Source organism: Crinia signifera, chromosome 2 (assembly GCF_055691185.1).
Source record: "Crinia signifera chromosome 2, ASM5569118v1, whole genome shotgun sequence".
Classification (NCBI taxonomy): Eukaryota; Metazoa; Chordata; class Amphibia; order Anura; family Myobatrachidae; genus Crinia; species Crinia signifera.
This window is the reverse complement of record NC_139218.1, coordinates 190666364-190881678: the sequence shown is the minus strand read 5'-3', so window position 1 is coordinate 190881678 and position 215315 is coordinate 190666364. Positions and strand designations below refer to the sequence as shown.

Sequence of the window (215315 nt, the reverse complement as noted above, 5' to 3'; positions counted from 1 at the left end):
GCTTTCATCAAAACTGCATCTTATTCCATGTAACCCCCTGGCAAAGTGCATTGCATCGTAAAGAGCATTGCACCCCTGCAATGAGCAGGTCATTTAAAATTATTCACAAGCCTTAATGTGGGGCATAATGTGTCTGGGGCATTACAATGTGGGGCATAATGTGTAAGTGGTCTGTTTTTCGGTTATTAGCCAGATTTTATATTATTTTTCATAACATTTTTAGTAGCTCTTCAGGAGGTTTAACTTGTGTTGAGTAGCTCACAACTGATTAAGGTTGAAGACCACTGTTTGAGAGTGTTCCTACAATGTTTATAGTAAGATAATAGAAGCTTATGCTGCTTTCCCACTGCAGACCAGCTTAAAGTACTGGTAATCTTAAATGGTATTTAAAACGGTATTAGCATTCCCACTGCAGCAGATTACCGTTTTAAATACCATTTAAGTACCATTCCCATTGCAGTGAACCGTGTAAAATGTAGAGTGCCTAACCCCCCCCCCCCCCAGTGTAAAGAGTGCCTAATCCTCCCCCCCCCCAGTGTAAAGAGTGCCTAACCCCCCCGTACCTGCCCTGTGCCCCCTCCACTTGTACTTACCTGCACGGGGATCCAGGCGGGGATGCAGGGCAGTGGGGAGGCAGCGGGGGTCCATGCAGGGTCCAGGCAGTCCCAGTGCCTGATGAGAACTAGTAGTTCTCACTTTGCGCATATGTAATGAGTGCACGTGCATAATAATGAGCCGCTCATTACATATGCGCATATGTAATGAGTGGCTCTTTATTATGCACGTGCACTCATTAGACATGCACAAAGTGAGAACTACTAGGTCTCATCAGGCACAGGGACTGCCTGGAGGCTAAATAACGTTTAAGAGGCATTCCCACTGCCTCTTAAACGTTATTTTAACGTGTAGGACTCTGCTTTAAAAACTGGTTGAAATACCATTTAACTTTAAACGGTATTTCAACTCTGTCACTTTCCCACTGCAGCCTTAAACGGTAAATTGCACTGAAAAATCGTCAATTTACCGTTTTTGAGCTGCAGTGGGAAAGGGGCATAAGTCACTGAATTGTTTATTTGGAAGAAATAACCCTAATGCTTCCCATTGCTCTAGAACCATGTTTATGGTGACGCATTCTCGTCAGTCCCGTTATTCCTCCATTCCTCCCTCTCTCATCTTCTTTTCACTCTCCTTCTGAAACACAATAAAATAACTGTATTCATAAGTTTGCAGAGTTGTTGTTCTGATATGTGTATTTAAAAAATGGCCACTGATGGTGTTAATATTTATGTTGGCCATGTGTATTAACTTTATTGTTTGACAAATTAACTTTAAAATTATTTAGAATTTTTTTCATAAAATAAAAAAGTAGCCCTGAATGTTAATACATGTCTCTGCATTAGTTTCTCCATTTGTAACTGTAACTTTATTTAGACAAGAATAAGTGCCATGTTATATTCCAGATAACATCTGTGTCTCCTTATTGTTTAATACTCATGTTCTTTGTATAGGGGAACAGAAGTGCTTTTCTAAAGTTTGTTGGAATTATATCATTACACTGGAGAATTCTAAAGTTCCTCATCAATGACTTGCAGGGGATTCTGCAATATATGCTGTGACAAAAAGGACTTTAAATAGTGTGATCACTCATGCAATAGGCCCAATGTAGCCAGGCTGCAAAATTATTTTATGTGGTAATAATAATAATACAATTAAAGTTATTAGTATCAGGGGCGTAAGTTCATACTATGCACCCGGAGGCTGTATTAAAAGTGGTGTTTTACCAGGATTGAAGCCTCCAATCCCAAAATTTGCTGGGATGTTCGAGGTCATGCTGCCAGGGGCGTAACTTCCAGAGGCAGTGGAGATTCCTTCCTCCAGGCTCCAAGCCCTAAAGGGACAACTGCTGATTCAGTGAGATCCAACTAGTGTGACCCTTCCAATGGAGCTTTGCAGGACACCCTCTGCTTCTGCATAGTTAATAAGATCTGTCCCAGGACCCTGCTAATACCTTTAATAGGGGAAAGAAAGGCTCCTGCAGCGCTGCAGCAAGCAACAGTGCACCCACTGCTGCTGCTGGATTGTGCAATGGGACCCACAAATGAACGCCAGTTTATGCTGCAGATGGATGAATCTTGTCAGTTGGACTGTGACCTACCGCCCATTGTCACACATTTTTTTTTAAGGGGAGGGGGAGCACCACATTTCAACTTGCCACCAGGCGACTGGGGTGAACTTACGCCTCTGCATGCTGCACAGCCACACCCTGACCCACCCTCTCTGGTATGTCCCCTGGTCCACACCCTCCCTCTCCACTGCATTCACCCAACCTGTCCTCTGCATCGCATCCCCCTGCCTGCTCTTCCATAACCACGTGCCCTCTATGCCTGTCACCGCCCGGCCGCTGAAGGACTGCTTCTAAGCAGTTCCCAGTGCAGTGTTGCATCACTAGGACAATACTGGGAATCCAGTATCTACAGTTTTTCAATCCTGGGATACAAAATATAACCCATGATTGCCCTCACTATCTGTACTCCTGTAACCACCCAGAACATATGAAAATCACATTTTCTGAGATTTGTCTCTAATTATGATCATTCAAAGCACGTCAAAATTGATGGCTTCCGCAATGTACTTTCACTTTAAAAACTCTCCATGCCACCCCCAGTCCCTATTTGCTCATACCTCCAATCTCTGTCTTCACAACTTACTCTCTCCATATCCAGCAAGTTTGAAACAGATTAGTGTCCCTGCAAAAATTGCATTCACTTTCTGTTATGACATCTTTTACCACACAAAGGAGTCATTTGGTCCATTGAGTGGCCTTTAGTGGTCACTGGTGGTACTTTACCTCATAGAGGTGAGGAGTAATTAGCCTTTTATATATATAAAGATCATTTTCAAATCAACTGAGCAAATGGTTGTTATTATTTTTATTTACAACTCTGTATTTCCTGAATGAACGTGTAATGAACATATTGTTATTGTGTGCTTATCTACACAGATCTCTCCTTTGTCATGAAGCGCTTAACTGCTAATCGACTGGATGTTAGCCTCTTTCCCCGATTTTTGGGTCTGTTCCGGAGAAGCCGCTCTTCCCCTCCACCCACTGATACAACCCCTAAGGGGCAACTTCGTCTTCGATCACTGCCTGGAGCATTTGTATTTGTAGGGGTCTTTATTGTCCTAATAGGTCTAACAATAGCTGTGATTGGCTACTGGCCTTACAGGTCTAACAACCATTTACCATCAATAGCTCCTCCTCAGCCCAGACTTTCTGTAGAGAGACTGAAACTTATTGGTCCAGTCATAATGGGTTTCGGTCTATTTGTATTTATATGTGCTAACACGTTGCTATATGAAAACAGGGACATGGAGACCAGGAGGCTTCTCCAAACTAGCGTTGTCACACAGACACATGCTGATGTGGCTTTATCTGCTAACAATGGTGTAAAAGTGCAAGCCCAGAATTCATGGAGTGACAGTTCCGGGGAGCTGGATAACAGGAGAAATATATTAATTAGGGCACAGCTGTTGTGTCCCCCCATTAACGACCTGTCTGTGTCCCTTATGAGCATTCACTCAGACCCGTGTATTTCATCCTTACCACAACTGGGTGACCGGCTCTTGCACAGGGAGCAAAGCGAGAGATGCTACAGCTCAGATGTGAAGCTGAACATGGGAGAGAGAGCAGTAAAGGAAGGGGTTATGGAGGGTCCTAATAAAGAGCATAAGTGCTGCAGTTGGCCAAGGTTGGACAGTGGAGATGACAGCGATCTAAATCTCTATGAGGCTACAGTGCTGGAGATGGAGGGGACCCGGGAAAGCAGCCAAGAGACTGTACCTGAAGTTGCTTGAACCACAATAATGCATACTAGAAATGTAAACATATATTTCCGGAAGAGCAAGATGGAAAAACAACCATGTGACAGATGGAAACAGTCTTTGTGTGACACAATGGTTGGTTACATTTTGGTTCCTCCTGCATAGTTTGAAGTGTCTGTAATAGTCCGAACTGCTCCATACATGCGGACTGAATGCAATTATCAAGTTCTTTTTTACTTTGCCTTTTAAATAATGTTCTTCAAACAATATAATGTATAACATAAAAAAAACATTGCATTTTGCTGATGATCTGTAAACATAATATGATGGAATTTGTACTGTACAAAGGTCTGAGCCATGAGTGATGTGCTTCATGCACCTCATCCCTGCAAATATTACAGTAATAAAACATTTACCTAAACTGAGTGATACCACCAGGAGGGAGGAATGTCTGTTCTTTACATCTGTTTGGACACTTTCAATGACTTAGCTGCTATGAATTTAATGTAAAAGACGTAAATAGTTTGTAAAAGGTGTGCCTTGTACATCTGTCTACTTGGGTTTACTGAAGTATGAATGCTATCTACTTTGGCACCCACAGCACAAATTAAGGGGGATATTCAATCTCCGTCGAGCATCTCCCGTGGGGGAGATGCTCGACGGGCCCTATTCAATGCTGTCTTCCCCGACAGCATTGAACAGGGTTTTCTTCCAGAACGAGCCCGACATCTCTAGCTGTCGGGCTCGTTCTGCCGAGAACAGCCGTGAAGTGACGAGCTGCCGGCTGCAGCTCGTCACTTCCCGGCCGCAACTCGCGGCCACGCCCCCTTCTCGCCCCGCTGCAGGCGGGACATTGAATCCCGCCTGCGTGTTCTCGGTCGAGCTGACCGAGAACGGGACTGGGTCACGGCAGGCGAGCAAGCTCGCCTGCCGTGACCTGCAGATTGAATATCCCCCTTAGCCTGGATGAATGTGCTACTCTTTGTTCACATAATTACCATAATTAAATAGTTACAGAAAATGTGTACAAAAATGTGAAAAGGTCAATTTTAGGGTCACAAGATTTTAGAGGTTAGAAAGCTGTGCTCATCTAATCAAACTCTACATATTCACACTGCAGCTCGGACCTGGGTAATTGCCGGGTGCGTGACGTGTATACCCATGTTGAGGTGCGGTGTGAAATCACCAAAGCTTACATCTCTGGTCGACTATCTCTGCAATTCTGCGGGGGGGGTTTATAAGAAGGGATAAACCCTTGTGGTCATCTGTTTAATGTGATAGCGCCAGACACGGGTCAGTGCCAAGTTGGACCGGGGATCAAGATCCTAGGTCCAACCGTCATAATTTGTTTGATGTTGATAATTTACCAGTTACCATAATTTACCAGTGTAGGTAAGTAGACAGATCCACTGATCAATCAATCAAAACCTTTCAGTCCCATTTGCTCATATATCCTTGCTAAAAGCTACAAATGAATTATTATTTGTATTATTCTTATCATCAGACATAGAAAGCTATGAAAGAATAAAAGTGAACAGCAAATCTAAGATAAAAATTGCAAATTGAACTATGTCTGCATCATATTGATTTGACCTCAAACAGATAGTTCTAAGCCAGTTCTCAATATAGAAACATAGAAACATTCAATATGATGGCAGATAAGAACCACTTGGCCCATCTAGTCTGCCCCTTTTTTAAACATGTTACCTCAAACCATATTTGATCCTTATTTTTTTGTAAGGATATCAATATGCCTATCCCAAGCATGTTTAAATTGTACTACTGTATTTGCCTCTACCCCCTCTAATGGGAGGCTATTCCACTTATCTACTACTCTTTCTGTGAATCTTCCTCCCTCTAGTTTCCGTGCATGTCCTCTTGTTCTGCTGCTCCTCTTCCTGTGAAGAATGTCTCCCACCTGTACCTGGTTAAAGCCCTTGATATATTTGAAAGTTTCTATCATGTCCCCCCTTTCCCTTTCTCTGCTCCAAAGTATACATATTAAGATCTTTTAGTCTTTCCTGGTACGTTTTGTGATGTAGACCATGCACCATTTTAGTTGCCCTTCTTTGTACAGTCTCTAATGTATTTATATTCACTTTTTTTGTGGCCAATTGTGTACATTTTAATTGAATACTTGTTTAAAGTAAATTACAATTGCAAACATACTGAGTCTATTACCAATTTCTACTGTATACAGCCATATGCACCCATATATCTGTATATTCACTGCATATTGATTTATAATTATTCAGAGCGCAACACTAACCCACAAAAATGATATACGTTCAAAAAGATTGGATCCCAGTCAGATCCATGTGTTCGCAGCTAGTCATAACATCAATCACAGTGCGCAGATACAACAAAGAAATTCTCTACTACATTCCTCTAATCTACCTAGATCATCAATCATTTGTTTTACCCCTCCTGGTGTGTCTACCCTATTGCATACCTTTGTGTCATCTGCAAAAAGGCACATTTTACCCTCAATTCCATTTGCAATATCACCAATAAAGATATTAAAAAGCACTGGTCCAAGTACAGATCATCATCAGACATATGACCTTCCTAAAAACATTATGCATTTGCATAAACTTCCCAAGTTTTCTTTTAAAATGTTATGTACAAAGCAAGAACGTATTTTAACAATGGCCAACATTTACATGTTGGCCATTGGCCTGAGATTCAGACTTACCGCTGTCTGCAAACATTGCAAATTGCGACTGATGGTTGAGAGGATGATCCAAGACTGCATTCTCAAGGTGGCCAGTGGCGGGATGGGCAGAGTGCCATCTGCCTCCCAGGCCAATACATTGCAGCTGTTTGGGGCCGCAGATATGCCGCACTTAAGGTGTCCATACACTGAGCCGATTAGGGGCCGATTACGACTAATAGGACCTTGAAATCAGCCCAAATCGGCTCATTTTGATGTCACATGCACATTGGACCTGAGCAGGTGGTTGGACCTGCTGGTCGTCTGAGCACCTGACCTGGGACCTCCTTCCATGTGCAGCGGGGGGGCAGGCAGCGGGGTCTGGCCAGCTGGTGGTGGTTGCAGGAGGTGGACATCTCATAGTAGTGGCGGGCAGCGGGGTCCATCCGAGCAGCAGCTGGGAGACTGGAGCCTGTAGCGGCATTTTGCCGGGCGACGGGATGCGGCTGCTGAATATTTAGAAATTACTGGCCTGGACCTTGCTGCCCGCCCCCTGCCACCCCAGCAGCTCCCTGGGAGTATAACATGCATTAAATCGCACATGAAATGCCAGATTGCATGTGAGCCTCCCGAGAAGCTGCCGGTGTTTCGGAGACTCACAGACACTAAACATATATATATATATATATATATATATATATAGACAAGGGATGGATCCGGCTCAACAGGACTTAGGTGCAGCCAAAATATGATGATGTGCCCCGGTGCCAGCAATAGGGACCTTTCAGCCCCTTGTAGATACTTGTAGAAAGAAAGGGCACTCAGGGTCTCTTAGAAGGTGAAACAAGGACTGTTTATTCAGTCATAAAAACATCCGTCTACGTTTCGGGGTCTCCCCCTTCGTCAGGACAGGTTTCACCACTAACCTGTCCTGACGAAGGGGGAGACCCCGAAACGTAGACGGACGTTTTTATGACTGAATAAACAGTCCTTGTTTCACCTTCTAAGAGACCCTGAGTGCCCTTTCTTTCTACAAGTATATATATATATATGTCTAGTGGCCGTGAGTCTCCGAAACACTGCCACCTGCCGGCACAGAGTGAAACTACATCTGTTTCTCACCCATGCACAAACACAGGAGGTAGCAGACTAGGGGGTTATACTAGTTCCCTCTTTCTAGGTCCCTGATAAGCTTCTGGATTTTGATGGAGGTTTCCCTATTTTATAGAGTAATTGACAACGAATGAACGTATGAAACAGTAATCTCTGACGAAAGGGAGCTGCACAGTGAAGATTTTAGTAAGAGTGACAATTTCAGTAAAAGAAAGGTAGTGATCAACACTGCACATAATGGCCGAGAGTGGTACTGCGGTACCTGTGCTCTCACAGAAGGTTTCAGACTTCAGGAAATCAACACAGATATTCCTTCACATATTTCCCTGCTCCCATATCTCATTAATGCTCCTCCTTCACCTGCTTTAATGAGTCATCTGTAATATAGAAAAACCTTTCCCATGAGTGCTTCTGACCCTCGCTCCCCATAAGTTTATGTTCAGCTTTCATCTTCCCTCATATGTACCTCTGCCCCTTTCCTCACCAAGCATACCTCTGACCCAACACCACTAGAGTGCCTCTGATTCCATTACAAAAAAAATGGTCATCCATGCTCAGGGATGATCGAAGTCACATGCCTGGCTGGCTAGTGTGAGAGGGGCTTGCCCATAGTCATTGTGTTAGTTGTGGTGTCAATGCCTCACATTGTTGAGGAGCTGTTCAAATTAAAATGTAAATATTGGTGTGTTGATTCCGCCTGCTGCTCGCTGAGGATCCCCAGGCCTGAGCCTCATCCCTGCTGCTAATAAGATCAGCCGCCATGTCCATGTCGCACAGTTCCAGACTCAACAAGGGGGTGAGGGAGCAGTATATGAACCTGCCTCAGGGGGGGAAAGTCCAAGTCACTTATGTCTGGATTGATGGGACAGGGGAAGGGGTCCGCTGCAAAACAAAGACCCTGGACTTTGAACCGAAAACTATTGAAGAGGTCCCAGAATGGAACTTTGATGGGTCCAGCACCTATCAGGCGGAAGGCTCAAACAGCAATATGTACCTGATCCCAGTCAGCATGTTCAGAGGTGGACATGGTGGCAGACCAGCGCCCTTGGTTCGACATGGAGCAAGAATACACGCTACTTGGTATCAATGAGCACCCATATGGCTTCCCAGGGCCACAAGGTCCCTATTATTGTGGCGTTGGTGCAGACAAGGTGTATGGTCGGGACATTGTGGAGAGTCACTACAAGGCCTGTCTATATGCTGGGATCAACATCTGTGGCACAAACGCAGAAGTTATGCCATCACAGTGGGAGTTCCAGGTTGGTCCATCTGAAGGAATCGATATGGGTGATCATCTCTGGATGGCACACTTCATCCTCCATAGGGTGTGCGAAGACTTTGGCGTTGTGGCAACTCTTGACCCTAAACCCATGACCGGGAACTAGAACGGTGCTGGCTGTCACACTAACTACAGCACTACAGACATGCGGCAGGAAGGCGGCTTGAAACACATCGAGGAGGCCATAGAGAAATTGGGCAAACGTCAAGATTATCACATCTGCGTCTACGACCCTGTAAAGACAACTCTCGCCGCCTGACCGGCCAGCACGAAACCTCCAGCATCCATGAGTTCTCAGCCGGAGTTGCCAACCGAGGTGCCAGCATCCGCATTCCGCACCAGGTTGGACAGGAAGGCTTTGGATATTTTAAAGATCACCGTCCGGCAGCCAACTGCGACCCTTACACCGTTACAGAAGCCCTTGTCAGGACGACTCTGCTGAATGAGACCGACGGTGACACTAAAGACTACTGGAAAAATTAAACTGGGGGCAGGATCCACCAAGCTATTTCCATTTACTATAATCTAGTCTGTGGCCACGACCTTGTTCTGTTATGTCTCTAACAATCTCCCATTTTATCTGGACTGCCTTCTGGTTTGGAAGGTCAATGGGCATTATGTCTGCTGCCAGCTTAGGAACTGTTAACATATCAGCAGTAAAGCCGTAAGAAGCTGGAGACTTCATTGTTTTTTTAACTTCATTGAGTGTTTAACTGCAGGGCAGTGTGGGTTGGATAAAGGGGGTTAGGGGTATGATGTGCCAACTCGGCTGGAGTTGGGGGGGGGGGGTTATTTTGTAACTGTGCCCCAATGGGGTTTAACCGGGAATCCTCTGAGGGTTTTGTAGTAAAACATGCAAACTAAAACAATGTACCTGATTTTTATTGAAATAAAGAACTTTTATACTTAAAAAATAAAATGTAAATATTGTATTGTACAAATATGCCTAGACAGAAATCAAATATGTATCCTGACGATAGTGCCATAATAAAAGAGCACTGAAACGTTGACACGAAAATCCACACAGTTCCTGTCGTCTATTTCTTTATTATAGCTGAGTGCCGCACCAAATCTCCTTCTACGTTCTGCTTTACAGCTGTGAAGGCACCAGCGACTGTTATTTCATTATACAGTATCATATATATTTCTATGACTTTCTACTACAGCTAAAAGAAAACAAAACAAATTCTATTTTTAAAGTGATATGTACAATTGGTAGCAACTGTGTTTTTCACCAAATAGATACAGTGTACACTTTGTATTTTTATGTTGTATTTTAATGTTATACAAGAAAAGTTAAATAGCTTTTTGTGCAAACTTGCATTGCTAACATGCATTGTAGCTCAGCATACATATTAGATAGCAGTGGATAAATGACAAAGCCATTGTAAGTGCATTTCATGGGCGCCCCATCTGGAGAGGGAGTGATTGGATCCAGATGTGGAAAGCATGCTTTCCGCACACACAGGCCCACCCCTGGAGATCATAATTCTACACATGTATATTGGTTAACTATATCAGTTCTGGATCATCATATAAGGTTTTGGATACTGGTATGCTGGGGGTGTCCTCCTTCGATTAACCCTGCCAAACTTACACCTTAACATCATATGGCATTCAGAGGTGGGCACAAGTGATGTTGGTGCTGCACTTTCAGCCCTAGTGGTGCAGCGAATTCATGTATTCAGGGCCATCTTGTGTAATGAAACTCTTAACTTTGTGTTCTCTGCTCTGTTGCCTGTTCGCCAGATGTAGTAAGCTTGAAAAGTGATAAAATTGAGAGTGATCAGCCACCAGCCAATCACCTCCTAACTGCCATAACACAGGCTATGTTTGAAAAATGACAGGTAAGAGCTGATTGGTTGATGGTTTATCACTCTCCATTTTATCACTTTTCATGGCTTAGTACATCTCGCCCTGAGTCTGAATACACAGCATTCTATAACCATTGGCAATATCTCCGCAAGTACTGAGCAACCAATAGGTGCCAAAAATGTCCACAAGAAAGCTGCCAAAGCCAGTTAATTTGTATAGGAAAATGCAGCCACTGGCTTCAGCATACCCCTAAAATGTTAGCGATGCCTGTTTTAGATGCTCCAGTGGTTGCTGCTTGTCAATCAGACTGTGTAGAGCCCTGATCCCAGGATTGGAGGCTAAAAACATCAGGATGTGGATCCTGGGATTTGTGCCTCCAAACTCAGAATTTCCAGGATAAAGGTGCTGTGGCTTCTGGACTGAGAAATCAGGGTGTGGTCGCAGCCTGTGCCATCCTGCATTCTGCCTGGTGGCGCCCATTGTACCTGTCTGATGTGGGAAGGTGCACTGCTAATGTGGATGCTATTTGTCTGTATCCTGCCTCCAACTGTTTCCTGGCAAGTTCATAGTCTCAGCCTATCATACAGTATGTACTGTTTGGAGGTCCTGCAGCCACCAGAATGCACTATTAAAGCTGTGTCTGCTACAAGTGAAATTTGAATACCCTGCTTCATGCCTCCAGGTTCTTTGGTAGGTGTTTACGGTTTGCTGTCCCCTCTTATCCAGCACTGGTCTCCTCTCACCTCCTATGCTGTATGGCTGCATTCTGAGTGGCTGGACTGAGCAGTGCAAACTGGCTTTCTCTCCACAATAAACTATCTGCTACAAACACCTCTCACAGAATATTCTACCCCATTTTGCAGACTTGCCCTACATAGAAGTCGAGTAAAATATTATATCTCATTAACCTCTTATCTTCTCACCTTATTTACTCATGGGTTCACTTCGTGTTCTACCACTATTGCTAGCTTTAAGCCCCATACACAACACATGATGTTTTTAAAGATATCGCTCAGAAGAGCCCTTCTGAGCAATATTGTTTAAAAAATTGTATAGTGTGTGCGCTTAGTATTGTTATTGCCACCCCACCACCACCCTCAATCTGACTATCGTCGGCGACTGCATGCACAGCCATGGACCCGGTAATGTCACTGAATGATATCGGAAACCGATTTTGTTCAGTGTGTAGCGTCACCATTGATTGATCAGGGGTCCTCATACTATTTTGCTCTGGGACCCCATTAGACAATAAAAATAATTACCCCAGCAAGTGATTTCAGAAGGCCATCACATCATAGACCAGGGTTGGGCAACACCGGCCCTCCAGATGTTAATGAACTACACATCCCAGGATGCTTTGCATTAGTTTTGCTATGTGGCCATGCTGAAACTGATGCAAGGCATGCTGGGATGTGTAGTTCATCAACATCTGGAGGGCCGGTAGTGCCCAGCCCTGTCATAGACAGTCAGCAGACATCACATACATGGCAGCATTGTAGAGACACACAATTATGTGAGGAGTCTAAAATAACAGACAATTCAACAGATTGTTCAGACTCCTTCCCTCCCTGTGAGCTAGGCCCGGCTCCCGGACATCTCACTCACCGCCTCCGGCCGGCCTGGTCCTCATCTGCTCCCTGGAGCCATGTCACATGAAGGGAACACCTCCTCACCACTCCCAGGGCTGCTGCCAGCCCTTCCATCCCCCGCTGTCAATCACTGCCTGGGAGAGTTCCTGCATAGCGCTGCAGGGGATTTCTGATCAGCGCCACCGCTCACCCGCTCTACGGTGGGGTAGGGGTGCGGTTGCTGCTGCAGCTCACCTCACCTGGCTCCAGGGTGGGGTACACCTGCTCCGTCCCAAGTGCCGCCCTCCAGTGGCAGGCACCCTAGGCAAATGGCTAGAGCTGCCTAGTGGTGGCCAGGGCTTGAATATTTCACATCCTCATTTAATTAAGTGGAGTCCCTGATCAAATTTCTATTCCACATATGTCGTTTTCCCTACATTTCAGGTTAAAATACCTTCTACTTGAAGACCTTTCTTGAGTCTTCGGCAGGGCAGGCAACAGGGGGGGGTCAAGGGGGACACCTGTACCGGGCCCCAAGCTTGTGAGGTGCCCCAAAGTTCTGATGGGCTGTAAGCATAGCTGCGACAGTGCAGTGCCTAGAAATGGTTTATAAAGGCACCCACCTGCAGTAGCGCATGCAGGGGGGGTTTCTGAGTACCCAGAAACTCTTCCATGAATCTAAGGGCACTAGTCTGAAAGCTGAGGGTCCCCTCTTTCTATGGGTACAAGAATTTTAAAAATCGTCCCTGGGGAACCAGAGATATCTGACTTCAAAAGAGTGGTCCCCATCCAAGCCTGTTAATTGCTCTTCCCAGTCAGATATTTCAGGTTCTGTCTGTTTTAGAGTTTTTCTGAGGGTATATTCCAAAAGCTGGAATTCTCCCACTTTGATGGACACTAGTGACTTGTCTCTACGGTTCCCAAAAACCGGAGATATCAGCCTTCCAGCAGCTGGTTACTGCTCCAGCTCCACACACCTGGTATAAAGTTTTATATTCTCGTTGGCGGATTGCTCTGCCTCCTGAACTCTGATCCCCTAGTCTTTCAGTACCATTTGGTAGGTGGGATTCTCTAGTTTTTATTTCCATTATTCTATTTCTGGGAACTGGAGATATCTGCAGTCAAGCAAGCTGTCCTCCCACCAGAAAATTCTGAATAATAAGCTCACTCCACTATACACCCCTCCTCTGCGTATTAAACATCCTCTACCACCCGAAGTTATGCATCAGGACCCCTTCATTCAGCCCAATGCCCCCTTCTCCCACCCCATCTCCCACCATCTGTGCAGTAAAGGGGTAATTAGTGGAAATTACTGATCCAGGCCCTACATGCTGAGCGGTTGATATAATACCCCCTACCACCCGCGGGACATCAAAGCTTACGCTCATAGCACCCCCTACCGCTGGAGGATCGGTAGGGGCCCCAATACAGTGCTATGCCCAGGGGTCTACACTGTTATATATATATATATATATTATTATTTCTATACATTTGGTCGATCTATAATACTTTAACTGACTCTGCATATACTGGGTCACCTAAGTGTCCATCTCCGTGCTTTGCTCCGCCCCTCTGGAAACCCCCTTCTGAAAATTCAGCGTTTGCCCCTGACCTGGATTCCTGTAAGGGTACTTACCCAGACACCCCTCCAGTATTAGTGAATATTAATTGTGTCTTTTGTAATAATAAAAAAACACATTCAATAAGCGGTATACTAAAATTGTTCTGCTCAAGGGGGGCATTGTTAGGGGGCCCCAAGATTTCTGTTGCCGACCCTGGTCTTCGGTAGGTGTTTATGGTTTGCTGTCCCCTCTTATCCAGCACTGGTTTCCTCTCACCTCCTATGCTGTATGGCTGCATTCTGAGTGGCTGGACTGAGCAGTGCAAACTGGCTTTCTCTCCACAATAAACTATCTGCTACAAAAACCTCTCACAGAATATTCTATTAAGCAGCCTTGCCCTACAAACTGATTTTGTTCAGTGTGTAGTGTCACCATTGATCTAGTTCAGGGGTCCTCAAACTATTTTGCTCTGGGAGCCCATTAGACAATAAAAATAATTACCCCAGAAAGTGATTTCAGAAGGCCCCTGGAGCCATGTAACATGAAGGGAACACGTCATCACCACTCCCGGGGCTGCTGCCAGCCCTTCCATTCCCCGCTGTCAATCACTACCCGGGAGAGTTCCTGCTATGGTCATATTTGTTTACCTTAGTATATCGTACCCTTGTTATTTAAAAACTTGGGTACTTGTGTATTATCACGGCGCCCACATTTTCCATCGTAGGGCATTGTACAACCAAAAAATCGCGTCGCATCACATGCGATGCGACGCAATGCGATTGGACCCGATTTTTAATTGTATAGGCACCCAGATGCCTGATTCCTATGTTAAATGCCCCCCCAGACCCTATTTTTGATTGTACACCCACCCTGATGGGTAATGACTATGTTAAATCAACGCCAACCTGAAGTGTGGCGAGTGCAGAGAGCCCGCGAGGGGTGGCGGTACGCATCCTCCGACCTTTTCATACCCCCACTATCCACGTCGGCGTGGAGTTGATTTTATATAGTGTGGCGAGCGCAGCGAGCCACCGAGCCCGAAGCGTGCGAGGGGACGCGGATGACTTCACATATATTCCGCGTCTGCTCGCCACGCTTCGGGCTCAGAGGCTCGCTGCGCTCGCCACACTATATACAATCAACTCCACGCCGACGTGGATAGTGGGGGTATGATAAGGTTGGAGGACGCGTACCGCCGCCCCTCGCGGGGTCGCTGCGCTCGCCACGCTTCGGGTTGGCGTTGATAGTGGGGTGGCGTTAACAATGGGGGGGGGGGGGGGGGGGGGGCATTTAACATAGTCATTACCCATCAGGGTGGGTATACAATAAAAAATCGGGTCTGGGGGGGCATTAAGCATGGGAATAAGCCCAAATCACACTGTTTTTTTTGTCTGTATGTTTTCTGCAGTGTGTATAGTTCATAATAATGTTTTGCTTTTTCTTACCCATTTTCCCTTTTTTTTTTTTTTTTACTTGTTCTGTAAATCCACTAACGTTCTTTTATTATTGTACTAGCAGTGGTTGTGCAATTAGCATTAGTTGAATGTTATCCTTCTCTTGTTTTAAGCTTGGCAGCTCTTCCAATAGACCCAATTCCCCCCTATTTAATGCAACTTTGCAATATCTTGCTTCTCTGACCCACTTTGTGTAGCGGAGGTATCCCCACGGAGTTGGGATTTGGGGTATTAGTTGCCATGAATCTAATCTGGGTCCAGTTAAGCCACCTCGCATCCAAATCGATCCAACAGTGCCAGAGTGCATACCGAACCCATGCCCATGGTGTGCCCCGCTTACACTGCTCTGTGGTCAGCTCCAAAATCCGAGAACATTTTATTTCTTAAACCTCATTCCCTCTACCCCTTCTATGTTATGCAACTTTGCCATATCTTGCTTCCCTGACCCACTTTGTGTAGTGGCCAGACTCCTTATTGGGCCTCATGGACTCCCATGGGGTTGGGATTGCGGGTGTTAGTGGCCGTGAACCTAATCTGGACCCAATCTAGCCAACTCGCAATCATTTTGTCCAAATTAGTCCAACAGTGTCCGAATGGATACCGGACATACAGACAAATAACAGTCAACAAATATGTAAGAGATAACCTATCGTGGATTGTATACTATGTTTTTAGTTATTGTCATACATGTTCTGGGATGTACTATTTATGTTTTTAAAAATTCGTCAATAAAGTGAGCATCACAGCGGTGATGCACATCTGCCAACTCACCCACATTACACTGTGACCCACGGTGGTATAGCAGGACAGTGTCCAATTACCTGGACTGTCCCACTGTAATCTGGACAGTTAGGAGTTATTACTGTGTATGTAACTATAGCAGCCTACTCATCCTAACATTAACCCTAATAGCCTATCCCACACCCAAATACCCTAAACACTAACCTAACCTCAAACCATACTTGCCTACCTGACCCTCTACATGTGGGAGAAAATGCTCTGTTCCTGGAACATTCCTGGTAATGTATGATTGCCAGCACCTGTGGTGAAACACCTTTACCTAGCTCCCCACAGGTGATGGCAATCATACATTACCAGGGAAGTCCAGAAACAGAGCATTTTCTCCTGCATGGAGAAGGTCAGGTAGGCAAGCATGCCTCAAATCAAACTGATAAACCAGCCCTAATATAATATCTCTAATACCCTAATCCCACCCCCCAAAATATTTTTGTCAGTCTCTATTAAATGGCAGCTTTTGTCCTATGCAAAGGGATATAACAACTTCAGGTATCTCCTTACGTTACCCATTTTGCAAAGGTAACAGTATGAACAGAAAGCTGAACTTATACTGAAAAAAAGAAAATACGGTTTATAGAGTATTCATATTTATAGTGTTAGAAAAAAACCCAGGGATAAACTAAATCCAATTTATAACAACACTGAAGATGAATGGGCCACCATCCTGAGGTAACACGTTTGTATCTAATGACCAGAATGGGTAAGCAGCACCTTGTTCAAATGATGCGTAGTAACATTCCTGTGTTGCTTCCCCTCCCATTCCTCCTTCACAAGAATTTTCTGGAAGCAAACTAAAATAGAGCAATTGGAAGCAGATGACACAATCCCATGAACTAACAAAGCCACGTTTACCCTGTGTGTGCCAGATTTAGTCAAAGGAAGAGTGGAATTTATTGGACTTCCAGTCTTCATTTATTTCTATGTTTTATTATGAAATCCGAGAAGGCTGCTTTATATGAAATAGAGTTTCTCTGACCCGTTTACCCTGATGTCTACAGCTGGCATTAACCCTTTGAATGCCAAGAGCATTTGTCTAAATAGGTGTGAAAATTGGCAATTGGTCCCGTACACAAGGAACCCTGGATCCAGGGGCAAACGCAGGATTTTCAGAAGGGGGTTTCCGGAGATGGACACTTAGGTGACCCAGTATATGCCGGATCAGTTAAAGTATTATAGATAGACCAAATGTATATAAATAATAATAATATATATATTTATACACATACAGGGGCAGCAACAGCAGTGTAGACCCCTGGGCATAGCAATGTATTGGGGCCCCTACCGATCCTCCAGCGGTAGGGGTGGGGGAAGCTTTGATGTCCCACGGGTGGTAGGGGGTATTATTTAAATCGCTCAGCATGTAGGGCCTGGATCAGTAATTTCCACTAATTACCCCTTTACTGCAGAGATGGTGGGAGAAGGGGGCATTGGACTGAATGAAGGGGCCCTGCTACATAACTTCCAGGGTGGTAGAGGATGTTTAATATGCAGAGTGGTGTATAGTGGAGTGGGCTTATTATTCATAATTTACTGGTGGGAGGACAGCTTGCTTGGCTGCAGATATCTCCAGTTCCCGGAAAAAGATTTCTTAGATTTGAATTGGAATTAACAACTAGTTAATCCCACCTACTAAACGGTATTATGGACTAGGGGATTAGAGTTCAGGAGGCAGAGCAATCCGCCAATGAGAATATAAAACTACATACCAGGTGTGTGGAGCTGGAGCAGTAGCCAGCTGCTGGAAGGCTTTTGGAATATACCCCCAGAAAAACTCTAAATCAGAAAGAACTTGAAATATCTGACTGGGAAGAGCAATTAACAGGCTTGGATGGGGACCACTGCTTTGAAGTCAGATATCTCCGGTTCCCAAGGGCCGATTTTTAAAATTCTTTAACACATGGAAAGAGGGGACCCTCTGCTTTCTGGCTAGGGTCCTTATACTCCTGGGGGGGGGGGGGGGGTCTGGGTACTCAGAAACCCCCCCTGCATGCGCAACTGGGATCGCCGCCACAGATGGGGTCACACAGGATGGGGTCCTGCAACCAGGGGATTCCAGACCACTGCAGCCGCTCTCCTCCACCCCAGCGAGTGTATTGCCGGAGTGGTCGGCCTATCGGCCGATTCCTATCATACACCTTCAAGACTAATCCCCACTAGTCACTTCACTTCACACAATCCGGATTCTTTCGCCATAGCTTTGCAATACACATCTCACAAATGCGCAGTGGAGATTTTAAAAAGTGACATCTGGTGGATGATTGCTGGTATTGCACTAATACGGTAACGCCATTCGTCAAACTGTGACACTTATTGCGCTGCCTTGCAACTAGGCGCACAATGGTGGGTTGGTGGGACAAACACCATATGCAGGCTAGACGAGAGCAGCTTCATCTGTATATCAGATTTTCAAACTTTATTTTAAAATATGATTTAGCGATCCCAATCAATTTTTAATCAGGATTGCCACTAGAGACAGCTGCATAAGTGTAATGGTTGGTTGTCCACACCTGCTTGGATCTGGATCCTCAGCTAGGAGTGTTGCCTCCATACTATCACTGTCCCTATCTTCAGTCTCAAGCAACTTTTATTCAATTCAATTGTTTTTATTTGTTTTATGATTTTATTTTATACATGTTACTTATATTGAATAAAAGGATTGAAGATTAGAAAGAAACCTTGATATATGTTGTATAGCACACTATATCGTTAGTACGGTATGCCACCCATCTTAAAGATACCTTGATATATGTTGTACAGCACACCATATCGTTAGTACGGTATGCCACCCATCTTAAAGACACCTTGATACACCTGTATTAACATCCTTTTGAGTGAGTGGGGTACGCCATTTGTCGACCCACTTTGAAGTGATTTCCTGTTGTTGAAAATCTGTACCACACATTGGGCCTGGTTGGTGTGGTCCGTTCCGAATTCTTTCGGAGCTGACCGAACGTCACGCTGTGCGGACATTGTAAGAACAAACGCCCACAGGTCGTCCGCATTCGGTCGGACTGACTCTCTACGAAGAGGGTGTGTTTTCGGACTACATCCAAACCGTGCGTGTGCGGTGGAAACACAAAGATTCTGCATGGTCTTACAGTGTCCGAACGGACGGGAAGCTGCCCGTACGGACGGGAAGCTGCCCGTACGCACCGATGCGGTGTATTTACGCAAACCTCACTTATCTAATCGGAACTCATACATCTGCCACATGACACACTTGCAATTAGGCAACCTCATAAAAAATGGATTGTTTTTAATTGTAATCAATTATTTCCTAATTGATACTTAAACACATTACTACCACTTTAGATTAACCCTTACATCATGTGAAGTGGTATTACTTCATTGTTGCCCCATTACCTATGTTTTATGTATGCATATTATATAATACTTGCACGTCAAATGCAATATTCTACAATGTGCTAATTATTAGTAACACATACTAAAGCTCACTTACCTACAGTTATAATCACAGTGTGTGTGTATTATGCCTAATGTTATTTGAACTACAATTATATTACATTTGTGTCTTGCAAGGATGTGCACACTACAATAACACACATCTATATACAGTATCTACCTTTTGCAAGTGATAAATATATTACACTATTTACACATATACTGTACAATTACACAAAAACCCACAGACAACATCTAACTGGTATGAACAATTTATTTGTAAACAAAAATTAAAAAAATGAAAGGAGAAGGTCGGTCAGGTCCTGGAGATCAGCAGCCACAAGTAGCAGGTGCTCCCTCATCTGGCGGAGGGCCCCGCGGACGCCCTCGTTCACTTCCCTCTGGTCATCTGTGGGCATGTTAAAGGGGGGTAAACATTAATAATAATCAGGTTGACATTTTACATTGTGATACATAAATTCAATCCAAAGTACCTACAGCATGATAAATCATACATACACAAAATTACATATGCTTCAGTTTCCCAAATGAAAATAAATACTATGATGGTGACATACATACAGTGGTTTACACTATACAATATGTTTCTTATAACATTGTCAATGTATGTTTCAAAAGCACACCAACACTTGAGCCTCACTCAGACTTGTCATGGCTTTCCACTCACCAATGTACTAGAAAGCTACATCCACTATAACTTTTCAAATTTTTGGATACATATAATCCATCATGTCGCTGCTCAATGGTTAACTGCCGGTTATATATATATATATATATATATATAGATATATCTCTCTATATATATATATATATATATATATATATATATATATATATATATATATATATCACACACACACACACACACATACATACCACATGAAAAGCCTGGGTTTGTCCCTCTACCCCTTACTCTGTAGGAGACCTCACGGTACTCTTTACCTAGAACGGCGCCCATCGCGGTGATCGCGACATCGCGGGCAGTACATAAACGGCCGCGACGCGATGCCCGCGATCACCGCGATTTTCCCATAGGGAACAATGTTAAAAAGCTTGATTGACCGCGATTTTGCATTCAATGCCTCAATGCCCGCGATTTTCACATAGGAATCAATGTTAAATGGGCTACAGAGCCCAAATAGGCAGAATTAACCCTTAAATGTCCCCCCAATTTTTGTACGCCACCCCACGATCCACGCCAACCCGAAGCGTGGCGAGCGCAGCGAGCCCGCGAGGGGCGGCGGTACGCGTCCTCCGACCTTTTCATGCCCTACTATCCACGTCGGCGTGGAGTTGAGAATAGAATAGTGTGGCGAGCGTAGCGAGCCACCGAGCCCGAAGCGTGGCGAGCGCAGCGAGCCCCGCGAGGGGACGCGGATACCTTCACAGGTAAACGCGTCCCCTCGCGGGCTTCACAGGTGTCCGCTTTTCGCCACGGATACCTGTGAAGCCCGCGAGGGGACGCGTATAACTGTGAAGGTATCCGCTGCGCTCGCCACGCTTCGGGCTCGGTGGCTCGCTACGCTCGCCACACTATTCTATTCTCAACTCCACGCCGACGTGGATAGTAGGGCATGAAAAGGTCGGAGGACGCGTACCGCCGCCCCTCGCGGGCTCGCCACGCTTCGGGTTGGCGTGGATCGTGGGGTGGCGTACAAAAATTGGGGTGACATTTAAGGGTTAATTGTGACTATTTGGGCTCTGTAGCCCATTTAACATTGATTCCTATGTGAAAATCGCGGGCATTGAGGCATTTTAAAGTAAAATCGCGGTCAATCAGGCTTTTTAACATTGTTCCCTATGGGAAAATCGCGGTGATCGCGGGTACACGATTTTTATGTACCCGCGATTTACCCGCGATGCCCGCGATTTTTTACCCCCGACGCCCGCGATTCTAATCGCGGGCGCCGTTCTAGGTAAAGAGTACCGACCTCACATTCATAGTGCTCCCTCTGAATCCAAACCCACCCATGACTAAGCTGCTGCTGCTGTTGTCCATTGAGCTGAGAAGCATGTAATGATCTCCACCAATCACAGCTCAGCAAAAACCTCTCAGTCTCTGTCCTCTGCTGCAACGTGTCATGGGACTTAGTAAATTCCAAGTAATGCACAGTACACTTGTGCAATCACGGTGGCTTGGCCGGCGATGTTATGCTCCATTAATCATTGTCACATTGCCAGATAGGTGAAGCTGCAGCACTAACCCACTCCCATGCACAAAACCATTATCAATTAAAAAACAACCAACATTTTTTAGGTCAATAAAAATACATGCCAACCACAGGGGGCCCCTAGCTAGAGGGGGGCCCAGGGGCACTGACCACTTGTGACTCCATTATAATCCAGCCCTGTCCATACTCCATTTATGCCATAGTTATTCTTGTTTAGAAATAAAAATCAACAATAAACTCTAATCACCTACATGAGGCTACAGATTGTACGCTTGCAGCAGGGCCCTGTAACCCTAGGGTGACCAAGTCATCCCTTTAATCCGGAAAACAGATTAATTACACAGGTTCTGTGGCAGTTTAAAACCAGGTGAAAGCCAGCCACAGAACCTGTGTAATTAATATGTGTCCCGGATTAAAGGGATGAGTTGGTCACCCTATCTAACCCCCAAGTCTGTCTGTTGTTACCCACTTTGTTTTCTTACTGTTTACTATTGTAAACCACAATTGAATCAGCTACATAACAAACTGTACCTAATTAAGTAAATAATGATGCATTATGTATACGTACCACTTTCAGCCACCTCGACTCCCATTTCTCCCTCCAGGTTGGTTGGTGGTGTATGGTCAGGTGAGGGTACGTTGTCCTCATTGGACCCAGTGTAGCTGGGTGGAGAAGGGAGGGAGAATGAGGAGGTTGGGGAGTGGTTAGGGGGAGGGGAGTGGTTTGGGGTAGGGTCATGGGTAGGGGGAGCGGAGTGGCTTGGGGTAGGGGAGTGGGCCGCCTCCTCACGGGCCTCTCTTGCTCGTTCCCGTGCTGTGGAAAAAAAGAACAAAATGGATGAGTGTCAATTAAGGGTCATTATTGTATGAATCACAATCAAGAATCATATACAATAACATATTATATCCACATGACTGCATGTCAAAGAGGAAGTATCACACATATAGTGCATTCCATTTGAAACTAATTAACACCCATTTAACCTCATTTACTTAAATAACTTAATTAAATCATTCACTGGTAAATATGTTTTTTTGCATAAAAACTCACATCTTGCAATCTGGCGCCTTAGACGCTGGAGAAGGTCGGGCTGGTGCCTACACAGGTCCGACCATCGCCTTTCCAGCTGGAAGACGGTCCTCCGCACCTGGGTGCGGGTGAATATACTGCGCCGGGCAGTAACATACGCCCGACGCTTATCCCTGATGGAGATAAATGGCCCCGCACGGCCCAGCCTGCTCTCCATGACGGAGACCAGGGCCATCAGCTCCGCAGTGGAGAATGGTTGTGCTCTCTAATAGGCAGCCATCTTAGCTATGGCGCATTAAAACCAATCATGTCCTGTGATTGGTTGTTAAGAGTGGTATTTGGTATTAACTTTATTGATCATATTGAAATGAACAGTGTGTATGCGCCACAACAATGGGCAAAAACATTGCACCGCCAAGCAACGCTTGCTATAGCTTGGCATCGCTGAGCTGCCCTTCGCATTACTTACTGTATGCAACTAATATTTGCAAAAATAACAACATCACCAACACATACAAAACAGAAATGGTGAAAGAAGTTTGAAAATCAATGTACTCACCAAACAGGGCTGAAAACATCAGCTGAAATAGTGTCCAAAAATATACAGTTTAACATATCTCTACAAGGTATACATTTACACAACCATATTGGTGTAAAATCAAAACCCTTCAAACATAAAAAATAGTGGTATAGCATTTTCCTTTAATAGCCCATGGTGGCATGTTAAACCTTACCTTATACCGGGCCACACTAGAGATCTGTATGAAAATGTTCCTAGCATCAAGCCAGTATTTATAAGCCTAGCACATGTGATTTGAATGCAATCAGTGATTACTATTGAATGTGTTGTGCACTGGATTTAAATCTGGAATGGGTTAGTTACATTTGTTGTACCTACAATACAAGTGCACAGTACAAATCCCCATTCACATATTGCAGTGGTTCCCAACCTTTTTTCTCTCCCGTACCCCTTGATTGGGCTTTTCATTGATGAGTACCCCCTCCTCTCAATTTAAAATATAGACAGTACTTAGTAGTGGAGTGGAAGTGAGCGGTACGCGTATCCTTATGCATGTACTTATATTAAGGAGTAGCAGACAGTTACATTTGAGTCTATCAATACCACTAATGTGTTTATAAGAAGGTAGATGCAATTGATAAATGGCAGGTCACGTTGCTGGGAGCAACAGACATGATTGCCATGTCACTTATTCAATATATTTTAGACAGTGAATGTGAACGTATGTTCAAGCTGAATATTTTAAACTTTGACCTAATGTAAGTTCTGAAGAATGAAGCAGGCTTAAAAATCTGTAGCATATAACAATGCATGCTAATTCAAGGGTCAGGTGTGAGATTTAATAAGATTTAAACTTTGGTTGCAGGTGGCATGACTTCAAATGCAACCTCAAGAAGAAAATGACCGCACGTTGGGAACACAGCCACACCACTGGGGCTGGCCCCATGCCAGGCCGACTGAAGCTCACCCCCCTGGAGGAGTTGGCAACAGATTGTATTGCAATTGAGGAGGTCCGGGGGGTGAGCAACATGGACAGTGAGGCCCCAGTGGAAGAATTTGCGGCTGAACTTGCAGGTAATTTGTTAGCATGACATAACTACTTTGTAATAAGTTTCAAGGAATGTGTTTTAATTGTACGTTTCTCTTTAAGCACCATCTCCAACGTGCGGGAGTGATCTTCTTGAGGAGAAGGCGGAGGAGACAGTGCCACCTGCCACCAGTGGCAGTTTAATTAGAGATTAGGAGGGTATTCAGTCCCAGGTCAGGACTATCTGTCTGTCCCGACTAGGGTGACCAATCCCAGGAGTGGACTATCCAATCCCGGGATTGCGCAGTCTATTGCCGGGCAGAGTCTGAGCACCCACTTTTGTATGGATTGGAATCCCTAGTCCCAACAGCTGTGACCCTGGCCTGGTTTCATTTTGCTCAACCACATATCGTCAGGTGGGATTCAGTGTCCCGCTTACTAATTGGCAAAAAGTGGGTGTGGCTGCATAAACGGCTGTGGATTGTTGAGATCTGCCTGTGACCGCGACAATCCACGGCCGTTCTGTCGGGCAAGACAGCATTGAATAGGCGCCCACCGCTATTTCCCCCCATCGGAAATAGCAACGGGGATTGAATATCCCCCTAAGCCTAGTACCCACCATCTAGTAACAAATACAATTTTGATAGTGGCCCGGTCTGGCAGTCCCAGAGGGCGGAAAACCTCCCAATGGGACTGCCTACAAATATATATATTTGCCCATTCGGTGGAACAGGTTATGTATCTATGAGTTTATACCCAGCTTTAGACCATGCTCTTCAAGAAAAGTGACGTCTTCTGTTCCTGATGCATTAATGATACCATATAGCTATTCTAACACTGCTCTGTTTAAGGTGAATATTCAATTACCGGCGAAAAATCATTGGGTGTATTTTATAAATGCACACCAAAAAAGGATAGAGAGAGAATATGAGTTCGGTGCGCTCAGGCAGCCTATGATGGGTACACCCACAGGGGTGGCCCTAAACCCCCAGTAACAGTAGAAGAAACAAAGAATGGGGTGTTCCCTCCACCGGCACCCTGAAAGGATCAGAGTACGTCCCTAGATAGACAGGAACGATCCTCTTCTCAGAGTTTTTAATGGATATATACAGGTAAGCATAACCATATGTTCCTCCTGTCCATGCAGCGTTTCCTCTTCTCCAAAAAAATTACTGTCTATTGAATAGTGAAACGATGAATCCTATGATCTCCCCACTGTCCAAACTTACTCCCGATCAGACTCTCAGGCAGGTAATTAAATGGAAGAAGAAAGGGGCATATGGTGCAATACCACATTTATTCACATAAAATACACATCAAATAAATCCCAAATCCCATGTACACAGAAATGGCTAATTAACGATAAGGATGGAGAACCTGAACCAAATCAGTTCTCATAAGCGCATGGAAAACAGAGGATGATGGTCCGGAATCCATCATCCAATGTCAGCTAAACTGGTAAGAAGGCCAGATCCACGTCAGGGTTGAAAGTTAGCACCAAGTCCTCCCGGGGACAGTCGTTTTTTTGGAGAAGAGGAAACGCTGTATGGACAGGAGGAACGTATGGTTATACTTACCTGTATATATATATTCATTAGAAACTCGGAGAAGAGGATCGTTCCTGTCTATCTAGGGACGTACTCTGATCCTTTCAGGGCGCCGATGGAGGAACACCCCATTCTTTGTTTGTTTCTTGTATTTTATAGATGTTTCACCTATATTTTTTTTTTTATGGCTAACCAATGTGGACTGCTGGAAAAAAAAATTCTCCGGAAAAACACGGTTTTAGTGAAACCTGTGTGTTTACACAGGAAAGAGAGTTTTTCCCCCTGTTTTTAGGGATTTTGGTTCACCTGCCAATGGCAGGTGAACCAAAATCCCTTATAGTGGCTCCAAGGTTCAGAGTTCTTCTAGATCACTGATGGAATATGAGAGGTGTTATTCTTCAAATTGGTTCATGTTAGCAGTATTGGGAAAATATCAGTAAAAATCTTTTTTTCCTGGATAAACTGTTGTATGTAAAAATGCCAGCAGCAGGGGATCACAATGAGGCCCATTGTGGGCTTACTACATTCGCCACACTGGGCACGGTGGCTCGCTTCGCTCCCCCTATGGGGGTAGTGGACCCAGGCGAGGGAAAATAGACCATGTGCACTGGGATTTTGGCTGGTGGTAATGTCGGCAGTCGAGATCTTGCCATTGGCATACTGACCGCTATACAGATAGAAAGAAGAACCCCTAGAGCAGCAACTCTGAGGGATCCCCTGTTAGACAGGATCCAAGGATTTTTAGAAATGAAAGAAAAGGATTTCAGAGTGCGCTAACAATTGCAGTAACACAATAATGATAAAAAATAATGGAATTTTTAATAAAAGCATTCAATATAAGGTACTTATTTCCTAGCACGGCGCCCATCGCATAAGATTGTATGCCTTAATTAAGGCATACAATCTATACAATTGAAAATAATTTTAATTGTATGTACAATATTGCATGTTATGGATCTTATGCATCCATAAGATGCATAAGATCCATGAGATCTATAAGAAGCCATAAGATAAAAGATCCATCAACACCAACCCGAAGCATGGCGAGCGGCGGCGGCACGCATCCTCCGACCTTTTCATACCCCCCTATCCATGTCGGCGTGGAGTTGATTTTATATAGTGTGGTGAGCGCAGCGAGCTACCGAGCCTGAATCGCGGAGAGCGCAGCGAGCCCCGCAAGGGGACGCGTAATACCTGTGAAGTAATGTACGTCCCCTCAAGTGGCTCGCTACGCTTCGGGCTCGCCACACTATATAAAATCAACTCCACGCCGACGTGGATAGTGGGGGTATGAAAAGGTCAGAGGACACGTACCACCACCCCTCGCCACGCTTCGGGTTGGCATCAATAGTGGGGTGGCGTTAATAATGGGGGGGGGGGTGTCTGGGCATTTCACCCATGAGGGGGGTATCAATTAAAATTGGGGTTTGGGGGGCTTTTTACATTGGAATCCATGTAAAATTGGGTCTCAGGGACCATTTCACATTGATTCCAATGTAAAAATCTCGTCGATCGCATCGCATGCATCTTATGCCGCACAAACACATAAGATGCATGCAATGCTTGCGATATCGGCCCGACACATACAATCTAGATCGTGGGCGCCGTGCTAGGAAACAAGTACCCAATATAATATCAAATATTTCATAGTCTGTGATTAGACTTCCATATGATGTTGTTGGCCAACATATCTGATATTATATTGAATGCTTTTATTAAAAATTCCATTATTTTTTATCATTATTGTGTTGCTGCAAATGTTGTTAGTGCACTCTGAAATCCTTTTCTTCATATATATATATATATATATATATATATATATATATATATATATATATATAAATAAAAAAATGGTACTTGTTTCCTATCTGGGCGCCCACGATTTTAATCGCGGGCATCGGGGATAAAATCGGGGCCATCGCGGGCATCGCGGCCGATAAAAAATCGGGTGCGATGGGCCAGACGCGATGCCCGCGATTTTCCCATAGAGAACAATGTTAAATGCCTCAATTTACCAGCGATGACCGCGATTTACCATAGGAAACAATGTTAAATGGATCAATTTCCCCAAATTATCATAGGGAACAATGGGAAATGTGGCAAAAACACCCCTGAACATAAAAATGTCCCCCCAAAAGTAGTTGACGCCACCCCGCCATCAACGTGAACCCGAAGCGTGGCGAGCGCAGCGAGCCCGCGAGGCGCGGCGGTACGCGTCCTCCGACCTTTTCATGCCCTACTATCCACTAGGGCGTGGAGTGAGAATAGAATAGTGTGGCGAGCGCAGCGAGCCACCGAGCCCGAAGCGTGGCGAGCGCAGCGAGCCCCGCGAGGGGACGCGGATACCTTCACAGGTAAACGCGTCCCTTCGCGGGCTTCCCAGGTGTCCGCGACGCCATGGACACCTGGGAAGCCCGCGAGGGGACGCGTATAACTGTGAAGGTATCCGGGTCCGCTCGCCACGCTTCGGGCTCGGTGGCTCGCTGCGCTCGCCACACTATTCTATTCTCACTCCACGCCCTAGTGGATAGTAGGGCATGAAAAGGTCGGAGGACGCGTACCGCCGCCCCTCGCGGGCTCGCTGCGCTCGCCACACTTCGGGTTCACGTTGATGGCGGGGTGGCGTCAACTACTTTTGGGGGGACATTTTTATGTTCAGGGGTGTTTTTGCCACATTTCCCATTGTTCCCTATGATAATTTGGGGAAATTGATCCATTTAACATTGTTTCCTATGGTAAATCGCGGTCATCGCAGGTAAATTGAGGCATTTAACATTGTTCCCTATGGGAAAATCGCGGGCATCGCGTCTGGCCCATCGCATGTCATTTTAATGACATGCGATGTACCCGCGATGGGCGCCCAGATAGGAAACAAGTATCAAAAAAATTATATATATATATACACACACACACACACACAAAAGAGATAATCCAGCAAGAAAATGTGCTACTCACAGAGAGACAAGAGGGCAAGAGGGGAAAAGAAACAAAACTGGACCATGGGCCTGAGGGTGTGGTATATGGTCCCGACAGTAGGGATCCCGACAGTCATCCGACTGGCCGGACTCAGACAGCATGGCGAGCGCAACAAAGCCCCTTGCGGGCTCGCTGTGTTTGCCATGCTGCGGGCACGGTGGCTCGCTACGCTCGCCACCTATTCTGTTCCCCCTCTATGGTTCTATGGTAAAATATGTGTAAAGGTTATTATTTTTTTTTTAAATGGGGTGGGGTTCCCCCTTCTGAGCATAACCAGCCCCGGGCTCATTGAGCCAGACCTGGTTCCAAAAATACAGGGTCCCCCCGTGGGGCAGGGGGATAAAGGGAGAGAGAGGGCTGTTTCAATTTAAATAAATATGGTAAACTCTCTGAAAACGGCTATTTTGAACTGTTTAACTGCAATGCATACGTGACCGGATGGCAGTGCCAGTGCAGATGGTACGTATTAATGCATACTGGTGCATTAAACACCATCATGAATGCTTTGAGGGGGGTGATGTATTGCAATATATTTTGAGGGTTTGAGTTGAGAACCACAGAGATAGATCATTTCACCTGCACAGTTCATATAACTTTAAAACATACCAGTAAGTGCTATGCTTAAAACTGCAGGTGTACGCACATTCCCTCTATCCGGCTACTCACTGCCGCTGTTAGCAACAACAGAGTACATCATCCTCTAAAACAAGAGAATTCCCTTAACAATTCACAGCTAAAACTATTCATACAGCCCAGATGCCACTGGCTACGCCTATCTTGTGCTTTGTAGGAAAATGCAGGTCGGTCATCTTAAAGCATTTTTGTGTCCGGCTCCTTTTGACTTCCAAAAAGATGCAATCCAGAGTCTTCAAATGTCAGCTTCATACATAGGAGTGGAATACATTACGTGCAGACAAATACACATGCAATATAATGTATAGAATATACAGCAGAATGGAGCAATAAGAGACAACACAATGAGATTTTCCCCAAAAGTTGTATTTAAAAAGAGAAGAGACAACACATTTCCAAAGCTACAAATATTTACTTCAATGTGTAATCCTGCAACAACATGATGAGAAATTACTCTTCACCTCATAAGCCAGTAAAATGTGCTAAAATACGACCCTATTACAACTCATTTATATATATATAAAAATTGAAGTAAACCACATTTACAAATATCCTTCATTATTTAAAAGTAGAAAATAATACATCATGAGGTTTTTTGTTTTCATTTTGTGAATGAGATTCAATAATTGCAAATATACTAAAAAGGTTCAGAAAAAAAAGCTGTTTTTACACACATTTGTTTCATTTTAATGACCCTTGGCCCTGTATCTTCCTTGCTATGCAGATGACAAACATGTTACGTTAGAGAACGTATACACACATTGCTAAATACAAAAAACTGAAGGTGTGGGATAATTGGTTCGTGTGGCATGTTGGAGAGCTTGTATGTAGTAGTCTATTCCTCTAACGCATGGGTCGTAAGTGACATAGACATTCCTCGCTACCACTACAATGTGACAGGCAGAGGTGACAGATAGGTGTGGATAAATCAGAAATTCACAGTAAAAAAACTATGGTACAGGACATGGATTGAACCCTACATAGAGTGTTAACTCAACGGTATAACACTTCCAAATAGAACAAAGATGATAAATACGATACCTTTCTATACCAGTTTTTGATATCTATGTAAGCATTTTTGAAACCCAACAAACTATAGCACCACATAGTAGTCATCTTCCTCCCTGTTCTGCAGAGAAGTCATCACTGACAGCGTAACTTAATGGGCAGTGTCTACACCTACATTTCAGATGTAATAGTCACATTCATTGTTCACATTATACAAACACCATGCAAAAGTGATTGTGTTTAAAACTTACAAAATATTTAAAAATCTCCAAATGTGGATAGGAGAGACCACTCCAATAAAGAGACAATCTAGATTTTGTGAAAAGAACGCAAGTGTAAAACATAAGCAGAGCATTGCTATAGAAGGGAATTGTTCCAGTAACACCATGGTCATAATTATTATTCTTGCCGGCTCTCTGAGGCGCTTTGTCCAGGGGTCGGGGGCATCTTTTGGAAACTTGCTGGTATATGTTTATGGTCCCAATAAAGGTATGCAATAAAAGATCTGAAAATAAAAACAATGATTTATTGCAAAGTAACAAAGTGGCAGATGTATGAACAGGCGTTACAAGTATATTCAGTAACTGTGCAGGTCATGTGGTGCATGTAATAATGCAGGAAGTGATTGGAATGGTAGGGGCGCTGTGCACCCGTCATTATCAGCACGGGTATACCGAGAGAGGGTGGCAACCTGGTGTTGTAAATTGCGATGGTCAACGGTACTACTGTTCTGAATGCTGCATATACAGCGGGTAAAACAAATATTGAACCCATCCATATTTTTCTCAGTAAATATATTTGTAATTTATTTTATTTATTTATTAACAGTTTCTTATATGGCGCAGCTTATTCCGTTGCGCTTTTGGGCTATTGTAATGAACTTTTCCCCAAATATCAGAAATAAACCTTGCAATCCACACATGCAAAGAAATCAAGCCATAGATGTCCATAAATTAGGTTGTGGAAGAATGTGAAATGACACAGGGAAAAAGTATTTAACACAGGTGAGGTGCAATAAGGCAATGAAAGCGAAGACACCATCTGAAATCTCTCAGTAATGAGAGTGCAAATGAATGTAAGCTGGTTCAGTCTAAACTGATGGCCTACAGCAGGACAGGCCAACTTGTGGCTCTCCAGATGTGGTGAAACTACAAATCCCAGCATGCCTTGCCCCAGTTTTAACACTCCCTTATAGCAAAACTGTGGCAAGGCATGATGGGGTTTTTAGTTTCACAACATCTGGAGAGCCACAGGTTGGCCAGGCCTGGCCTACAGAAAGGTGTCACACAAGAAACATCTCATGATGGGCAAAAGCAAAGAACCCTCTCAAGACCTCTCATTGTTGCAGTACACATAGATCTCACTGCTTACAGAAGCACTGTTTGGGCTATAATTTGGAAGTGGAAAGAACATAATTTCACCCTAAACCGGCCATGCCCAGGTGATGCTTGCAAAATTGTACAATTTGCTGCGCTATATAAGAAATGGTTAATAAATAAATATATAAAATAAAATTTCCGACAGAGGAGTTCATTTATCAGAGGAGTTGTCCAGGAGATAAGGACCACTTGTGGAGAGCTTCAGAAAGACTTGGAATTAGCCGGTACTGTACATTGGATTGCATGGTTTGTTGCTGACATTTGGTGAAAATGTTGATGTGATCAATACTTATTTTACCCGCTGTATATATGGGCATGGGTCGCAAGCTGACCCTAGGCATAGGCAACCTAGCGGTTCTCAAACTGTGGTCCTCACCCCAAAGTGGGCCCTGACCTTCTCAGCATGGGGTCGCGACTCCATGTTGCTGACCATCAGGCTGATGACTTTTCTAATCTTAGTCAGTGATTCAATCTGTAGAATTGTCTGTTATTTTAGACCCCTCCCATCACTTTGTGCCTCCACAATGCTGCCATGTGATGTGATCACCTTCTGCAGTAACTTTCTGGGGTCCTGTCATTATTTTTACTATCTGATGGGGTCCCAGAGCAAATTAGTTTGAAGACCCCTGAACTAGGGCACTTGAAATGCCTAAGGGCACTCCACACCTAGCCTAAGGGCCGGCCGCCAGCAGAGGTTTGGGGCACTTGCTGGCTACAACGATCGGAGCTCAGTTCTGATTGGGCAGAACTTTATTAAACAGTCGGCAGCAGGGAACAGCACAAGGGGGCAGAGGCGGGCTTAGATGGTAGTCTTTCCCCTGTGTAGATGCAGATTACGGAGGTGGCAGCAGCACAGGAGTCGATTTATCAGAGCAGCATACTGAGACGGAGTAGCTCAGGCTGCTGCAGACTGTATATGACGCGGTTAGAGGGAGGTATAGCAGGCAGTACTTAAAAAGTACTGCCCGGCAAATGGGCTCCTCTCCTCCTCACCTCACACCATGCTGTATCTGCAATCTGGTGTCTTCTCACTGTCTATCCTCTTGACAACCCTCCCACCGCCACTCATGGGCTGCATGATGTGAGAGCCCCTGCAAGACAGAGCTGCTGCCTGGCTGGAGAGATGACCTGCCTCCTCTCAATACCTCCAGGTAACTGCTCTTTGACCTGGGCACCTCACATTCAGATGCTAATGGTATATTCTGTCTCCATGTCTCTCCTCTTTCTGTACCTCTCTCTATATATATTTCTGTATCTCTCTCTCTCTTTCTTTATCTATCTCTCCCTTTCTATCTTTCAATGTTTCTCTGTCCAGATCTTACCCTATCTCTCTCTTCATGTGCCTTTCTCATCCATACATATTATAAAAATATTTTCCTCTGACCACTAGTCCCTCATTCACCAGCCTGTTTTTTTTTTAGCTGGGGTGCACATTCAGATAGGTATGTTTGGGGGGCTAATCTGTGCTTGCTGGGAGATGGGTGCTGAGCTGAGGGAGGGGTACTGGTCTAGAGGCACAACTAGTGCTGGTGCAGTCAGTGCATTGCATCAGGGCATGCCCCAATAACATGGTGGGATTATCTGCTAGGGGGCACCAACAAAAAATCTTGCCTAGGGCATTCAAGTAGTTAGGGCTGGCTCTGTATGGGTCATAGGGTCGACAGTCATTAGGTCAACCATTGAAGATCTACATGCATCAAGGTCGACATGACTGAAGGTCGACAGGGACATTAGGTCGACACAAGCATTATGTCAACATGCACAAGGTCAACAAAGGGTTTTTGACTTTTTTGGGCCAAATTGTCAACACAGATACTAAAAAAGTGCACCACTGTGCTCGCCATGCTTCGGGCACACTTTTTTTATTTTCCCACCACATCCTAGTGGATGGTAGGGCATGAAATACCGCCTGTCCGCACAAAAAGAAAAAAAAGTGAAAAACCCCATGTTGACCTTTTGAATGTTGAGCTTGTGCATGCTTATGTTGAACTAATGACCAGGGCCGGTGCCACCACTAGGTAGCCTTAGGCATTTGTTTAGGACACCGGCCACTAGAGGACGGCACTGGGCAGCAGAAGCATAAAGCTCCCACCAGAGGAGAGGAGAGCAGAGCAGGAAGAAGAAAGTACCTGCAAGCTCAAGTACTATTCATCCTCCCAGCAGGTGAGTCGTACCCCTCCCCCCCCCCCCCCGATCCCATCCGTGGATTAGCGCTAATCTGCCCACAAACCAAAACCCCCCCCCCCCATGATCATCGTGGGCAATCCCTCTGGAGCCCCCTGTGCTGTTCAGCGAGTGGTAATCTGCGGCTGGCTCCCGCTGCGCCCCTCCCCCCTCCTGTGCTGGTCAGTGGTAATCCGCCCCAGCAACCACAGCGTCACCCAGCATCAACACCCCCCCCCCCCCCCCCCAAGGCCGCATCACACACCCCCCTCCCACCTGGGGCGCTCCGGTGCATTGAACCGGCCCTGCTAATGACCCTGTCGACCTAATGCTGCTTATGTTGCCCTAATCCCATTTCGACCTTCTGTGGTTGACTCTTCTCGACCTAGTGACCATATATATTTCAGCAGCTCAGCTATAGACATGTGAGCCCTGTCCCTGGCAGTCAGAATAGACAGCAGGGGATTGTGCTTTCAAAATAATAATAATTTTTTTCAACCAGCCACAGTGCTGCTAGAGAGTTTTGACCAGCGCACTCAAAGACTTACTGCAAGCACTGGTCAGATGCCCGTTAAGGGAGAGAGAGCGATTCACCAGGTGAGTTAACAATAACTCTTCAGCAAATGCTTTGTTCATACATTGCATCAGAGGTGGAGCTACTGGTGGCGCAGCTGGTGAGGTGCACAGGGGACTGCCGTTATTAAAGCTGGCCATACAGTTATATGATTTGGGCCCTTTTTTCCATGATTCTGACGGATTAGGCCGAGAAAGAGGGTGAAAAGTGCCCAAATCGTAGGTGCCTAACCTCCGATTCCAATCTGCTGCGCTATCCCGTGTGCATCAGATCTGGATATCACAAGTGCTGCACATAAGATTTGTTGGATCCGGCAGCACTTGCTGGGGGTCACATATGACACAGCCGGACCACATCCGATATATTGTATGTGGTCTGGCCTCCAGCTCTCTGGCAGGCATTTGCAGAGATATTTCATGCGATACATCAGATTAGTATATGGGGGCCTTAAGGGCCCCGCGGCTGGCAGGATTACCAGCATTACTAATAATGAGTCACACTGATTTGGGGTTATAAAGGAGGAGGAAGCAATCTGGCGGAAGGAAAGGAGAAGAGCTCCACCATCTCCATCCTTAGTCCCTCCCCTTCTCTCAGGGCCATAGGGAAAGCAAGTGGTGCCGCCCCAGCAAATGATCCTCTGCTGCTCCAGAACTTTCTGTGTGTCCTAGCCCCCCTGATTTCCCTCCTTTCTTTCCTGTCTCTGGCTCCCCATATTCTCCACCACTTTGAAAAAGTCCTTTCCTGCCGCTGTCTATTGTCGCCTTGTCAGACTCTCATGAAGAGTGTACAAGAGACACTGCAGAGTGTGAAGTAGTTTAGATGCCAGCAGCTGACAAAGTGTGGAACTTGAGAAGGTAAGTTGATGCAGGAAAAATGCAGCAGATGCAGCACTGCCTTCTTCCTATTGTTCTCAATGCCGACTCTGACAGTTTTCCCTTTCAAATCCCAGCATCCTGAATACAGATGAGGTGGACAACAGGGCAGATGAAAGGGCTGGTGGCTGTTACTGTCCTCCAAACTTACTCTCAGTATATTGCTGGTCTCAGTACCCTGCCCGATAGCCTGTGTAGAACACCGATGCAGAGGATGAGGTGAGGGCGGGACCCTGGAAAGCACGCTTTTGTTGGTCTCATCCCCTTTCCTTGGCAGTAAAGCATGATTGATAGGACCGCGCTTCTGATTGGGGACCCAGACTTTTATTTTTTTTAAACTCCCACATCCAAGTGGTATTATGGCATACCACCCCACTTTGACTATTGTTGTGGGCCAAAATCATATTTCTGCACCTGGGCCCACCATTCACTAGTTCCGCCACTGCACTGCATCAATGCTTTGACTCGCTTACCTGATTTCATTATTCCTCCGCTATTTCAGTCTCTTGATGGACCACCACCTTGGTTACTGACATGTCAGGGTGTTGCTCCTTTGCCTCTTTGATAGCTTGTACCAAAACCTGATGAAATGCAACACACTTACAATTATGCAAAATCAAGGATATAAATAAATAAGAAACTAATAGATGGATTGAATCCACATAACAAAATATAAAAAAATAAAAATGCACCAATATACAGCCATGTGTTACCTGGTCATGATCTAAGTCTCCATCGCCTGTAATGACTATTCTCTTCTCTATTCGAGTTTCGGAGATGCCACCTTTCACAGTCTGAAAGAATCAAGTGAAACAGATTTTGACAATAAATACAGCTAGACATAGAATATTACATGATTTGTATATGTAGGTAACATATTTAAAAGTGCTGTAAATGTAGTACATTATTCTGTTATCATATTAGCTTGTACAGTAATCTGTTAATTCAAGTATGCTTGGCATTTACACACAGGAGTGGGCAATAAATGGCCCTCCTGCTGTTGTAGAACTACAAATTCCATCATGCCCTGTCATAGTTATGCTATTTATCTATACTAAAACTGTTGCAGGGCATGATGGGATGCGTAGTTATACAACATCTGGGAGGGCTGCTTATTGGCCACCTCTGGATTACAGAAAAGCTGCTCAAGACAATTCTGCAGCTCGTTACCTTGGTAATCTGGGTGGTGGTGGTACTGCTGGTGGTTTCAGAGGTAATGGTGTGTGCAGTAAGCAAAATGCCAGGTTCTTGGTCATTGTTAACATCATCATTCTAGGGAAATAAAAAGGTTTAATGTATAGATTGTTTACAAAAGAGAAGAGGTGCTGGTTCACAACCAAAAAAATCTTCCTGAATTTGCTCATCCCACTCTGAAACTATAGTGTAGGTTACCGCTGTCTTTGCCCATTTACTAGTGATGCTAAATTGCAAAAAAAAAAAAAAAAGTATAGAGGTTGCAGCATACCAGGGGCGCATTAAGAAGGGGGGCAGAAACGCAGTCTCTGCCTGGGCCCCCTCCTCTCTAGCTGGCTGCTCAATTGACTTCCAGTACTAGGGTCATTATAGGACCCTAGTACTGTACAAGCCGCATCAACCAGCATGCTCAGAAAGACCATATACTGTGATGGTAACATCCAGAACTTTTTAAAATGGAAGATCCAGCAGTACTCCTCCAAGATTTCCACCATAACCAGTAGATGAAGACTGAGCCGTGAACAGCTTTGCAGCTGAACTAATAAAAGTTATCCAGGTAAGAAGGTACAGCCTCAATAGATTTAACTATTTTATTGCACACTCCTCAACCTAAACCATTGAAATTGAATTTATAGTCATTAAGATCAGTAAAAATCATCTAGCTCATCAAATGCAACCCCCCCAATTAAAAAAAAAAACGAATTGCTTAAGCATTTTTTATGTCATTTTAAAACCATTGGTCAAACTGCTGCTGACCTGGTCTTTGAAAATTTACCTCAAGTAAAAACTACACCAGATCAATACTTACCCTTGCTGCCTCATATGTGATCGTTTTAGTCTCTGTGTGCACCAAAGGGACTTCTTTGGTAGGGATTTGTCCTTTCTCACCAGTTGAGGAATTGGAGATGGTTACGGTCTGTGTTTTCACCAATGGAGGCTGTATAGAAAGTGGGAGAGGATAGACAATATGATTTAGTTAATTCCAGTTGAACCATATGACGACTGTTAAAGGAACCGATCTCTCGTGACCAAAGTGTGAGTGAATAAAATACATTAAATGTGCGTCATAATGCTGCAACCAGTTATAGGACAGTTGTCAATAGTACACATTAGCTTTATTGTCTTAGCCGTGCCCTAGTGAACAAACGTGTTACAGGACATGATCATTAGGTTAGCCAATTCAGACTGCCCACCCATTTTGTAGAGAATTTTTTTATTATACTCAGCATGCATGTCAACTCCTTAGCCTTAATCTTTGCTCCTTTTTAATTAACTCACCTGTATTTAAGAATGGCTGAAGTTCAGCGTTGGTCAAGTCCATTAGATATATGTATTTTTATAAACTTGTCCACCATTACAGCTCTTAACAAATCTCGACCATTCATTTTCTTTCAAAATGACACCGCAACCACCATACACTAGCTGCAAGATTTGCCTACTGCTCCTCACAAAGCCACGTTTACACAGAAAACCACAGAACAGTATGATAAATAAGGGAAGATTCAAATTAGTCGTGAGATATGCGCTATGATCTCACATGTTAATACTTCATGCTCAATGCATGACATTCTAGCAGAAATAAATAAATAAATCAAACCAGCACGAACAATTCAATCAAAAGCATCACATTGTGGCAATCCCACAGCTATCACACATTAAATTTGCATACTGTAAATCGCAGTCTGCAAAGTGCAAGAAAGACTGGGAAACATCCCAAACACAAAAACAGTGGGAAATGGGATAGTAAATGGCCATAATGAGAGGCTAGTAACACAAAAGGATTTGAGGCTGTTATAAGGTCGCATGGTCAAATTTTAACAACTTTTATTAATGAATGAAAAATTATAAATAGCATATGGATTTCAGGAAGTGTTGGAGTATACTGGGGTACATTTAATCCTCTCTATTCTCTTTTGGAAGTATGTATATAGCAAAATATTAGAAAACATACTTACAACTACCATCTGCAAGTTAAGAAAAACACTTTTCCATTAAATCAACACATCAACATACAAGTCCTTATTAAATACATCTCTGCTTTTCAGAGAAAATGTACATGAAATATGAAGAGTGGCCATATTTTACAGTGTGTACACTATAAAAACCATTATTAATCACAAGGACGGCAGTACTGCACTTTAGCCTGGATTTTATTTATTTATATAATTTTTACAAATGAAAAGTAATTATTTTTGTAGCTATAATTTCTTCCTTTTAAAATTGCATCATCATAACGTGATTTTCTAATTGAATAGCAAATGTTGCAGGTGCTGGTCTTGCTGTGGCTAATTGAATTGGCTCCATAAGATGATAACCCATGGTCTAGGAGAAAAAGTAAGTACATGTAGATAAATGTAACAGTCTGGTCTAAAGTATGGAGTGGTGTATAACAGATCAGCATTTTTTCCGGTGCTTTTTAATCTTTGTATTAAAATCCTTGGAAAGCTATCAGACTTACTGCAGACCTGTCTCACATAACGCTCCCACAAACAGCTACAAGTCCTCCTCACTAATAGCAATCCCTGCTACGCCTGATCAGACTTCAACACTTTATTTCTCTCATATTAGAGCTTGCTGTACTCCCACACTGCTGCGCACTGGCTTCTCTTGTCAATTCTTCACTACGCTGCTCTCTCTGAGCAGGTTTTATCCACCTTGAATGTTCAAGACCTAAGTGCAGTGTCTTACACATCCTCAACAATAATGATAATTAAATTGCCTAGCAAGAGGACTATTTTTGCTGGTGACCTTAAGCGATTTTAAGGATTATTAACTCAGAGGAAGAAAATATCTTTCCAGAGAAAGATTTATAGACAAAATTGGCTACAACATGGCTGATAGCATTTAATGTACAAAGCGATAGCATTTAATGTACAAAGCAGGGTTATGTACTGTGTTATTTAGAATAAAGAAAAATGATAGGCTCTGGTCTTTTTTAACTTAATAGTTACCACAAAAAGTAACTCAAACCAGCTACCGGTCCCTTAAGTCTTCTAAAAACAACAGAATATGAAAAAGCATTTAATTATAAATACAATGACTTATTCCAGTTGATGTTATTGTTGAAACATCAAAATACGTCTCCAAAAATCCTCATGATGGGAAATAAAAAAGTTCAGAAAACTAGCAGCAGTAATTTCACAAAACATAACAAAACCTCAAACCAAAAAAAAGAAAAAAATATTTAGTGCAAATTAAATTATCCAAAGTGATGTAAGGGAGAACATTCACGTAAAAAAAACAAAAACAGTGATCCTTAGTACCGGGCCTACGTATAATACATCCAGTTAAGAAATGACCATTAAAAAAAGGAATGGGGTGTGGAGGTTTAATTGTCAGCCCAGTATTAGACAAATCATATATCCTGCACACTCTCGGTTACTAAACATAAACTACTGCCTGTACCAGTAAAAAATGATTTGTCGCTTGGCCAGTAGAGGGCACCACTCCACTTAAGTCTTAAGGACATATCTGACCTTCAAGAAATTCCCTTTAGTTTGTAACAAAGAAAAAATGCTCCCACCTTGCCATTTTATTTGTCATATAAGATTTGCACCGAGCTCAATGAGCAATAGAAAACTAAGGAAAATTTAGGAATGTGTGCAATTATTTTGCATTGAACTGTCAGTTTTACAGTATAACCTTGTTCTGTTTGTACTGTGTGAATATGCACTGTGTGAGACATGAGGCATGCTATGAATAAATAATAACATAAATAATAATTTATGGCATATTATGAATGTGCAATATATGGTTCTTCAGATTTAAATCAGAGCCACATTTTAAGCTTTACTTTTTAAAACAGATATAGATATATATATATATATATATATATATATATATATACACACAGAAACTTAATTCAGTTAATGCATCATAGCAAATCCACAGAACATAATAACAAAATCCAAATCCAACATTATATAGTTGGAAGAATGGTGTATTTGCTAAAGATCACAGAAAAAGCATTCCAAACTTATAGACTTCTAGATTTGTTCAGCTTTAAAAAACTAAACCACTTTAATCAGATGTTTGGTGCTCATTCTGAGGATTTACGAGGCACCGTCTGTGTGTATGATCCCTACATGCCTCAAACTGGTACAATCAGACAGTGGCACTTAGAGGTCAAACACTGATAAAACGATCATGCCAGTTCCGCATAAGCACAGGGGGTATGGATCATTGGGTTGACCCTAAATGGGTTGACCCAACAGACCACAGGATAACCCCATATGGTCAAAATAGAATAGGTTGACTGGGTCAAAGGTTGACATGGTCTAAAAGCTGACATGGAAAAGGTAGAAAGGTCACAATGTCTACACATATAAAAGGTTGACAAATGCACAATGGAAATAAATGACAATTGTTTTTGTGGTGCCATTTACCATTTTAAGCCACAATTAGTGTACCAGTTTGCTCGCCAAGATTTTCGCAGGTTACCAATTCCAATCATAACTTAAATCACGGTTGACCTTCTACACTTTGACCAATTAACCAGATTGACCATATAAGGTTGACCTATTGCAGGAATGAGGAACCTTTGACTTTTCAGCTGTTGTTGAACTACCCCATCCCATGCAGCCCTGCAACTGTTTTACATGGCCAAATAGCAAAACTGTAGCAGGGCATGCTGGGATGTGTAGTTCAACAACAGCTGAAAAGTCAAAGGTTCCCCATCCCTGATATAATGACTGTCAACCTAATTAAGATACCCAAGCAAAGCACAAGTGTGTTTTCTATGCAAATCTGTAAAAGGCACAACTATACATTAGGTGACCCTCAAAGAGCTGCATGTGTTTCCTGGTGCTATGCTACAGTGTGCAGTACAGCTGGAGTAAAGAAAAGCTTCCATTACCAGCGCGCTTCCCTCTAACCTGTACTGACATGGCACACTACGTTATGACACATACACGGCATACATTTTTTAAAACACTATTTATTCTAATAAAGTTCTGTTTAATGACTGTTAGCATTTTCATTTATGTCACTTGTCATAAGTTTAGAAAATGTAAGTGATCAATTCCATACAGATCATGTACAAATAGCACTGCACATAACTAGCCATATTCTATATTCATAGTGGGCATAGGAAAGATGTGGATGGCAGATGAGAAAACAAAACAGGCTGCTACTAGCCTAATGGTGTGTACACACCCTGCGATTTGGTCAGTCGCATCGTATCGCACGCAGATCGCATGCAGATCGCAGGGTTTTAACCGTATCGCGCGGCAGAAAGTCTTGGCTGCCTTGACTATATAGTGCAGATCTGCACTATATAGTCAAAATTGTATGCCATCGCATGCATGCCGTGCGATCTGATCGCATCGGGGATCGCATCGCACGGCACATCTCAGGTGTGTATACACCATTAGTCTGATCACATTTGGGAGACATAAGAATCAACTAGAATACATGTTTTAATGTTAACTAACAGGAACAAATGGTGAACAAGAAATGATGGATACAAACCATGCCTTATATTTTAGCCCTGCATTGGTATAGGAAAACAGAATTATAGCAACAACCTATTTCAGCAAATATCAGAATGCATTGCAAAAGGGCTAAATTACATGTATGTAGAGATTGCTATTCAAGCGTCCATGTCCCAAAGGAAAATCCTATGTTCAATGTAACAAAATTGGGGACAGAGACCAGTATGAATGAGACAAAGCGGAGAGTTCAGGAGGTGAATGATGACATTTAGAGAGTGCAGAGTCCATCGTGGATGCCAGACACTCTAAGTCCAGTATTTTCAGTCCACAGCACACAGATGGAAGAAGTTGGAAGGCAGTGTAATGCAGAGGTACAGTATTATTTAGATATATACAAACACACCTACATAGGAAAATAAATCATGATTTAACATCTAAAGAACACGTGTGCAATAAAACCAGACCGTTAGGACATATAGTAATTCAAAACCACAAGGGAGACACAATGAGCTGAACATAAAAATCCATACAAGAGAAAGAAATGGAAATATGTTCAGGTGTGTTTCTATACAGCTAAAAATATATGGTCTACTAACACCAAAATGGAGACTACTCAACAGCAGTGCTCCAACTGAATGAGAGTGGACTCCTTAGATGAGTGCTCATAAGAACACCAGCCACCATAGTGTCACCGCCAAGAAAATGACAAATGACATAAGGAAAGGGAGTTGGGGATTTGGGAGTAAATGCGGGTGCAGACGGCATTTTTCCACAGACTTCTCCTCTGGCATTGGGATGGAGACTTTCGGGAGGTTTCCCCGATGGTCTGTCCCAGATGATTTTACAAAGTCTTCTCCCTGCGCTGGAGGCTCACCCGGAGTCTGCCCGCAGAGGGACGGCAGAAGAGAAAAAGACAAGTGAAACCGAAAAAAAAGGAAGAAAAAAAAAAGGAAACAAAATACAGATGGCAAATGGAACAGGAAAATGGAATTGACTTCTTTAGGTATGTGCAAAGTATTGGCAGGCGGTGTGGTGTGAAAGCTTCCACAGGTATCCATAAATGCCACAACTAAAAAATATACAAAGGCCATAGACCAAAGTGCACAATGCTTCTATTTTTTTACATTTTAGATATAATGGCAGTGATAGGTTCACGCAATGTAGACACATCTCATCCTACATTACTAACAATGGCAGTGACAAGTTTAAGGACACCATCCATCCTGCAGCCAATATATACTAAATGGCAGTGGTACATTAACAGTGAGATGTTCTTACAACATAACTGTAGTGGGTTAAGTCACTTACGATTAAGGACACTGAAGAAATTCTAAGCGCAACTGATGAATACATTTAAATGTTGCAGAACATTTATTAAAGAGAAAAATTTTAGAATTCTTTTCTCCAGAATATCTTAGATGGTTTAATATTCTTCTCTGATCTAAGACAGAAAGAACTGGGCTCTCAATTGTCTCAAGGGGACAGCTGTACACAAATTGGCTTTGGGGTTTTGGGGGGATTCTTTGCACATCCCTGAACAACATTTGGCTGCAACATCACTGCAAGATGGCTAATCAGCATCAACACATGATTGTGAAAGATTAAAATTGAACAGGGGAAAAAAAAAGCAAAATAAAACATTTTCAAAAAATGTTAAAATGAAAAACAAAAACAAAGATGGCAAGGAAATAAAGTGAAAAAGAAAAAAGAAAAGAGAATAGGGTATAGTTAACTCCGCTTTGCAAGCTGTGAGAACATAGGAGATCCCTTAAGAGCTGCAGAAGATGGTTTACCACCAAAGCAAATAGAAGACTTGGACTGGGTGATAATCCACCTCCTGGAAACCTTAACGTGGAAGGGATTGTATAGCAGATTCAATTAGAGGCAAGATGTGTAGAATTTCAGAAATGTTGCTGGAGCCCAAAAGTTCATTTTTAAATGGCTGACGGAGATTCTGTGCCCTTATCAAAAAGTTATTTCTTTAGTGTAGGAGCCTTGTTACAAGACATAGTCATGCATATACCATAAGAAGTACAAAAGAACAACCTCTACAGTATATATATCACATCACAAGGTAGCAGACTAGCTTTTGAAGCTTTTGCTTTGAGCAGGCTTAGCGAAAATATATATTTTATACACACACACACACATATATATATACATACCTATACACACACACACACAAATACTGTACATATACACACTCATAAATACATGCGCACACACACACACATATATATATATATATATATATATACATACCTACACACACACACACAAATACTGTACATATACACACACTCATAAATACATGCGCGCGCGCACACACACACACACATACATACCTACACACACACACACACACACAAATACTGTACATATACACACACACACACACTCATAAATACATGCACACACATACCTACACACACACACACACACACACACACAAATACTGTACATATACACACACTCATAAATACATGCACACACACACAAATACTGTACATATACACACTCATAAATACTGTACATGCGCGCGCACACACATATACATACCTACACACACAAATACTGTACATATACACACTCATAAATACTGTACATGCGCGCGCGCACGCACACACACACACACACACACTGAATGGATGTACATCAGGGAAGAACAATAACATAAAGTAGATGTTTGCATCCGAATAAGATTCAGGACCTATGGGGATATTTAATTGTCCTTGCTAAATTTTCACACCAAACAAACAACAAACACAGGTATATAGCTGCCCTATTTTTTGCATTGGGCTATTCAATTATAACTCAATTAGAACAATTTGTTTTACAAAAACCCATTGAATCCAGGTTTGTAAGTTTGTTTTTGCAGGAAATGAGGGCTGATATGGCTGGTTATTGGGGATTTTTTCCAGATGACTGCTGGTATCGGAGTCAATCGAATGGTCACTGAGGGGTGGTCAGTTAGCCACAGTAATTTACTGTGGCTAACTGTCCTCCTAAGTGTCATTTGTATTGCAGGTATACATATAGATAGGACTTCTTGTGCAGCACGTAGCTTATTGCACCCCACCGAACATGTGTTGAATACATAATACTGAAACTTTGGCACCTGGTATTTATTTTATGAAGGGAGTGCCGCACAAATATCTCCTGCATTTATGTTATTTACCTTGTGTGGGTCTACTGCTGGGAGGGCACCTGATTTATTGGTGATATCATTTATGATTGAGGAATGCTGCTCACATCGTGGAATATACACACATATATACACATATGCTGTATGCATTCTTTGCATTAATATGTTATGCTGCTGATCTTCACCATGGTCTGCTATTCACTATGTATGTGAGCAGTAACTGTTGAGGTGAGTACCCCATTTTTCTTTCTTTGTAGTAAAGTGTCTTGACCACTGTAATTGCAGACGAAATACTCTGGACAATTGTGGAAACCGTAGCTGGAACACACTGACTGGCGACATTCCCGGAGAGAAAAGCTAAATTTTATGCTGTGACTACAAGTAAATTCATCAATTGAACACTGCAATATTTCCTTTCTTCTATGATGCCAGCAGCAGATAGCCTACTTGGTTCTCTGTGCCACACAGCACAAGGATCTGGGCATCACCTGGGCTTGTGAACACAGCGACTAGAAGCAAAATTACCAAAACATGTAGTCTGGTCGGATATGTTGAGGTTTCAAATTAACAATACAGATTAAATGAAAACCCCACAAGGCAATAGACCCAGTTTGCCAACAAGGCACAGTCCAAGTTGCCAGGGACTTTGTTATAGTGTTGGGTGTTTTCAGCTGGTACGCTTGATATATTAGTGAACATCACTGACCAGCAGACATTACATATACAACCGTGCTGATCATTTGCACCAAAACAGGTCATCCATTCATTTATGCTATTTACATGCTGGGCGACACATTGGAAGCAGGTCAGTGTGTGTGCATGTTTCTACACACAATATATCTGTGCGTCACTGTTCATGCGTATATGATTACAGTGAAAACGCTGCTCTAACAGTATGATGACAAGTCAGTCTAGTGTGTTGCCAGCTCTAGATGTAAGACTGCTCAATTTGCATAACAAAGTGTCAGATTCTGGCTGTATGGCCTACACATCACTAGACATATGCCTCAGTTGTGCCAGTTCATCAATACGTGCAACAGGACACGCTTTGGGGAGAAGGACCCCCTGCCATGGTTAAGTATAAGTGTTGGGCATGGGGAGATGAAAAGGCAATTGGCAGGGGGTGTAATGGCGGAATCAGGAGAGAGTTGTTATGGACGAGATGGTGACGGACAGAGGAATATAAAAGAAATGGGGGTCTGACACATAGACTTGTCAAGGATATTTTGCAGCAGGATCTGTTGGTTTCAGTGGAGCCTTGTTAATAAAGTATAGCCTAATGGGTGTATGGTTATACTAATTTGGCAAACATTTAGCATTACTTGGGTAACAAACCATATCTATACAATAAAGGTGGGGGCAGCAATTTTCTTTACATTTTTCAGATACTATCGGTGAACACATTGCTAATAGTAAACTGTAAATAAATGAACAAAAACAAAAAAATTATTTAATACAGCATACAGATGTAGGCTGAAAGAAGGCCAATTCTGTGTCACTCTATATGAAAGCAACACTAAAGGTGCCCATACACATTACAATTATTGTATCCAATATTGGATACAATATCGCATCTCATCGCATCTCGGTTTTGCGATAAGATGAGATGAGATCTAGTACATGTGCAGCACATACTTTTTGTACTAGATCTTATCTTATCGCAAAACCGAGATGCGATGAGATGCGATATTGTATCCAATATTGGATACAATAATTGTAACGTGTATGGGCACCTTAAGACCAACAGCACACAAATCTAATTGTTCCTACATACTACTACTGGTAGTAATATTTATTTTCCTGCCCCAGTGACTCCTTTCCAAGCGGTCATACAGGCATTCACACTGCAGTACATTCCTTATAGTTACCAAACATATATTAACTGAGGAAAAAATGTTGTGGTCACCATATGTTTAAAAACAAACAAAAAAATCCATCATAAAATTAAGCCTCCTGCTCCAAAGGAATAACTTTGTCTACTGCCTGAAAGCATTAGTATTAACATCTGTAAATATTACAGGGCTCATTATCCTGACAGCGTCAAGGACTATTTATATGCGTTATAATAAGGATAAATTTTGGGTCCCTTCAGCATTTTGCAAGTGCTCAAACATGCAAGTTTATCTGTTAGCAGGAAGAATAACCTTGCAGCCCCAAAAAGCAAACCTTCCCTTAGTGCTTTTGGGTTTGTATTCGCCATGCATAGTTTTCAGTTAAACCTATAAACAAGAAAAGAGTGCCAGCAGTCGACAAAGCACCAACACAGCCATTGTAACCTCTGCAGCTGGTTGTGGCATATGACTAGAAAAAAAAAAAGAAGCTAGGAATGGATGGCACAATGCAAGGTTGTATAAATGGCCGGCCACAGCATGATCTTAGCGTGGGCTTTACCTCTGACCCGCATACTTTCCGCTCAGTGGGTAGGACAAGAGCACGTTTAACCTGGATCCAGGTAAGAACAATAAAAGCAATCACAAATTCATACAACTTTAGCATGGGTCACATTATCCATAATGCATCTGGAGTTTACTCATGTACAGCTCAAAGGCAGATAGGCTGCTGTTTTATACATAGAAATATAACCAATATGGCTAAACTGCATTTGGATTTCAAAAACACAATTGAAATGACTTTGAAATTAAAAAAGAAGGCTGCATTAAAATGAGAGAAAAGGGAGAAGAATACAAACAGATACACAGATGTGGAACGGACTTAGGATCTGCAGTCATCAGTAAGGTACAAAATAGTGAAATGGTAGCTGGAAATATACATATAAGTTTTTTTCTAAAGGCTTAGAGGGAAACCATACAATCCGTGATCACAACGACTATAACCAAATATCTACCATATCACTATACTACAGTATATCCAGTTTTGGACTTTCACATATCCCCAAGTGAAACGATTTATATTTATAAACTACTAATGTCATGCTTCACTAAAGAATAAATCCCATAGGGTAAACTTACTAAAATGGGAGTTCTATTGTAGATTAGATGTTGCTATGGGAAACCAATCAGATTCCATCTATTCTAGAAGGTGCTAAATAAATAAGAAGTAGAATCTGTTGGTTGCTATGGGCAATATTCTATCTTCAATAGAACTCCCATATTTATATATACTTTACACTTACTGTCTAATTTTTGATATACATAATATGTAAACAGGTGTTAAAAATATTAATAATATAAAAACACTCTTCCCGGAGCAGTTTATGCAATGATCTGAGTCAGTGACACTGAATTTCCCACTGTAATGTCAAATCAACAAAAAGCATTATAAAATATAGAACTTGAAATTTAATTTTTTCGACAGCTCTTTCTATATAGAGCATTATTCAGAACATAGTTGCATACACCTCTTAAATGTGGGATACATTTTAGAAGGTGTATGCAACTATGTTCTGAATAATGATCTATATAGAAAGAGCTTTCAAAAAAATAAAATTTCAAGTTCTATATTTTATACTGCTTTTTGTTGATTTGACATTACAGTGGGAAATTCAGTTGTTCTATGGAGGTGCGATCATTATTTGACAAGTCATTTAATTTGTCTGTGGGCCCCATTAATTAACAACCAAAAGACCCAACCATATATATCAGCTATGCCTGCCTAAAGTCCTGGTTAGGGCACCCAAAGTACCAAGCGCTGATACCCCAGGATTCCCTCTATCTGCCAGAAGGGGGGCGTGTGTTCCGACAGAGCTCTCCACCGTGCCCCCCCCAACCCATCTCCCTGAAGCGGAGATGGGCAGGGATTCCGCTCCCCGCCGCCGAGGGATGGGGAGGCACGTGCGTGTGAGATGCTCGCGCATCCCTGTCAGATGGAGCGCCTCTCTGCCAGTGGAGGGGATCTGGCGAGGGCTGGAGCTGTATGAGAAGCACTCCATCTGTATGTGTTTATGCTCTTAAGAGTAGGTAGGTCTCCATTTCTATTACATGCTCTGTTGCAGGGCAATACGGAAGGTGTAATGGTTAGCATTACTGCCTCACAGCACTGAGGTCATAGGTTTGATTCCCACCATGGCCCTAACTGTGCAGAGTTTGTATATCTCCCCGTACTTGCGTGGGTTTACTTTGGGTTCTCTGGTTTCCTCCCACAATCCAAAAACATACTGTAATTGGCTCTCAACAAAAAATTAGCCAGAGTAAATGTGTGTGCGTGTACATATGGTAGGGAATATAGATTGTAAGCTCCACTGGGGCAGGGACTGATGTGAATGTTAAAATATTCTCTGTAAAGCTTTGCAGAATATTAGTGCGCTATATAAGAAACCGTTAATAAATAATGATAATTAATAAATAAATAATGCTCATTTTACTCCTGCTGTTAGGCTTATGGTGGCCATGCACTACTGCAATGTATATTAGCAGTGAATGGCCACTTGACCCCCTTGAGGCGTCCGGGACCTTCCCGTATGGCAGGATTGCATGTGATACATTGCATGTGGTCCTTTCACATGCAATGTATCGCATGCGACTCCGTCCGCCGCTGCCGGTAGGGGGTCAGAGTATGAGGTCAAACTGGCAGCAGGTCCAACCTCCGTCTCAGGTCAGATACACATGGGACATGCTAGGGATGTCAAACACCACTGATTCTGCCGTTTTCTTTCCCGATATATTGGAATCGGGTGATATCGGACAAAATTGGACTAGTGTATAGGGACCTTTAGCCTACCTGCACTAGAGAACACTTTTATAACAATAGGTACCTAAAGTTTGCAACAACAGCTTATTTAAACATGTGCAAAACCCACACAGATTTATAATTTTTTTTGCTAAATTCGAAAAACATTAAATAACTGTTACCTAGTGCTTAAACTTCTCCTTAAAAATTACTTCCAAAATTGTAATGTCTCTTACAGGTTTCAAACATTGATTTGTTTTGTACACAATAAAACTTACCCCATCAGTGCCAGTTTGGACCTGTCCATTGAAACTGAGGGTACGGAAAGGAGAGTGGGTGGAAAGGCGTTTATCCCACTCACTGGGACGTGGTGCAGGAACAGACTCCATGAAACTTTTCTTCAGCTCACGGATACTGGCATGGTGACGAATTATTTCATCTTGAGTCTTCTCTAAATCCTGAGAAAAATTGTTGGGATAGTGGATAGTAATAGTTGCGGAGTGAGAAAATGGGAGGATTTGAAAATATATAGCAGACATAAAAAGGAAAGGAGGATGAGGTAAAGAAAAGAGAACCAAAGGAGCAAAGGGGGAGAAAAGAAAGAGCAGTAAGTAGGCAGAAACGTAAACCAACGAAAAATCTCATGAAAACATCACACAAGATGGAACACTGCAGTGAAAGAGTTAAAGCACCTGGCCAGCTGCGATCATTGGGCAGTAGACCACAATTGAGGTAAGCAAAACCTGCTGCGTAATTCAGATGGATAGCACAGCCATTTTAGAATGTCTTGTTAGTTATATTAAGAAACAAAATGTGCCACTGTAGAATGTTTGACAATTTTCTGTTTGCAACAAATATACATTTATATGTGGTAAAAGTCATACCTCTATAGATGCCAGGGCTGGACTTTATTTTACATATATTTTATTAAAATAAATAAAGAGCTGTGCTACCTGCAAGAATATAAAGTGAGTTTTTCCATTTTCCCTGTGTATTTTCCATTTACGCTACTTTTTAGGATTTAAAGCTTGCTACATTTTCTGTGTTTACATGATACGATGATGTAGCATTGGAGAACTGTGTGCTATTATATATCGCTGTCCAGTTCAATCTTTAGCCATCATTTGGCCACTGATTAACTATGATTAAAACCTGGTTCTTTTTTCCTCATAATAGGCTTCAGCACTGACAATTTTTTTATTATCCTACACCTGGTAGCAGCAGCCATAAAGACAGATTTGTCAAAGAGAAGAATAGTCCTATGGGATTACATCTTGGAAAAAAGAATACTGAAACCAAGTTTACAAAAAAAAAAAAATTAGATGGTCAAATAAGTCAAACAAACTTTTGACTCATGTAACAAACTTTTTTTTTTAACAGTGAACACATTTCCCACAGGAACCAATTTCTAGCTAGCATTTTGTAAGCATGTGCTACAAAACAATAGGTAAAAGCCGATTGGTTACTAAGGGCAACTTCTATAGTTTCACATTCTTTAGAAGGTTTGATAAAGATCTGCCTCTTTGGAATATATAAATGTGATATAATACCTTATTGACAAGTCAATTTGTAAAAAATGTGCCCTGCTAGAGCTGCGCTGGTCAACTAGAAGTGCTGTTATTGTGAAGGGAAAACTACCCTAGGTGAAGCCACACAGTAGGCTACACAACTCACAGAGGGGCAGATGTATTAAGCCTGGAGAAGAGATAATGAACTGTGTTTGAAAATGACAGTTGGGAGTTGATTGGCTGGTGCTTTATTTCCACCATATCTCTTCTCCAGGCTTAATACATCCGCCCCAGAGTGAGAAAAGTGCAAAAACCATCTGTTCTCAGCTGTTGCCCTTTCTCCAGAGATCCAAAGTGTTTCTGAAAGCAACACCTGCAGGAACACTATTTGTTGGGAACACCCTGGATTTGGTTACTGTGGGCAGTATTCAATGTGAAATTTTCTCCGTGCATGGCGAGAGATTTTTTCTCTCGCCATGCACTCTCCGTGTTCCGGAGCCTCCTGCTCCCCCTATTCAACGTGTTAAAGACTCGCCGCCACTCGCGGCGAGTCTTAACCCCTGCAGCGGACGAGCGTCCGCGGCAGGGAGCTGTCAGGGAGCCGGGGGACGTAGCAGCCAAGAGAGATTAAAGTCTCTCTTGGCTGCTGCAGGGGATATGGGGAGGGGAGCAGGGCTCCCCTGGACCCAGGCAGCACAGGCTGCCCCCCCTATAGCCAGCGGGGGACCCAGTATTCACTGTACCCGAACGTGCATTGGGTGCAGTGAATATATGAATATCTAATGAGCGGCTCGAGCGCTCCGGCCCCCTGCTGGCTGCACTGTGTAAAAAAAAAAAAAAAAAAAAAATATTTTTTTTAAAATTAAATATATATTCATGTGCTATAGGCACATGAATAAAAATAACATGGCCCTTCACAGAAAAAAAAACCTGATTTTTTTGACACCAAAATTAAAAAAAACACCCTTTTAGTTTAAAAGTTCACATTCCTGCTCTCCATCAAAAGATGGAGAATTTCTACACGGAGAGAGACGGCGAGAATCACTTAGAAAGACGGAGAATATTTCACATTGAATAGGGTGGCTCGCCTTTGGAGAAAAAAAACCTCTCTCCACCGCGTGAAAAGCACAAACTCTCCAGAAATCACAGCGAATTTTTCTCATTGAATACTGCCCTGTGGCTGAGTAACTGCTCACAAGCTGCAGATCACCATGCGCAACGCTGTTTGCTGGAGAGGTGTGATGCACACCAGCATTGGACTATAATACGTTATGTGGAGTGACTAATACGGTTTCACAGATGGGTTTAATAGATGCCAGGAAAAGGCTTAATACAAAACTATAAAGATTGGGGGAAGCTGTTCTCATGGTGTAAAATAGGCCCTTTTTAAAAAAAAAAGGGAACCGTAAATGCTACATTGACATCCTAGGGAGTTGTGTGATTCCAACACTGTGTAAACGGTTTAAGGGAAGGGCCTTTCCTGTTTATGATAGACAATGGCCCCATGTACAGAGCGAAGACAATCAAAAATCATTTTGGGCAGCAAAACTTGACTGGCCTGCCCAGAGTAGGAATTACAGTTACGGGCCATCGCCCAAGATCAGTGCCCAGAGATCAGTGCCCAGCCTCTAATACTGCTAAGGTTGAAAAAAGATGTATCCCCCAAAAGCCCTGTTTAAACTGTGGTGGGAAACCATAACAGAAAAGCAGAAAAACGGAAGAACATTTCTATATTATTTCCCATGGTTTTGGATTGAGCAGAGAAGATGCAGCTATGGCTGTTCACACACACAATGCAATTCTTGACTTTAAATGTTTGCGAAGGTTTTTATTACACATATGTTCTGTGCAACTTTGACATGTTACTATCCTGTATGGTTTATATAACTTGAGCAACTGCTTCTTTGCTAGCCTATCCTACCCTTATTATATGTTACAAAACCAAATGGCTTACAGTATTTCACATGCTTTGGTTCTGACAATAGTTACCACTAATCAATTTATAGCTTTGTCAAAGAGGGGTTTAAACTGTGATGCAATGCAAGCAAGTAAGGGCCTAACTCAGACTTGATATCTGCTGTGCGAATTTGCAATGGTCTCCGATCAGATAGCTACCACCCAGGCAGTGAGAAATCCTGCCCTGTGCAAGCCGGCGAATGACCGCTGATCGTAAGCCACCTGCAATTCACTCACCATCAAATGATTTCCCCAGTGTGTGCAAGTGTGCGTACCTCTGACCCTTCCACTTTGAGGCCGGAGCTGACCTCACAAAACCTCCATGAAAACATCTGTGCTTTTTCTGACACTCCCAGAAAATGGCAGGTGTCCACCCCAAATGCCGGCTTCCCATCAGAGGATGGCGGTTAGATTCATCGCTGTTTTGCCTTGAACATGTGCACTACCATCCGTACACATGCACAGTCGTTTAATAATCAATAGGATTGTGAATTCGCACAACAGCTGTCAACTCTGAATACCCCCCCTTAGTTACATATGTGTCTATGTGAACTTGCTGACTATTGGGAGGGTCACTGTCTCATTAATACTCACTATATGCCCAGCAGTGGCTCCTGTCTCTGCAACTCTATGCTGTCATGTAAGAAGCCAAATATGAAAAATGATACAGGTGTGTCACATAATTGCCATGAGACTTGACAGGACACAGAATGATCACAATTAATACAGAGATTGTTACAACAGGTTATAGAAAAAAGAGCAATTTCAAATGATTGCAGCACTATTACAATGGCATCCATCACACTCATTTATAAGTTATGTTAGCATGCTGCTGATCCTTAAAATGGATTTTCCAAGTCCAAACGATGGAAGCTACATATAGAAGCACACAAATGTTTGGACCATTTGTATGCAGATAGAAAGTATTAGTAAACCCCCCTATTCCCTTACAAAAAACATACGTGTATTTTATGTATGCCATTGAAAATTAAGCAGCAAGAACTTTAGGCATGAACATGTGGCGAATTACATCCTTTGCAGAGATATCAACCAGACCCACTGCATCTGGGAAATACTTTTCTGTCCCTGAACTTAGCACTAACATTTTGAGCTAGTCCGGCTTCAATTAACTGATATAAAAATATTTTTGCGATTAATTAAGTGAGCCCAGGGTAATCCTCTCAGAAAGTCAGAGTTAAGTTCAAGACAAGCATTGATCTCCCTGATGAAATAAGTCAGCTTGACGTGTCTTCGGAGAACATGCAACAGCACAGATGAAAACAAATGTGCATGCAAAAAATAGACATGCAGACAGAGCCTACTGGTACTTTGGCTGGTAAATATACACAACACAAGAAAAAAAATTATAGAAAGTCCACACGAAAAGGGGGTGTGAAGCGCGTGATTTTATACCAACCTCCAACATTAAATTGCTATGTCTGATATATATGTTTTCACCCTCTAGTTTCTTTGCTCTTTTCTGTTGAAAGTGAACAAAAATAAACAGAAATACCATATAATGCTGAAAATAGATACTCCTGCTGTGAGGCCAGAGGTAGAAATGAGAGCCATGCCCTGCCTCGTGTCCAGGAACAACTTTGTTCTTAAAGTTTTTCTATTTTATCTTTAAAATTATTTTAATAATATTACAGACACGTGCAACTAGTCAAACACAAGACTGTAAATAAAAAAGAAAATAAGAGTCTGAAATTAACTCGTCCCTGAAAAGCAAAGTAAATGAATGCAGGAAACTGCTTAAAAATTAAGAAAGCGGACCCAGCCCACAAAACTCGTTTGGACCCTTTCACACAATCCTGGTATACCCGGAAATTTCCCCGGTGAACGCTCAGTATGGAAGGGGTATTAGTTATTTAAGGTGTTCAAGTAAAGCAGTGAAGTTCCCCTCTGAGCATTGGTTCTCTGGTCCCAATCTGTTGAGCTCTGCAATCAGAGGGTATTTATGTGTGAACATTGGTCCCACACCACTGCAGAGCTTAGCAACCCTCAAGCAGTAACTGTGATCTGCTCAGGGGTGGCTGATTGGGGCCCTTAACAATGTGTCACTACAGCATGTCGCTTTGCTGTTCCCTGAATATATGGGGTAAGTGGTAAGGATGAAGGTGTGAAATAGAAGGCACAATAAAGTCAATAATAGTTAAAAGTCAGAAGGTGGATGGTGTTCAGAGATTTATAAAAATGAGAGTAGGGAAAGAGCTAGAAAAGAGGAGAGGAATGGCTGATATGCAAAATGGACCTGATTTCTGTATTCAATTCCATTATATCAATACATAAAGTATAACAGCAATATATATCTCACACATGCAAACTATAGAAGAAATTCCATGTTTCAGTATATTTGCTTTCACCTGGCCTCAGGTACAGTTCAAACTCAAGTTCAAACAATAAAACTTTGGATTTTTGTATGTGAGAGGGAATTCTAGATATTAAATCTAATCTATCTATCCATCTATCTATGTATATATATATATATACACACAGCTTTATTTTTTTTAAAGTACACTCACAAGACTTTCGTTTCTAAGCCTGTAGATTAATATTCATCTACATGCCATGAAATGTAAATCTGGCGAGTGCTCTTTTTGAAAATAAACGCTGTATATTATGTCCCTGGACCTGTTACTGCTTAAGACTAGGAGCCTGGGATTCGCACCCCAGCGTTTGACTATAAGGAAGATTGTGAGTGCTATTTGCACCCGGGGCAATTGGAAATATTTGCCGATTCGCCTATACTACTACTTCTAGACACACACACACACACACATATACATACTACATATGTGAAAGTGTAATTTGGGAGAGGATAAGCTAAGGACACAAATAGATGATGTTACCCCAAATAAGCTTCCAATGACAATTGGTTTAGGTTTTAGTTACAAGTTTTTACCGGTTAAAGACTCTTTAAATACAATAACAAGGTTTAGCACATTGTCTTCTGTAATTAGTAAATTCTTATCTTTATGAGTAAATTATGTGTCCCTCCTAAACGTCATAACCTGCCAAATGTTGAAAAAATTTAAAGAATGTGGAAACATTTCAAAGGTTTTAGTTACTTTTATAAAAAAAAAAAAAAAACCTACATTTCTATGTTTGATGGATGATAGATGTGAAAAAGACACACAAACAAGTTAATTGGAATTATAGTTGTGAATTCTAATTACTTGCTTTTAGGGAGACAGTAGATGATATTTGCTACCAATGTCATCCATTATTTAGCAATCCACTCAGAAGGAACAAGTTGCCCTGTGTGTACTATTAATATTCCTAAACCAGTTGTTTAAGTTACAGATTACTGTGTTGCGGATAATCAGCAAAGTTTTTAAGACATCTAATAGCACAACTGACATTATAGCTTCTGTCTCTCTGGCAAATGAAAAGAAGATCTAATAGTGATGATGGTGTATATCAAGAACAAACATCAGCAGGTATGAAATGAGTGTTCCAGTCAGAGCACTACACTTCTTACTCATTAACATTAGCCAGGGTTGTTGTGCAAAACTGGGAACTGATTTGGTCTATTCAGCATGCTCACCAGGTGTTACAATGGGTTTACTTAAGATCCTGAGAAATGGGCTTGCATTGAAAAACTGTATACGAATCATAAAAGCAGGGGTAAAGCTATTTAACGTATTTTACAAGAATTTAGATCAACGTAATTTCATAATATTTTGGACAATCAAGCTTGCAATGTATAAAACTATTAAAAATAAATTCAATGTTAACAGACTGTTTAGGAATTCAATTACAACAGATACTTTTTTGGATGGTATAAAAGAACTTTACTGCATTTTTTCTCCGGGGGGTGTGGGGATAGAACGGACACATATCCATCATTAGTTTGTGGACATATTGGGGACCACAACCCATTGTCTTTCATGGGTGTTCCCATGAAAGTGCTGGGTGTTCCTGTGGTAATGGCCGGGTGAGGCATGTGCGGGCAGCTGCTCACCTGCTTACCGCACAGGGCTTTCAGAGATCAGAGACACCACAGAGGTGTCTCAGATCTGCGAGCCCTGGAAAAATCATCAGATGGTCGCAAACCATCAAATGATTTCTCCCCCACACCCAAGGCTGCGAATGGATGATTATGTAAACATCTATTTGCAGATGTGCGGAGGATCGCGGAGTGCAAAAGGGGGGGGGGGGGGGGGGAGAAGCGGTGCGGGCAGTGTCTGGGGGAACTAATAAGGATGCAAAATTTGCAGCCTTACAAGTCAACCAGAATAAGGGCCTATGTGTTTTTGCTAGCGCAATCACGAAAATAGCACCAATGAAAGGGATTTTTGTGTGTGTGTGTGTGTGTGTGTGTGGGGGGGTTCCTCAGCAGTTTCCGCAAAAAAAATCCACAATAAGTGCCAGCGTTGGGTTGCCTTCGGTATCGATGATTGGATAGCCCTGGGGTATCATTTAGCTGCAATTGAAATCCCTCTTGTATCTGAATAATGTTGTAGTCCTTATTGTCAATTATCCAGTTAGTGTGGCACAAATCTTCTTGCAACATACAAAATAAATTGAAGTGGTTAGTATGTCAACCATGTTTGATAATTTTCTATTTATCATATGGAATAAGAAATTAGCAAGCAGAAAGTTGTGATCATCATACAGATAATCTTAAAGGAGTATTACAAATTAATTCTGATTTGCCATCTAAATTTACTTAAGCCGGTGACAAAAGTGTTTATGATTTGGGCCATATGCTCACTGGCATCAATTTTGTGCACTGCACTAGTATCTCAAAACGGAAATCAGTTTGGCATTTTTGAGCCTTGCTCTGTTCAGTGGTTTAACACAAGTTAGATACATTGAGGTCGATGAAGTAAAGGCCCATACACACTAGTAGACTTTCATTTCAAAAGACTTTGCCAAAATCTTTGATAGATATATCGGTACTTGTTTCCTAGCATGGCCACAAATCTTGGCCATCGGGGGGTAATTTTAGTGGCCTGCAACGCGACCGACGCGATTCCCCTGATTTTTCCATTGAAATGCATTGAAAACAGTGAAAAATCGGGTCGGTCGCGTCGTGTGCGCCTAAAAATGCTTAAATGGTCCACCCGCGATTTCCCCATAGGGAACAATGTAAAATGCCTCAATTTACCCGCGATGACCCCGATTTCCCATAGGAAACAATGTTAAATGGGTCAATTTACCCAAATCATCATAGGGAAGAATGGTAAATGGGCCAGAAAGCCCCCAAAACCCCCCTGACCAGTGAAATGTCCCCCCAAAAGTAGTTCACGCCACCCCGCGATGAACGTGAACCCGAAGCGTGGCGAGCGCAGCGAGTCCGCGAGGGGCGGCGGTACGCGTCCTCCGACCTTTTCATACCCCCACTATCCACTAGGGCGTGGAGTGAGAATAGAATAGTGTGGCGAGCGCAGCGAGCCACCGAGCCCGTAGCGTGGCGAGCGCAGCGAGCCCCGCGAGGGGGCGCGGATACCTTCACAGGTAAACGCGTCCCTTCGCGGGCTTCACAGGTATCCGCGTCCCCTCGCCACGCTTCGGGCTCGGTGGCTCGCCACACTATTCTATTCTCAACTCCACGCCCTAGTGGATAGTAGGGGTATGAAAAGGTCGGAGGACGCGTACCGCTGATGACCGCGATTATGATCGTTGTGGCCGTGCTAGGAAACAAGTACCGATATATCTTTCGTCAAAGTAGTGCGTACACACTAGACTATTTTCCTCAAAGAGAGAGAGATTTTCAGGAGGCAAAAGACTTTGCTGAAAATCTTTCATATACAAGGCTATTTACATAATGGGCTGGGTTTGAATTCCAAGGGTGGGAGCAGGGTCCATTTTAATCAGTGCATTCCTGTTCTTGGTGCCTGATTCAGAACTGATTGCTGGCAAAATCCCGCCCGTGTGCACGGCAAACATTTTATTTGTAGCCGTGCATGTACCGAGAAATTCATTCACACCATCATGTCCATTACACATTATACCACATACTAGAAGCCCATTACACAATATGCCACACACCATTGGGTGATGGGCAGTGGGTGATAGTGATGGATAGCGGGTGACAGCAGTGTAAGGGTGGTGGATGAGGGTGACGGGCAGTGGGTGATAGTGACAGATAGTGGGTGACAGCAGCATGAGGGTGATGGGCAGTGGGCGATAGCGATGGATAGTGGGTGACAGCAGCATAAGGGTGACATCGGTGTGAGGGTGACGAGCAGTGAGTGATAGTAATGGATAGTGGGTGACAGCAGCATAAGGGTGGTGGATGAGGGTGACGGGCAGTTGGTGACAGCAGTATGAGGGTGATGGTGACGGATTGTGGGTGACAGCAGCGTAAGGTTGGCCGGTGATGGTGACGGATAGTGTACTGGCTGGGGGGGGGGGGCACATGCCATCCTGCAACCCGACATACAGATAGGGCAGGTCCCATCCTTGCCGCCAGGCCGCCATGGCGGAGGTTCTGGCGCTCCGAAATTCTTCTTGCGCCGGCGTCCGCCAAGGGGCGTGGGTTCACGCCATGCAATACAATCCGCCACCACTGGGTGGCTAATGCTCCATCAAGCTAGAGTCGGAGTGCTATACTGCAATGTGCCAATGGAAACCCGCCATTCGCCGTACGGAGCGCGCTTGCAGTATGAGACGCTCGTGCGTGATGAGCTGCTCATAGGAAATGAGACGCTCGTGCAAATGAGTCGCTCGTGAACATCGAAGCGCGCAAAAGGGCCGTGTACTGTAGTGTCATGATCCTACAGTATACAAGCATTTACCTTCACGTTCACGTAGCCGATGCTGAATATTTTGAACTGTTGGTACTGTGCATAATGTGTATGTCAATCGCCTCCTCCCTTTCCAGGGGAGGAGGGGGTTGACTTGACCTTAAATACAGTACAGCACATTACAGCGCTAATTCTTCAGTAATCAGTAACTTACTGTGAATGTCATAACACCAAAATGTGGCCACCGTTAGAACATACTGTATACTGAGACGCATTAGCGTCCGTGCTGCTCCAGTATAGTACCAGTATAGTACCCGTACAGACGCTCAAGCGCCCATGCAAATTTAGACGCCAAGAAAGCCTTATTGGTAACCGGAATTTTTTATGTGTGTTAAAACTACAATACTGTACTAACCAAAGGCCAGCACCTGTCAAAAAAAACCAATGAGACGTACAATACAGTACAGTATAATTTAATGTAATGATTGTGTACGCAATGCAATGTAATTTTATTTATTAGTGTGTACACTATCTATAGAACAGTACAGCTTGCTGGACACAGCACAATAGTAGTAAAGTACTTTACTGTAGTACCCTGCCATAATAACAACTCAGACGCAAAAGCATCTCATTACTGGAACGTCTGTGCAACTGGGTCGCAAGAGCGTCCGTCAGAGACGCTCCTTCGTGTTAAACAAATGCAGCGCCTCTCCGCCCGCATCAGCATGATCCTCTCCTTCAAAGAGATGGGATCATGCTCGTGCCGGTGGTGTGAGAGAGGCGCTGACTAGGCTTGCCAGGGACAATAAATTATTTAATGTAGTTCCTGCGCTTCATGCACGTGCTGCAGCATAAATTTTACGCATGCGCAAAGAGGTTTTCAAAAGTGACATCTGGTGGATGATCACTGGTATTGCACTCATCCGGAGACACCACGGCGAATCGCCAAGCATTTAAAATGTATTGCGATGGCGGGCGCCATGGCGAGCTGGCGAAACTCTCGCCATAGGTAGCCAAGATGGGACCTGCCCCATCTGTAGTCCGCTACTGGAATTTGGGCTCCTAGGATTATGGGGCCCTAGGGCAACTGCCCATCAAGCCCTTGCATTAAGATGTCCCTGAATATATACATTGCTGGCCTGTGCCAGCAATGTATATATTACTTGCTAATACGTAATCATTGGTGCCCTGTGGCACCAATAATATATACATTGCTGGTCTGTGCCAGCAATGTATATATTACTGGCTTATTAATAACATTGGTGCCCAGTGGTGCCAGTAATATATACATTGCTGGCATGTGCCATCAATGTATATATTACTGCATTATAAACATTATTGGTGGCCAGTGGTGCCATCAATATACACATTGCTGGCATGTGCCAGCAATGTATATATTAATGGATTATTAATATCATTGGTGCCAGTAATATATACATTGCTGACCTGTGCCAGCAATGTATATATTACTGCATTATAAATATCATTGGTGGCCAGTGGTGGCAGAAATATATACATTGCTGGCATGTGCCAGCAATGTATATATTACTGCCTTTAACATTGGTGGTCAGCGGCTGCGTGTGTAAACTATACACACTCTCTGGAGCAGGGAGGATGCGGCCAGTGGGCTGGGGGTGGGGCGTTCGGCTGGGGGGGCGGGGTGCTCCGACGTGCTGCTGTGTAGCCGGGAGGAGGGGGAGAGGAGGCTGCGCTGCGTGCATATCTGCAGCCTGTGACCGGACAGCGTGGGAGCGAGGAGGGGTGAGTATAAGCAAGGGGAGGGAGCAGGCGGTCAGCTGGGCTGAAAGTCTGTGATCTTTCAGCCCGGCTGCCGTACACATTTAGAGATGATGGCTAAAAAACCAGCCATCATCGCTAGATGTGCTGGTAAAACCAGCAGACTTCCCACCTCGCTAGCGATGATGCGGGAGCGCGCATCATCGCTAGTCGGGGAACTCTGGCCCATACACACTAGGCGATTTTCAGCTGAAAATCGTCAAGTGTGTATGGGCCTTTACTTTCAACGACCCCCTGAATGCAAGTAAAACATAAAGTCAGATGCATGTATGCTTGACATGTGGTACCACTGATGCCTGGATGTCCCTCCCTAAAAAGGGCTCTGTAGGAGATGGAAGCATATCATTGTGCACCATTACATATTGTATCATCAATGGTGTTATGAAAACCTCAAACATTTATGTGATTCTTTCATCCTTCTGGTCACTGCATTCGTTATCTGTATAATAAAATCTACTAAGGATAATAATGTCACCACTTTGGAATGTAATGAAAGTTGCAGTTCAGCTAAAATGAGTAACCATAACATAACAATACATGTTCCTGTGAATGGATTGCAAACAAGATGTTGATACCATCTCCCTAATTTGTGACTTAATGACAAATATAATGTGATTTTCACAGACACAATTCTAACCTTCCTCATGCGAATTATCTCTTCCTCTTTTTCAACTGGTTGCTGTAAAGGTCATGGGAGGAAAAAACAAACAAAAAAACAACAACCATATTTAACATTTATAAGTATCAAATACACAAGTTCTATACAAATAAATATATATATATATATATATATATATATATATATATATCGTGGGGGGGGGGGGGCATTGCGGGTTAGAGAATCTGAAATCGTGTACAATAGTCACAATGTTTGGTGCGAATCCACATTTGTGTGTCTGCTTCGCTAGTTTTGCCTGAACACTAGCTGCAATTATTGTAAAAAGTAGATGTATAGTATTTTATTGAATGCCTTTTAGCTATAAAATACAACGCAGAACCGTAAGTCAGGGACCAGATATATAAGCAGTGCTATTTATTCAGCACAGAACAGTATTTAAAAAAGGCAAGCGACCTACAAGTCTTGTGTTAGCGTTTTCTGAACTCAGTGACATTGTATACAGTTTAGTTTATGGACTGAAGCACAACTCTATATACAGAGAACTGTGGAAAATGTGAGTGGACACCGCAAACATCACTTTTTAAAACTGTTACAAAATAGAGTTAAGGAGTGTTCATACGGTGCGATTTTGATTGTGATTCGACTGGGACACACATCAGGATTGATTCTGCATCAAAATCACCTGAAAACCGTTCGATGTTCATTCAATTTTGATTTGATTTTGCTTACCGGTATATAAGCAAAATAGAATAGAAAATTAGACCAAATCAAACCATGTGTACAGGGCATAAGTCCAGTTGTCACTGTGATCTTATTTTTACAAATGTAACTAAATAAGACTATTATTACTCAGGCATATTCCTGTATTCTTGGTTTTACTCATTCCTAAATAGAGCAAGATACACCTCTTTAATTGGTTAAGCAGCACTCCAAATGAATGAATGAAAGATCTGAGTTAGCGGAATACAATCTGCATGAAAGTGTGAAGGTATGATACAAAATCTCCAGTGTCACTTTATTTTTGTCCAAACTACATGAAAACTGTATGACGTGATGTATGAATGCTTAAATAGGACCAATTTGAAGTACTCTTGTACCACTAAACCAAGTCACCCCTGCAAGTCTCTAATCAGTTATTACCAAGTACCCAATCTGTGCTGCAGGATACACTGCTGGATACACTAGTGGGAGGCTAATCCCCATTACATCTAAATCATATGCAGATCATTGCAAGGTCTATAGTATTGCTTACATAAACTAACCTGTACTTGATCTCCATTGACAGTGGGTGATGAATCCTGCGGTGGAGATTTTGCCTCCTAAACGAAAGATTTTTTTGTCATTTTTATTACTAAACAGAAAGATAGATTATATACAGTATATATATATATATATATATATATATATATATATATATATATATATATATATATATACACAAAGAAATAATGAGGCTTGGACTTTATAGACAGTACTTGGCTCCGTATTATATAACATGCCACAATTTACATAGTGTGGCACAGGGGTTCTCAACTCCAGTCCTCAAGTACCACTAACAGGTCATGTGTTGTGGATATCTTTAGCCAGGCAAGGTGGCAATCTATTTTGCTTGGTAATTAATTAATCCCCTGCTTAAACAGGTAATAATCCACAAAACATGACCTCTCATGACTTACATATAGTTACATAGAAAGTAAGGCTGAATAAAGACTTGCATCCATCTACTTCAACCTAGGTTTCTAATAGCTAATCCATTGTTGTATAGTATGTTCTGATAATTTACAGATAGATTATGTTACTCATTGGTACCCACTAATGTTTTTAACCAATAAATGTTTATCCAACCTTATTTTAAACGTATTTATAGTGTCTGCCAACACCACTTCTCCAGGAAGAGAGTTCCAAAGTCTGACTGCTCTAACCGTAAAAAAAATGTTTCTACTAGATGAATAAAATCTTTTTTATTCTAATCTAAACTCGCCTCGCGTCCTAGATTCCTTTCTAGCAGAGAAAAGGGTGTTTGACAGTTCCTTATATTGGCCCCTGATCTATTTGTACATGTTGAGCATGTCGCCCCTTAAGCGTCTCTTCTCTAGTGTAAATAGTCCCAAATTGCTTAATCTCTCCTCGTAGGTTAAATTTTCCATTTTCCTAACGATGTCTTTGGATTTTTTCTAATTCTATGATGTCCTTTTTATAGTGTGGGGCCCAGAATTGAACTTGAGGGTGGAGGATGAGAACCACTGGTTTGGCACATACAATTATTCTATTAGCCCAAATAGATATACTCAACACACCCTCTACATGAGACCATTGTGTTACAGTCTTAAGTCTACACACAATTGAAAACACATAAATGCACAGAACTTGTATTGTATGTACTCCCATGTGCCTGCTTATGGAGCATGCACAGTGTGGAAACACGCAAGATAAACATACTTATGTGAGAGGAGTGTAACTCTATATTGTCTAATTTGATATTAGTTCTTATCACAACTTTGGTTTAATTGGCATGTGTCTTATGTGGTTTTTGTGAGGGTAAAAACATGCAATAAATATAATATTAAATTTTTATTAAATTCCTTTTATATGCTTTGGCACCATAGGTGCACTAAGGTTTATTGGATGCTTCTTCTACCATGTCAGTATGTTAAAAGTAGACTATCCTACCTAAAAACTAATTTATGATGACACTTTTTATATATACCAGATAGGGGTCAACATGAGCATTTTTAATTTTTGTCGAGGATGGCTTGTTTTCGGCAAGGATTACCAAAAACAAGCCATCTTCGGCAGCCGCTCATCCTATTGTACGTTCCGGGGGAATCCTTGCCGTCCTGAACGGTGAGGTTCGTGGATAATGCAGAGAGTCCACTGCATATAGCCGTAGGCCTCGCCGCTTCGGCAGCCGCAAACACTGTTTTCATATCGCTTTTTAGAAATTGCAAAGTGTAAACGACGACTGCAGGGGGGTCAGCTGAATACTGACCCGCGAGCTATGATGGCGACCAATAGGCACTGCCGTCACAGCTCGCCCTTTAGCATTGTATATACCCCCTGCTTCACCTCTGGCGTTTGTACACCAGAGCTTCCCTGCACCTGCCCCAGCCGCCAGTTGCAGTCAGTAGTGACCACAGGCGGCAGGCTTGGTGATGTTCACAGCGGCTCTGGAGGACTCGGGTTCCAGAGCGCTCCCGATTCCCCCCGAGCCGCCCCAATCATCACAGAGGTTTCCGCCTGCTCCCTGCAACTAATAGCGGCGGGGGCCAGCGGCAGGGGAGCAGCGTATGATCGCCAGAGCAGAGAAGTGAGGGGGAGCGACGGGAGGGGACAGGAAGTGCCCGGACAGGTGATGCTCCAGTAGTGCACAGCTGCAGGCACCACTGGCACACACCTTGATTTTAGTGGCATGCCCGGTAATTTTCGGGGACAGCCCACTGCGGCAGCGCAGCTGAACTCGGAACATAGTGGGTAATCTATGGTACTTGGTAACAATCAATCATTGTTACTTTGTTTTATTCATTTTTATAATACTATATTTGCATAATTGGCAAAAGTCTTTGGTACCCTTTCAAAATAAAATGACACCACTCAGGTTGCCAAGGCTTCCCAGTGTTCCTCATTACCCCAGTACCCACAGGTCAGAGGTGACCCCCAGCACATTTAAGTTCAGAGTGGTTGTGTGTGTGTGTGTGTGTGTGTGCAGAGAGTTTCCAAATAATAGTGGGAACCAACACCAGTTCTACAGTATGCTGGTTCAACTCAAAACAGATAAATTATTTACAGTAAGATGCCTTCATAGCACGAAAACTTTCTTCGAAATGTTTCTAAGATGTGCCCTTTATGCAGGTAACAGCACTAGTATTATTTGGCACAAGATTACAGTATTTACAAATGAGACAAACAGAGTTTGACCGTTCAAAAAATTAGATTGCAGTCTTGTGCTGGAAGCACAATCACTAAAAACATTTAGTTTTTAGTGCACAAAATAAAATATTTTCGGTGACAGCCACAACTGCAAGAAGAGTGGGAGAAATACAGGCTTTATAGTAGAAGGAACAACTTCCCTAAACGCCTAGTGGTGTGGCAAAGAAACACAGTGGTCTCCAACGTCCATGTAAAGCTAGAAATTGTACTTCTGTTATTATGTCCAGAACCAATAAAAAAATATTTTTGCATACATTGTATCTGGCTAGACTAGAGCAGTTACACAAATGATGTCAGAAAGACAGGAGAATTCTTTGTAGTTCCTGAAAGTCCATGTCAGGGTCCAGTGCATTCCAAAAACATGCTTGTACGATGGATTAGAGAAGTCGTCTATCAGACTAACAAAATAAAGGTTGTGAGGTACCAGAGATACTGGGGTAATACTCTTCAAAAAGTCGAAGGCTCGGGAGTTCGTCCAAGAAAGTCAGAAATTTTTAAGCAGCAATCAATTACATGGCGAAACTAACCTGTACAACCTTTTCAGGAGGAACTTGCGCACCTCCGAGTCTCGTACTCTATGATGTTTAGCCCACTGAGTGTACACTCGATAGTGTAAATTTCCTCTCAGGTCATAGGCGTCAACAGTTCATCTTTGCAAAGCAGATAATGATCTTTGCTTCGTACATAATCAAAATATTAGCTTCTAGATTTTAGAGTACATTCATTTGGGAAAATACCCTTTTCATGCTATTCAGCATTAAAACCATTTTGTTGTGCATGATTTGAGCTGCACTTATTTATTTACAGTTTATTATGTAGCGCAGTATTTTTATGTTGAGCTTTACCATTGGAAATTTGATTTGTTTTTTTTTTTATCACCATACCCTTATATTTAATTACTTGATTATATTCCATACATGATGGCTGCTATGAAGTGTGAAGATGAATAAGGCAAATTATGTTTTCCTAATATATTAATTTGGACTTCAGGCAGCCTCCCATGCTTCTGTTAGTATAGGGGCTGCTTCAGAAATTACTTGAAGACAAGGAGTGGAAGGGGGAGTCGTAATGAATTCCTCAAGGGGATGTCAAATAGAATAGATTTACCATCAGTTTCTCCCTTTTATTTCAATAGCCCATTTGATTCAAAGAGAACCTTACACAATGGTACCCTCAGTGAAATCAATGGTATACAGAAATGAATAGGAATATTTCTGTGCCACATACAAATGTGTCCAGTCACATGTTATACCATATGGACTGCATATGAAACAAATAACATTTACAGTAGTGTCATGTGGTTTACGCTTGCATTTACTTCATTTGTTTACACAGTGAGTAACTGAGTCAGATGGTTGAGAAACCCCCAACAAATACATAACCAATTTATATCAATGTAAAATTAAAAAATACATTAAAACAGTGATTTGTGTCATACGCTAGCCAATATAACTACTTAATTCTCAAACACCTTTATAGCAGGTGTAGTGGCTTAAAACTGTATCGGATACACTGCCTTCATACTTTATAGGGAAATATTTTTTCCTCATGGCTGCAGTACTCCACTATCACCACCAGATAAATGGTCGCTCTGATGTTGCCAAATGGCTGCAAAGTCTGAATTTTGACAGAATTGCAGCAAGAGGAAATAAATTTCTGACGGAATTGTAGCCATTTGGCAACAATATCGGTAAAGGGTTGCGATGGTTACCTTAGGGGAGCTCCTTGCTTCCTGAATCTGGTCCTGCAATTTCTTTTCCTCATTCTTATTTGAGGCCTCGTCTACCCGATGTGCAGCAGACTCTCTGGAATGTGTAGGCTGTACAATCACTTGGCTCTGAGTAATAACAGGAGCAGACACAGGACGGGTATTGCGTTCAGGAGTGGCCACCGCAGCTGGCAAAGGAAAAAAAGCACTTAAGGTGTTAGCAACAGTCTCAGCTAACTATGCACACTGCGAGAACAACCCTACAGATCTACCATATTGACTGCTGTTTATTTCCTCGTAAGAAGTATTGTGACCAAAAGTATAAAAGGTTAAAGAGCATTTTTAATCATAACTTCATGTACATGTTGACCCTAAATAACCCGATGAAGTATACATTTTGGGCGTTTAACAACATAGTGTAAACACACTTAATGGCCATAGGCCAGCAAGATATCAAAGATCAACCAAAAATTCTGGATTTTGCTTTTGGTAATAGGAACATTAACCACATGATATAAGTGTCCTAATCTGTGAACAAAAATACATATAATGGTCACACAAGCATCCCAAAAGCACATGCCTGTAAGCATTGTTACATGAATAGCAAGGCAGCAGAGCATTACGTATACATGCAAAAGGATTCACAGCACACCTGCACTGGACATGATGTGCTCAGCTTGGCTCAAGCACGCAATACTGACCCTCACCCACAAGGAAATCTGCATTAGCAGTGGAAAACGTACGGACACATTTTAGGATACATCCTTCTACAATGGGGAGGACCATTTATCTGCATTCTATTTTTATAAAATAACAAATTATAGATGTGTGCTGTTTATTCCCACCAGGTGCATATAATATTTTAAAAAGACAACAGCCACTTTTATTATCAGCCACAGAGAATGGCTAGTAAAAGCTGTAGTAATAGTTTGTATCGGATGACTGCTCCTTTTTTTGTGCACTGGTGGTAAATGGCATCTATAAGTGACTGCTTCCTATTATCCTGAGTTCAGGAGCTCACTATTGGTACCAGATTTATTAACAAAGCTCAAGGGCAGACCCAAGAATATGAGGGCAGTATCTCTTTTTCAGTACTGCCTGGATTTAAATGTTTATTGTTGGGAACAGATTTTCCTCACAAAGGGCCTTATTCTAGTTCACTCTTTCTGACAAAATCCTTCTTAGATGGATAAAACCATGTGCACTGCAGGTGGGGCAGATGTAACTTGTGCAGAGAGAATTAGATTTGGGTGGGTTTTTACTTAAAAGTAAAGCAGCCAGTATTTACCCTGCACAGAAAAAAAGTAACTCACCCAAATCTAATTCTCTCTGCACATTTTACATCTGCCCATCTGCAGTGCACATGATTTTGTCCACCTAAGAAGGATTTTGTCAGAAAGAGTGAACTAGAATAAGGCCCAAAGTCACCACAAGCCAATATTTTCATACATGAACTCTGAGTTCAGTTAACAGTCACACAATGTAGTATTCTATTAATAGAACCCCACATACAAAATAAATACATTTAAAATTATCAAAAGCATATACCAATGTAAGCCTGTTATGCTGTGTTGTTACCTGAAGGCCCATGCTGTGAAGCCACACACTAAATAAGAGGTGTTTTGAAATGAAATCATTTTTTTTTTAATAAGAGATTAATAAAGTTTGTAAAAATAACTTATTCCCACCTCTCAGAAGTACAAAAAAAAAAAAAAGAATTGCAAGTATAACACATGACTGTAGAACAGCGGTGTTAAAGTTAGTTAGGCAGAAAAATCAGCCTTCACACATTGGTACCTTGCTGCTCAGTCTCCACATATGCTGTGTGGATATGCTCATTTATCTCCTCTGGCATCTTGAGAACTGCCTTGTCATTGTTTTTCAACGCGATCTCCTCTAAAAACAAGGTTACGATATAACTAGTGTGACAATAGTACTGTTATGTCACACAATCCTAACTACAAGGGTGGCTCGATAAATTGGGTAACAAGACCTCTCATGTTTCTGTTCTCTATTGCCACCCGTCTCAAGGCTGTGAGAGAAGCAGAGGTCTGTCTGCTCTGGCTTGGCAGGGAATAAGAATGAAATGGAGAATGTAACACATGTGAGAGTTCTTGTTATTGTGGTTACTGAACCACCCTTGTACACAAGCTAAAGAAATAGATCCAGTATGCAACAGATACCAAAGCTGCTGAAATGGCAAAACTATACAGTTCCAATTACTCAAGCAAGTTTCTTCATTGTGGCTTATGCAGGGAAAGAAAAAATGAGTGTTGTGTATCACCTATTGCTCATTTTTGTGTGCTTGGTATACAGTGGGACATACCATAGAGCACTAATAGGAGTTCAGCACCAGCCCTTCATTTTATAGATTTCTACAATCCTTAATGAATGAAAAAACCAACAGCAATGGTAACCTCACAGGAACAGCAAAATGATCATGCAGAGAAAAAAGTAGTAACATGTTAGATAGTACATGTTAATGGTCTGCAATGAGTGAACCTAAACAAGATAAGTCTGGTACTAACCAATAGGAGGGAGTGCAGGAAAGGAGTCTTCCCTGGTTCTGGAAGTAGCAGCAACTCATGAAATATGAGAGTATGTATGTATAAAAAGTAAAAGTGATTGATAAACTTTTTTTTAATTCACTAAATCAGCGGTTCTCAAACTGTGGGTCCTGACCCCAAAGTGGGTACCGACCTTCTCAGCATGGGGTCGCGACTCCATGTTGCTGACCATCAGGCTGATGACTTTTCTAATCTCAGTCAGGGATTCAAGGAGTCTAAAAATCTGTTAACTTGTTATTGTAGGCTCCTCATGTCACTTTGTGCCTCCACAATGCTGCCATGTATGTGCTGTCTGCTGACCACACATGTGATGTAATGACCTTCTGCAGTAATTTGCTGGGGTCCCGTAATTATTTTTATTGTCTGATGGGGTCTCAGAGCAAAATATTTTGAGGACCCCTGTACTAAATAAATAGTGTTGTTGCAGTTTTCTTATTCAGAAATTTTTTAAATGTAATATATTTTATTATATTCTAAATAGCCCTATGTTTTATGCAGTGGTGACAAATACTAAAGGTGTTATGCTATCATTTTACTATCATAGATTTGGTACCCACAGTGCTAACCAAACTGCACAATATTTTTGGAATCTGACAGCCAGATATTAGGTGAGGTCAGAATGGTATTGGGATGCCGGTGCTCAGAAGACAGACAATGCCATCCCAATGTGCAGAATCCCAACACTCGGGTGGTACGTATTCTAACCCTTCCCCCCGCCTAACCCTCCTTCCCTGCAGTCTAACCCTAATCCCATGTTAGTGCCCTGTATTTTTGAACTAGCACCGGGCTCAAACAACTAGTGGTGACATGCCACAGCCAGGGGACACTTTTTATGCAGTCCCCCCACCATACCATGACCACCATGGCTGGTCAGCCCTGGATGGGGTATCTGGGGGAGTGGGTTTTCCTAGTTAACATTACTTTGGCTCACAAGCATTTTCTGTATATTTCTTGTAATAATGAAAGTAAATCAATGGTAGTGTGCTTGGGGAAAACCTCACAGCTTTCTACAAGGGCACACACTTAATAAACCTCAAATAGGAATACCCCTCTTAATATAAATAGCTCTAACCACCAGTTTAAAAAAAAAGGGCGTGAGGGACATGGGCATTTAGATTATCACCACTGATCCCTAATTATGGCTACCAAACACAGGCACAGATTTAGTGGTTTAAAAAATTACTGTGAGTTTCTCATGGGATATCTGTGATTAAAGCCAAGCCCTTAATCACATACAAAGCACGTCTGTATTCTGTTTAAGCACATTTTTATTACTATTGTTATCCTTTTACAATGTAATTATACTTGATAATAAAACTCCGGATGCCTGAAATAAGGTGTTACAATCTCACAGTCACACTTGCTGCCATTTGACATGGTAGTATCATGGAACATAACAGTTCAGTGTAAAGTTCCTGAATGGGAAATACACGGATGCTGGAATTTCATGCTAGAACTTTGAGGGAACAAAAAAAGAAGCTATAATAACCTTAGCAGGAGGGAGGATCTCCTACTCCAGACCGTTAAGATCCATACACATGGAGCAATTTGGTCACTGAGTGCTTTTGACTTCATATCACTCAGCGACCAAATTGCTGATTGTCCCATTTTCATCAGCGACCAGCGATGGATGGTGATTAAAATGGAGTAATTGAGCTGCTGGTCGCAGGAGCATGCACTGGGCTGGTCATGGGAGCATGCTCCTAGCGATCGTCACCCTGTAAACACAGACATATGGTCGCTGAGCGACCATATCCCATGCGATATTGGCTGTGTATGGGGCTTTAGATGGACTACAGTAACCGGTTGATTTCCTTGTTTAATCAATATCTCCTATTTCCACAAAAATGTTTTGTTTTCAAAGGGAGAACTCCATTAAAAATGTCTCCACCTAGCATGGGCATTATGTTTGGAGACCTGATGAATATGTAGCCTGTAGTCTCTGTAAGGATAGCTGTACAAAACAAGATAACTTTTTACATTTGCATTTTTTGCTATTAGTTTAGCAGCATGTTGGGAGTATATATGAATATGCAGTTACTTGAATACAGAATTGGCAGAAAGCTGTAGAGGGCAGAATAAAAGCAGCAGCATGTGCAGGCAGCAGACACCACAGAGACTGCTGGCGATACCTTTCTGAGGTACAGTTGCTGGTACAGTACGAATTGGCTCCTCTAACTCAATCACTTCAACGTCATTATCCTCTTCAAGAGCACTGAACTCATATGAGGCATGGCCTTTTTTCACTAAGGTAAAGATTAGCAATGTCAATTTCAAAAAGTATCTGCCTTTTGAACAACACAGAATACATTGTGCATACTTGGATGCAGAGAAAGAAGCGGGATCTGGAAAGAATTCATCCAGAATGCAAATGGAGAACTTGAAGGAAGACTGATCAACAATCAACCTTTACAAATGATAAACAGCGTTCCAGCTAAACAGCTCCTGTAATTTTTCAAACACATTACAGTAAGGAGCTGATTGGCGGGATAACTATCATATCTAACAACTGCTAACAAAAATGTCACCAGTTGATAAATTTGCTTCTTGGTGCGTTATATTCTAGACACGTCAGACCTGATTTAAGAAGTTTCTTTTAACCAATGTAAATGTAGAACCCTGTATATACTCTAAATCCACATTTGCGTAAAAAAAAAAAAAAAAAAAACCCTTTCAAATACACTTTGGGCTATTACAGTAAAGATGTGGCCTTAACATATAGCTAATTTCTTGCTCGTATGTGCAAAGCATTTGTTGAAGGATTTCTAAAAATAAATAAATATTGAAATGCAGCCGTAGGTGGTAATAGTTAATTTAATATGTGGTATTGATTGATTTTTTTAAGTAAATACATTTTGCCCAGTTCTCACACACAATCTTTGTTGTCTGTTTTGGTCACAAGCACATTGGTGTCAGCAGTACAGTTTTAACCAAGCTGTATGCTCAAGTATGTATACAGAAGTGTGCTTGCTTGTATACAGATCTCTTGGGACTGAAAAATAAAATTACTGACTGAATGATAACATTCTAAAACAGGCCTGGGCAACCTATGGCTGTCCAGCTGTTGGGAAAGTCCCAGCATGCCTTGCCACAGTTTTGCTATTAGAGAATGCTAAAACTGTGGCTGGGATATGTAGTTTTACAACAGTTGGAGAACCAGAGACAGAGATTAGTGGCCCTAGTGTCACTTAGAAGCGCTAGTCGTGCTAGAGCCTATTCACACATATACAAAAAGATTGTTGACTGTGCAGGATTCGCTGCTTCTTAAATACGGTGTGTACCCTTAGATTACAGAAATGGAGATTGTGACAGCAACAACATATGCAGCTGTCACTTTAAGATGCGCAGTCTTGCTCAGTAAATTATTCTCACTTTATCCACAATAGTAAATATCAATATTTATATTTATTAAAAAAACAATTCATATAAAGTATCAATTTGTTCAAAGTGCACAATGAATGGACAGACAAGTCACACAACACAAAACATTTAAATTATTTAAAAAATATATGGAATTGGGAGATGATTTGTTCACTAACACGCAGGCATGTACTGAGGCTTGAGGAAAACAAATTCCGTACTGAATTAAGAAGAGAATTATTCACCATTAGAGCAGTAAAGTTCTGGAACTCATTACCGGTGGGGACAGTTACAGCAACTACTGGATGCATTTTTGGCCACTAAGGGAATGCTATAGATATGACTTACTCAAGTCAATAGTTCCAAGTCAAATAGGTTGAACTCGATGGACTAACGTCTTTTCTCAACCTTAATTACTATGTTACTATGTCAAAATAGGTGTGAAAATAGGCAGGCAAACATTTTAATTCATCATAATGACCTTTAGAGTTTGCCTTATATAAAAAATATTATATAGTATATCTTTTTATTTTTTTTACACAAAATGTTTTATTTTAATTTTTAGAACAGATGTGAGTGATGCTGCCAATTTTTGTGTATACTTTGCGCATCTTTCACAGAGATGTTGGCACTCAAGGGTTAAGAAACACACTAGACTTTATATTAGTGTTTTTAAAGGAATTCACATAAAAGTTTTGGTTATAACAAAAGCTAAGTCTGAATAAGACTGCTATGTTGCATTAAAATAATATACAGGTGGAGTATCCCCTATCCGAATAGCTCGGGACCACGAGCATTCCGGATAGGGGAATTTTTCGGTTTTTGGAATAATTTTTTTTAGGTATACTTACCTGTCCCCTGATGGTGTCTGGTGGTCCCTCGGCGTCCACGCAGTCCCTGGGCGTCCACAGCAGGCCTCCGGCATCTTTTCTGGGTCTCCAGCGGTCCCAGGAATGCATTGCGCGAGTGTGCGCGCGCGCCCCGGTGACGTCACCGGGGCACGCGCACACTCGCGCAATGCATTCCTGGGACCGCTGGAGACCCTGGAGAAGATGCCGGAGGCCTGCTGTGGACGCCCGGGGACTTGGTAAGTATGAAAAGAGGGTTAGGGGGGTTAAAAAAAAATAATAATATATGAGTGATTCCAAAAACCACGGTTTTTGGAATAATTCGGATAAGGGATGCACGGATACAGGATACTCAACCTGTACTGTACTAAGATCTGCAAGAAAGAGACTCTAATTTGGAAGTAGTTCTTGCAGTGGAAACTGCTTAAAAAAAAGCTGTTTGTTTTACAGATGAAATGTAATCTACAAAGACTGAGGTCCAAAAATGTGAATGCTGTAATACACAAAAATCTAGAATAGGATGTCTCAAAGACACTGGAGGAATATATGAAGGCTCAACACACAATACTCCCTGTAACTAAATCTGTATTTTGTTAAAGCCAATATTCTCTGTAAGAATACAGACAGATCAGAAACCTTAAACTTTGAAAAGCCAAGAAAATCCAGCATATAATATATAATAATATATAAATATTAAAAGAGGTGGGCATAACATTAATTTTCACAATATTGCTATCTAATGACTGCTTTCTAGCCTGTATTATTATTATCTAAATAATATCAACAACAAGATTTTACAGGCAACTCTTTTGAAAGCAAAGCAGGGGTGGGGAACTTTCGGCCCGCCAACCGTGGTTGAACTGCACATCCCAGCATGCCCTGCTACAGTTTTACTATTTGGCCATACTAAAACTGTTGCAGGGCATGCTGGGATGTGTAGTTCAACAACAGCTGGAGGGCCGGTAGTTCCCCATCCCTGATATAAAGTGTCACTAACATATAAATATATCTAGTTTTGCATTTAATATTATTACCTCTTTAAATAAATCACTTTAAACTGATAAAGATGAGAAGGAAATTAAAAACTATGCACTGTACATTACATTTACCCCTTAGAATTTATGTGCATAAAGTCAAATAAGGTGCATTTTAATACATCATGAAGAATTCGCCATGGGTAGAATTTCAAGGTATGAAGAGCTTTTCATCCAATTTTGGGTCAGAAGAGTCAGCCATACACCTTCTTGCTATCTATTGTGTAGCACCATTGATATAATAAGTACCAAATGAAACAAATTATGGAAAAATTGCACAGATTGATATTGTGTCCATCAGAAATTATTTGGGTTTCCTACTCTTTCCCACTATGGATTTACCTTGTAACTCAACAATATACCGTCATCATCTAACAGACCCTGCTTTTTGACAATGGATAGAACAAGTCCATTCCTTTGGATGAGAAAGTCCTCTTCCCAGTTTTACACACCTAGAATAAACCCCACTGAAATCATTGGTACATTGACTTTAGCCCAGCATATGGTTTCTTCCCTTTTCTCTTTAGTTGCCTGAAGACTCTTGGTACCTCCGAATATGAATGTATGCCACCACTGTATCACTGTCAAACTGTGGGGGAAATTTACTAAGATGTGAATTATACTTCAGATGAGAAGTTGCTATGGGCAACCAATCAGAATCTACTTCTTAGTTATTTAGCACCCTCTAGACGATAACAGACAGGACCTGATTGGTTGCCCATAGCAACATCACATGTGAAGTAGAATACACATCTTAGTAAATTTCCCCCAGTAGAATACGCATGTCAGTAAATTCCCCCCAGTATGTTTTCTTGGTTTGCCCTTTAGAATATATTAAGTTATCTGGAAAGCATTTAAAAATCATTCTTTTCTCCCAGGACCAAAGTTTCTGAAGGTGGTGCCTAGCCAAGCAGACGGACATCTGCTATAATTGTGCCATTCCATATTAAAAATGAATGAGGTCTGAGAGGCAACATCGAGGAGGCAATCTGGTCGCAGGTAAAAACATGAAGGTGGCTCATTTCACAGTTCCCTCTAAAAGTGTTTTGAGTGTGAATAAGAAAACAGAACTGGTTCAAACATAGATACCATAATCCCTAGGACTCTAATGGTTAAACAAGTCTATAGACCATAAGAGACCAGACAAGATGTAAGTACTTACATTGTATTTGGTGGAAACTACCTAATTTAGTGTTGGGTTGTATCAGGAAAAGTATCTGGAGGGCAGGTTTTGGTTCAACATGGAGTATCAGGAAAAGTATCTGGAGAGCAGGTGTTGGGTCAACAAGGAGTATTAGGAAAAGTATCTGGGGAGCAGGTGTTAGGTCAACATGGAGTATCAGGAAAAAAATCTGGAGAGCAGGTGTTGGGTCAACAAGGAGTATCGGGAAAATAATCTGGAGAGCAGGTGTTGGGTCAACAAGGAGTATTGGGAAAATAATCTGGAGAGCAGGTGTTGGGTCAACAAGGAGTGTAGGGTGTTGGGTCAACAAGGAGTATCGGGAAAATAATCTGGAGAGCAGGTGTTGGGTCAACAAGGAGTATCGGGAAAATAATCTGGAGAGCAGGTGTTGGGTCAACAAGGAGTGTTAGGAAAAGTATCTGGAGAGCAGGTGTTGGGTCAACAAGGAGTATTAGGAAAAGTATCTGGGGAGCAGGTGTTGGGTCAACATGGAGTATCAGGAAAAGAATCTGGAGAGCAGGTGTTGGGTCAACAAGGAGCATTCGGAAAAGTATCTGGAGAGGTGTGTGGTCAACAAGGAGTGTTAGGAAAAGTATCTGGGGAGCAGGTGTTGGGTCAACATGGAGTATCAGGAAAAGAATCTGGAGAGCAGCTGTTGGGTCAACAAGGAGAATTCGGAAAAAGTATCTGGAGAGCAGGTGTTGGGTCAACAAGGAGTGTTATGAAAAGTATCTGGGGAGCAGGTGTTGGGTTAACATGGAGTATCAGGAAAATAATCTGGAGAGCAGGTGTTGTGTCAACAAGGAGCATTCGGAAAAGTATCTGGAGAGCAGGTGTTGGGTCAACACTATGGGCGGTATTCAATGTGAATACCAGCGAGGTGCCACATTCCGGAGCCTCGCCGGCTCCGGTATTCAACGTGTCAGAAGTCTCTCTGCCTGCCCCAGAACGTTTGTGGGGGGGAGGTGGGCTCCCCGGGTGCCAGGCAGCACAGGCTGCCCCCCGGGGGTGCCAGCAGGGGACCGCGTATATTCACTACACCCGATCGTAACGATCGGGTGCAGTGAATATATGAATATCTAATGAGCGGCTCAGCTCCGGTGCCCCCTGCTGGCTGCTGTGTAAAAAAAAAAAAAAAATTTAAATTAAACATATATTCATGTGCTTACAGCACATGAATAAAAATAGCATGCCCCTCCTCAGAATAAAATTCCTGATTTTTTTACACCAATTGTAAAAAACAAAACACTTTATTTTAAAAGTTCACATTCCACTTCTCCATAAAAAGATAGCGATTGCTACTCGGTGAATCATGGCGAAAAAAACCTTCAAATGTATTCGCCATGTGGTCATTGAATAGGGTGACTCACCGTTTTAGTCAAAAATTCGCCAAACAGCACAAATTCACCATAAAAACATGGCGAATCAGGCTCATTGAATACCGCCCAGAGTGTTAGGAAAAGTATCTGGAATAGCAATAATTGCTTTGAAAAAGGGTCATCATTGCAGCTACGATTTTGTGGAAACTCCTGGTGCTGTTGCTAGTATAAACAGGTAAGCACAAATGTTCACTTTTGACAGCAAATCTGTGAAGGCTCTGGTGCCCGTTTTCAAACTGGAACACATGGGTATATCACCATTAATCTTAAATATATGAATATAAACATGTGCAGGAGCTGGTGGAAGTAATATCCAAGAGCAAAGAGCAAGGAGCACTCACCAGCAAATTAGTAGTTCCCAAACAGGCATATATATATATATATATATATATATATATATATATATATATATATATAGCAGGGTGATCCGGTAAACGGAGGAGATGGAGCGGCACTCAAGTGGACTCAAATATCACAGAATACAGCAACAACGTGCGATCAACGTTTCGGTTTATTTAACCTTTGTCAAGATCGTTCAAATGATGAAAAAACATACCTTTTATACCAGACACCGTGTGTTACCCTGCGTCTCCTTCTTCCGGGTCCATCGACGTCACCAGCCGGCGACGCACGCTGCGGGGTGCACGTGATGACACTCACCGCTGTGCTGATGCACAGACCGGGACTTCCGGAGTCAGGGGACAGGTTGCGTAGCAACCACACTACAACAAACGAAACAAGCAAATATGTGAATACATACACTTAAAATACATGTAAAAATCCAATCACCAGAGCATGGAACCTGCGCTGCAGGACAGAACTTAAATAGTATGCGCGGCCAAACTCAAAACAGTAGTAATATGGCCAATAAACGTGGGGAGCGCAACGGAGCACCACTAGTACAGAATATAACAGTGTGCTTTAATGCAGCAACATGCGACTATACGTGATATCCAGTGTCTCAGTACTATACACTGGGGCTGTCCATTAAAGCAAAAAAATGCAGGCAAAAAAATAAAGCAAAACTGGATATCACGTATAGTCGCATGTTGCTGCATTAAAGCACACTGTTATATTCTGTACTAGTGGTGCTCCGTTGCGCTCCCCACGTTTATTGGCCATATTACTACTGTTTTGAGTTTGGCCGCGCATACTATTTAAGTTCTGTCCTGCAGCGCAGGTTCCATGCTCTGGTGATTGGATTTTTACATGTATTTTAAGTGTATGTATTCACATATTTGCTTGTTTCGTTTGTTGTAGTGTGGTTGCTACGCAACCTGTCCCCTGACTCCGGAAGTCCCGGTCTGTGCATCAGCACAGCGGTGAGTGTCATCACGTGCACCCCGCAGCGTGCGTCGCCGGCTGGTGACGTCGATGGACCCGGAAGAAGGAGACGCAGGGTAACACACGGTGTCTGGTATAAAAGGTATGTTTTTTCATCATTTGAACGATCTTGACAAAGGTTAAATAAACCGAAACGTTGATCGCACGTTGTTGCTGTATTCTGTGATATTTGAGTCCACTTGAGTGCCGCTCCATCTCCTCCGTTTACCGGATCACCCTGCTATCCAGTAGCCGACCGTGCTACAGAGAAGGCACCAGGGCCATTACTGCCTCATTGCTGGAGTGCCGGGTCATCGCCCCATATATAAGAGGATTTTGGTACTTACCGGTAAATCCATTTCTCTGAGATCAGCAGGGACCACTGGAATCACATCGGGGGTATTAGAGCTGGGAATGCTGGGAGCTAGGCACTTCTTAATAATAATTAGGGGATACTGGCTCCTCCCCTCTAAGACCCACAATCCCCCAGTGAGGAAATTGGCCCACCAGAGGAAAGGGTTACAGAACAAAACCATAACACAACCATACATACAACACGCAGATATCGGACCGGGCTGCAACAGCAACCACAACAGGCAGAATCCAACAGCCGGGCGGGTGTCCAGTGGTCCCTGCTGATCTCAGAGAAATGGATTTACCGGTAAGTACCAAAATCCTCTTTTCTCTGACATGCAGCAGGGACCACTGGAATCACATCGGGGAGGTTCCAAAGACCAAGCCCCGGGAGGGAGAGAGCTGGGGATTCTGTAAGACCAGACGACCAAAAGCTGAAGCTGAAGTTGCAAAAGTATCGAACTGGTAAAACTTAACAAACGTGTTCTGAGACGACCAAGTGGCCGCTCTGCACAACTGAGAGATGGTAGCCCCTCTCTCAGCAGCCCACGACGTACTCACCGATCTGGTAGAGTGAGCTGTTACGGAGACAGGAGGCACCTGTCCCGCATGAAGATAAGCACTACGGATCGTCCACTTGATCCATCGTGCAATTGTCTGTTTTGACGCAGGCCACCCCCTGCGTAATGCGTCATAGAGAACAAATAAAGAATCCGATTTGCGTATAGACCTGGTTCTCTTGACGTAAATCCGAAGGGCCCTGACCACGTCCAAGGAGGACTGCTCCGGTGATTCTCCTTGAAAAGCTGGAACCACGATAGGCTGGTTTATGTGGTATGAGGATACCACCTTCGGAAGGAACCCTGCCTGGGTACGCAGCTCTGCTCTGTCCTCGTGGAAAATTAGATAAGGGGGCTTGCATGACAGAGCACCCAACTCTGAAACTCTGCGAGCTGAGGCCAGGGCCAGTAAAAGAACTGTTTTCCAGCACAAGAACTTCAGTTCCACCCTGTTCAGTGGCTCAAATGTCTCAGACCTCAAGAAGGCTAGTACCAAGTCCAGATCCCAAGGAGCTGTGGGAGGCACGAAGGGAGGCTGAACTCGGAGAACCCCTTGAAAAAATGTTTGTACCTCAGGAATGAGGGCCAATCTCCTCTGAAAGAGAATAGACAAGGCCGAGACCTGGACCTTGAGAGAACCCAGTCTCAGACCCCCATCCAACCCCTTCTGTAAGAACAACAGAAGGCGGGACAATTTGAATATCCGGAATGGCCAGCCCTTACCCTCGCACCAACCCGCATATGAGCGCCATATTCTGTGATAATGCGCTGCTGAGGCGGGCTTCCGGGCCCTCAACATCGTAGGGATTACAGCTCTTGGAATTCCCTTCTCCCGCAAGACCTCGGTCTCAACAGCCACGCCGTCAAATGTAGCTGTGGCAGATTCTGATGAAAGAAGGGTCCTTGAAGGAGCAGGTCCGGTCTGAGGGGCAACCGAACTGGCTCGTCTGCCAGTAACATCTGGATGTCTGAGAACCATGTCCTGCGAGGCCACCAGGGTGCTATGAGAATAGCCTGCACTGGCTCCCTCTTGAGTCTCTTCAGCACTTGGCCCAGAAGTGGAAGCGGCGGGAACAGGTAGACAAAGCTGAACTCCCACGGGGTCGACAGAGCGTCCGCCGCTATGGCCTGAGGGTCTCTTGTACGAGCCACGTACGTTGGTAGCTGGTGGTTCTTTCGAGACGCCATCAGGTCCACCTCGGGAACTCCCCACCTGTCGGTGAGTTCCCGAAACACCTCGGGGTTGAGAGACCACTCGCCTGGGTGAAGGTCCTCCCTGCTGAGGAAGTCGGCCTCTAGATTTTCCCGACCTGGAAGGAACACTGCTAGCAGAACTACTCCTGATCGTTCTGCCCACTGAAGAACCTTCTTTACCTCCTTCATGGCCATGCTGCTCCTCGTGCCGCCCTGCCTGTTCACATAGGCGACTGCCGTGGCATTGTCCGACCTTATCTTTATGTGTTGACCCTGAAGGAACTCCTGAGCCTCCAACAGAGCATTGTAGATGGCTCTGATCTCCAACACATTGATGGACAAGCGCCTCTCCTGCAGGTCCCACCTGCCCTGGAGGCAGAGATGAAGTACCACGGCACCCCAGCCGCGTAGACTTGCGTCCGTTGTCAATACAATCCAGTCCTGGACTGCAAACCGACGACCCTCTATTAGATTCCTTCTGTGTCTCCACCACAGTAGTGAATGTCTTGCCTCGGCCGACAAGAGGATTCTTTTGTGCAGATTCAGGTGCGAGCCCGCACCCTTTCTGAGAATATCCAACTGAAACGGTCTTGAGTGGAAACGTCCCCACGTCAGAGCTGGGAAGGCTGACACCATCTTTCCTAGCAGCTGAGTGCACAGATGGAGGCTGATCCTCTGTGGAAGTAGGATCCTCTGCACTAGGTGCAAGATAGCCTGGATCTTGTCTTCCGGCAGGAAGATTCTCAGAGACTCCGTGTCTAGCCAAAGGCCTAGGAACAAGATCCTCCTGGATGGAACTAAAGAGGATTTCTTGAAATTCATTATCCACCCCAGGCTGGTGAGCGTCTGAGTGGTTAACCTCGCATGACTCTCCAGTAACTCCCTCGATGGGGCCTTGATTAGGAGATCGTCGAGATAGGGAATTATTGTCACCCCTTGACATCTGAGGTATGCGACTGCTACTGATAGAGTCTTGGTGAATACTCTGGGCGCTGAAGATAATCCGAAGGGCAGAGCCCTGAACTGAAAATGATCCCGACCGATGGCAAAACGAAGAAAGGCCTGGTGAGGGATGCAAATCGGGATGTGTAGGTAAGCATCCTTGATATCCAGTGATATCATGTACTCTCCTGGCTCCAAAGAAGCAATCACTGAGTGGATTGATTCCATCTTGAATGGTTGATACGAGACTAACAGATTCAAAGGCTTCAGGTTGAGAATGGGCCTGACTGACCCATCCGGCTTGGGGACTACAAAGAGGGTTGAGTAGAACCCTGTGTTCCTTTGAGATGCTGGGACCGGCATGATGACCTGAGCCTCCAGCAAGATCCGAATGGCTTCTAGCAGGCTCGTTCTCTTTTCCTGAGATGTTGGCAGAGCCGTTGTGAAGAATCGAACCGGAGGAGTGGAGTCGAACTGAATCCGGTACCCTTCTGATACCACTCTGCGAACCCAAGGATCCTCCGAAAGGGAGAACCATTGGGTTCCGAAGGCCAACAGACGGGCACCTACTGGTAAACTGTTGACTGAAGCTGGTAAACCGTCATGCCACCGGCTTCTGCTGGGGCTTAGGTTCCTGGGCTCTTGGAGCAGCCTGAGGGCGGGCTCTGGCTCTGGACCCTCTAGAGGACTGGAAACCTCTTCCTCTACCCCGAAAGGTGCGCTGAGTCCGAAAGGACTGAAAAGACGGACCTGCGAACTGTCTTCTGGGAGGAGGAGGAGCAGCCGACGGTAAAAATGCCGACTTCCCTCCCGTCGCCTGTGAGATCCATTTGTCTAATTCAGGCCCGAAAAGGATGTCCCCGGAAAAGGGAAGACCCTCCACAGCCCTTTTAGACTCCGCGTCCGCCTGCCAAGAGCGAAGCCAGAGGGCCCGCCGTGCAGAAATGGCGCTAGCGGATATTCTGGAAGAGATTAAGGATACATCCTTAGCCGCCTCTCCTAAGAACATAGCAGACTCCTTGACATGTTCAGCCAAGCAACGAATCTCATCTATAGGCATACCTGATTCCAATCCTTCAATGATTAGCTCTGCCCATTTAACATTTGCCCTATTTACCCAGGCCGAGACTATTGCCGGTCTGAGTTGAGTCCCTGCCGCTACATAAATGGCCTTGAGAGTAGCCTCCAATTTTCTATCTGAGGGATCTTTCAAGGCTGAAGCCCCTGGGACTGGCAGAGTTGTTTTCTTGGATAGACGGGAAACTGAGGTGTCCACCGGAGGTGGCGTCTCCCACTTGCTTAGGGCCGCAGGCTCAAAAGGATACAGAGAAGGGAAGCGTCTGGGAATCTGAAAACGTTTGTCCGGATTCTTCCATGCAGCCAGAAGCTGATCCTGATTTGTACAAGGAAAGACCACTGATGTCTTCTGAACCCCTCCAAACAGATCAAACTCCTGTGGCTCTGGTCTGGGATCCTCCGGTAAACGAAGAACCTCCTTTACCGCCATAATGAGAGCCTCTATCCCTAAAGGAGTCGGCTCTCCCTCAGGAATGACATCCTGAACCTCTTCCCATTCACCATCCTCCATTTCGTGAAATGGATCTTGTTCCTCCTCCAAATCATCTTCCACAATAATAGCCTGATAAGGTCGCTTATTGCTAGATGTAGAAGGCCTCTCTGGTCTGGACATGGAGTTAGCTAACCCCTCCACCGACCTTGCTAGGGCTGTAGCCCAAGATGGCTCCGCTCTGCGAGCCAGCGCCAATTCAGAAGTGAGCTTTGACATAGTACCCACTAAGGTAGAGGCCCACTGGGGCGCCTGAGACCCCGCCAGTAATGCAGATTCAGCACCTGAACATGACTGACAAACAGTGGCATTACCCTCAGCTGTGTATTGAGAAAACTTAGCTGAACAGACAGTACAAGCAAAAACCTTCTGAGAGGCTTTGGATTTGCCCGTCATGATCCCCGCTCGCCCGGTCCAACACCAGCGCGCGATACCGGTGCAAACACACACACACACTGAGTACAGATACACCTCTCACAAGCCAAAAACCTCAGGGTTCTGTGAGACCTGGAGGAGAATGAGCCCTATTAGTGACAATACAGCGCAAAACACTGTGTCAGCAATAAAACTTTTAGAGCCTTCCAAGCTGCAGTAACCTGTGAACAGGAAAGAGTCAGCTTACTGTGTATCTGTGTAATGGCCGCGCCATGCCGGCCTCCGTTTTACAGCGTGTCCCCTCTCCCTCTGCTTAGCCAACCTGTGGCGTCTGACAACGTCCAGAGACACCCGCTTGCTAGCGCTCACCCCTGCAATACCTCCGGCACTTATTACAGCCGCGTGGTATAGTACAGCGATACGCGCCTTGCAAGATGGCGGCGCCTCACTCGCTGCAGAGACCCGCGCACAGCGCGGCTGACGGGGAAGCGGGGGACGGCGTGTGGCAAGTGCGCTCAGCGCTCTACTCACCACCGGAGGCTTCCTTCGTGACTGGCGTCCCCTTTGCTGGAGGGGCGGCAGGAGCACGGAACCCGTGCAGGCAGGCACCTTTAGTGAGGTCCTGACTGACGACCTGGAACTCCAGGGGCGCTGAATGCCCGGACCCACACCTTTCAGTAGGTGGGGAAGGGATTCTATCAAGTAAAGATGAAAAAATTCTATTGAAAAGCCAAAGCTAGAAAAATGTGCAGGAGCAGAAAAAACTGTGACCTAACTCCCTGGCACAATTTTCTCACTGGGGGATTGTGGGTCTTAGAGGGGAGGAGCCAGTATCCCCTAATTATTATTAAGAAGTGCCTAGCTCCCAGCATTCCCAGCTCTAATACCCCCGATGTGATTCCAGTGGTCCCTGCTGCATGTCAGAGAAATATATATATATATATATACATATGACTAGATAATGGCTAGATAATGCGTCGCAGATGCGCTCCAACCTCTGGAAGGAGGTATGTTTTCAGCACAGTTGTTGGTCCACCATGTGGTCAGTATGCCTATATTCTGTCTTTATTAAATGTAGCTGGTGGGAATTAGCAAGGAGGAATAGGAAGTAAAATGTGTGGGATATCTTAGCAGAGAAAAATCGCAGCCAATGAAAGCAATAGCTGCCCCATATGTGTATCACTATCAGCAGTACTAGTGAATGGGATCCCCCTGTCTCCGGTTTTTGCATACAGAATAAGGAATTACCAGGGAATAAAGTTCCTGGCAACCACTCGGCTGAAATCAACATTGTGAGGTTGCTGGAAAGAAAAGGATTACAGAATACAGGGGTAGATTTATTATCTGGCGTTGTGGGGCATCTGCGCTATCAGCCTGCGCTAAAGCAGGGGATAGCGCTTCCCTGCATCTATCAACCCCGCTGTGCAGGTACATTAATGGCGGCGATGTGTGGGCGGCGATGTAGCGCATGTACTATCTGAACTACAGCGCTTAACTGTCATACCTAATTTATGAACGGTCAGCATCGCTGACCGTTCTGCCGCCTGCAGCTATCGACTTCGACAGCTGCAGGCGGCGATGCCCTATGCCCACAGCAGGGACAGCGGTGCTGCTGGCTCTGAGCTGCGCTGGGAGGGACAGCGGTGCTGCTGGCTCTGAGCTGCGCTGGGATCTCGTGTGAGTAGCGAGATCCCGCGCATGCGCAGTCCAGCCGGCCGGGGAAAAGCAGACAGCACGTCAGTGTTAACTGATGCGCTGTCAGCTGGAGGAAGAATCGCCGGAGGGGGAAGTTAGCGCTCCCCCGCTTCGGAGGGCAAGATCTTAGTAGATCTTGTCGCTTTCCCCTCCTGCTTCACCTCGCTACTGAGGCGAAGCAGGAAGTGTTATAGCAGTGCTAAAAGCCGCAGTTTTTAAAGTAAATTAAGCTATTAAAAGATATACAAAGCTGCACTAGCTCCTAGGGCACTTAGAAACTGCATGGTCATCAGACTGGGTATATAGAGGGGAAGAGTTTCCATTTCATCTTTTTTTTCTCTTTAAGTGCTTGAATTCCTATTTGCACCACTATATGCCATTGTTCCACTGTTAATAGGAATTAAAGAAAAAAAAAAGTATTGGTTGATAGAAATGCCACTTTAAATGAATTGCTACCCCCAATATTTTTCTTCTAAAGCAATATCAACATACTATCAAAACCACTGTACTGCAACCCTACCCTAGAACTAGCTGCATTGTGCTTAGAAATATGACAGGGGAGTTCTCAGATGTAATTATGTTCAGGGCACTAAATCAGAACTTTTATCACTTTCCCAGGACTCCATAAAACACCATGAAAAGCTAAAATGTTTTTGTATACAGATGCCAGCTTTTCTGCTGCTTCTGCATTCCATATTCCTAAAATTTCAATTAATCATTGGTTATTGGATATGTTCAGATTTCTTTTAAAGTGTTGTATTTTTAATCTATCTATCTATCTATCTATCTATCTATCTATCTATGATATATATAGTAATCAACAGCAATACAGGCAGGGGCACTCCAAGGATTTGTTTAAAGTGCTTTAATTGTGCACCATTAAAGCACTTTAAACAAATCCTTGGAGTGCCCCTGCCTGTATTGCTGTTGATTACTACAAATCTCCCCAGAAGGCACCCAGGGTGGCTGTCGACATTAGCGAGTGCCGGGCTGAACCAAAAAAGTATATTATAATATATATATATATATATATATATATAGATAGATAGATAGATAGAGAGATAGATAGAGAGAGAGAGAGAGAGAGAGAGAGAGAGAGAGAGAGCTAAGGTGCGGCACTCAGGCAAATAAAACTCTCAGACACAAAGAATTGTCATCAATTGACAATTCTTTGTGTCTGAGAGTTTTATTTGCCTGAGTGCTGCACCTTAGCTCTCTATCTACAAATCCCCAGTGAAGGCACCGGCTCAAGCTGTTGCACGTTGCTTAGAGTGCAGGACCCCAGCACACTATATATATATATATATATTATATATTATATAAAGGCTAACTACTCCTCACCTCTATGAGAAGTGCTGCCACTGACCACATGAGGCCACTTGACGGATCAAATTACTCCTTTGTGTGCTAAAAGATATCATAACCGAAAGTAAAAGCAAGTTTTGCAGGGACACTGCTTGGTTTCAAACTTACTGGATATGGCGAGAAGGAGCTGTGAAGAGAAGAGTTTTGAGGTAGGAGCAGATAGGGACCGGGGGTGGGGTGGAAAGTTTTTGGGCTAAAAATGATCACAGCTTTAAGTAAAAGTACTCTACAGCAGCCGTCATTTTGACAGGCTTTTAACGAGTATTATATTTCAATCCCGATAGCTTACACTCACCTCCATCCAGGCTGCGAGTGGCACGCTTGCTGGCAGTTCGCTCAAATTGGGGGGCAGGCCTATCGATGAGAGCACTGGCATGCCTCGTCTGGGCCTGTGTGCGCCCGCTGTAACGGAATTTGGATCCCAGTGAGAGGAACCGGTGTTTGGGGATGGACTCTGTAGATGTCAACCTAAAAATGGTAATAAATAAAATGATTTAATAGGCATTTAGGTGTTTGTTATGGGAAAACAAATGCATAGACTTGTTTTCTAGGTTTCAAAACATAGTATATTTCATTGGTTTTCAAACTCTATCCTTGGGACCCAAACAGTTCATGTTTTCAAAGTCTCCTTACAAAATCACATGTATAATAATTAGTTCTATCTGTTGAATTTTAAAATGTGTCAGTAAAGTAATGAACACACGTAGGCACCTGCTGGGTGACCTGGAAAATGTAAGCTGTTTGGGATTCTGAGGACAGAGTTTGAGAATCTCTTATATATACATATATGGATATAATACTCTGACTTATACCCGTTCTCATTGCCTAAAAAAACAGGTATTTGGCAGGGCGAGCAGTAATTTCCTGTGTCGCGTCTCAGTGTGAACGCATCTTTGTGAAATTTCTGGGTATTATGCCCCGGAAATTACACACAGGTTTTTTGCAGGGTTTTTCCTGGGTAATACAGGGGTGTATGTCAGTCTGAACAGCACAGACACAGGTTTTTCACTCAAGATGCGAAATAGCAAGCTGATTGGGGAATATAATCAGGTGACATGTGACGTCCATTTAATGCTGCGTCGAGGAAGCAGAAATGGCGCACTGGAGGGATGAGGAAGTGTTGGAGCAGTTTGCTGTGAGAGGAGAGGAGGAAATTAATAAGCAAGTGACCGGCACAGTGAAGGACTCCACAGTTTACTACAACATTGCCAAAATCCTGTGTGCCCGTGGCATCATCAAAATGCAATGTGCTTGGGAAAAAAGGCCTCTTTTAATGAAATCATCTTCAGCCAGCCAATAAAAGCTGCTTTCTAATACAGTCAATCACAGCTACTTTTTCAACAGCCAATCAAAGCTGCTATTATATTCACACACTTGTTGGCAGGGCAGACCAGGGGAAGCAGTGTGAACGGGTCAGACACGGGAATTTCCCGGGTCTAAGGTGCAGTGAGAACGGGGTCTAAAAGTTGCGATGCTCTGTGCCCCGCCAAAAACTCGGCAAGAAAAACCCGGGTTTTTGCAGGGGCGGCAATGAGAACATGGTAACTCTTGTTACGTGTTGTATAACTTCTCCAATTAAGTACACAAAGGTTACAGTGTTGAATGTCTTGTATACCGTTAATAGAAACAGATTGCATTAATAAATCTAGGTGAAAAAAAAAAAAATTACCTGAAAAATGTGTGATGCTCAACACAGACCTTCCAAAGTTTCTTGGCAGCGCGGTAACTTGGCAATTTAAATCCTATTGTACTTTCATACTGTTCCTGCTACCACAAAAGGAAAATTATTTAGTGAATACTTGGCAAATGATTATATATATGTATAATCTCACATTAACATGAAGATGTATCATCATTACGTTGTGTGTGCACGATTTAGACTTTTCTTATAGTTCCTTCATTCTAGTCTTTTTAAAAAGGAGAAAGGAGGAAAAGTGGAAGCTCTAAAGTTGAGTTGAGTTTTATTTGTTCTATATAATTACTTTTTTTAAAATATATATATATTTTTTTCTTTAACAAAATGAGTGCATTTAGTTTAGACAATAGAATCTAAGGTACTTGTTTCCTAGCACGGCACCCACGAATTTTCATCTTATGCCATCGTTTCGATCGCATTGCATGCAACCCGATCGCATGCAATGCGATCAGACCTGATTTTTTAATTGTACAGGCACCCTGATGGGTGATTACTATGTTAAATGCACCCCCATTGTTAACGCCACCCCCACTATGAACGCCAACCCGAAGCGTGGTGAGCGCAGCGAGCCCGCAAGGGGCGGCGGTACGCGTCCTCCAAACCTTTTCATACCCCCCCACTATCCACGTCGGTGTGGAGTTGATCTTATATAGTGTGGCGAGCACAGGGAGCCACCGAGCCCGAAGTGTGGCGAGCGCAGCGAGCACCACGAGGGGCCGCAGATTACTTCACATGTATTCCGCGTCTCCTCGCCATGATTCCGGCTCGGTGGCTCGCTGCGCTGGCTACATTATATAAAATCAACTCCATGCCGACGTGGATAGTGGGGGTATGAAAAGGTCGGAGGACGCGTACCGCTGCGCTCGCCACGCTTTGGGTTGGCGTTGATAGTGGGGGTGGCATTAACAATGGGGGTGCAATTAACATATTAATCACCCATCAGTGTAATGGCATGCGATGCGACGCAATATTAAAATTGTACAGTGCGATGGCATACGATGGGCGCCGTGCTAGGAAACAAGTACTGAATCTAAAATACAGAAAAATGCTTAAGAGGTTTTGGGTTTGTTCCTTTAGTAGTTTTGGGTCACCTTCTAGGTATCCCATAAGTATCCTCCAATTTTAAGTACGGAAACAGAATAAATATGTGTAAGATCTGGGTATTCATCTTTTGTGTATTATAATGTCACCAAATGTTTCTTTCCTACCTCTCCCGGGCGAATCTTGATAAAAAAGCTACTTCTTTTATATGAGATTTTCAAGACTTTGGGCCATGGAAAACGGTTGATTCTCAGATTGTCTTTGAAAACCATGAGACCCCCTGAGCAGACGCCAAGTTTAATGTCCACTCCCTCCAAGTCCTGAAATGCACAGTAGAATAAGCCATTCAATTATAAAAGTATTGTAAATATTTTGTGGTATATAAAACACAACAAATATAGCTGAAAAGCATTTCATACTAGCAGCTGTAAAATACCACCTCTGGAAAACCTTCAAAAAGTTTGAAAAGTGCAATGACTGTTTTCATTTGTGTATTAATTGACTTTGCCTGGATATATCTATGGCACCCATACACAGGAATTCTGATCATTATTAGATTCAACTGCCCAGGAATCACATGGTTTCATAGATGTAAATAAGCTCTTACAGCATTTAATTGGGACTGGTCATTAATGAATGCAAGGAGAATATACTGCAATCTATTATCAATCAACTTTGCCCCAAAGCATTTAAGGTATACAGTAAGTCCAATTAGGTCACATAGGTGGACCTATGCTACAGGTCAAAGGCTTTAGAAAATCTCACTTTTCCAGTTTAATATTTCATTCCATTTTGAAATTAAAACAAACAAAATAAATAGATCTAAAATGTAATCATAGAATCAGTTTAACAAAATGTAATTAAAAAAAATTACACCTTTTGCATACATATTTTACATTTTTCTGCAATGGATATCCAATATATGGCCTTATTTAGTATGGTGTTGTATGGGCGCTCAGCACAGGGCAAGGCCACTCTGCATGTCGGGTCCTACCAGTCTGCTAAAATTCAAGCTGAACTATCTGCGAAGGCAGCGCTGGGCCGCCATGTTTAGGGTCACAGTGGCTGCATGTGACATCAGTAGCCCCCACATTCCCTGCAAATGGTCCGGACAAACTTACATCATCTGGACCACGCAGAGCCGGCCTTAGGCATAGGCAAACTAGGCAATTGCCTAGGGCATTTGGAATGCCTAGGGGCATCAGCAGCTTCTGCTGATTAAAATGATATGCAGCATGCCTATATTCTGTGTGTGAGTGAGGCTGTATCTGCATATGAAATAGTGTATTCATGGAAATCACTGTAACATAGCATTCCGTATTCAGGTACAGCCACAGTCGCACACAGAATATAGGCATGCCACATATAATTTTAATCATCGGAAGCTCCTTGTGTGTGCTGGTCATAACAATGCCAATAAGAAGAATTTTCAGCAAAAAAGGCACCCAACGTTAGCAGAACTGGCCAGGAGCTGCATGGCTTATTGAGACAAGATGTATGAGGAAACATCTGTATCCAAGCCGGGACAGAGGTCACAGTGTTAGCGGCTGTGCGAGTGCTGTCTGCGGGTGGGTTGGTTGTGCAATAGTGTTCGGCATATGTGTAAGGGGCATTATGTGTGTCATGTGTATAAGGGCATTAATAATGTGCAACATATGTGTGATGGGCATTATGTGTGTCATGTGTATAAGGGCATTAATAATGTGCAACATATGTGTAAGTGGCATTATGTGTATGAAGGGCATTAATAAAGGTTGGCATAATGTGTAAGGGGCATTATGGTTATAAGGACATTAATAATGTGTCATGTGTAAGGGGAATTACTGTGTATTATCAGGGGTGCCGAGAGAAAGGGGTAGGGGGTACAAATTACCCAGGCCAAAGTCCCCCTCCCTGGGCCCCCTCCCCTTAATTGACAGCAGCAGCTGCAGCTCTTCTCCTCTGCCCAGCATACACTGCTTTGTGCTGGGTTGCAGTGTGGCCATGGAGGTGCTTAAAATACAATATTTTGTCAGGATTTTTTTCTAAGGGTATAATGTGAATAATGTGAGGAGTAATGTACATAAGGTAAAGTGGTACTACTGTGTGATGTAACGTGAATAAGGGACACCATCGCATGATATAATGTGAATAAAGTTGCACTACTGTGTGGCATAATTTGATTTGGGGGTAGTATTGTGTGGCCATGCCCCTTCCCAGCAAGAACACACCTCTGTTTGGGCCGAGGACCGAATGTGTGCACTGTTTCTATTTAAAATATTGCGGGTAGGAGCACTAAAATGATGACTGCTATGATGAGGGTTGATGGTGCTGGGAAAGGGGAGCAGGGTCAGAGGCGGAACTAGTGGCGGTGCTAGGGGGCACCAGCCAAAATCTTGCCTAGGGCGTCATTTAGGCTAGGGCCGGCTCTGGGACCATGCCCCAGTAAAGCTGTGCAATTGTCCCCTGGTCTGTTGCTACTTTAGACTGCAGTCACAATTTGACCACAGTTTAAGTGTTTGTGTGCACATATGCAGATTGCAATTTTTGCCAATCTGCGGACCAAGATGAATTGGGCACATTGCTTAGAAATTCTTCAGAATAATGATACACTTGTAGGTTTCTATGCTTTCACACTTCTACTCAGTTGACTCCAAACCAAGTTGATGGGTTTGAAGCAGGGATGGGGAACCTTTGGCCCTCCAGCTGTTGTTGGACTACGCATTCTAGCATGCCTTGCAACAGTTTTAGCATGGCCAAATAGCAAAACGGTAGCAGTGCATGCTGGGATGTGCAGTTCAACAACAGCTGAAGGATATACCAGCCATTCCATGATTTGAAGCTTTCAATCTTGTTCTTTTACTCAAAGGCAGTTCTGACTTAGCTAGAGGTATGTTAGGGTACATTAGTAAAAACTACAACTAGATCAGAGGATATTACATGGTGATGCAAAATAATGTGGTAGCTCTTTTAATTTATGGATACAGCAAAGGAGCTCCAGAACATCAGAAGATCCCATCCATGTGTGGCAGTTGGTGTCACAAACTGAGGAACCACCCTTTGACCTTCTCGAACTTGTACAAAAATACAGGGTGATGAGGAGATTTACAATTTTCAATTGTGGGTCCATAAAACCTTCTATTCTTCAGTAGTCCATTGGTGGCACTCCATCACTCCATGGCCTAGTATTTTCTTCATAGTTTCAGAACAGCTGTAATATCTTAACCCACAGGTTCTCAAACAAGTGCAATAATTAGCTCCACTTGTGGATCTTTTAATATGTGTCATGAGTAATAAGTAATGAATGCACCTGTGCACCTGCCGGGTGACCTGGAAAACGGGAACTGTGTGCCGAGTTTGAGAACCCTTGTCTTAACCCAAATGTATTTTTTTAGAACTCTGAAATGTACATTTTTTTGTGGGGCAATTAAATTTTGGATAGTCCCCATTCTGCCGAATGTGCACCCAGCACTGCTTGAAAGCTTAGATACCAGGGGCTGTGCTAAGAAGTAGATTGGGAAGTGGTGAAAGAGAGGCAGTGGGCAGCCAAGGTTGCAGTACACATTCCAGGCATATTCACTTCTGGGCTTCAGTGATGGATAGGAAAATCTTTTAAAGATAAATGGATGATAATAGAAACAAATCCTGTCATGGCAGCGATAAGTCATTTATATTCTAACATTAGTATACTATTTTGCATATCTTAAAAAATAAGTTATAAATTATATATTTATAAATGGACTGCCTGATATTACGTCCCGCACCAAATTTACATTCCCGAATACAATGACATAATGATATATAATCCATTGGGTAATTGCGTAAACTTTAATAAATGGTCTGCAGCGAGTCACAGCAGGCTGTAGTCTGGTTAATCCTGTTATTTCAAGTCTTTATTTAGCTTATGTAACAGCTAATACAATTGTGAAATAAATAATTAAGACAAATGTGTAGCAAAATTGTGTGCTACAATGTTGAAGGATTCTTTTTGCTGATTAAAGTGTTTAGATTTTAATTTCCTAAAGGCCTATTCAATTGTTACAGTCATTATATAAATGCATAGAAATGTACAAAAAAAATCTGAGTTTAGTTAAAGCTAATACCTTGGCCTGGTGAATATCCACCCCATACATAGTCAGCTTTTTGGCATTTTCTAAGAACTCCAAGTCCGCCTGGGCTGGGGTCATTGATCTGTAGAGATACAAATTTGAGAAGAGTAATAAAAACTAAACTGGCCACATCCACAGTTCCTTAGCTATAAGCAACTTGCTATAAATTACTAGACTCTGTGTATAACTAATTAAACACATATAGGGGGAAATTCAATGGTCCATGGTGGGCTAATTGATCCTACAGGGCTATCCAATGAGCCCCAATGTCAGCCCGACACTGGGGCTGATGTATTATAGCGGCGCAACAAGGTGAAGCTGGAGCGGAGAACGACAAGATGTGTTAACATCTTGCCTGCCGAAGCGGGGGAGCATAAACTCCCCCCCCTCCAGTGATTTCCCCCTCTGCCTGCACAGCGTCTCACTGCGCATGCGTGAAATCTTGCTATTACTGCAAGATCTCAGGTGCAGCCCGGAGCCAGCAGCAGGGCTAGCACTGTCCCTGTAGTGGGGATAGGACAATGCTAGCCCTGAGCTGGAAAAGGGGCCGGGGCGATTAAACGCCTTGAAGGCTGTTAATATATCGCCCCAGCTGCTAATTGCTGGGGGGATTACAGGGGACAGCCTGCCGAGCATTACTCGGTGGCTGTCCCTAGCGCACGTTAAGTGCGCTAGTAATACTTTTTAAAAGACGTAATCCCCCACTTAACTAGAGTTAAGTGCGCATATGCACCTAAGGCTAGTTGATACATCTACCCCACTGTCACTTATCACGTAGTTGTTTTTCTGTGTTTTCTCCCAAAAATCTGTAATTTTTAGGCAGCAAAAATGGACTCTAATTGAACTGCTTAGGGGAAAAAATAGCGCTAAGGTCACCTTTTTATTGCCTGAAAAATTATCAGGACTATATGTTCCTTACACACACACACACACACACACACACACACACAAACACACACACACACACACACACACACACACACACACATATATGTCTGTATATGGAGCAAAAAATAACTGCTGTTATATTGTAGCATTTCCTATATAGTCAGATATTTGGTCACAGACAGATCTACAAGTGTCAAAGTAATCAGCAGAGTGTACTATTCTTCCATGCACTGTGATCCCTATATATTGTACTGTTAAATGATATTGTAATGCAAAAGGCATAGGACTATAAAAGCTTTATAAAGTTATAAACTAGGTAAAGCAGGAACTGTCTTGAACAGTGTAGAAGCAGAATGTTATTTGGATTCTAAGTAAAACCAATCAGATTCGGTCTATCATTTTGTAGAATGCAACAGAGAAATGATAGACAGAATCGGATTGCTACGGGCATTATCACCTGTTTTCATTTTAGAAGCTTTAGTAAATATACCCCTAGTTCTCTGAAATGTCTTCACTTTTACCTGTAAGACTTGTGCAGTTCTGCCACCTTTGCCTCCAGGTCCTTGGTTTGATTTGGACTCAGTTTAAACTCACTAACATAGTCTGTTCCATGGAGATCTTCATCATAATCGCCCACCTCTGACTGGACCGTGTAAGAGCCCAAAAGAGCAAGGGTAGCAAATGAGCATGGCAGTCTCCCACTTAGGATATCCTGGCGCAGCTGCAGGCATAGGTTATATCTAAAAGAAAAGGAATATGGAAAAGGGAAAATAGTTATCTCTAGTAGTACTCTGGTGGGAGTATGAAGGACATGTAAACATTATCTTAGAACTTTGAAAAATAGCCGTTTTCAGAATGATCTCTTTATGAAACCGTGGTCAGTTGACCATAGTCACACAGATAAATATGTAGGTATGACTTCAAATGTAAAATTTACCTCAGCCGTTCTAGACACAGTAAAGTAACATATCTTAAAAAATTAAGCCAGACTTAAAAACAAACCCAAATCACTTTTTCTCATAAAGCACCACAGGCAAAAGTTTCCCTTTGTGTGAAGGTCAGTCCATAGAAAATAATGGTTCATTGCAAGTACAGACACCTTTCGTACTGTAGATGAGCAGATCCTCCTATGTAGGCCCAGAACACAACATACCACTGTGAAAATAGGACATATGAGGAAGAAAGGAGAATAGACCACAGGTTCTCCAACTAGGTCCCCAGGACCCCACACAGTGCATGTTTTGTAGGTCTCCTCACAGAATCACAAATGAAAATCCCCCTGTGGATTTAAAATATGTCAATGAGTAATGAATGCACCTGTGCACCTGCTGGGTGACCTGCAAACCGTGACATGTGTGGGGTCCTGAGGATCGAGTTTGAGAACCCCTGGAATAGAGGAATAGAAATCAAGAAGGACAATATGATAGTTTAAAAAAAAGTCATGAAAGAGTGAAAATGTGGAAAATAATAGAATATAGTAGGAGTAGAATATAGGATGGAGGATCAAAAAAGAGAAGGAGGGTAACAACAAAATAGATTTTGGTAACTATTATATTACAGTACCTCAATGAGTGCCATCCATGGTATGAATGAAGGAGACTGGTTAGGGAAGAAGAACTAGGTGTGGTTGCAGCAGAGCGGGAACTGGCAAATAGGTAGCTTTGTGCACATGTAACAAGTATGCTCTCTGTACTCTATAGCGGCCTCTATGATGCCTTCTGTAGTGTACTGCAATCACCAGAATGATCACTGTATTGTGCAGTGGTTACTAGTATTATCTTGATCATTCATTTGCAGTCACAAGCATTTTCTCGGTGTGGCCTCATAAACTTTTCAGTACTTCTCACTAACAATATGGGTCTCACGGCTACCATGCATATATCAATCAATCAATCAATCAATCAATCAACTTTATTGGCCATGTATGCTTGTGCACACTAGGATTTTTTTGTGGACTTACAGTGCAGCATGAAGCAGGGATGAAGGGGGGGGGGGGGGGTGAAGGCATTACATACATTACATTAAGACATGACATGTGGGGAACACATGCCCGCCGAGCTGCACAGCGCCTAGGCAGCCATCAGCAGCGCCACTGGTCTCTGCAACAGCCAGGTAGGTAACATTAAGCAGAGACAGTACAGTTATCATATAGGGAGCACATACCCGCCAAGCTGAACAGCGCCTAGGCAGCCATCAGCGGCGCCACTGGTCGCCGAAACAGCCAGGTAGGTTACAATACAAGCAGAGACAGTACAGTTATCACACAGGGAACATAATTGGCTGAGCTGCACAGCTCCTAGGCAGCCATCTATATATACAGGATTAGTGAAAATTAGTTACCCACTTCAGAGTGCTCTGGAGTGTGTTCTACTGCTCCTAATGATCCAAAATATAAACTACAGATAATTCAAATGATGTGCGAGTCATTTATTAACTAAAATGTTCATTTTAGAGATTTGCAGAAAGGTGGCGCTACAAATGTTCAATACAAAGTCATACATTGTAATGTCCTATAACCTGCACATAAATGGTTAATATGCTTGCTAAATACTTTTATTTAACAAATTATTAGCGCATTAATTTGAACTATCTGTAGTTTACATTTTGGCTTATTCAGAGCAGAAGAAAGCACATCAGAGCCCTCTGAGGTGAAGTGGGTAACTTATTTTTCACTAACCTTGTATTTAAATACTGTATGGTCCATATATATATATATTTGTAAACTACATTGTTGCGGTTTACCATAACATAATCAAGTTAGTTATATAATGAATACGATGTGCTCTCAAAAAAGGAATGGAGGAGCTTTTAAGTATAAAAACATGTTTATTACATATTCTTTATTCCATATTGCTGGAAGATGGCACATTGATATTGATTATTGATATTGAGAGAGGTAGGGTGAGCATCTACACCATATGCCTGATTCCTATATTAATTAATATTAAACAATGGCCTTTACCACAATGCTTTCCAGAATTAACAAATTGATACTAAAATGCAACATAAAACACGTGTGCCCTTACCTGGTTATATCTTCTGTGAGTTGAGCAGGGTCAGGTGGATAAAACTTTACATTGAAGGTGAAGTCCCAACGAGCTCCTGTGCAGAATAATCAACCACACACATTAGTATTAACATAAAAAAAAAAAAAGAGACTGAACCAACTAATGTCAGGCTACAGACGGGCATGGATCTTTGGATAGACACCAACTTAGTCGACAAGCATTAGGTCAACACCGCTAGGTCGACAAGCATTAGGTCAACACCACTAGGTCGACATGCATGAAGGTCAACAGAGGTTAGGCAGACAGGGTCATTAGATCGACACAATCATTAGGTCGACATGGGGAAGATCGACATGGGATTTTTTGCCCGAATGTCGGCATAATCAACATGGACACTGAAACGTTGCACAGCATCCACCCACATGGCTCGCTATGCTACGGCCACGGTGCCTCGCTACGCTCGCCACTCTATTTTTTTTACCCACCACGCCCTAGTGGATGGTAGGGCCTGAAATACCGCCTGTCAAAAAATTAAAAACCCCTGGTCGATGTTTGACTGCCGACCTTCCCTATGTTGACCTAAGGTTTGTGCCGACCTAATGCTTGTAGACCCAGTGACCATATCCGGTACTGACAACTGCAGGGAACAAATATAGGTCCAACTGGGTTTTGCAGCACTACATGCTATACATAGCCTAATGCAATACTTATGAGAGTAACAAATGACCCACACTATCAGGGTTGTTAATTGTAAAAACTGAAAATACCATTGAAAAATGCCCAATTATTGAATGAGGAAAAAAAATCATGTAACAAACAAACCTTATGTAACATTTAGTTTTAGTGGGGTTACAGCTCCAATAACACAAGCATGCAAAAAAGCAAAGCTTGCACTAGACAATGACTACATGACTGCCTAACAAAATTAAGGATGTCCATGAGGAAGATATCCTTGATGTACTAAATGCATATGGCGGCTGTGGAAGGTCAAGAAACCACCTTCACACTTTCAACTGAGGGGTAAAGGTGCCCACACACTAGAAAGATCTGCGATCGTAAGATGTGCGCATAAATTAGCCTTGAAATCTTTTTTCCGCCCTGGACAAAAGATTTCAGGCAAGCGCACATCTTTACCAAAGATTTTTCTTAAGACCCCGTGTGGGTTCTTTGGATCTTTTGTTAAATCTTCTGATCTTTTGTGCAGCACGTAAGATCAGAAGATTTATCGGAAATCGGCCAATCGGCCCAAAAATCGTTCTAGTGTGTGGGCACCTTAAGAGGATGGATATTGTGGCAAAACTTCAACTAACTCGAAGAGAAAACCAAAGGTGCCAAGAGGTCTTACACCAGCCCTGCTTGACAAAGAACTCATTTTTAAGGAGTGCCCTTATGGCCGTGCGCATGACTGCTGGAAGAAACTGAAGCCAACTCTACTGCATAAGGGATGGCAATTGTATGCAGTAACATGCTCCCAAACAGTCCAGCTACACCTGCGTCATTGCTCCTGTTACCTAACCCAAATTGCAAGTAAATACTCCCCCCTACCAATGTCCCCCCTACCAATGTCACAAGACTATCATAGCACATGCAGTATCATGCACGGTGTGGCTAACATGTGTGCAGCAGCAAAACCATTTGCTCCACTGTAGACAAAATCCATCTCTGAGTGAGGCCCATTGTCTATTGCCATCATAGATACATTATTTTCAAAGTTTTGTTCTTTCTCACATATCTTTTGTTGGGGTTGTTTCCACGGGTAATGAATAATCTGCCTTTGAAGGTGTTAGATTTTACAAATTAAAAATACAGTGTAAATTAGTTAATAGAGGATATATCTCAACAAGTAGACTTGCTAAAAACAAGCCAGATACATGATATAAATATGGTATGATGCTATCAAATATATAGAATATGTTCTATGCCTTTATCAAAGTAAATAGTTACATAGAACAATATGATGGGGGTTGTCTTTTAATTACTTTACATGTCTGTGATGTTTTTAACATCTGTTTGGATATTTCAGCGTTTATGGACCCATGAAATTGTGCTTTATCACTCTTGATACAATAGATGTAAGGGAGTAGAAACTGCTTATTAACCCTGTACATGGCAGTACATTCAATAGTTTTTTTAGACCAACTCTTCATAGTGGGGAAGATGTATCAAAACTTGGAGAGAGATAAAAGTGGAGAAGTTACTCAAAGCAACCAATCAGCTTCTGTCATTCCACCATCTGTGCTAGATAAAGTATAGTTAGCCACTGGTTAAAGGATTGATACAGGATTCCCAGTTGAGATCCCAAACCCGGGGCATTTTTTTCAATCCCTGGAATTGGGATTGAAAAATGCTCAATCCCGGGACTCCCAGGATTGGCATACCTAATTAAACACCCCCACCCCCCCCCATTTCCCCCAAAGCGGGCGCGCTGCACGTTCACTTACCAGTGCGGCGGCCCGGAGTGGAGAGAGAGGCAGGGGTGTGTGGCTTAGCTGGTATGCCTTTGAAAGCGGACGGCCTGGTGCATGAAGCTTGAGGGGACAGCAGAAGTGGGCAGACGGCAGTGACGTGGCCTGCACAGTGTGACCTCTGACCGCCACACTGCGTAGAGCCGCAGGCCGGGCATCGGGAACAGCCAGTCAGAGTTTGAGCAGGTGCTCAGACTCTGCCCAGCGTTAAACTGTGCATGTGCAGTCTAATAACAAAATCCCATACTCCAATTGAAACACAGATAGTTTTGGGGCCAAATCCCGGGATCCCGCCAATCCGATCCTTGGATTGGTCACTATTTCCCAGGGAGATAGAACCACAAGTTTTAAACTGTGCAAATTACTTAAAAACAAGTTGTACATTACAACAAAACTACCCTGTGCAGGTGGCAATGGCAGTAGTAGTAAACGATTTTCATACTAACAATTTTTAGCCAGAACCAGCTTTCTAGTCTTAAGCATGGTCTCATTAATACCAAAAGTGAAGCACTTTTGCCTTAAGAATCACAATCTCAAGAGCTGCACCATTAAAGCCAAACACACTATCTTTTGATGATGAAATAGTCCATGACTTAAGTTTATCTTAAATGATGCCACAATGGAAGTGCTGCCATTCTGATAATATCCAAATACCAAAATATTGCCAGAAGAATTATATAATCACCTTCTCGCTTTAACAGGTAAAACGAAAGACATTTAAACATGGCTTCTTCTGAAAAGTCCATCACATTTCTTGTGGCGTAACCAAGCTGACATTGGTCAGTATGTGGCTACCCAACATATTTCCATGATCTGTTTCAACACTTTCTGATGAACAGACCATTCTCTCTATGGTGTTAGGCAAGCCCACTAGGTAAAATTTTAATTAACACCACTTGTCCCAGGAAATGAAAATCACGGAAACGGTTAGAAACTTTTGTACCACATTACTATCCCCTGGATGATGAAGGAGTCCAGGCTAAAAACGGTAATTGAGTGTTCCTTTGCAGAATGCGTTGTGCTCACCCTACACTTCAACTGCATAATTTCAGGTCTCTACAACTTACAAGGAGTGTGGTTCCAAAGCAAAAAAACAAAAACATGCTGGTAATTAAAGCAGTGTGGTGTGAAATTCAGCACTTTCAGTCAGCCTCTTTAAAAGTAAATATCTCATGAACTTTACCAACAACTGGAGAGCAGCTGCTTTAATAAACTGCCAAATTGACAAAAGCAGCGTCATACTCTCTTCACTGTGTAATTATATATATATATATATATATATATATATATATATATATATATATTCGTGTACAGCACCCCGGTCAGTTATTTCCATCATACACACACACAAATATGTTGCGCCAGCATATGCCATTGCACTTTCCAATTTGGAACACAATCAAAAAACAAGACTGGGAATTACAAAGAAGGGAGCCCTTTTTCCAACCTTAAATTCTACATATAGCAGGCAAAGTAAGTATAGCAGATTTTCTCAGTTGATATCAAGTCCATTAAGGAGCTGGGGATTTACCCAAAGATTAAAATGAAACCATTACCTATCTGTGACAGTAAGTTGAAGCTTTAAAGCAGGTTTGAACCACACAATAATTTTGGACCATCAACTGAAAATACCTTCTTCTGGCCTTCTGCTGTTAACCTGTGCCTGACCAGGCACTGACTATACTATATTACCTATAAAACACTGGCCTCATTATTAATTTAAGTAATTTGGCTTCCCCAAGGGTGGATTTACCAGGCATTACAAAAGAATAAACTTGGACCTTTGAATCCACCATATGTATAGCACTACTCTACCTTAAATAACTGCCCACATAAAGTTTAGGATACAGAAGATCATTTTAAAGTACAGTATTCAATTACTAATAAACAAAAGTGTAAATCTTGAGGTACAAGGAGAACTGTAGCTTTAAAACACAAAGGGGGATATGAACTTAGCATACATTTTTAGGCGGTTTTGCATTTTGCTGATTTACTAAACTGAATCCTGCCACAAAAAGAAATCCTGCTTATTCACCATTGCAAGTTTACAAAACACCAGATTTATACCCATTCGCATGCGGGTGAAAAAACGTTCAATGGTTGCCGACCAGTCTAGGATGACTTTTTTTTACAAACGACCGAGCACCGAGCAGGCTTCAACACGCCTTTGTTCGCATGGGGACATCCAGCGGTTTTCTGGGAGCATGCACAGTTTTCATGGACATGCCCAGGAAACACTGTGTATTCCCTGCCAGCCCACTACCTGCCCATCTCTGTGCGAATGCCATACTCGCCAAAGGCATTCACAAAGCAGGTCTCCACCAGAACAAATTTGCTATTTAGCAAATCAACATGAATCAGACCCAAAATCGCAATTCCCTGTGCTGTCAGTTAATAGTAATAGCTTAATAATAGATTGTTGTAATTACCTAGCACACTAAAAAGGTCCCAGTTGGCCCTGCCATATCCAATTTTAATTGTTAGAACATGCTGAAATTACCATCATACTCCAATGTCTTTCATGTCAGTTACTCCAAAAACTACTTACAGTATAAACAGTGGTGACCTGAACCTTTTTCAGTCTGGGGTGCTACAGCTCAGTCGGCACCTCTGGAGGACAGAACAGAGTTGAACTCCATATGTATCGCACGGTCAGTCCCCATGGGAAGGACAGTCTGGCTTGTGATTAGCAGAAGGGCTTCCAATGTGAAGCAACTGCCAGTGAACAGACAGGAAAATTTACTGGAGGTGGTGTATCTTACCGAAAGTATCGCAGCCCTCACTGACTTTGGTAAGTTTGGGTAACTCTGTTGGTGCTGCGGGGGCATTTTGTGGGCCAGTGGGCAGTGCAATGGTGTGACAATGAATCATTGTGGCCCTTCTCCCACTCAATAATGTTGCAATTGTGAGGTCGAGAGCAGGGCAACAATGATGTAGATAGGGTGTTCTCTATAATGATCTGATGTTCATGATACAGATCACCGGTATGTTTTCATCATAAAAGGGTCCAGCCCTGCATGACTTGTATGTGTCCTGCAGTATATCTTTCTATTCCTGCTCCCCCCCCCCCCCCTCCAAGCATAATTTTTTGGAAAGGAAGGAGGTTCTCACATGCTCGGAGCAAAGTAGCGAGTAGGCATTTTGCACACAGCTTCCTTTTTCTATATATGTCAGCTAGAATTTATTTTTGTATATTTAAGGTCTTCCTCAACCATTGGGATCTAGAGATTTTTATATAACTGACATTTATGGGAAATAACACAAATACACATAAACACCTTCCAAACGTCAGTAACTACAATTAGTATTCTGACCCATAGCCACCCATGGTATTTAAAAGGCATGGTGAAACAAATGCATGTTTTTCTGTTTATAAAAAGCAGCATGTGGTAAACCCGAAGAATGACAAATGAAGTCTGTATGTATTTGTTGCTCCTGCACATGGATTTTAAACTTGATTCCATACTTTAAAGAATTCAAACAATGACAGGTTAAAAAAGATGTGGGTATGTCAAATGGGATGGTGACAGGAGGAATGCAAAGCAGTCTGCCCCCAAGCAAACTAAACAGCCTTTGGAGGAGCTCTGTATTTAGGGAAAATAGTGAGAAGAACAGAGAGAAACATCAAACTTTTAGGGCAGTGAGGTTTTACTTTTTAAAGAATGTCTGTGATAGCTTTAATACACTGCTAGTTAGGAGTCTTAATTCCATGTCAAATAGGTAAAACATTACACCCTCCTTATTATAATTATCATTACTGTTTATTTATTTGGTGCCACGAGTGCTCCGCAGCATCTTACAGTGCAAGGCAATTTAGGACAAGTACATGGTAAATAAAGATAGTTGGATCAAGGGACAGAACACAAAAATAATTATTAGGGTGGTAGATATCTAGGGTTAGGTGCAGGTGAAAGGAGTAGGGTTTGGTATAGTAGCCTGACAGTCGGGATTCCGACAGTCATTAGTCAGACGTCGGAATCCCGACTGCACAGCGTGGGGAGCGCAATGAAGCCCCTTGCGGGCTCGCTGCGCTCGCCACGCTGCGCTCGCCACGCTGCGGGCACAGTGGCGAGCTGCGCTCGCCACCTATTTTATTCTCCCTCTATGGGGGTCGTGGACCCCCACAAGGGAGCAGTCGGGATTCCGATTTCGGAGGAATGACTGTCGGAATCCCGACTGTCGGGGAGCCGTCCGGCACCCAAAGGAGTAAAAGTAGTCTAAGAAATTAAAAACAAATAAAAAAGATAGGAACCCGCGCTTCCTATTGGGGTAGATTATGTTTAACTAAATTAGATCATTTCTGTAACCCTGAGAAAGATTTTAATGTCGAAATGCGTTGGTGGTTTGGAGGTACCTGGGAGTCCTATCCAAGACCTGACACTGGGACTACTTTTTGTAAAATTTATGCAGGGGTCCACCCGGGTTGACCCCCCCCCCCCCACCATGTGCTTCATGAATAGCCTTTTGTGAAAGGCCCGATACGGTACCAGGCTTTGTTCGTTTTTTATGATTATGTGTATGTTTTAGGTGATTATATCTGCTTTTTACGCAATGAGTGTTCCCCCCACATATTTTATCTTTGAAGAAATCAAAGGAGGAGGACTCTATTACAGAAATGATCTCATTTAGTTAAACATCATCTACCCCAATAGGAAGCGCGGGTTCCTATCTTTTTTATTTGTTTGGCATATTCTGTAGTAGGTGGTATTACTAGCTATCCTGCAGCATCTAAGTGGAAGTGCAGATTTTGATTTCTCTCCTATAACACTAAGAAATGAAAAAGCACACAAGGGAGTGTAGCGGAGCACCGTGCCCGAAGCAAGGAGATGCAGTACACATACGATGTCCATGTCGACATAGACACCAGTGAAAAACTCATGTCGACCTTGGTCATGTTGACATTTTGCTTGTGTCGACCTTTTGACAACTTTGACCATTTTTGATGTGTTGACCCATACCTGGGAAGAGAGCCCTACTTTTGAGTTAATCAGTGTGGTATAGGCATTTGCAAACTAGTATGAAGGTCACTACATAGTTTACCTAAAACTGAAGTTCTACCATCTGAACTCACCAATAATAAGTGTAAACCTTTTTTTTTTTACAATAATTTTATTTGGCTATCGTACTTCAAAAGATACACATGAAAATATATTGGAAACATGGCGTAACATCCTTAGTAGTACAGCTGAGTATCCCTTATCCAAACCACCCTTATCCATAGTTTCCAGAATGCAAATATATTATTTATTTTATTTTTATTTATTTTGGGGGGGGGTAAAAGCACCACTGGGGACTTGATATGGAACTGTAACAAATTAATATGTGCAGGAAAATGATTATTTAGCATTCAATGCCTATGATAGGACACAAACTGCACAAATAAAGTGTATTTGTTTGTATTTCATGTATTTGATGTGTATATACAAAAAATGCTAAATACCTCATTAAAATACAAAAATATTCCTAAATACGGAATAATCCGTTATTCAAAATTCTTCTGGTCCCGAGCATTTTGGATAAGGGATACTCAACCTGTAGCAACATACGTTAGAATTGTAGTGGTTAACTTGATGTAAAGTCCAGAGAATGAGGACATGCGTTCTCTAATATAATAGAAATCCACTTAGAAAATGATGAGGGAGTACAAGCCTTAAGCAAATGTGAACTTTCCTTGATAGAAATAAACCATGATTGTTCCATATCCATATTTTAACAATATGTATTAACATATGTATAAACATGTGCAAGATCTAACATGTATGTAAACTTTATACATATTACCATAATTTGTGTATTAAACTAGTTCTTATAATATGAAAAGCAAATCATCAGCAAAATAGGAAATTTTGTCAGATACTTTACTTCTACATAGTAAGGTGTCCGACAGTGAGGTGGGGCAACTGATATGTAAAGGAGAATATCACTATGTATATTACAGAACAAAGAGTCAGTGGGAGGGGAGGGAGGCGGGGGAGAGAGAGCTGAAGGGAAAACAGACCAGCTTAAAGAGACCAGCTTACGGTGCAAACTCATCTTGTAACAACACAACACGGACGGCTGATCACCTAAAGAGGCTTAAAATCAGGAGGCCGTTGGGCCATCTGGAAGGGGATCAGTGCTGTCCGCTCCCTCCCAGCTCACCATTTCCACAGAGGTTTATATACTCCCTCCCACTCCTCATCACTAAGCTGCATCATGCAGATTACAAAGCCCAAAAATGAGAACACAACTATGAAGATAGACAATCTTTTTCTAAATATGGGCACATACTCACAGGTCTACAAAGAGCATGATGACAATTTCACAAACATTTTAACGGAAGCCAACACTATTTGGAGCAAACAAGCAGATCACACAAGGTCACTGATAATCAGATACCACATGACTTTTTCAGTGATATGTAAAGTCACTGACCCTAAATAACTCCAGGAAAGTAGTTTATCAACATCTGCATGTAATTAATCTATATTAATAAATGTTACTATTTACATCAATCAAGTCATAGACTGTGCCTAGTTCATGATTGTGTGCAAATGTATATGCAGCTCCATTTTTCTAGGCTATGGAACTGATTATCATCGCAAGTGAAGCTGCTGTCCAGGAAAAAAGATAGACTCCAACTGGAACCATTGTAAAGTCCTCTACAATTGCACCGCACTGACACAAAAATGAGGAACACTGTGAAGCTATAGGTCAACACTTGGGAGTCAGACTGGCCACAGCTGTAGAAATGTTGGTGCCATGTTTGAATGTACATGATCATAGCTGAAGGAAGATTAAAATTGGCCATATCCGTGCAACATCAGAATGTACTGTACCTTGGCATGTGCGCAGCTAAGAAACATGCTCGTGCAGTCTGCGGATAGTCGCTTCGCTGTAAATACTTTGGCATTATGAACAAACATGAATCAGGCCAAACTGTCAATTTTTTTACCCACACGTATTAGTTATCGATACTATGGTTATCCCCTTGGTAGATGCATGGTTCTACAGTAGATTGACAGATACTGCAGACAAGATGACTGGAAACAGCATGACTGAACACCACAAATACATTTGTGCTGCACTGTGGTAGTAATTTTGATGTAAAAAAAGGTTTCTTCTTTTTGTGTTACCAATTTAGGGGCCAATATAATTGTGTCATGTACCGACAAACATCACACATGGGAAAATGTAATCGACGGCGGTAAATTTGAAAAACCCTGCAGCACATGGTTTTCCTATTCAATTACAAGATAAAACAGTAAGAGAACCTACAGAAAAAAAGTCTGAAACCTACAACATGTGGATTAAGAAAAAAAAATCAAGAGTTTAAAATCCTGCAACCTTTTTTTTATTTAAATTGGATAACTTGGATATCAGGAGACTTATACTTCATGGTCTCAAGACAGGTCCATTTACAGTTTTCATTTAATGGAACAGAGGGCTCCTACATTTGGCTGAAAGACTAGATCTGCATAAAAACATAGTGATTGTTTTGAGGGTGCCCAAAACAATTTAGTTGATGTCTGCTCAGTAAACCATCCCTATGGTGGAGGAAAACATTCCCTACAATGGCAGTCATTTACAACTATTGTTCTCTGATGGATCTGTAGTTGATGTGCCAGTTACTATTAGAATAAAGTTTTGGCACATACAGTGTGACTTTGTGCTGTAAGGTATTATTCGCTCACCCATGAACTGAACTTTTGGTGACTGGATGAGTGGACTCTTTGGTCCTTTTTACAATCCAGTCATGCGTTTGTAGAAAAGTTATCACTTGTTTTATCATGGCACTGACAGGATGTTCCAACCCTCCTATCAGCTGTCCAAATATGGACATATCCTGGCCACCTGTTTTCTTAAATTTGACCACCAGTGTCAAGCTGCAAATTTTCTAAAGTATCTTGGAAACTCTGCCAAGCCGAAAGTCAGACAGGTGAACTTGAAGTGTTGTTTCATTCCTCAGATTCAGAATCGGAGGAATTTACTATGCTGAACTGCTAACAGGACATGAGAGTAAATCTCTTTGCTGATTGCTGTAAGGTGTGGTCACTAATTCCATGAAAAATGTTTGGCATTGGCAATTTTTAGAGACCTGAGGGGTCAAGAATTCTGCAATAAACTTCTGAGAATTTTATTTCAAAGAATAGTCTGAAGGAAAAAAAAAAAACATTGTCCTTCTGGTTGGAAGGACATAAGAAAAAATCACTGGGGCCTTTTTTAAAGTCTGCATACTGTCATGTAAAGCCTTTAACTCTGCTGATCTTGCTTCAGTCGTGTACCATATATGTATAATTCCCTTCAAATACTGATGGAACTCTATACTGTGTAAATCTCTTATGGGTGGGATGTCATGAAGTCACAGTTCGGGGAACAATCTTGATGTCTTGCAAATGATTACCCGTTTAACAAAATGTCCAAGTTCAATCATTATGCCGCGCGTCCACCAAACTCAGAAGTCATTACTTCCTGCCCATGATGTCCAAATCCGAATGTTTTTTTTGGGATTGAAAGGGTCTGTATGTCAGCATATGCCACATTTCTTGTCCCTGCTGGTGTAAGTGGCCTTCAAATGAAAAAGCACCCTGGCTCTGTGATCTGCACCCTGCCCTAAAACACTACTTACACCCCTGTTAATGTGTGTGTGTGTGTGTGTGTCTGTATAAAGATTTGGAAAATATTTCCCACAGTGACAGTGCATCTTAAAACAAAGCCATTTGCACTCACCATGCACCTGTTTCTTGATTTCCTTGAGAGGATCGATCCAGACCTAAAAAACAGAAGAGAGAACAATGATTTATAATAAAAATTGTAATATAAATAGTTGAACTGGGCTGGTGAATGGATTCTTTTTCCCAGTGTTCAGTAACACAGAAAGAATCTATCTTCTGCTTTTCCCGAACAGAAGGAATAAACTGTGTCGTGAAATTGCTGAATTAGTAAACTTAGTTTAATGACCAAAAAAACTATTTAAAAAACATTTCTCTGCATTTCACGGATCTGTAGCTGTAAACAAGATGTGCCAGAAATGCCTTATCGGTTAATCACAAAGTCTAACGAGAAATGCAGAGCAGAAACTATACAGACAGGAGGGCCTTTGTGCCTGCTGCAGAAGTGCGGTCAACCGTTCGCAAGCTCATCCTGTGTAGATTAATCTAGTGGACAATGAAGTCTGAAAGGGGTGTATTGGTGGAAGCTAATTAAGGGACACTGGTTTTCTGCAGCGCCAGATAATTATTTAACAATGAAACTGCTGCTCAGAGCATCACTGTTTATACAGGACAGAAAAATACTATGACAACAAAAACCTACATTCATGACCCCCTTCAAAGGCTTGATATAATTCAATACAACAAAAAATGAAACCCTGCAACATCTTGTCATTTCTTACCTTGCTGGTTGGGGACTCCCATATGGCAAGGCAAAAGTAATCTTCCTCTAGAATGTTCAAGTGGCTGCACACTTTCTTAAAAAGCTCCTGTCCTTTGGCATGTTTCTGTAAGAAAAACATTCTCGTGGTGAAGTTGAAAAAGACAATAAGTTATAATGGGGCAGATGTATTAAGCCTTAACAAAAGATAATAGCAAGGGTGATAAAAAGAGATAAACTTCCAGCCAATCACCCCCTGTCATGTTACAGGCTGTGTTTGAAAAAAAGTCAGTAAGGAGCTGATTGGCTGGATGTTTATCTCTCTTTATTACCCTTGCATGTATCTCTTGTTATGGCTTAATACATCTGTCCCAATCTTCCCCAATTTCTTACTCGTTGAGAAATAACAGGATATCTGCTGTACAGAAAATTCACAACTTAAATGCAATATATCATTAACCTAAATAAAGGCTGCAGGTGCTAGTAAGTGGGAGTATGTATGTCCAATTTTCCTGTAAATGTCACGTTACCCAATGTAAAAGGTCGTAAGAATCATAAAGTGAGAGCGGCAAGTGGTTGATTTTGATGTAATTGATTGCCGCTTTAAAAGAAAAATAGGAAAACTCTCTCAAAATCTCTCATTTTGGGATTCTCACACTCTATTACATTTGTCACCACATTTTAGAATTTTGGCACGAAGATTATCAAACTCCACTGGGCTAGGGGCTGCTGTAAGTACTTAACCATTCAAAAGGCTAATAAATTAAGGTCCGACAATTTGGGCTCATGAGCTCCTTCAGGTTGCGGGAAGGAAGGAAGTGGAAATGATCACATTCCATAGTAACAGTATATAAAAGCCATCATTCTACCCACCATCAGCCTCTACTTCAGTGGTTCCCAAACTGTGTACCGTGGCTCCCTGGGGTGCCTCGGGACACTTGCAGGGGTGCCTCGGGTTGGTGGTCCAGGACCAATTCAAATTATTTATGATCAATTATTTATGGACAAAACCAGTGCTGGTGGCTGCCAATCATAAAATATGTGTACAAACAGAAGCAAATCCTGCCCTTTACCACATAACTGAACCCAAGAAGCACATATAAACACAATCTACTTCATTTTATATTTTTTTTTTTGGCCTAGGGGTGCCATGGTAAATTTCTGATACTCTAGGGTGCCGTGATTCGAAAAAGATTGGGAACCCCTGCTCTACTTCATACACAAATAGGCCCTTCTTAACAACACTGTACTGAAATAAACTAGCCCATAGAATTGTCCTTTTAGCACAATATGATTTTAATGTCTAGTTGTGAACTCTGCAAATATATATTCAACGGAATGGTGGCTTTAATATTTTAATTGATTAAAGAAATGATCGCAAGAATCTGAACAATCAACATTTTTTCAGAGCAATGATGTACTTTAACTAGTGGCGATTAAGTTTGAAACATATCTCTCTTTTGCCACTAATGTACGCAAATACAACACAAGCATTTAGTCTGACAGTCCTATACATGCACAGATCACAAGCAGTGAGAGATGTCCACATGTGTGACATTACTAATGGTGGCAGGTGTGTGAAATTACTAAGGGGGAGCTGGTGTAAGGAATTACTAATGTAAGGGGCCTACGATTGTGTTGCATGATGTGTTAAAGGGGTATATGGTGTACAACAATACATTCAAAGACACACCCCCCTTTTGAGTGACCCCCTATTTCTGGAGTGCGGCCCTTGAATATCTGCAGGAAATATTAAGTGGCCCCCCAGCTAAAATAATTGCCCACCCCTGCTCTAGGTTGTCATTAAGGCGACGATGAAAAATGCTCCCCGTAGGGCAGGAAAATTAACTTTTCTGTCACAAAGACCTAGACCTGCCAAGGGGGGTATTCAATCCTGGGAAATATTTCCGTTCCTCAGAAATATCTGACATTTTCACGTAGAAAAGATTTGTTCTTTATTTTTTCGCCGAAGCCACGTCTTGACCACTAATATGCAAATTTAGAGGCAGTTACCACGAATGCAAAGTTGAGTCCCGGCCGTTGAATAGGTTTAAATATTGGAAATATCATCTAGCACTGAATACCTCCCTAAGGGGGAAATTTACTAATATGTGTATTCGACGGCACGTGTGATGTTGCTATGGGAAGCCAATCAGAATGCACTTCTTATTTATTTAGCACCCTTTAGAAGATAGTAGACAGGATCTGATTGGTTGTCCATAGCATAGCAATATGACATGTGAAGTCTAATGCTGCCCATACATATGTGAGATATCGCATGCATTCATTAGATTTCGGCCACATCTGACGATAAATCGAATGATGCATTTTTATGCTGACATTCGATGCGATTCGCAGGCACGCCGTTGAATGTTGCATTGATAAATATTATGAGCTGCACATAATATTTATCGAATTGCATGAGCAATCGCATGTGGTTTTTAACCACATGCGATTGCTCGAATGCAATCAGCGGCGGGTTCAGGGAGCAGGGTCGGGATGGGGACCGGAGTGCTGGCGGGAAGCGGGACCTGGCTGGGGAGGCATGGCGGCTGTGTAGCGGGGACCGGAGAGGTGGCGGGGAGCGGTACCTGGCTGGGGAGGCATGGCGGCTGTGTAGCGTGTACCAGAACGGTTGCGGGGGAGGCATGGAAGCTGTGTAGCAGGGACCGGAGCGGTGGAGCTTTCAAGCGGCGGGACTCGGCAGCGGCAGCAGATGAATGAAACACTGGACGGCCCTCTGATTGGCTGAGGCCGCCCCTCTGAGCTCTCTCAGACAATCAGAGGGTCGTCCAGTGTTTCAAAGTCACTGCTGCTGCTGACAAGTCCCGCTGCTGACAAGCTCCGGTCCCGCCTACACAGCCCCACACCACCCCTCTTCCAGCACCCGATGTCCATCTCAGGATGACATGCGACATCGGGCGCTGCACTGGGCACCACTTGATGCGATCAGATGCAATGGGACATCGCAATCGCATCTGATCTCATAAATGTATGGGCATCATACTTCCCATTTTAGTAAATTCCCGCCTAAGTGTCTAGGTACCTTACTATACAGCAGCAGTTAGATTAGGATGGAATATTACAAAATTGAAGATTACAAATATCCTAACATATGGACATTAGGACCATATATGTATTTAATTGTGAAAACAAGCAGGCCTTACATTTAATAAGAACTGTCTCACAATCAATGCCACAGAAAGCAGCAGGAAGGCAACGACACCCAACAAAACCTTGCATGAAACTGGCATTATATGTTGATTAACCAGTCTAGGCCATTCACTGAAACGTAACAGGTCACACATGGGCACAAACAGATCAAGTTATAAACCTGCACTAAAATAGCAGATACTTTTCCAGATAATGTATAAGGTCCCTAAAAGTAAAACTACATTATGTACAGAAATCTTGCACAAACAAATGTTCTCTTGTTTTGATCAAAACATACAGTTCTTATTTTAGAACAGACACAAATCAGCATTTTGCCATAAGGAGAGAAATTTTAATACTGAAAGAAAACACCTGCCTGTTCCATCTGTCTAAAGGGTAGCAGCTGGATTGCCAGAGGACATTTGGGGCTAAATAGCTTGCATTTGTATTTAACCACTCATTTTCCATCTTCTTGGAAAATTAAATTAATTGAAAAAAGAAAATTGCAAGAGGATGCCAATGGCAACTAGATCCAAATATAATAGCACGCCCCCCTGAGTAACTGATTTCAGATCATTGGGAACAAAACAAGAAAGTAAAAAAGAATTAACAGATTAGTAATGGACAGACAGCTGTTGGCAAATGTTAAAGGATTCCCCGCCTTTACATGGCAAATCAGAAATGTTTAGATATAAGGTCTAGAAGAGCAGGATGCTCACAGACAGGCCAAATGGTCCTGGTGTCAGGCAGTAATTGCACCGTCAGAAGGAAATCTAAATGTCATTGTGGACTGCGCACTTTATATTATATAAACATCAGAGGAGGCTTTGGTTGACATTACAGAAGGGCATGGAAACCTTGCAGGGGATACTGCTTATTGGCCCATTGTGCAGAAAATTGCTTCCACCAGATAACCAACATCTTTACAGCATTGTTGACTCCTACAATATTAATGGGGAGATGCACTAAAGCAGGCATGTCCAACGTTGGCCCTCCAGATGTTGTGAAACTACACATCCCAGCATGCTTTGCCACAGTTTTGCTATTAGAGAATGCTAAAACTATTGCAAAGCATGCTGGGATGTGTAGTTTCACAACATCTGGAGGGCCAACGTTGGACATGCCTGCACTAAAGGGAGAACGTGGTAAAATCCCCGTTATCAGGGTTTTTGCTAAATTTTCCCATGCACTAAAACCCATTTGTTAGGTTTTCACAATAAGGCCAGTATTCAATGCTCCCGATTCACCTTTTTTTTCGGCGAATCGGGCTGTTTTCACTCCTTGTGGTGAATTTTTTTCACTGAAAATATGATTCACCCTATTCAATGTTTACTGTTCGCCGAAAGCGAACAGTGAATGCCGGACAGTTCTCCGTTCCATGCTCGCTGCAATTCGCTGGTGTATTTCAATGGGGTTTACACTGGGATTCGCTGAGAGTGTAATCAATGCTAGGATGGCAAATAGCTTTCTCCCTGATTTTTGCCATGATTCACCATTTTGCATTCGACATCTTTTTAAGGTGAACTGGAAAGTGATCTTTTAAAATAAAGGGGTTTTTTTGGTGTAAAAAAATCTGATTTTTTTTCTTTGAAGGGGCATGCTATTTTTATTCATGTACTTGAAGCACATTAATATTAATTTAAAAAAATTTTTTTTACACTTTCACCAGTGGGGGGCCGGGAGCAGCTCATTAGATATTCATATATTCACTTTACTTTGGTCCCGGCTTGTTACGTGCAGGACCAGAGGAGCGGCTCCCTACCCCCTGTCCCGTGCCAGCATTCCCGGGGGCAGCCTTTGCCCCGGGAGCCCTCCCCCACAAATTCTGGGGCAGACAGGGAGGCTTCCATCTCCCTGCCTGCCTCCGTCCCCCGGCTCCCTGCGGCATTAGCGAGCCCCTAAAATTAGCGAGCCCCTGCTGCATTGAATAGGGTGACAGGGAGGGCTGGCAGTGAATGCTGCAGCCCTCCAGAACCCTGTGAATGTGCAGTAAATCCTAAACAGGATTCGCTGCACATGGAGAATAAAAACATTGAATACTCCCCTAAAGAGTAAAGCCAGAGTGTTTGAGGGATCCATCAAGGATGCCTCCCAGCATGTCCTGCGGCCAGCGCTGTGAGTCTGCGCAGAGGGACTCCTGGGTCTCAGACCAGGAAGTCCAGCGCTGGAGTCGCTTTGAGAAGGACAGCTCGTATCGGAAGAGCTGCCCTTTGCGTTGTCAAGTGCATATATTAAGGCATATGTGAATATAAACTACGTGGTAGCCGGCCAATGCGGTGATGTGGGACAGCGGATATTAGTGCATCCTCCTAAGACTGCAAAGAGATCTTAAGCTTATGACAATGTATAAAACTACTGTTTACTTATTAATGACCACTTCATAACAAAAATATCTCTGGCTGTAGCAGACATGGTAGCAAGAATCTTGATGCCAAGACCATTTCAAACAATAAAAAACAATTATTTTTCATGTAGAACCTACTAGAAAAATTGCTTAATTTGTGGAACAATCATCTAAAAACTGTATCCAAGAGAAATCCTAGCAGATCAGCTGTATAGAAACAATGTGTAGAATAGGACAAGTGTAATAACATAAGACAAGTTAAAAAATCCCAAACACTTATTTAGCAGTCGGACTCATGGCCGATTTCGCCAGCTTCCGACACTAATTCGGCTGGTATTCAATGTACCAAGGGTCGAGTGTCATAAAGTCCTGAAATCACCAAAAATGGCTTCAAATTGTCAGAAGACAGGCGTGAATTTGACAATTAACGGCTATTTCCGACAAAAAAGTCAGATCTGACAGCCTTTAACTCCAGCATTAAAAAGGCAATTGACAATATTTCCCATGTCCGGAAACATTGGCACAGATTGAGTACCACCTTTAACCTTCATCTGCTAAACAACCACTTCCAAGACTCCTTACCTCCAACTGACACTCATACACAGTGTCATCAAGAAGGGAAACCCTGCAGTGCATGTTGGGAGATCTCCTGGCCACTTTCTGTGTACTCTTCACTTCTTCAGTTTTCTTTAGCCTTTGTTCCTCGTTGACCTTAATAGATTCTTCTCCTTCCTCAAGATCTGCTTCTTGTTCTTGATCGTCTTTCCTGTCCTCCTGAGCAGGCTGAAAAAAAATAACCAGTTCAATCTAAATCTAAAGAAAATATATATGCACCCTAAATATTTATCTTTACAATTGCCAGGTTTAGCAAGTGTGATAATGCTATGCCCTACATCTAGCCAACACGCCGCTATGTTTAGAAGGATAGTCAAAGGTAAGGTAGAAGCCAAATTTCTGGCTCCCCTACACATAAGCCTCCCCTTCCACAGATATTCTTGTTCAAACCTAGATAGTGTTAAGCTAAAATTCTGAAAATAAACTGTAAAAGATAATAAAGATAAAATAGAAATGTAAGTAGTTGTTGAGAATTTTGCCGGGGCAAAAGAGAGGAAAATAATAGACTTCAGTAAAATTGCACTCTGTGGGTAGATTTACTAAAGATCCAAAAGTGAAAAGCAGTGGTGTTGCTAATAGCAACCAATCAGATTCTATTATTTTCTGAGATGAAATGGAGAACGGATAGACAGAATCCGCGTGCATGCTACGGGCAACACCACCACTTCATATTTTTAGAAACTACCACTATGGCTTTGTATGGTTACAAGACTTATGAGAGGGTGTGTTTAAAGGGAAAATACCACATGATTTGCCTTCATAATTCCTCCAGTTTATGGTGGGTCACCTTTATATCACAGTAAATAGTACAAAACGTGACAAATTAATGAAGTGAAATCAATTCACACTTTATTATAAGTACATAAAGTTAAAGTACCCAACTTCTGTTACCTGATCAAATAATACAGGTTAATCCGCTTAGTCTCAACATGTCTGGATCATTCTTATCAATATACATTGCATATACGCAGCATTTTAATTGCAGTTCCCTAGCTCCCGATAGAGACTGAGGGGCTTTGTCTAGCTAAAGGCTTATATAACAAAATGTGGGTGTTGGCTTATGAATGTTAATCTATATTAAATTGTACCAGTAAGTGGCCAGTAGCACATAGTAAGGACCATTCTTATCTCTTGCACATGCTCATTAAGTACTAATATATAAAAAAGACTATAGCAACAAGACACAAAGGGCCTGATTCAGACTCTTACGCAGGGCTGCAAATTTGCAGGCCTGCTGACTATCAAATGACCACGCATGCACATGGTACCCTTGTGTACATGGCGTGGGGTCCCCTTGCGAACTAAGCCAGCTATGGCTACACCTTGCTGGTTGTTTGCAAGGTGATTGACAGCTGGGGGCAATTGTACTGGCACTCCAGCATTTTCTGTGAGTGCCACCTAAAAACGCAGGCAGGCCCGGCTGTAGAAGTCATTAGTGCCCTTGATCTCAGTAAGTCTACAATTACTCGGTGCTGCGATCAGGAGGAAAACCATTAGAAGGTCAGTGATTGGTTTTCCCCGTGAGAACAGCTACGGACATATACGCAGCCGTGCACAGGAGCAGGGGCGAAGATTCGCAGCCCAGCAATCAGGTACGATTCAGGCCCAATGTCTGAAGCTACATCATCAGTTTCTATAGTGCCATACAGGGTACTATTCCTTAGATGCCCATGGTCAAGCACAATGTAGGCCTCTGAATTTATCTTGTCTGACTAACGGTTACAGCTATTTTAAGCATGAATACAATCTACCTAACAATCTAAGGGGCCCTACAGAGGTATTAAAAGGTGTATACTGTGTTGAAAACAAATTATTACCCTAATCATGGTTACACATCAATCTCTAAATACAGACATTTAAAAGACAGTATACAAAAAACTGAGTCACTTAGTTTTGACTGATTGAACTATTTAATAATTGTAATTTATCAGTGCTGGATGTTTGCACCCTAAGCTCAGACATTGGGCTGCCCAAATGGCTGCTTACCTGGGTTTCCGCACTGCTGAGAGAATGGAGATCAAGAGATGGGTCGGTTCTAAGTTCAGGTTCCGGAGCAGCAATAGGAGCCTTTAGAAAAACTTCATCTTCCAGCTGCTCTCCTAGACCTTCATCTACTTCCTTTTGATCCACCTCTCCTTTCTCTGCTGGCAAATTAACCTCGTTTCCTTCTTCGGTCACCTGAGATTTTGGCCTTTTCAGAAAGGATGAGAATAGCCGTGACAAACCTTTACCTTCTGAATTCCGTTCCTTGCTTTTGCGGGTGCTTGGTGAAGCTGTGGAAGGAGAACCATGTGTTTGCTCAGTATCCGGGTTGTCCCCTGTATCCAATTCTTGAGATTTACTTGCTGTCGCCTCTTCCTGCTCCTTCCCTTCTTGTTTTTGGTCTTGAGGAGGACTTTCTGCCTCAGCCACTAAACTCTTCTCTGTGGTCATTGTGCCACTGTAACAGATTAAAAGTAAAATATTAAGAGATAAAATATGCTAAAAAAGGACTCAGTGAAGATGCATTACAAGTATTTAAAGCAGACAAAAAACTTGCCCATTAACACTAACCTTGAGAAACATTTGTAAAACATGAAATCTTTATTGGACAGACCACAATTTTAGAACATTAAATTAGATACATATGTAACCATAAATAAGAGTTAACAAAACTGCTGGATACAAGAAAGGTTTCGTATCTCTCAAACATTTGGCATCTATCTCCTTTAGTTAACCAGCAAACATGTGACAATTCTCATGTCAGGAATACAATGCATATAGCTGATGATAAAGCAAAGATACAATCTACAAGGACAATAGTCAAAAAACTGAAATAATCTTAGTATTCAAAATGGGGGAATGGTCACAGGTCACGGGGGCTTACCTCTAATCAAGAGACCCTAGCCTCAATATACTTCCATCTCGCTGTATGCTGGGCAACCGGCAAAGTGATGGGAGGAGCTATTCCACCAGTTACTTCTACTGTAGGTGCCGTATCACCAAGAAGCCCTGACAATCTTTTGGGCAAGACTGGCTGATCAGGCCATCAGACCTTCTGGCATTTGCCAGAAATGCCAGTCCAGCCTGGTCTACAACCATGCACCAGTAAATCACTGAAATAGAACTAAACCAGTGACTCAAGTTAAGTATGTGGATTGTTAATAACATTATACAAATTAATCATTAAGGCAAAAAAGAGGATTATATATTTACTAGCAGTTATTTATATAGAATATACACATTCTATGGTTTTGGAGTGTGGGAAAAAACAGAAGTACCCAGAGGAACCCCATGTAAACACAGGGAGAATATATAACGTTTACATAGGTCTCTGAAGGAAATAGTTGCAAGCCAAGAGCCTCAGTGCAGCGAAGCAGTAATTCTAACCATTTCAATTTCCACAGTGCCTTGTTGTATCTTTACAGGGCTTGCATGTGGTCTTAGGGCCTTATTCGAGTTCACTCTTTCAGACAAAATCCATCTTAGATGGACAAAACCATGTGCACTGCAGGGGGGCAGATGTAACTTGTGCAGATCTAATTAGATTTGGGTGGGGTTTTACTTCAAAGTGAGATCTATATTGCAGTGTTAAAATAAAGCAGCCAGTATTTACCCTGCAAAGAATCACCAAAAAAATCACCAAATCTATTTCTATCTGCACATGTTACATCTGCCCCCCTGCAGTGCACATGGTTTTGTCCATCTAAGAAGGATTTTGCCAGAAAGAGTGAACTCGAATAAGGCCCTTACATTCCAGAGGATTCGTCATGATAAGCCGGCTGTCGGGATCCCAGCGTTCAAAATCCCGACGCCGGAGTCCCGAACGCCGGAATCCAGACAAGGGGGGGGGGGGGGGGGGCGTGGATCGCCCCCCCCCCTTGCGGACTCGCTGCGCTCGCCACGCAGCGGGCCTGGTGCCTCGCTACGCTCGGCACACTAATTTATTCTCCCTCCGAGGGTGTCGTGTACACCCACGGGGGGAGAAAGTGTCGGGATTTTGGCGTTCGGGATTCCAGCGTCGGGATTTTGAACGCCGGGATCCCGACCGCCGGGATTTACACTGCATCCCATTACAGAGAACCTCTTATAAAATTATTAAGTGCACAATCTGTATTTTAAAATGGATACTGGTTTGCCAACTGTATTATAAAAAAAGCTAAATCAATTTAAAAACAACAGAAATCAAATCACAATGTTCCCCAGTTCCATTAATACTCAGTAATGCATTAAAATTGGAAGAACGTTTACTAGAAAAAAAAAAAAAAAAAATATATATATATATATATATATATATATTCACCCGTATAGGCCAGCACACCTTGTCAGCAGCAGCTGCAGCGTTGCCTTCCCCTGGTTTCCAGCAGGATTCCAAATACAGCAAGTTCGTGGGGCGGCACTCGCTTCAATAAAGACACTTCACAAGTGGAGTTTAAAGGTCTACGTTTCGGAGCTAATCACACTCCGTCATCAGGACACTCCTGATGACGGAGTGTGATTAAATAGCTCCGAAACGTAGACCTTTAAACCCCACTTGTGAAGTGTCTTTATTGAAGCAAGTGCCGCCCCACGAACTCGCTATATATACGGTATATATATATATATATATATATATATATATATATATATATATACACACATACACACACACACACACTGCATTCTACACTTTTAAATGTACGAATAATTCATAATTTTTGGGCCAAAAAGCACCAATATTATTAAACGGATTATAATTTGGACAACAATCACTTAATAATGGGTATATTGCTGTGGGACATGTATAATGAGGGTGTTGTTTAGATGGGACAGGTGTTTTTCATAAATTCACAGTGGTTTCAAAATAATACACTAATCAGTTACAGGCATTTTTATGCACCCCAAAATCATCTTTTTACATTTTACACATTTTCTGATTGTGGGGTTCCCAGTCCTCATTTTGTTTTGGAACAACTGCTTTTAGAATAGGGGTAAATTTACTGAAGTTCTACAAATGAAAAATGGTGATGTTGCACAAAGCAGTTAATCAGATTCTATAATTTCTCATCCTAAAAAATGATAGCATCTGATTGGTTGCTATTGACATCACCCCTTTTCAGTTTTAGAACCTTTAGTAAATATATTCAGGGAAGATCAAAATGTTCAATACATGTGCATTTCCTTTCCGAGTCTGACATACTAACGACTAAATATCTATATTTGCACCCTTTTAAGTACAGATTTTCCTGTGCACTAGGATTATTTTATATTCCATCTTTAAAAAATGAACCCAGTGATGCAGTACCACATTAAGCCCTCATCCAGACCAGCGTCATCCAGATGTCACAACAAAATATCTATGAGATATAGTGATTAGCAGGCCAGGTATCCATAGAAAAGAAGAGTTATGCAGTCAGCATAGAAAGTGCTTTCTCCATACAATACACAGTATTTCCTGCTGTGACATCTGGTGGAAACCAGTCTGGGAAAGCACAGCACATGGAGAGAGTACTCTATAATTAATGTTCTCACCCTGGGTGGACATGTGTCACGTGGAAGCTTATTTTTATTTTTCACAACATAATGCACAATTCATATGTAATAAAATTACATAAGGCATTGGGTCAGATACAACAAGCTTGGAAAAAAAAAGTGGAGACTGAAAAACAACCAGCAAGTCAGTACACAACTGTCATTTTTTAAATCATGACCAGTAACATGAGAATTAGGAGCTGATTGGATGTTTGTCTGTCTCCATTATATCACTTTTTCAAGCTTGGTGCATATGGCACAATGGGACAGATGTATTAAGCCTGGAGAAGAGATAAAGTAGAAAGTTATAACGCACCAGTGGTCTGAAAAATGACAGTTAGGAGTTGATTGGCTGGTGCATTATGCATCAGCAGGTGACTATAATGAGTGATATTGCTCACAAGGGATAAATTGATCAATATCCCTTTTTCCGAGATAAGTAGACTCCTGGGTTTCGTGCTGGGATTCCAGCAAACTACCCGGGTCTCTCATATGACAGAAAGGTGCCCCTTTTACCAAGGACTTCCATCCTGGGTAGAAAACCCATTTTAGAAGCCTCAGATTGACATTTGTAGCTGCCTAGATGTGGTGCTGCAGTGTGTAGTTGAAAGTAATGCATTTAGCATCTTGGTGGCTGGAATGCTGGCATTGTCAATACCAACACTGGCATCTTGAGTAGCACCAGGAGGCCGGCACCGAAATCCCGACATCAAAAAGGATTTGGGTGCGGGGATCCCCTATTGCAGGGATGATGATCTTAAGTATGCCGGGGCAGGTTCAAGCTAGGCCGGGAAGAGGGGGTTATAATGAGATGGTTAGGCAGAGGGGGGCAGGGTAAGGTTGGGCTGTGAGACAGGGTGATTGGGTTTAGGCAGCAGGGTTGGGGGGGGGGGGGAGTATACTTACCTGACCCCTGCTGGTATTCTGAATGCCGACATTCCAACCTCTGGTCATCCTAATGTAACCCAGTTGATGCAGCCTAACAACAGAGACACTGCCGGCTGAGGTGAGGCCTGGTGGCTGGTGCATGGCATGATGGAGTCTTTGATGTGTATATATGACATGTGTAAATATGTGTCTATGAGTATGACGTGTGTGTGTATCCATGACGTGTGTGTGTGTGTGTGTGTGTGTGTGTGTGTGTGTCATAAGAGCAATCTAGCAGCTTTGGCTTGTAGAATGTCAGTGCAGACCAGGCATATGTCTGATATGAAATTTCCCAGGTCTCAGGTGTAGTGTGAACAGGGACTTTTCGGACGTGAAACATCCAGTAAAAATCCCAGGTTGTACATCTGAAAGTGGTATAACTCTACCTAGACCCTGTGCATGGTCCATGAGAGACTATTGTATCACTAGTATCCTGTATTGTGTATCTACCTCCAAAGAAGAACATTACAACAGAAACATTTTCCAGATGCCTAGCCTGGAAGGACTGTCATTTTAGTTATGTGTAATTGACTTAGAAGTAGATTCACTAAAAGGTCAATAAAATTAAAAGCAACACTTATTTTTAACATTATTCGAGCCAGAAAAATGATAATCATTACTAGGCAATTTACATTTCCTTGATTCCTGCATGGTAGTTATCATTAAAGGGTTCATTACGGTGTCAGCAGAATAGTAGATAGGAAAGAAAGATACTACACCAAGAGAGTATAAGGTTATCGCCTCTCTTCCTCCAGTGTCTTCCGACTCTTCCCCAATATAACCAACAAAATATAGAGGTGAAACATAGTGCATAATAATAATAATAATAATAATAATAATAAAATAACAACAGAAGTTGGTTGCCAGGGAGGGAATAAACAAAGAATAAAGCCACAACTTGGTTTAAAAAGAGTAAAGTCCTAAAGAGGGCCATGAACAGGAGATAATCTTACTTTAATGTATTTGTTTGCAAGGATGAACGAGACTGAAATCCCAAGTATGTGAATCTGATATAAGCTTATTAAAATTGCCACTTTTATAATAAATAAAATATATTTCATACAAAAGTATTCATTAGGATGAATTGTATTTTTTTTTTCACTCCCTTTTCTTAAAAATTGTATTTCAATGGAATTTAAAAAAAGCTCTGACACTATTTACCTTGACATGAAATTTTAATAAAAATGTGTGGTCTTAACCTCCACCATCTGTGGAGAGATCAATCCTGCTACCATGCAGAGTTCTTCTGTTGTGTCTAGCAGAGGAACCTCCAAGATGATCACGCTAGATAACATATTTGAAGACTTTTCAGTGGTGCCAACTATGCATTCCCTTCTGGAGTATGTAAGACTGCACATACATATTTATAGTATTTGTCTGGAATTCAATATCCCTCACTGATATCAACTCACTGCTAGTTCTTTGTTAAAGTCCAGTAGTTAGATTTATGAAAGCTTCTAAAAATGCATACCAATAGCAACCAGATTCTAGCTTTCAGTTCTATGCAGCAACACCACCACTTTCCAATGTTAGAAGCTTTAGTAAATCTACCCCTGGTCTCCAACAAATCCACCCTGTCCCCTCGCTGGCTGCTCTTCCGATCCTTTCACCCACAGACCTTCGGACCTAGTGTTTGTGGCATATAGAAGGACAGAGAGCCAATTATATAACGGTGCATGGTTTGAGCCAATAACCTCTACCAGTGACAATAATTTAAGCGTTTTCTGTGCTGCTTCACAGACATACTCTGGTATGTGTTCTATAGATCTTAAAAAGTACTGTACTACTCATGCTATTTTTATGGCTTTCTATTACGCTCTTCTATAGGGGCAATTCAAATTTTTAAATTTTTCAATTGTTGCTATGATCAGGCATCTATTGCTCTATAAGGGCCCAAAATGTCAGGGCCAAAATGTCAGGGCTTTCAAGATAGTTCTGTCCCAGTGATAGCTCTCCATAGCATTATTATGGTATTTTTCAGGAAAAAAATGACCATGAGCCATGCTTGTGCCACCAGCACCCCTCTCTCTCTGTAGTGATGACCCCCCCCCACACACACTGCTGATCATACTTATTTATCCCAGGGATTGCTGATCGGAGCTTCTGGCTGCTGGCCATCAGGGCTCCCCTGCTGCTGTGACCTCCGATGCTGTAAAGTGAACTGCTGCTTTGCAGCATCACTTTATTGCACTGGGGGTCATAGGAGCAGCAGGGAACACTGATGACCGACATTCCTCACCAGAGCAACATTCACCAGTCCCTGGGTAGGAGAGTAGAATTTACATAGTGATCAGCTTGTGTGTCCATCAGGCACACAAGCCGGCCTCACTGACCCACTGCCTGCACTGCTTTTTCTGCCTCGGTCAGAATTTGTAGTGAATTTTTCACGGAAACTACTCCTTTTAAAGACATTCACCTAATATTTACTATTAATGCGAAAAGGGTGTAAAAACACCCTTGTTTGCATTATTTCAGTAAAAAAAAATGTAAAAATGAAATAGAGTCGGTTTCGGTACTTGTTTCATAGCAGGGCACACAGTACACTGTAAGCGTACAGGGCTATTCTCCGTAGCAAAATCACATTGCATCTCATGGGCCATTATAGTGCCATGCAATGCGATGCGATTTTTTAATGTCATTTATTCACTGCTCTGTTGGCCCTAGGGGATTGCATTGCACCTCCCGAAAAATTGCATGAGATTTTATAGGGTGCCTTGCCATGCTATTAGCTATACACTTGTATGACATGCAATGAGGTTTCACTGACCGCCCCACTATGCACGCCACCCCAAAGCGTGGCGAGCGCAGCGAGCCCCTTCCTCCTGACCTTTTCATGCCCCCACTATCCACGAGGGGACGCGGATTACTTTACATGTATTCCGCGTCCCCTCGCAGGGCTCGCCACACTATATAAAATCAAGTCCACGCCGACGTGGATAGTGGGGGTATGAAAAGGTCGGGAGGGCGCGTTCCACCGGAGCTCGCCACGCTTTGGGGTGGTGTGGATAGTAGGGGGGTCAGTGAAACCTCATTGTATGTCATACAAGTGTATAGCTAGTTGCATAGCATCGCAGTCTATAAAATCTCATGCAATTTTTCGGGAGGTGCAATGCAATGCAATCCCCTAGGGCCAACAGAGCAGTGAATAAATGACATTAAAAAAATTGCATCGCATTGCATGCCACTATAATGGCCCATGAGATGCAATGCAATGCGATTTTGCTACGGTAGCGTACGTAAGAAAACTGGGCCCCTGCTAGGAAACAAGTACCTACATTTCTTAAGAATGCTACAAGAAGAAATGTCAGCCCAGCAGATAACGGGCATCTAAACGGAGCAAAAATTGAATTGCTCCATTTTTCACCCCTTTTGGTATCCATTGGGAAAAACAACTGAATAACCCCTATGATTTCTATCTGCATGCTTCCATGGTAGACAATTCTCAGTACCCTGAAATGACTGTGTTTAAGTCACTCAAGAATATTGTGTTACATGCCAGATAATTGCTGCCAATGTCAAGCCATGGCATTATAGAGGGAAAGTGCTAAAAACAAGTGTAATGGGCTACTAATCATAGCAATAAATATACTATATATAAATTCTTAATTGCAATATGTTGTTAAATAAGCAGACAAAAGAATACATAAACAAAATAAATAATTGAGACACAGATTTACAAATAACACAAATACCTATTTCTGGGAGAGAAGACGATACTTTAATCATTTAAAAAATGTTCATGTAGAAACATAAAATGTTAGAATTTTAACGATGTGTTCACCATCAAACCCTGAATATTTGTATTGCTGTTCTGTAAATACAGCAAAAAAAGGACAGCAAGACAGACTTCTAATGGGCCCTACACACATAGCGATGTGTGCAGGGTGACCTAGCTATGCTAGGTCGGGCCATACTGCTCCTCTGTCGCTCAGCACCCAGAGCTGACAGCCCACACACAGAGCGAGCTGTCAGCTCTGTGTGCTGTGCGTGTGGACAGCGCTAGTGTTCTCCGGTGGGAGAACCCTGCCGATGCCGATATTGATGGACACTGCTCATCAATCTCGGCCAGCAACGGAGCCGACCGGGGACGCGCTTTGCTGTCGCTATAGCCCCTACACACACACACCGATGTGAGGGCATTTTCTAAGTGACTTTGCCGAACTAAGCAAACTCGCTTAGAAGATGCCTTAATATAGGCATGTGTGTAGGCCCTATAAAATGTTGGGAAATTAAATCTGAATTACGTTTGGTTTAACGTCAAGTTTAGGAAGAAAGCCATTGTACGTCTGAGAGAATTTACCCCCAGGAAAAGTTTCAACACTAGAAACCAATGGAATAATAATAATAATAGTTAAAAAGATCCATTGCTAGCTTTTTATCTGTTACATACAATTATCCCCCCAAAAAAACCTACTCTGAAAACTATTCAAAAAAGGAAAGGTGATCCGCACCATGCATTTCAAATGCATGAAATTTATACAGAACGTGTATTTCAATTGTATGAATGTGCTAAAAATAGCAGCTAGACAGAAGCAAATCTTGGCTGCTTTCTACATTATTCATGAGCTTACATACATTCAATGCTAGCAGTGACTTGCTGCAACAGCCATGGTAGGAATGAAAACAACCTGCTACAATGAGCAAATATTTAGGGAAAAATGTAATGAAGGCATCTGTCACTCAGCTTAAATTAAAGCACACAAAAGACTATTAGGTTACACTTAAGTTACCCACTTCTGCATTTTTCACATGATTTTCAAGTAATGTAAATTACAGTGAAATACCACTTTCAAACCACACCTAAATCCCAGGTTGTGGTCCACCTGGGGCAAGGTGCGGTGTGAAACCACCACACTGAATATCCCGGTCAACCCTGTCTATAATGGGCAAACCGGGTTTAGGGCCTGACTATGACCTGCTTTCTGAGCTGAAAGTGATTGAAGCCCAGTGAGCAGGTAGCCGTCGCGACACCGAACACACCTGCCCCCCGCAGCCGTGCACAATCAGGAAAATCAGCCTCCATCGAAGGATTTTCCCGTTCGCAGTGCTGAGTAAGCCAGGACTCACACGGCGCTGCAAAGCCTGTGGGGAGGTCATCAGCGGCCCGACCGACAGTCGGTGAACACCAAATGAGCCAGCGACGCGCCCCCAAATAAGCGAAGGATAGCTATTGCTCACTGCCTTTGGGCGGACGGCTTGCGCATGCGTAATTCTATAATTACTGTATATACTATAATCGGACAAACTGCATCTCTTGTATGCACACTGTATACCATGCATGGGCTGCACATTAGCAGCCCGTTCGAACAGGTCTAAATCGACCCCCCTAGCGGGAATGGGTCGGGCCTGGGATCAAAATCCTGGATCTGACCCGGGATTGTGATAGAGCGGTTACAGGTCACACTGCGCAACCACACAGTGTTCCCACGCAGTCACATCTTCCCGCACTCAGTTACCAGCTTCCTCCCCCGCTCAGTGCTACACGGGAGAAAAGGGATCAAATGCGCATGTGCATTTCGATCCCATAATCCCGGGATTGGAGCCTCCAATCCCGGGATTGGCATCCCTACTCACCACAGTGCTGCTATTATGGAATGTTTTGACAGGGCATACTGGGATGTACAAAACCACAACAGCCAGAGAATATCCTTGTTTAGTCTATAAAATGGTCACCTCATGTATACGTATGCCTGTACCACTAGGGTATGTAATGACCTCCATTAGTACAGCTGGAATAGGAGTCACAGTTTATTAACTTAGTCATCAATTGAGACATGAAAACAGGACACTGAGCAATATATTGCTCCGTGTGTACAGGGCTTTACTGCTAGTGATGAAACTAAACAGTTCCAGAAGTAAAGAAATCTAATTAATTAGTCCTCCCAGGCTTTCTGCTGAAAGAAATGAGTGAGTGTTTCAGTGGTTCAATAGGTGAGTGTTCGGTTATAACTACATTTCCTTCAAGCTGCTTTATGTTGCTTCCTGTTTACTGAATATTATATTATTATTGTGTCTTTGATATGCAAGTCGTTCATCAACTCAGCACTGAAGCAAAAATTATTTGATTAAAATGGTACACTAATCCTATCTGGATTTTTCCACCAGTTTTTCCTTGGTATTTGTCTAATGTCAGAAAATTAATGTATTATTTTTGTTCTATAGATGGCATTGCACATAAACTAAATTTTGGAGAAAAAAAGGTACTTGTTTCCTATCTGGGCGCCCAGGTTTTCTACGTACGGCACCGTAATGAAATCGGATCGCATCGCATCGTACACATACACGATATTGAACGATGCGATGCGATCCGATTCGATTTCCCATAGGAAACAATGTGAAATGGCTCAATTTAGCCAAATTCTCATAGGAACAATAGTAAATGGGCCAAAAACACCCCTGAACATTGAAATGTCCCCCCAAAAGTAGTTTACGCCACCCCGCCATCAACGTGAACCCGAAGCGTGGCGAGCGCAGCGAGCCCGCGAGGGGCGGCGGTACGCGTCCTCCGACCTTTTCATGCCCTACTATCCACGTCGGCGTGGAGTGAGAATAGAATAGTGTGGCGAGCGCAGCGAGCCACCGAGCCCGAAGCGTGGCGAGCGCAGCGAGCCCCGCGAGGGGACGCGGATACCTTCACAGTTATACGCGTCCCCTCGCGGGCGACGCGGACACCTGGGAAGCCCGCGAAGCGACGCGTTTACCTGTGAAGGTATCCGCGTCCCCTCGCCACGCTTCGGGCTCGGTGGCTCACTGCGCTCGCCACACTATTCTATTCTCACTCCACGCCGACGTGGATAGTAGGGCATGAAAAGGTCGGAGGACGCGTACCGCCGCCCCTCGCGGGCTCGCCACGCTTCGGGTTCACGTTGATGGCGGGGTGGCGTCAACTACTTTTGGGGGGACATTTCAATGTTCAGGGGTGTTTTTGTCCCATTTACTATTGTTCCTATGATAATTTGGCTAAATTGAGCCATTTAACATTGTTTCCTATGGGAAATCGAATCGGATCGCATCGCATCGCATCGTTCAATATCGTGTATGTGTACGATGCGATCCGATTTCTCTACGGAGAATAGCATGGTGCGCAATTAACTTAGTGGGCGCCCAGATAGGAAACAAGTACCGAAAAAAAAAAGAAATACCCAATTGTTTCAGTTCTATCTGAAACACTAGAAAACCCTCTGTATTTAAGGGATAAATGTTTTCTATGCGGTGTTCAAGTACAACTGATTGCCATAGGAGTCACAGCATCTCCAACTGGAGCAATAGGTAATCCATCATTAGTAAACACTCAAGAAGGTAAATGCAATCTAAAGCCCCATATACACTAGCTGATGAGTTACATGAACGATATTGCAAACTTTATAGCACATACACACTGAACAATATCGTTCAGTGATGTCATCCCCACTGTCTCTGTTCTGACACTGGTGCCCCTTCTGCTAGCATGCATAGTTATCGATATGAATGATAACTATGTATTGTCTACTGTGTATGGGTCTTTAGGGGTATATTTACATGCATAAGTGCTAGATTTTAGAAGTGGAGTGGATGTTCACAGCAACCAATCAGATTATACTTATCATTATCTAGCACCTACTAGAAGATAATATCTAGATCAGGGGTAGCCAACTCCAGTCCTCGAGAGCTACCAACAGTTAATGTTTTCCAGATGTCCTCACAGAGGCCCTTATTCTGATTGGTGCGGCCGGATCCGAATATGCGGCCAGCACAGTGCGTCCTAAACCCCGCCTTCCATACGGATCGCCAACTCCGTCCGTACACGGTAAGAAGCTGTCCGAACGGACCGCACGTGTATTTCTCATGAATACACCTCCTCCATCTCAGGGAACCTCCCCCATCATTCGATGGTCGCAGACCATCGAATGCAGGACCGTGTGGCCAGGCAGCTCCCGCAACCTCAGACCACACAGGAATTTCTCCGTGCAAAAGCAGGGATCTGGGCGGGCAGCTGACATCCGGCAATGTCATATGTCCGCCCCCTACACGTGCGTCACGGCCGCATTACCATATGTACGCCCAGCGTTTGCATGGGAACGCCCATGAAACGCGGGGTGTAAACATATGGTAATGAGCCCAAACAGCCCTTCACACCCCTCTCCACCCCCTGTTCGTAGTGTACACATTTCATGCGGAATGTGGCCGTGCGTCCGGCTCGCACATGCGCAGAGACGCCTCTGCACATGCGCAGACACAAAACATCGGCGGCACGAACGCACGCGGATATTACCGCACCAACCAGAATAAGGGCCAGAATCACAAGTGAAGTAATTAGCTCCACCTGTGGATCTTTAAAAAAATTTCAGCTAGTAATGAGTGCACCTGTGCAGCAGCTAGGTTGTCTGGAAAATGTGAACTGTTGTTAGCTCTCGAGGACCGGAGTTGGCTACCACTGATCTAGAGTCTCATTAGGTAGCTATAGGCAACATCTAAACTGCAGTGTAGTATAAATACTCCCTGTGCTTGTTTACCATGTTAACTACTATAGCAAAACACTATTGCAGGTATTCAGTACTTTAATTCCCCTTGTGCAGCGAATCCTGTTTTGGATTCGCTGCACAATCGCCGGGTTCCGGAGGGCTGCAGAATTCGCTGCCAGCCCTCCCTCACCCCCTATTCAACGCCTCAGGGGCTTGCTGCCCCTGGCGGCGATCCCCCCCCCCCCCCCCGGCGAATGCCACAGGGAGCCGGAGGACGGCTGCAGGCAGGGAGATGGAAGCCTCCCTGCCTGCGCCGGACACTGTGGAGGTGAAGGAGGGCTGTCGGGGACACAGGGAGAGCCCCCCAGAGTTGGCAGGGGGCTGTGTTAGGGAGCCGCTACACACTGGTCCCGATCGTGCATATGTAATGATCGGGACCAGTGTGCAGTGAATATATGAATATTAATGAGCGGCTCCCGGAACAGCCCCCTGCTGGTGAATGTGTAAAAAAATATATATATTGTTTAAAAAAAAAAAAATAATATATTTTTTTTAAATATATTCATGTGCTGCAAGGACATGAATAAAAATAGCATGCCCCTTCACAGAAAAAAAATTCTGATTTTTTTTTACACCAAAATAAAAATAAAAAACGCTTTATTTTCAAAGATCACATTCCAGTTCACCTAAAAAAGATGACGAATGTAAAATGGAGAATCCTGGCGAAAATCACTGGAGAAAGCAGTTCTCCACCTCAGCATTGAATACACTTTTGGCAAATTCCACTGAAAACCCCATTGAATACCACCGGCAAATCGTGGTGAATCACAAACGGCGAATCGCCAGACATTCGCTCTTCATTTGCAGCGAATTGTGTCCATTGAATAGGGCAAATTGTTTTTTCTGTGAGAAAATTAGCCAGAAAACAGATGAATTGCCAGATTCGCGGAAAAAAATGGCGAATCAGAGGCATTGAATACTGGCCTATATAGGAAAACTACATTTCCTCTACTTTACAGCACTAGCTTCATGCATTACTCAATCTATAGCAAAATCTAGTCACTCATCTGAAGCTATATTGACCATCAATTGTAATTACCAATTATTCCAATTTCTTAAAATACACCAATGCAGTCACTCCAACGGGCAATTTCCATGGGTATTTTAGAACAGGACAGGCTCTGTGTGCAATCTCCATGCTGCCTCAAAGAAACTGCGCTGGCATATGCTATAAAGCCTCTGGCATTGTGCCAGTCTACAGAACATGCACAATATCTCTTGGAAAAAAAATGTTAAATACTGCAACCGTAAGCAATAAAACTGAACAAAAAGATACAGTAGAGGCCATGGAATACGGTCATTGGGTCTACAGCATGTTGGTCGACACCGTTAGGTCGACATGGGGATAGGTGGACAGGTCATTAGGCCGACAGTGTCTAGGTTGACAGAGGGTTTTGGGAGTGGTGGGAGAATAAAACAGTGTGCCGGGTGCAGCAAGCCTGAAGCATTGCAAGCGATACGAAGGGATGCGGTGCACTGGAAACTGTGTCTATGTCGACATTCGGGCCAAAAAAAGTGAAAACCCCCATGTTGGCATTTTGACTGTAGACCTAATGCTTGTGTCGACTTATTGGCCTGTCGACCTAATGCTTGTCGACCATCATGCTGTAGATCAAACGATCCCAACCCGAGGCCATTGATCCTTATCATACATCTACCAAGCTACTGGCAATAAAGGTTACTGTAGCCAAAATAGAAGAATTGTTTGATTATTTTTAACATGTGAATGAAAAGCAAAAACAGAAGATCAGTATAGGCTAGCTGAAACCTCCATAAGATTGTCAATGCATCTACTCCTTCTATACGTGTCATTATATAATTGTTCTTCTATGTGTTGAAGGAAGAACATGGGAAATTTCGAAATTTAGTTTATTTATTTATTAAGTTTCTTATATAGCGCAGCATATTCCGTTGCGCTTTACAAAGGAGACAGTGATACAACAAACAGGGTATTTACAGACAGTCAAAATGTAGGAGGGCCCTGCTCGCAAGCTTACAATATATAGGGAAATAGGCATTGATACATAAGGATAGATACTGTATTATTTATTGCATTGATTCTACAAGAATGCAAGGTTCTGTGACTGGTTCTGGAATTTGATAAGCTTGCCTGAAGAGATGAGTTTTTAGGGAACGCTTATAGGTTTGGAGACTGGTAACTTTGGGCAATAAGTAACCGAAAACAGGTTGCAGGCTATCGGATTGTAGTAACTGTTGTTGACAATATCTTCAGGAATAGTGTTCCCGCTAGGCTGTTTTAGCGGGGCGCTGCGCCCTGCCCGATTTTGAAAGGGCAGAATGCGCCCTGCCCCTCTAGCAGCGCCCCGCTAAAACAGCCTGCTGCCTGCCCGCCGGAGTGCACCGGTGGAGCCCAGCGCCACCATAGATTGCGGTGCACGTCGCTTTCCCGGCAGCTCGGGGACGTAGTTAGGGCCGGGCACGCCCCCTTCAGTGACGCGCGGCCCGGGCACTCCCCCTTCAGTGACGCGCCGGCCCGGGCACTCCCCCTTTAGTGACGTTGGCGTGCCCGGTCAGCCCCTCCAGCGCCCTGCCCCGTTTGGTTCCTAAAAGGAACACTAAGGAAGTAGACTAGTACCCTGAAATAACCTGTCTTTGGGTCAAATAATCAGTTACTTCAATCCGATAGCCTGCAACATGATAGGGGAAAGTGTTTTTGGGTTACTTATTGCCCAAAGTTACCAGTATTGCTAAAGTACCATCACAGCTGTTCTGGTGATTCCCTGGTGATTTAAGAAAGCCGCCACTGTCCTGTTTTCTGAGAATACTTTGCAAGGCTATGCAGGATCTCTTTAACTACTTTCCATACAGCTTTTATTCAAGGCCCATACACACTGGGCGACTTTGAGCTGAAAGCCGCCAAAAAATAGCAAGTTTGAGCGGCTTTCAGCTCAAAGCCACCAAGTGTGTATGCCAGGCGCTGCACGCTCCCGCATCATCGCCGGGAAAGTCGCTCATCTGCAGATGAGCGGCTTTAGGGAAGGCTTTGCATAGCAATGAGCTATGCAAAGCTGTCTGCCCCCTGTGCTGACTGCCTCCGGCAGGGGAAAAGCTGCTCAGTGTGTACGCACTGAGCGGCTTACCCCCCAGTGATGATAGCGATCATTGCTGTCCATACACATTGGGCATAATCGCCCAGTGTGTATGGACCATAACAGTAGATTTATGTAGAATTGATCTTTCCATGACCATGTACCTTACATTGTCTATGTCAGGATGTAAGCTCTCCAGCATGTTTCACTGGAATCGGTCATCAGTATTAGCTAAGAATGAATCAGTCTTTAACTGGAGTTTGTCACTAGGTGGGAAACCTTTGGGTAGTGCCTTACAATCTGAGAGATTCTGCAGGTTTAGTAACATCTACAATGGTGGGGGAAATTGTTCCCAACAGTTGAAGCACATAAGGTTGTTTGCTAATGGATCTGTACAGTATTTGCCAAGTACTGTATTTTATTTGCTTTTGCCGATATTGTCTGCCACTCTGTGCTGCTACTATACTTCTTGTTACTAGTTTTCCAAAATCTGTTTTCTATCTCAGTGCTCCCTGATCATATTCTAATTAATATTAGTAGGATAGTTGTTGTTACCATGTGGAATATCCTATATTTTTGTACTGAACATAAATGTGAGGCCACCCTGCTACTTTTTTTTTCACTGGTTGTACGCAAGTTGACTGAAAGGAAGCCAGCACTTGGGGGTGATAACGGAAAACGCAAGCGTGCCCAAGTGGTTTCAGGGATGGTGTGTAACCTCAGCTCCAGCTTTGACCAGCCTGTTTCTGTCGCACTGGCCGAGCACCCCCCCCCCCCCCCCCCCCACACTTGCTGCAGGCCAAAGCCGGCCCTAGCTAATTTGACGAGTAGGCAAGATTTTGGTTGGTGCCCCCAGTACAGGTGCCTATTTCCATCCCTGACCTATTGCTCCTTATTCACACTACATTACACTGTATTGCCCCCTATTTGCATTATACTAAACAGTATTTCCTTATTCAAACAGTATTTCTCCTTATTCAAACATAGAAGTGCCCTTTATACACATTATGCCACACAGTAGTGCATCTTACACATACAGATGTAGCGCCCTTGTCCTTGCTCGGTGCCAGCCAAAACACCCCCTCTGGCAAGCGCCGGTGGACAGGGACGCCATTAAACTGGGGCGCACGCGCGTCCCAGTCTCTCGGTGGCTGGGCGCCAGGACCCTGCGCGTTTCCACTTCAGGGAGACGGGTAAGGCTAGGGGCGGTGCGTGGAGGTGGGGGGAAGCCTCAGAACGCGGTGGAGGGGACCCGGGGCGCTTGAATGCCCACCCCCTCCAAACATCTCCACTGCACTGCGAATGGATGTTTTGCTTCAACATCCATTCGCAGAATACCCAACGGAGATAAAATCATTTGATGGTTGCCGACCATCAAATTATTTCTACCCTGCTCGCAAATCTAAGTCAGCGATTGTCCCTGCTCGCCTCCATCCTGCCCCCCTTGTGCAAGCACCACAACAACTATGCGAGTCACAATGGCACCCACACAGAAACCCTGCACATGCTATTATGCGCATTGCTAAAACATCCGAATGAACTAGAATGAGGGCCATAATGCCACACATTAATGCTCCTAACACATTATAAAACACATTTGTAATGCCCTATTACTCATAATGCCACACAGTAATTCCGCTTACATATTAGTAATGTCCCTATACTCATAATGCAACTTATACATACAGTAGCTTTACTCACAAAGGCCCACAAGAGAAAGAGCTGCTCTGGCTGAGCATGCAAAGAAGCCCTCCTTCAGTTACTGCCCGTTGCTATCCCCACTGTCTCTGTTCCCCACACTGGTGCTCCCGCTGCTGCTGGCTCTGTTGTATGAGCTGCATGCCCCTGGGCATTCTAAAAACCATAGGCATTTGCCTAGTTTGCCTATGGTGGGCACTGCATAGCATGCCCAGTCCTAGAATCGCCCCTGTTCAGACTGCAGTGGGATACTTTCTCGGTCTGTACTTGCTAGGCACAGGTAGCAGCAGCATGGTCCTGTGCATATTCCTTCTGGGTCTGCAGGCAGGGTAACCAGGCTTCACAGCTGCTCTAAAGGCTGTAGGCAGGGATGTGCAGTCACTGATCCTAGTCCGCCATGTTCAGCCACTGTCAGATGCCACAAACTGGGAAACAGCTACAATATGTGAGAAGCTAGTGGCACCCCCAGCCCCAACTATCCCAGACTCTCTTTCATCTGCCTTACCTGTTTATAGAGGGGTTATAGACCTAAAAAACAAACCACGTTTGTTGATTTTGTATGCATATATAGATAGTTTTGTAAGAGATGAAGAGTTCCTCAATTTAAAAGTAATGGTGGTTAGCCAGAAAAGGGCACATGTGCTCCACTTTATGTTTATTTATTTACAGTCTCTTATATAGCGCAGCAGATTCCGTTGCGCTTTACAATTGTAGACAGTGATAAAACAAACTGGGTAACAACAGACAGACTTGGAGGTAAGAAGGCCCTGCTGCAAGCTTACAATCTATGGTACGTTTGGGATTGATATGAAATCCCGGCGTCCAAAATCCCGGCATCCAAAATCCCGACAAATCTCTGCGCTCGCCACGCAGCGGGTCCGATGCCTCGCTACGCTTGGCACACTAATTTATTCTCCCTCTATGGGCCGGGATTTGAACTGCATCCTGTACATTTACATCCTAGCTGCAATTCATTTCAATACACCATCTATGAACTTTGCATAGGATTGCCTTTTGCATCCCAGTTATACCCCTTTAACCATAATAGGAGATATACTTGAAATGCATAGGACTTTTTGGATCTCTTGTGTTTGTGTGCATTTGGTTTTACAACTATTTTTCTGTTGCTCTGAACATGTAGAAGAAAAGCGAGTGCTAAAATTTGACAGCCTGTCTCTATCATACAGCTAGTAACACCACAACCTTTGTAATAAATATCTGCCTCCACCCAGCTAATTCATATTGCCACCCAGCTATAAAAAATTTTTTTTTGTGAAGAACACATTTTTAATTGCAAATTTGTACTTGTTAATAAGAAGTCCACAACTAAATAATTTGCACCATCATCAGCTTGTTTTTTTCCTTTACAAGTTCTTCTCCATCTAAAAATTGTGGCATGAAATCTGATCAAAAGATTTTCATTAACATTAAACCATGTTTGATCTTAATGCAGAGCTGGACAAAACCTTGTTGCCATGGTGACAAAAAAATGCTTCTTAATGACCAGAGAGTCCCCATTTTCTGCATGCTCCACCTGTACTCCTGCATTGGAGGGTGTAATAATGTATTTATATAGAAACCACCGGCTGTTGTGTCGCTTTGTGGGGACAAAGGCCAGTATAATCAGGACACAGGCTGGTGTATTCATTTGTTTGAGGGTATCAGCTGGTGCAGTCATTGGTGCAAGTAAAAATGAGTTATGTCTTGAGATGATGCTTGAATAGTGCCTTGTATGTTGTTCGGTATGAGATATTCTACTGCTGGAGCAGAAAAAAATATAAAAATATAAATATTCCTGGCAATCTGTTGCTGGTCATTATTAGGTGTAGTATTGTAAATGTGACTCTCACATTTTTAATTACAAAACTGTTGTTTTCTAGCATAGGTGTTGACTCAATTCTCAGCACTGTGAATAGTGCTGGTAGGGAGCTCCCGCGAAGTCAGAAAATGCCGGCCTCACGTGTGTTTCGTCACAAGAACTGGCATTTTCTGCCTTTAAGCGCCTCCCGCAATGCGGTTTACACCTAGATTTGTCAGATTTCTGCTAACACCCCAGCTTCCACTAGTCGAAGTTAGCAGCGCACTGATTAGAACAGCTCCGAGAGCTCCCTCCCAACACTAATCACTGCGCACTTTATTGAATCAACCCCATCGAATTAACACAGAATAGTTACCATTGTACTTTTCAGAGAATCACACACAGAAAGTATTAAGCATTAGAGTTAAGCATTAGCTCTAGGCATACCACTGGCATTCAGGAGTCACAGCCCTGTGCTAGTAGTCACAGTTTAAAAAAAAAAGTTCAAAATTACATTTTTTATTGCTTTTTATTAAATATTTCACCATTTTTTTTAAAGCATCTCAAAGTACCTCAAAGCATCTTTTTCCTTGTTTTGCATCTTTTTTTTCTTAGTATATAAAATGATAAAAAAAAATAACAGGATCGATTAAATTCAGTACTCCGTGAATAGCGGCTCCCAGAGCTGTTCAATTCAGAGAATGCTATTCTTAGATGAGAGAATGGGCATTTGCTTACATTCACCCACATTCTGTTTGCACTGTATTAAGGCACAAAACAACATTGTGGACCTAGTTTAGTTGGATTTCTGTGTGCAAGCAGAAATCATATAGTTTGACTTTAGAGCTTGCTGCACTGTATAGCTCCAGGAGCTCCTTCCTGGCACCAATCACTGCCCACTGAATTAAATCAACCCAAAGTTTGCATTTTTTAATTTTTCACCTAAAAAAAAAAAATGTTCCTTTTAACACTGATTAGAAATCTCCAATAATTTTCCTTTTATGACCACTAACAGCCACTAGTATGATTCTACAAATAAAAAAATTGTCAGTGTTAGGAGTCCAGGAAGCTCACCCCACCTATGAATGCCCTTTTTGCACATGGTATATGGCTAACAATTTGCAAACCCCACTGCGTAAATAGGCATTTTGCATAGAAATGGAGTATTCTCAGGAGAGCACATTAGTGCTCATGTGTGTTTCATGAAACATATAAAACTCTCACTAGCCATTAACAATATACATCATACACACACATTACACATGTTTTTAAACAATATCTCTCAGAAAGGCTCTTCTGAGTGATATCTTTAAAAAAAATCATGTATTGTGTTTATGGATGTGTAATGCAAGATAGATTGGGAAGCATACTGTATCAATCCAACACAGATTTTAGGGGCAGTATAGAAGCCAAAATTACAGATTAAATCAATGTGACTCATTATAATTTGCTACGAATAAGTATGCCCTGTTTAATTGCAGATTAAAGCGTTTATTGAAAATCCCTCCCCAAGAGAAAAAAAAGGCTATTTATGAAAGAGGAATACAGTAGGTTTTAAACCATGCACTATCCTTTAGACTTCCCAACCAAATTCTCTCAGCACTTAACCATTAATATAAAACTATTCTGCTTTCCATGCTAAACAGTCAGTTTGATGCGTCCAACATACCTTGCCCTAAAAGCTCAGACACTATTATGGGATTATGTAGTCTGGGCAAACAGTCTAGAGAAGTACAGTTTTTCTGCGGAGTAAAATTGTTCTGTTTAACAATCTGAAGGGAAAGAAAGACAGAAAGAAAACAAAAGTAAAAGTCTCTGATTGAAAACACCTCTTCAGATTGTTAAAAGGGGAGGAAAAGTAACCAATGTGCGATCAAAAAAAAAATCTTTGTTGTACATTCATATTTAACTAAAGCTCTAAACATGCACCCTTCCTGAAACTTACAGCTCAAGCTCAGAACCTTCTTTTCTTAACCCAGCCATAATTGTAAAACAGTGTAAGTTCATATTTCCCCCCGACTACAGATTATTTGAGAGCATATTCGTGTCCATCTGCCAGGCCGATTCTTCCACTGCTCTACATAAAAGATGCCATTTTCTCTTGATTGTGTCGATTCACAAAATAACCATCTGCCTAGTGGCAATAAGTCTCAAAGCTCTCATGTATGTCTGTCTCAGGTGCAGGATCTGTCTAAACGTTCAAGCATCTTATTATTAGACGTGCACTCCAGCTGCGAAAGGATGGGGGGGGGGGGGGGGGGAGACTTCTGTCCTAGGAAGACAAATGAGTGAGAATACAAAGGAGGGCTATATTAACTCTGCTAGACACCTACAGGAGGGTGAAGGATCATACTAGTTAGGAGTTATTACACTTAAAATACATACAATAAATGTTTCATTTTAAAATTAACAATATAAAAATTAGATGCAGGTTTCCACAAGTAGCATGGATAAACTGAAGCCTAGAACATCAAAGTCCAGCATTCAGTCCTCCTGTAAAACTGTATGGAAATGTTATTATATTGTATTTAAAACATTTATCCAAATCCGATAGAGGAGTATATAGTACAGAAACTCAGCTGTAAAGAAGCTATTAATATGAGCCTTGTCTTTTTATTTTTTTAAATAATGGGACGTTAAAAGCAAAAATCTCAACGGAAAAATAACAGCTCTCTTTCATAAGACAATCACTCTGGTAGCTAACCATCAGCAACTGCTGGCTGACTGTTAAGACAACTGCATGTCGACTCACATGAAAACTTGGGGGGGACATCTCAAAAGCATAATGAAATAAATGGGATATTAGGATAAAGCCTTTTCGGTCAATTTTTAATGATATGACAAGTTGATGGGTACAATATAGAGAATAACTATTAAACCACACAAGACCAATGCTTGAAATAGGACATTAATATAAAATGTCCTATTTGCAGGAGTGATTACAGGCTGTCCTTACCTCTTCATTCCAATGAGAATGATATCTCCTCTGGGATTGCAATGTTATGATGCGTAGAAAAGTGCTATCAGGCAATGAGAGACAGTACTAATCTTTGCTAATCCCACACCCAGAAAACAACACCAAGCCAGTCCCTCCCCGAACACAGCTCACCCACATTGCAAAAAGCCTTCCAAGCAAATCGTTTATCAAGTCACCTCCGGTACAGACACTTCCTTTTATTTCTCTGGTTTAGCACATTTTTTTACTTAGGTTACGTGCCCCAAGAAAGGAAGTAACAAACTGTTCAAAAGTAATATCTAAAAAAGAAGTTAAAGTAAATCATATATATTATTTCTAGAAGGTGATCTTTGGTGGCTATCCCTGTTTCTCACTTATACGTAGCCAAAATTGACGAATGAGGTATTATTTTAAAGATTAAAGTTCTTCGCTTCTAATGAATTGTTCATTTACAATTGCACACTGTATTGAATGTTTAAAAATCAAAAGTAAAATTTGACTTTGCCGCAGTAAGCTACGCACCTCCACTTTCCCGCTGCCCCGGATACGCTCAGTATATGAAAAACATGGATTCCACGCGCTAATAACACAATGACGTACAGTACCAGTGCTGCTACCAGACTGTGCAGTCTCTCTCTCCCCCCCCCCCCCCCCCCCCCCCACACACACACCTGACATCTAAAACAGAGCCCACTCAGCTACTTAAGGTGCCCATACACTAGTAAGATTTATCTTCAGATCTGGCTGGTTGGAATAAAAACATGGTTATGGATGAGTGACAGTTTGTCAGTTTTCCAGCATTTCTAAGCAAATGGTCAATTATAATTTGCTCGCATGTATTTGTTCCATCCAGCCAGATCTGAAGATAAATCTGCGTGTGTATGGCCACCTTTAAACCTCTTGCAGCTCAGCCTCACTGCAGGACACGCGCATGCGACACAAGGCTCCGGTTGGATGCTGGTCGCTGACACCGCCACCCTTTCAGCAGCAGAGCCCCTGTGCAGCTGCAGTAGGACGAGCGCACGCAGACCTTAGTGCAAACTGGAGAACCAGCCACCCGTGCCACATCCCTACTTCCAAAGCCACAGCTGGGGACTAAGGCTGGTATTCAATCCCGGGTCCCAACTGTCGGTACGTCCCAACAGTCGGGACCCTGCTGGGTTTTTTGTCCACTCGCCTGTTTATCGGCAGGCAGGATTCAATGTCCTGCCTGCCGATCTGCAAAAAGGGGGTTTGTCCGTGAAAACGGCTGTGATCTTGACAATCCACGCCTGTTTTTGTCAAAAACGGGCCCGACTGCTTTTAAAGTCGGTCCATTCTGAAGAGATGCCGCTTCAATGCTGTCGGGAAAGAAACCACTGAATAGTCGCCTGCCACTAATTCCCCACAAACGGCGGAAGGGGGTGGGGGGGTTATGAATGCCCCAATTTCACATAAAAACCGCTGCAAAATACAGTCCAATTTCACAAATAGATGGAATTAGTTTTCCATCTATTCAATCGTTTTTCCTTTTGAAAGAAGTGAATCTGCAAATCCACTTCTTTTTTCGAAGAAAGAGATGCAAATTCAAACATTGCGCCCGTTTTCGCTAATACAAATTCAGCTCAAAGAGCAAAGTCTGCAGCCGCAAATCCCAGCAGTTTCCCTGACCAAAACGGGCAGGATGGAATAGCGAAATCCCCTTATTTTTTCAAATCAGAAAGACGGAATACCCCCTAAATAGGGTTAATATTTAGGACTCAAATTTTTAAATCTGCAGGCATGTTTCAGTACATCTATAGCTGGGTACACACTATACAACACAAAACCGATACAAAGTTGCTTATAATTTCCCCGGAACTTCCAGACAAATGATATATTGCGTACATACGGAATGTGTTTACAAAAGATAATGTCAGTGGCCACATCCAGTAGTATGCAGTCCATCATACTGTATCATCACATTCAGTTGAATGTACAGTTGACGACTCGTGGGAGCACGATATAGTGCGTACACACTGGATGAAAAACATAGAAATTTTGCAATGACTAGTTATGATCTTTAATATGCTAGAGTATGCTCCCCATGCTAGAGTACAGGACTTTGCCTGTGCTGCACCCCTTCAGTGGAACGCACTCCCTTGCTCCATTAGACTCTCCCCGACCTTGCAAAGCTTCAAACGGGCACTGAAAACTCACCTATTCATCAAAGCATACCCTTCCACTGCATAAACCAGCTGGTTCACCGACCCCTTGCCTGTTTACATCCTGCTATCTAACCACCACCCACTCGCTTGCACCTCTTGTAATCTGTCTGTCTCCCCTTCCTACTAGATTGTAAGCTCCTCCGAGTAGGGCCCTCTTCCCTCCTGTTGTCAAAAGCCCACTTCTCTTCACATTTCACTCACAGCTCTCCTATACTCCAACACTCAGTGACCATCTTCGTTTGCATACTCATCTCCATCATTGGCCTCAAGCCTCTAGTTGTATGTTGATTGAGTCCTCACTACTTACATTTAAGCTGTAATGTGTATTGATCTGTGGCACTCTTTATTTGTACTGTATTTTTGTTATTTATTCAATGTTATGCCAAGCTTCGTCTCCCTGTATTGTTCCTTTGTACGGCGCTGTGAAACACTTGTGGCGCCTTATAAATAAAATTATAATAATAATAAAATATAATTTATAATCTTGTCTAGTGTCACCTTAAGTAAGCATATTTTTTCAAGACGGCTTAACAAAAAAAGATCTCAATAACTATCTTTAAACAAAACCTTAGTAGTTTTCTGGTATTATATATACTTGAAAAGCCACCCATATTGCAGACGTGACATAATGCATCATGGATGGATTTAAAAACCAAACAAAAAACAATGAAATTCTATTATTTCATATACACAGTGTCCACCTAACACAATGGGCAGTATTCAATGAGAATTTTCTCCTTGCATGGCGAGAGGTTTTTTTCTCTCGCCATGCACTCGCCGTGTTTTTACGGAGATTCTACATGTTTGGAGATTCTCCGTCACGGGTCTCTATACACTATTCAATGTCGCTGGGGCTCGTTGCCCCTCGCGGCGAATCTTAACCCCTGCAGCGGATGAGCGTCTGCTGCAGGGAGCCGTGGGACGGTGGCAGGCAGGGAGATTGAAGTCTCCCTGCCTGCCCCAGAACATATGTGGAGGGGAGGAGGGCTCCCCGGGACCCAGGCAGCACAGGCTGCCCCCCCCCCCCAGAGCCAGCAGGGGACCGGGTATATTCACTGATCCCGATCGTGCATATGTAATGATCGGGTGCAGTGAATATATGAATATCTAATGAGCGGCTCTCGGCTCCGGCCCCCTGCTGGCTGTTATGTGTAAAAAAAATAAAATAATTTAAATTAAATATATATTCATGTGCTATAAGCACATGAATAAAAATAGCATGCCCCTTCACAGAATAAAATTCCTGATTTTTTTAATCCAAAAAAAAAAATAATTATTTTAAAAGTTCACATTCCACTTCTCCATGAAAAGATGGAGAATTGCTACATGGAGAGACTCGGCGAAAATCACTTAGAAAGACGACGAAAATATCACATTGAATAGGGTGGTTCACTTTTTGAGACCAAAATTCTCCGTCCAATGTGAAAAAAAGCACAAATTCTCCATAAAACACGGAGAATTTTTCTCATTGAATACTGCCCAATGTGACAACGCTCACTTACAGACTTTGTCAAGTCAATCAATGACAAAGCATGCATGATTTTTAGATGTATACCAAAAGAAAAAAAAAAAAACAATCATGTGCACATGAATAGTGGTAGTTCAGACTATACACATAACATGTCAATAGACACTCTATATGTACAGTAAAGTTCAGCGAAATAGAAAGTTTGCCATCTTTCAAAACAGGAGGGGGGTTTACAGATCCTCATTGACAAGTAGTAAAGTTTTATAAATTTTAACTTGTGGCAAATCTATTTAAAAAATAAAATAAAAGATATCTCAAAAGTACAGCCCATGTTCCAGAAGCTAGTAAAACTACCTTTAGCAGCAATAACGTTGAACAACTAGTAAGCCCGCTCGAAGCAAATGCTTCGAAAGCTGTCTGCTACCTTGTTATTGCCTGTGTGTTTGAAGCAATTGTTAGACCTCTTCTTAAAAACCTAATTTAGATCCAGATTGCATGACCAACTACCGACCGGTATCAAACCTTTCTTTTCTAGGAAAAGTAATTGCAAAAGTACTTGCAAATCAACTGGAAACCCACCTGATAACTCATGATATGTATGATCCATTCCAATCAGGATTCAGGACACATAGCACTAAAACAGCCTTGGTATATGTGTTAAATGATCTTCTGGTGGCAAGAGACAGAGGTGACTGTTCAATCTTAATCCTTCTGGATCTGGAGCATTGGATAGTGTGGACCATGGGCTTCTGATTGAGTGTCTGAAAAATTTCTGTGGACTTGATGGCACAGTACTAAGCCTGTTCAAATAATTTCTCGCTGGCAGGTTACAGAAAGTAGTAGAGAATTTCTTGTTGTATCTGCGCACTGATTGATGTTATGACTAGCTGCGAACACATGGATCTGACTGGGATCCAATCTTTTTGAAGGTATATCATTTTTGTGGGTTAGTGTCGCGCTCTGTCTTAATTATTAATCAATATGCAGTGAATGTACATATATATGGGTGCATATGGCTGTATACAGTAGAAATTGGATTCAATTAAATTGTACACAATTGGCCACAAAAAAAGTGTCAATTGGTCATAAGCATAAGTTGGATAGTCTGTATGCTCAGTCCTTACTGTGCGCATCAAAGGTTGGTGATTCCTCCCTAGGATTGCGTAAACTTTAGGAACAGTCTGATAAGTCTCTGGTGAGAGCACTTGTATAATAGTCTCTTAGGGTTATCTGAGTGCGGCGTCAGATAAGCTAGTGGATTCTTCGGGTACCCCTTTAACAGCCTGATGTCACTCCTAGGTTTTCGGAGGAGTGTGCGGTAGGTGCAGTTTAGGGGGACTGGTGTCACTTCTGCTTGGTGCCGTGTTGCTGCGGCGTCGCACACGTGTGGGGGACACTGTATACGTCTGCCGCTGCCCTCTGCGGCTGAAGCAGGGACTTGTTTCAGTGGACCGGCGTCGCGGCTGACCTTGTAGCCGTAGGCGCGGTCTCAGTTACTTTTGCCGGGATCCCTCCTGCCTCACTGCTCGCTCGCAGCCTCCTACTTACCCTGTCCGGTCGCTTGGTTTCGCTTCCGTGCGGCTGCCTGTGATCGTCTCAGCTGCCGCCGTGCAGGTGTGGGTGGTATGCTCCTTCCAAATCCTGTGTGTACACAAAGTGTCTCCAACGCGTTTCAGCTTTACAGCCTTCTTCAAGAACAGTTAGGACTGAGCATACAGACTATCCAATTTATGCTTATGACTAATTGACACATTTTGTGGCCAATTGTGTACATTTTAATTGAATCCTTATTTGAAGTAAATTACAATTGCAAACATTCTAAGTCTATTACAGGTTGAGTATCCCGTATCCAAAATGCTTGGGACTAGCAGAATTTTGGATAACGGATTATTCCGTATTTCGGAATATTTTAATATTTCAATTATGTATTTTGAAGTATCTTGCATTTATGCTGTATAAACACATCAACCACATGAAATGCACACAAATATATTTTATTTGTTCAAAAAACAAGGTTTCAAAACATGAAACAAAATTTGTGTACTATCTCAGGCAGTGAATTTGAATGCCAAGCAATCATTTTCTTGCACATATATAGTGCCGGTTACATATCATGTCCTCAGTAGTGCTGTTACAAATGTCACCAGTAAGTTTTAACAAAAAAAAAATGGAATGTATGGTTTTTGGAATAATTTGGATAACGGATACTCGGATATGGGATACTCAACCTGTACCAATTTCTACTGTATACAGCCATATGCACCCATATATATGTATATTCACTGCATATTGATTAATAATTAAGACAGAGCGCGACACTAACCCACAAAAATTATATAAGGTCACAGAAAGTGTCAACTGGAGTATACTCATCTTCATTCATGCCACTGCCATTTGGGGGCGCTCAAGGTTCTATTTTACTCTTTGCAGTGTACATGGTGCCACTGGGTGAAATAATTAGGCGCCATGGCCTTGTCTACCACTGTACTTGTCCTTTGCTCCGGGCACTGAAAACCCAATAACAACCCTAAATGGCAGTCTAGCTGAGCTCCAGGAATGAATGAGTGCCAGTTGGCTGAGACTGAATCCTGATAAAACAGAAGTCCTTGTGACCGGACCTTAACATCAAAGGACAAGACTGCAGCATAGCCACCCAACTGGACTGACACTTGGGGGTACAGAATTACAAAACTCTGATCATGTGCGGAATCTTGGCATGGTACTGGATGGTGGCTTGACACTTAAACATCAGATATCAGCCACAATCAAATCCTCATTCTTTCATCTGAGGAACATAGCCAGAATCAAACAATTATGAAAGATGTCGAACATGCAAACATATCTAAGTGACTCTGAGGTCCCTTATATTTGCGTGTACCCTTGGGAGGAAGTGGGCGGGCAGCTGACATCCGGTCCACCCCCGGCACCAATGGGCGTGACTATCTGCCGATGCTCCACTACCCCCAGCCACAGCCTTGGGTGCGTGCACCCAGCGTATGCACATGCGCAGAAATGCGGCTGCGCATACGCCAAACATCAATCCCTGTGTGAGCGAACGCTGGCTGCGAATGGACCAGAATAAGGTCCATAGTGCACAATATAAATGTTATGTAAATCTTAACTGATAATCCTAGACTTTCCTTTTGAGCAGAGGAAATCCTATGTCACAATGGTGATGTCATTAGGACTTTACTGTTCCTGAAAGAATTGTTGTTGCTGTTGGGGAAATCTGAGGGCAGTGTCACAACTACTTCAGCATATTCAGAGTAATTTGGCACAAAAAAAACAAAACAAATATAAACTACCTTAATTTACAAATCACACATATCTGCTAGCGCTTTAGGTCAGGATAGATTATTCAATTCGGAAGCACTAAAGGCGTGTACATATGGTGCAAATTTTATTAGTGGACTATCTTTACTAAGCAATTTTGATGAGATGCACTGGCGATTTTGTATTTGTTCATTATGATAGTCTGTGAGCTAGTCAAAACTGCCTGGCCTGATTTTGCTAGTGTCACACGTAGCCGCGACGGAGCGCGGCGGGTACAGTACTCACCCGTCCGCGCCCGCCGCCGGCTAGCGTGTGCAGGTCCCAGGCTGCGGCGTGCGAGTAGGGGCAGCTCCAGGTAGGGATGGCAGCAGGGGAGGCCGGCGTCGCCATCTTGGTTGAGGGCAGGAGACAGATTGGCCCAGAGTGGAGGTTCCCTCCTCTTCCTGCGCTGTCAGCCAATGGCAGCCGCCCCCTGGGGATATAGGGGATCTGCCTAGGCTGTTCAGTGTCAGTGCAATGAGTCTTTGGAGTCATTCACAACTCCTAGCTGTTTCCTGGATCCTGGCTCTTTCTCTCCTGACTCTGGTGCCTTGCTCCCTGCATCTTTCTACAAGGAAGTTTTCTCCTGACACCAATGCTGCAAGTCCTACCTAGTGCTTGTTCCTGCTTGTGTCCCAGAATTACCCTGCTCAGCTTTCCGCTGTCCTTCTTCATTCAACTCATTCATTCCATCATCTTTCAGTCATCCGGATCCATTTCTTCTATCATCAAATCAACCTCTTTCCGGATCTTCCTCTATGTACTCTGGCTCATCAAGTATACGTTTCCAGATTTACCTGCCCGTTATTAGTATTGTGCTGGACTCTATTTAAGTTATCCAACTGTCACTTAAAGAAGTATTTGAGTGAAGTTTATCATTTATGAAATCCGTTATTAAACCGGCACGTTTCAATCCTACTCCTCCTGGTCCGTCTCCAGTTCCTGTGCACCACACGACTCCATCCAGCCCTTTAGCCGTGACAGTTTGCACTGACCCGATGGAATCGGGTGAAGCACAGGCCTCCATGACGGATGTTCTTCAAGGCATCATGGCTCGCTTGGAACAAGTAGAGGCTACCCAGCGTCAAGTGGCTCAATTCCTCCAGACCTTGTCACCACCTCAGGCGGCTCCCTCAGTTTCGGCAGCACCTACCTCCGGAGCTTCGGCCTCTGCTGCTTCTCCGGGGCCAGCTGCTCCTCACCATCTGCAGCTGTCAACCCCCAGTAAATATGACGGGTCCCCAAGAGGGTGTCGAGGATTCCTGAATCAATGTGACGTCCATTTTACCCTCCAGCCTTCCAATTTCCCCTCTCCCAAGACTCGGGTGGCTTACATCGTGTCCCTACTGGCGGGCCCAGCCCTGGAGTGGGTGTCCCCCCTCTGGGAGCGTGCGGATCCCATCCTCAACAACTATGAAGAATTTGTGGCTTCCTTCCGTCGCATCTTCGACGAGCCTGGCAGAGTGTCCTCCGCAGCCACGGAGATCCTAAGAATTCGTCAGGGCAGTCGCCCAGTGGGACAATATGTTGTGCAATTTCAAACCCTGGCTTCCGAACTCAGATGGAACGAAGAGGCTCTCGTCTCTGCCTTCTGGAACGGCCTAGCCGGCCGCATCAAGGACGAGTTAGCAACTCGCGATTCTCCTTCCACCCTGGCTGAACTCATTTCATTATGTAACAAGGTCGATCTGCGACTCCAAGAACGCCAACTTGAGAGGAATCGCTCTGATCGCCTTCGCCCTCGATTCCCTTCCAATGTCGCACCCGCTTCCAGACCAACCCCGCCTCCTGCGGTGTCAACAGATGAGCCCATGCAAATCAACCGCTCTCGTCTTTCTCTCGAAGAGAAGTCCCGAAGACGGCGAGAGAATCTGTGCATGTACTGTGGCTCCTCAGCTCACCTGTTGGCTTCCTGCCCGCTGCGGCCGGGAAACGACCGCTCCTAATCTCCACGAGGGAGGTCCGATTAGGAGTCTTGCTTCCATCTCCCTCTTCTTCTGATTCCACCATTCCGGTTACCCTTGTGTGTCCCCAAGGGAGAAAAAGAGTTCAGGCCCTATTGGACTCTGGGGCAGCGGGAAATTTCCTTTCGTCTTCTTTTGTCACCCAACATGCCCTGCCGGTGCAACCCCTGGATCATTCGCTGGTCCTCACTGCAGTGGATGGGAGTCGAATTCGTAGTGGACAAATCACCCATCAGACCACCCCGGTGACACTGCTCATAGGAGCTCTACATCAAGAGACCCTCGAATTCTTCATTCTTCCACAGTCCTCACATCCAATGGTCCTGGGCCTTCCCTGGCTCTCTAAACATAACCCACACATCGATTGGACCAATATGGAGGTCAAGGCCTGGGGAACAAATTGCCAGTCTACCTGCATTCCTCAGATCCTTCCGGTCTACCAGACCCATCCACAACATGAGGATAACTGTCCTTCATCCTCTTCAGCTCCACCCTTGTCTATACCCGCACCATACCGTTCATTTACAGATGTCTTCAGTAAAGGAGGTGCCGACACCCTGCCTCCTCACCGTCCTTGGGACTGCCCGATAGAACTGGTGGCCGGGAAATTCCCTCCTCGTGGCCGCATCTATCCTCTGTCGCTACCCGAGACTGAGGCCATGTCCTCGTACATTCAAGAGAACTTAAACAAAGGTTTCATTCGACCATCTACTTCTCCGGCCGGGGCCGGGTTTTTCTTTGTGAAAAAGAAGGATGGCGGTCTTCGGCCATGTATCGACTATAGGGGCCTGAACGACATCACCATTAAAAACCGCTATCCCTTACCCCTTATCGCAGAACTATTCGACAAGATCAGAGGGGCGGCAATCTTTACTAAATTGGACCTGCGAGGGGCCTACAATTTGATCCGGATCCGTCCAGGTGACGAGTGGAAGACGGCTTTTAATACGCGCGACGGTCACTATGAATACCTGGTGATGCCCTTCGGCCTTTGTAACGCCCCCGCCGTCTTCCAACAGTTTGTAAATGATATCTTTCGGGACTTGCTGTACCACTCCATCGTAGTCTATCTAGACGATATACTCATCTTCTCTCCAAATCTTCAACTTCACAGACAGACAGTGTCCGAAGTCCTACGACGTCTTCGCCAAAATCAACTGTTCTGTAAGTTGGAGAAGTGCGTTTTTGAGGTCACGTCCATTCCATTCTTGGGTCACATTCTCTCCGCCACTGGGATAGAGATGGACCCAGAGAAGGTGAGAGCCATCCAAGACTGGGCAGCCCCCACAACGCTCAAAGGAATTCAGAGATTCCTAGGGTTCTCAAACTATTACCGGCGATTTATCCGGAACTTCTCTACTATCGCTGCTCCCCTCACTGCTCTCACTTGCAAAGGAGCTGATCCAAGCCGATGGTCGCCCGAAGCATCCTCTGCCTTCCAGCAGTTAAAAAGAGCATTCGTGACGGCACCAATCCTCCTCCAACCAGACCTCGACAGGCCCTTCATTCTCGAGGTGGACGCATCCTCGGAAGGGATCGGGGCCATCTTGTCACAAAAAGGTGAGGATCAAGAATTACACCCTTGTGCCTTCCTCTCCAAAAAATTCCTTCCGGCAGAGAGGAATTACCCCATCGGGGAACAGGAGTTGCTTGCAGTCAAGGCTGCGTTAGAGGAGTGGCGATACCTTCTGGAGGGGGCACGGCATAAGATCACCGTGTATTCAGACCACAAAAATCTGTCCTTTCTTAAACAGGCTCAGTGCCTTACTGCCCGCCAAGCCCGTTGGGCGATGTTTTTTGAACGCTTTGATTTCCAAATTAAATTCCGACCTGGAACCACGAATACTAAGGCGGACGCTCTATCCCGCTCCTTTGAGACGACTTCTGACCTAGAGACACCTCCTCGTCCAATCCTCGATCCGGTGGTCTTCGCCCAAGTAACCATACAGCCATCTCCTCCTCCAGGTAAAACGTTTGTTCCCCCCGAACTCCGCAAGAAAATATTGACATGGGCACATTCTTCCCGCTTCGCAGGGCACGCAGGAGCACAAAAGACCTTGATGTTCCTGTCACGTTCTTATTGGTGGCCAACCATCCGCCACGACGTAACCAACTTCGTCGCCTCTTGTGTGAGATGTGCTCAGCATAAGGTGCCCAGAACAACTCCCGCTGGTCCTCTCCGCCCTCTAACCATTCCCACAGAACCATGGACCCATCTGTCAATGGACTTCATTTGTGAACTACCTCCCTCAAAAGGTCATACTGCAATCTGGGTAGTGGTTGACCGATTCTCTAAAATGGTCCATTTTTTCCCACTAAAAGGTCTCCCCTCTGCTCCAGTACTGGCCCAGCTGTTTATCTCAACCATTTTTAAACTCCATGGACTGCCCAAAGAGATTGTATCCGACCGCGGAGTACAGTTCGTTGCAAAGTTCTGGAGAGCTCTCTGTGCCGCGGTACAGGTCAAACTCAAGTTTTCCACTGCCTTTCACCCCCAGACCAACGGCCAGACAGAACGGGTGAATCAAGACTTGGAGGCCTTTATCCGACTGTTTGTCTCGTCTTCCCAAGATGACTGGGTGGATCTTCTCCCGTGGGCAGAATATATGCATAACAACTCCTATCACTCTTCCTCCGGAACCACTCCCTTCTTTACAGTATTCGGCAAACATCCACGGTCTCCGGATTTCTCAGAATTATCCTCTTCCGAAGTTCCTGCAGCAACCACTTCATTACAACGCTTTGCTAAAATCTGGTCAGAAGTCCACACCGCTCTTCTTAAATCTTCCGCCCGATACAAGAGGATGGCAGACAGAAAAAGAAGGGCAGCGCCCCGATTGAAAGTCGGAGACCGGGTATGGCTGTCTACCCGCCATATACGCCTCCGTCTGCCCTCTATGAAGCTGGCTCCTCGGTTCATTGGGCCATACCCTATCATCCAAGTCATTAATCCGGTCGCTTATAGACTTCAACTTCCTCCTTCCCTAAGGATTTCGAATTCCTTCCATGTGTCCCTCCTCAAGCCTTTAAGGTTGAACTCTTATCAAAATAGGATTCCCAAACCGCCCAAGATTAACTCCGAGAGTGGGGCTGAATTCGAGGTAAGACGCATTATAGACTCTCGCTGCCGCAAATCTCGTACCCAGTATCTGGTGGAATGGGTTGGGTTTGGTCCTGAAGAGAACTCTTGGGTGGATTCCATTGATCTTCACGCTCCGAAGCTGATAAAGCAATTTCTTCAGAGAAATCCTCACAAGGCCCATAGGCGCCCTGGGGTCACCCTGAAAAGGGGGGGTACTGTCACACGTAGCCGCGACGGAGCGCGGCGGGTACAGTACTCACCCGTCCGCGCCCGCCGCCGGCTAGCGTGTGCAGGTCCCAGGCTGCGGCGTGCGAGTAGGGGCAGCTCCAGGTAGGGATGGCAGCAGGGGAGGCCGGCGTCGCCATCTTGGTTGAGGGCAGGAGACAGATTGGCCCAGAGTGGAGGTTCCCTCCTCTTCCTGCGCTGTCAGCCAATGGCAGCCGCCCCCTGGGGATATAGGGGATCTGCCTAGGCTGTTCAGTGTCAGTGCAATGAGTCTTTGGAGTCATTCACAACTCCTAGCTGTTTCCTGGATCCTGGCTCTTTCTCTCCTGACTCTGGTGCCTTGCTCCCTGCATCTTTCTACAAGGAAGTTTTCTCCTGACACCAATGCTGCAAGTCCTACCTAGTGCTTGTTCCTGCTTGTGTCCCAGAATTACCCTGCTCAGCTTTCCGCTGTCCTTCTTCATTCAACTCATTCATTCCATCATCTTTCAGTCATCCGGATCCATTTCTTCTATCATCAAATCAACCTCTTTCCGGATCTTCCTCTATGTACTCTGGCTCATCAAGTATACGTTTCCAGATTTACCTGCCCGTTATTAGTATTGTGCTGGACTCTATTTAAGTTATCCAACTGTCACTTAAAGAAGTATTTGAGTGAAGTTTATCATTTATGAAATCCGTTATTAAACCGGCACGTTTCAATCCTACTCCTCCTGGTCCGTCTCCAGTTCCTGTGCACCACACGACTCCATCCAGCCCTTTAGCCGTGACAGCTAGGTCATTCTGACTTAGCAGGGCCGTGCATTGAGATCGGCTGCATGTTTAAAACCATGCGATTTTGGCTAAACTTCTAGCTGGATTTTGACTAATCAAAATTGCATCGCCTGTACTCGCCTTAAAGGTGCATACACATGGTGCAATTTGAGCTTCCCATAGTCAAAAATCGGAAGAAAAGTTAGCACAAATCATACAGTGTGTATACAGCTTGCGATATGGACACATCCCCACCACCCCCAGAGTTCGGCATCGTAAGAAAAGAAAATAGACTGTGCAGGTAAGCCAATTTTGACTATATTGAATATAGTCTAGTGTTCTAGTCAATATTTGCCTACTCAAAATCTCAAGTAAATATAGTTAATATTGTATGGTTCTGGGCTCTAGGGAGTTCAAGGGAAATCACAGTCAAAACTGTCCATAGCAAAAATCTCACCATTTGTATGCACCTTAACTACATAAAAACAACTATGGGGTAGATTTATTTATAAACAAATAAAGTTACATTTTTTATATTGACTACTTTTTCTTGTATAAAGTTTCTATATTTATCTTCTACCACAAAACTAAATCATCATGGGACCAAAAAAAAAAAAATCAACAATTATTTATTACCAGTTATTTATATAACACACACATATTCTTCAGCGCTTTACAGAGAATATTTGAACATTCATATCAGTCCCTGCCCCAGTGAAGCTTACAAGCTATATTCCCTACCACATGTACACGCACACATATTCTTTTAGGGTTAATTTGTTGTGAGCCAATTAACCTAGTTTTGTATTGTGGAAGGAAACCGGAGTACCCGGAGGAAACCCACACAAGTACAGGGAGAATACACAAACTCCACACAGTTAGGGCCATAGAGGGAATTGAACTCATAAACGCATTGCTGTGAGACAGTAATGCTAACCATTACACCATCCGTGCTGCACAGTGTGAAATGTATTATGGTATACAAAATATTTTTTTGTAGACTTGTCAGTTTAAGCAACAAATTGCAAAACTGTAAAATGCGGTCCGCTCACAGAGATATGAAATAAGTTACATAATTTCCTACAGAGAGAGAACCTTGATGGGCACTTATGATTTCAGAGTAGGATGATCTATTGATTAATGCTATTATTCAGGCATAGGAGTATAAAGCTGGCCATATAGTACTGCGACTTCTCCCAGGGGAGAAGTGGCAGCTGACCTCCTTGAAGCGCCCAGCAGCTTCCCTGGCGGCATGCGGTCCTTTCGATATATTGCATGCCATCCCAGCAAGTGCTGCCGGATCTGATATATCTATAGTACAGCACTTACGATCTAATCTGATGTGAACTAGAAGTAAAACACATGCCATTAGCTACTTTTTACCCTATTGCTCAACCCGAAGGTTAAAGGCATATCTCCCATGACAATATGTTCCCCTTACATGCAGTGTGTTTTTGCATGGACATAATATGGTCTGCATGGTGAGAGTGTTCAGGAACCAGAACAGCAATGGTGAGCCTGTGCAAGTTGTGTCAACCCGTGTCTGCTTACCCGGATCTCATACACGGGTAAAAAGAAGGGTTTTACCCGTGTATGAGATCCGGGTATGCAACCCGTTCACACTGCCAAAAAAACATGTGTTAAAAGGCAAATTTCTGGGTCAACATGCTAGACCCAGGAATTTGCCTGCAGTGAGAACAGGGTATTATTTACTTTTTTTTTTTTGGTCTACACATGAAACCTTTTCTCTAGCTCTCTGAGATGACTCAGTATAAATAGGCAAAACTAAACTTTTTAGAGGCTACTAGCATTTTTATATAATACAAAGGTAGGCTTTATGGTCTTTTTACATAATAGTGTGCATTAAGGCCAGCTGGAAACCTCATCAATACCGGATTACATCATTAAAGAAAACCAGGACATCTGGCATGTCCGATAACATGTCATGCTCACTCAAGATAAAGCAGATTGTAAAACAACATGTAAACAAATAGTGGCCTTTAATTAGCATCGGGTTTATTTAACAGAATTTACTTAGGCGCTTTTATAAAACACTCAAACGTAGCTCAACAGAAAATGAACAAATAGCTCAAGTCAGAGATAACATTCAAACTTTTTTACGTTGAAACTAGCATATTTCAATAACATCTGCATATCTATATAGAACCCAGCTTTAATGTGTTGCTGTTTGTAGTATAATGTTTAGATTACTTTTATACCCATATCTATTTATTTATTTATTTACGGTTTCTTATATAGCGCACACATATTCCTCAATGCTTTACAGCAGGGGTGGAGAACCTCAGGCCCGGGGGTCGTATGCGGCCCCCGTAGCCGGTTTGAGTGGCCCTCCCACCCTTTGCCAGGAGTCAAGTACAGGGGAATTCTCTTGAGAAGTTGGTAGTTCTTGTGAGATTCCTCTCAATTAACAGCAGCCGGAGACTGTCAGTCCTATTCAGCGGCCACCGTCAGAACGTGAAACGGCTGCAGCAGGACATATGGCCCCCGAAGGATTTTTTTCTCCATACAAACGGCCCTTGGCACAAAAAAGGTTCCCCACCCCTGCTTTACAGAGAGAATATTTGAACATTCACATCAGTCCCTGCCCCAGTGGAGCTTACAAACTATGTTCCCTACCACATGTATATGCACACAGACATTCTAGGGTTGATTTTTGTTGGGAGCCAGTTAGCCTACCAGTATATTATTGGATTGTGGGAGGAAACCGGAGTATCCGATGGAAACCCACGCAAGTACGGGGAGAATATACAAACTCCGCAAATAGGTCTATGGTGGGAATCGAACCCATGATCTCAGTGCTGTGAGGCAGTAATTCTAACCATTACACCATCCCTACTGCCCAATCATATTAACCTCTAAAATACTGGGGCAGAGAGATGGGTGCCAGATGACCTCCTGACAGTACCCTGACCTCAGAATCCTGATTTAAAGGGGCTAATTCCCCCTCATCCACAACCCCAATAGAGGGAGAACAGGACCTGTGACGAGCGCAGCAAGCCACCGAGCCCGCAGCCTGGAGAACACAGCGAGCCGGCAAGGGGCTTCTTTGCACTCAAACCCTCTGTCGGAGTATCGGCAGTCGGGATTCCAATGTCGGTATACTGACCGTCGGGATGCTATCAGAGAGATACAGAGGTGAATGTTAATCTATACTCTAAAGGTCCTATATAAATGGCTGATGTTATTATGATCACATATGATAACTGGAGGTTTTTCCAAGATACAATATCATTAAATAATTTCTCCAACATTAATTAAACAGAGGACATTTGAATGTGGTCACACAAGGCAATAATATCAGTGTTAAAGAACAGAACCCTAGAATAATAGAAATTATTAATCTAGAACTCAAAGCAAGAGGTATCGGCCTATAAATAGCTGTCCTAACCTCTCTTTTAGAGTGGGTGGTAAAAGCAGAAATAAATAAGCCTTATCTACCCTAAACTTAATAGGAACAAAATGAATGCTTTTGGCCACTGCTGATGTCTAAATTAAATGTATCACCTTCCTAAGTGATTTTGTGATCCCAAGTCATAAACATTCACAAAGAAAGACCCCATCTGATGCACCAGCTGAAGCCTATTGGTGTCAAATGTCATCACTCGTGAATGCCAAGTAGACATTGCAGAAATGACACAATGACATCATTAGATTGGGGTTCTGGTCAAAGTAGTATGTCACCAAGGTCATAATATCACTCTCCAAGAAAACGGATGAATTCAATTAGCAGCACTAATCTACTTTCCGCTAATAGATGCCAAAACTATTCAACGGTCTCAAGTATGTCTGTATTTTATTGTCATAATGCAGCCGGTCTCCCTTATAAAGATGGGAGATCATAGGTCGGTATGCAATTTTTGAGTGCGGATCGTGCTCATTAAGGTCGGGTTTAGTTGAGTAGTTGAGTATATAACGGCTCAACTTGACCAAACTAACGGCATTCTGCAAAACAGTCCAGTAGTAGCGCTAAAACTGGTGACTCTTTGCAGATTTCAGTTCAGAGAGTGCAAGCTGAAATGCCAGTGCCAGCAGCCAGATATGCCCGAATGGAGCTACATTTGAATGGCTATTTTGGATACCCTCTAGTGGCTGCCAGCGTCAATACGGCTCTATGTAATAATGCCCGATAACAGATAATATTATAGGCAACAAAAAGGGGCTGTAATAGAATGCCTCAGGTAAAAAAGCTTGAGACTACCCACCCTTTTTCAACATTGTTAAATTATAGGGGTTAATTAAATTCCCCCTTTTAAAAGGTTTGGAATTCTGAAGAGATAAACTCTAAAGGGGTGTACACACGGAACGATTTTTGCTAGTGAGCGACTTTAAGCAATTTTGACTAAGTGATTTGACTAAATGCACCAGCGACTTTGACTAAGCGATTTTGACAATACTGGAATTAACATACTTGCTTAGTATTCATTGCAGATCGCCTAGTGAATATCTCCCTCAGCAGTGAATAGCAGCGATTTTGACTAGACAGTCAGCGATCTAGTGAAAATATTCTTGCCTGGCAACTCTTATTTACTAAGCGATATTACAGGGACATTTGTCTAACCTTTACAGAGATCTTTACTAACCTTCTAAGCAATTTTGACTATGTAGTCAAAATCGCTTAGAAGGATCGCTCCGTGTGTACACCCCTTTAAAGCTGGGTACACACTAGATGATATGACACCTGTTCTTTTGGATCAGAGCAACATATTAGGTGCATCGACTAATGTTTATCCATGATATACATGCTCCTGCCGGTCACTAAAAACATTCTCTGGAATCAGTAAATGTGTGTATGCACTTTGCTGTATGCCTGGGCCCAGTGGCAGCGATGTCGGGCTGGGTACACATCGTTAATTGTTTGCATAGCTTAAGAGATCCTAGCAAGTGAACTGAAGTGGCAGATGTGCGATTCTTTGGGGGGCGTGCCTACGTAGGTGCTGAGCTTCCCCCATGCACCGCGGACAGCGGCGGTGGGGACGAATGTGCACGGCTGTTTGAGCAGGACATCGATAAATGGACATCGATAAATTTTACACTTTAAAAATCGGCTAAAACAGCCCGTTGAGAACACTATAAAGACGAAGGTGGACAAGTTGATGCGCAATTATTTTGCGTGGGACTGATGAGTGACTCCTGCTGAAAATGTGTATGTATATGTATATAAAGTTACATTTTAAAATGACTAGTGCGTTCCCCCAAACAGTTCTTTTCCTCCTCTTCTTGTAAAATATATATGTGCGGACACAAGTCAGTATTTTTAGATCAAAAAGTAAATGCCACCCCGTTTGTGATGTGTTGGTCATTTGGGCTATAAAATATATAGATCTATCTATTTCTACAAATCATGTCCTTATCATTGTTGTACAGAATACCAATCCAATGTACTGCATCATAGACAAATAGAAGCAACGTCCATGTTATTTGGCCCACTCAAACAACAGTCACCTATAGGACAGATATGTTATAATGGGGCAGACGTATTAAGCTTGGTGAAGAGATAATGTAGAGATAAAGTGGAAAGTGATCTCAACAGCCAATCAACTCATAACTGTAATTTTTCAAACATAGCTGATTGGCTGGTACGTTATCTCCACTTGACCTCTTCACCAGGCTTAATAATACCCCTTTCACATCGCACTTTTAAAACGGTAAATTGCCGTTTTTTTCCCTTTTTAAAACGTTTAAGCCTGCACTGTGAATGCACCACAGCCGATTTACCGTTTAAAGTTAACTGGCATTTCGAACCGTGTAAAAAGCAGAGTCCTACACGGTTCCTTGCCGTTTTTTGTGCAATGTGAATGTGTACATCACAGTGCAGGCTTAAACGTTTTAAAAAGGGAAAAAAAAAAAAAAAACCCGTCCCCCATGTACCTGGAAGTGTCGCTGCCCGTGGCTGCCCGCAGAGACCCGTAGCTAGTGACCTGTGAGGGCGAGGCTCCTGCTTATACAGGTGCCGGCGGTACTATATGCTGCGGGCGCTGCTAGTGCTCCCTCCATGGGCGCTCCCTGTGCCGGCATGCACTCTCCCTCCCGGACACTTCAGCCGCATGTACGCTGGTGCTGAGATGTCGATGTGGCCCGCCACTAGCTGCAGGAGCCTCCGCCAGGAGGATTACAGGCGGAGATGGAGGAGTTCCGTCATTGATGTGCAAGGTGAGGACTGGCGGCTGCGGGAACAGGTGGACAAGCTGAACAGCCAGGTGGACACACTGTGCGACTTGACTGAATGCCGTGGATAAACTGGCCAGGTACTCCGGGGAATGGGGGGGGGGGGGAGTGTGGTGCCTAGGGGCAGGCTGACCCCAAAATCCGGCCCTGCAGAGTGAGTGACACATTGCGGTCTCTCATCACACGACGCGTTCCCAGATGGTTTCCCCTTCCCTCTCTCAACACAGAGACTCCAGACACCGAACATAAGATTTTGCTCAAGCAAAATTCGTGAGGTTGCTAGGGATCACGGGGTTTCCGTGCGCTGCAGCAGGCTGCTGGGGATCTGGGTGCGCTGCCGCAGTTTGCTGGGGATCTGGGTGCACTGCCGCAGTTTGCTGGGTATCTGGGTGCACTGCCGCAGTTTGTTGGGAATCAGCACATACAACCCCCAATTGTATTTAGCTTAAAAAAAAAAAAAAAAAGGGAAAAAAAAACGGCAATTTACCGTTTTAAAAGTGCGGTGTGAAAGGGGTATAAACCGGTATTTAAAACGGTAATCTGCAGCAATGTTAAGGCTCTGACCCGTTTTAATTACCGTTTTAAATACCGGTTTTTAAAACGTGTCGGCGATGTGAAAGTGGTATAAATCTTCCACAGTGTGTCTGTCGGTACTTGTGTATTTTGGCGGCGCCCCCGATGTCCGTCGTACGACGAACAGATCGCATCGCATGCCATGCACCCGATGGCATACGATGCGATGCGACGCGATTTTGACCCCCTATACGACCAAAAATCGTATAAGCACCCTAAAGGGTGCTTTTGAGCACCCAAATGGGTGCTTACAATGTTAAATGCACCCCCACGCCACCCCCCCACTATAAACGTGAACCCGAAGCGTGGCGAGCGCATCGAGCCCGCGAGGGGCGGCGGTACGCGTCCTACGACCTTTTCATACCCCCACTATCCACGTCGGCGTGGAGTTGAGAATAGAATAGTGTGGCGAGCGCAGCGAGCCACCGAGCCCGAAGCGTGGCGAGCGCAGCGAGCCCCGCGAGGGGACGCGGATACCTTCACAGGTAAACGCGTCCCTTCGCGGGCTTCACAGGTGTCCGCGTCCGCTCGCCACGCTTCGGGCTCGGTGGCTCGCTGCGCTCGCCACACTATTCTATTCTCAACTCCACGCCGACGTGTATAGTGGGGGTATGAAAAGGTCGTAGGACGCGTACCGCCGCCCCTCGCGGGCTCGCTGCGCTCGCCACGCTTCGGGTTCACGTTTATAGTGGGGGGTGGCGTGGGGGTGCATTTAACATTGTAAGCACCCATTTGGGTGCTTAACATTGTATAAGCACCCATTAGGGTGCTTATACAATGTTTAATCGCATCACATCGCATGGCATTGTATGCCATGTACAATGGCATACAATTTCAAAATTGTATGCCATCGTGCACTATCGTACGATATCGCGTCGCGTCGCATACCATCGTATGCGTTATGGTATGCGATGCGATGGGCGCCGCCAAAATACACAAGTACCTGTCTGTCCAAATCTACCTTAGATCTACTAATTTGGATAAAGTAATTCACATCTAGTTCTTCCATTGGGCTATAGCATTAAATTTTAATATGTTAATATGTATACATTTAAGCTGCATCACATCTTCTGTGATCACTAATGTTCATTCAAATTAACCCATTTCCAATGCACACAAACTCCTGACCCTAGAACATTCTAATAAAATAAATCTCAACTAGGGAGTAGTTCACATTGAAATGATGCAAAGAAACAATTATTGCAAAAAGAAATAAAAAAAATATATCAAAGTGGAAATTAAGAAAATAATCTACAGGAATCACCCTCTTAAAGGCACATATGACATATTCAATCCTGGATTTAGACTGTCGGAACTTTCGAAACCTGGGCTGTTTTCTCCCGGCTCGATAGTATATCGACAGGTAGAATTCAATGTTCCGCCTGTCCACAGTCGGAAAGGGGGGGGGGGGGGGGGGGGGGGTGTCGGTGAAAGCAGCCGTGGATTGTCAAGATCTGGCCGTGACTTCGACAATTCATGGCCATTTTCGACAAAACAGACCTGACTGGTTTTAAAGTCGGATCCATTTAGCCGAATTCTGTCTTCAATGCTGTCGGAAATGACAGGGGAAATAGTGGTGGGGATAGAATACCACCCTAACTGTTGATAATAATCACTTTCAGACATCAGTATAACCTGTAGAGTGCTGCGCACACAATACAAATAAACACACACACACACACACACACACACACACACACACTGAAGGTGTCGGCAATAAGGACAGAACCACAAACAGCTTTCCCTAAACCAACACATTCCTTATAGTGCTGCATTGTTTAGAATAAAATGCCCTAGTGAAACAGAATCTTATTAAGTTAGGTTCCCTTCAAAGGGCACCAGCTTTTGTTTGGATAATTCCAACGCAGCTAGATTTGCTGGACCTCAAACAATTGTGTATTCATAACAAGAGATGGGGCAACACGAATGCATGTCAAAGTATAAAAATTACAATGTTGAAGGAGATTATGGAGCTTTAAAGAAGCCAAATATAGAATGCGTAAACACTACACTCAGCAGTATATTTTATTTTCCATACAATTATATGTTCATTTGTTATCACAATTAACTAAACGCAACACACACACACTATATATATATTCCCAAGCTTTCCAAACTTGCGATCAATGTACAGTAGTAGATATTAGGCTGTTGATCACAAAACATACAACTTGCTTCTTGAATAAAGAAATGAAGCAGGGAAGACAAACACACCAAGCAAGTACACTGTAAACCGCTATGTTTACATTGCTCGGATAATAAAAAGCTACAATAAAGAGGTAAACAATAGAAATGGGCACAATCTTATAATGCACACACAAAAAAAATGTCACTACTTCTTCTAGAAAGCCATTGCTGAGAAACACACAACACATTAAATATAGAAATATACAATTAAACATGACACTGACCTTTAGACACCAGGCATTAGCACTGAACGGGCTTTTCCTTTGCCAGCTACACCCAAGGTGCCTGCTGCTCTATCAGTTAATAGGTTATCATACCTCTACAAATGCTTCTCTCCACCTATCTGGGCTTCTCGATGCCACAAGGAAAGCAGATAGGAGGTGATGAATTTGTTCCTGAGCCCTTGATGATTAAAAAAAAAAAAAAAAAACAGAAAAGAAAAAACCCTTCTACAAACACACACACATACACCCTCTGGGGTCTGCACTCTATTATCATATGCCTGCCTGCTCCTTCCAATCTATTCTACTGCTGCCTTATTTTGCATACTATGGTAATATTATACAGGAATACAAAAGAGGATCTACTGTGAGACAGTGTTATGGAGGAGTAAGGGGCGTATCAAAGTGGGGGATGTGGCCGAGGAGGCTTTGTTTACGATGGATAGAGGAGGGTTTATTTATTTTGATGGAGTTCAGGCTCAGCTTTAACCTGCAGTCTCCAGAGGTAAAAAGGGGAGGTGAAATTCACAAAATAGGGTAATACAAAAAAACAAAAACATCCAAATGAGATGAACGCAATAACGACATATGCCAATCTTCATATGTAATGACATGTGCACATCCTATAGAAAGTGTCATTATTGTGAATTATTATTCTGAAGCCATAAGGAACTTTGTTTAGGTGTGCAAGACAAAAGTCACTAAACATTCTTTATGTTAACAATCGCGTTTTTCTGTGTTTCAACAAATCGGTATAGGGACCTTTCTAGTGTCGAGAGGAAAAAATAAAACTGAGGGGGATCTAAAGATAAAAAATGCTGACAGGGATATACTGTCATTTTTAGACTTTTGCGAGGGGTGGTAACAATAAATTATTATTTGTTCAACAGCAACATCAACTACAAGAGGATTTAAAAGGGAAAATATTTTGTCCACTCCCTTATCTATGTAAATCAGCCCAACCTCTCTTGAGACCACCACGTGTGGCAGCAGGAAAATAGGAGCATTGATGGGGTGTGTGCACTGCACAAAGCAGATGATAGAGAAGGAGCTGTGACTAATTCATCACTGCCAAATACGCAAGCAAGAGATCATGCCTTCTAGCTGATTGACTTTACTATACGAATACTATGCTATTTTATAGAATCTGTCAGTGTTGCTGAACCAGAGCCAATAGCACGTAATAGCAAACCAAATTGCTGACACGTTGTAGGGTTGGCAAATATACATGTTAACAGTGCACATTGAAACGTCACACAGCAAACACAATCAAATACATACAGTGAGGCATTTCAATTGCTTTTTTTCACTTTCCCCTATCTAAAGTGACAGAACGCAGGGTGATATTCAAAAGTTTGTTTTTCATCTATAAAGCTGCTAAACCCATCTAAACAGGCGTAACATGAAAAGTGTTGTTTGGGCACCCAAACAGATGACCTTCCATAATTTATGCAGCAGAAACAGAGCAACATCATAATTGGCAGGTTACCGTAGGTAGAAAATTACAAAACATTGGCACACAATAAAAAAGTTATAACAATAATTTACACTTAAAAGCTTTTTAAAATATTATATGCTGCTCCCGTATGCTAACCTGGATTGTTACCTTAGAAATCATAATAATCATATATTATAGAAAGGGAGTGCATGTAGATATTTAATAAGTTACTGTATTTAATAACATTGACTTAATAGTACAATATAAAAAAAAAATTAAAACTATACAAATATTCCCATGAAGATTTAGTAAATAATAATAAATATATTTAACCAACAGGACATTTTCTACGATTAGAGTCAAACAAAGTCAATAAACCTTATAATTAGCTTTCTATAATGCAATGGTTCCCAAAAATTCTTGAATCACAGCACCCTAGCATATCAGATTTTTTTTTTACAGCATGCCTAGGATAAAATAAATTTATTAATACATTTTTAAAACAATATTAAATTGTGGTGCCAGGGTCGTCAGAGCAGGGGGCTAGCCCCCCAAATTTGAGAGAGGCAGCGTCCCTGAGCTTATGAAGGGAACAATGGGATAGCAGCAGGCGAGCTGTGCAGAGAAGCGCCTCTTTCAAAAGTCTTGTGGAAATCAATGGGCGGCTGCTGATTGGCTGAAAGGCTGAAAGCTTCGCCAATCAGCGGTTCCCCAGTGCATTTAATGGGACAACACCGAAAAGTGGCGCCACCCTCACACTGAGGACAACAATACCTATGCTGCCCCCCCGCCAACCCTGGTGGCACCCCCGGACTAAGAACACAGCAGGCACCTCTGCCCTTTGGATACTGCAGACAACCTAGCATTGAGTACAACACAGGCATTCATGCACTGCCAACAGAATTGCCACCACCGCATTGAAGAAAACAACTGGCACTACTATCACGCCTGCACCACTGGTACCCCCTGCACTGCCAACATCGCCAGCAACCTTGCAGTGAGTAAACAAAAATCATCCCTGCATGAACTGAGGATAGCATTGGCATTCCTCTACTGCTGACACTGTATGCACTCCTGCCCCCCCCCCCCCTTCCCTCGCTATGAGGACAACACAAGCACCACCAACACCCATCATCAGAGTAAGTGTATTATTGGTGTATCTGATTCCCACTGTATCAGACCCATACTTTACCCAACCTACACTGTATCAATTATGCAGTGTGTCCTACCCACACTATGGGCCTTATTCTGGCTCACTCTCAGAGGCAAATTCCTTCTCAAATGGACAAAACCATATGCACTGCAGGTGGGGCAGATGTAACTTGTGCAGAGAGAATTAGATTTGGGTGGGGTTTTACTTCAAAGTGAGACCTATATTGCAGTGTAAAAAAAAGCAGTCAGTATATTCCCTGCACAGAAACTATAACACACCCAAATCTAATTCTCTCTGCATGCTACATCTTACCCATGGGGTTTACATGTACTCTCGTATCCCAATGTTCCTACCTTTGCTTTGTAACAGGTCCTTACATTTGAACTTGCCTCCTTGTTTATTTTAGCTAGTCAGTGACATTATACATATTAATTTTGGAGTGGGTTAAGTGCAGCACTCCGCCCCTTGGTGTTGGGTGTTGGTGGCGTGAATAACGAGTCCGTGTGCGGTGTTTTAAAAGGAAAAAACTTTACTGATAAATGATGCAGATATACAAACATGTAAATCCCTTTTTACAGGTACATTGACAGTGCAGCATACATACAAAATACACGTATTTACAGACAATATAAACGGTGGGTAAAAATAATGGGGAAAGGGGATAGGGGGATAATGGGGCACTGGGTGCACGTCAGGGGTCTGCCCTGCGAGGTGGAGTGCCCGGGGGACGGGTGGCGGATGAGGGATGGCGGCCCCGGTTGTGGTGATCTCCCCACTCCGTGGGGATTCCAGGGGTGGGGTTGGATGGGTCCGGGTTGGGAGCGGTGGATCACCGGTGGGTACAGGTGCGGCGTCCCGCTTGCCTGTACTGAGAGCAGTCCTGTGGCGGCATTCAGGTCCCGGGTTGCTGCTCGAGTGCGGTCTTAGGTGGGATGGGATGGAGGTGTGTACTCGCCGTGTGTGTGCGGTGGTCTGGGGTCGGGGTGCGTGGCTTCCAGGATCTGGGCGCTCCGTGTGCCTCCTTTCCTGGTCCGCTCGATCGATCCGGTGTTCGGCTGTTCACCTTCTCAAACTGGGGCCGTGATCGGTGACGTGGAGCGTCTGGCAGAGGCCACAGTCGGGGGTTCGCTGGTGTACGTCTCCCCCGCTGTGGGTCCTTGCTGACGGATCCCGGTTACTCATCTCTTCCTGTCCCCGGCGTGTTGTTTCCTTTCCTTCACGGCCGTCTCTCCCTCTTCTTGTGCTCGCCGGGCAGGTCTTTGTGCCGCACGCTGGTGTTATCTCTCCGGGTGCTCTCTCACGTGGGTGGCCTTGCCGGGTTGTGCTGGTGTCGGTGCTCTCGATAGTGTGGGTTCTCCAACGCGTTTCGGCCTGGTGTCGGCCTTCTTCTAGGGAGCTTACAGTGTCTGTGTCCCGACTCCTTTAAGTAGGCGGGGGGCGGGTCTGTGGTGTGCTGGTCTGTCTTCTGATAGGCGCTCCAGGCAGCGTACGTGTGCTGACTGGCTAGTGCCTTGGTTCTTTTCTCCTATTGGTGCTTGTTCTTGTTTTTCAGGGTAGTGCAGGTATTTTCTCTTTGCTGTTTGTTTGCCCCGAAGGTTCCTATTATGGGATTGTTGTTTTTGGTGTGTCATTGATATGGGGGTATGGTAGTGGTACCAGCAGAGGTACCATACCCCAGGGTTGCCGACCCTTCCGGAATTTCCGGGAGTCTCCCGAAAATCGGGGCTCCCTCCCGGCCCCCCGGAAGGGTGGGCAACCCTCCCGGATTCAGGGGGGACCCCCGCTGTACCCCGGATCGCGGCATTAAAATGCCGCAATCCTCGGGTCTCAGAGGAGGGGGCGGAGCTAAAATGACACAATCGCGTCATTTTAGCCCCGCCCCCTCCACGGAGATCACTACATTAGCTGGTTTACCAGCATGGGGGTGGGGCTTGGTGATGTCACGCTTAAGCCCCGCCCCCTGAGCGGCTACTGAATCTCTCCTCTCCGGGCTTCTCCCGGAGAGGAGAAGAAGAAAGTCGGCAACCCTGCCATACCCCCATATTAATGACACACCAAAAACAACAATCCCATAATAGGAACCTTCGGGGCAAACAAACAGCAAAGAGAAAATACCTGCACTACCCTGAAAAACAAGAACAAGCACCAATAGGAGAAAAGAACCAAGGCACTAGCCAGTCAGCACACTTACGCTGCCTGGAGCGCCTATCAGAAGACAGACCAGCACACCACAGACCCGCCCCCCGCCTACTTAAAGGAGTCGGGACACAGACACTGTAAGCTCCCTAGAAGAAGGCCGAAACGCGTTGAAGAACCCACACTATCGAGAGCACCGACACCAGCACAACCCGGCAAGGCCACCCACATGAGAGAGCACCCGGAGAGATAACACCAGCGTGCGGCACAAAGACCTGCCCAGCGAGCACAAGAAGAGGGAGAGACGGCCGTGAAGGAAAGGAAACAACACGCCAGGGACAGGAAGAGATGAGTAACCGGGATCCGTCAGCAAGGACCCACAGCGGGGGAGACGTACACCAGCGAACCCCCGACTGTGGCCTCTGCCAGACGCTCCACGTCACCGATCACGGCCCCAGTTTGAGAAGGTGAACAGCCGAACACCGGATCGATCGAGCAGACCAGGAAAGGAGGCACACGGAGCGCCCAGATCCTGGAAGCCACGCACCCCGACCCCAGACCACCGCGCACACACGGCGAGTACACACCTCCATCCCATCCCACCTAAGACCGCACTCGAGCCGCAACCTGGGACCTGAACGCCGCCACAGGACTGCTCTCAGTACAGGCAAGCGGGACGCCACACCTGTACCCACCGGTGATCCACCGCTCCCAACCCGGACCCATCCATCCCCACCCCTGGAATCCCCACGGAGTGGGGAGATCACCACAACCGGGGCCGCCATCCCTCATCCCCCACCCGTCCCCCGGGCACTCCACCTCGCAGGGCAGACCCCTGACGTGCACCCATTATCCCCCTATCCCCATTATTTTTACCCACTGTTTATATTGTCTGTAAATACGTGTATTTTGTATGTATACTGCAATGTCAATGTACCTGTAAAAAGGGATTTCCATGTTTGTATATCTGCATCATTTATCAGTAAAGTTTTTTCCTTTTAAAACAACGCACACTGACTCGTTATTCACGCCACAAACACCCAACACCAAGGGGCGGAGCGCTGCACTTAACCCACTCCAAACTGCATTACCCAGCCGGGCTGGTCTCTCGGCAAGTGGAGCAGCTAGCCCAAAACAATAGGGATCAGTGCGCAGGAACCAATCCAAACAATTATACATATGAATGATCTACATGCAAGGCTTTGCTGCTAATATTGCCACTTGCTTTTTAGAGACTATGGGGCAGATGTATCATAGCGGCGCGATAAGTGCCGCTATAATACTTCCTGCTTCGCCTCAATAGCGAGGCGAAGCAGGAAGGGACATCGACAAGATGTATTAACATCTTGTCTGCCGAAGCGGGGGAGCGTTAACTCACCCCTCCGGCGATGTCCCTTTCTGGAGATAGCGCATCAGTTAATACTGATGCGCTATCTCCTGTCCCCCGGCCAGCCGCACTGGGCATGCGCGGGATCTCGCTGTTCAAGCGAGATCCCCAGCGCAGCCCAGACCTAACAGCAGGGACAGCGCTGTCCCTGCTGTTTAGATAGGGCTTCGCCAGCATGATGCTGGCGAAGCCAAAGCAGGCTTCGTGCGGAACGGTCAGCGATGCTGACCGTTCATACATTCGGACTGCTATCATTTTGATAGCAGCGCCTATATGGACAGGGGAGCATAGCGCCCCTGTCCATTACCTCATCCCGGCTCTATCATACATGGGGGAGAAGCGGTATCAGTGCACATAACGTGCGCTGATACCCTTCTCCCCCATAACGACGGATAATACATCTGCCCCTATGGCCCTTATTCAGATCTGATCGCAGTACAAATTTGTTCTCAAAATGGGCAAAACCATGTGCACCGCAGGTGGGGCAGATGTAACATGTGCAGAGAGAGTTAGATTTGTGTGAGTTATTTTGTTTATGTGCAGGGTAAATACTGGCTGCATTATTTTTACACTGCAATTTAGATTTTAGTTTCAACACACCCCACCCAAATTTAACAGTCTCTGCACATGTTACATCTGTCTCACCTGCAGTGCACATGGTTTTGCCCATTTTGAGAACAAATTTGTACTGCGATCAGATCTGAATAAGGGCCCATGGACTTTAAGTTTATACTGCCATTACTCTGTGTTTTGACAGTGTTATATTCTCCCCTTCAGTTTGCGGCCAGTAATGAAAAGAGGGAGAGGGTCCCTCTGAAGGCTTAATCCAGCACTAGTTGGGGCTTGTGATGCTTTTGGGGAGAACCCTCAGATTTTTATTAATTTTTACAAAAGAGCAATGCGAAGATTACAGTGGGCCTTATTCTAGTTCACTCTCTGACAAAATCCTTCTTAGATGGACAAAACCATGTGCACTGCAGGGGGGAAGATGTAAAATGTGCAGAAAGAATTAGATTTGGGTGAGTTATTTTGTTTCTGTGCAGGGTAAACACTGGCTGCTTTATTTTTACACTGTAAAAAATGTTACACTGTATTTACAATATAGATCTCACTTTGAAGTAAAACCCCACCCAAATCTCATTCTCTCTTCACAAGTAACATCTGCTCCACCTGCAGTGCACATGGTTTTGTCCGACTAAGAAGGATTTTGTCAGAAAGAGTGAACTAGAATAAGGCCCAGTGTTCTGTGCAGTGCTTCTCTTTGGGTGGGTTTGGCTCATTGTATTCCTTCTAATTGCTCATGGAGTTTTACAATCGCAAACCAAGTATATGTCAGATGGTTTTAGACAGATTTAAAAATCAGTCACAAATGGACCTTCACTAATTTTACCACTAAGGACAGTATTCAATCCCGGATCACGACTGTCGGGCTGGCCCATCAGTTCAGCCTATCAAAGCGTGCTGCTTGTCTTTCTTGCTGATTGATGGTGCTGGGAACAACTGCACCTTTACTTTAACAAATATAAAGGATACAGATTCTGACAGGCATTACCGCAGATGCATGCAGATCAGCTTTTACTGTACTTAGCATGGCCTTCTACTGTACCTCCCTTGTAAACAGAAGGATGTGCAAGTAGCTGATGTGTACAACCTGTGTTCTGGTCCAGGGCAGTACACCAAGTAAACTTGTGTGGTTCCCATTCCATATTAAAAGTATAATGCCCATCAACTATGCAATCCGGACTAGCTTCAAATGTTACTATAGAATATTAAACTTTCAATCCATATAAATTCTCTTCTTTCAAATTCAGGGGGGAATTCAATGTTCCCTTTTCATGGAAAAACGTTGAAAAGGCATATTTTTTCGCAAAGAATATATAGAATTTGCATTTTATTTATTCAATGTTTTTCGATTTGAAGAAATAATCAGAATATCGTAAAATATGTGGATTAACCTTATCAAAGAGCCGGATCTGCAAAAGACAATCCTGGCTGTTTTTCCATGCAAAAACGACTGGGATTGAATAGTAACATCCCCTTTCTTCTGAAAATCGGAAATAATGGGAAACATTTAATACCCACATGAGTAGGTAAGACTACTCAATATTATAAATGCACACAAATGTGCAGATTCTTTATGTTACTTTTATTCTACAAACTGGTCTACCAGTGACATTTTTGTAGCCAGCTCCACCACTTATGGCAAAACCGGTCATGTATGCTATCTATAATGTGTATTCAGGGTTTACTGTATGCAAAGCACATTAACAGTGGATTAATATAAACAAAGTCCGAATTTAACATTAACAAGATGATAAAGGGTCAATATCGCAAAAGGCAAAAAATCACTGACATGTCATGAAAAGTAGCAAATGTACCAAGATTCAGAAGAAAACCATGCATTTTTATGGTTTATTTGTGATGCAATATCTTTGTTTTTAGCAGTTTCCAAGGAACTGAGCCAAATGAGTGATTATATCTATATGACCATGCTTTTACTCTACTTCTCACACTAGATACATTTATTGTACTGTAATAAAAGAATAAACCAATATCAACACTTAGGATTACTAATATTAAATGTTAGAGATGGTGCCACTATGGTAAAATAAATCAAACATACATAAAATGTCTGTACTTAAATCGAAGTTTGCCATTACTTTTTTTCTCCAGAAGTATAAGATGAACTCTCTTTGCCCATTTGCAATTAGGAGTACAATTCTGCTACCTTAGGCATCATGGGGGAAATTCAATTGTTTATACAAACTCCCACTTAAAGTGAAAGTAAATCAGGGGGAGCTATTCAAATAATTTTTTTATGCCCCTTTCAGACCGCACTAAAAAAAAACAACCAGTATTTTGCCGATTTTTAGCCATTTTAAAACGGTAATCTGTGCAATCTAAAAGGTGCAGAGTGATTTTACCGTTTCCCAAAAAAAACAAGGTTTTTTTTGGGAAACGGTAAAAAAGCAGGGTCCTACCAGTTTCAGACCCATTTTTTTTTTTTGCGGTCTGAAACGGTATTTAGGACCCCACACTGGTCCCCCCCTCCCCTGGTACCTGGACAGCCAGCCTGCAATCCAGGCGGCATGCCTCGTTGTGGACAGGGGCAATTTGTGGCCAGGGGCTGTCAGTCAGAGCAGCAGTGGGTATATAAAGGGGGAGAGGTCCCGGCAGAGGCTACTGGTGGAGTGGAAGCGGCTCCGGAGATGGAGAGCCGGGCGCACGCCAATACCAGCAGCAGCACCACCACCACGAACAGCTCCCTGCCCGGGTTGACGCTGGGATGCAGCCTCTGGACTTCGGGGAGTGGATGTTCCTGATGCCCGCCGCGCTTCTGCTCATCCACTGCTCGTAATGATCCCGGCTCCCCTGTCCACAGAGAGGCATGCCAGCTGGCTGTCCAGGTACGGGGGGGGGGGGGGGGGGGGGGGGGTATCTGCCTAGACCGCACTGGCTTTGACCCTGTATTTGAAAAGTTTCCAAAAAACGGGTCTGCCAGGTGAAAAAAAACGCACTTAAATGGTAAGAGATGCGGTGTGAAAGGGGTTTTACCTGGCAGACCCGTTTTTGGAAACGTTTTCAAATACAGGGTCAAAGCCAGTTATGCGGTCTGAAAGCAGCATTATTGTGCACGTCGTACACAAACAGACCAGCTGACTTTTTGCACATTTCAGTCCACCACCTCTGTGGGAAAAGTGTCCACCTTCGGATATAAACGGAGCAACAATTGAATTACTCAATCTGGCATAATTTTCATAATGGCAATTGCGGGGGGAAATCTACTGGTAATGACCACAATATATCACATCAGGGCCTATCTGAAACTGCAACTTCTCCGTTTTGAACATAGGTTGACAAGTTCAATTATATCTCTGATAGATTTTTACTAAAAAATTACACTTGGGTAGATGTATTAATGAACATTATGGGGAGAACGGGTATGAGAGCACCTTATGTACGTCAATACTAATTCTCCCATGTATGAATGCTTTCAACGGCTGCAGGTGTCGCTCGACTGCCCCAGCTGAGTGAGCTTCTGGCTCTGGGCTGCATGTGAGAGCATCTTGCAATAGTAGCGAAATCTCACTCATGCCCACTGGAGGAAGCTGAGGGGGTGGGTGCATACAACTATGCTAATGTGCTGGGGGCTCTAGCATGGATTTCCGGAGTGGGTTCACTCCCCCACACCAACAGTGGCACTACTGCTTCCTGTTTCGCTTAAAGATACAAAACAGGAAGTACAATACCCAAACTATTATAAAGGTCTTATACATGACAGTGGAGTAGCCTATTATATTGATGCAATATATTAGTTCTAAAGTGGAATTCACAAATAAAGTTCTGTGCCAAGCTGTCTGAAAAAGCAAGCTCAGTGATCCCAGGAAGAAATGCAGTACACCAAGATATTGTGATCTTACCAAGTACAACGCTGGCTGTGCCGTGACACAGACAGAGGAGCAGCAAAGCAGACCACTCAAATGGGACAACACAATGGGGGCAAAGCAAGTGGCTTGTTTGTGAGCATCTCAGCAAAGGATAGAGAGTTAATGTCGGCAAGGGGGCAGGCTGAATCAGAGCAAGTCTACCAAGGCTTGGTTGCGCTCGCCATGCTATCTGGGTCCGGCCAGTCGGGATAATGGACTCAGACAGCATGGCGAGCGCAACAAAGTCCCTTGCAGGCTCGCTACGCGAACAACCTATTCTATTCTCCCTCTACGGGGGTCGTGGACCCCCCACGAGGGAAAATAGCCGAAGGCCGTCGGGAACCCAGCTGTCAGTGTTTTGACAGTCGGGATCCCAACGTCGGGTGAATGCCTGTCGGGTTCCCAAGTGTCCGGCACCCGTTTGAGGTAAGCCGGCATAGGCTAAAATCCCTTTCACATCAAACCTTAGACCCATGTTATTACCGGGTTGGTACTTGCCACCGCACCTCTGTCAACACCATCACAGGGGTGCTTACAGCCACTGACGACCCCGCAGACTGCCAGCGGGGAGAGGTACGCCGGTGGGATCATACTGGCCGGGTACAGAGGTTGTATAGCCAGAGGCTGTGCCGCGCCAGGCACAGAAGACAGTGCCCTTTGAAATTCCCACAATCACTACTACTGACCCGTGTGAGTTTTTACTACATGCAGGAGCAACCCTCCATTTAAAACACCTCCACTGGACACCATTGTCGTGAATTGGCAATAAAATTCTTGCTTTACCGGAGGTAACTCAATGGGCCTTATTTTGGTTCATTCTTTCTGACAAAATCCTTCTTAGATGGGCAAAACCATGTGCACTGCAGGTCGGGCAGATGTAACATGTGCAGAGAGAATTAGATTTGGGTGGGGTTTTACTTCAAAGTGAGATCTATATTGCAGTGTAAAAATAAAGCAGTCAGTATTTTCCCTGCACAGAAACAAAATTACTCACCCAAATCTAATTCTCTCTGCACATGTTACATCTGCCCCCCCTGCAGTGCACATGGTTTTGTCCATCTAAGAAGGATTTTGTCAGAAAGAATGAACCAAAATAAGTTCCAATGTTATTATGACTATCTATTGAGTGGAACAGCATTGAGATTTGCATTGCTGACCGGCAACTAATCATTTGCTGGATATTCTCCTTACTAAGGACTATCGCTTATACTACAGCTGAGCCTAATTTTTACATAATAAAGCCACCAGTATTAGTTATTGGCCATATTGTCATATGCCCACAGCTGGACATATGTCCTTTATTGGGTAAAGTAACGATCCTCCAAGAGTGATCAAGGATTTATTGGTATCATGTACTAAATGACTAATCGCATTTTAATCTAAATTGATTGTTTTGTAGGCTTGTGTGTTTTAGTAAAAATCTCATTTGATTACTGGTGTTACCTTTGAGTGCCCCACAATCTTTTCTTCCTTTGTATTTAGTTTTGGAGACTGGCATCCCTCCAGCGTGGTGGCTGCAAGGTTACACATTACACTGCTATATTCCCTAGCGCCGCAGACATCTTTCTCTAATACAGGTTATGATGTACGTCAGTGGTTCCCAAACTGGGGTGCCTCGCGACACTTGCAGGAGTGCCTTTATTTAAAATAAATCTCAATAACAAACTTTTGGCATAAGGGTGCCATGAAAAATATTCTTATTCTCTAGGGTGCCATGATTAAAAAAAGTTTGGGAACCCCTGATGTATGAAATATATATGTGTTGGATGGTTATCACTGGGATTGGCAGCACTGTGTATTAATAAACATGTAGCACATGGAACTCCGCATGAGGCTTCACTTCTTCTAACCAGCCAGCACATACAGTACATAAATCAGGGATGACTAAACCTGTCCTCAAGATCTACCAACAGTTCATGTTTTTCAGGTAACCTGTGGATCTATAGTAGGAATGAATGCAGCAGGTTTGAAAAAGTGACAGTAGTACCCCTTCTACACCAAAAACCCTGGTCTTTGAATGCTGGAGTATCCAGGGTCTGACCCTGCTTTATACCCCATTTACACAGCACTTTGACCTGGGTCTGCACCATTTACACTGAACCTGGGTCAGCCCTGCCTTAAATAATATATATATATATATATATATATATATATATATATATATATATAATATTTATAGAAATATATAATATATATGCTGTACCTCTCACCGCAGCCGCGAAGTTCCTGCGGCGAATGTACAGTCAGTGGCGGGAGTCCCTCTGTCGCATGGGAACTAGTACTAGTTCCTATGCGCTGGAGGGACCGCCGACACTGACTGTACATTCGCCGCAGGGACCAGCTGCCGGGGGGAGGTACAGCAGCGGCGCACATCATCTCCTCCGCTGAGTGAGCTCTGACCTCAGGCTGACAGGTACCCCCTCCCCTCAGCAGCCGCAAGAACCCCCCTCCTCCCGCAGCAGCTGGGCACATCTTCCCCAGCGCTGCACGCTGTGGACCCGCTGCGGGTGCCTGCACCCGCAGCCGGACCATTTACACCACCATTTACACGGGTCCTATCCGGGTTCTACCCAGGTCAGGACCTGGGTTGAGGACCCGTGTAAATGGACACGGATATACCCCATTTACACCGCCGATGATCCAGGTCTGACCCGCAGCTGACCCGTATTTTTCGGCGGTGTAAAAGGGGTATTAGTAATGACTACAGCTGTGCAGCAGCTAGGTGATTTGGAAAACGTGGACAGTTGGTAGATCTTGATGACTGGTTTGGCCACCCCTGACAAATCATAAACATGTATATTTATATGTCCGAAGTAATTCCCTCTGTAGTGATGGCCATCCACCATCAATTATTTTTTTTATGGCTAATGTCAAATGCTTTAGTCCTTGATGGCAAGGTGCCAGGACATAGAGCATAACCCCACCCCAAAGGACAGGGATGACCATCGTTTTAGTGCATAGTTGGCAACCATCAACGGCCACTTGCCATATTACCATCAGTGGTAGCCTCCACTGACTACAGATATATGTGCCCCTTCAATAGGCAATAGCTCTATTATACCCCTTTCACATTGCAAAAGCCGGGCCGCACCCAATATATGGACAGGGGTCAGTCCTAGGAGTGACCCGACATTTGCGATGATTAGCCCCCCCCCCGCAACAAGACGGGTCGTGGACATCAAAAAGGGGGCGTAGCAACATCGTGAGAGGGGGGAGGCAGTGCTTAGAGCTGATGCTGCCTCCTCCTAATAGTGTGGACGGGACCCGGTTCACCCCTTTACACTGCACAGTAACCCGGGTCAAACCCTTTTAACAAAGGTTGGAATGCAGGGTTGCTGGACCCAGGTTTTTTCAAATAGCCCTTTCACACAACGCAGAAACCTGGGTTGATCCAGCAACAACCTGGGTCAGACCCAGGTTATTTGTGTAATGTGAAAGGGGTATTAGTGAATACCCACTTTAAGGTTGTAAAATCTCAATTCTCTACCCAAAAGATACGTTTCATGATCTACTTAGCATATAGCGCTACATGTCAAATAGTGCCATAAAGTTGATTTAAAAAAAAACAGTAATCACTGCGTGCAGATATCTGCCTTGTAAACAGTCACCCGAACCATGGATTAAAATGCCATTACTACACTTCCTATGAATGGCCGATGCTAGCCGTAACTAAACACAAGAGTAAAGCAAGACAGAGTACGCAGAAATCAACAAAACAAATACGATTCATTCACACACAGCGAGCAATACAGGTGCAGGTGTATGCATGTATGATGTACGTATATCTTCACACCGGCAAACAGTGATCGCTCACGCATACACACACAACACTGGTGAGAGGCAGCGCAGACAATAGTAGCGGACAGTGGACACAGTGCCACCACCACCACCACCACCACCAGCAGGAGGAGGAGGAGGTAGGACACGCAGCCGCCGGCCGCACATGCGCGCACCGTACCTACCTACACCCGAATATATACGGGTCACAACACACGGCACCGGGTTCCCGCGCCTCTCCTCGACGCACGTGATGCCCGTCCAGCTACCCCGAACCACCACCTCGTGCTCTACGGACAGTAAACACTGGAGTAGGCGCTCATTGGCTGTGGGGAGTGGCTACCGAGCCATTGTCTGAAGCCTAGGTGTACGAAAGGGGGACTGAGGCAGCCATCTTGACTGCGGGCAAACGGCGCTTCACTAGGACAGGAATGTAAAGCGGACATTTTCCCAGTTAGCCATTAGGCAATGTATAATTGACAAATGTGCGAGTACTTTCCCGTCAAGTGTCATAGCCGGGCAAGGTCTGTTCTGAACACGTATCAGCGATAACCTTGCGCGATCGCCGCTTCTCACAAAATAGGACACAGCAGCAGCAGTTGTATATGGGAACGCTCCGTTGTTTTCTATCGGTCCTATGCTGCCGCCAGCAGGAAACTGTGCGAATTACAAGCAGGGATTACTTGTGGCAAAAATGCCACAAGTAATCCCTGCTTGTAATTCGCACAGTTTCCACACACTGCAAGACCGACGCACACATTCGTTTTCCAGTGCACCTATTTATAAATGCATGCAGCATAGTCATAGTGACGCTGTGATATATGTGTTAAGTCAGAACATTTGGAAACTCATCATAAAAAAGGGACAGAAGTACTCACCGTTGAGAAGTACAGGATGTTGGGTCCAAATAATTGCATGAAAAGACAAAAAAAAAATATATTTATTAATATTAGAATATGATTATAAATATATAAACACAAACCACGATTACATCTCATAGCAGTTGTTAAGTATGGGGACCTATGAAGGTCTATGTCTATGATTGGCAGTCTTAATCACAACAGATATTTTTATTTTTAATGAAAACACCCCTGCTATGTTATTAAGTTAACTCAAAGGACTGCGGCAATGATAACCACTGTCCCTGAAAATTTACATTTTGACCTATTGGAGAAATCTTTCACGGTTCAATGCATAAGTCTCGGTGCAGAGAAAGTACACAAATCAGTCATAACATTATAACCAACTTCCTAATATTGTTTAGGTTCCCCTCAAGCCACCAAAGCTCTGAACTATTGAAGCATGGACCTCACTAGGGGCCGGATTCTCTAAGCTTCAAAAGTGATAAAATGGAGAGTGATAAACAGCCAGCCAATCAGCTCCTGCCTGACATTTTACAAACACAGTCTGTGACATGGCAGACAGCCAGCCAATCAGCTCCTGTCTGCCATGTCACAGACTGTGCTGATTGGCTGGCTGTTTATCACTCTCCATTTTATCACTTTTGAAGCTTAGAGAATCTGGCCCTAGACCTCTGAAGGTGTCCTGTGTTATCTGGCGCCAATATGTTACCAGCAGATTTTATTTATTTAGTCTCTTATATAACACAGCGGATTCCAATTGTAGAAACAAACTGGGTAACAACAGACAGACTTGGAGGTAAGCGGGCCCTGCTGCAAGCTTACAATCTATAGGGACATAGGAAGGAAACACAAGGACAGGCACCAGTAATGGCATAGCAGTCCCACCAAGTTGCAGGTCCAGAAGGGAAGCTATATAATACATAAGTGCCTCTGAGGGTTATGAGTGTGGTACCTAAATATGATAGGCTTGCTTGAAGAGGTGAGTTTTCAGGGAACACTTGAAAGTTTGGAGGCTAGTAGACAGTCTTATTGCAGGGTTGCCTACCCTCCCGGAATGGCCGGGAGGGTCCCGGAAATCGGGTCCCCCTCCCGGCCCCCCGGAAAGGGGGGCAACCCTCCCGCATTAACCCCAATCCCCCCGCGATCCGCCCCTAGGCAGGGGGGGTCCGTGAGTAAAATGACACGATCGCGTCATTTTAACCCCGCCCCCCACCGTGCAATGCCTGAAATACCGGCATTGCACAGCAGGGGGCGTGGCTAAAATGACGCGATCACTGTAGACACGCCCCCCAACAGGGAAGCCTGTCTGTGGCTCCGCCCACAATCTCCCTCTTTTCCGCTCCCGGCGATTGCCCCGCCCCCCTGTATAACAGAGCTGGCTGCCCTCTCCCGGAAGGCAGCCAGCAAAAGTCGGCAAGTATGTCTTATTGTGAATGGAAGGGCATTCCATAGCATGGGAGCAGCCCGATGAAAGTCCTGTAATAGTGAATGGGAGCTAGTGATCCGTGCAGAAGAGATATGCAGATCTTGCGCAGAGCGGAGTGGTCGAGAAGGGAGATATTTTGTGATAAGTAGAGAGATATATGCTGGTGCAGTATGGTTAATTACTTTATATGCAAGTAGAAGTATTTTATATTGAATACTGTAAACTACAGGCAACCAATGGAGGGATTGGCAGAGATCAGCAGACAATGAGTATCTTGCTAGGAAGATCAGCCTAGCAGCAGCATTTAAAATGGATTGCAATGGCGAGAGTCTGTTCTTGGGAAGACCAGTTAGGAGACTATTGCAATAATCAATGCATGATATAATGAGTGCATGGATAAGAGATTTAGTAGTGTCTTGTGTGAGATAGGGTCATATTTTGGCTTTTTTTAGATGCATGTAGCAAGATTTGGAGACCGATTGAATGTGGGGAATAAAGGACAGTACAGAGTCGAGGAAGACCTGTAGGCAATGAGCTTCTGGGATAGGGTAGATTGTTGAGTTGTCAACAGTTATGGAGATATCAGGATGGTAACTGTTCTTGGCTGGTGGGCATATAAGTAATTCTGTTTTGGAAATATTGAGTTGGAGGTGGCGAGAAGACATCCAGGATGAGACTCGGCCAAGACCACGACAACTCTGGGGTTGATAGATAGATTTGAGTATCTTTCGCATACAAGTGATACCGAAATCCGAAAGAGCTGATTAGTTTGCCAAGAGAGGAGGTATAGATTGAGAAAAGCAGAGGACCTAAAACTGAGCCTTGCGGAACTCCAACTGACAGAGGTAGTGAAGAGGAGGTAGAGTCAGAGAAGCAAACAAACACTGAAAGAGCAATCAGATAGGTACGTTGAGAACCAGGAAAGGGCTGTAACATTAAGACCTAGGGAGTGCAGTGTTTGTATGAGAAGAGTGTGATCAACAGTGTCAAACACAGCAGAGAGATTTAGAAGAATAAGTAGTGTGTAATGGCCTTTAGAGCTGTCTCAGTGGAGTGTTGGGAACGAAAGCCTGACTGAAGTGACTCTAATAGGGTGTGAGAGTTAAGAAAGTGTGTGAGGCAAGAGTAGACACATATCTCCAGTAGCTTGGAGAGGCAAGGGAGCTGAGAGATAGGATAGTAGTTAGAAAGAGAGTTAGGGTCAGAATTGTGTTTTTTTTTCCAGAATGGGAGTAATCACTGCATGTTTGAACAGAGAAGGAAAAGTACTAGTAGCAAGAGAGAGAGAGTGCAGATTTTAGTTAAGGTTGGGATAAGCACAGGAGTTGGAGTTTTAATAACTTCAGCAGGTATAGGATCGAGTGGAGAGGTTGTGGAGTAGGAGGATAAGAAGAGTGTGGATACTTCTTTTTCATTTGTGGGCTCAAATGAAGAGAAAGTACCAGAAACCAGAAGGTTCAGGTGGGGAAGAAAGTAGGTTAGAGGTTGTGGAGGAGCATACCATTTCATCTCGGATGTTATCAATCTTGTCCTTAAAATAAGTTCTTGTGCACTAATGGTAGCCGGTGGGGGGAGGAGGGGGTGGGTACAGAAGAGACTTAAATGTGTTAAAAAGTTACTTAGGGTTGGTGGCATGAGAAGAAATGAGAGATTGGAAGTACGTTTGTTTGGCAGTGTCCAAAGCATTATATGTGAGTGTCCAAACTTATATGTGAGGAAATCAGTCAGATTACAAGATTTACGCAATTGGCGTTCTACTTTACGTGACCGATTTCTTAGTTGTCTTATCTTGGAGTGCCACGGCTGACATCTAACCCTGCGTGGGGTGTAATGGGAAGCTGGAGCCACTTCATCAAGGGCTGTTCCAAGAGTCTGGTACAGGTGGGAAACAGCAGAGTCAGGAGAGGAAAGTATAGAAATTAGTGAGAGCTGTTGTTGCAGAGAGGTGGAAAGTTGTGGAAAATGAATAGCATTAGTATTTCTGCAGGTTTGAGTAAGCTTGCATGATTTCTATATCAGTGAGCTTGGGGTAATGGAGGAGAGCGAGAGGGTAATGAGATTGTGATCAGAAAGAGGGAAGGGAGTGTTAGTAAAATCAGAGACTGAGCACAGCCTGGTGAAAACAAGGTCAAGGAAGTGGCCCTTCCTCATGAGTAGAGGAGTCAGACCACTGTGAGAGGCTGAGAGGAGGTTAGAAGTTTCTAGAAGTGTCATCTCTTCTCCAAGTAAAAGATGCACAAGCACACAACTGTCCACATGATGTATAATAATACTTCATTCATCAGACCTGACCACCTTCTTCCATTGCTCCATAGTCCAGTTCCAGTTTAGATGCAAACATGCTATTTGTAGGCATTTTCAGTTGTGGACAAGGGTCAGCATGGGCATGAAGAATGGCTTGCAGCTACATAGGCCTATACACAACAAACAGCAATGCATTGTGTGTACTGACACCCTTCTATCATAGCCAGAATTAAAGTTTTAAGCAATTTGTTCTACAGCAGCTGATCTGTGGGTTAGGAACAAATGGCTTAGCCTTTACTCATGCACATCAATGAGCCCTGGGTGCCCATGACACCGTCAGCTGACTTTTATTGGCCCATTTTTGTAGATACTAACTACTGCATACTGGGAACATCCTAGAAGACCTACCGTTTTGAAGATGCTCTGACTTGTCAAAGATCCTTAAACTTGAGCATTTGTACAGCTCTGAACACATAAACTTCAAGAACCTACTGGTCATATACTGCAGGGCTGGGAAACCTTTGGCCCTGGCTGTTGTTGAACTACACATCCCAGCATGTTCTGCTACAGTTTTGTAATGTGGCCATGCTAAAACTTTTGCAGGGTAAACTGGGATGTGTAGTTCATCAATAACTGGAGGGCAGAGGGTTCCCCATACCTGATTTACTACCTAATCCCACCCCTTTACAGGTGCCATTGTAAATGAGTTAATCAACATTATTTACTTTACATGTCAGTGGATTTAATATTATGGCTGATCGGTGTAGCTTGAAGACATTGGTTATTGCTCAGGTTTGTGAAAGTGAAGGAAAATTGTAAATATAGTAATTGTACTATATTTTAGGGAAAAAAAACTTTAATATTAAACAGATGCAGTTTGCAATGTGACACATTTTGAAAATACATCCAAATGTTAAATTCTATAGATTCATGCACAAGAAACAATGAATATAAATAAATAAAACAAAAGAATACAAATTATATCTTCTAATGCGCATTGTACAGGTTGTGTTTAAAAAAAAATTAGTTAGTGATTAGTTAGTTCTCTCTCTCTCTCTCTCTCTCTCTCTCTCTCTCTCTCTCTCTCTCTCTCTCTCTCTCTCTCTCCTTTGATTAATACTCCCCTAAAACTGTACTGAAAAATAAAACATAAATGACAACAACTGCAGCAGTAATGCATATGACTTTACAAAATAAGGACCAAATAATTATTAATCAGTGTACAAGTAATTGATTTGACATACTTTTAATTTGTTTAGCAGTCTCTAGAAGATAATAGATAGAATCTGCTATCGGCAACATCTCTTCTTCAGTAGAACTCCAATCTAATGCTATGTACACACGGTGCAATTTGTCAAAATCGATAGCAAGTTAGTGTAAATCGCACCATGTTTGCCCACACCCAATCCTGATTTGATCCTGATGCGCAGCCCCAGAATCAAAAGTAGAAATAGACTGTGCAGCACAGTCTATTTCTACAATGTTGGAACGGGTGTGGATTGTTTGGTCTACAACAACTAGGTCGACATCACTAGGTTGACATGCAGCAAGGTCGACATGGGTCAAGGTCGACATGGGTCTAGGTCAACATGACATTATGTCGATGCAAGCATTAGGTCGACAGTCAAAAAGGTTGACATGGGGGTTTTCACTGTTTTTTTTGGACACAGTTTGAAGTGCACCGCATCCCCTCACAATGCTCGCGATGCTTCAGGCACGGTGCCTCACTATGCTTGACACACTATTTTATTCTCCCACCATGCCCTAGTGGATGGTACGGCATGAAATACCACCTGTCGGCACATGCCGGCTCAAAAACCAGTGAAAAACCCCATGTCGACCTTTGGACTGTCGACCTAGCCAATGTCGACCTTGCTGCATGTTGACCCAATGCTTGTCGACCTAGTTGTTGTAGACCTAATGACCGTATCCCTTTGGAACGAGGGCAATGCTGCTCAATCCCTTCCTCCCTGCCAGCAGATGCCGACACCTGACTGGATCGCACCATGTACACATCTTTAGCAAATTTACCCAATAGAATGAGAGAAAGTTGCTGACCACACAACGTACTGCCCCCCGCACACACACACACACACATCCCCCATTCACAGCAGAAAGTGATCAGGTGGCAGGCTCGGGGATGTTCGGGCGGCTCGGGAGGACTTTTTCGCCCAAACTCCCGAGTCCCCCAATGCCACGCCGAACATTCCCGAGCCTGCCGCCTGCTCACTGCATCTAAATGCATCAGGGGAGCTCTGGTGTACGATCACCGGAGGGGAAGGGGGAGCACACACTGGGGGGTGCCCCGGAGAGGTGCTGCGGCAGTGGTGCACAGCTGCAGGCACCACTGGCGCACACCTTCATATTGATGGTATGCCTGGAAATTTCCGGGACAGCCCGCTGAAGTGGTTCATTTAGCAATAACCTGGCTCAATGTACTTTGGGTCTTGGCACACTTCACTGTTCCCAATTAGAGTTAAAGTGGATTTTAAGTATGAAAAGGTAAAAAAAAAAAAAAATTCCCCCAGAATTTTCATGTGTCGTCCATTGACATGTTGACCATTTGACAATGTTTAACTATGTCGACCATATGACTATTGACCTATCATCCAGATCCTATTCCTGTTACATTTATTATTTTGCAGGACTGTATAAGCAATATAAAGCACAGCTAGGAACAGAACTGATTAGCTATTCATAATAATGTATATATAATATACCACAGGAATGCCTATACTCCACTGGCTCACAGAGCTAATGCTAAAACCAGTCACGTATGGGCCACACACACGGGGTCTAACCGATTCACTAGAACACTTAGAAATGAAGCACGGATTGTTCCATGTGTATGGCCCCGGCAGCACGACCGTGCATCGCTAGTGCCTGACTAGATTTAAATCTAGTCATGGCCAGTGTTCTCTCTCCAGAGAACACTGGTCATGACAAATCACTCAGAACACATCGCTGTGTGCGGAGCGATCTGAGCGACACTGAAGACTAGGCGCTCCTGGTGTGCAGGGCATAATAGTCACCAGGGAGATTAGGAGAGTGACTGAATCATAAAATATACATTACTACACCTTGCAGAGATTAAGACTTTGCTGCATGCTATGGAAATAAGTAAAGCTGTAACCATAAAAGTATCTGGTGCACGGATTACCTCAGAAATCCACTGATAGGACTTCCATAGTGCATAGGTAAATAATACCGCTTTTCCACCAAAATACCGGATCCGACCCGATATTTGGAACATGGTTACAATCTGGTTCAAATCCAGGATTTTCCCCATTTACACTGCGGGTGTCAACCTGGAATATTCCCGGGCCGGCACCGTTTACACTGCACACGGGTCCAGGGTGTGGCGCTTGGAAATGACATCATCTCCAAGCTCCGGGACAGCCAATTTCCACGCCGATACCGCAGCGCTGGGGGCAAGCCCAGCACCAAGGTAAACCTCCATACACCCCCTAGCCCCCCCGAGGTGAATGGATGCCGCTCACAGGCATCCATTCCCCTCCTCCCTGGCTCCGCTGCTGTCTGCACAGTACAGCAGACAGCAGCGGCTGTGTTCGCCCCCCCGCCCAGCCTCCATAATGACTGCAGGACGCTGCAGTCGGGAGGTTGGGCTCCCCTATTGGTGTAAATGGGAGCCGGGTCAAATGACCCAGCATATCCGTTTACACTGCCCTACCACCCTACCTCTGCCCCTTTTACAACGACGATTACCTTGGTCCACAAGGCAAAAACCCGTTTTTTTGCCTCGTTGTAAAAGGGGTATAAATAGTCAGTTTTCCTCTGTAAACTTCAGTCATGTCTGGAACACGTTATATTTACTTTATTATATTATTATAATGCTTCCCTGCAGTGCATTAATGGGTTCATATAAAAGGGTACTTGTTTCCTAGCACAGCGCCCACGATTTTCCTCTTATGCCATCGTTTTGATCGCATTGCATGCAACCCGATCGCATGCGATGCGATCAAAACGATTTTTTAATTGTACAGGCACCCTGATGGGTGATCACTATGTTAAATGCACCCCCATTGTTAACGCCACACCCACTTTGAACGCCAACCTGAAGCATGGCGAGCGCAGTGAGCCCACGAGGGGCGGCAGTACGCGTCCTCTGACCTTTTCATACCCCCACTGTCCACGTCTGCGTGGAGTTGATTTTATATAGTCCGAAGCCCAAGCGTGGCGAGTGCAGCGAGCCCCGCGAGGGGACGCGGATTACTTCACATGTATTCCGCGTCTCTTCGCAGGGCTCCCTGCGCTCGCCACGCTTCAGGTTGGCGTTGATAGTGGAGGTGGCGTTAACAATGGGGGTGCATTTAACATAGTAATCACCCATCGGGGTGCCTGTACAATTAAAAATCGCATCGCATGCCATTGTAATGGCATGCGATGGGACGCAATATTAAAATTGTACAGTGTGGCTCTTTGGACCCGAAAATCGGGTCCCATCGCATCCCTTAATTAGTGGTATGCGATGGCATACGATGGGCGCCGTGCTAGGAAACAAGCACCATATAAAGTAATTTCATTTCATCTTTATATAGTTAGTAACAGCATTGGAGGCACATGCAGACAAGAGGAATTACAAAGTGCACAGTCATGAAGGGACGCATAAGCACTAATATAAGTAATGAATTTCAACTTTGAATAAACAGCATAATAACAAATTTCCTGTAAATAGAATGGGAGATGGAGAATACATCATAGATAAAGAAGGGCTATAGAAATGTATTTAGAAAAGATAGAGGAGGAAATGTTTAAATATGAAAGGGTTGCCCAACAGACAATGTTTTTACTCACCACTATGCAAAACCACATTGACAAATTGGGCCAAATTGAACTTGTTTATTGTCTTATTTTCTGAGGGGAAGTTCCCTTTAGACTTTACCAGAGCTTATAAAATATCCAATAAATAATAAGGTTCACATATTTTGTGACTGACATTTGTTGGTGACACCCATGTGAACTAATATTTTGCACTAACTGCCCCTAACACCGTCAAGAAGGTGGGGCAGAGATATGAAGAAGAATGAGGTAGAAATTGTTAGGAAACAAACTAAAGATGAGATTAACTAGTTAAATAAGATCTGTGTTAGAAGTGGGTCACAGGAGGGATAATGATTAGTGAACACGGAAAAGACAGGAAAGGTATGTAAAGAGGAACAGAAGGGATAACAAGAAGAAACTGGATTTAAAAAGTAGTGAAAAGTACAAAGTGAATGTTATTAGATAGAATGGAGATCTATCATGCAAAGTGTATACTTTTGCAAATGGGTAGACAGAGGTACAGGACACAAGATAGTAAATTCATAGATGTGACTGTAATCTTCATTATAGGGAGTGCAGTGTAGCCTGCAGTGTGATATGTATAGGATTAACATATTTTCCTCCCATAAGTGGCTTTAATATCAAGAGAGAATTCTATGAATCCAATTGTACGATTACTCTCTCTCCTATTGGGGCAGGTGTGTCCTAATAAAGGATATGTTTAACCTTACTATATTTACACATCATAATAATAATAATAATAATAATAATAATGTACATTGAGTAGACTATTACTCAAATACAAGAGTGTTTTGGTGTTTAGTATATTGGTGCATAGCCCCGTCTCTCTCAGTTATTAATGTTCAAGCCTGTTACTCCTGAAACTAATATATCTCTTCTAAGATCTGGATTGGCGAGAATTACTGTACCTAACTGAAGAGCATAAAAACTAATTTTAACCACATGGACTAAAATCCCATGCGACTGTCTATGAAGCTACACAAATGATGCAAAAATGTAATTACCGCCACATATTTAGATACATCTCAGAAGAGCAAATATACTGTCGCTGTTATATCCACGTAGCTTTAGGAAGAGGGACACCGTGACACGGCTGCTGTAGTTCTCGGCCAGGCGCATATACTAACTGTACTAAATAGAGAGTGTGACCATGACATATACATTTGGAACTACAGTAGACATAACATACGTAAGGGAGGGGGAGTCCTACCGTGCTAACTGGGATCACCACGCAGCGCCGGTAATAAGTGTCTGTCCCAGGAAGTCTCCCCTAATTACTACAGCTACCCACCGCACACAGAAGCTCGCTGACCGGATCCCGCCCCTTCCCTATGGCAAAGGGACATACCTGCCTGACGTCATCCAGGTGCCTATAGAGTCACTGGAGGCTGCCAGCCCGGGCCCCTCACACCGCACAGTGACACCTTCCTAGAGTGACGTCATACTTCAGATACGCCCACTTCAGCTTTCCTTATCCCTCACTGGCTAAGGCTAGCAGGGGCTCGGCCGCTGCACCCACGCCCCCCAGGTGGGCGGGGCTATATGCAGCTCTTTGCTGCAGTGATAGGACTCGTTAACACTTTAGTTGCAGGTACAAAATCGCAGTGCCGTGTCTGTGCCCGCTGCGGTGTCGGTGGCCACTCCCCGGCGGCTGTACCAGTGATGCCAGGACAACCTTCCCTGCTGCAGCTGACATTTTCTCCATGATTGCTGTCAAAAAGTAGCTGAGTTGTGTGTGTGACAGCTTGGTAGGAGCTTCCCATACTCTATCCCCGGGTACCCCAATGAGTGACGTTTTTCTGGTCATGGTCATCCAGTAGGGGCACAGGTGTATTACTGTCACATACTAAAGACTGACGGATGACCTGGAAAACATGGGCCCTTATTCTGGTTCGTGCGGTACGGCCCGCGTGCGGCCGTACCGCCGATGTTTTCCGTCTGCACATGCGCAGAGGTCAATCTGCGCATGTGCAGGCGAATTCGCCGCACATAGCGTTAGTACGCCGCAAAGGGGGCGTATAGGGGCGTGAGGGGCTTCATGCCCTCATTTCCCTATGTATACGCCCCGCGTTTCATGGGCGTTCCCATGCAAACGCGGGGCGTACGCATGGTAATGAGGCCATGACGCAACTCATGGGGGCGGAAAGCTGACGTCGCCGGATGTCAGCTTTCAGCCCCCATACAAGCTACCACACGGACGATTGTCCGTGTGGTCTCAGCTTGCGGGAGCTGCCACGGCGTGCGGACCTGCCTTCGATGGTCGACGACCATCGAATGCAGGGGGCAGCTCCCACCATGGTGGAGGCGTACGCCTCCACCATTTTCATGCGGATCGGCAGCCGTCCGTGTACGGACGGCCGTGCCGATCCGTCTTGTAGGCGGGGATTCGTCTGGTGCGGTCGGAGCCGCATATGCGGCTCGACCGCACCAACCAGAATAAGGGCCATGATCTGTTTGGGGTCCTAAGGACCGAATATGAGAACCCTCTGGCTTATAGATTTTTTTCATAAATGCCATTCACATTTCTAATAAAAATATTTGTGTTGTGACATACTGCACACATAACACTTGGTCTTAAATAATATGCTCCACCAGTGGAGCATATTATTTAAGACCATCTTGAATAAACACTAAAATTCCTATACAAAAGGACCTTAGCGATTTAACATTAAAGGTGCGTACACACGGGGGGAGATATATTGCTAGCAATATATTGCTTGCAATATATTGCTGAGCAATATATTGCTCAGTGTCTCTTTTTCAACAAGCGACCAGAGATGGTCGCTGTTGAAAACGAACCTCTGCTGGGGGTGCCGCAGAGGTAATTAGCTGGTCGCAGGAGCAAGCTCCTGCGACCAGCGATTACAATGGGGCAGAAAACGGGAGCGCGCACCCGGAGATTTATCGCCGGGGCACACTCCCAATCACTGGCAATATGGTCGCCTGCGACCATATTCCCAGCGATTATAGCACCTATCTCTCCCGTGTGTACACAGCATTAGGGGTGATTTAATTAATGTAATTGATTTCTCACAGGTGCAAGGAAGTGTGGCTATATGCCCAGAGCCAGTGTAAGCCTCTTAGCACCCTAAGTAAAACCTTAACTAAAGGCGGCCGTCCACTAGTGCGCATGTAATTTTCCTGTGATTGTGTTGTGACGCGTTTTCCCGTGCACCTCGCATCGCAGTTTTAGATTTTATGCGCTGCCATGAATATTCATCGCAGCCTGTAGCCCTGGCTAGGATCGCATAAGAAACATTTAATACGAAAGGACCGTATGCAATGTATAATATGCAATCCTCCCACTCGGCAGCTGCCGGGTGAGTTGGTGGGTATTACATGCAAGGTACCGCATGCAATACCTTGCCCTAGTGGTAACCAACATGGGTTTGTGAAAAATCGTTCATGCCAAACTAATTTACTAGGATTCGATGAGGTTAGCAAAAACCTTGATAATGGAAACGCTGTAGATGTGGTCTTCCTAGATTTTGCTAAAGCTTTTGATACAGTACCACACAAGAGGTTGATAAATAAAATGGAGGACATGGGATTAGGGGCAAATATCTGTGGATGGGTAGGGAACTGGCTGTGTAATAGAGAACAAAGAGTGGTCGTGAACAGCGCCGTATATAATATTATACCAGTACTAAGTGGAGTGCCACAGGGTTCGGTTCTAGGGCCCATTTTATTTAACATTTTTATTAACGATATTGGGATGGGGTTACTCAGCAATGTATCCATCCTTGCGGACGATAAAAAACTGAGCAGAGTTATTAAATCATCAGAAGATGTCACCATGCTTCAAAATGATCTTGACAATCTAGATGAGTGGGCAAAAAAGTGGAAGATGAGGTTCAATGTGGACAAATGCAAGGTCATGCACCTTGGGAGACATAACCAGTGTGCTAGTTATAACCTAAGCGGGGATGAATTGGGTAATTCAGTACTCGAAAAAGATCTAGGAGTCCAAATAGACAACAAACTATGGTGTAGTGCTCAATGTAATATAGCAACAAAAAAGGCCAACAAAATTCTAGCAAGGAATAAAAAGGGCATGGAAACTAGGGACAAAAAAGTAAATATGCCACTGCACAAAGCATTGGTTAGACCTCACGTTAAATATGGAGTACAATTCTGGGCCCCACACTATAAAAAGGACATCATAGAATTTGAAAAAAATCCAATAACGAGCTACAAAGCTTATTAGGGGAATGGAGGATTTAACCTGTGAGGAGAGATTAAGCAATTTTGGACTATTTACACTAGAGAGGAGACATTTAAGGGGGGACATGCTCATCATGTACATATAGATCAGGGGCCAATATAAGGAACTGTCAAACACCCTTTTTTCGGCTAGAAAGGGATCTAGGACGCAAGGGCACAAGTTTAGATTAGAAGAAAAAAGATTTTGTTCATCAGTCAAACTTTGGAACTCTCTTCCTGGAGAAGTGGTGTCGGCAGACACAATACATATGTTTAAAATAAGGTTGGATAAACATTTATTGGTTAAAAACATCCATGGGAACAAATAAGAAACATAGGGGTTATTCTAGTTCACTCTTTCTGACAAAATCCTTCTTAGATGGACAAAACCATGTGCACTGCAGGTGGGGCAGATGTTACTTGTGCAGAGAGAATTAGATTTTAGTGGGGTTTTACTTCAAAGTGAGATCTATATTGCAGTGTAAAAATAAAGCAGCCAGTATTTACCCTGCACAGAAACAAAATAACTCACCCAAATCTAATTCTATCTGCACATTTTACATCTGCCCCCTGCAGTGCACATGGTTTTGTCCATTTAAGAAGGATTTTGTCAGAAAGAGTGAACTAGAATAAGGCCCATTATCTTTCTTTAAAATATCAGAACATACTATACAACAAGGGACAAGCTATTATAAACCTAGGTTGAACTAGATCAGCGGTGGGCAACAGGCGGCCCGCGGGCCGGGTGCGGCCCGCGAGACGCTCAGGTCTGGCCCGCTGCACTGACTTCTGTCACTATGACAAGCGGCCGACTAGCTGAGCCGCTTGTCATTTAACGGGCAGCCGCAGGGCTAAAAGTGCGGTACTGAAAGACTGCGCCCGCCGCGCACAGAGTTACTGGGAGTTTGGGAGTGACGCGGCAGCCACCTCCCCGCTATTGGTTGATGCAGCCGCCGCGTGACCGTGTCCATTCCCACACTCCCAGTTATGCTGCTGGGGCGGGCGCAGTGAAGTCGGGTTTTGCCAGGTTGTGCATGACGCGGCTGACGGCTATGCATGCAGGCATCTCCAGCAATGCCAGGAGGCTTCCCCTCTCTCAGCACCTGAAAAATAAAAAAAGTAAGGAGCTAACAGCAAATTATTCTATGTGCATATGATATATATAAATATATAGGTATATATGTATAGGTGTATATATATATATATATATATATATATATATATATATGTATATATATATGTATAGGTATACATACATACATATATATATATATGTATAGGTGTATATATATATATATATATATATATATATGTATGTATATGTATACATACATACATACATACACACACACACACACACACACACACACACACACACACACACACATATATATATGTGTCTGTATATATACCTATACATATATATACACCTATACATTATATATATATATATATTTCTGGTGGCCTGGCACTCTCCCTTTCTGGTCTCCAACCCTGGTGCCCATCCAAAATGGCGATGGATAGGCAGTGAATGAAGGAGGCACTCAGATGAAAAAAGTGTCAGTTTTTCTACCCACAATATAAAACCTGTTGAAAAATCCTTCATTCACTACACATATATAATATCCTGGCTCCTCTTGCTCCACGGCCCTTAAAAATTAGTGAGCAGCTGCCAGTTGGGCCTACATTATTTTATATATATATTTTAAGTTGTGTAGGTAGGGGCCCCACTTTGCGTGTGTGTGTGTACGTACATGTACGGCCCTCGAATATTTACTGGAAGGGTTAAGCGGCCCCCCAGCCAAAATAGTTGCCCACCCCTGAACTAGATGGATGCAAGTCTTTATTCAGCCTCACCTACTATGTAACTATGTAACTATGTGGATTGGGGCCTTCACTGCCCACCAAACAACACACACTGCCACCAATACCTACTTTACAGCCCTGAAAATGTTGAGGTGGTCAGTGGTGGATTTCCCACCATGCAGGTTAGGCAAGTGCCTAGGTGTCACACAGATGCTAAGGTGCATTACAGTCTGCTCACTTGCATGAGTCCTGCTAGGTGAATCTTTTTTTATTTTTTTTTTATTTTGCAAATGGTGATGGAGGAGGCTGCAATCGTCATTTAATTCTGGTGGTGGAGGGGAAGTGAGGTGGGTGCTGCTTTGGCAGTCGGGAGGCCTCAATATGAAAAGGGACTGTAACATGGTTAGGGTCAGCTTATATTGTGCCTAAGGACGGTCCGACCAAGTGATCCGCTGTGCCGCATAGCGCCTGCACGCATGTGTTTTGCGGTGTGGCCACAGCTGTCAGGTCTTACTGTAGCATGCTGTCCTAGGACCGGAAGACGGGACCACTGCATTTCAATATGAACACATACATTTCAATGTACAGTATGCAGGGCATAAAGTGGTCATGCAGAGGTGGGGGAACTCATTTCTGTAGGCTACCTAATCCCCTCCGCTACTCCCATTAGACAGAGACAGGGCCAGAGATAGGGTTTTTGGCATCCACCTGCAAACTAGAATGGTTTTCTGTGAGAATTACTGTTCAGAGCCAATGTGGAGGTTAAAATGTTCCACCTCACCATTAGAGGTGGTGGAACTCAGTTCCACCAGTTCCCCCTCACTTTAACCCATGACAGTATGTGTTCACACAGTGCAGGTGCTACATGAAATGTGGTCTGGAGGGGGCGGATCGTGTTCTGCAGGATCTAGCCACTCCACTGTGTGTGGCCACACACAGCCTCCTTGCGGCGATACAGTCTCGCTGAACAGTATCCAGTGCGATGTGTGGCCGCAGCCTTATCTCTATTTGTATTATTTACTTTGGTTCAGCTCTGGCCCAACTTATATTTATCGGGTGTACCCCTAGATCAGGGCTGGGCAACACCGGCCCTCCAGATGTTAATGAACTACACATCCCAGGATGCTTTGCATTAGTTTTGCTATGTAGAAAAAGGATAAGGACATGCAGTTTGCACTATCATGTACTTTCAGGGGGCGCAGTGGTGTGCAGCACAATAATAAACACTATTTTTTATATCAATATAAAAAATGTATTTAAAACAATAAAAAACACAATAATAATAATACATATATGTGCACTTCAGAGATTTTTCATTGCAATTGCATAACAGAAATACATGACATACAACATTTAACACACAGAGGCTTTTTCAGGCATATTTGGCTGGTATGAGGCTGGATGAATTGAAAGTCATTAGAGGCATCAATTAATTACTTTGTTTTAAGCAAGGCTTTATATTTACCAGTCCCGCACAATTGTGAGAGATGAATCTCAAAGGTGTTGTGTCCAGCTCAAAACGTGTTTCTCCGCCTTGTTATCAGCGGCTTCCTCAGTTGTCAACTGAGGAAGCCGCTGATAACAAGGCGGAGAAACGCGTTTTGTTGTTGACCACTGATTACCTGATCCAGATACCGCAATTCATCGCTGCTACTACAAGCCAGAGCAGCCGCTGTACATATTGGTGTTGCAGAGCTCTCATCATTTCTCCATACTCAGCAGGAGAGCACCTCTAATTATGTAGAGGAAACAGTGTATCCAAGAATATGGACACTAATTGAGCTGGACACAACACCTTTGAGATTCGTCTCTCACAATTGTGCGGGACTGGTAAATATAAAGCCTTGCTTAAAAATAAAGTAATTAATTGATGCCTCTAATGACTTTCAATTCATCCAGCCTCATACCAGCCAAATATGCCTGAAAAAGCCTCTGTGTGTTAAATGTTGTATGTCATGTATGTCTGTTATGCAATTGCAATGAAAAATCTCTGAAGTCCACATATATGTATTATTATTATTGTGTTTTTTATTGTTTTAAATAAATGTTTTATATTGATATAAAAAAGTGTTTATTATTGTGCTGCACACCACTGCACCCCCTGAAAGTACATGATAGTCCAAACTGCATGTCCTTATCCTTTTTCTGTTCTGCCTGAGTTACACAAACTCTGACAGGGGGCAGCAACAGTGTGCAATAGTGTGATCCTTCAAGCACATAAAAACCAGCGCTTCTATTTAGCCCTTTGGGCTTCCCCTCTTTGAGTTTTGCTATGTGACCATGCTGAAACTGATGCAAGGCATGCTGGGATGTGTAGTTCATCAACATCTGGAGGGCCAGTGTTGCCCAGCCCTGCCCTAGATGTTTTTTTTTTTTACAATAAATGCTTGTCCAATCTTATTTTAAATGTATTTATTGAGCTTCTGACACCACCTCTTCTGGAAGAGGAGTTCCATACTTTTAAGGCCCCCATACACTATGTGATTTTGGGCCGATTCCATGCGATTTCGGCACTCATTTGACATGTTATTTTAAAGATGTAATAGCCACCGTTGCCCGCCCGCTGAGTGACAGCTTGAGGATTATCACTGCTGCCCGCCCCACTGTCACCGGCATCCCCCGCTGCACCCAGAGACGCTGCTGCCAGCAAGCTGCACAGTGAGAGCACGGTGATTATCACCGCCGCCCGCCCCACTGTCACCGCCACCCCCCGCGGCACCCAGAGATGCTGCTGCCAGCCCCCACTGCCGCCGCTGCTCACCGCCCGGCAGCTCCCTGGTTTATTTTATATTTGATAAATCTTATGCGATTTATCATATGTAAAAAATGGCACATCAAGTGCCACATTGTATGTGAGCTTCCCGGGGAGCTGCCGGGCGTCTCGCAGGAGAATTGGGTCCGACTTGTCCCTAGGACAAGTCGGCCTAATGTTTGGGGGCCTTTACTGTTCTAACCATAAAAATGCTTTTCTTTCTAAGGGTACGAAATCTTTTCTCCCCTCAGTGTGAGTGCATGTTCTTGTGCCCTAGATGTAAATAGGGTGTCAGTTCAATATATTGCCCCCTGATATATTTGTGCGTGTTAAGCATGTCTCCCCTTAAACGTCTCGCTTCCAGTGTAAACATTCCTAATTTGGCTAATCTGTTCTCATAGACTCCATCCTTTTTATTAGCTTGGTTTCTTTCCCCTGGACTTTTTCCAGTTCTATAATGTCCTTTATGTAGTGCGGAGCCCAGAATCGCACTCCAAATTATAGATGAGGTCTAACCGGTTCCTTGTACAGTGGTATAATTGCACTGATGTCCCTAGCTTTCATGACTCTTTTTATACAGTCCAGTATCTTGTTGGTCTTATTGGCTGTGCCATGGCACTGAGTGCTGCACCCCAACTTGTGAATTTGCACTCTTCGGTCCTTTTCCAGTTCTGATATACCAAATTCTACCACATTTAGTTTGCAGTTAGCATACTGGTTATGTTTCCCAAGGTGCATAACTTTACATTTATCAACATTGAACATTGAACCTCATTTTCCAATTCTATGCCCACTCATCTAGTTTCTTTAAGTCCTTCTGTAGTGTGGATACATTCTTGTCCATTCTAATTACCTTACCCAGTTTTGAGTCATCTGCAAAGATGGATAAGTTGCTGAGTATTCTCTTCTCTATAATATTAATGAATATATTGATTAGAAGAGGCCCTAGCCCTAACCCTGTGGTACGTTACTTAGGACAGGTATCCAACCTGAACATGCACTTTACATTCATTATCTGTTCTCTATCCTGCAGCCAGTTTCTTACCCGGCTACATATTTTTACCCCTAGTCCCAAATCCTCCATTTAATTGATCAAGCTGTGGCACGGTATCAAAGGCCTTTGCAAAATCCAGGTACATCCAGGGCTGGCCCTACCATTATGCAAAGTAGGCAGCTGAATAAGGCGCAAGAGTAATCAGGGCGCTGACAAAGTCTTCCACATTGCCGTCAGCCCTGAATACTCTGGCGCCTCACTCAGCTGCAGCTCGCTGTAACGAGTCCACAGCATGGCCCAGGTAGAGCTGCAACCAGTAGCACAGCTCCTCCACCTCCCAAAAGTAAAATCAGGATATTGGGTCAAAAAAGCCGTATCAAGGGGGGCTGTCTAAGCTGCTGATGCGGTGCTGCAGATGTGGGATGCAGCGTTTTCTTAGAGTAGCCCAGAAAATGCAGACATGTCCGGGCCAGGCCTGCGGTGGCTGTACGTGACTTCACATGCAGCCACTGCAACCTAAAACATGGCTGGCCTGCACCTGACTTATATAGCAGTAGCAAAAGTACATTACAGACAAATTAGACAAAATAAACTTTAAATTAAAAAAAAACTTTTATTTGGCACTTGGGATGTATAACTTATGGACACACAGCATCTAATATGCACAGTAAATATTTATGGCTGATAAATTGAAATGATAAAAAATAAATAAATGAGTACTACTCATGATCGCTCTGTGTCTCATCAACGTTTATTACCTTTTTATTTCTGATCTTAAAGTACAGGCGTATGTAAACGGGAAATACACCCCTATGTCAACATATTTTGTACATAGAGAACTTTGAAGTGCTGCTACTGCTCCTGTAGATCACACATCACTCACAGCTCACCCCACCCTTCTGCTCCTGGAAAGAGTTATCTGTACATACACCCGACACCAATATAGCTGACTCATGTTCTGGGTTCTGACTGTAATGCTTAACCCTATCGTTCACTATTCTGTCCTGCCCTTATAGACTAATCCTCATGATGATTACTGTATAGTCAGAAAATGCCAGAACATGTAACATGCCAGATGGATGCTACTCACTTATAACAGCTATGTATGTATATTTATTCCACACTTGGGCTGGTTTAACTGTTCTCATTATCCAGATCAGAGATTAGTATCCTATTACCGCCTGTATTCAAATTCAACAAGAAGAACCCATAGTCTGTTTGCAATAATTATGGATAGACAGATGCACTTCTAAACCAGTGACACGAGGCAGAGGATTACTTGTATTCAGGGGCGTAACTACCATAGGTGCAGGGGGTGCAGCTGCTATGGGGCCCAGAGCTGAAGGGGGCCCATCTTTGCTGTCAAACTAATATGTTTTGCATACATTTATCACCATCAGTTGCTTAACAGGGGGCCCTTACAAACTTTTGCTATGGGGCCTACGAATATCTAGTTACGCCTCTGCTTGTATTACTCTAGTATTCTAAAAAGTTTGGAATATAAAGACATTATATTATAAATATATTCTTTTGTTATTTTAGTCATATTTATAATAAAAAGGTCTATGACAATGAGGCTCTGCCTCCATTCTACCATTTCAGCATATCTCTGCATAAACTCACCAAATTCCCAGTGGTATATACTGCTGCACCTTTGTATAATGCCCACATAAACCTTTTGGCTCATACAATGGGGGTAAATCTGGCTCTGGTCAGTGGCTTCTCAAAATAACCACTTCACGTTAACATATACATTATTATTTAAATATGGGATAATTTGCACTTTACCGCAAACACACCTGAAACTCCCATGAAAGCAAAAGTACAAAAGATTCAATAAGGTATAAAATACGATAACATTTTTTTTATTTTATGTAGTGTATGATTAATTATGTCTAAGCATTGCATTTTAAATAAAACTTGGTTAATTATATTTACATGGTTTCTGTTTTTTAATCTGTCATTAAATTAACTTAAAAGAGAGAAATAGCGCCATCTAGAGAGAAAGAGGAAGGGGGAAAGAGAGGGTGTGAGACTTATAGGAGCCCATTTATCATTCAATATTTGCGGCTGGTGTTTTCGGGGGTTTGATGCAAATGTTAAAGTATCACACAAATGTATGTAGGAGGGGCTGCAGCAGGAATCTCTGGTTCTTGATGTGATCCCTCCTGCATCGCTGCCGGCCGCATCCCCCATAGGTTTCTATGGGAAATGTAAAGCTGCCCAATGTATCAGCTTCAGGCAGCAGCGCTTCGCATCCCTGAGCCACACCTTTCTGAGATGGCAAAAGTCCGCTTTAGCCTATGGGCTATGGACCGCACTGCTGCAGGGACAGTGCAGTCAGCGTGGTTGGCAGGGGGTCAGCGCTAACCGTGCATGCACAGACCCCCCGGTTTCCGGTTCAGCACATTGCTGGATTCTTTCGGAGTCCTGTCCCTGCGCATGGGGGATGATACATCCTGCCGATAGGATCGCATTTTACAATGTGATCCTGGGCAGTAATATTCGGTACTTATGTATTAGCCGGGCGCCCACTAAGCAAATCACTGCTCTCTGGCCTTGGGCGGTGCGATGAGATAGCATCACCTTTCATATAGTGTGGCGAGCGCAGCGTGCCACCGAGCCCGAAGCGTATTATGTTACATGTATTCCGTGCCCGCTCGCCACGCTTCGGGCTCGGTGGCTCGCTGCACTTGCTACACTATATAGCCGACGTGGATAGTGGGGGGTATGAAAAGGTCGGGAGGACGCGTTCCGCCGCCGCTCGCCACACTTCGGGGTGGTGTGGATAGTGGGGGGGGTGCCTAAATCCCATTGTATGTCATACAAGTGTATAGTACATTAAATGGCATCGCACTCTATAAAATTGCATTAAATCGCATGCGATTTTGCGGGAGGTGCATGCGATCGCATGAGATATTCCTACCCAGATCGCATTGTAAATGCGATCCTTGAGAAATGGGCTCCTTAGAGAGTGGGAGGTAAGAAGCTTGGGAAAAAGGTGGGGAGGAGAATAAGGAGATAAAAATGGTGGGCAGCACGGGAGAGATAGTGCTCCCCAGCTGCGCTATATATCACCTACACTGCGTCCTGGGCAGCATCCTGTCATCTGCCAAGACTCTGCAGAGCCAACAATCCCATTGTGTACTCCATGCTGTCATTTTCCAGTCCTGCAGCCAGAGCCAAACTGTGCCACATTCACCATGCCGGTATTTCCTGCCTGTGCAGAACATTGGCACCGCCATGACAGTTCCAGGCAGCTGATCACCTGAGACCCTATAAGAACTCCCTTTGTCTCCAACTTCAATCAACTGTCACCTAGGGGAATATAGCCACACTGCTATTTGCCTGTGCTTTGTTGTCTGTTCCTGCTACAATGAGCTCCATTACCTCCTGTGAGTGTGTACTGGGAAGGAAAGGGTTTGGGAACCGCACAAGGTTCTGCCCACCAAGTGTGAATTGGGTCAAGGGGGACCCCTTTCACCACTCAGGTGGGGTTCGGCCTGAGTCACCTAGTACCAACTTCCTTAGACGTTAGGTCCCTTTGCACTTTCCCTTCTCCTCATTTTTGCTCCTGTGAGTGTGCTAAGACAGAGTGCAGTTTCCATCCCAAGCACTTTCTGGCTTCTTGGCATTCCTTGAAGGACTGTTCTGCAGCATCCCAGAGTTCCCATTGCCTCGCTGGTAACCAAATCCCAGTGATCCTGAAAACCTGCACAGCGGTGTCCCTGCAGCCTCCATTACTACGCTGGTAACCAATCCAAAAGATCCTGAGATCCTGCACTGTGGTGTACCCACAGCATCCATTACTATGCTGGTAACCAAATTTCAGTGATCCTGAAAACCTTCACTGCGGTGTCCCCACAGCCTCCATTGCTTTACTGGAATTAAATAACAGGGATTCTTAAAACATATGCTGCAGTGTCCCTGCAGTCTCCATTGCCTTTCTAGTATCAAACCCTAGTGGTCCTGAAGACCCTGCACTGCAGTGTCCCCGCAGTCTCCTTTACCTCATTGATATTATACCTGCAGCGTCCCTGCAGCTCCATTGCTTCGATGGCTCAAGTCCCATTGTTCCTGAGTACCTATACTGCTGAGTCCCAGCTGTTTCCATTTCTTCATTAGTACCAAGTCCAGAGAACCAGTTATCCTTCCTCCAGAGGATCCCTGCTAACAGGGGGTGTGGGAAGGGCCTGATTAAGGGTTACAGCTGCCCTAGGCTAATACAGAAGTTGCATCCCCGCACACCCATACCTACCCCCCACCACTTTTTACATATACAACGGGCTATTATATATATATATATATATATATATATATGGACAGCAATTGAAAGTTGGCGCCCCTTATTCAGACCTTTAATGATTGAGTCTGTGTAGCCTTTTAACAGATTTCAGAATAATCAAAGTAAAGTCCAAAATTCATATAAATTTATTAAAATGTCTCTTGTTCAATGTGACTGTGGTACTTGTTTCAGACCATAAAAAGTTCAATGGTAAAATTCACAACAATAAATAGACGATCCCAACGCGTTTCGTCCCTACATGGGACTTCATCAGGGGTTCGCTATGAACATAAAAAATACACATAGTTTTTAAATATGACAATTCATACATCCATTTGTTTAAAAATAACATAGTATACGGACTTTACTTTTATAGGATCTATTATACTAACATTTAGTTGGCTAAATTAATCTAAGTGCATCGATTGATGGTCTGGTACATAACGGAAAGATGGAAGAACAGGTGATAGGAAGTTGAAAGAAAAAGGGGTTTTCATGAGGGTTGTGGATAAAAGACATACCAAAAAGCATAGATACAATTTCCACAAATTTTCTTGAATAGGATGAAGCTTCGACAAGATGTTAATGTACTAAGTCCTTTCCCAATGTGCCTGGTGGAAAAAAATGTACCATTTTATAAATATCTTTCTGATAGTTCAGAATGTACTTTACGTAAGAATAGGGAATTTCTAAAAGGAAGGACTCTTGACAAATGTTTTATCAATTCTATTCGGGTGATTACACCATTCACAATCGATAGTCCAAAAAGGCACTTACGTTTTGAAGTTTTTAGACCTTGTCGCAAGATTTCAATCTGTGCGGAGGGCTTTTTAGTCCATATATAAATGAAATAGCTGTGGGCATATATACAAATTAGAATATACCGGGCATGGAATTATAAACGGACCCCCCCTTTCAGGAGCTGTGGTTCATTATTATACTGAAACTATTACCTTAGGATTTGGAGGATCTTGAATACTTTTTTTGCTAATCCGTCAAAAAATATTTTTTGACGGATTAGCAAAAAAAGTATTCAAGATCCTCCAAATCCTAAGGTAATAGTTTCAGTATAATAATGAACCACAGCTCCTGAAAGGGGGGGTCCGTTTATAATTCCATGCCCGGTATATTCTAATTTGTATATATGCCCACAGCTATTTCATTTATATATGGACTAAAAAGCCCTCCGCACAGATTGAAATCTTGCGACAAGGTCTAAAAACTTCAAAACGTAAGTGCCTTTTTGGACTATCGATTGTGAATGGTGTAATCACCCGAATAGAATTGATAAAACATTTGTCAAGAGTCCTTCCTTTTAGAAATTCCCTATTCTTACGTAAAGTACATTCTGAACTATCAGAAAGATATTTATAAAATGGTACATTTTTTTCCACCAGGCACATTGGGAAAGGACTTAGTACATTAACATCTTGTCGAAGCTTCATCCTATTCAAGAAAATTTGTGGAAATTGTATCTATGCTTTTTGGTATGTCTTTTATCCACAACCCTCATGAAAACCCCTTTTTCTTTCAACTTCCTATCACCTGTTCTTCCATCTTTCCGTTATGTACCAGACCATCAATCGATGCACTTAGATTAATTTAGCCAACTAAATGTTAGTATAATAGATCCTATAAAAGTAAAGTCCGTATACTATGTTATTTTTAAACAAATGGATGTATGAATTGTCATATTTAAAAACTATGTGTATTTTTTATGTTCATAGCGAACCCCTGATGAAGTCCCATGTAGGGACGAAACGCGTTGGGATCGTCTATTTATTGTTGTGAATTTTACCATTGAACTTTTTATGGTCTGAAACAAGTACCACAGTCACATTGAACAAGAGACATTTTAATAAATTTATATAAATTTTGGACTTTACTTTGATTATTCTGAAATCTGTTAAAAGGCTACACAGACTCAATCATTAAAGGTCTGAATAAGGGGCGCCAACTTTCAATTGCTGTCCACATTTTCCTTGTCCCCATCCAACAGGGGTCTTTGTAAGTCCGGCAGCCCAAACATAGTAATACAGAATAAGTGGCGCGAAACAAGAGTCTGTTCTCCATATATATATATATATATACAATATTGGCCAAATTTAATAGGGTGTGAGAAAAAAGAAAGTGAGAGATTTTGGGAGAGTTTTCCCATTTTTAAAGCAGCAATCAATTGCATGGCAAAATCAACCTGGTTTTTCCATGTGGTGGTTTGCCGTGTGGTAGGAACCGCAGTGTGTGAAATAGCCGAAAGGTGCCGGCCGCGGAGTCTCTTCCTCAAAGGCGCCAGTCACTTAGTGTCCTCTTCAAAGGCACCAGACGCTGGGTCTCCTCAAAAGCACCAGACACTGCGTCTCGTCCTAAAAGGTGCCAGGTCCCCTCCTCAAAAGTGCCGGACACCGGGTCTCCTCCTCAAAGTTCCGGATGCCAGGTCTCCTCCTCAAAAGTGCCAGATGCAGGCCAGATGCACACACTGGGTCTCCTCCTCAAGGGTGCCGGATGCCTGGTCTCCTTTTCAAAGGTGCTGGATGCCGAGTCTCCTCTTCAAAGGCACCAGACTCCGGGTCTCCTCCTCAAAGGTGCTGGGTGCGGGGCTCCTCCTCAAAGGCGCCATACGCCGGGTCTCCTCTTCAGAGGGCTTTTTCACACTTTGTGGAGCAGACCCACACTCCGGCACCTTTGGGCTATTTCACACTATCTGGTTTTGTCTGTGTTTTTTTGCCATACGGCAGTGCCTTTCATATGCACCAGGCACTTCATGAATTGAATATAATTTTTAAACTATAATGCACATTTCACAGTGGGGTACATGTATGAAGCATTGTAAAGTAGTTGCAAACTTGCCCATGGAAACCATTTATATTTACATTTAAAAGGTATACTAATTTTACCAAAATTAATAAATGTTGCAGAGTGTAGGTTGTGTGCAGGTGGTAGAAGGCCACAAGCACATTTTCTAACACAGCTGCTTTTAATATACGCCTATTGTAAATCCCTTTTTTTTCTTTTCTCTCCAAAGTATATACGGTTGCTCCAAGGAGTAGGAGACCGAATAAAACGGAGCAGGCTGCCAGAGTAATGATGACCAATATTCTTCTTGACAAACGAGCAAATGGTGGATGCTGCTTTGTCGGGAAGATGCTCAGCAGGAGAGGTTCCTGCAGGCCAAGCGTGAAATGCATGAATCATTCCTAAATAAGCTTAGGTCCATGCAGGATTGGTACTTGAGGGATGTTTCTGAGCGCCAAAGAGATTACCAAGAATTTAAAATGTCTTTTTATGATAGAATGAATACCAACCTTCTAGGCCAGCACCCACTCCTACCCCAGGATCAAGATCCCCACTTCTCTACCCAGCCTTTAACACAGTATAACCCTCAGCCTTACTGTAACCCATCACAACCTGCACCAAGTGTGGAATATCCTGACTATCCTGTGTATAGGAATTTACCCCAAGGGCCTATTTTTAAATGCTAATTTAAAAAAAATTCTTAAGCTGTCCATATGTGTACATTTGGAAAGGATGTTATATTTTTGACATATGTCTGCTTTTCATACAATATTTTATCAATGTTTTGATATATTAAACAGGGTTTTTCATGTTTTACATTTTTGCATATTACCTTTTGACCCCAAAAATAAATATTTTGACAATCCCCTCAGTATTATATATTATAAACATGCTTTTAATGTGTGGTTACATAAAAATGTTCAAACAGTAGTTGAACGCAACTAAACAGGTTATATTTAAGCTTGGTCGTGAAGGCTGTCCGTATCCGGTCTGCACTCAAACTATGAACACCAGAGTAGGGCACTGTATCAACTGGTGGGTAATCAGAGCCCTGCACCATCCACTCAGGCAGAAATTCCTCCCTCCTGTGCACATAAGCTCAATATCATTCCTTTTCATTACCCACCTCCAACGCTCTTTTAGACGCTCAAATGCATTTTCAACCACCATCCTGGCTAAACTAAGGGTGTGAGTATAGGCAATTTGGTAGGGGTTCAGTTGGATGTGTTGCGTGTAGCTCTTCATTAGCCATCGTTGTAATAGGTAAGCTACATCGGCAATGATGTGCACGGGGATTTCCATTCCATCCGAATACTTTCATATCTATTTAAAAACCAGAGAAAACACAATGGACCTTATTCTAGTTGATGCGTACCATTGCAAATTCGCAACGGTAAGCGATGTCTGGCATCTTCGCATGTGCAGACGCCGGGTGTGAATGGGCATGGCGAACTGCAAGTTCGCTGTCTGATTTGCACCCAACAGTGAGAGCGGAGGGCGTGGGGCAGCAGCAGGGGGCACAGCCCATGGGAATGAGGCAGCCGCCCACCCTGTCCACGCATTGGATGCACGCAAAACTAAGGCACCTTCGCCAGGTGTGATGGCTAGCCTCTGGCGTGGCACTATGGGCCTCTGAATTTGGTAGTCTGCCTAATCAGTGCTGGGAACAGTAAGTTCAACATGTTAAAAAAGTCTCACGTGACATTCAAAAGTTTGACTTACACTGGACAGCCTCAAAATTGAGCACACTTTGGGTGTTATTCTGGCTGATTTACAATTCGCAGAATTGCGAGTCCACCAGGCACCACCCTCTGAATGCCGGTACGCCCCCCCCCCCCCTGGGTACGTTCGCACGGCCTGCAAATGGATGTTTAACAGAAACAGCCATTTGCAGGCCAGGGAAAACTGCCCACACCATTTAATGGTTGCCGTGTTGGGTGCGTGCGCCCGGCGAATACACCTGCCGTATGCACATGTGCAGAAATGCACATGTGTGAATTCGCATGTGAACGAATCAATCAGAATAATCCCCATTGCAGGAAAACTTCCCCATGCTGCTCCTCTATAGACCACAATCTATGGTCGGCAGCCAGATGCAGCCTCAGGATAGTTGTCACTGTAGATGTTATTAGGCAATGCCTCCTGCACAGATACTATCATCGGGTAATATCCCTGTCTGCCAAATAGTGCAACCTCTTTCTTTTCCACACATGGCTGAAAAGTATGGTGCACAATGTGCAATAATTCCTCAATGGCTGAATCTACCAGAAGGACAGTAGAAATAATCATGAAGTCGCGGCTCAAGGCTTGTGCTCTGTCTGCCATGCTTGCTGCAATGCTGTGAACTGGTTCCACCCTCTCCTTTTGTCCCATTGACACCTCATCTTTCTGAGCCATAAAAAGTCAATTTAAAATAAATGACATAACATGGTGTTGTAATGCCTGACCCGGGTTGAGTGAAAAAGTGCCGTTGATACTGCAGTGTGAAAGGGTCCGGACCCAGCTTGGATCTGGGTTCAGAATCGTAGGTTGGTTTGCGATATGAAAGGGGTATAAGTGAACAAAGTGGGGTACAGTATCTACAGCAAACACAAGTTGTAAAAAATAAAACATCTTTAGTGCATTCTTCCAAACATTGGACAAACAAAAAGTGGGACACTGCACATGCCCAGAACTTTGGGGTGTGGCCTAGTGGTAAGGGGGTCAGGGCCTACACTTGCGATGCTAGTGAGGCCATGCTACATTGTCCCTCTGTGGGGGCATGGCCAGCGGCTCTGTGAGCTGCTGACCAAGTCGCCAGCCCCTCTAGTTGCAGGAATAGATGCTTTTCACATTCACGGGTAACCACACAAAATAAATGTAAGACATCATTATATATATATATATATATATATATATATATATATCTATTGGGGAATGGAGGAAAAACAGCGCTTGGTACTTGTTTCCTAGCACGGCCACACCGATTTTGATCGGGTTGGTCGTGTCGGAAAAAATCCCATCGGTCGCATCGCATGCGACCAAATCGCATGCGATGCGACCGACGCGATGGACCCGATTTTCACATTGATTATTTACAATTTACACTCCTCCGGCAATTTAGAAGTCTAGATTTAGACGTCTAAATTCAGACTCCCTGCAGTCCTGCGCACCGCTGACAACCCGGCAATTTACACTCCTCCGGCAATTTAGAAGTCTAGATTTAGACGTCTAAATCCAGACTCCCTGCAGTCCTGCGCACCGCAGACAACCCGGCAATTTACACTCCTCCGGCAATTTAGAAGTCTAGATTTAGACGTCTAAATCCAGACTCCCTGCAGTCTCCTCCTGCAATTTAGAAGTCTAGATTTAGACGTCTAAATCCAGACTCCCTGCAAACCGCTAAGATGAGGGCATCTAAATTTAGTAGGGTCTAGGGGTACACTATTAAACCTGTTCACAATAACACTAGTCGACGTAACAGCTGTCGACCTTGTTAATTCCACTATCCACGCCAACCCGAAGCGTGGCGAGCGCAGCGAGCCCGCGAGGGGCGGCGGTACGCGTCCTACAACCTTTTCATACCCCCACTATCCACGTCGGAGTGGAGTTGATTTTATAAAGTGTGGCGAGCCCAGCGAGCCACCGAGCCCGAAGCGTGGTGAGCGCAGCGAGCCCCGCGAGGGGACGCGGATACCTGTGAAGCCCGCGAGGGGACGCGGATACCTGCGCTCGCCACACTTTATAAAATCAACTCCACGCCGACGTGGATAGTGGGGGTATGAAAAGGTCGTAGGACGCGTACCGCCGCCCCTCACGGGCTCGCTGCGCTAGCCACGCTTCGGGTTGGCATGGATAGTGGAATTATCAAGGTCGACAGCTGTTACGTTGACTACTGTCATTGTGAACAGGTTTAATAGTGTACCCCTAGACCCTACTAAATTTAGATGCCCCCATCTTAGCGGTTTGCAGGGAGTCTGGATTTAGACGTCTAAATCTAGACTTCTAAATTGCCGGAGGAGTGTAAATTGCCAGTTTGTCAGCGGTGCGCAGGACTGCAGGGAGTCTGAATTTAGACATCTAAATCTAGACTTCAAAATTGCCTTATTTTAACATTGAAGCCTATGGCAAAATCGGGTCCATCGCGTCGGTCGCGTCGCGTGCCATGTTAATGCACACGACCGACGCGATGGACCCGATTTTGCCTTTGCCGGCAAAATGGATCTGATTTCAAAGGAAATCGGGTCCATCGCGTCCATCGTGTACCTTAACTTAAAGATACACGATGGACAAGATTGTGTCCGTGCTAGGAAACAAGTACCCAGCGCTTCATAGTGCATTTAACTGAGTTTTTAATTAGGACAATAAAATATCCACGATGGTCATGTGAGCAGTATATGTCTGTGTTGTGCTTATTCAAAACCGTGTGGTATCCAGTCCACAGAGTGCATAATCTCGGTACGGGGCTATTCTGAATTGTACCGTGGATATTTTATTGTCCTAATTAAAAACTCTGTTTAATGCACTATGAAGCGCTGTTTTTCCTCCATTCCCCAATAGATTTCTATCTCTGTGGGTTCCAGAGATCTTCTCCTCCTGAGACTGAAAAATTGGCTGCGGGTCCTAGAACGGACTCTGGTGCTTCCCCAATCCTTTGTGCAAAATTCAAAAGGACTTAAATACTGGACTATACTTGTGTGGTGAATCAGTATAGTGCTCACTGTTGTTTTTTCTGCAAAAAAATAAATATATATATATATATATATATCGAGAAAAAGAAGGCCACACAATGCGCTCAGTGAATTTAGTTAAGCAGCAACCCTGAGGGGGTCCCCTGTTAGATAGGACCCAGTATAGAAATAGAGAGAAAAGGGGTTTTCAGGGTGCGCTAGGACCTTTCAATTATTTAAGACAGTATGGTTTAAAATAGGAAATAATTTAATAAACATTTGCTCACAGAGCATAGCAGTATAAACAAAGGTCGAATTGATACACTTTACAATGTATAAAATGACATAAACACAATTCAGGTCAACAGTCGAAATGCGCCCAATAGGCCCAACGCGTTTCGTCGTGAACACGACTTCCTCAGGGGCACAATACAACAGTAGGCAACGATGGTCACACAGTCAATGGTTTAGGGTTTGGACACCAACCAAATATAGAAATTTCACAAAGAGGAGATGTCCTTAGGTGATTATAACATAATGTCCACCAGCTTGTTTACAGATGGATAAACAAATAGAGAAACCATTCAAAGTTATACGGCTATAATGACCACTTTCAATTGTAGATAGATAAGGGGAATCAGGACCATCCAGGGGAAATTCCACATGGAATTTCCCCTGGATGGTCCTGATTCCCCTTATCTATCTACAATTGAAAGTGGTCATTATAGCCGTATAACTTTGAATGGTTTCTCTATTTGTTTATCCATCTGTAAACAAGCTGGTGGACATTATGTTATAATCACCTAAGGACATCTCCTCTTTGTGAAATTTCTATATTTGGTTGGTGTCCAAACCCTAAACCATTGACTGTGTGACCATCGTTGCCTACCAGACAGGAAACCGGTTTAAAGCAACGTTTCAATGTCTTTATTTAGACATTTTCATCAGGCAACAAAACAAAAGTAAGTGACATACTATGGTGTGTATCCATTTTGTGTACGGACATCTAGTCACTCTCAGCTAGTAGTTTTAGTATTGACACGGTGACAGCATTCCCCAATGTTACTACTCCTGACGTAATATTCTTACCGTGACGTCCTCTCCTCACTTGCATATTTATGTATTGTATTGTTATGTTCCATTTGTAAATATTGTATTTATGTGTCACTATGGTAACGGGTTGCTATGGTGACGGTTGCACGACCTGTCAGTTACATGACGTCAGTCTCTGTGCGCCCACACCGTGGACGGCAAGACTGCGCGCTGACTTGTTAACACTGGGGTGTATAAAGGTATGTCACTTACTTTTGTTTTGTTGCCTGATGAAAATGTCTAAATAAAGACATTGAAACGTTGCTTTAAACCGGTTTCCTGTCTGGTTAATATGCCACACCACCAAAAATTGTTTATTGAAATCGCTTAGTGTGGGCACCCAGCTAGTTTTCTACAGCGTATGTGCGTTTGGATGTGCCGGTCTTCTGGACTTCTTACATGTGAGTTTTGGATGTGGTTTCCCTAAAACTCTGACAAGGCACCCATAAATCGTTCCAAGGGATTATATATACCCCAACAGTGCTAGCTTCTACTACTAGTACTTTTCGTGTTCGTTATATGCAACTGATTGAGGATACTTGCGACAAGAAATAGGACAAGCTAACTTCTCAGTGCTGGTGTCACGTACACACTATGGAACCTGACTTGGATGCATCCACGAGTGGTTATGTCCACCCTTCATATCCTGAGGGTGACAAACATAGCTTTTCTGATCAAGATGCAGCAGCTATACTTCGTAACCCCGAAATGAGTGACCTATTTGTACCTCCAACTGCAGACATTTTATACCGCGATCTGCTCAAACATAAGAAGAGAGAAATCGACCTCTTATTCCATGGCATGACTCTGAGCGATTATTACCGCGCAAACAGAATACCTCGGGGCCTACGGATCAAAAATTCACCAACCCTTGGAAGAAAAGATCCAGTGTTCTGCAGAAAGTGGGTCGCGACTTTGAATAAATGCTCGTTTGACTTAATGCTGCTAATCATTGAATTTACTACTAAAGAAGCAGCAACACTCAAATCTAAGATTGACCAATTTGAATCAATTAACAAACCAATTCTAGAACAAGATCCTGACGGCAAATGGTTTGAGAAACTATCCAGCCAATTAACCGCCTATAAACGCGAATTGACCCGCTTCAAAAAAGAAAAGAGGGAAAAAGTCGATGCAGATTATGACGGGAATACCGTCTAACAGTGGACAACTACAAATCGCAATGACCGTCGACCCTTCTTCCGACAGAACAGGCACAGATACAGAGGTTTCGTTACAACAGATAATTCTTCTGACAATTTCTCCTCCAACAGTGACGCAGAGCTGGAACAAAGAAGGGGACGTGGCAGAGGCAATAGAGGACGCAGGCAACCGACTGGCCCTTTAGGGGTAACCACCCGCCTGAGGGAAACCGAAGGCGGCGCCGGTACACCAGACGAGGCCACCAGTGGGAAAGGCAAGGTTGTCGGCAAAAAACCTCCGATCCCAACGAGAGCCTAGTGGTGAACTTATCATCCTATACGCTCACAGATGAAGAACACAGGATCCTTACTAAAGGACTGTCGTTCGTACCGTCTGTCAAAATGGACCCATTGATGTGGCAATCTGAACAACATGTTCTTAACCGACAACTGAAACTTAAAGAATTTTTTGCAAAAAACCCCACGAATGATGACCCAGCCAGCTCCTCTATTCCTCCTCAACTACGTAGACTTCAACCTCGCTCCAATTTTGAACCTCAGTCGACAAACCCCTCGATTAAAACCTTCATGCGGCTATTGGGTACGCAGGTTGATAAAGAACTCTCAACCCGGCCTATTCACCACTCAAATTTGTCTTCTGCCGAACGAATAACCCTAAAGAAACTGGCTGAGAACCACAACCTAATATTCCGACCTGCCGACAAGGGCGGCGCCTTGGTTGTGATGGATTTCGTCAAATATAAAGCCGAATTGGATGTACAATTATCAGACCAACATACTTACCTACTACTCCCCAGAGATCCGACCCCAATCTACCAGAAACAACTACAGAGTTTACTCCTTACTGCCGTTTTGGATAAAAAGATTGATCCAGCTCTCAGTGATGCCTTGATTCCCAAGTTCCCATTGGTTCCTGTGATCTACAGTATACCCAAGATCCATAAATCCCTTGTTGACCCCCCGGGACGCCCAATCATCGCAGCCCGTCAATCTTTGTCCCAACTTTCCTCTGTTTTCATAGACGCTATCCTGCAACCCTATATCGTTCGCCACCCCCGCTACCTGCTGGACACTACTACATTGCTACAAATGGTAAGAACATTACCTGTACTTGACGGTGAGACGTGGCTTATTACCCTGGATGTTAAAAGCTTATACACCATTATTCCACATGGTGCCGGCCTTGAAGCGGTTAAGATGTTCCTGGCAGACCAGAATGACTATGTTGGCCCCCCCATTGACTTTTTGGTGTCCTTATTGCAATATGTTTTGATGAAAAATTATTTTGTACATGATGGCAAATTCTGGCTCCAAGTGAACGGCTGTTCAATGGGCTCTAACGCCGCACCGGCGTATGCGAATATTTACATGTTTGCAATTGAACAAAAATTATTCTTTGATGTTCCCAACTTGTGTGACAGAATTCTTCTGTACCGTCGCTTCATTGACGACCTGCTCATCATCTGGGCAGGTCCCATTGATGACTTTAAAGCCCACATTGATATACACAACCTTAGTGACAGCCCTGTCAAACTGACCATGACATGTGACCGCAATAGTATTAATTTCCTTGATGTATCATTACGTCTGCTTAATGGTAAAATTGAGACAGGTCTCTTTCAGAAAGAAACTGATAGAAATAACCTCCTACACGGCAACAGTGCGCACCCAGCCAGCCTCAAAAAAGGCTTGCCGTACTCGCAAATCATCCGTATCAAACGCATTGTATCCGACCCTGTTGAATCTGAACTTCAGATTGATGCCTTGTTAAACAGATTTGCCGCAAGAGGTTATGGCTGGAAAGATCTCTTTGCAGCTAGAGAGCGAGCCTCTAGCCTCACCCGTGAACAACTCTTGTCACCCAAAACACAGAAACAAGAACCCCTGATGATCCCCTGGGTCACTAAATTTACAACTGCCAGTCCGTCTGTTAATAAGGTGTCCAAGAGTCTCTGGCCAATAATCCAAAGTGATAAGGAAATCAACATCCCCAATACCCGCCTACTTGCCTGTTACCAGCGAGCACCGAACTTACGTGATATGTTAGTAAAAACTGACATCACGAAGTTCAATGCGCCCGCACAATCCAAACCCAGAGGCTGTATCAGATGCACTTGCACGGTCTGCGCTTGCATGATCCCTGGTAACGTGTTTTACCATCCACAACAAGGCACTAAATTCACTATTAGGCACACCTTGAGCTGTGAATCTAAATTCGTTGTCTATCAATTAATTTGCCCCTGCGGTCTATCTTATATAGGCAAAACTGAACGTTCTTTCAAAGAACGCATTACCACACACAGGTCGACCATCAGACAAGCGCTCGCAGGTGGCAAGTGTGACTTACCTGTACCCAAACACTTTGTCACTTTCAAACACTCTTTGCCTTCTCTCAGGTACCGTATGATTGACCATGTGCCACCAAACATCAGGGGTGGTAATCGTGGTCTGTCCCTTCTTAAATGCGAAACAAGGTGGATCTTTCGGTTGGATACGCTTTCACCAAAAGGTCTTAATGAGCATCTGGGCATCGGCTGCCTCTCCAGAAAATGACCTATGTATTGTCACTCACATCATTCCTGCCCAGAAGCTCCCTGATACAGGGGGACCCCCCATGCTTATCGTATGGTGTGTATTTGTGTACGGACATCTAGTGTATGTGTATTTGTGTATCCATTTTGTGTACGGACATCTAGTCACTCTCAGCTAGTAGTTTTAGTATTGACACGGTGACAGCATTCCCCAATGTTACTACTCCTGACGTAATATTCTTACCGTGACGTCCTCTCCTCACTTGCATATTTATGTATTGTATTGTTATGTTCCATTTGTAAATATTGTATTCATGTGTCACTATGGTAACGGGTTGCTATGGTGACGGTTGCACGACCTGTCAGTTACATGACGTCAGTCTCTGTGCGCCCACACCGTGGACAGCAAGACTGCGCGCTGACTTGTTAACACTGGGGTGTATAAAGGTATGTCACTTACTTTTGTTTTGTTGCCTGATGAAAATGTCTAAATAAAGACATTGAAACGTTGCTTTAAACCGGTTTCCTGTCTGGTTAATATGCGGGGAGTGCCACACCACCAAAAATTGTTTATTGAAATCGCTTAGTGTGGGCACCCAGCTAGTTTTCTACAGCGTATGTGCGTTTGGATGTGCCGGTCTTCTGGACTTCATATATATATATATATATATATATATTGCCTGACCCTAACCCCCTCCTTGCCCCAGTACTGCCAAAACTGCTATCCACATTTACCATATAAGCAGTTAATGGTAACTCCATGGCAACGAGCATGAAACCCCTAGTAAGGAGCATGTAACCCTTGTATTTGAGCAAGTAACCCCTGGCAACGAGCATGTAACTCCTGGCAATGAGCATGTAGGTAAGCGCCACTTATGTGGCTTAATATATAACCAGCATTACGGTGTGTGATATAATATGTATTAGGCATTATGGCGTGTGTTATAATATGTAATAGGCATTACGGTTGTGGCATAATGTGTAATAGAGGAAAAAGAGCAAAAGGAAAAGGATTGTCTTTTTTGCTGGCGCACTTAGAAAGAGACGAAATAACAAGTAAAATATACCTTTTAATGTTATGTTAATTAAAACTGTTGGTACTTGTTTCCTATCTGGGCGCCCAGGTTTTCTACGTACGGCACCGTAATGAAATCGGATTGCATCGCATCGTACACATACACGATATTGAACGATGCGATGCGATGCGATCCGATTCGATTTCCCATAGGAAACAATGTTAAATGGCTCAATTTAGCCAAATTCTCATAGGAACAATAGTAAATGGGCCAAAAACACCCCTGAACATTGAAATGTCCCCCCAAAAGTAGTTGACGCCACCCCGCCATCAACGTGAACCCGAAGCGTGGCGAGCGCAGCGAGCCCGCGAGGGGCGGCGGTACGCGTCCTCCGACCTTTTCATGCCCTACTATCCACGTCGGCGTGGAGTGAGAATAGAATAGTGTGGCGAGCGCAGCGAGCCACCGAGCCCGAAGCGTGGCGAGCGCAGCGAGCCCCGCGAGGGGACGCGGATACCTTCACAGTTATACGCGTCCCCTCGCGGGCTTCCCAGGTGTCCATGGCGACGCGGACACCTGGGAAGCCCGCGAAGGGACGCGTTTACCTGTGAAGGTATCCGCGTCCCCTCGCGGGGCTCGCTGCGCTCGCCACGCTTCGGGCTCGGTGGCTCGCTGCGCTCGCCACACTATTCTATTCTCACTCCACGCCGACGTGGATAGTAGGGCATGAAAAGGTCGGAGGACGCGTACCGCCGCCCCTCGCGGGCTCGCTGCGCTCGCCACGCTTCGGGTTCACGTTGATGGCGGGGTGGCGTCAACTACTTTTGGGGGGACATTTCAATGTTCAGGGGTGTTTTTGGCCCATTTACTATTGTTCCTATGAGAATTTGGCTAAATTGAGCCATTTAACATTGTTTCCTATGGGAAATCGAATCGGATCGCATCGCATCGCATCGCATCGTTCAATATCGTGTATGTGTACGATGCGATGCGATCCGATTTCTCTACGGAGAATAGCATGGTGCGCAATTAACTTAGCGGGCGCCCAGATAGGAAACAAGTACCAAACTGTTTAGGTGAAAATATAAACCACATAAACACATTCGACAAACATTGAACAATAAAACAAGATGCACGCGTTGTGTGGGTGATTTTAGGTATTGATCACAAAATTTATTGATCAATACCTAAAATCACCCACACAACGCGTGCATCTTGTATTTCTGTATTGACTTGGCAGCACCCCCAATTCTGGTCACACTGTAATTTAACTCAGTAACAGACATTTGGGGATTCCAACAACAGACCTCTACACATCTAGTGCAGAAGCACTCCCAAATCCCCTCTCCCTTTTAACATAATGTGTAATAGGCATTAGAGTGGGTTATAACATGTAATAGGAATTATG

General features: G+C 43.6%; 1 protein-coding gene, 2 long non-coding RNA genes and 1 pseudogene across 23 annotated transcripts; 2 read left to right on the top strand and 2 right to left on the bottom strand.

The window, feature by feature from the left end:
• The first annotated feature begins 8345 nt into the window (after window positions 1-8345).
• Window positions 8346-9457, top strand: LOC146058937 (glutamine synthetase pseudogene; annotated as a pseudogene).
• A 20282-nt stretch (window positions 9458-29739) lies between these two features.
• On the bottom strand, window positions 29740-188089 carry LOC146060339 (protein 4.1-like). 21 transcript variants are annotated; one of them, XM_083173448.1, is made up of 25 exons: window positions 187972-188089; window positions 118624-118815; window positions 116360-116560; window positions 110303-110407; window positions 109639-109681; window positions 98483-98558; window positions 95978-96196; window positions 94563-94650; window positions 90648-90800; window positions 89413-89510; window positions 88039-88211; window positions 72697-72810; window positions 69795-69893; window positions 68001-68185; window positions 63625-63681; window positions 62381-62422; window positions 54666-54728; window positions 53843-53881; window positions 50063-50242; window positions 47550-47600; window positions 37390-37518; window positions 36558-36659; window positions 36101-36181; window positions 35861-35968; window positions 29740-30904 (listed from the first exon to the last, which is right to left on the bottom strand). In XM_083173448.1, the coding sequence occupies exons 2-24, from the start codon at window positions 118681-118683 to the stop codon at window positions 35870-35872; spliced, it is 2457 nt and encodes an 818-aa protein (XP_083029574.1). In that variant the 5' UTR covers window positions 118684-118815; window positions 187972-188089; the 3' UTR covers window positions 29740-30904; window positions 35861-35869. The 21 variants fall into 21 exon arrangements, 20 of the variants coding, with proteins under 20 accessions (XP_083029574.1, XP_083029576.1, XP_083029560.1 ...); XM_083173450.1 differs by lacking the exon at window positions 187972-188089 and adding an exon at window positions 187628-187736; XM_083173434.1 differs by lacking the exon at window positions 187972-188089 and adding an exon at window positions 177473-177703 and having other exon boundaries at window positions 118379-118832.
• A 12734-nt stretch (window positions 188090-200823) lies between these two features.
• On the bottom strand, window positions 200824-201494 carry LOC146058936 (uncharacterized). Its single transcript, XR_014470050.1, has 3 exons — window positions 201441-201494; window positions 201185-201274; window positions 200824-200944 (listed from the first exon to the last, which is right to left on the bottom strand). It is a non-coding gene; the product is annotated as an uncharacterized LOC146058936 (long non-coding RNA).
• Window positions 201495-201840: 346 nt separating this feature from the next.
• On the top strand, window positions 201841-202511 carry LOC146058935 (uncharacterized). The gene is made up of 3 exons (XR_014470049.1): window positions 201841-201894; window positions 202061-202150; window positions 202391-202511. It is a non-coding gene; the product is annotated as an uncharacterized LOC146058935 (long non-coding RNA).
• The last annotated feature ends 12804 nt before the right edge of the window (window positions 202512-215315 follow it).

Excerpts from the sequence above, each read along its gene's own strand:
- LOC146060339 (XM_083173431.1), bottom strand. Across the intron at positions 88,212-89,412 it reads GAGCATCACACATTTTTCAG|GTTGACATCTACAGAGTCCA; the intron begins GTAATTTTTTTT and ends TACCATTTTTAG. Across the intron at positions 68,186-69,794 it reads TGTGGAGACTGAGCAGCAAG|CTGCGGTGGCCACTCCTGAA; the intron begins GTACCAATGTGT and ends TTCCTTTGCCAG.